The following is a 288,358-nucleotide window of genomic DNA, read 5'->3' on the forward strand; positions in this document are numbered from 1 at the left end:
GGCTGATTCTTTACCACCTGAGCCAGCAGGGAAGCCCCAATGTTTCTTGATATATAGGCTGCTTAATATCCCTTCCCAATATGTTTAATCAGTCTCCTTCAATTACTGTATCTTCCTAAAGTTTATTTTGTCATCATTCTTAATCATTTGAGTCATTCTTTATTGTTTGTTTCTTTAATCCAGTGACTCTTGTTTTAGATAAAACTTTAAACTTTTGCCTTAAATCTTGCTTATGAGCTTATCTCACCTCTTGTCAAGGGCTATATTTTGTCCCCCTAAAATTCATATGTTGAAGTCTAACTCCTAGTACCTCCAAATGTGACCATTTTAGGGATAGGGTCCTCAAAGTGGTAATTTATGGTAAAAGGAAGTCATTAGGGTGGGTCCTAATCCAACAGGACCAGTGTCCTTAGAAGAAGAGGAGATCAGGACATCAACATGTACAGAGGGAAGGCTACATGAAGACACAGGAGAAGTCTGTATCTACAATCGCAGGAGAAGGGCAACCCTCGGCCTCAGAAGAGACCAACCATACTGACACATTGATTTCAGACTTCCAGCCTCCAGGACTGGGAGAAGATAAACTTCTGTTGTCTAAGACAGCCACTGGGGGGTGTTTGTTACCACAGCACTAGCAAACTAACATACCCAAGAAATTTTCCCTCCAAACAGTCATTGGCGCTGACTCTGCCTCACTGGAGGCTTCCCAGGTGGCGCTTGCCAGTGCAGGAGATACAGGTCTGGTCCCTGGGTTGGGAAGATCACTTGGAGAAGGAAATGGCAACCCACTCCAGTATTCTTGTCTGGGAAATCTTATGGACAGAGGAGACTGGTGGGCTACAGTCCATGGGGTCGCAAAGGGTCAGATACAGCTTAGCGATTGAGCATGCATGCACACACACGTCCTCATTAGAGGGGACTCTCCTCACTTTATCCCTGAGACTGGCCCCTGACTGCTTTTACATTATTGTAAAAGCACTGCCCCTGACATTACGGTTTGCGACAGGTCTCACACAACAATGGTCCCAATTATGATTTTTCCAGGTCATCTAACAGATAAGCCTGCTTCATTGCTCAAATCTTTCCTCAAAGAAAAAATTTCTACAGTGGATTCATACCTCCAATCTCATTAACCTTATTTTAGTTTTATTTAACAAGCCGCCTTTCGAATAACATTCTCCCATGAGGTCAAAAGTGGCTGCTCACCGCTTTAATTTTTGTTCTCTTCTGAAGTATACAAATGCTCCCAGAATGACCAGAACAACCAGTAGCGCTATGGTTAGGCTGAGGGCAGCGTGGCCAGGGGCAGGTCCATGGGCTGCTGCTTCACAGAAGTCCCCGCTGTAGCCCATCAGACAGTAGCATTTTCTCAGCTCTCCTTGCATCGTACAGATTCCCCTCCCACTGCAGAAATCGCTGCTACAGAGCAGAAGTTTTTCCCTGTGTGAATCCTTGGGCTGACCTCCTTCCTTGGTTTCTGGAGTCTTGCTCTCTAGAGCAGGAATCGGAGGGGTTAGCATTTTTCTGACAGGGTAATTCATTCCTTCTGAACCTGGAGATCTAGTCTTGGTGGACTTGGTACCCTGGAGAGGTTGGACAGCTTTTGGTGTCAGTCTCTTTCCAGACTCTGGCATTTTACGTGTTGGTGTTGAATGGGTTATATCTGGATAGGTACCTGCAAAAACAGTAGGTGTGAGTACGAGTGTATGTACAGGTTTTTTATTGTCAATTAATAACTATTTCAGAAGAACAAGCATTCCAGTGAACTTAACTGGATAAGTTTGAATTTTTGAAATCACAATCACTACCATTACTTTGGGCTTCCCTGGTGGCTCAGATGATAATCTACCTGCAATGTGGGAGACCTGGGTTCGATCTCTGGGTTGGGAAGATCCCCTGGAGGAGGGCACGACAACCCACTCCAGTATTCTTACCTGGAGAATCCCCATGGACAGAGGAGCCTGAGAGGCTACAGTCCATGGGGTCGCAGAGTCGGACACGACTGAGCGACTAAGCACAGCACAGCACCATACTTTTGACAAAAGAAAAAACTGTCAAAAGCTGATTTTAAAACTACATATCTAAAGGCACTTAAAATATTTCACTTCAGGACCAGCGTAGTCTATCATACCAATCCATTTTCAAATGATGATATGCAGGATTTTAGCCAAGGTAGATGCCACCAGTTCCAAAATTGTTTTCTCTATAAGGATGAGTGTAGTAGATCAAAGTAGTATATATCTAGACTATAAGGATTAAGTTTATCTGTAAATTTTTCACATTTTTTGAGTCCAAGTAAACTGTAAGTTTAGCAAGACGTACAAGTTGCAAATATTGAACCAAATTTGGTGGCAGTGTGGGAGGGACACTCATAAGGCAGGGAGCAGACAGACAAGAGGGTTCTATCCAAAGAGCAATCCAAGAGTTAAGTTTATACTTAAGGCATTTCACCATGTTCTCTGTCATTGTTGACACAAGTGTTACTCCTCACAGGGAAGACCAAAGTACCGGGAATGAAAAGAGCAGAATTAGCAATAAAAAATGCTTCTTGCTTCTGTCCTAAGCTGGCCTCACAGGAGCATTTCCATGCCTCACCCTGGGCATTTAGGGTCCTTGATGGTAGGTTACATCCAAAGGAATTCAGCTTAAATTTTATATACCCAGTACCATTTCCCTCAATAAAGTTTTATATGTAGTCAGGGTGAAATCATCAAGAAGCAAAGTCAGCTCTTGAGCCCAGTACATCAGGAATGGGAGGGCAAAAGTAGGTTAGGTTAGGTTTTAAACCAGAAACCTAACCTAACCTCAAGGTGGTAAAGGTGATAAATTTCTCACTCATTTATCCCCATCCTTGAGTCATTGCCGACACAGGACTAGCAACAAAAGCACCCTTATTTGCTGAAAAATAGAATCAACTATGGGAATCAAAATCCCTCATCTTTCCCATTAAAGATGGCATGTTTAGAGGTAATAAGTAGTCTTCCAGCTAGTCAGGTTTTACAGAAATAAGAATTTACATTGAGAAGTCAGTGAGAACTCTTCACTGTAAGGCTCCTTTCCAGATCTCTTCCTTTGCTGGTTATGACCAAGCCCACCGTCTCTCTGATTCTACCATGAAGGGGACTTAGATACCAATGGAGCTATAGCTGATGATTCCAGCAGAATTAGGTATTAGGATAGGTGTTGTCTGGCCATGACAATACCTTCCCATGAAGGCATGATTTGGAACAATATCTCTATAACAACCATCTACAGCTAGCATTTAAGAATTAACTTGACAGTGTTATAATAATATGACAGCTTCCTACATGTCCTCTTTAATTCCTTAATAACTCTGAGCTAGAATATGCTCTTTCCACATTCAAAAGGGGGAGCCAGGGCAAGTCAACTAATTTGCCAACCTCTTACATTCCAGGTGATGCTATTGTGATCAGTTTCCATGGGCTGACTCGGATCTTGGTTAGATGAGTGCTCTTTCAGGCAACATACACTGTCGAGCCCTGTGGAGTGAACTATCATATGGCCTACTCTAAAATCAAATGGAGGGGACATTAGCTTTTTACAAAGAGTCCCCATAATCTATATACAATTGCCCATAGTTAGAAGTCTCATATTGTTCAGTTTAAGGAGTACACAGTGAGAAGGAAGAAACAGTTTAAAGGATAAAATCTCGAGGAACACTGTGGAATTAAATATTATTAAAGGTAAATCACCAAGGTGACCAGTGGTGGGTCTTGGGTAGGAGTTACTCACAGTCCATTTCATCAGATCCATCCAGACAGTCAACATGACCATCACAAATCTGTGTGGCAGAAATGCATTTCTGACCATCCTTACAGGACTGTGATGGTGCAGAGCATCGGACAGCTTCAAGACACTTCTTTATGTCATCCAAGTAGTACCCACTGGGGCATTTACAAGTCTGTCCTTCCGGCTTTGGTAAACAGATATGGCTACATCCTCCATTGTCTTTGGAGCAGTGGTTACTACCTGTGGATCCCCACCCCCCAAAAAAATATTGACTTAGACTGTTTCATAAGGCTCTTCTGTAAACTTTCTGCAGATAGACCATCAGAGTTAGAGGACCCAGATATTTTCCCCAGAGTTGATGGCTTTTCAGTTTGATTCCATTTAGACAACTAAGAACCAAGTGATTGGTGATTCTTCTTCATGGATAAGGATGGCTTTAGAATATCAGGAGTTCACATCTGTAACTGTAACTAAGCTAAACATGAGTTTATATTGATGTCTCCAACTCTATAATCTATTACCATCTGGATCATTCGAGCTTCCTTCGCTTGGTTATCTGTAAATTCTCAACAGTGAGACAATTGTCTCCTATCACCTGCCATCTATTTACTTCATTGCTCAATTCCAGTAAACATATATAGTGGTATCAGAATTGTTAGTCTGTGCCCCAGTGGGAAACAAATTTATCAACAAGAGTACAGAGTTTATGTACAGTTTCTTTTGCTTCAGTGTTAGACTCCACTCATTTCCAGAGTTACTTTGCTCAGTACCTTTTCTACCTTTTCAGTAACGTTGTTTCATATATTTGTAGAACAATTAGACTGTTTTGTCACAGTTTGTGTTCCATCCTAGAATCCCCTGACCTTCTAAATGATTTTTTTTTAATTTACATGTCTTAAGGTTTATTCTTTGTGCTATGAAGTTCCATGGGTTTTGACAAATGCATAATTTAACATATCCACAATTACATAATCATACAGAATGCGAGCCTTAAAAATATCCCCTGTGCTTCACCTATTCAACTTCCCTCTTCCCCCTCCTTCCTGGAAAACTGATCTTTTTTTACAGGGTCTCAGTTCAGTTCAGTCGCTCAGTCGTGTCTGACTCTTTGCGACCCCATGAATCGCAGCACGCCAAGCCTCCTGTCTATAGTTACATTTTTACAGAATGTCACGTAAATATATAGCCTTTTCAGACTGGCTTCTTTCGCTTTTGTATTATGCACTTAAAATTAATCCATGTTGTTTCCTGGTTTGAGAGCTTGTTTCTTTTTTGTGGCTGGCTAATACTCCATTTGTACCACAGCTTGTCTATCCATTCCTACCACAGCTTGTTTATCCATTCACTTATTCAGGAACATCCTTGTTGTTTTCAGTTTTTTGTGACTGTGAATAAATTTGCAATAAACATGCATGTGCACAAAGCAAAACAAGCCAGAAGTTCATATAAAGGACCAGCTTAAGAAAAATTGAGGTAGACTTGGCTCATCCAAGATCCCCTGTAAGTTCTCCTTTCCCTTCACATCATGTAGCCAAGATCTTAACTAGAAGCGCCTTAGAAATAAAGCTCTCTCTAGATGAGAACTCAGAGGCTGTGGTCTCTCTCCTCCCTCTAAGAGTCACAGATACAGAGAACAGATTGGTGGGCACAAGAGGTGGGGGACAAGAGTCTGATTAAGTCAGCCATATATATCTTCCCATAGTTCTCCAAGGCTTCTTTCTATCTCAAGCTTTGACTTCTGGTGAGGCTTTATCTCTTGACATATTCCAGGAATTCTGGAATAGATTATGGATATAACGAAGATAAACTGTACTTCAGAAATGACAGGGACCCTCAGTTAGGCATTTGTGTCTATAAGAAAGGTGGAGAAAAACATGCAAGCTCCCTCAAGTTGATATTTGAAAGATAAGTTAACATCACAAGTAGATATAAGTGACAATGAGGAGAATGAAGACCAGTTTCACTCTAGAACTAAAAGGGGATTTCCAGTTATATCACAGCTGTAATTCAGTCTTCAATAAGAGAACTTAAAATAGGACCCAAGTATACCAAACCCAAGCCCAATATCCTTACCACCATTATGTCTCCTAGCTATGCAACAGGACTAGCTATAAACAGCAACAGACCATACATGACTGCATGAAGATAAGAGTTATATAGATCTACAGGAATGTGTCAGAAATATTCTACTGGGAAACACAAAGATATTCCAAGGAGATGCTGTAGGATGGAACAACTCCCTCACAGGCAAATTCAGTAGACTTCAGTGTTGTTATAATCACTGCAAGGTTGCTTACCCTGTTGGCTAAGTTTACTATAAACTTTTAAATCCACAATCTTCTGGTCTACTTGGAACCACCGGTTTTCTGAAAGTTCTGCTTTGCTGTACCAAACTTTACTGATCTGGGCTAAAACAAAAGGCAGTGAACAATCATTAGCAAAAGTGAAATTTATCTTACAACTTCCTGGGCAAAGAACAGTGCTCAGTATGAAAACTGTCACTCATCTGCAAAAACTCCAGTTAAATAACAGGAGTTTTACAGAAGAAACATGCATTTTTCTAAACCTAGTTCCTGGGAAGAAACTTAAAGATCAGTAAAAGCAGTTTTATGTTTTTGCTGAAAATAAAGTCCAGTGAAGTTATGTCCAGCACATTCGTATACATCTGGATACACAGAGAGAAAAGTAGGATATGATACATGAAAATTCAGCTCAAGCAATTGATGGGTAATGATTTTAGGCATTTTCCCAGAGCAACATTTTTAAAATGGCTTATTTGTAACAAGAGTCACCAGGGGATCTTAAATGACAAAGGTCTCACTACATTCCTAACAGTTTAGCATCTTTGCGGTAGGATCTGATAACTTATTTTTGCAGTTCTCATGAGGCCAGCCCAACTGGTTGAGGGGTCAGCACTGGGAAATATAAAGAGACAGATTTACTTTAAACAGCCTTTTCCAGTTTTACCAGACGTAGACTTTAGTCAGAAATAACATACTTGACAGAGTACTGTGGTTTAGACAATCTCTGTGAATACTAGAAATATCCAGCAAGTATAGAACGCTCTAGAATTCACCTAATGCTTCCATGTGTATCTAGTCAATCAAGACAGGTACACTTCCCTCATGTTACAGTTAAGGTGTTATAGCTACTAACTGACAAAGCCCAGTTCTCTCTGTATCATACCCTGGTGTCCTCCAAAGCCAAGAGCCTCCTACAAAAGCCAGAAATCTCAGGCAGAATGAGATAAAGCACATTCACATGTAAAGAACAACCAAATAAGTAAAAGCTCCCCCCAATCACACAGTCACTGTTGACATTTATACATGTTAAATTAGGGAAGCTGCTTAGCTATTCCTCTGCAAGAAACACACTGCCAAAGATCAGTGCTGAGCAGTAGCAGATTTGCTTTAGATATCCAGGAGTAAATTCAGCTCACAAAGACAGTCGGATGCAGAGTTAAGACCTACCATCATCCACGGTGGTCCAGAACATCATGCCTTGGCCATATGTAAACAGGTTAAGGCCCTGAATTCCTCTGCGGTCCACTCTGTATCTAGAGCCGTCTTGTTGAATACTTTCTATGAGTCCTCTCCCTAGAAAGAAAGGGTCAGTTCATTTCTGTTTGGAGCCCAAACAGCTGTACTCCATCCTGTGGCTCTTTATGTCTTGTCCTGCCTCCCTTCCAGAAGGACACATGCGTTTCCTGAAAACTAGTTCTTATTCATTCTAAAAGTACTACAGAAAGGTTTGCTCATGCATATTTGTTATGTTCTTGATTTCATCCCTTCACCAAGAGGCAACTGCGTGACTCTCTGGGCTAATATACGCTGCTTAGGATGGGGACTGATTGTATTTGTTTAGAAAGTGGTGCAGAAAATGTAAACTCAGACCTAAAAGCCATTTGAAGTTACAGCTGAAGACTAGAAACCATCACTATTTCTCTGGCTGAGCTCCCTCACCCTCACACTTAGGGTGGAGAAGATAACTGCTCACCAGGATCAGCCCAGTACAGACGAGTCCCTGCATCTGAAAAGCTCAGGCCCACAGGGACCTGGGGTTTCCGCCAGAGCACCTTCCTCCTGCTGCCGTCCATGGAGGCACATTCAATGCTGGAGCCATGCCTACCGTCATCCTGGGGACCCAGGTCCACAAAGCACATGACTGCAGTCGGCGGGTGGAGCACAACACGGATAGGGCGGTAGAGACTTCCGCTGAGCAAGACGGTGGAGTACTGGCCTCTGGGGGAAGCTATGTTGATGTGAGCATTCTCACTGCCAATCCAGTATATGTTTCCACTCAGCCAGTCCACAGCAAGGTCAGTCACTGTGCCCTCCACGGATATGATTTTCCTCCAAGAGAGCTTTCCAGAGTCTTTGAGCCTCAGTAGCCAGATATCACCCGTATTCCACTCTGTCAGGTAGAGCACCTTCTCCTGGACAACATAGTCCATTGATGCAAGCTGGTTGACATTGGTAAAGGGAAGAATCCTATGTCCTGGTAAAGTTGCTTGTCTGCGTGAAGTATCTAGATTTTTCAGATAGATCTGTGGGGAAAAATTAATTGGATGGCACCAGTTGAGACTAGTCAAATTCTTCATCTTTATTTTGAATTCATGTTCAGATAGTTACATTCAGATTTTCACACAGTCTTATTGCCTAAAAGCAAATTGCATTTCTCTCTCTTCCTACAGCTTCAGGCCCTTAAAATTCCTTGAATTCATATGCTTGAAATATTTACTCCTCTGTGAAAGGCCTCCCCCTCTTAACTTTTTAAATTTATTTTTACTGAGATAAAACTGACATACAATACTATGTAAGTTTAAGTTGTACAATGTGTGGATTTGATACACTTATATATATATATATATATGAAAGGCCCTCTTCTTTAAATGAGACTTCAGTCTGAAGATCTTGCTGAAACTGAAGTTGGTCTTCCAACCCTAAAATTTGCTTTGTCATTTTATTTATTTTTCTTTTTTTAAAAAATATAAATTTATTTAATTGGAGGCTAATTACTTTACTATATTGTAGTGGTTTTGCCATACATTGACATGAATCAAAGTCATCAAGTCCTCTGGATATGAGAAGTTAGGGGTGACTTGCTTGTTAGTACCTTTTCTCCTCCTATGATTTAAGAAAAGTGTCCTCACAAGATGTACTTACCTCTCAGGCTAGAACCCAGCCAAGTTGCTTGTATTTGAAATTACTCTGCATCATCAGCTAGGTGCTTGGACAATTCAACTGAGTTAAATATTATGGCAGATCCCTAGCCTCATTGTGTTCTGAGGTGCTAAGTGTTTCTTAAGGAATCTAAGTAGGAGTGGTCTTCATTTCATAGCTACTTTTTTTTTTTTTTGGTCATCATAGCTCCCAATACACAGTGAATATTCAAATTTAAATTGTATTTGAAGAATATCCCAAAGGGAAGAAGTTCAAGGAATTCAAATTACCCAAAGTCTGAAATAGACTGTGGCCCAAGCATGTGACAGAGCAGGGTAGTACCTGCATGATAACTGTGGGCAACCCAAGGAACAGAAACGCAGACTCCTTGAGGGGAACACAGTTGACACCATCGTCTGCAAGCAGGAGTCCAGCTGGACAGCGACAGGTTCCCTTGGACTGTGGGCTCAGAAGGCACAAGTGAGAACATCCAGTGTCCAGACAAGGATTCGAAGACCTGGGCTGTAGCACTTCATGCATTACCTGGAAGAAAACACCTAGATGTCACTACATGTTGCTGAATCCTTAAACAGCAAGTAACTCAACCCTGCCTTTCAATCATTATAGATGGAAGTCCCTGCAGTTTGTCCTTGGGCAGCTCATACACGTAGCCTTCCCAGGGAGGATCGGAGGATATTTTGAAGCATCAACTATAGACCTTTAGTCCGTAAGGCTGTTCCAAACGCTTGATGAGGACAGCCCGGTTCTTGCCAGTCATCTTTTTCATGCGTTGTACTGTTCTTGTCTTCATTTCAGACCAGAAGACTTCATCCTCGAACACAGCCACGGAGAAGGGGCTCTTGATTTGTGTTAGCTGCAACATCTAAAACGGTGATGGTGAGGTTCCCAGGATGAGTTTTACACAAGGCACATGACATTTCACACAAGCCTATTACCAAAAGAACACTTACGCTAATACCAGTACCATCTAGGTTGGCAGAGCCAATGCAGTGAAATTTGTCATCAGACCAGAATATCTTCCAACTCAACTGGTCGAGGACTATGCTAGTTGGCCAGCCAAGACCTTGACTGAGGAGTATTTTTCTGCTGCTCCCATCCATTCCAGCTTGTTCTATTTGAGGCTCTCCTCCAATTTCAGACCAGTACATTAACCTATGTGGATAAAAGTCAGCTTTAAGACAAAGTATTACCTCACAGAAAATAACACCAGTTCATTCCTCAAAACTCTGATTTACAGCCCAATTATTTCTTTCCCTCAAAATTGGTCTATGCCTTAAACATAATTTGTGAAGTAGTAAAATGAGGTTTTCTTTGAAATTTTATGGTGATTGTTCATTATTTAGGGATATAATATCTATTAGGACATCTGTATAGGAAGTCTAAAAAATACATTAGACCCTAGCCTGGAAAACATCCAGGGAACCTGCCAGTCTTTCCTGGGCTAGAAAGTCCACTAGTTCCATGGGCAATGGGTGCTTCAGATCACATTCTTAGTCATAAGACATTAGGTCTATCAGGAAACTCCTTTCAGTCTCCTGAGGACCATGTTACCAGATTCCTGGTTGGAGGTATTGAAAAGGTGAGAAAAAAAGAGGGAAGGCATCTGACCTAGGTCACCTCTGGATCCCAAGTTTTGCTCTATCTTGTTCTTACATTTGATACACACATGGCTATCCCAATTAGGGCTTTGCTTGGACAAGTAGGAAACGCTGCCTCCAAGCTCCTGGCCCTTTGCAGAGAGAAAGGGCTCCGGACCGAAGAGCTCAACCCCCACACCCAACTCTTCTGCCCCCATCACCCCTCCCCCCAATCACATTACTATAAATTAAACACCAGCCCTAGTTCCATTCTCCCTCCTCCTGCTATTTTAAAGGCATACAGCTTCTCCACTCAGAGGTACACCTGTTTGTTTTAGCCAAAGAAAGTATAAGTGGGCCACCAAGTGAGCATGCCTACATCTCACTTTTCTGAAATAAAGGTCTTTTTGCAGGAGCTTTCACAACTAATATGTGTATGGTTGACTCACATCATAAGATCCAGAGTCAAGTCAGATAAGGTTTCTGTTCACTCATTCTGTGTTGAGGGAACACAACCGAAGTGGAACTAAAGAGGGACAGACCTGACCAGGCATTGTGACACCCGGACTCACCCATCTAGGGGATCTAAAGCCAAAGACCGTGGTTGGTTCAAGTCATTGTCCAGGACGACCGTGTACTCAGATTTTCCTCTCCAAATTGCAGTCAACTGAATTGCCAAAATCTGACCAGCTGTCCCATCTGTCCAATAGAGATTCCTCCCGATCCAGTCAACCGCTATGCAGTCTGCCTTTATCCCTGAGGAGAGGAAACTGTTCATCATGTGTATTTAAATTACAGCTTTTCAGAAGGTTGAAGCTCACAGACCTCAGACTTGCATGCCACATTAATTCATTTTCCAACTGATATGTGCATCTCCATCAGAGCAGTTTTTTAAATGCTCCAAGATACTATTTGCAGAAGATGACCATTATGAGTAATGGTCACTGGCTGATAGTTTGACTGACTCTGTATCAACAGAGAGGGCAACTTCTTATTTCTAGCTAACTATTAATAACAGCAAGACTTGACCACTTATAGTTAAGGAGATTTAAACCAATGTTTAGAAAGTTCATGGCCACTCATCCTATCTTTCATGCTATGTGTAATTAGTAAGGGCAAGATGAGAGCCTCTTATAAGGGGACAAACCTTTCACCATAGTCCCTTTCTTCTTCATGTCCATGCTTATCCACTGAATACTTTGGGCCCCAAGATCGGTCCAGAAGACTTTCTGATCCACTAAGTCATAGTCGATAGAGAAAATAATCAGGTTCTTGTCTGTAGTTGCCAGAATATCTTCTTTCAAGCTCCGCATCCCATAGAGGAGTAGTTTAAACTGGATTGCCACAAGCAGGACTGGTTCAGTACCTATCAAAAAAAGAACTGCTTTCAACATGGCCTTAAGGAGTTTGATCAGTGAGCCCAGCACTGGCTAAGGAATCAGAGGACAAAGTAGTTTTTGCTTTCTCATTGACAGGGCTGTGGTACCAGCTCACTAGCATCTAAGTAGTTCTTCCCTTGATGTAATGGTTAAGCTAAAACATGGTTTAAAGATACTTAGAATAAAGGCATAATTAGCCTAAATTGAAAACCACATTTATAACTAAATATTTGGTGTTAGGTGGACAGGAAAGAAGGGCTTGTCTGGTCTTTAGATATTTATTCTAACTTCAGATAGGGCTGACCCATGGTTACAAAGGTTTAACTTATGGGTTTGTAATATTAATGCCTTATTTGTAGATACTTTCAGATTCAAATTCAAGGTATAAAATACAAAGTATAAAAAGGAGGCTTTGGAACTGTGCTTGTCTTGTTCTGAAGACAAATAAAGCAGGCTGGAACACTTAAGACCTGAGAAAGAGATTTGCATTGGTATTCGTGGATGTCATAGGACCTCAAGCTCTCAACCTACAGTTGAGATATTTCCAGCTCCATTTACCTGTTGCTTTACAGGTATGGCCATCAGGTTCTAGCGAGTAGCCAGGATGACAGGCGCAGGTGTAGGAGCCCTTTGTGTTGACACAGGTCTGACTGCAAGGGTGACCACCCAGCCTCCGGCATTCATCCACATCCTCACAGATCTGGCCACTGCTTTTTAGCTCAAAGCCTCGCTCACAAGCACATACCTGACAGAGGTTGGAAAACATGAAGACTTTCTAAAGGCAAGGTACACAGTTGATTAAAAAAAAAAAAAAAGACCTCAGCCTTGATATAAAAAGCAAACGGTGATATGCTCCATGTCAGCAATTCAAACTGTTCTTTGAACCAACTTCATTCTGAATGCAGTCACTCTCTCCATCTCCTGCCGCTCACCCCACACCCTTGCCACCCCCAGGGGTCCCAAGTTAACAGAGATGTCCAGTTTAGCCCAGGCCACCTAGGACTCCATCAGAATCTATAAGTAAAGGGACCCCTAGACTTCACTGAACTGGTTGTCTGCCAACAGGACCAGACATCAGCATGGTTTTCTTCCACCTCCACAAGTTCACCATGTTCAGCCAACTAATAATGCCAGATCAGAACAGGAACAGTTCTTGACTGAAGGGCAAGTCATACCTAAATACTCACACAGAAGGGACTTCCTCACAGGCAGGTACTTAGTTTCCTGGGCTGCAGCATGGAGGGGGGTTACTTGACTCTTGGGACAAATCCCCCCAGACTTACTGCCTCAGTGTGAATGTCGCAGTAGGGGAGTTTCTGGACCTGGGCGGCAGGCTTCCAGAGGGGAAGGAGCTAGACAGGACTCGGCAGAAAGCCTCAAGCACGGGCACGTGGGAGGGGGGCTCAGGGCAGCTCCCCCGTGGAAGACTCGCGTAGGGAGCAGACAGCCCGGCTGAGGATGACCGCCTCTCCCCACACCGTCTCCAGCCGCCAGAGCACAGAGTCAGAAACCACTCACAGGGCCGTGCGGGGACGGGTAGCAGCTGTGGAAACACTGCCCCTGGCGGCAGGCGGAGGACGTGCACTGCCCGCCCTCGTCGGAGCCATCGGCACAGTCTCGCTTCCCGTCACACACCAGGCTGAGGTCCAGGCAGGCGGAGGGGTGACACTGGAACTCGGAGCTCCCACACTTCTCCGAGGGGCCTGGAGAACGACTTTCTGCCTTTATAGTCAAACCCTCTGCCACACCTCCCTCCCACAGCAAGGCTCTCGCGCGTTCAATCAGTGCACCTCCATCCCGGCTGCTAAGTCGCTTCAGTCGTGCCCGACTCTGTGCGACCCCATAGACGGCAGCCCACCAGGCTCCCCCGTCCCTGGGATTCTCCAGGCAAGAACGCTGGAGTGGGCTGCCATTTCCTTCTCCAATGCAGGAAAGTGACAAGTCAAAGGGAAGTCGCTCGGTCGTGTCTGACTCTTCGCGACCCCATGGGCTGTAGCCCACCAGGCTCCTCCGTCCATGGGATTCTCCAGGCAAGAGTACTGGAGTGGCGTGCCATTGCCTTCGGATTTCGGGCCCCGCAGCATTTGCTCACTGAGCTGGGTTCCCGCGCAGCCGCGCCCCTCGGAGGCCGCCCGCCTCCTCGCCCTGTACTCACATCCCGTCTCGTCGCTGCCGTCCCCACAGTCGCTCTGCCCATCGCAGCGCCAGGGCTCGGGCACGCACTGCTCCCCACTGGCACAGCGCCACTGCCTGGAGCCACAGCGAAGCTCCTTGGGGTCACAGTCCTGAGGAGACAGCGAGCGACTCGGTCAACAACACCCAGGCTCAGAGCCCAGGAAGGGGCCTGGGTTATGAGCGAACCCTCAAGTCCCCTCTGCAGTGAGGCCAGGGGTGTGGATGATAAGCAACACCTTCCTCAGCCGGAGTTCAGATGAGGGATTGTGGGTGATACCAACGTGGATGGGAAAGTGGCAAGGAGATACCTTATTCTGTAAACTGACCAGCCAGGAAGTCTTAATTCATTTAAGAACCTACCGCTGGTTAAAAACAACTAGACCTTATGATGACCCTTTACCTAGTTTGGTTCGCTTTTTCTGTTTTATAGTCAATGGTCCCGTTTCATTTAGTTTATGGTTTTCAATTTCTCAGTTCCTCCATCTTTTCTTTTTTTAAAGCATTCTTTCTCAAGCCTTTATCAAGCTTAGTAGAAAAGCTTTTGTGTGTGTGTGTATGTATGTATACATGTATGTATGTATATATGTATGTATGTGTGTGTGTATATATATAGTATGTATAAAAGTGAAAGTGCTAGTCACTCAGTTGCGCCTGACTCTTTGTGACCCCATGGACTGTAGCCCGTCAGGCTCCTCTGTCCATGGAATTCTCTGGGCAATAATACTGGAGTGGGTTGCCATTTCCTTCTATAGGGGATCTTCCCAATTCAGGGATTGAATTTGAGTCTCCTGCACTGCAGGCAGATTCTTTACTGTCTGAGCCTATATATATATACTATATATTATATAATGTATATGTATAATGTATATATAATATATATTTTAATGATGTATATTATACATATATTAGAAAACTTATGAATTTTTGCCTAACTAAAAAATTCATGACATTTTGATTCCACTTGTTTGACTTAATATGAATAGAATGCTGTATTTCTAATGAAAAAAAAACATATGCAACAAGCAACAGAGATTTACTATATAGCATAAGGAACTGTAGTCTTTATCTTGTAATAACCTATAATGGAAAATAATCTCAAAAATAATATATGAGTATATATATAACTGAATCACCTTGCTATGCATCTGAAACATTGTAAGTCAACTATACTTCAATAAAATATACATACTAAGAAAAAACTATATAAAAAAAGAACCTATGACTGATTCACATTGATATATGCCAGAAATACAGTATTGTAAAGCAATCATCCTCCAATTAAAAATAAAAAAAATTTTTTAAGCATAAGCAAAAGAATCTGCTCTAGAAAGTCTTCCCACCATTTCTAATGCACACTCCAGCATTTGTACTGAATCTGACTGGGATTCTCAGAACTGGTACAGCGAGAAGGATATTTCAGATCTGTGCACCTATGACATAGCAGCACCTTGAGATATAGTTTCAGCTCAGCAGACACTACCCATTCTATTGATGAGAAAATAGAACATCACCACAGAGCTGCTTTCTTAAGGTCAAAAGTGAGCAGTAGGTTCAAAATTGGGCTGCATCTCACACAACGCAGAAGCAACGGTGTATGTTATGGGAACTGGTTAGGCAGAGCTTCAAAGCGTCTCTCTAAACAAGGCATTCAAGCTATGACCATCAAGACCTAATATTTGCAAAGCTCCTCCAATAAAGATCTCACAAGTTTGACTTTCAACCAGAGGATCTTAACACTTTGGAGACTTTGATGCAGTTACAAGCGGCTTTCTGGGCAGAGATTATGGGAGACCTCTGTTCGTACATTTTCCCAAGTTTTTTAGTGAGGAAGCACATATTACTGTTGTGATTAGAAGTCTACTGTTTTTTTGAAGGAAGAGTGGGCTACCTTCTCGTCAGTTCCATCTTTGCAGTCTAAGTCATGGTCACATATCCACTCTGCCAACACACACTCCCCACTCCTCGGGCACTTCACTTCCCCTGATGGGCATGGCAGGGGCCAGGCAGGACAGCCCTCTTCATCCGAGTGGTCCAGGCAATCGTGGTTCCCATCGCAACGCAGGGAAGGAGATACACACTGGCCATTCTCACATTTAAATTCAAATGGGCTGCATTTTTCATGAACTGAAAAACAAAGCTTTAGGTAACAACTCAGCCAGATGGAGAAGAAGCAATCTGATGGCAAATAAAATGGTTTGAAGACTCCCAGTCTTCTCCTGTCATCTTAGGAATTAAGCCCCAGTGGGGGTTAGGGCAGGAAGGTGGTTCAAGCAGAGTGTTAGGGCAGAAAGGGCCTATAAGCTAGCCCAGAAAATCCTCCTGTCCTGGAGGATGAGGGCTGGGGGACAGGGATGGGAGGACACGTAGGAGGATGCTGGGACAGGCAGGGGAGCGGGATTCTTGCCTGGGACCCTAATGTGAGTTGCCCCAACACACCTTTCCAACTGCGGCTGAAAAGGCACCATTTTGACCTCAAGTTTCCATTCTCAGGCTAAAAGAAGTATCCTTTTTGTAATCCTTTTTGTTGTTTAGTCCAGCAAGTCATGTCTGACTCTTTGTGACCCCCATGGATTGTCACCCACCAGGTTCCTCTGTCCATGGAATTTTCCAGGCAAGAATACTAGAGTGGGTTGCCATTTCCTCCTCTAGGGGATCTTCCCAACCCAGGGGTCAAACCTGCATCTCCTGCATTGGCAGGCAGATTCTTTACCACTGAGCCATCAGGGATGTCTTGCAATCATTAGGACCATGTTTTTCATGGTGGTTTTTTTTTTTTTTTACTTTCTAGTGATTTTTCTATCCAAAATGACCCCCAAATGTAGTGCTGAAGTGCTGTTTGGTGCGCCTAAGGGTGAGGAGTCTACAGTGTATCTTGTGGGAAAATATACATGCATTCAATAAGCTCTATTCCACATGAGTTTTGGTGTTGCTGAATATTACTGAGTCAACAATACATAAGTCATCTTTAAACAGAAACACACATTTTAAAAAGGTTCTATATTGATCAGTTGACAAAAATGTGACCAGACTCAGAAACTTCACCCTGTATGTTTTCCAGGAGCAATGATCCACTATCCTCTAATTCAGTGTTCATGGCAGCTTTATAGAACATAACTCCCACAGATAAGGAGAACCGACTACAGTGTAGTTCGAAATACTCCAAGTAACTCCCACGGAACTTACTACATCCTTGTTCGTCTTTTCCATCAGAACAGTCGGGGTGGCCATCACACAGCCAGCTCTTGGGGATACAGCGGGTCTTGTTGTCACAGCGCAGAGAGCAGTCTTCAGTGGGCTTCCAGCAGCCCAGCTCGTCGGAGCCATCCAAGCACTGCTGGGCTCCGTCACAGTGATATTTCTCCTCAATGCACTTGTTTCCATCCAGACATTGGAAGACCCCTTCCATGGAACAAGTCAAAAGCAAGGCCCATATATGTTCATCAAACTGAAGTTTTATTACTAGATTAACTCACCCTCATTCTGGAGTTCGAGGGGTAGGTAAACTAATCTTGAGTTATGTGTGCATGCTAACTTGCTTCAGTCGTATCTGACTCTTTGTGACCCTATGGACTGTAGCCCGCCCGTCTTCTCAATCCATGAGCTTCTCCAGGTAAGAATACTGGAGTGAGTTGCCATATACTCCTCCAAGGAATCTTCTCAACCCAGGAATTGACTGAACCCACGTCTCTTATGTCTCCTGCCTTAGCAGGGGGATTCTTTACCACTAGTGCCACCTGGAAAGCCTGTTTGAGTTCTATATATACATACTTTTTAATTTTTTATTTATTTGGCTGTGCTGGGTCTTAGTTGCAGCACATTGGATCTTTGATCTCTGTTGAGGCATGCGGAATCTTTAACTGCAGCATGCTCAGTTATGGCATGTGGGATCTAGTTCCCTGACCAGAGATTGAACCCGGATCCTCTGCATTGGAAGATGGAGGCTTAACCACTGGACCACCAGAGAAGTCCCCTGAGTTCTATATCTTAATTGATCCATAAGTGAGCTTTAATAAAGTGCTAAGGTTAATTAAGCTGAACTAGGTCCTTGAAATACTAAGGCTTCATATTGGTTTGGTTACTTGAACAACTTATTAAAATATGACCAAGTCAGTTATAAGTGGTCCATTTAGGTCACTCTATGCCAATATAAAGGCCGCTATTAGAATACTTTGGCAAATTTGAGGAAGCAAGGAAACAATAGTCAAATTATACCTGGTAAAACACTGCGGACTTAAATGTGATAAAATGGGCAATCAGTCTGTGTTCTGACAGGCTAAGTAATCTATGAAAATGTGTAGGGAAAGCAAGTGTGATTATAATGCACACTCCAGCAGTTCATAGCATGCATCCGAGGCAGAATCAGACGCCTGGGACAAGGGCCAGGAGGTAGTGACACACCTGGTCTGTTGCAGAAGCGGGAGCAGTTCTCCTCATCTGAGCCGTCCCCGCAGTCTTGCTTGCCATCACAGAGGTACCCCCGGGAGATGCACTCCAGCCCATCCCGACAGGGCACGGAAGATCGGGTGCAGAGGACAGGGGGTGGCGGGGGTGGGGGAGGAGGGCTGGGGGCTGCTGCTCCTTCGACCTCAGGATCTAGAACCAGCAGTGTGTCAGCAGCTCAGCCCATCAGGTGTCAGCAGTGGAGACAGGCTTCTACCGCCCCGCTCCCCAAAAACCCAGGTCATGGCCAGGTAGCTGTTTGTCTACCTTGTAGAAAGAAAAAGTAAAGACCCTGGATCTTTAGACTATGTGTGTGGTGTGTTGGCCCATTATCTCATGGTTTTGAATGGGGGGAAATTGTGTTTTCCTTTCAGGCCTATAAATATAATTTTTTCCACTACCCGATGCTATATTCTAGGCATGCAGAAAGTGAGTTTCTGAAGACGGGACTTCACTTTCACGGTGAGATGTCTGAGTTAGGCACTTCCAGAAGTTACCAGTTAGTATTCTTCAGCACCTGTCACAGAAACCTAATGGATATGCTAATAGAATAATCAAAATTGGATTTTTTTTTTTTTACCAAGAGTTAACCTCTTGTTAACATATTTTACCATCTAGGAAACATATTCCTACACCTAATGCTTCTTAACTTTGAAAATCAGGTCAAACAAGTGAATCAGGAAACAATAGTTTAGACTGCAGGGGGAGATGAAAAACCTCTAGGGGGCAGGTACATAGGAGGAGGAACAGGTCTGTGCCATCTCTGTTTCTACTCTTCCTTGGGGTTTCTAGCTGCTTCTGCCAAGAAAGCCCCCTGAATCCTGTGATAAGACTTTTTCTTCTGCCTCAAGATCTGAAATCAGATTTTTTGGCACCATGCCAAAGGTTTATATGAAAATAGTTAAACCAGCTTTAAGCAGATTAATCTGAATGATCAAGGCACAGCTTTAACAGAAGAGCTGCTTCCTCTGGTAACCAGGACTCAGAGCAGCTTCACAAAGGACCCCCTGCAAGATGTCACTGCTATGAGAAAGGGGGTTCCTCGGTTTAAAAAAAAGCCAGCTTGGGAAACTGATTTGCTTGCATTGGTGCTCTGTTGTGTCCCATTCTTTGCGACCGCATGGACTGTAGCCCACCACACTCCACTGTTCATGAAATTTTCCAGGCCACAATACTAGAGTGGATTGTCATTTCTTTCTCTAAGGGATCTTCCTGACCCAGGAATTAAACCTGGGTCTCACGAATTGGCAGGCAGATTCTTTACTGCTGTGCCACCTGGGTAGCCCGGGAAACCTGTTTAGAGCAAGTTAAACGGATCTCTTTACTGCCAAACTAAGAGCTTCAACATGCTACCATGAAAGATGATTCCAAAAAGGGGCTAGGTGTGCACCCTCCTTGGGGTATTACTCAGGAACTGGTGTCATTTAGCAACTTTGAGAAATGTGTTAGATTCTTACTTGAATAAGTTTCAGTACAAGGAGAAGGCCTGCCAAACTGTGAGTTGGGACCACTGCTGATACAGATTGGAAGATACCCGGGAATTTCTCATAGAAAACACACCGAGGAGAGCAGGGTAACATGGATCTCTAAGAAAACCCCCAGGGGAAGACTTGCCTGGAACCTCCAGGTTCTCGGCCAAGATGATCATCTTCTGGATGTAGGCCTCTTTCAACACTGAGAAGGGCTCTGGCTTCCTCCTGTTCCACAGTATGAGAGCGGTTCTGTTCAGGGTCAGTAGGTAGGGCTCATGGGCCGCAATCATGCCATCACTCCAAGTCTCGTTCAAAGTGTAGGTTCTATTTTTTAGGAGACTCAGACTTTGCAACCCTAAGGAAGAGTCAAGTCATTACAAGCTGATACAGAACAAGTCACCTGTGACAGCAAGGAGGCAAGGGCGACACTGGATTGAAAGTTTCAATGACCTTGCATTGAGAACGTGCACAGATTCGTCTATGAAGTTTTGTAAGTTTTAGTTCTATAGTTAAAGATAATACAAGGAAGTGTTTAAAGCTCCAGAAAAGTGAGGGGTGCTGAATGGGAACATCAGATGTGACTTGACCACCACAGTCCTACAACCCCAGTCAGCACAATGCTGTCAGGCCATCCTTGAGACTTCTGGGCGAGTAGACTATCATATTCAGCTACAAAGGTGTAATATGCACCTGCTGTCAAGTTATAACCAAAGGGTCTGTACTTTGTTTATAATGGAAGTTTCATTCTATTACTTCTACTTACCGAAGTAGAAACAAATAGCTTTTTGCAGTGTTAAAAATTAAGTACACTATTTCTGAAGTATTTTATCTCTTCAATCATAAATTTAGACTCATAGATGAGAATAGAGTTTGAGGTCGGTGACTTATGCCCAAGCTTTAACTATGAAAATCAGAGTTTGAGGCTATATCTAACTAGTTCTAAAAATGGTGTCATTACTACTAAAAAGACGACTGTCAGTCAGCCCCTCAAGCCTCTTCCAACCTCACTGATAATGCAGCACTTACCTGACCCTTTGGTGGTCCAGAGGATGCTGGAAGAGCTGAGATCTAAGGTGACATGGGTGTCTGCCATCCAGGTGCCTCTCCAGACTGTTTGTATGCTTTTGCCATCAAGGGTCATACTTTGCAAGGGTTCCCCACTTTCCACCCAGTAGAGCAGCCTCCTTGGCCAGTCGAGAAGGAGATGCAGTATAACGCTGGCCGTTTTGTAGAGGGTATGGGTGTCTGGGCCAGCAAGTCTCGTCCTCTGAATAGCACTTCTGTCGCAGGGCAGCCAATACAAGTTCCCAGTTGGAATGTCCACATTTGCTGAGCAGACTGTAAGGAGGACAAGTCGCTCCCATTAGGAAGGGCATGCAAATGTGTTCTCGTGCTGTCTTAAACTCCGGGCCAGGGAGGAAGGCAGACAGTTGCAGGATACAAAGATCGTTCCCTAGAAACCTACACACCTTGTTCACACGAGGGTCCCATCATGCCTACTCTGGTTTCTTGTCTGTCAGTGTGAGCTCCCCTGATCCTTGACAATCCCTAGGCAAGGTAGACACACACTGCATTTTATAAGTTGGAAAGCTAGGTGGAAGACTGGCAACTTCCGAAGAACACACTGGCCCCATGGGGTTCTGTTTCTCTTGACCTCACTGGGCTCTGCCCTCTGCAGAAAATACGTGCTCTCCTCTGGAGTCAGATGTAACCACAAAAATCCCACATGCCAGCATCACAGAATGCCCTCAGAGTGATTCTACACCAGTTCTTAAAAACGTGCACTCTTTCCTAAAGTGGAATTTTGAAGCCCTCCCATTTTTGATTCAGAACTTCATCTGTGTTTTCTAGCCTCAAGTTTCAGTCTGAGGACAAGATTAACACACCCAAGAGAAAACAACACAGATGTCAGTGCAGTTCAGTTCAATTCAGTTGCTCAGGCGTGTCCGACTATTTGCGACCCCGTGGCCTGCAGCATGCCAGGCATCCCTGTCCATCGCCAACTCCCAGAGTTTACTCAAACTCATGTCCATTGAGTTGGAATCCATGTTCCTGAGACACCCTTCAGATCAATGGCTGATGTCTTGATCCTTAAAGAACTGGAATTGTGTCAGGCAATTTTTTTTTTCTTTGTTTAGGACACCCAGTTTGTGTTGCAGAATTGCTTGGTGTGGAGGGGAAGAAACAAACTGGCGTCACAAGTATTGAGGTATAGCAAAGGGCTTCTCAGGTGGCACAATGGTAAAGAATCCACCTGCCAGTGCAGGAGACCCAAGAGACGTGTACACGCTGATGTAAAAATAAGGTGAAGCTGCAGACCCAAGAGTTGTCAGGAGGCCCTGAGATCCTGCAAACTGGCCTGGAGAGCAGAGGTCAAGCTGATCACTACCCAGAAGAGGTAGTGGCTTTGTCACACTTTCCAGTTAACTGTATAGGAAAGACACTTCTGTGTGTCTGTGTGTGTGAATGTGCTCAGTCACTCAGGGATGTCTGACTCTTTGTGACCCCACAGACTGTAGCCTGCCAGGCTCCTCTGTCCATGGGATTTCCAAGGCAAGAATACGGGAGTGGGTTGCCATCCAGGCGATCTTCACAACCCAGGGATCGCACTTACGTCTCTTGTGTCTCCTGCATTGGCAGGTGGATTCTTTACCACTGTGCCACCTGGGAAACCCTTTATACCTCAATACTTGTGACACCAGACATGTGCTACTTCCCCTGACACCAAGCAATTCTGCAACACAAACTGTGTCCTAAACAAAGTGGGGGGGGAATGTCTGATGCCATTCCACTTCCATAAGGATTAAGGCATCAGCCACTGATCTGAAGGGTGTCTTGGGAACATGGATTCCAATATAGCACTTCATATAGTAAAGCAGTTCCTTGGCACTTAGAATACCCACAGTACAGGCATTCAGAAATCAGATTACTCACCCTGGAACTCACCTCTCAGTTTTCTTTTATAAAGCAGATATTTTCATTTAGGCTGAGTACAGGGAGCTAAGGGTGGGGTATGCCATGTAGGAGTGTGGGAGGGGAGAGAAAGTATATATTATCAAATTAAGAAAATATCTTGCTAGTTCTCTCTGAAATCTGCATTGCAAATTGCTTCTAAATTAGTGTAAGAAAAATCTGCAATGCAAAGTTGAAGTATTTAAGGTCTGTTTCCATCCTATCCAGATGTAAGGCCAGAAAAGTAGAATTTTAAAACCCTTATCACTGACCTCAGTATTTCCCAAATCATGGTAGCCATTTAAGAGTCTGCACACCCTTCATAAGAACAAGGGTAAATCACAGACACTTAATATTTAAATTAGTTAAGAACCATTCTTTGGTATTAAGCTTGATTCAGATCAGAGACAAGTAGGGTTTTGGAGATGTTTGGGAGCCTACCTAAATTTAGAGCCAGAAAATAAAGGAAAAACTTCAAAATAACCAACCCAAGCTACCTGTACGTTCTGTCCAAATCTCTTGCTTGTCCCCCAGGTAGCCAGTTGAGCGAAACAGATGTCCCTGGGTATCTGTCCAGTAGATGAGGTTTCTTTTCCAGTCAATATCCAGCAAGTAGATGTTCCTTGGATGCTCTTGAACTAGGCTTCTCTCTATAGCAGTTCCCATAAAGCCAACTTTCAACAAGTAGAGGCGTTTGCCAGAGGAAAACACTAGTTTAAACTCTACGGAAGAAAAAGAGAGATGTACTGTTTGAGCATTTGTCAGAAAAGCCCCATGCTCCCCTCTGAAACAACATTGCTCTCTCAAGTTGAGGCTTCCCTAGAATTCTAGGATCTTATAAAGTTTGCTTCTGAAGGACGTACACACAACATGAATGCCTTGGCTTCCTTAGAGAAGGAAGTCATTTGGGCAAATGAAAGCACTGCTCAGTCTCCCCAAGGCACCAACGCCTTTAAATTTCTGCGAAAAGATTAACATAGAATCCTGAGGATTAGGGCCTCAGCGTTACTGTTTGATCAGTAAGGTCCTCAAATCCTTGCCTGTAGCACACACATTTCAACACAAAGAATTTTAAGCTCTGCTGCCTATCTAAAGAAAAGTTACCTGGGTGCTTAACTGTGTATAAGGTTCAGAAACATTTTAAGCTAAGACTTGTGTTTGGCACAACGGCTTATTACACCATAATCACGCTCCATGGCTACCCATTGTGAATTGCCTTCTACAAAGGCAGTTAGAGCATCAACATATTTATATCATTTATTCTTCTTAGAACCTCAGTGTTCTATAGGAGAAATTCAAGGAGTTGGGCAGTGATGTTCAACCGATTATGTAGCCTTTACAGTTTCAAAGATGGAACAGTGACATGAGGAATTATGTTAACAATGTTAAAGCAGACACTCTGCTTACAACAAGAGTCAGAAAGTACTATAGTCATAGGACTGTAGAGGGCTTCTTTCTTACACCAACTTAGTCATTAGTCTTTCATGTAAACCTGAATAAGTAAGTGACGTCGCTCAGTCGTGTCTGACTCTTTGCGACCCCATGGACTGTAGCCTCTCAGGCTCCTCCGTCCATGGGATTTTCCAGGCAAGAGTGCTGGAGTGGATTGCCATTTCCTTCTCCAGGGGAAAACTGAGTAGTATAAGCTATTTTTTCTTGTTTTAAAAATGACTGAACCCAAATATCCATTGATAGGTGAATGGATAAACAAAATGTAGTATCTACATACAATGGAATATTACTTCACCTTAAAAAGGAAATTCTGGCACATGTTATAACATGGATGAACTTTGAAGACATAATAGTAAGTAAAAAAAAAGCCAGTCACAAAATGACAAATACTGTACCGTTTTACTTAGATGTGGTACCTAGAGTAGTCAGATTCAGAGACAGGAAGTAGAACGGTGATTGCCAGGGGTTGGAGGGAGAAGGGAATGAGGAGTTATTGTTTAAGAGAAATAGAATTTCACTTTGGGGAGATGAAAAAGTTCTGGAGACCAAGGAGGAAGGTGATGGTTGCACAAAAATATGAATATACTTAATGCCACTGAATACTACACTTAAAGTGGTACCTTTTGTTATGTATACTTATAATACAATAAAAAACCTAATCAAGGTCTTTTGATAACAAAACTCTTGTGCTTTCAGGACAAAAGTGATTAATTCCAAAACAGAAGTGACACTATTTTCAGACCTACCACAGAATGTGGCTTCTTGAGCCAAACCCACTTCCCCCAGCATCCTTACCACTACACGTGCCGGAAGGTAAAAGAAACATCCCCTCTGGACAAACACACTTATAGCCCTTGGGATGGACGGGGGACGGGAGATACAAGTGGCTGCAAGAACCTGGAACGTACGCTGGGTATTTACCTGTTTTAAAGGAAAAACAGGTTGGACACAATTTCAGATGGATTTATCCAAACCAGTTCAAAACTTAAGATTCAAAGGAATTAAGGCATTTTTGCTTTAAAAGGAATCCCAATATATTTTTCACCCTCTAAGTTAGGCATGCTGACCTTAAAACTCCTGGGGTCCCCTATCTTTCAGATGGTGACTATGACCTCTCTACAATAAGCTCAGCCTAAGAAAGCTTCAACCAACAGTATCTTCCCCCTCCAAGTTAAGGCAAAATAAGTGTCTAGCTTACTGACAGGAAGTAAATAGTGGTTCCCAGTTCTCCACTTTAATTAGTTTCTTGGACCATGAAGAAGTATAATCTGAGTTGAAGCTGACAATTTCAGATTAACAAGCTTTTAACTCCTAGTCAACAAACATGTGACCTCCTCCTATAAGCAGGATGCCAAGCTTGGTTCCATTTTCTGTTATCAACTGATGTGTCAGTGAGAAAGCTACTCTAGTCCTTTTGTGAACAGCGCATCCCCCGTTTTGTGTATTAAAACTCAGATGTTTTGAATGTTAAAACTCTGGTTGCTATGTTAGATAAAAGCCAGGTATGTGCCTGGAACAAGTTTTCCAGCAGATATTTTCGTTCTGTTCATCTTGCTCAAAGTCCTGGGTGCGTCTGGAACGATACCCAGAACATTTCCCCGGCCCCAAAATAGCAAGTTCCAACAACAGATGGAGGTAGTAATTTAGGGGGGGTTTCCATTTAGTGTGAGTTCTGATTCATAAGTGTTTTGAAAGCAAGTGATGAGACTTACTTTTAGGCTGTTGGGATTGGTGGAGGACCAAGAAGGCAGATACGGAAGCATTTAGCAGCACCTCTCTCTCCTTTATGGTATGGGGTGAAGTACGAAACAGCTGTAGTTTATTTGCCCAGAAGAAAGAGTTCTCAAATACTGCCAGTCCCACTGGATCATCATCTTCCAGGAAGACCTTGGGAAAGGTGTGCCTCCCGGAGCCATCCACGTTCACTGTCTCTATGGACTGAAGGGTTACAGGGTCTCTTGAGAGTGTGGCAGCAAGGGGGGGTGACCATCTTAGCGTACCTCAGTTTCTTGGATACCAATTAAACATGTTTTCATATCAGTTTGATAGAGATGAAGTTATCTTGGGATCTGCAGAGGTTAATGCCAAAGGCAGAGGATTGGGCTGCTTCTTGTATCAAATAGGGTCACAAATCTTGTACAAGCAGCTACTATAACTTAGTGTCTGCATCAGACATTGTACCAAATCCTTCAACTACATTCCCCAACCACCTTCTGAGGCAGGCGTTCTCTCTCTTTCCAGAGAGGGCAAGAAGAGCTCAAAGAGGCACCCTAAGTAACCAGAAATCACAGCTGGAAGAAATAGGCTTAAAAATATGACTCCCAAGCCTGTGCTTTCAGCTCTCATGTCCAACTGGTCTTTTAGTTTGACGGTTTCAAAGATAAGATAACATGACCTGTAATACGAAAACCTAGAAATGTGGGCGGAAGTCACTGAGGTACTTAAGTAACTGCATGCTTGTTTGTTTGTTTTTTGCCATCTTAAAACATTTTATATCCCAGGTACCACACAGAATGTGACCTAGACAACCAAGAAATTCCAGTGCTGAGTTTGACTGCAGAGAGTTTAAGAAAGTCACAGAGTCTCCCAACCTGTGTTGATACAGTCCAGTTCCATCTGAAGATGCTGGGCTTTTCTCGGTTTTCATGGCCAGAAGGTTGAGCAACACATAAGAGAACTCTGCATTCAAAAGAACCCTTTACCCCTACCAAACAGGTTTACCTTTTCCTCCTGACCCATCCATGGTACCTCTTTGTATTCACTGATCCAGTAGAGTCTGCTAGCCACATGGTCCAGCGTCAGCCCTGTGGGTTCCTCCATGTTGACCACCACCAGCACCTTCCTATCAGAGCCATCCATCCCTGCCGTTTCGATAGTCCTCAGGCCTTTCCCACCTCGATTTACCCAATACAGGTACCTGAGATCAGCAAAGACACAAGGGTTAGAGAATCCACTACAGGGCATGTATACGATTCTGACCAGCCAGGCTGCCCTGGCCGCTCCCACAGACCTCTTATCATTCCACTGGTCAGAATGCTGGAGACTTTTGCTCTCAGACTCAGTAGACTTTGAAAAATTTGGCTCTATGGTATTCAATTTAGACTTCGAAGTTAAGAATTTTTTGGAGCAAATGAGACCTAGGTCAAAAAGGTTGACCTGTTCTCTTATCAACTTAAATACCGAAGACAACCAATGCTTTGGGACTTATTCGGAAGAAAGCGCGACTTACTTCTTTGCAGGAAACACTATGAGTTGCTCTGGCACAAGATCCTTTTCCAAGATTCTGATGTAACCTCTGCCATCACTTAAACCAGCACAGATGACCCTGGCAAAGCTGCTAGCCCAATACAACTGCCCCGTGAACCAGTCCAGAGAGATACTGTTGATGGTTTTAAGTTCTGGGGATTACAAGAGACAGCTTCTTGTTTCTGGGCTCTCCTATGCCCATCTCACCCTGAAGAAAGAGACTCAGACAAAATTTTTCTACACCTTCTGATCTCAAGTCACATAATGAGGCCAACAGGACACAGGGGATGAATGAGAGCTACTGCTGTGTGAGGTGTTATTCCCAATTTAAGGAAAGACAAAGGCCTTAGGAGAAGTGTAACCAAGACATCCAGGAGAATGCGACCTCAGTTTGGGATAATATTCATTATCAAAGCTTTTGATATTTTTTCTGAGAAGGCTGTGATGAATGCTACCTCTTAACTGCCAGCAGAGGATTTTTGCACATCCAGGACTATGCTAAGCTCTTCTTCCCCTTAATCCCCACACTTACCCAATGAGACAAGTGCTGTTATCTTCATCTTTTACATGGTGATTCAAAGAAATTAACAACTTGCTTGGGGTCATATACCAAGTGATGGAGCTGAGACTAACCTTGGCCTGAGCCCACATCTCTATACTTTCCACACTGCTTAACAATCTCATCTCAGGTTATACTCTACCAAGCTCCTATAGAACTAAGTTACATAGACTTAAATCTTACTCTCATGATTCATGACAAGTGAGTCACAGAAGATGTCCAGATGAACATACACTTCTCACACCATGTTTAAGTAGCTTAAAGAAGCTAGAACTCTTAATATCAAGAAATATACCTGGATAGAGAGAAGCAGGGTTTGGATTCCCAAGAACAAACACATTTAAGACTTCATCCACCCAGAAGTACATGCTTCTCTCTAGATCATATGCAACAGAAGTAGGCCGTGATTTTACAGGTACCAGTGTCTCATAGATGCCTGTTCCTTGATCCAGGATACCAAGTTCTCTATCTGCTGCAATAAGAATTTTAACAGCATCATCTGCAATAGAAGTAGAAGGTGACTCATGACTATGAAACTTTCTTTCACACCATTCTCCTTAACTAAAGACGTTGGCTAGTGGCCCATGCCAAAACCTACTTATCTCTGAAGTCTGGACTAAGGTGGATCTAGAGGAGACCTGGTTGACCACCTGAAGCCTCAATTCCTCCTCTGAACTCTAGCACATTGAAATGAATCTTTGGAACTTTTTTGCCTGATTTCAGATTCAGCCCCTCACCCCTAGACAGAGGTCCTCTCCAGGCCTTATAGACAACAGCCAAATATAATTAAGTGTCCCATCGTGGAAGTGGCACAGGACAAACTCAGATCATCAGTTGGTCTCTGGAGCACCTAGCTGTAGATCCTACAGGAAAACTAAATCGTTTTAAAGACAAGCACATGTGCTAAGCCACCTCAGTCATGTCTGACCCTTTGTGACCCAGGGGAATGTAGCCCACCAGGCTCCTCTGTCCATGGGATTCTCCAGACAAGAATACTGGAGTGGGTTTCCATGCCCTCCTCCAGGGGGTTTTTCCAACCCAGAGATGGAACCCATGTCCCATGTCTCTTGTGTTTCCTTCTCTTTACCCCTAGTGCCCACCTGGAAAGCCCAATCATTTTAAAGACACATAATAGCAACTGATACTCAAAACTGATCAACGAACATTATAACAGCAGCTTCTTTATGGAAAGAGAGGAGTCATCTCTAATACCAGACCCTGAAGTGAATCGTCTATATCACTCTTACCTAAACGCTGCCCAGGATAGAGCAGGGCCTCCATTTTGTTTACGGTACTGAAACTCACCTGTAACTCGACAGTCAGTGCCATTGTGGAGCCGGTAACCTCGAATACACCCACAGGAGTAAGAGCCGCGTGTGTTGTGACATAGCTGGCCACAGGGGCTGTATGCCGTTGAGCACTCATCCACATCTGATGACAGAGAGCTGGAAATTAGCGAAGACTGAGGAACGCTCTCAAGTATTTTTGTTCTTTGGGGCCACTTTTCAGATGCTTATGGAGCATGCATTAAGTGGAGATGACTGTGTGGGTCCTAGGACAGGAAATCCCCATGTCCATAGGATTCCCATGTATATGAGTGCCTTGCAGCAGAACCATTGATACACGGACCCTAGATGTGCATCCCTGTTACCCTAGCAGCATTCCTGGGGACGTGACCCATCTCAAGCCAGCCAGAGCCCAATTAAGAATGAGCTGCAAGGATGTGCAGAAATCAGAACCCATGTGCACTGCTCGTGGGAATGTCAAATGCTGCAGCCTCTATGGAAAAGTTTGATGGTTTCTCAAAAAGTTAAACATAGAATTTATCATGTGACATAGCAGTTCCCCTAGTGTTATATACCCAAGAGTATTGAAAGCAGGGAATGTTTGCACACCAGTGTTTACAGCAGCATTGTCCACAATAGCCAAAGGGTGGAAATGACCCAAGTGTGCATCCACATATGCATGGATAAACAAAATGGGACACACGGTCATCTCTTGGTATCCACAGGGGATTGGTTCCAGGACCCCCAGAGAATACCAAAATCCATGGATGCTTACGTCTCTTATATAAAATAGTTTCGTATTGGCATATAGCCTATGCACATGCTCTCATATACTTGAAGTCCTCTCTAGAGCACTCATAATCCCTAATACAATGTAAACGGTTGCTAGCAGACAGCAAATTCAAGCTTTGTTTTTTGGAACTTTCTAGAATCCCACATCCCACACCACCCCCACCCCAGTATCTTCAATCTGCAGTTGGTTGGATCTGCAGATGTGGAGCCTGCATATGCAAAGAACAAACGGTATGCATGCAATGGAATATTATTTGGCCTTAAAAGAGGAGGGAAATCCTGATACCTCTTCAACGTGAATGCATCTTAACGACAAGCTAAGTGAAGTTAGCCAGAAACTTATACATAGTACCACTTACACATAGTACTGAAAGAAAGTGAAACTGAAGTTGCTCAGTTGTATCTGACTCTTTCCAACCCCATGGCTGTAGCCCACTAGGCTCCTCTGTCACGGATTTTCTAGGCAAGAGTACTGGAGTGGGTTGCCATTTCCTTCTCCAGGGGATCTTCCCGACCCAGGAATGAGGTGAGTGAGGCCTTCAATTTCCATTCAGTTATATGTGTTTTGGAGGCAGCTTGAACTCTCTGAAAGTGAAAGTCGCTCAGTCATGTCTGACTCTTTGCGACCCCATGGACTATACAGTTCATGGAATTCTCTGGGCCAGAATCCTGGAGTGGGTAGCCATTCCCTTCTCCAGGGATCTTCTCAACCCAGGGATCGAACCCAGGTCTCCCACATTGCAGGCAGACGCTTTATCATCTGAGCCACCAGGGAAGCCCAATACATAGTACTAGAACAGATGAATTCATAGGTAGAAAATCAATACAGTTTACCAGGGAAGGGGACAGTTATTGCTTAATGGGCACAGAGTTTGGGATGATGAAAAAGTTCTGGAAATAGTGTGATAGTTGCACAACACTGTGAATGTACATCAAAATGCACATTAAAAAGGATGAAAATGGCAAATGCTAAGGCAGTCCAATGAGAGCTTGTAAAGATGAGCCCAAAGAATTCTGACCTCCGCAGCTCTGACCATCGGGCTGTAGCCGCCATCCGGCTGCACATGAACACCGGACTCCCCAGGGTGAGTCCCCGCACTGCCCCTCGCAGCCCCCGTTGGCCAGAGAGCAATTTTTCCCTAGTAGAGACAGGACAGTGGTCAGTACAGATGAACATGGTCAGGATCAAATGCCTTATAAACCATGCTGTGTCACAACCTTCCATACTTGTGTGAGGAGCAGATGACTGGCTAAAGGTAAGCTTTGACCCCGCCCTCTTCCCCAGAGAAGAGGGAGAGTTCGGAATCACAGAGCTGGGGAAGGGTGGACCATCTGGACTATTCCAAGTGTGGGTGTGCAGTTCACCCATGGAGGGATCAGCGACCTCTCTTCTATTTTCTCTAGAATCTATAGACAGCTGGGACCGTTCGTTCAGGAAGTGATGTAATAATTTATTAATCCCAATGAATTACCTATACAGGAACAGAAGCCTGTATTTTGGGTTCTACTATTTATGCTTTTAGTATCTCTTAAGTGCAAAGCTTCTTTCGCGGCCTTTAACAGTACTAAAAGGGCTTGCACCATAACGTCTAAGATCAATTTAGGGGGAAGTGAGAGACAGATGACAAAATAACTGGGGACAGATGCCCCTCTTCCTCTGCCCCAACTGGAACCAACAGTGATTTTTATCATAAGAACCACCAGGATTTAAAAGTCAGAGCTGCGAGCTGCCTGTTCAGAAGGTTCCTCCTCATCAAGAAAGTCTTTCTTAGTTCTTCTTTAAAAAATTAAATTATTTTTAATTGAAGGATAATTGCTTTACAGTATTGTGTTGACTTCTGCCAATCAACATGAATCAGCCATAGGTATACCTATGTCCCCTTCCTCTTGAACCACCCCCCCACCTCCTTCCCCATCCCACCCCTCCAGGTTGATAGAGCCCCAGTCCGAGTTTCCTGAGTCATACAGCAAATTCCCACTGGCTATCTATTTTACATATGGGAATGTTACTCTCCATACATCCCATGTTACTCTCTCCATACATCCCTCCCTCTCCTCCCTTCTACCCCTAACTGTGTCCATAAATCTGTTCTCTCTTGTCTGTGTCTCCATTGGTGCCCTGCAAATAGGTTCATCATTCCTCAGTTCTTTGGCTAAATCTTTAGAGAATTTGCCCTTTCGTCTTGAACAAATTATCTGCTTCTTTGTGGCAAAGTTTATGTTCCTTATTCCAGAATTTTAGGAGCCCTGTGGTTTGGGGGCTATTTAGCTAATCTAGTTCCATAAAGCTACAACATAGAATGGCCCTCAATTTTTACAGTTCAGGTAACATTTCCTTGAATTCAGGAGACCAAAGCCAAGGGCTGGAACTTGTAAGAGATCCATCACTGAAGAATAACTGCTTCTAAAGGAGTTTGAGCCTAAGAGTTGTCTCAGAGAGTAAACCCCCATGATAACTAAGGTACTGGCTTGTTTCATCTTACTCTCCTCTCTATGTTAAGCAGAGCAATTGATTTCTTACCACATGTGATGGGTTCATCAGTACCATCTGTGCAGTCCACTTCCCCATCACACATCAGGGATTCTAGAATGCATTTTCCTTCATCACATCCAACCATGCCTTCTGGGCAGGAAGCTGTGTAGGAAGTTAAGCATTCTTTTCATTAATATTTGGGGTGGTAGTAAAAATAGACAAGTCTTCCAGCCAGGAAGGGAGGTGGCACTATTTCTATAACCCAAGGCAAGTCTAGGCTGGAAAGGAAGTTATCTTATTAAGCAGAATTTTCAGGAACTGGGACTTAAGACTCAATAGCAACAATGTTAAGACATCAGAACACTGGATTGAAATCGTATTAAAACTGAACTGAGCTAGCATTAAATAGTTCTAATTGAAGTCATATTAAAGTCAGATAACATGAGCCCTAAAAAAATACTCTCTTAAGAAACCAGGTTATAAATTATGATAAAAATGTTAGAATCTGAACACATTTACTATTACAGATTTAACTCTAGGGAAGAATACTGAAAGCTACTGAAGTTCATTAAAAAAATTGGAGGTTCTGCTACACTGTGTATTGAGGATAAAAAAAGGGGGAATGTAGCAATCACCATATTTGGGGGAGGCTTTCTATTTTTTAGTGACGAATGTTCTCTTTCCATATTCACCACACAAGGATGTAGGCATCTGTTAGGAGACTGCCTCCGGATGCTGGCGCTCAGGTGTTCTGCGAGTTGGCCAGACTTGAACAGCGGAAACAGTCTGGGCTGTGCTGCGAGTGTCCACTGCAGTTGCTATTTAAGCACTGCTTTATGTTTCCATGGATAAGGAAATCTTGGTTATTGCTAGGAAACACCCCATGTTTAGATATAAGATGGGAGTCTCAGTCATAGGGACTAAAGCACTGCTTGCAGAAAGGAGCCCACATGGGCCAACCTTTCCATTAATGAAAGGTGGGGCGGGCCGAGACTCACCACAGCCCTGCTCGTCTGAGGCGTCCCTGCAGTGGTCCACGCCGTCACACCGCCAGCTGCCCGGGATACACAGCCCATTCCTGCACTGCCACTGCCCACTCAGACAGCGGTGCTGGGGGCAGAGCGCATCCCCGAACCGCCCTCCACAGTCCTCACTGACATCGCAGGGGTCCCAGGCATCTCGGCACCACGGATCTCCTGGACACTGGGTTTTCGGATGTGGGCATCCCGTCCTTCTCTCTAAAAGGCAGGGGTTAGCTGGGTAAGGTAGAACACCCCCGTCATGACCTTATTATTTAGGGATTTACGATTTGCTCATGAATTTAAGAAAACCAAGAATGGGAGGGGATGGGAGCTATCAGAGATGTGGCCATAATTTTGTGATCTGATGTTTCACCCCAAAATAGGTTTTAAGTCAATAAAGCTAATCATCTTTTTTTTTTAAGACTTTTTTTGGGGATGTGATCCATTTTAAAAGTCTTTATTGAATTTGTTACAATATTCTCTCTGTTTTATGTTTCAGTTTTTTGGCTGCAAGGCATGTGGGATCTTAGCTTCCCAACCAGGGTCAAATCCACACCCCCTGCATTGGAAGGTAAAGTCTGAACCACTGGACCGCCAGGAAGTTCCAAGCTAGTAATCTTAATTTTAGGTAGTTTTGAAAAATGGAGAAGTGAGTGAAAACAGGCATCTGCAATATGGGAGACAATGTAAAGTCTGGGTTTAGCATATAGGCAGAAGGCAACTTTGTGACGGGCTTCACTTAAGACAGTTGATGCTAATCAATGCAGCTAATAAACAGAATGTGGCCGAAGATAAAAAGATAAGCTGTACACACCGCAGTTAACCTCATCAGAGCCATCTAAGCAGTCGCCAACACCATCACAAAGCCAGTGGGAGGAAATACATCTTCCATCATCACACTGCCAGGCCTGCGGGTGTCCACGGCACACCTCCTCTGTGGGTCAGGGGCAGTGTCCACGGAGCGGAACAGAGGAAGAAGTGCTTGTCAGGGCACTATCAGCTTTTAAATTTGGATATCATATCAGGTATTTTCATTAGCAAAGGAGTAATTCATTCCTCATTTGTCCCTGGGGTGAACCCTAAACCAGCCCATCCTTTCATGTTACTTTCGACGACATCATTCAGTAGCCCCACCTTGCGGGCAATCAGTCAGCAGATCAGTAGACATCACCTCATATATCTAGATATAGATATACATATATGGTTGAGTCCCTTTGCGGTTCACTTGAAGCCATCACAACATTGTGAATCGTCTATACCCCAGTACAAAATAAAAAGTTTGAAAAATAAAAAATCTAACATCTCTTTCCCATTATTCTTCTAGAACACCACTGTCCACTAAAACCTTCTGTGACAATGGAAGCATTTTACATCTCTGCTGTCCCAAATGGCAGTCACCAGTCACATGCGGCCATTAAGCTCTTGAAATGTGACCAGTACGATCCAGAAATTGAACTTTATTTGTATTCATTTAAATAAATTTAAATCCTCACATGTGGCTAGTGGCCCCTAAATTATCAGTTTTATAGGTTTGCTACTCTGATTTCTTTTGACATTTGAGACTCTATTAAGACCTCAGGCAACCTGGGAACTGGGGTTGGGGGCTTAATTAGACCTTCAGTATTTCCACCAAAGTCTGACTTCAGGCCAAAGCAAGTCAACTTGAGGAGCTGGGCCGAAGTGTCTGGGGGACTCAAGCGCAAGGCATTTCGGCAAGTCTGAAATTTTACCCTAACCTGTAATAGTACACATTTTGATATTCAAGATATCATGTTAAATTACAGTAAGTGACCACCCCAGGGATGTGCATGAAGGGAGCACTCACCCAGTACTGTGGGGGTTTTCCTCTTTTAATGAGGAACATCCGCCCTCATATTTATTCACTGCACCCCCAGGTGCCTGGCACCGAGTGAGAAGCTTCCTTCACACAAGTCCTCCAGCCTCCCTTCTGGGGTTTTAAATTCTCTCAGCAGAGACGGACTCGAAATTTATTTCGGGAAGACGTTTACCAAATGGCTAACTGACTTCTGTTGATTTTATAGTTTTTGTCCCCAACTTGAAAGCTGTTTTTCAGTCACATAAAAGCTCTAAGCATATAGAAGTTGAAGTAGTTTACTGTATATAAAAGTAATTGTGTACACAATTGTGTACACACAATTTTATATACAATAAACAGTTTTTATATACAATAAACACTTTTATATACAATAAACTACTTCAACTTTAATACACAACACACAATTGTGTACACAATGCAGGGGTTTTCTATCAGTGAATCCCTTTAGTATTCCCGTTTGAGTAACACTGTCTCAGATGTTTAGGTCTGAATTTAAGATGAGGAGCCAGACTTGCTGGATTTTTCCATCCCAAGTCTCCCTCCACATGTTTGCACAGCAGGGTTACCAATGCTTTAAGATACATCCTTGGCCTTCCCCACCAAAAGCTTGAAACAACCCAGAGCTCCCAACGTTTTAGAACACTTCCTAAGATGGTGAAAAGCCAAAAGAACTGTCAACGAGGCATGTAGCACTATGGACCAGGTGTAGGTGAGAGCTTGATACATAACACAGCTGGGAGACTGCTTACCACACTGCTCGTCCGCCCCATCCGGGCACTCCCGCTCTCCGTTGCAGAGCCAGGCCACAGGAATGCACCTCCCACCACATGCAGCTTGCCTCGTCGCATGACACTGTATTTCATCTGCATTGGATGACCAAGAAGCAAAGCCATCAGAGTTGCCAGCTTCCTTGGGTCCAGGAGACCTTTTCATGATAAGCTGAAGTCAGTGTTCTCTTTGGAAGACCTTCCTGACTACCAAGGAGAACACTAGTGAGTTCAGTACCCTAAAAACCCATGCGATTTCACCAGTGATGATCCTTGGGGACCATTCTTTCTGATGCTGTGGAATTGCTGCCGGAGGGCTGTCATCCACCTCCTTGTTGTCCTGTTAGAATGGCTCAGACTTGCACTTGTGCTTTGACAAAATATGACTACTTCCTCCAGGTCTGATTTGGTCTTAAAAACTCAGAGTATGAAGAGTTGCAAATTTAGAGGTTTGGGCTCAAAGCATTTGACCATACTTTACTTTTAGATATGTATAGATATAACTTCAAGTGAAGTTAGGGTTTGAGGTCCTACATGGCATCTTTATAAGCCTCTAGCAGCCTGGTCACATACACTTAAGTTTCCGGTTATTTGCAGGACTTTGATTTATATTATCAGTTTTATTCACATCATGAACTTGAGTTTATTAACTCTGAATGAGTAATGGTCAAATATAAGTCTGTTATGGATTTGGTGCTCAGAGGAAAACACTGGAAAGGCCTGACTGTATTTACTTCTTTGTCCTAACTTTCAAAGAGAAAACGCCAATCCTTTCCAAGAAAATATAAACTACATGGCCCATTCAGTAGAATTTTCTGCAAGACACAGTGAAGACCCAGCAGTTCTACTACGGAAACAATGTGTGCACGTGGATGGAAAGTTGTGTGCAAAGCCATGCGATGGGAGTTGACAGTGGAAACCGACTTCATAGACTTCACCTTGTTTTTTAAGGACCAGACCTTAGCCTTAACTTATATCCATCTAAGATAGTGCTTTTAGCATGGTTACCCAATGTTTGATTTTAAAATGCTGGCTTATAAATTGCATTATAACTGAAAGACTCAGAAGGTACTGGTTTTTACTGAATAGCTCACAACTTTGCCAGCTACTCACATACTATCCAGGCGATGCCATTTAACTGAACCAAAACCATCCATCTGAGAGCAGGTAAGGTCAGCAACCCCTAAGATGTATCCCAGGCTCAGTCGTCAGGCTACTCAGTTGGAGTTTTGGTTCGATTACTCACTAACAGCATCATCCTGGGAGACTTATTGCCTCAGTTTTTCTTGTCTATAAAGTGAGGACAGTGAATACGTAGTTCTAAGAGGAAAATTCAAGGATTAAATGAGCACAAAATCACTTGGCATAAACCCAGCAAGTAAATGCTCCTGGGCTCTTTTGCCACCTCTTCTAGCAGATCCTTCCAGAAGGATCCCAGTTAGGGTTGCAGTCAAACCTCAGAGACTTGCACTGCTAGGCGAGTCCCACCTAGAACACTATCCTGCCCTGGGGATTCTCAGTCTGGAGACCCAGTGTGCACATGGATGCTACACACCATCTGTAGATGAGTCTCAAACATGCCTTTTCAAATTTAGGTGCATGCTTGGTGTGAATAAATTTAAACTTTACTAATCTAATCACATATTAAGTTTACAGTAGCTTTCTCATAGTCTGTCAATATGCAAAGTATATTGTGTACAATATACAAAGCAGATCACACACTATTCTACAACAGATGTCATAAAGATGTCTTCACACCAGAAGGCTTCGGGAAACACTGCTTGGTGAAAAAGGCAAATAACTTTAAATCCCATTTCAGGAGTGGCACAGACAGACCACACAAGTGGAAGGGCTTCCTGCCACAAGAGAGACCCTCCACCAAGTTAGGGGAAAACCCTGAGCGTTAGAATCGCTCCTGGAAGCCAAACAACTCAGAGATGAAGGGCCATCTCCTGCAAACCAGTTCACAGTATCTTGACCAAGAAAGTGCCTGCGTAGTTGAACATATGATTTAAAGCCTGCCTCCATCCTTGAGGGCCAATCAGGAGCACCTGTCAGGAGAGATGCACTCCCGCAGGCCAGGTGGTCTGACAAACGCTGGGCAGCTCCTGCACCGGCTAAGTCACCAGCTACCGACCCTGCGGGAGCTGAGGGTGTCTCAGTCACCCTGGGACTCGACTCAGCTCTCCTCTGCCTTGAGGTCCGCCTGCACCTAAATGGTATTAACAAGTGCCGCTCCAAGTTGCTTGCTAACCGCACCTCAGGACCAGGCTCCGTCGCCCCCGCGGCTGTTGGTAGAGAGAAGCATCTCCTCCCAAGGTCTCGGGTCTCCAAGAGGCTAAATTTACTGCCCGGTTAAACCTTGGCGGCGGGCGCATCAGAGACCCGGGCTAGAAGGCCAATCCCAGTCCCCAGGACGCTCAGGGAATAACGAACCTAGGAGGGAGGGTGTGCCAAGCACTCAGGTGAGACAGCTTCCTTACCCTGCAGCTTGAGGGCCAGAGAGGAGAAGACAACTGGTCCGCTGAGCCAACCCACCCAGCGGGCTTGTTAAAGAGTTAAGGGCTGAGAAACAGGGGCCCCTCCAGATGGTCCAGCCTCGCCCTCCCGGATAAAAGGTCACCGCAGGACCGGAGAGACGCGGCGCACACCTAGCGAGGGCGCCCCCAGCTCTCCTCTGCCCCCGCCCCTCAGCGTCCCTCCCCGGGGGCCCCACTCACCGGTCGTGGAGCCCCCGAGGCCGCCCAGCACGGGAAGCAAAAGCAGAAGGAGCGTCTGGCTTCCCATGGTCGCGAGGGGACAGCGCAGGGACCCGGGCGCGCGGCGCTCTGCGCGGTGATGCTGCGGGCGGGCGGAGCGCCCCGGGCGCCCAGGAGGCTTTAACTCGCGCTCCCGCCCCGCCAGGGAAACGCCGGCGGCTGTGGGCGGGGTGTGCGGGGAGTTGGCGCCTCCAGATCTCCGAGAAGAGCAGCGGGGCTGCAGACTCAGCCGGGGCGCCTCGCATGCGTCTCCCCCGGAGGTGACCGGTGACCGTGAGTGCCCGGCACCCTCGCGCCCCTCCTGCAGCAGGACAGCAGACGCTCAGATGATTCAAGGTCCTTGTCACACTTAAGGTAGGGATGGTCGACCATACTTAAGGCTTTTCAAACTTTGTTTTTTTTAAAATTAAGTATAATTGATTTACAACGTTGTGTTGATTTCTGCGGTACAGAAAAGTGGTTCAGTTATATATATAGGTTTTTATATTCTTTTCCATTACGGTTTATCAGAGGATACTGAATATAGTTCTCTGCGCTACACAGTGGGACCTTGTTGTTTGTGCATTTTATATATAATAGTTTGCATCTGCTAACTCCAAACTCCCACTCTATCGTGCCCCCACCCTCTCCCCCTTAGCAACCATAAGTCTGTTCTCCATGTGAGCCTGTTTGTTTCCCAGATATCATTTGTGTGATATTTTAGATTCTACACATAAGTGATATCATATGATATTTGCCTTTTTCTTTCTTATTTCATTTAGTGTGATAATCTCTAGTTCCATCCATGTTGCTGCAAATTTTACTGAACCAAACTCTGGTCTGCTTGCCCCAGGGCAGTAAAGTCAATCTACTAATTTCAAACACCTGGTTGTGGTAAAGGACCTTAGAGCCGTTATTACAGGGCCAAGCAAGCTGTCCAGGGCAGCTAGTGCTTGAAAGACCCAAACTCCCAAAGGCTTTCAGGGAAAGGGTTTTAAAGACAGAGGGAGGGAAGGGGGTTGTGGGGTGTGTTATCAGCTCCTGGACGTTCTTCTGATTGGCTGATGGTAAGGTAATCAGAACTCAACATCACTAACCTGGGTCCAACCGATTTGGCATCTACTTGCTTATGGGAAACATATGAATAGTTAACTTTTCCCACCTGGTGGCCCTTTTAGTATCTGCAAAACAACTCAAAGGACATGGCTCAGAATAGTCTCTATAGCTCTTGAGAAACCAAAGGTCCTTGATTTTGTTCAATGGTTAAACTATTATTATTTTGTCTTGCTTCATTGTTTTCCTTTCTGAATTTTTTCACTTCTTTGATTAAATTTATTCTTTGACTAAAGTTTTTTTGCAGACAAAAAGCCGGCTGAGGACGAGAGTGGGGGTAGCTGATCTGGGAAGGCCCCATAGGGTCCTGCTGGATTGTGCAAATATTATTGTGCTCTTCTTTATGGCTGAATCATATTCCATCATATATACGTACCTCACTTTCTTTATCCATTCATCTGTTGAACATTTAGGTTCTTTCCATGTCTTGGCTATTTTGACTAGTGCTACTATGAACATGGGAGTGCATGTATCTTTTTGAATTGTAGTCGTATCTGGATATATGCCCAGGAGTAGGATTGTTGAATCATATGAGAACTCTAGTTTTTTGAGGAACCTCCATACTGTTTGCCATAAATGGCTGCATCAACTTACATTCCCACCAACAGTGTAGGAGAGTAACCTTTTCTCCACACTCTCTCCAGCATTTGTTATTTGTGGACTTTTTTTTTTTAGATTTTTTTTTTTAAATTTTTGGTGGTGCTGGGTCTTCGTTGCTGCTTGCGGCCTTTCTCTGTGGAGATCGGGGGCCACTCTCCACTTGTGGGGTACGGGCTTCTCGCTGCAGTGACTTCTCTCGTTGCAGACCTTGGGGTCCAAGGCACTTGTAGTTGCGGCTCCCGGGCCCTAGAGCACAGGCTCAGTAGTTGCGGCACAAGGTCCATGGCGTGTGGGATCTTCCCAGAGTAGGGATCAAACCCATGACCCTTGCATTGGCGGGCAGATTCTCAACCACTGGACCACAAGGGAAGCCCTATTTGTGTACTTTTTAATGATGGCCATCCTGACTGGTGTGAAGTGGTACCTTTTTGTAGTTCTTTTTTTGAAATTCAAACTATCTTTTTTAACACTTTAAAAATACATTTCAAATGTATTACTCATGCTACGTGAATGATTTTGGAATTGTATTTCTTGCCAAGGTATGGCCAAATGGAAAATATATCTGAAAAGAGGGAAAGGGGGAGCTTTCACACAAACTGACTGTCCAAGTGATTGCTGAAATAAACTTGAGGAATCAAGTGAGTAATAAAAAATACAGTGTGTTCATTGTGTTAAAAAACATTGTAACAATAAGAAAGATAACGAAAAGCCTATAGTATCTGTGTATCAAACAAGATGGCATTGAGGCTGTGGAGCTCCCATACAGGGCTGGGAAGAGGGCTGGCCCCCTCTTCTTGGGAAACAGGCCTGGCTTTCTTGGAGCCGATCTTGGACCCTGGGTGACATGTCAGCCTCCAGGACTTTGAAGGCTCTGAGCTAAGGCATCTAGGCCTGGTTGGGCTGTAGTCAGGCCTCATAAGGCCCCAGTAAGTGAAAGTGAAGTCACTTAGTTGTGTCCGACTCTTTGCGACCCAATGGACTATAGCCTACCAGGCTCCTCGGTCCATGGGATTTTCCAGGCAAGAGTACTGCAAGAGGCTAAGAAGGATGAGCTTGTATGTGTCAGAGGAGTGGGATGACTCAAGCAGACTCTGCATCCTTCATCCAGTTACTGCCCCTGCACTCTTAGGGTGTCAGGTGGATCTGGCCTCTGGCTCTGTTCAAGCAGCCACTTTGCCTCTCAGAACAAGCAATAAAGAAAATGCTTGCCACCATGCGGGTGGGAGTAGGAACAAGAGGGTCTTGGCAGATACACACTGATAGATGAGCAAGACTGTGAACAAGTTCCTGGGGGTTTACAGGATCAGGAGCACTTCCCTGGGAGCCCAGTCAAGAGAGAAGAGTTTACCACAGGGTGTCATCATTGTAGTTTTGCTTTGCATTTCTCTAATAATTAGCAGTGTTGAGCATCTTTTCATGTGCCTGTTGGCCGTCTGTATGTCTTCTTTGGAGGAATGTCTATTTAGTTCTGCCCATTTTCAATCAGGCTATTTGGTTTTTGTTGTTGTTGAGTTGTTTGAGCCATTTGTATTTTTTGGAAATTAAGCCCTTGTCGGTCTGTTGTTTGCAAATATTTACTCCCGGTCCTGTAGGTTGTCTTTTCGTTTTGTTTATGGTTTCCTTTGCTATGCAAAAGCTTGTAAGTTTGATTAGATTCCATTTATTTTAGCTTTTGATTCTATTGCCTTGGAAGACTGAACTAAGAAAACACTGGTATAATTTATGTCAGAGAATGTTTTACCTTTGTTCTCTGCTAAGAGTTTTATAATGTCATGTCTTATGTTTAAATCTTTAAGGCATTTTGAGTTTATTTTTGTGTATGTGTCTTCTCACTTCATTGATTTCCATTGACTGTCCAACTTTCCCAGCACCCCTTGCTAAAAAGACTTTTTCCCATTGTGTATTCTTGCCGCCTTTGTTGAAGATTAATTGACCATAGGTGTGTGGGTTTACTTCTGGCCCCTCTGTTCCATTCATTCATGTGTCTATTTTTATGCCAGTATTACACTGTTTTGATTACTGTAGCTTTTTACTATTGTCTGAAGTCTGGGAGGATTATGCCTGCTGCATTATTCTTTCCCCTCAGGATTGCTTTGGCCATTCTGGGTCTTTTATGGTTCCGTATAAATTTTAGGATTATTTGTTCTAGTTCTGTGAAAATGTCATGGGTAATTTGATAGGGATCACATTAGGTCTGTAGATTGCTTTGGGTAGTATGACCATTTTAACAATAATGTTCCAAATCCAAGAGCATGAAATTTCTTTCCAGTTCTTTGAATCATCTTTGATTGCCTTTATTCATGTTTTATAGTTCTCAACATATTAGAAAATGATGCTTAATAATGTTCGGTGACACAGAGGTATAAGAATATAGACCAGTTTTCCTCACGGTCCTCAAAGAGGCACTGAAGCTAGTGGTAAGGGATGGGGGTATGAAAGACCTGGGTTCCAGTCTCAGCTAAACAAGACCATATGCGCCCAGAAAAAGCAGCTTTATTGATGGTATGGGTTAAGAGCTGATGCTCGGATACAGCCAACATCACCTCCTAAGTTTTTTGGGGGGAGAGGGAGAGTGGGTTTGTATGATTTTTATGTGTCCACAAACCACCTGGAAACCTCCTAAATAAGCAGACTCTGCTCCTGCAGGTCCAGGGAGGAGCCTGAGAATCTAACAGACTCTTAGGTGATGCGTTTGTTGGTCGCCCTCAGACCTCACTTTGAAAAAGCAAGGGTTTGAGGGCCGCAAACAGAGGGCAACACTGTGACTGCAAACCTCTGGGCTCCTGCCTGCAGGCACCCCTTGCTGCCTCCTGTCTTCCCACTTGGGCAGTGAGGCCTTCTTCACCCAGTTCTGTAATGACAGCTGAGACAGCCGTCCTCTTTAGCTGGCAATCAGCACGCTGTTAAGACTGAGTAACAGCACAAAAGTCCTGAAAAACACTCTTCCCCTTTTAGCCTCTGTCACAGCCAGGAGGAAAATGCTTTAATAAACAGTTGGGGGGCTTCCCTGGTGGCCCAGTGATCAAGACTTCGCCTTTCAAGGCAGAGGGTGCAGGCTCCGTCCTCCACAGGGACCCAAGATCCCACATGCCTCAGGTCCAAAAAAATCAAAAGAGAAAACAGAAGCAATATTGTAACAGATTCAACAAAGACTTTAAAAATGGTCCGCATCCAGAAAAGTTGGATATGGACGTGTATCAGATGCAATGGATCTGAATCAGAGTCACACATAATCCCTGCAGGATGGCAGACTTAAAGGACTGGAAGAATTCAGAGGTCATTTTACCCAAATGCTGCCATTTAGGATTGAGATGGCGGATAAAAATGAGACTGTGTGACACATGCCGGGGAGGCTCAGACCGCCCTCCCACCCCCTTCCTCAGCTCAGCTGTGACATTCCTTCTTTCCAGTCTACCAGGAGAAGTAAGTGTCAGATTCTTGGAGAGAACACGATGGGGTTTGAATTTAGATGGAAACTGGCAGGGAACATTTATAGTGTCTGCAAATGAAAGGCAGCAGTAAAACACCAGGAAAAAAAAATAGAAAATCGAATTGCAAAGTGCCTTCTTAGGTTTTATTTGCAACACAGTCCTCCAACAGCTTTCTTTTAAATCATACCTCCTCTTCATTTTCACTGCTGGTCCCATCAAACCACACTTTGAAGATATCGGAATGCCATATGCTATGGAACTTTAAAGTCATCATAGGCTCTGATTACATAAGCCAATTAAAAGGACCCTTCTGCTTTTAACAAAAATCTAAGATGTATCAATTTCTGCTGAAATGTTACTGCTTTGGAACCAGATTATTTGAGATGCTTAATAATGTTCGGTGACACAGAGGTATAAGAATATAGACCAGTTTTCCTCACTGGTACTCAAAGAGGCATTGAAGCTAGTGCTAAGGGATGGGGGTATGAAAGACCTGGGTTCCAGTCTCAGCTAAACAAGACCGTATGTGCACAGAAAAAGCAGCTTTACTGATGGTATGGGTTAAGAGCTGATGCTCGGATACAGCCAACATCAGCTCTTAACCCATACCATCTGAGGACGTCACAGACACAGGTGGTAGAAACAAGTGATTTAAATAAGGTTCCTCTTTATCTTTGGGCTTCTCTCATGGCTCAACTGTAAAGAATCCCCCTGCCAATGCAGGAGATGATGCAGAGATCAATCCCTGGGCTGGGAAGATCCCCTGGAGAAGAAAATGGCAACCCACTCCAGTATTCTTGCCTGGGAAATCCCATGAGCAGAGAAGGCTGGTGGACTACAGTCCACATGTTTCATGAAAGAGTCAGACACGACTTAGCCACTAAGCAGGTTATCTTTAAATCATTATATTCTTTCTATAGAACATTTTGCAAGTCCTATATGACAAGCATGAAAATTCACACCTTCATTGAATTCATTTAACAAATTTTCAAACACCTCCTTTGTTCCAAGCACTATTCAAGTACTGAGGATACACCAGGGAACAAAAGCAATAAGGTTTACATTCCAGAAATGATTCAGAGGGGCAGTAGTATGTGTAGTTGACCCAAAAGCAGAACAACAGGCCTAATGATGAAAGTAATCTATCTTGTGCTCTGTCTTCTAAACTCAACACGTGGGTTGAGAAAAGCATTCTCCCTGGAGGCATTTGCCAAACCTGCAAAGGGGTGGGGGGTGGGGGGAAACAGGTGGTCTCGGGGGCAGAGGGACAGATCAGAGTCCAGGGAACCTGATGCAGCTGGATTGTGGGGAGCCGCGTGCTGGAGAGTAGGGCGCCACACAGAAAAAGTTTCTGCAGAGGGGTTCATTGGCTGAATTCTAAGCTGTCCCTGTACACAGTGAGATTCTGTGGGTCCATATGAAGAATGACCACTGAAGAGTTAGTTATAACCTGAACAACTCCTGACTTTGAAAGGGTTCACGACATTGGAGCAGTTGTTGAACACCTGGAACATTCTGTAGATGCCTACAAGGCCACTAGCCCTTAAGTAAAGACTACTCATAAAATTATTAAGAACACCCCCCCCACCCGAAGAGGTTTTTAGGTACCAAAAGGTAAAGTATTTCCCTGTACCTATCAATATTTTCTATATCATATATAAAACAGAATTTTAAACATGATTAATTCAGACAGAATAGTAAATTGATTTCATATTAACATAAATGACATATTTTTATGAAAAATAATCACACTTCCCAAGCTACAAACAAAATTAGAACGGTGGCAGGATTTTACACTTTTGCAAATCTTTTTAATGAGACTGATAGAAGACAGCTGTATTTTCATATGTGGTTTTGCATTCAATCTGTTATGATATGTTGTTTTGGTTGCTGTATAAGAGGAAAATCTGGCCTCACATTGATATGTGTTGGCCACAGAAATATTTCACAAGCCTTTTCACATCATTGTAAATATTCTTCTTAGATACTGTTATGGGTTCAATAGTGTTTCCCCCCAGAAAGGAAGTCCTAACTCTCAGGACTTCAGAATCTTGACCTTACTTGGAAATAGGTTCTCTACAGATTTCATCAAGTTCAGACGAGGGCATTAGAGTGGTTCCTAATACATTATGACTGGTGTGTTGATAAGAGGAAATTTCTGACACAGACATACCATAAAAAAAAAACCACTGTGAATAGAAAAAGACACAGGGAGAAGGTTATGAGAAGGTGGAGACAGAGATGGGAATTAGGCTGCCACAAGCCGAGAACCATCTGGGGCCACCAGAGGCTAGGAGAGGCAGGGAAGAATTCTTCCTCAAGAGCAGCAGTCCCTAGCCTTTGTGGCAGCAGGGACCGGTTTCATGGAAGGCAGTTTTTCCATGTACTAGGATTGCAGGGAATGGTTTCGAGATGATTCAAGCACATTACATTCATTGTGCACTTTAGTTCCGTTGTTATTACATCAGCTCCACCTCAGATCATCAGGCATTAGATCCTGGAGGTTGACGACCACTGATGGAGCCTTCAGAGAGCTCGTACCTGCTTAACTTCAGACTTCTGGCTTCCACAATGTGACATAATACATTTATGTTCTTCTAAGCCATCTAGTTTGTGGGTTATATCAGCTCTACGAATAGATACCAATTAGTATCTATTGGTAATATATATACCAACACTTAAGAAATTTCTTAAAGGTTAGCTGTAATGTGAAATCTGAAACCATATCAACGAGCATTTTATACTGTCCTTATTAAAATCTATTGGCCTATTTTATTCTGTGGGTGGATCTTCTAACCATGCAAAACTGTAACTTCATACTTTGCTCATTTGAAAAATATTGGTTCATTAAGTTAGGTTGATATTGCAAATGTTGACACCTTCCACTGTACAATATTTTGAAAATTGAACTTGTTAAAATAATTTCTGATGACATTTATAGCGATGTTAACTATTGGGAAGCTATCAAGCTCATGATGATGGATTCAAATTTTCAAAATTCTAATTTTCCCTTGAAAGCTCAAATTCTATCACTGGAAAAAAACCTGTCATTTTCCTTAAAGTGACACATACTCACTCTTTGTTTCTTGAGAAACATGTGTGCCAAGCACACAAATCTGAATAACCAGATGTCTATCAGTCATTCTTTCCAGTAAAAATGATATTCTGTGAAAAGAGTGGCTAGGCATGCTCGCAACTGCACAAGCTTTTTTCCTCCTCAAATCTTGACATTCAGCAGAAGGGCTTATGCAAACTTCCCATGTAGTATTGCGTTCTGTGCTGTCCTGATATAGTAGCAGTGTTAAAAAGCCATGCACTTAGGGTTAAAATTTAATAAAGTTAATAATTTTTACTACATCATTAAATACATTTTTAAGTGAAACAGGTATATTTTAACACATTATTGACTGGGGGTTATCTGTAGAAACTAACGCCTGTGTCCGGTGATTTCCTATGTAAGCAAATATTGAACTGTCTCCAGTTAATAACATTCAGGCTAACAGAAGCAGAAGATATTAAGAAGAGGTGGCAAGAATACACAGAAGAACTGTACAACCCAGATCTTTACAACCCAGATTATCACAACGTTGTGATCACTCACCTAGAGCCAGACATCCTGGAATGTGAAGTCAAGTGGGCCTTAGAAAGCATCACTACGAACAAAGCTAGTAGAGGTGATGGCATTCCATTTCAAATCCTGAAAGATGGTGCTGTAAAAGTGCTGTACTCAATATGCCAACAAATTTGGAAGACTCAGCAGTGGCCACAGGACTGGAAAAGGTCAGTTTTCATTCCAATCTCAAAGAAAGGCAATGTCAAAGAATGCTCAAACTACTGCACAATTGCACTCACCTCACACGCTAGTAAAGTAATGCTCAAAATTCTCCAAGCCAGGCTTAAGCAATACGTGAACCATGAACTTTCAGATGTTCAAGCTGGTTTTAGAAAAGGCAGAGGAACCAGAGGTCAAATTGCCAACATCCACTGGATCATGGAAAAAGCAAGAGAGTTCCAGAAAAACATTGTTTCTGCTTTATTGACTATGCCAAAGCCTTTGACTGTGTGGATCACAATAAACTGGAAAATTCTGAGAGAGATGGGAATACCAGACCACCTGACCTGCCTCTTGAGAAACCTATATGCAGGTCAGGAAGCAACAGTTAGAACTGGACATGGAACAACAGACCGGGTCCAAATAGGAAAAGGAGTACATCAAAGCTGTATATTGTCACCCTGCTTATTTAACTTATCTGCAGAATACGTCATGAGAAACGCTGGGCTGGAAGAAGCACAAGCTGGAATCAAGATTGCCGGGAGAAATATCAGTAACCTCAGACATGCAGATGACACCACCCTTATGGCAGAAAGTGAAGAGGAACTAAAAAGCCTCTTGATGAAAGTGAAAGAGGAGAGTGAAAAAGTTGGCTTAAAGCTCAACATTCAGAAAATGAAGATCATGACATCTGGTCCCATCAGTTCATGGGAAATAGATGGGGAAACAGTGTCAGACTTTATTTTTTTGGGCTCCAAAATCACTGCAGATGGTGATTGCAGCCATGAAATTAAAAGACGCTTACTCCTTGGAAGGAAAGTTGTGACCAACCTAGATAGCATATTCAAAAGCAGAGACATTACTTTGCCAACAAACGTCCATCTAGTCAAGGCTATGGTTTTTCTTGTGGTCATGTATGGATGTGAGAGTTGGACTGTGAAGAAAGCTGAGCACCGAAGAATTGATGCTTTTGAACTGTGGTGTTGGAGAAGACTCTTGAGAGTCCCTTGGACTGCAAGGAGATCCAACCAGTCCATCCTAAAGGAGATCAGTCCTGGGTGTTCATTGGAAGGACTGATGCTAAAGCTGAAACTCCAGTACTTTGGCCACCTCATGCAAAGAGTTGACTCATTGGAAGAGACTCTGATGCTGGGAGGGATTTGGGGCAGGAGGAGAAGGGGATGACAGAGGATGAGATGGCTGGATGGCATCACTGACTTGATGGACGTGAGTTTGGGTGAACTCTGGGAGTTGGTGATGGACAGGGAGGCCTGGCGTGCTGCAATTCATGGGGTCACAAAGAGTCGGACACAACTGAGCGACTGAACTGAACAAAAGACATATTAATATGTCTCTGGTCAATCAGTTGTGAAAACTGAAAGCGTGTAGTGGTGAAAGGTAAAATGGCCACTAGTTTGGGTTGTTGCTACCACCCTGATGCATACTAAGGAGTCGGTAGTTTTACCCATCATTAATTCACCAAAAAGGTGAATCATACTTTGGTTTTATTTTGAAACAGTTTTGACCTCAGAGACCTGGAAACTATACTTTTAGATTATAGAGATTTTTGCTTTGTTTTTCGTGTTTTGACCTTGCGGACTTGCACCAAGTGTTAGGCAGGATGTGAAGCATCTGGCACTCTCATCCTTTGCTGGTGAGGATGTAAAATAGAACAACCAGTTTAGGAAAACAGACTGTTTCCTGTGAAATTAAATGTCGACTTAATATATGACTCAGCAATCCCTCTTCCACATATTAAACCAAGAGAAAGGATGTGTCCATAAAAAGACTTTCACATTAATACACATTAATTTTGTAGCTGCTTTATTCACTCTGGCCCCCAACTGTAATAACACAGATATTCATCAAAACATGAGTAGTTCAGCAATGTGTGTGGTATAGCCAAACAACACAATACTATTCAATGATAAAAAAAAAAGGACAACTACTGATATGTCCAATAACATGGATGAATCTCAGAAACATTGTGTTAAGCAAAGTAGACAAACCCAAAAGAGTACATATTGTGTGATTCCATTTATATGATGGTCTAGAACAGACAAAACTAAGCTATCGTTTTAGAAATCAGACTACTGGTTGCCTGAGACTGGTGAGATTAACTGAAAAAATATACAAGGAAACTTTTGGAGTTGATGGAAATATTTTATATCTTGCATGAGATAGTGTTGCACAGCTATATTGATTTGTTGAAACTCATTTAACTGTCCTCTTAAAACAAAGGCATTTTATTGTAAACTATACTTGAAGAGATTGTTTTTTTGTTTTTTAAAGGATTAGGCTCAGTTGACTTTTTTTTGAACTTGAATCCTAGCTCACCTTGAAAACTATTAAGACAATCTGTTAAAAAAAATTACACATCAGAGAAAAATATGGAAATAGTGCCAATTTGTCTTATGAGATTAGTGTAATTTTAATTCTTCATAATAGACAAGCATTACACATGAAAATGGAGATAAAAGCCTGCAAAAATTATGATTTTTTAATAATTATAATTACTGCAAAGTAATTAAATGAAATTATGTCAAGTAGTTTAAAAGAACACTATACTAAATAGCTAGTAGGGTTTATTCTGGTAATGCAAAGTTGATTCACCATTAAAAAGTTTATTAATTATCTTAAATATTAAAGGATTAATACTACATTATCCATATAATTTGTAAATATATGCTCAAAACCTCAATGAAATTAAGGAGCCATTCCTAAATTTTATAAGTAAAAGCCATTTAAATTGTGGCTTTACTTATAAAGCCATTTATAAGTAAAGCCATTCATTTATTTTATAAGTAAAATAGGAATAGAGAAATCTTCACAAGGAGTATAGGACTAAATGAAAACAACAGCCCTCATTGTAATAAACAATGACATGAACGCACCACTTCCATGATTATTCTTCATTGTCTTGGAAGTCCTAAAAAAAAAAAAAGTCCTAGCTAACACAGGAAGATAAAATAAGCAGTATAATAAAATGTATTAGAAAATAAAGAAAATATTTGCTACATTCATAAAATTTAATAAATATTAAGTTATGCTGAAACTAATGAGAGACTTTCCTAGTGGTCCAGGGGTTAAGATTCTGCACTTCTAATGCAGAAGGTACAGGTTTGATCTCTGGTCAGGGAACCAAGACCCCAAGTGAGCCCACACACACAAAAAAAGAAATTAAGAGAATATGCTAATATGCCTGTAAGCAATGTAACAGTTTGTATCTTCTCTCTATACCACCAAACAAAGCAGTCGAAGTGGAAAAGCAAGAAAGGTAAAGGATATATACTAAAAGTATAGGGTATATACTAAAGCTATAAAAATGTATTGACTTTTTTAATATTAAGCATATATTAGATACAGTATATTTCTATTAATGAAGTATATATATATATACATATTTTGAGATACGAATACCTTAATTGCATAAACATTTCTTTGATTACATGATAAGCAATATACTCAAAATATTGAAAGACTTTCTTAGGCAGTTTTTACAGGGTCATGCTACTGTTGCTTCTGATGTTATTGCACAGTCTTTCTTTTTATACTTCTGTTCCCTAATACCCTTGAGGTTCAAGGAAAGAACCTTGTCTTAATCTTTGAGCTCCAGCATCTAACACATCTTTGATATATGATAAACAAAGAATCAATGACTGTGAGTGAGTGAGTGTGTGAACGTGTGAGTGAATGACTTCTAAAGAGAGGAGCCAACGGTTCTGTTCCCATTGAGGGCACTTGTAATAGCCCAGGTGCTCCAGAAGCTGAGGTACAAATGTGTAACTGACCTTTGGTGTGGCCCAACAAGGCACATCTTGCAATCTCCTAGTGGGGCTTCCTGATCCAATTGTGATGGTTAATTTTGGGTGTCTACTTGACTGCCTCAGAGATCCCCTGATAGCTGAGAAACCATTATTTCCACGTGTGTCCCTGAGAGTGTTTCCAGAAGCGAAGAGATTAGCATTTGAATGAGTAGACTGAGTAAAGAAGATCCACCGTCCCCCATGTGGGTGAGCATCCACAGTCTATTGAGGGGCCCCACAGAACAAAAAAGCAGAGGAAAGGTGCACAAGCGTGCTCTCCTTGAACAGGAATGTCCATCTTCTCCTGCCCTCCAGCATCAGAAGCCTTGGACTCGGACAGTTACACAAGCAGGCCTCCAGTTCTCAGGCCTTCTTACTTGGACTGAATTATATCACTGACTTCCCTGGTTCTCCAGCTCGTGAATGGCGTATCATACCATATGGTGAGCCAATTCCCATAATAAACTTTCTCTTACTGATCTAAATCCCTGGAGGAGGGTATGGCAACTCACCCCAGTATTCTTGCCTGAGAATCCCATGGAAAGACCTGACGGCTACAGTCCATAGGGTCACAAAGTCAGACACGACTGAAGTGACTTAGCATGCACACACATAGATCTAAATGCATCCTACTGGCTCTGTTTCTCTAGTAGTTAGTAGTTCTCTAGTCATTAAGTCATGTCCAACTCTTGCGATCCTACAGGCTGTAGCCTGCCAGCCTCCTCTGTCCGTGGGATTCTCCAGGTAAGAACACTGAAGTGGATTGCCATTTCTTTTCCAGGAGATCTTCCTAACCCAGGAATCGAACCCAGGTCTCCTGCATTGCAGGCAGATTCTTTACCAACTGAGCTATGAGGGAAGGTACCTGTTTCTCTGCAGAACCCTAATACAGCTGTGTCATGAAATGAATGCCATTCTGAATTGGAACTCTGTATAAAACCAATATCTAGACTTTAGCCCCTGGGCCTCTAGAGTTCTAGTAGGTAACTTTTTTTTGCATGTTCAGGATTCTGCCTAGAAAAATCTTGTATTTGTTCTCCTAAGTGTGTATGTATGTGTGTGTGTGTGTATATATATATATATATATATATATATGCTAACAAGACATTTGCATTTCTGGTCATGTCCCAAAATTTCAACTCATATAAACAAGAGAGAAGAATCATGTAACATAATTTGCAATGCTGGACACTTAGAGTTGGAATCTATTTATACAGAAAAACTGAAAGTATTTTCATTCTGAAAGTTTATATTTTCACTGATTTTCTGAAACTCAATGTCTCATGAAACTGAACCAATATCTTAGTAACCAGTGTCTTGCATATAAGGATGTGTGCTAAGTCACTTCAGTCATGTCCAACTCTTTGCAACCCTATGGACTGTAGCCTCTCAGGCTCCTCTGCCCATGGGCCTCTCCAGGCAAGAATACTGGAGTGGGTTGCCATTTGTACATACAGGATACACACAACAAATGTTAAATTGGGTTAAACTTCTGTTGATGATCTGCTGTTGAGGTTTTTCTTCCCCTTAATCCTGAGTTTTTAATTAATGCCTAAACTTTCTGATCAGGTCTGGGAAATAAGTGTTGTCATGAAAACTAAAAGATACTTTATGACTTCAGCTGATTTGAAACGAATCTTTAAAAGTCTCATGACTGTCATCAGTAATAAATCTACACTCACTCTCAGCTCTTTTTGATTTAAAGGGAAAATAATGTTAAGGTGCACCACCCTTCTCCCCATTCAGGAGACACTTCCATAATTTTAAGGAGCACCCAGCACTAGAGATTCAAAATAATTTAAGATACATGCCCTACAGTTTCCCATCCCCATGACTGCAGTGCGGTGTGATACATGTGACGGGGGGGACACATGGATGTTCTGTAAAAACAAAGAGGAGGAGACAGAGATGGGCTGGGAGGGGCATGATCTGGCAGGCTTCGCAGAGAGCATGACACTGAGCAAATTTCTGAAAGATGTTATGCAGATTAAGAACCTTCCAGGCAGGCAACAGAAAAACACAAAGGCCTGGAAGCATAATCTGAGAAACGGCCACCTCTGCAGAATGGCTGGAGTGAGGGTTCTCACCGGGCGATGGACAGCCATGAAGCTAGGCAAGTGGGCAGATCCCAGGGTATGAAGTGCCATGGGCTAGAGCAAGGAAAGTTCTGGGGAACCTCTGGGACAGTTTGTAGTAGTTGTTCATTTGCTAAGTCGTGTTCTACTCTTTGCCACTCCATGGACCCCAGGCTTCCCTGCCCTTCACTATCTCCCTGAGCTTGCTCAAATTCACATTCATTGAGTCAGTGATGCCATCCATCATCTCATCCTCTGTCGTCCCCTACTCCTCCCGCCTTCAGTCTTTCCCAGCATCAGGGTCTTTTCCAATGAGTCAGCTCTTTGCATGAGGTGGACAAAGTATTGGAACTTCAGCTTCAGCATCAATACTTCCAATGAATATTCAGGGTTGATTTCCTTTAGGATGGACTGGTTGAATCTCCTTGCAGTCCAAGGGACTCTTAAGTCTCCAACACCGCAGTTCAAAAGCATCAGTTCTTCAGCACTCAGCCTTCTTTATGGTCCAGCTCTCATGTCTGTCCTTGCCTGCTGGAAAAACCATAGGTTTGACTGTATGGATCTTTGTCAGCAAAGTAATAATGTCTCTGATTTTGAATATGCTGTCTAGGTTTGTCATAAATTTCCTTTTGTAGTAGGGGAGGGGACTAAACTGTTCAAAAGAACAGCTTAATAATATTCAAGGTATATTTATAGTGGAATTTCTTTCTATATGTGACTTGTAAAGTGGTCCTGCAGAAAATTTTCAGAGTCCAAAAAACAAAAAGTAACCGTGTTATGGAAATGTCATTATAGTAAATTCGTAGCCTTCTAGGAGGACTGCTCTGAACCTCTTTAAGACTTCCCGGGAGCAGTGATTTAGAGACAACACCTTGGCCATCTTTTCCATAGCATCTTGGGAAGGAGAAGGTAAGGGAGCTGAGAGGAGGAAGAAGGAAGGGGAGAGAATTAGGGCTTCAGCTTGGTTGAGACTGGGCCATTCGAGGTGATAAGCTGACATTCTAAAGCCAGTTCTAAGTAGGAGTACATTGACTTCCCTGATAGCTCAGTTGGTAAAGAATCTGCCTGCAGTGCAGGAGACCCCTGGTTCTATTCCTGGGTTGGGAAGATCTGCTGGAAAAGGGATAGGCTATCCATTCCAGTGTTTTGGGGCTTCCCTTGCGGTTCAGCTGATAAGGAATCCAGCTACAATGTGGGAGACCTGTGTTCGATCCCTGGGTTGGGAAGATCCCCTGGAGAAGGGAAAGGCCACCCACTCCAGTATTCTGGCCTGCAGAATTCCATGGACTGTATAGTCCACTGGGTCCTAAAGAATCGGACACGACTGAGTGACTTTCACTTCAAGTAGGAGTACAAAGATTCCAACTAAGGCAAGGCTGAGAGCATCAAGAGGGGACCCAGCTGGAGTTACGCTAGGAGCTCTGATTAGATGGGGGCAGTGGTCCAACAATTGAAGACAAAAGAACCCGTACATGCTTCAGCTTCCCTTCGCTGGTCCCAGGAGAAGCGTGGAGCCACCATAAACAGAATCTGCCAGGAAAATGGTCTGGAGGCCAGAATGGGCAACCACATTTATTTCAAAACCCACTGGCCATAGATTTTTTTTTTAATGTTTGTTTCATTGTGGTGAAAGTCACATAATACAAAACATACTATGTTAACTATATTCTACTATACAGTTCAGTGGGGCCATAGACTGTTTAATAACATCAATGTTCATAATTAGCACCTCAAAATATTTTGAGTTATGAAAGATATTTTGAAATATTGTGAAATGGTATAGAGCTGGAGTGAGAAGGCCTGACTATTACTATAAAGCAATACTGTATTGAGTTTTTGCCACGTGGTGTCTGGGCCCCTTCCCAGGAGCACCTGAATTTCCTTGTGAATTACCTCCTCCCTGTTGTGGTCCTGGTGGGAGCCCAGTCCCCACCTCCTACCAGTGCCCAAGGACAGATTGTTTTTCTGTCCTCCCCAGCCTGGCAGGAAGTGGGCACCTAGCTTGGCTGATTCATCTCCCCTGGGACTTGAAATTTGGAGCCAGAAATATTCTTGACCTTGAGGGAAGGCATTCAGTATTTGTCCATTACAGGAAATAATGTTTTTTTTTTTTTTAACAGATGCACCTGCACAAGTTCCTTCTATCCTTAGTTTGTTCAGTATTTTTATCGTGAAAAGGAGTTAGATTCTGTTAAGTGCCTCTTCTGCACCTATCAAGATGATCGCGTGATTCTGATCCTTTATTCCGTTCACATTGCAGAAGGAAATTGCAACCCACTCCCAGTATTCTTCCCGGGGAAATTCCATGGACAGAGGAGCCTGGCGGGCTACCATCCATGGGGTTGTAAGACTCGGACACAGTTTAGCAACTAAACCACCACCACCACCATTTTATTAATATGGTGCATTACGTTGATCTACTTTTCAGATGTTAAACAAATTTGGGGGTCAGTCTCAGCCTATTAATAGTGATGCTATGGACTAGACATGCCTGGGGCACTCACCTGGGCTGTGTGACTGGCAGCCCCCATGGACAGTTCCCAGACCACAGCCAAAGTGTGGTTGGACCAGCCCTCGTGGATTTTATTATGATTGCAGGAAGCACCTCAAAACAACCACCAGAGAGAGAACTTTGAAAAAACAAGGCTTAGTTCTCACAGGTCCCAGAGGCACTGTGAGGTCTCAGTAGAGAGAGCAAGTGTTCAGTTCAGTCACTCAGTCGTGTCCGACTCTTTGCGACCCCATGAATTGCAGCACGCCAGGCCTCCCTGTCCATCACTGTCTCCCGGAGTTCACTCAGACTCACGTCCATCAAGTCCGTGATGCCATGCAGCCATCTCATCCTCTGTCGTCCCCTTCTCCTCCTGCCCCCAGTCCCTCCCAGCATCAGAGTCTTTTCCAGTGAGTCAACTCTTCGCATGAGGTGGCCAAAGTACTGGAGCTTCAGCTTTAGCATCATTCCTTCCAAAGAAATCCCAGGGCTGATCTCCTTGCAGTCCAAGGGACTCTCAAGAGTCTTCTCCAACACCATAGTTCAAAAGCATCAATTCTTTGGTGCTCAGCCTTCTTCACTGTCCAACTCTCACATCCATACATGAACACAGGAAAAACCATAGCCTTGACTAGATGGACCTTAGTCAGCAAAGTAACGTCTCTGCTTTTGAATATGCTATCTAGGTTGGTCATAACTTTTCTTCCAAGGAGTAAGCCTCTTTTAATTTCATGGCTGCAGTCACCATCTGCAGTGATTTTGGAGCCCAAAAAAACAAAGTCTGACACTGTTTCTACTGTTTCCCCACCTATTTCCGACGAAGTGATGGGACCAGATGCCATGCTCTTCGTTTTCTGAATGTTGAGCTTTAAGCCAACTTTTTCACTCTCCTCTTTCACGTTCATCAAGAGAGAGCAAGTGTGGACCTGGGATTCTGCCTTTATTGAGGTTGGCAGTGAGGGGGGGCCTCATGTTTTGAGGCTTCATTCTTTATTGGTGAATTTTAAATGTATGAGGAGGAATTAAAGTGCAGGAACGGAAAAGTAGGCCAGTGGTCAGTTACTTAAGTCGCTGAGTGCTTTCTAAAAAGGGGAGCTGCACGGGTGGGGTGGCCTGGTCTCTGTGTGGTTATGTATTCGGCAATGTGTTTGTCAAGATACCATCCTTCCAAGTGGTTGCCTGACAATCGAAAAGCTTAATGTCAGGCTCTCAGAGTACCAAAAAAAATAACAGGAAGAGTTTCCAGTACAACCAACTTTGCATTCCTGGAATAAATTCATCCCACTTGGTCATAAATATAAATTTGTATTAAAGAAATAGTGTGGTTAATGGACTGTACCCCTTCCATTGACTAATGAGAACATGGGTGTGTAGTCAGCATAGTGTGTGTGTATGTGTGTATATATATATATGATAATCTAATAAATACTGTGACTTGTGAATGCTGGGTGCTGACAGAAGTTTGAAAATGTGCAATTAATAATAATAAAATGATACGGTAAATTGTGATGAAGTGTAATGCTTTAAAACTTGATACTAAAATGATTTATTTGGTGGTGTGTGTGTGCATGCTCAGTCATGTCTAACTCTGTGACCCCATGGTCTATAGCCCACCAGGCTCCTCTGTCCATGGGATTTCCCAGGCAAGGATACTGAAATGGGTTGCCATTTCCTTCTCCAGGGGATCTTCTGGACCCAGGGATCGAGCCCGAGGTCTCTTGCATTTCCTGCATTGGCAAGTGGGTTTTTTATCAGCTGATTTGGTGTTAGGTGCATTTTATTTTCTAACTTTGGAATTTGCTAATTTATATATGTTTAAGCACAGTGAATCTCCATCAGCGAGTTGATTCACCAACACCTTACCCTCTGGCAGGCTGGGTAACAGAGAATTGTGTGGGTATCCGTGTATGTATTAATAGCTAAGAGGAAGAAATATTGAATGTTGACATGCCAGGCGATATCATCCTGAAAAGATTTTAGGAAAGAGGTGAAATTTAAGCAGCAATTTGAAAGGAGAAAGAAGGCTGCTGCAGAGGACCATTTCTGCAGCAAGCCCAGTCTGTGTTAATTTTCATAGCTGTTGATTTGGCAATGTGGCAAACTAAATTACTTTGGAAGAACCCATCTGTTTGAGTATAAATACCAGAGAATCACCTTTTCCTAGCCTCCCTTGCTGGTGTCCATCTGGGCCATCTGATTAACAGATTGCTAATGTACTCTGGTGTGACATGAGATGTTTTAGAAGCTGCTATCCTTATCCCATTCTAAGTGACAACCCGCTTCTACACCAGTGATTTGAACCATGATTCTAGGGGAGTGTTCCATTCCATGGAGCCATTTGATTGTACTTCTTGCCCAAATTTGTATCACTTAATGCTTTCCATTTAACATGTACTTTCCATTTCTAATGAGCCTCTAAAATGTTGTTGTCACTGGTCAAAATGAGTCATCCTGACTGCTTTTGCTGTTTCTCCAAAGAGTGTACCCCAGGGACTCAGGGTAGAAGACCTTAAAGGGAAAGAGCAAGAAAAAAAAATAGCACAGCCATTATTGGTGTATCACTTACCGTTATTATTCTTCATCTTCAAAAGTGTAGTGGCAAAGGTCAGCAGAGAATCTGTACCACCAGCGGTACAGATAAAGACTGCAGAGCTGCAGCCTCTGGTTTGGGGTCAGTCTGTTCACACATTAAGTTTCTAACAAGAAAGATAGCAGTAACTTGCTTCTGTACTGTACTAACCTTTGCCCAGCTTGTTCAATCAGGTGCTCGCCGGGCTATGTTATCCCACCTCCAGTACCTGCTTTCTCTGGCATCTCTGCCCCGCCTTCTTACGCCCACAGGCCCCTCCCCATCCCTACTGCACACCCTTCTCAGCAGGTGTGCACTGTGATCAAAGTGTTAGGCAGCTGTTCATGTTTCTGCAGCAGGTTACTCTCTGGTAAGCTTGCAAGCACTCTTCCATTCCTTTACTCCTGATGAAAGATAGATCTTGATTTACTCAGCGGTTTTCTTTCTCTGCTGCTTTTCTCCCAGTCCTGCAAGATCGTGGCTCAGGGAAAGATACAGTTATCAGACTTTGTTAGTTTTATTAGCTGTCTGATTTTGAACGAGTAACTTCATACTTCATTTGCCAGATGTTTTTTCTTCCTCCCGTCCAGTCCTTTTCTTTTTTGCTTTCTGTTTGTTGTTGGGGGAGTAGAAAGAAGAATCTCATTCCTTGCCTCAGATCTACTGGAAAGAAAGGTACGTAATAAGAAGGTCCCAGATAATATGTCTATTCCTTAAAGCAGCGGTCCCCAACCTTTTTGGCACCAGAGACAGGTTTCATGGAGGACAACTTTTCCATGGACCAGGGCAGGGTCGGGGGGTTGTCTTGGGATGATTCAAGTGCATTACATTTATTGAGCACTTTATTTCTATTATTATGACATCAGCCCACCTCAGATCATCAGGCATTAGATCCCAGAAGTTGGAGACCCCTGCCTTAAAGCACGCCCTGGGCCACTGCCCCCCAGCCATGGATACCTGCTGGCATATTATACTTACCTTGTCTATTGAGTGTCTCTAGCAAGAAGGTGGGGTGGGGGATGCAGGGTCCAGAAATGGAGGCTTAATCTGACATCTTCTCATATCCGTTTGTTGTCAGTTTTCAAGAGTGTCTTTAGATGTTTGTAACAGTATGGTTTTTGATGTATAGAATGCCGAAGTTTAAAAAGATCTATAAGAGGTCCGATTTACACTGATTGTATAAATGAACACATAGGCTAAGAAGTTTAATAAATTTCATAGAACAAATTTATTGTAAATTTCTTTGCAGATTTCTTGCATCAGGGCAAGAATGTCTAGACTGCTGTTCTCTGTCTTCGTTTCACTGTATCCATCTCTGAGCAGTAATTTTTGTAGTTGTTCTGTAAACAAATACTAATCTTCCGATATAACCAGGGCAAACCTAAACCAGAACCAAATCAAAACAACAAAAACTCACCGCGGTTTTCAACAACCTGACTTCTGTAGGGGATGAGGGAACCCACCCCATAAAGAGGCAGCCAGTGAGGGAGGGTGAGCAGACTGACTAAGAAGAATAGGTTTGTTTCTGTTGGGGTTCTGTTAGCAGACAAAATAGGAGAGAACTTTACTAAAAAACTTAGGGGGTTCCCTGGCAGGCTGGTGGTCAGGATTTGACGCTTTCACTACCAGTGGCCTGGATTCAGTCGCTGGTTGGAGAAGTAAAATCCTGCAAACCCCGAGTCATGGCCAAAAAAAAAAAAAAAAAACAAACAATAAGAAAACTCTTCTAGCCATATTCACCAAGAATAAAAGAGAGGACACAAATTATCAACATGGAGAATGAAGGAAGGAGGCAGTCACTGTAGACTAACCCTTTCCCAGACGTGAAAAAGATGTCTTAGGTGAAATATATTCCTTCAAAGACACAAAGTATAAGATACAACAGAAGTTTTAAAAACTAAGGGATGACCAAAAATAAGTCAGGCATGTGCAAACTGAATAATATCAGATGAAATGAGGTGCAGAAGCAGTAACTCTGATAACAGTTGTGGGAGAGCCATATGGCTTTGCAAGTGATGAGGAATCATCGGATGCCTCCTTGTCTCCTGTCTACCCTGGGAGGGTCTGCATGGTTTCCTTAGCAACCCAGTCAGATGGGGAGAGCTTGTTCCCGCATAAGTACTGTGAACAACGGCTGTCACAGGCCATCATTTGGAAGCTGTCACTCATTAAGTGTCAAACTTTGCCAAGATAACTCCTTGTGGCTGAGAAGGACATTCTGATTTTTTTTTTTTAACTTAAACATGAGTGCATCATTCTCTGGAGTTTGTATTCGTGATCTCAGATCTCTTCATGAATACTGAAGAACAGATTGTTGTCTAGTTGCCAAATCGTGTCCAACTCCCAACCCCATGGACTGCAGCACAGCAGGCTTCCCTGTCTTTCAATATCTCCTGGAGCTTACTCAAACTCATGTCCATTGCATCGGTGATGACATCCAACCATCTCATCCTCTGTCGCCCTCTTCTGCCTTCAATCTTTCCCAGCATCAGGGTCTTTTCCAAGGAGTGAGCTCTTTGCATCAGGTGGCCAAAGTATTGGAGCTTCAGCTTCATCGTTAGTCCTTCCAATGAATATTCAGGGTTGGATAACTTCAAATGATGTGTTAAATCCACAAAAATTATGGCTGTGAAAGTCTTCCAGGTCTGTTTTGCCAGTCACAGTAAGTGAACAGAGGGTCCACTGTGATACAAGCCTGGCTTTTTTCCATGTCTGAGTTTCTGCTGCCGCCTGCAGTCTCCGTCTGGACACAGCCTAGAAAAATGCTACATCTCACACTTGCCAAAATGTCCCTTAAGTACTATATATGTTGCAAATTGCACAATGGATTTACAAATATGAAGGCTCTATGAATACAGTGAGTACCCCGTGTAGGAATTTCAGGCAGACGTGTACATGTTAGGGAAAGCAGTGGGATAATGAACCCATAGGAGGAGCATCTTCCTTTGCCAGGCTCTGAGATGACCTCGGAGTGAGGAATCTCAGGGTTCACACCATCTCCCCAGCCTGGAAATTCAACTTTGGCAGCCCATCTTCAAAACACAAAAGATCTGATATAATTGCTGCGTGCGTGCTAAGTCACTTCAGTCGTGTCTGACTCTTTGCAACCCCATGGACTGTAGCCCGCCAGAATCCTCTGTCCATGGACTTCTCCAGGCAAGAATACTGGAGTGGGTTTCCATGCCCTCCTCCAGGGGATCTTCTCGACCCAGGGATCAAATCCGTGTCTCTTATGTCTCCTGCATTGGCTGGCAAGTTCTTTACCTCTAGCAACACCTGGGAAGCCCCAATTGCTGCAGAGCTGCTGCTGCTGCTAAGTCTCTTCAGTCGTGTCCGACTCTGTGTGACCCCATAGACGGTAGCCCACCAGGCTCCCACGTCCCAGTGATTCTCCAGGCAAGAACACTGGAGTGGGTTGCCATTTCCTTCTCCAATGCATGAAAATGAGAAGTGAAAGTAAAGTCGCTCAGTCGTGTCTGACTCTTAGCGACCCCATGGACTGCAGCCTACCAGGCTCCTCCGCCCGTGGGATTTTCCAGGCAACAGTACTGGAGTGGGGTGCCATTGCCTTCTCCACAGAGCAGAGATGCCCAAAAATTAAAAAAATAATCTCTATTGTCAAAAGTACATAAGGTTTAATTGAGGAGAATGATCAAATTATTTCACCACTCGGATCCTCAGCTTCAGGGAACTAAATGAAATAAACCCCTGTAAATGATAATCATTTCAAGCTTTTCATTTCAGTGGCCAGGAGATGATAGGCTAGCTGTATTTGCCAATATTTGACACTGTGAAACTGAAAAACATTTCTCCACAAATGTGTCTTTCTAGTGACGTGAGACTTTCAATTTTACTCGTTGTAAATAATTGCTGTTGACAGTTTATACTGACAAGTGTTTGAGCTGTTGTCAGTAAGATGTTCATTGCACTGGCTTTTTTTTCTTAGGTGTATATCGTGACTGAAGTTTAAGTAGCTCCGAGTGTAAATATCACTGGACTGGCATAAAAGTTTGTTCTGGTTTCTCTGTAACATCATACATTAAAAAGCCGCAGGAATTTTTTGGCCAACCGGATAATTGAGCGGTAACTCTTAGCTTTCTGCTGAGTGGCCACAGAGCAAGCAGCTTTCCGTCTGAGTCACAGGATTATGAGAGAATTAAGAGACATGCTATAGACAGCTTCGGTTGGTATTTTAGTAAGTTATTAAGAAATCTAAGAACAGCCGCAAGTTTCTTTAGAGATGGTTGTCTGAATCTCTCCAGTAGGTGCCCATTGTAAGTGAGTAAGTGAAAGGTCTGTATGGGCAACCAGGAAAACGCTCCCCACGCAGCCCCTTCCTCAATCCAGCTCTTTCATCTGCAGCCAGACTTACACCCTTATGGCAAGAAAGGGGCACACTGACTCCTCTAGGGAACACTGACATTGAAATGCTGCCCAGTGAAGTGATGAGGTCTTCCCAGACATGCTCCAGTAAAGCCCACCAGACACTCGCCTCATAAAACACACAAGTTACAATCAGCTCAGAAATATACCTCAGTCATAAATGGTCTGGAGAAGGCAATGGCACCCCACTCCAGTAGTCTTGCCTGGAAAATCCCATGGATGGGGGAGCCTGGTGGGCTGCAGTCCATGAGGTCACTAAGAGTTGGACACGACTGAGTGCCTTCACTTTCACTTTTCACTTTCATGCACTGGAGAAGGAAATGGCAACCCACTCCAGTGTTCTTGCCTGGAGAACTCCAGGGACAGCAGAGCCTGGTGGGCCGCCGTCTATGGGGTCGCACAGAGTCAGACACGACTGAAGTGACTTAGCAGCAGCATAAATGGTCAGGCATAGCTTGCTGGATATTTCAGGAGCTGGTCTAAAACAAAAGTAAAATAGAAGAGACCAAAATGAACAAATGGAAACCAGAAATTTAGAAGAAGCAGAGACAATGCAGGAAGCAGATTTGTTTTAAAAAGCCCATAAAACGATGAATGTGCTCAGAGAAACAAGCAGATGTGTATATGTGAAACAAGAACAGTGTGTTTTTTAAAAGAACAGAGAACATGAAAAGCTTTGGAAGTTAAAAATCTGATAACCAATCTAAGTCAGGGAAAGTGTTGAAAGTAAAGTTGGAAAAAAATCTCCCAGATAGTTTTTTAAGAAGATAACAGGAGGTGAAAGATACGTAAATTACAAGACCATTGCGGTGGGTGTAAGAGCAAAAGAGTCAGAATTTCAAAGGAGAGGGTGAAGAAGAGAGTGCAAAAAACGTGGAGAAACAGTGCAAAGAGGTGGTAAAAGAAGAAAACTCCCTGCACTGAAGACCTAGTTCTCCAGATCCCAGGCCCACTGTCTGCCCATGGCAGTAAATAGACTCACATGCCACACCCCGCTAAATCGCAGAGCTGGAGATGAAGGGGCAAATTGAAATGTTTCTGATTAATCAGGACAAAGATAATGAAAAGGAATCCAAATGGTATCAGATTTCTGAATGCTAACCCTGATAGTAAGAAAACATCGCATGCCTTAAAAATTCTGAATGAAAGTGATTTTCTTTTCAGCCCAGAAATAGAGAGCCAACCAAACTAAAGACAAGCTCTGTGTTACTCAGAAGAGTTGTAACCTCTGCAGTGAACATTCCCACCTATAGAAACAATAACCTGGCCCATCTCCCAGAGTCCTTGTTAAGGTAAAATGAAACAGCTTCCATCCATAGCGTACTAATTGCTATGTAAGTTCTAAACTCTGGGGTGATATATTTTCATCTTTGGACTTTCTAAATTATCCAGGCCAGTGACTTATACTTCAGTTCAGTTCAGTCGCTCAGTCATGTCCGACTCTTTGCGACCCCATGAATCGCAGCACGCCAGGCCTCCCTGTCCATCACCAACTCGCGGAGTTCACTCAGACTTGCATCCATCGAGTCAGTGATGCCATCCAGCCATCTCATCCTCGGTCGTCCCCTTCTCCTCCTGCCCCCAATCCCTCCCAGCATCAAAGTCTTTTCCAGTGAGTCAGCTCTTCGCATGAGGTGGCCAAAGTACTGGAGCTTCAGCTTTAGCATCATTCCTTCCAAAGAAATCCCAGGGCTGATCTCCTTCAGAATGGACTGGTTAGATCTCCTTGCAGTCCAAGGGACTCTCAAGAGTCTTCTCCAATACCACAGTTCAAAAGCATCAATTCTTCGGTGCTCAGCCTTCTTCACAGTCCAACTCTCACATCCATACATGAACACAGGGAAAACCATAGCCTTGACTAGATGGACCTTAGTCGGCAAAGTAATGTCTCTGCTTTTGAATATACTATCTAGGTTGGTTATAACTTTTTTCCAAGGAGTAAGCGTCTTTTAATTTCATGGCTGCAGTCACCATCTGCAGTGATTTTGGAGCCCCCAAAAATAAAGTCTGACACTGTTTCCACTGTTTCCCCATCTATTTCCCATGAAGTGATGGGACCGGATGCCATGATCTTCATTTCCTGAATGTTGAGTTTTAAGCCAACTTTTTCACTCTCCTCTTTTACTTTCACCAAGAGGCTTTCTAGTTCCTCTCCACTCTCTGCCATATCTGAGGTTATTGATATTTCTCCCGGCAATCTTGATTCCAGCTTGTGTTTCTTCCAGTCCAGCATTTCTCATGACGTACTCTGCATATAAGTTAAATAAGCAGGGTGACAATATACAGCCTTGACATACTCCTTTTCCTATTTGGAACCAGTCTGTTGTTCCATGTCCAGTTCTAACTGTTGCTTCCTGGCCTGCATACAGATTTCTCAAGAGGCAGGTCAGGTGGTCTGGTATTCCCATCTCTCTTAGAATTTTCCACAGTTTATTGTGATCCACACAGTCAAAGGCTTTGGCATAGTCAATAAAGCAGAAATTGATGTTTTTCTGGAACTCTCTTGCTTTTTCCATGATCCAGCGGATGTTGGCAATTTGATCTCTGGTTCCTCTGCCTTTTCTAAAACCAGCTTGAACATCAGGAAGTTCATGGTTCACGTATTGTTGAAGCCTGGCTTGGAAAATTTTGAGCATTACTTTACTAGCATGTGAGGCGAGTGCAATTGTGTGGTAGTTTGAGCATTCTTTGGCATTGCCTTTCTTTGGGATTGGAATGAAAACTGACCTTTTCCAGTCCTGTGGCCACTGCTGAGTTTTCCAAACTTCCTGGCATATTGAGTGCAGCACTTTCACAGCATCATCTTTCAGGATTGAATAGCCTTATGGTTATACAGTGGAAGTGAGAAGTAGATTTCAGGGCCTAGATCTGATAGATAGAGTGCCTGATGAACTATGGAATGAGGTTCCTGACATTACTAGAGATAGGGATCAAGACCATCCCCATGGAAAAGAAATGCAAAAAAGCAAAATGGCTGTCTGGGGAAGCCTTACAAATAGCTGTGAAAAGAAGAGAGGCGAAAAGCAAAGGAGAAAAGGAAAGATATAAGCATCTGAATGCAGAGTTCCAAAGAATAGCGAGAAGAGATAAGAAAGCCTTCTTCAGTGATCAATGCAAAGAAATAGAGGAAAAGAACAGAATGGGAAAGACTAGAGATCTCTTCAAGAAGATTAGAGATACCAAGGGAACATTTCATGCAAAGATGGGCTCGATAAAGGACTTATACTTAGTAGATATCAATAAATAGTGGTTTTAAAAAATTAAGTATCGTGCAGCCATGAAGCAGATACTGTGTGTATTAGCAGGCTGAGTGGTGGTGTGGTGGTAGGGGTTTTATGCTGGGACAGTGTTTTTATGATGGGTTTCCCAGGCGGTGCTGGTGGTGAAGAACCCACCTGCCGGCGCAGAAGATGCAGATTCAACCCCTGAGTCGGGAAGATCCCCTCAGTTAGGAAATGACAACCCACTCCAGTATTCTTGCCTGGAAAATCCCATGCACAGAGGAGCCTGGCAGGCTACAGTCCTTGGGGCCAGAGTCAGACACGGCTGAGCGACAACAGTGTATAGTGTTCATGATACAGTGTTTCCGTGTTTAAGGCGGATCACAGGTCAATAGGAAGTCGCATCCTACATGCACACAGACATAACCGCACACCTGCTTTATTTCCCAGTTCGATTCACCAAAAAGAGAAATTAACAGAAACGAGGTGGCTCCCAGTGGGAGAGCAAATGCGAGACCCTAAGGGGTGTGTCCTGGTCGTTGACTTCCCAGCAGTTCTGAAGTGGCTGGTGTTACCCTCTGTCCAGGTAGGACCCGTCAGACCTGAGCAAGCAGCTCTTATACTCAATTTATGTCCTCAAGCCAGAATAACATACATGGAAAATCTATGTGCTCCCTTTGGAAGAAATACTTATGAAGATTGATCTTTTCTTGTTCTTGAACCTGACTTGCCACGCACAGGGCCCCTCCTCTTCCAATTAGGAGGTCAAGGCAGTGCCTGGGGAGCCCTAAGGAACAGCTCTGGCTGCTCTTCTCTGCTGTCTCCCCACCATCCATCTCAGTTTCCCGAGTGGTTGTCAATCTGTGTTGGCTTGAGACTGCATCATGAATCCAGATAGTCTACCGTCTCCAATGTTACAAACATAGATAAACAGAAGAAAACAGGACGAAATACTCGTGGTGGCTGCTGTGAGGGATGGGATTGCAGGAAGGTTTTATTGTTGCTCCTCTTTTTTGCTCTGTTTCGTTTTGCATTAATGCTTTTTCAGTACTTGTTAAAGGTTCTGTACTCAGCATACATTCAGCGGAGCAGATACATACAAAGACTGTACGTGCGATTTGGAGAACATATAATATCCAACTCTCTGTGACCTCTCTGTGGATAAGTCTGAAATTTCCAGCCACAGCTTCTCCCTTAAATTCCAGTCACATATCTCCAACACCCTGCAGAATTCTCCCTCAGTCCAATAACTGTTGAGGGCATTAGCTTCTACAGTGATTTAGGGGCACATATTGTGGCTTCTACTGGGCCTCCCATGTGGCTCAGTGGTAAAGAATGCCTGCCAGTGCAGATGTGGGAGACGTGGGTTTGATCCCTGGGTCAGGAAGATCCCTGGAGGAGGAAATGGCAACCCACTCCAGTATTCTTGCCTGGGAAATCCCATGGACAGAGGAGCCTGGTGGGCTACAGTCCATGGGGCCACAAAGAGTTGGACACGACTGAGCAACTGAACACACAGACACACACACAGACACACACACACATGCTGTGTAGCTAGAGGAATTCTGCTGCTCCGAATGGGTTGATCTGTGGAGTGTTACTGAAGTAATTCTAGGAGAGTGAGCAGCTGATTACGGAGATGTGAGAAGTGGTTCAACAAAGAGCTATGTCCTGTTTCAGTGAGAAAGCTACATGCTCCATCAAGCATATGCTCATTTGTTGGAGTGAATCAATAGACACTGTGTGAAAAAAATTCCCAGAGTACATCTCCTTTCAAAACGGATTCAATCATCTTCCATTCCTTACAAATCCACCATAAAATTATTAATGATATTCTTGAGATATGGACAAGTGGTGCTTTTTTAACCTTTTGTAAGCTGTGAATTAAAAGAATAATAAGAATAAGCTGTGAATTAAAAGCAGCTGTTAGAAAGCTTGACTAGTTTTTGTGATCTGTAACATGCACTATAAAAACAATGAAATTCTTATGCAAATAAATGCAGCTTTCAGCCACATCCCCTACCCCATCCTCTGCTTTATCCAAGTCCTCCCCACAGAGAAATGCACCAGGTGCCCTGATCATTCAGAGTAGTCCTCAACCATTTTTAGTCCTAGAATAGAATTTGGTAAAAGCTACATACTTCTTGCATGTGGTTAAGTTGATATCAATATTTTCCATCACGTTTAAATAGCTTCCCCGGTGGCTCAGTGGTAAAACAGTTTGCCTGCCAAGAGACAGAGGTGCAATCCCTGGGTCGGGAAGATCCTCTGGAGTAGGAAATGGCAAGCCACTCCAGTATTCTGGCCTGGGAAATCCCATGGATAGAGAGCCTGGTGGGCTACGGTCCAGGGGGTTGGAAAGAGTCGGACATGACAGAGCATGAACACATGTTAAATAGCTACACAAGATGTCATTTGTGATGTATTTGTAAATATTGACATTAGCAGTAAAGCTCCTACCAGTCTTTTAGTCTATTCAATAGAATCCAAATGCTATAGAGATTTAATAGCCATCAGCTTCCATTTTAAATATATATACACACAGGCTCTTCTTTTATAAGATAGTCGACATTTTTTCTCCTCGTCTCTATTTCATATCAACCATAATTTTATCCTCTGGCAATGCTTTTTTAAAACTTGAATTATAGTTGCTTCACAGTGTGTTAATTTCCGCTGAGTGGTAAAGTGATTCAGATATATATATGCATATATATATTTATGTAATGTTCTTTTATATTTTTTCCATTATGGTTTATTATCAGGTATTGAATATAGTTCCCCGTGCTATACAGTAGGACCTGTGGTCTATTTTCTGTATAATAGTCTGCATCTACTAACCCTAAACTCCCACTCTGGCCCTCTCTCACCCCACTTATCCCCTAGCAACCACAAGTCTGTTCTCCGTCTGTGAATCCATTTCTGTTTTGTATATAAATTCGTTTGTGTCATATTTTAGATTGCATGTAAATGATTTTGTGTGTTCAGTCACTAAGACATATCCGACTCTTTGCAACCCCATGGATGGCAGCATGCCGGGCTTCCCTGTCCTTCACTATCTCCTGAATTTGTTCAAACTAAAGTCCATTGTGTTGATGATGCCATCCAACCATGTCATCCTCTGTCACCCCCTTCTCCTCATGCCCTCAATATTTCCCAAATCAGGGTCTTTTCCAATGAGTTGGCTCTTTGTATCAGGTGGCCAAAGGATTGGAGCTTCAGCTTCAGCCCTTCCAATGAATATTTAAGGTTGATTTCCTTTAAGATTGACTAGTTTGATCTCCTTGCTGTCCAAGGGACTCTCAAGAGTCTTCTCTAGCACCGCAGTTCAAAAGCATCATTTTTTTGGCACTCAGCCTTCTTTATGGTCCAACTCTCACATCTGTACATGACTACTAGCAGAACAATAGCTTTGACTATATGGACCTTTGTCAGCAAAATGATGTCTCTGCTTTTTAATACACTGTCTGGGTTTGTCATAGCTTTTCTTCCAAGGAGCAGATGTCTTTTAATTTCATGGCTGCAGTCACTGCCCTCAGTGATTTGGAACTCAAGAAAATAAAATCTGTCACTGTTTCCATTGTTTCCTCATCTATTTGCCATGAAGTGTTGGGACTGGATGCCATGATCTCAGTTTTCTGAATGTTGAGTTTTAAGCCAGCTCTTTCACTCTCCTCTTTCACCTTCATCAAGAGGCTCTTTAGTTCTTTTTAGCTTTCTGCCATAAGGGTGGTGTCATCTGCATATCTGAGGTTATTGGTATTTCTCCCTGAAATCTTGATTCCAACTAGTGCTTCGTCCAGCCTGGCATTTCGCATGATGTACTTTGTATAAAAGTTAAATAAGCACAGTGACAATATACAGCCTTGATGTACTCCTTTTCCAGTTTGGAACTAGTCCGTTGTTCCTTGTCCGGTTCTAACTGTTGCTTCTTGAGCTGCATACAGAATTCTCAGGAGGCAGGTAAGGTGATCTGGTATTACTATCTCTGAAGAATTTTCCACAGTTTGTTGTGATCCACACAATAATCTAAGGCTTTAGTGTAGTCAGTGAAGCAGAAGTAGATGTTTTTCTGGAATTCTCTTTTTCTGTGATCTAGTGGATATTGGCAATTTGATCTCTGGTTTCTATGTATTGTCTAAATTCAGCATGTACATCTGGAAGTTCTTGTTTCACATAGTGCAGAAGCCTAGCTTGAAGGATTTTGAGCATAATCTTGTTGGCATGTAAAATGAGTACAATTGTACAGTAATTTGAACATTCTTTAGCATTGCCTTTCTTTAGGATTAAAGTAAAAACTGACCTTTTCCAGCCCTGTGGCCACTGCTGAGTTTTCCAAATTTGCCAACACAATGAGTGCAGCACTTTAACAGCATCATCCTTTAGGATTCGAAATAGTTCAGCTGGAGCTACAGCACCCCCACTAGCTTTGTTCATAGTGATGTTTCCTAAGGCCCACTCGACTTCACACTCCAGGATGTCTGGCTCTAGGTGAGTGACCACACCATCAGGGTTATCTGGGTCATTAAGACCTATTTTGTAACAGTGAGTATCTGGATCATTAAGACCTTGTTTGTACAGGTCTTCTGTGTATTCTTGCCACCTCTTAACATCTTCTGCTTCTGTTAGGTCTCTACCATTTCTGTCTTTATTGTGCCCATCTTTGCATGAAATGTTCCCTTGGTGTCTCCAGTTTTCTTGAAGAGATCTCTAGTCTTTCCCATTCTGTTGTTTTCCTCTATTTCTTTGCACTGATCACTGAGGAAAGCTTTCTTCTCTCTCCTTGCTATTCTTTGGAATGCTGCATTCAGGTGGGTATATCTTTCCTTTTCTCCTTTGCCTTTTGCTTCTCATATTTTCTCAGCTATTTGTAAGGCCTCCTCAGACAACCGTTTTGCCTTGTTGCATTTCCTGTCTCGTGAATGGTTTCATTCCCTGCCTCCTGTACAATGTTATGAACCTCAGTCCATAGTTCTTCAGGCACTCTGTCTACCAGATCTAATCCTTTGAATCTATTCATTACCTCCACTATGTAATCATAGGGGATTTTATTTAAGCCATACATGAATGGCCCAGTGGTTTTCCCTACTGTCTTCAATTTGAGCCTGGTTTGTAATATATCATATGGTATTTGTCTTTCCCTTTCTGACTTCACTTAATTTGATAATCTATAGTTCTATATGTTGCATCAAATGAAATTGCTTTTGTTTTTTTATAGCTGTGTAGTATTCCATACAGAGAAGGCGATGGCACCCCGCTCCAGTACTCTTGCCTGGAAAATCCCATGGACGGAGGAGCCAAGTAGGCTGCAGTCCATGGGGTTGTGAAGAGTCGGACACGACTGAGCGACTTCACTTTCACTTTTCCCTTTCATGCATTGGAGAAGGAAATGGCAACCCACTCCAGTGTTCTTGCCTGGAGAATCCCAGGAACGGGGGACCCTGGTGGGCTGCTGTCTATGGGGTCGCACAGAGTCGGACACGACTGAAGCAACTTAGCAGCAGCAGCAGTATTCCATATGTATATGTATACACACACACACACCACATCTTTTTTATCCATTTGACTGTCAGTGGACATTTTGCCTATTTCTCTGTCTTGGCTACTGTGAGTAGCACTGCTCTGAACATAGGGGTGTGTGTATCTTTTGAACTATCATTTTATCTGATGCATGCCCAGGAGTGGGATTGCTGGATCTTATGGCAACTCTGTTTTTAGGTTTTTAGATTACTCCCCACTGATTTCCGTAAGGACTTCGCCAGCTTACATGCGCACCAACAGTGTAGGACAGCACCCTTCACTCCATATCTTCCCAAGGATTGATTTGTGGACCTTTTCCTGATGGCCCTTCTGACCAGTGTGAGGCGGTGCCTCACGGTAGTTTTGATTTGCCTTTTTCTAATAATTAGCAATGGTGAGCATCTTTTCGTGGGTCTCTTGACCATCTGTGTGTTGTCTTTGGAGAAATGTCTGGCTCTTCTGCCCATTTGTCAACTGAGTTCCTTGTGTTTCTGTTATTGAGTTGTATAGCTGGTCGTATATTGCAGAAAGTAAGCCCTTGTTGGTCACGTCATTTGCAAATATTTTCTCCTGGTCTGTAGGTTGTCTTTTCATTCTGTTTATGATTTCCTTCGCTCTTTCTGTTTATGACTTCCTTCGCTCTGCAAAAGCTTGATTAGGTCTTGTTTATTTTTTGCTTTTATTTCTATAATCTTGGGAGACTGACCTAAGGAAACACTGGTATGATTTTTGTCAGAGAATGTTTTGCTTATGTTCTCTTCTAGGAGTTTTGTGGTAGCGTGTCTTATGTTTAAATCTTTAAGGCGTTTTGAGTTTATTTTTGCGTATGGTGTGAGGGTGTGTTCTCCCTTCACTGGTTCACATTGGCTGTCCAACTTTCCCAACACCCTTTGGTGAAGAGACTGTCTTATTCCCATTGTGCACTCTTGCTCCCTTTGCTGAAGACTAATTGACTGTAGTTGTATGGGTTTATTTCTGGTCTATTTTGTACCACTCATTCATATGTCTGTTTTGGTCAATGGTCAGTATTGTGCCATTTTGATTCCCGTAGCTTTGTAACATCTGAAGTCTGGAAGGGTTATGCCTCCTGCTTTATTTTTTTCCCTCAGGACTGTTTTGGAAGTTATGGTTCCATATAAATTTTAGGATTATTTGTCCTAGTTCTGTGAAAACATCATGGGTAATTCAATAGGGATCACATTAAATCTGTAGATTGCTTTGGGTAGTATGACTGTTTTAACAGTATTAACTCTTTCCAGTCAAAGAGCGTGGACTATCTTTCCATCTCTTTGAATCAGCTTCAAATTTCTCTGTTATTGTTTCATCGTTTTCAGCATTTAAGTCATTCACTCCCTTGGTCAGGCTTATTTCCAAGTGTTTGTTTGTTTGTTTGTTTTTGCGGTATGATTTTAAAAGTGTTTTTATTACATTCTCTTTCTGATATTTCATTGTTAGTGTAAACAAATGTGGCCAGTTTCTTATGTTACTCTCGTATCCTGCTACCTTGCAGAGTTGGTTTTTCAGTTCCAGCAGTTTCTATGTGGAGTCTTTAGGGTTTTCTATATATTAGAAATAATGTCATCTTCACATAATGACAGTTTTATCTCTTCCCTCCCAGTTTGGATGGCTTTTCTCTCTTTGATTGCTGTGGTTAGGACTTCCAATACGATGTTGAACACAAGGGGTCAGAGTGGGCATCCTTGTCTTAGTCCAGATTTTAGTGGCAAGGCTTTCAGCTTTTCACCCTTGAGAATTATATTGGCTTTGAGTTTGTCATACATAAGATTCTGTGATGTTGAGACATCCTGCCTCTATACCCATTTTGGTGAGAATTTTTTTTTATCATGGATGGATGTTGAATTTTATCAAAGCTTTTTCTGCATCTGTTGAGATGATCATGTGGTTTTTGTCTCGTCTTCACGTGGTGTATCACATTCTTTGATTTGCTTATGTGGAACCGTCCTTATGAACTTGGGATGAATCCAGCTTATTCATGATGTGTGATTTGTGCGTGTGTGTGTTGTTGGGTTTGGTTGGCTAATATTTTGTTGAGAGTTTTTGCATCCATATTCATCAAAGCTTATTGGCCTGTACTTTCTTGCTGGTGACATCTTTGTCTGGTTTGGGTATCAGGGTGATGGTGACGTCATAGAATGTCTTTGGGGGTGTTCCCTCCTCTTTAATCCTTTGGAAGAGTTTGGGAAGAACTGGTAGGAGTTCTTCTTTGTGTGTTTGGTAGAATTCCCCTGTGTAGCCATCAGGTCTAGGACTTGTGCTTGTAAGGAGTGTGTGTGTGTGTGTGTGTGTGTGTGTTACAGATTCTATTTTCACTTCTAGTGATCAGTCTATTCAAATTGTTTGTTTCTTCTTGGTTTGGTTTTGGTGGGTAGTAGGTTTCTAGAAACTTCATTTCTTCTAGGTTGTCAAATTTGCTGGCATATAATTGTTCACAATGTTTTCTCTTTTTTATCTCTATGCTCATTGACCTCTATGCTCATTGAAGGTGGGAGGAGAAGGGGATAACAGAGGATGAGGTGGTTGGATGGCATCACCAACTCTATGGACATGAATTTGAGCAAGCTCCAGGAGTTGGTGATGGACAGGGAAGCCTGGCGTGCTGCCGTCCATGGGGTCACAAAGAGTCAGACATGACTGAGTGACAGAAGTGAACTGAATTCACTGACCTCTAAATGCTACAAATTTCTTTTTTGGATTGTCTTTATAGCTAGTGGTATACAATTTTAATCAAAATAGCATAAATATCTTTCAAATTGTGATAAATATTAAGCATAACTGAAATTGCATCAGAAGTACGTCATTTAATTAAGTAAATGTGAACTTTACTTACTAAGTTTGTGTATCCATTAAATTTAGTTCGAATTAGGCCTGGTTCAGCCTCCAGTTTCTTCCTATTTTTTCTTATGAAAGATTTAAGTGATGAGAAATGATATTCATATAAATAAGTGAAATGAAAGGTATGTTGTTACTACAATGTTATTCAAGTCTTTATATTCCTTTGGAGTGATATAACAAGCGACTTAGCACACATACACAGCGTGATCTATCATAAAAGTCATTTCCAATCATCTGTCATCTGGCAAATCAATTAGGTCCTTCTTCATTTTGCACCTCACTTGCAAAAACATTTGTTACCTGGGCACTGGAGTGCTTTATATACCTTGGCATTGGAGTGCGTTATATAAAACTGACCTTTTTCTTGTCCTGGGGAGGTTTTAACACTCAAACACAATGAACATTCAAAGACAACAGACTAGAGGGCGGGGTGGGGAAGGCTGGTTGGGAAGAGAAGCCCCCTAGTGGCCCTGCACCGCCACTGCAGAAGGACTTTAGAGACCACACAGAGGAAAGGAATTCAGAGTACAGACTCATCTGAAAAGCCCCTGCTGCTGGGAAAGGTGGAAGGCAGGGGGAGAAGGGGCGACAGAAGATGAGATGGCTGGATGGCGTCACTGACTCAATGGACATGAGTTTGAGTAAACTCCAGGTTGGTGATGGACAGGGAGGCCTGGAGTGCTGCAGTTCATGAGGTCGCAAAGAGTCAGACACGACTGAGCAACTGAACTGAACAGAGGAAAAGCTTCAACAGCACCGTGACCTTCCAGATGTTCAAGCTGGATTTATTTTTTTTCTTTTTTCTTTTTATTTTTACTTTATTTTACTTTACAATGCTGTATTGGTTTTGCCATACATTGACATGAATCCACCATGAAAGCTGGATTTAGAAAAGGCAGAGGAACCAGAGAGCAAATTGCCAACATCCGCTGGATCATGGAAAAAGCAAGAGAATACCAGAAAAACATACTTCTGCTTTATTGATTACACCAAAGCTTTTGACTGTGTAGATCACAACAAACTGGAAAATTCTTCAAAAGATGTGAATACCAGACCACTTTACCTGCCTCCTGAGAAATCTGTATGCAGGTCAAGAAGCAATAGTTAGAACCATATATAGAACAACAGACTGGTTCCAAATTGGGAAAGGAGTACGTCAAGGCTGTATATTGTCACCCTGCTTATTTAACTTATATGCAGAGTACACCATGAGAAACGCTGGGTTGGATGAAGCACAAGCTGGAATCAAGATTGCCAGGAGAAATATCAATAACCTCAAATACGCAGATGATTCCACCCTTACGGCAGAAAGTGAAGAAGAACTAGAGAGCCTCTTGATGAAAGTGAAAGAGAAGAGTGAAAAAGCTGGTTTAGAATTCAACATTCAAAAAATGAAGATCATGACATCCGGTCCCATCACTTCATGGCAAACAGATGGGGAAACAATGGGAAAAGTGTCAGACTTTATTTTGGGGGCTCCAAAATCACTGCAGATGGTGACTGCAGCCAGGAAATTAAAAGACACTTGATTCTTGGAAGAAAATCTATGACCAACCTAGAAAGCATATTAAAAAGCAGAGACATTACTTTGCCGACACAGGTCCATCTAGTCAAGGCTATGGTTTTTCCAGTGGTCATGTATGGATGTGAGAGTTGGACTATAAAGAAAGCAGAGCACCGAAGAATTGATGCTTTTGAACTGTGGTGTTGGAGAAGACTCGAGAATCCCTTGGACTGCAAGGAGATCCAACCAGTCCATTGTAAAGGAGATCAGTCCTGAATATTCATTGGAAGGACTGATGCTGAAGTTGAAACTCCAATACTTTGGCCACCTGATGCAAAGAAGTGACTCCTTGGAAAAGACCCTGATGCTCGGAAAGATTGAAGGCGGGAGGAGAAGGCAACAACAGAGGATGAAATGGTTGGATGATATCACCGACTTGGACATGATTTTGAGCAAGCTCCGGGAAGCCTGGCCTGCTGAAGTCCATGGGGTTGCAAAGAGTCGGACATGACTGAACGACTGAACTGAACAGAGGAAAGGCATTTACCTATAAACAGATGCCCTGAGAACCCTCTGGCAAGAAGCCCTGTGATTAGTCTTTGTGACCTCCAGACTGTACGTCCCCTAGATTAAAAAATACTGATTCTGAACTCCAGGACTACCAGTTCTTGCTAAGAGCACAGCCTGCTAAGGAAAGTGCTATTTAGGCAAGATGCCAAAGGGACTTGGAAACAGTCCACCTCTGAGTAGACATTTCTCTGAAGTGAATGACCACTTGCATCAAGTATGATCGGGGGGTTTATTTAATATGTTTAGTATGAAGATTCCTAGGTTCTGTTCTGAACCAGGTGAGCTGAAGTCTTTGGGAAGAGGGAGCTAGGAAACCTCGACAAGCAGCCTACATGCTCCTTAAGCACAGTTAACGTGGGAGAAATACTCCCTAGGCAACCTCGTTTCTACGCTTGAGGGGTCTAGATGAAGCATCAGAAGCTTCATCTTTTGCCCACAGGTCCTTCACTGAGGCTTCATGTTACACCCTTGGATTTTGTAAACGTCGCCGATAATTATGTGTGGCATCACGGTACCATTTATTAAAATAGCATAGTTTGTGTGGACGTCTATATCACTCAGTCTCCCTGTTGCAAGCCTGTTAAGGATTTTAATTTAGAAAGCAGTGCTTAGAAATAAAGTATCTCCCTTGCTGGTCTGGAATGAGGCCCAGTTATGCATCACAATAAAAATGATGCTGTGTCTGTTTTCCCTTTGTGACCTAACTGCCAGAAGCTCACCAGTTAATTTAAAGTTTAATCACAGTCATGTTGAACTTTGCAATTAAAAGAAGGATTTTCATTATAAAATTTTTATTAAAAAAGTAAAATTCTCCTTTTTGTTGATTCTGAACTTTTCATTGTTTAATATGTCATTGTGCTTTTGTAATAAACTGTTCAAGTCTAAATCTTGGACAAGCCTTTTTATAAGTATAATAACTTAGGCCAGAAAGGCCAGTTACTTTCCTTTTTATATTTTAAGCTTGGTAAAGTATAAAGAACTGGTCTGTAATCTTACTATTCAGAATAGCCCAAATGGCAACCCACTCCAGTGTTCTTGTCTGGAGAATCCCAGGGATGGGGGAGCCTGGTGGGCTGCCGTCTATGGGGTCTCACAGAGTCGGACACGACTGAAGCGACTTAGCAGCAGCAGCAGCAGCAGGGTTAATATTAATAATTTCTTGCATTTGTATTCTTCTCTTTCTATACACATTAAGTTCTTATTTTTCTGGCCACACTGTGTGGTATACGGGACCTTAGTTTCCCAACCAGGGATTGAACCCATGTACCCTTGCAATGGAAGTGTGGAATCTTAACCAATGGAATGCCAGGGAAATCCTAGTATCATACTATACACGGTGAATCCAGTTTTTTAAAAACTTAACGTGATTATATTTATCAAAAGCATTAACCAGGTCATTAAACATTCTTGATAAACATGAGTCTTAAATATATCCCTCTTCTAAATGTTTCAAAATATGTGTATCTTCTCTGGTTGTTTCAAGTTATTTTCTGCTACACCTCTACTGTGATAAGCATCTTTTACACACGTTTTTATGCTCATTTGTGATTATTTGGGAATAAACTCCTAGAAGCAAAATGACTAGATCCATAGGTAAGAACATTTAAATCTTGCATGATATTTTATCAAATCACTTTTTTAGCAATGCTCTCTGAGTCTTTTGGAATTCTCCAGCTCCCAAGCTCCACAGCAGTGAAAGCCATCAGCTCTTCTCCCGCAGATTCCGTTTTATCATTCCTGCTACCCAAGGTCAAGTCCTGTCATTTCTCACACTGTGGGGGAGAACCTCCCCTCAGTACTTCCTCCTCCTCTGTGATTTAGATAATTTTTCTTTTTAGTATTTTTGCTTTCCCTTTGCTCCCATTACCCTTTCCTCCTCTTTCATTTATGCATAGTTGGTTCATTTGGTGGGACAAGACTCGCCAGAAGTGGCTAGTGTAGTGAGCAGGGCACTTCATCTCTTGCTAAAAAGGTCCACATCTTTATCATTTTTAGACCTTGAATTGTCCTGTCTCCTGGCAGAAAATAAGCCCACATTTGGCACCTGTGCCCAGCAAAGCTCGAACAGATAACTCCTTTAGCCGTGGATCTGATTCTCTCCTTAAGGCTCACGTTTTATTACCCCGCATGCAGGCCATTTCCCGCGTGGTAATCGAGACCATTCAGGGCAGCCCCCAGCCTGGTTTCCAGTGTCACAGCTCATTGTTTCTGCCTCGTGGACATTCTTCCCTGTGGCCAAAGTGCCCTGCTTGTTCCTTCGAAAATCCTCCAGTCTATGCTTTCAGGCCTTGATTCATCTTTCCCTGTCTTCTCCCTCTGTCCAGAGTCTATACACACTTCACGGTCACCTTAGGTGCTCCGCCAGGAAGCTGTCCCTGGTCCTCCTTGCTTTTGTTCCCTGGAGCCCACAGCTGCTGCTTCACTGACGCTTCCAAATATAATCCTTTGCCTCCACCGCGACCCTGGGGAGCCGTCAAGTGCAGAGACTCACTCTGCGTCTCTTTGAGCCACATCTCCCAGCCAAGTGCCCAGCACACGTGTGCCCAGTAGGCAACAGTTGTGTGAATGAATTAATATCCCAGTAGAAATATAGAAGTGAAGACGTGGGGAAGCAAGGTTGAAGACACCTGCCCCTGATATACGGTTAGGGCTCAGTGACATTAAAATCACACTAAAGAGACTAGAGATGTGGATTAGGAGAACCACAAGGTGGCCTTCAAATCACGTTTATCTCACCTGTACATTTTTATTATCTTAAATGTATGTCATGACATGGGGTCCATGATGGAGAGAGTGGGGTTCTGAGATGGACGATAGGGTTATGCCTTCAGTTTGGGCATCTGTGAGATATCAGGATGGAATGCTTGAAGATCTGTTTGCTGAGGACCCTGTCAGCCTCTTAGGGAAGAGTGACAAGAACTTTAGGATGTTTGATAGGACGTTGGATATCCTAATTAACATTTATAAGGTAGGCCTGTAGGTCTCTCCTCTGCTCTGGAGTTGGGGTGATAATTTCAGTGGAGGACAAAAATCCTGCCTTTGGCCCAACTCCTGGGACTTTATCTTAAAGGCCTTAGAATGGGAGAGAAGAGTCAAATTACTTACTGGAAGACTAATTAGTTGAAAATGCTGGTGGGTAAAGAATTTCCGTATCTGACTAGCACCCTGAAGCAAAAAACAGCTGCAGGGAACATGGCAATTGCAAGCTGTAACCACAAGATGGCGCAGCAGACCACAAAATTCTCAGCAGGCCCAGGCCAACAAGACGGTGACAGGGAGCATAGCAGTTGCAAACTTTACCCGCAAGATGGCGCAGCAGACCGCAAAATTCTCAGCAGGCCCGACAGTGGCAGGGAGCATAGCAATTGCAAGCTTTAACCACCAGATGGCGTAGGAGACCACAAAATTCTCCACAAGCCAAGTTTGTAAACCCACCCCTTTAAGTTCTTCTGCCCAAAGAGGAGTTTCAGTTTAGTTCAGTTCAGTTGAGTCACTCAGTCGTGTCCGACTCTTTGCGACCCGGTGAATCGCAGCACGCCAGGCCTCCCCATCCATCGCCAACTCCCGGAGTTCATTCAGATCATGTCCATCGAGTCAGTGATGCCATCAAGCCATCTCACCCTCGGTCGTCCCCTTCTTCTCCCGCCCCCAGTCCCTCCCAGCATCAGAGTCTTTTCCAAGGAGTCAACTCTTCGCGTGAGGTGGCCAAAGTACTGGAGCTTCAGCTTTAGCATCATTCCTTCCAAAGAAATCCCAGGGCTGATCTCCTTTAGAATGGACTGGTTAGATCTTACAGTCCAAGGGACTCTCAAGAGTCTTCTCCAAATTTGAACACCACAGTTCAAATTTGGTAACCCCAAAAATTTATCTGGAGGAGGGCTCAGAATTAGACACCCTTGAGATTGTTGCCCAGTGTTTTAATTTCACCACTCTCCCAATTTTTCTTTAATAAATACTTCCAGAAAATATAGTTCTGATAGAACTGGCTCTTGAGAGCCAAGTGCTAAATTTTCAGGAATTAACATTTTTAAAATTAGAATTAAGTTATATAAATTTTCAATTAAGTAGGTTACATTAAATACTCAAAACTTAGTTATCTATTTTTTTGACATTTTACTGTCTTTGTGCTTTTTGAGGGTATATTGTATCTTTATAAATTAGGTAATGAGACTGTATTACACATCTCCTGGTAATTTGAAATTAACCATTTGGAACTTGGCCATGGAAACTGGCAAATGCTACACCTTAGCTTTTCGGAGAGCTGGATGGTAAGCATTTACCAAATACCAGTGGGTGAGGGAAAGGAGAGCTAGCCCATGTATGATGCCAGGAGTCAAGGAAAAGGAGCTTGAAATTACAATTTGCCTCTGATGCTAATTCAGACAGAACAAAATACAATAACTTAAAAGCTCATGCTCGACAGTCAGAATCAAGGCTTTGAATCTGTGCTCTGCCATTTATTACCTGTATCCCTTAGGCGGTTGACTCTCGGTGCTTATTTATTCTTCCCAACCCAGGGATTGAACCCAGGTCTCCCACATTGTAGGCAGACGCTTTACCATCTGAGCCACCAGGGAAGAGCCCTATTTATCTGTAAAGAGAACGTAACAGTACCTCCTTCATAAGATTACCGAAAGGATTAAACGAGCCAACATATATGTCACCTTAAATAGCTCTGTGTGTGTGTTCAGTCACTCAGGCATGTCCGACTCTTTGTGGCCCCATGGACTGTAACAGCCTGCCAGACTTCTCTGCCCATGGAATTTTCCAGGCAAGAATACCAGAGTGGGTAGCCATTTCCCACTTCAGGAGATCTTCCCAACCCAGGGTAAATACCAGTAGCTCTATGGGTTGGTTATTCTGTTTGTTGAAAGGCGATGAGATTATGAATACTCATGAGAGAAGGAATGTTGATGCAAACAGCAGAGATACATTTGAATTCTAAGACCCCAAAGCTGTATATTTTCCAATTGTGTTAGATGTTTACATTTAATTTCACATCATGATTTCCATTTATTTTCTGTAAATAGATTAAATATAATGCCACATTTCAAGACAGAATAATGTTTACTGTCATACGTCTCTTTCTTTGACATTTGGGAAGTTGAAATTTCCAAAGTTTAGTTTGAAAGACTATCTTGATGTCCTAAGCATTTTGTAAATAATCAGAGAATAAGTTGAGTTTTCCCAAAGAGCATGCCGTTTTACCGCAGAGTATATCTTGGGTTGTCCCTGTCAAGCTGAGAGGTTGCTCAGAAATCGAGTTAATAGAAAACCCACATCTAATTCCTCTAATGAGGGGTTAAGAATTTGTCTCCATACTCAAATGGTGGCAACCTTTGTGAATAAATTCGGAGACTGATCTCACAGTGACAGAAGGAGAATGAATGGAATCTCGAGTAATTGAATACGTGACTTTCTCTGAAATCACAAATGAAGACCCAGCTTCGTGGTATGAACAGTTTGATCTGTGAGGACCAAATTTTCAGTGGTATTGAACTTAGCCTGTCCTTTGGCATTAAGCTGTGGAAGCTCTTCTGGGGAATGTTGGCGAGCAGCCCACACTCCAATGTGTCGACAGGTCCCTGCCTGGAGTCAGGAAAACGCTGTGACCCCCTGGAGTCCCCTCCAACTGGCAGAAACTGAAAACTGCTGAACAAGTTGGCCAGAAAGTGTCCAACCTGTTGCATAATCCAGACTTCAAAACCCAGACACCAGTCTCTCCTCACACCAGTCACTCGCACCTTTTCCATTTATTTTTCAATTAGCTCATCAAGGGAATATTTCTTAGCTATTATGTATGCCCAACACTGTGAGAAGTGCTTTTAATTTATTTAAAAAACTTTAACAGGGGAAGAATTTGAGTAGTTTTTCCAGGGAACCCAAAGATTGAGACGGCATGTTGTAGAAATTGGCAATAAATAATAATTTGCTTAAAAAATCAGTGACACGTGAACTGTGCAGATAAACGGCAAGTTCATCGCTCTGGAACTCTGCTGGCCCCAGAAAGTGAGCGGGGCACTTCTGTCCTACAGAGTGTGCATGCTGCCGTATTTAGCATCTCTTCTGTCATTCAGTGTCGTCCTGGCCTCAGGGGAGAATCACGTGACACTCCCAGTCATTTGAGACCACAGCTGTCTCATGATCAAGACCCCACTGAGGACTATTTTGGCGTTTCCGCAGCTGCTGGCAGAACCCAGATGGGTGTAACCACGTTGGGAGAGTTAGCGATAGTACAAGACAGCCGACACCCGCAAGGTACAAGGGCGGACCAGGGGCTGCAGCCCTTGCTGGTGTTTTCTCAAATCGCAAATGTTCCTCTAAGAATAAAGGCACACTTACAGTTGAGAATGTGTAAAACATAAAAGCATAAACAAGATTAACTTTATTCTATTATTTTTTTTTTTATCCCCTCAGCTTTATTGAGACATGATTGACATGTAACATGGTCCATGTTTAAGGCACAGAATGTGATGATTTGGTGACCATGAAGGACAGGGAGGCCTGGCATGCTGCGGTCCATGGGGTCGCGGAGAGTTGGACGTAACTTGGTGACTGAACAACAGCATATTGCACAGTTTACAGTCAGGTCAGTTATATCCTTCACATCATTACCTTGTTGTTGTTATGCTGAGAACATTTAAGATCTACGCTTAGCAACTCTCAAGTACGCAATCCATATTGTTAATTTTCGTCACCATGCTGAGCATCAGACCCCTGGAGCTTATTCACCTTATGACTGGACATTTAGACTCTTCGACCAACATCTCTGCATTTCCCCCACCCCCCTGGGATTCACTATAATATTCTCTGTTTATATGAGTTTTTTTGTTTGTTTGTTTGTCTTTTTAGATTCTGCATTTAAATGAGAACATACATATTTCTCTTTGTTGGACTTACTTCATTTTGTATAATGCCTTCAAGGTTCATCCATGTTGTCACAAATGGCAGGATTTCCTTCTTCATTAAGGCTGGATAATATTCCTCTGCATACACATACATATATATACACACATACATCTGTATACATACACGTAATACACAAATATAATATATATTTCACCTTTTTTTACCCATCCATCAGTAGACACTGAGGTTGCTCACATATCTTGACTATTGTGTATAATACTGCAGTGAACTTAGGGGTGAATGTATCTTCTCTGATTAGTTTTTTTGTTTTCTTTGGATAAATACTCAGGAGTGGACTTGCTTGATCATATGGTCATTTTTAATTTTTTGAGGAGCCTTCGTAACTGTTTTCCATAGTGGCTGCACCAATTTACATTCCCACCAACAGTGCACAGGGGTTACCTTTTGCCCCATGGCCTGGCTAGCTCTTGTTATTCCTTATCTTTTGACAGTAGCCATTCTGACAGGTGAGGTGGTGTCTGATTGTGCTTCTGATTTGCATTTCTCTAATAACTAGCGATGCTGTGCACTTTTCACGGACCTGTCTGCCACTTGTATGTCTTCTTTGGAAAAATGTCTGTTTAGCTCCTCCGCTGCTGCTAAGTCACTTCAGTCGTGTCCGACTCTGTGCGACCCCAGAGACGGCGGCCCACAGGCTCCCCTGTCCCTGGGATTCTCCAGGCAAGAACACTGGAGTGGGTTGCCATTTCCTTCTCCAATGCATGAAAGTGAAAAGTGAAAGGGAAGTCGCTCAGTCATGTCCAACTCTTAGCGACCCCATGGACTGCAGCCCACCAGGCTCCTCCGTCCATGGGATTTTGCAGGCAAGAGTACTGGAGTGGGGTGCCATTGCCTTCTCCTCTACTCAACTTTTAATCAGATTATTTGATTTTTGCTACTGAGTTGCATGATTTCTTTATAGATTTTGGAAATTATCCCTTATCAGATATATGACCTGTGAATACTTTCTCCCATTTGGTAGGCAGCCTTTTCACTTTGCTGTTTCCTAATCACTTGGTTTCCTTTGGTGCAGAAGCATTTTAGATTAACGTAGTTCCTCTTGTTTACTTTTGCTGCCTTTGCAAGAAGATTAACTTTAAATGTAGTGTCCCACCTTCTAGATATAAATACTATGAACAGGTTTGCTATTTCCTTCAGACATGTTTCTATGGATCGGTTTACAGAGACACAGGAGAAAGGGAGAGAGAGGTTGAAAAAGTAGATATTTTTTCCTTCCCACCACCCCCCCACCCTCACTAATCGCTACCATTTATTTTGAAATAGTTTCAGGTTTACCGAAAAGTTATAAAAGTAGTATAAAGAATTCCAAAATGCCATTCACCCAGATTCCCCAAATATTAACTTTTTTTATCACATTTGCTTCCCCTCTCTCTCATATGTATATTTTTTTTCTGCACCATCTGATGACACATTGCAAACTGATGGCCTCTAAAACAACCTGCATGTATTTCCTAAAAACAAGACCAGTTTTATAGATACCTACACTAGGCTTAACAAAATCAGAAGATTAACCATGATATATTCTATTACTCAATCTACAGAATTTCGCCAGTTGTCTCCTTATTGCTCATTTAGCAAAAGAAAAAGAAAATTTTCTAGTCCAGGATCCAGTCCCACATCACTTATGGCATTTAGTCTCTGGGAGGTCCGTCTGTCTGGGTGGTTCTTCATCTTTCGTCCGGCTTTGACATCTTTGTAAGCACAGGCCCAGTTCCCTGAGAGGTTTGGTTGTGTTGATGCTTCCTCGAGATGAGATTCCTGCCACACAGCTTCTGCAGGAATGCACCCAAGTGGGTGGAGCTCTCCTCCTGGCACCTTATCAGGGCATACACTGTGGTTTTGACACATGCCGGTAATGTTAACCTCGGTCAGTCGGTTACAGTGGTGTCTGCCCCTATGCTCTCTCATAAATGATACCATTTTACCCTTTGTAATTAAAGAATATCTTGCAGGTAGATAACTTTAATACGGTATAACAGTTGTATTAATCTTACAATTTTTGCATACCATTTCTACGATCCGTGATGTTCTCGCCTGAATTCAGTATTATTTTGATGGTGACCATGTAGCCACTTTCTAATCCCATCAACCCCTATTGATTTGTTAGTTGGTTTTCTACTGGAAGCGAGCACTTTTCCCCTCCCCACTTTTACTTGTTCCCTTGTTTATGTCAGTATAAAATGTAAACACTGTAAGATGCAAGATACTCAGAGATTCTCATGAGTCTGGCTTATTATTTGTTGCTGTCTTGATTTATTTGATGCCAGATGGCCCCACAGGCGGTCAGGGGAGCCCCTTCAGTGTGGCTCCATCTTTCTGACACGTCCCATCATCTATTGAGCGCACACTTACCTGTTTGCACATCAAGATGCTCCAGCAGCTCTGGGATCAGCCGGTTCCCCAGGAAAATCGTTCCTTTTAGTGAAGGATGGTTTTCAGGTGCCAGATCTTGCCAGTAAATGCATTCATTGCTTCTGGGATGGCACTGCTCTCCAACATTATTCACCAAACAGAGCCAGGAATATTTGCTTTGTGTCCTGAGAGTCATATTAATTTCAGCGTTTATATATTTAAAAACCACGTGTTTATGCTCACATGTCCAGTTCCAATTCAACACCACAGGGCACATCCCAACTGCCCTTAGTGTATTTGTAGCCCCCTTCCCTAATGGTAAAATCTGGATCCCTTTGCTCAATTCAAGAATATACATAAAATCATTTCAGAATTGCTAACATACAGCACTGTGAACAACAAACTTCCTCACTACAATAAATCACTTCTAGTTTTTGTCTTTAGCCTCAGGATGTAAAATCAAACTACTGTGTTCAAAAATTACTTGGATGGTTCCCCAAGCTCTCTTTCTTATATGGTGGCTATTTTAGATATTATTAGGGTGGTTTCTGCTGACATTCTATTTGCAGTTTTTATTCTACATCCTCCTAGATTCTGGTTATTAATTAATTCGTTTGTGTATTTATTGAGTATATGAAACAGGCATGATTCTAAAAAGTCAAAACTATACGAAAAGGTTACTGAAGAGTATCACTTCCTCATCCATTCTACCCTGTTCTCATCCACCTGCCCTGAAAGTTTCCAAGCTTGACGATTTCTAGTCTCTCTTTCTAGGATTCCTTTTGCAAAAATAAGCAAATATATTTTCTTATTCCTCCCACTGTTTTTGTTATACAAAAAGTAACATACAATAAATATTCATTTGCACACTATTTTCTGTTTAACAGAAATCACTCCATATCAGTTCATAGAGACATGCTTTTTCACAGGTGCAAAGGACTGCATTGTACCAACATACCATAGCTGATTGTATGGTATGTACCAACATACCATAACCTCTCACAGCCAGGGGCTCAGGTTGTTGCCAGTATTTTGAACTTACAAACAGTGCTGCCATGAATGTGATTTTCATTTTGCTGGGGTTCTGTATTCAGGGCAAATTCTTAAAAGTAGACTTGCTAGATAAAAAGATGGTTTTAAATGTGCAATGATTTGATACTGCTGCGGTCCCGTCCAGAGGTGCTGCACCAATTTCCATTCCTATCGGGTATTCTCATACAAGGTGATTTCTCTTGGTTTCTTTAGTAGAATGTGTAGTCATGCTTGCTAATCGTTGCCAACATGATAAATGAGAAGTGGCATCTCAGTGAAGTTGTCATTTACATCTCCCTAATTATGAGTGGGGTTGAACATTTTTCCGCAAAGAGTCGGACACGACTGAGTGACTGAACTGAACTTTTTCACCTGTTTAGGCTATTTTTAGTTTTTTCTTTTTTTGATGAACTGTCAGTGTCTTTTATCCTTTTTTCTACCTAGTTTTTGGTTTTCCTTTCCTTAATTTTAAAGAGGTCTTTACCTGTTAGGGACATTATCCATTTATGTGTGATAAATACTGCAAATGTTTTCTCCCAGTTTATCAGGTGGGACTTTATCCATCTTGACTTTATTCATCTTTTGGTGAAAGATTTTTTATCAGTCTTTTCTTCTTTCTCTTTGTTTCTGGATTTTTAATATTAAAAAACCTTCCTCAATACGTGTTACAATGGAATTTACCCCTGCTTTCTTCTAGTACTTCAATTATTTAATTTTACAAAATTAAGATAATGAATTTTATATCCCTCTTTAAAAAGTTAACATTATACATGAAGACTTTTCTATGTTGATTAAGGATTCTCTGAAGGTGTGCACGTTTCTGCTCTTTCTTTGAATGCTATGCTATTTAGTTGCTTCGTTGTGTCTGACTCTTTGCGATCCCGTGGACTGTATCCCACCAGGCTCCTCTGACCATGGAATTTTCCAGGCAAGAATAGTAGAGTGGCTTGCCATTTCCTTCTCCAGGGGATCTTCCTGACCCAGGGATCAAACCTGCACCTCTTGCTTGGCAGGCATACTCTTTACCACTGAGCCATGTGGGGAGCCCTTTGTTTGAATGGATGGATTATAATTGCTTCATTTATCTCTTATTGTTGGACATTTGCTATTGTTCAGTTGCCCAGTCGTGTCTGACTCTGCAATCCCATGGACTGTAGCATGCCGGGCCTCCCTGTCCCTCACCATCTCCTGGAGTTTGTCCAAGTTCACGCACATTGCACCGGTGATGCTGTCCAGCCATCTCATCCTCTGCTGCCCTCTTCTCCTGCCCTCAATCTTTCCAGCATCAGGGACTTTTCCAATGAGTCAGCTATTTGCATCAGGTGACTGAAAGACTGGAGCTTCAGCTTCAACATCAGCCCTTCCAGTGAATATTCAGGGATGATCTTTCTTAAGATTTACTGTTTTGATCTCCTTGCTGTCTAGGGACTTTCAGGAGTCTTCTCCAGCACCACAGTTCGAAGACATCAATTCTTTGATGTTCTGCCTTCTTTATGGTCCAGCTCTCACAACCGTATGAGACCACTGGGAAGACCATAGTCTTGACTACACAGACCTTTGTTGGCAGAGTGATGTCTCTGCTTTCAAATCACTGTCTAGGTTTGTCATCGCTTTCCTGCCAAGAAGCAATCATCCCCTGATTTCATGGCTGCACTCACCATCTGCAGTGATTTTGGAGCCCAAGAAGAGGAAGTCTGTCACTACTTCCACCTTTTCCCTCTCTATTTGCCATGCAGTAATGGGGCCAGATGCCATGATCTTAGTTTTTTTTAATATTTGGTCTTAAGCCAGCTCTTTCACTCTCTTCTTTCACTCTCATCAAGAGGCTCTTTAGTTCCACTTAGCTTTCTGCCATTAGAGTGGTGTCATCCACATATCTGAGGTTGTTGATGTTTCTCCCGCCTATCTTGATTCTGGCTTGTAACTCATCCAGCCTGGCATTTCTCACGGTGTGATCAACATACAGATTAAACAAGCAAAGTGACAGCAGACAGTGACAGTTGGACTCTTAGATAGCTTCCAATGTTTTGATAATGTAAATAATGCTGTAATATATATTCCTATACATAAATCTTTGAATGGATCTTATTATTTCCTTAGAATACATGTCTAGAAAAATAATGGACAGTGTTATGCCAGTTGACAGGTGAATGAATAAATTATGGTATGTCCATAAATAGAATACTACTCAGCAGAGAAAGGAAGTAATTAGGTACATGCAACAACATAGATAAATCTCACAATCATGATCTTGAGTGAATATGTAGAGACAGAAGAAAAGGATGTATTGTACTATTTAATGTATATAAAATTCTAAAAGATGTAAACTAATCAGCATTATTTACGTTATCAAAATATTAGAGGCTATCTAAATGTCCAACTGTCACTGTCTGCTGTCACTTTGCTTGTTTAATCTGTATGTTAATCACACCATGAGAAATGCCGGGCTGGATGAGTTACAAGCCAGAATCAAGATGGGCAGGAGAAGCATCAACAACCTCAGATATGTGGATGACACCACTCTAATGGCAGAAAGCTAAGTGGAACTAAAGAGCCTCTTGATGAGAGTGCAGGAAGCACAGCAGTATTTGCTTGGAGATAGAAAAGAACAGATTATAAAGTGCACGAAGAGACACTTAGGCGTCACTGCTTGACTGTGATGATAGTTCTATGAGTGTGTGTGTATATCAAAACATTCCAATTGTTCATTTAAAACATACACAGTTCATGGTATACCAATTGTACCCCAATAAAACTGTGAAACAAATAAGATATAAGACCAGGGGAATCAGGAGAAAAAAAATAATAGTCACCTTTAAGGCACTTAATATTTACTGATATGCTGTGCTTAGTCGCTCAGTTGTATCTGACTCTTTGTGACCCCATGGACTGTAACCTTCCAGGCGCCTCTGTCCATGGAATTCTCCAGGCAAGAATACTGGAGAGGGCTACCATGCCTCCTCCAGGGGATCTTCCTAACCTAGGGATCGAACCCAGGTCTCCTGCATTGCAGACAGATTCTTTATCATCTGAGCCACCAGGGAAGCCCAAGAATACTGGAATGGGTAGCCCATCCCTTCTCCAGAGGATCTTCCAGACCCAGGAATCAAACTGGGGTCTTCTGCATTGCAGGTGGATTTTTTTACCAGCTGAGCTACCAGGGAAGCACTGCTGTGCTTTCTGCTGGTTGCCCACAAAGTCTTGTACGCTGTTTAGTATAGTCGGCGCTCTGTATCCATGGACACAGAATCCACAGATATGGAGACCAGACTGCACCGCACAGTGTTATACCAGGGTCTTGAGCATCTGTGGATTTTGGTACCGCAGGGGTGGGGGAACCAATTCCCTGAGGACGCTGAGGGACATCTGTGTGTGTATACCCACTTCACTCCCCTCATTGGCAAGGATTTTGCATCTTTAAAACATCTTTGCTAGTTCAGTATGCACAATCAGGAGATTGTTCTCATATGCTTTTCATAAATAAGGCAGTCAAACATTTTCATATGTGTATTTACTATTTCCATTTCTCCTTTCGTGAATTCTCCAGGTTGTTTAATCATTTTGTTAAATTGATTTTTACAATTTCTTTTTATAGTATACCATCTCTTCATGTATGTGGCAAATATTCCCTTAAATTTGTCTTTTAACTCCTTATTTTGTTCATTTTTAGATGGACAGAACTTTTGATACTTAATCAAATGTGATTTCCCTTATGGTTCTTATTAGAAAATTCAACCCCTTTCTGAAATCAAGTAAATAGTCACTTGTTTTTCCAATGTCTGTTTTAGTTTTTACACGTAATCTCCTTATTCTTGTTTGGAATTTACTTAGGTGTGTATTAAAAAGAAAAGATCTAACTTTTTTTTTTTTCCTGATGAGTAGTAAAACATTTTCCAGGACCATTTGGGTGATATTTATAAAGAACAAATGCCATTTCAAAACAGAGGTTTTTATTTATATTGTCCTGGTTTCTCTATCTGTAAACTAGGTGTAATAATTTCCACTTCATCATTTGCTCTCCAGGCTAGTTCTTATGTGCAAGATAAGCACTTTTAAAAGAGGATTATGAAACTCTGATACCCTGAATTAATGTACCAATGAGAGCTTAAATTAACTTTACCTGTAACCCATTGTAGGTAAGATGAAGGACTTTGGGGAAAATGTTCACACTTATGGTGTTCTCAATGTCCTAAGATTCAGAGGAACACAAGTCAGATCAGCTGCAAGAGAGGGAAAGGGAAAGAGGTAACAGAAAAAGTGGGCAGTAATATTCTCCTACATAAAAGAGAAATGTACAAATCATTTCACCTACATAAATTTGCTCCACATTTTCCCCTCTGTATGCTATTCTCATATTTGGTCCTTAAATACTCTCTTATAAACATTCAATTTTGTAGATAAGCCCCCTGATACCTACTATGTAAAACTTCAAGTTTATATAAAACATAAATTAGAGAGCACCTACATTACTGCGAAATTATCTGCTCTGTGGATCCTTTTAAAGAATTAGCCATCCTGGTACATTTAAACCCTGCCCTGGTTGACAAAATACAATGTTCGTGGGTACAGAATATGAATCTTATGACATTTCCCTTTGGCTTTTAGTCTATATATAGCTGAACTTCTACCCAGGGAACACTGCAACCATCTTTCTGACCTTCATCCAGAAATCATTTTATAAGTGGCCTTACTATTTTAATAATATAGGAACCTCTTGTAACATTTTATGATCACAGGCTTAGATAAACCATTGGCGACATGAGGCAGTTGTAAAACAGAGTCACTAAACAGAGTCACTGCATGCTCAGCAAAGGCTTTGCCCAACACGGTCAGTTTTATTACCATTTCCGGCATCATGGATGCTGGTCCATTTCTTCCTCCCTTCCCCACACACAGAAGCATTTGGAAGAGCCTCTGTAGGCTCTAAGTGTGCTGGTATTATTATCAAAGTCTCCTTCCTGAAGGGCTTGAATTTATTGGTCTGTCGTCTCACTAGTGGTGGGTTTATGCTTTCACATGTCTAACGGTATGCCTTAGTCCATTCAGGCTGCTATAACAAAATACCTTAGACTAGGTGGCTTATACACAATAGAAAGTTATTTCTTACAGTTCTGGAGGCTTAGCAGCCCACTAAGAGCGCTGTGCTGATAGATTCCCTGTTTGATGGGGGCCCTCTTCCTGCTTCATAGACCCGGTCGTCTTCTCACTGTGTCCTCATGTAGCAGAAAGGAACAAAGGTTCTCTGGGGCTTCTTTACAAGGGCACGAATCCCATTCATGGGGGCTCCACCTTCATGACCTCATCACTTCCCATTGGCCCCTTCCTCCTCATTTCATCACGTTTGAGGTTAGGTTTCAACACATGAATTTCAGAGGGGATACAGGCATTCAGCCTACTTCGTGGCTTTCACACACTGTTAGTACTTTTTGGGGTCCTTTTTATTTTGAGCCCAATTTTTAGCTGCCTATAGGTGGAAACCTATCCTTTTTGGAAGAGGTAGAATATCTGATTTTTGTTGTTGTTCAGTCACTAAGTCATGTCTGACTTTTTGCAGCCCCATGGACTGCAGCACACCAGGCTTCCCTGTCCTTCACTACCTCCCAGAGTTTGCTCAAACTGATGTCCATTGAGTCGGTGATGCCATCCAATCATCTCATCCTTTGTCACCACCTTCTCCTCCCGCCCTCAGTCTTTCCCAGCATCAGAGTCTTTTCCAACAGGTTGGCTCTTTGCATCAGGTGGCCAACCTGAATATTGATTGGAAGGACTGATGCTGAAGCTAAGGCTCCAATACTTTGGCCTAGAGATCTACCTAGTAAGGTATCAAGGACTGATTGCTAATCCTGCCTTGTGGTCCTATCCTCCCCATTCTCCCACATCTCCACTTTCAATAGGAGCACACTATCTGATAGGGATGCAACTCCGAGCTCCCAGAGCACCCTACGTACCTCTCTTTCAAGCATTTATAATGCAGTGGTCCTCCAAGGGTGAAGCCCAGGTCAGCATCATCTGGGGTCAGACTGACTGACTCAGAGGGTCTGAAGGTGGAGCCCAGACACCTATGGTTTAAGAAGCACCCCTAGTTGATCCATGCTAAATTTTAGGAACTAGCACTATTCCACACAGTTGGCTATCTATATCCTTTGCTTCTGCATGCTCAGATTCAGCCAGCCACACATCCGAATCTATAGAAGCAGAACCCTTGGATATAGAACACAAGTTGTAATGCGCTGTTCTATATAAGCCTTGAGTGTCCTAAGATTTGGGTATGGTGCAGAGCGGGGCAGTGGGGGGTGGACAGTCCTGGAACCAAGCCCCCAGGGATGTTGAGTAAGGACTTGTAATAGCTGGTTAACTCTTCTATATTCTCAGCAAGGGGCTTCCCTGGTGGCTCAGATGAATCTGCCTGCAGTGCGGGAGACTTGGGTTCAATCCCTGGGTTGGGAAGATTCCCCTGGAGGAGGGCATGGCTACCCACTCCAGTATTCTTGCCTGGAGAATCCCCGTGGACAGAGGAGCCTGGTGGGCTACAGTCCCTGGGGTCACAGAGAGTCAGACACGACTGAGTGACTAAGCACACATTCTTAGCCAGACAGAAAGTTTCTTAAGGACAGAGACAAATGTAGTCATAAACATGCTAGTTAGTAAATGAATGAAACAAGTGAACATTTTTGCAGTCCTCACTATTTAATAAATGTTTAGTAAATAATTTCTGCAGCGTTGAGCTTGAGGTGGATTCCTAATGAACCAGAGCAAACAAATCACTGAAAAAAAAAAATCTTCCCTCCACTCCCCCAGTTTCATCTTAGTTGTAAAAACAAAGCATTTCTCCATAATCCACTGAGAACTCATTTAAATAATTATATTTTTTTTCTGATGGAAAATGGAATGCAGTTTTATTGCAAAACAGTTCGAAAATGCAAAGAAAGTAAGATTTATCTCTTACCCCACCACCTTCTGAGTCTTTTTAATGGACTTTTATGCATATCCCTCAGTTATCATGTTAAAGATAACTCTTTCCCTTGCAAGCACAGCACATACTCACAAAGATTGGAAAATGCAGGACAGCATCACAGGGAAAAGAATAACACCAGTTAATTTCATCATTCAGAGGTGTTAATATTCTGGGGTATCTTCTGCAGACTCTGTGTGTCTTTGTACGTATTTTAAAAGCCTTGTGTATGCTCTGTAGCCGTCTCTTCCTCTCTGATTCCATCCTCGGCTCCAGCAGGTCACATGCAATTTCCTCCTATGCTGTGTAATATGCAAAGCACACTCAGGGTTGCCCCACAGGGCAGACTTCCAGGAAAAGCTCCTATGCTGGATGTGGCCCAAAAGTCCCAAGGCTCGAATCTGCTCTCTGATTTTCCTTAGCACTATTTTGACTTATTTTATGATGCCTTAGTAAGGCAGAAAGGAGACCAGACGCTGCAGTCTTTCTATAGTTCTGGGCTTTCACCAAGTGAAAAGCCAGTTCGGAGAGAGTGGAGTCACCGGGGCCAGAAGATGGAGGTGTGCTGGGATAGTCCGCTTTTACCTGGCTCTTGGGTAATGCTTAGGATTTCAGAACTAAGCCATGGTCCATGGATGTCCACCTTGCCATGTTTCTTCCTATTATCTTCAAAAGAGTTATTTGAAATTAGGTAGGATATTGCTTCTACCTATCCTGAAACTCTCCATGACACTGGTCAGTATGGGAAGTGACATTTGTAGGAGTTATTACGAGCAGAAGTGAATTTGTGGCTTTGATTTTCTTGTTTCCATTGTATCTGCCGAGAGAGAGGCATGGAGGGGATGAACAGGGAGATGAAGTAGTCACCAGTGAGGGAGGAGTAGTCATCTAAGACAGTGGTCCCCGACCGTTTTGACACCTACGACTGGTTTCATGAAAGACAAGTTTTCAGTGGGCCAGGCCGGGGGTGTGGTTTTAGGATGATTCAAATGCATTGCGTTTATTGTCACTTTATTTCTATTATTATTACATCAGCTCCACCTCAGATCATCAGGAATTAGATCTCAGAGGTTGGGGACCCCTGACCTAACGGCCACTCAGTTTTTTGTAATGATATTATAATTTCAAGATAAAACTTGTTGTAGGTAATTTGGAAAGCAGAGTCAAGTGAAAAGGAGAAAGGAAAAAAAATCACCCACCCTCCCAATTCTAACGCAACCTGTTAGCATTTTGCCTTGCATCTTTTTGTCTATTTGTCTTCACAAGTGTTGAAAAAATATTATATATAGTACTTGCAACCTCAGTTTTCCACTTAAAATTTAAAAGTTTTGTATGTTACTATAAAACATTCTTAAGTGTCATGGTAGTGATATTTTCCATCATGCATCTCTAAGTCACTTCCCCCTTGTTGCTTTACATTTTTGCTGGAAACATTCTTATACACAGATCTTTGACCATTTCTCTGTGATGGGACGCCTGGGATACTTCAGCCCATGGGGTCACAAAGAGCTGGACACGACTGAGCGACTGAACAACAAAAACAGCTATGATGTTGGGATAGATTCCTGAGAGCCGGATCAAAATTTGGACAATTGGCAGCTTTTGATAGCTGTTCCTAATTGCTCTTCAGGGTGGTCCAGTTTCCACTGCCATGGGCTCAGCACGTGTGCAGAAGAGGCAGACTTGAGAAGCACTTTGTATGGGAATGTTTGTAGCACCAGACGACGTAAGATGCCAAAAATAAGGTGTCTACTGATATGTTCCTTCTTAGCAACATGGTCAACATCGGTATTTTACAATCCTAATGATGTGACATGAGTCCACTTTGGATCCTGCCTGGGGAGTCTGGCCTCAGAAATGCCTCACATTAACGTCCAGTCAGTCCACATTTTCAAAACTCAGGTTCTAAGAACAGTCTTCTAGAAGGGACGCCAGGGTGTAACCATTTCCCGTAAATCCAGACTGATGGTTGTCCTTTAGCTGTGCTGAATGCCTGCCTCATTTTTACAAGGCATCACCCTTGAGCAGAAAATGGATCACTCTTCCGACCTCTCCACTACAGAACTTGAACATTTAGTTCTTTTCACTTGGGTTTAAAAATAACATAAAATAAAATGCTGGAGGGCCGGTGACCTCACGGATTGGTTCATTAACTGTCTCTGATCCTCTGTAGCTAAGGAGACAGTGGTTCTAGGGACTGCGCCCCTAATACCATGTATGAGTAAGAGGCTTAGTGTCGTCACCCTGGCCAGACCCCATGACCTCCGGCCAGCGTGTGACAAACCCAGGGTTATCGCATGGAGAGCCGGGTCAGAACGCACATGTGGGTCGGTGTGATAGGATGATCGTCTTCGTGTGGGTGGGTCTGCTCAGTGGCTTTGTCGCTGTGAGACTGCAACCTCAGGGACTGGCCCAGATTCAACTTAACCCTGGGAGGCATCTCAAGCAATTGCTGAGTGTGTGGAGGAGCAGTTTAAGGCCTAAAGAAGCCCAGGGACACGCGCCAGATCCATGACTAGTTAGAGGCTCTCTAGGTCTGTAACCAGGCTTCTGACTGCAAAGCTCAAGGCTCTTTCCAACCCTGTGCTAGCTGCACCTCTGGCCCGTGTCCATGGAGTCTTGGCAAGATCAATGGGGCTTGGCAGAACTGTTTGAGAGACAAGCCTGCACACAAGGGAAAGCATCCTTTATCATTACTATTTATGCTACTGAAGGCAATGGCACCCCACTCCAGTACTCTCGCCTGGAAAATCCTATGGGCAGAGGAGCCTGGTGGGCTGCAGTCCATGGGGTCGCTAAGGGTCGGATACAACTGAGCGACTTCACTTTCACTTTTCACCTTCATGCCTTGGAGAAGGAAATGGCAACCCACTCCAGTGTTCTTGCCTGGAGAATCCCAGGGACTGGGGAGCCTGGTGGGCTGCCATCTGTGGGGTCGCACAGAGTCAGACTCTACTGAAGTGGCTTAGCAGCTTCCCAGGTAGCTCAGTAGTAAAGAATCTGCCTGCGAATGCAGGAGACATGGGTTTGAACCCTGGGTTGGAAAGATCACATAGAGGAGAAAATGGCAATCCACTCCAGTACTCTTGCCTGGGAAATCCTGTGGACAGAGGAGCCTGGTGGGCTACAGTCCACAGGGTCACAAAGAGCAGGACAGACTGAACGACATGCATGCCACCTGCACACAGTTAGTGGCATTTTCTGGTGCAGCCCAGACACGGACAGTCAGCCCCTCACCCTCATATGCGTCTCTCAGGAGGAAATAAAATTCACATAAGCACCCACTTTCACACCCCCTCATTTATAGAAAGCCCCCCATGCACGAAGGGAATGATTCCAAACTGAGATTCTTTCCATATGAGATGCAAACCAATCTGCAGTGAAATGTGAAAAGAGACTGTAATTTCCTGACCCAGCACCATTAAAGCTCAGCAAAGCCGTCACGTTAGCTTGTTTGCATGTAATTGTATAAACACAGTTTGCCCAGTTCAAAGCACTTGGAAGGATTTCATTATGCCTTCGGCCTGGCTGGGCGACACTGACCACGTGCCAGGGCTGGAAAATAACCAGCTCGCCCATGAGCTAGGGATAATATGGAGGAAGGCAACTGGACCAGAGTCTTTAGCTGCTTGTCACCGGTGTAATTGTACTCTCCCAGGAGACACGGTGACCGTGGACTTGAATGTGGACAGTGAGCATCAGCAAAGGGCATGTGTCCTCCTCACTTTCTCCCCCCAGCTCCTTACAGGTTGAGTTGAATTTGGTTTCACCAGTATGCATTGGTGGGAAAGGCTCAGGCATCGGAATCAGGCCCAGATCCTGTGCTCAACGAGTTCAAGTTCCTGAAAATGAGAGAGGCATGTGAACAACGAACCCTGAGGCAGAAGTGTGGCCACGATGGCTACAGGAGTGCTAAGTACTATAAGAAAGAGGGGAACCGTCTTGCCTCAGAAATCCTGGGAGGCTGTGAGGAGTGGGTAGCATTTAGCAGGTGAAGGTGTTTCTATGGAGAGGAAACTTTCTAAACAGCTTGAGCTGAAGGCTTGTAGCCGGGATGTGAGAGTGCAGGGCCTGGGGCCGGAGGACGGTAATCCAGGATGAGAGTGAACACGATGGTGTCTGACCACAAGAAAATCGTCTCTCTGCAGAGGCCCTGCCTGCCTTAGCCAGCGCTGAATCTCCAGTGCCAAACAGCATCCAGTACCTAACGAGTGCCCAGTGATTTTACATTTTTTAAACCGAAGTCTAGTTGATTCATAATGTTGTGTTATTAATAGTTGTAGGTGTGTGTGCATGCACGCTCAGTTGCTCAGTCGTGTCCGACTCTGTGACCCCATGGATTGTAGCCTGCCAGGCTCCTCTGTCCATGGGATTCTCTAGGCAAGAATACTGGAGTGGCTTGCCATGCCCTCCTCCGGGGGATCTTCTCAACCCAAGGATAGAACCCATGTCTCCTGAGGCTCCTGAATTGCAGGTAGATTCTTTACCACTGAGCTACCAGGGAAGCCCCAGTTTTAAGAGTACTGCAAAGTGATTCAATTTTCTCTCTCTCTGTTTGTGCGTGTACATACATACACACACACACACACATACACATACATATAAATTCCTTTTCAGATTCTTTTCCCTTATAGGTTGTTATACTGAGTGCAGTTCCCTGTGCTCTAGTGCAGGTCTTTGTTGGGTTCCTGGGATGCCCAATAATTGAATGAAGGAATCCCTAGGAAAGGTGTATTGCTGCAGCTGGGTATTAGGGGGAACAAATGCAGGGGTCCATTCTAGGTACCTCTCGGGAAGGGTGGGGCTCAGGGGAGGTGTGCCGCTTTAACAATATATTTGGACTGGAACAGTGGAGGTGACTCTAGGGACCCACAATTGTCTCCAGATCCAGTTGCAGGGGCTGTGGTCCCTGGCGCGCTCCCCTGCATTGTCTGGCCAGCTTCCTCTGCTTCAGCTGGGCCTGTGCTCCATCTTTTTTTTTTTAAATTAATTTTTATTGGAGTATATTTGCTTTACAGTGTTGTGTTATAAAGTTTCTACTGTACAGCAAAATGAATCAGCTGTACATATACATATATCCCCTCTTTTTTTGAATTTCCTTCCCACTTAGGTCATCACAAAGCACTTAGAGTTCCCTGTGCCGTACAGTAGGTTCTCAATAGTTATCTATTCATTGTTGTTGTTCAGTTGCTAAGTCATGCTCTGTGAACTGCAGCATGCCAGGCTTCCCTGTCCTTCACCATCTCCCAGAGTTTGCTCAAACTCATGTCCATTGAGTAAGGATGCCATCCAACCACCTCATCCTCTGTCATCCCCTTCTCCTCCTGCCATCAATCTTTCCCAGCCTTAGGGTCTTTTCAAATTAGTCAGTTCTTCGCATCAGGTGACCAAAGTATTGGAGCTTCAGTATCAGTCCTTCCGATGAGTATTCAGAGTTGATTTACTTTAGGATTAACAGCAGTCCAAGGGACGCTCAAGAGTCTTCTCCAGCATCACAATTCAAAAGCATCAATTCTTTGGTGCTCAGCCTTCTTTATAGTCCAACTCTTCACAACCCAAATAACTACTGTAAAAACCATAGTTTTATGTGGACCTTTATTGGCAAAGTGATGTCTCTGCTTTTTAATACACGGTCTAGGTTTGTCATAGCTTTCCTTCTAAGGATCAAGCGTCTTTGAATTTCATGGCTGCAGTCACTGTCCACAGTGATAGTCTCAAGAGTGTATATAAGACAATCCCGGTCTCTCAGTTCATTCTACCACCTCCTTTCCCCTTTGGGTGTCAATACACTTTTTTCTCTTCATTTGAGCCTCTATTTCTGTTTTGCAAATTTCATCTTTACCATTTCTATACATTCCTCATATATATTGATAATATGTTAACATATGAGACTTGTTTTCCTCTTCTGAGTTACTTTGCTCTGTATGACAATCCCTAGGCCCACTCAGTTCAGTTTAGCTCAGTTGATCAGTTGTGTCCGACTCTTTGTGACCCCATGAATCGCAGCACGCCAGGCCTCGCTGTCCATCACCAACTCCCAGAGTTCACTCAAACTCACGTCCATCGAGTCAGTGATGCCATCCAGCCATCTCATCCTCTGCCGTCCCCTTCCCCTCCTGCCCCCAATCCCTCCCAGTATCAGAGTCTTGTCCAATGAGTCAACTCTTTGCATGAGGTGGCCAAAGTACTGGAGTTTCAGCTTTAGCATCAGTCCTTCCAAAGAACACCCAGAACTGATCTACTTTAGGATGGACTGGTTGGATCTCCTTGCAGTCCAAGGGACTCTCAAGAGTCTTCTCCAACACCACAGTTCAAAAGCATCAATTCTTCGGCGCTCAGCCTTCTTCACAGTCCAACTCTCACATCCATACGTGACCACTGGAAAAACCATAGCCTTGACTAGATGGACCTTAGTTGGCAAAGTAATAGCTCTGCTTTTGAATATACTATCTAGGTTGGTCATAACTTTCCTTCCAAGGAATAAGCGTCTTTTAATTTCATGGCTGCAGTCACCATCTGTAGTGGTTTTGGAGCCCAGAAAAATAAAGTCTGACACTGTTTCCACTGTTTCCCCATCTATTTCCTATGAAGTGATGGGACCAGATGCCATAATCTTAGTTTTCTGAATGTTGAGCTTTAAGCCAGCTTTTTCACTCTCCACTTTCACTTTCATCAAGAGGCTTTTTAGTTCCTCTTCACTTTCTGCATAAGGGTGGTGTCATCTGCATGTCTGAGGTTACTGATATTTCTCCCAGCAATCTTGATTTCAGCTTGTGTTTCTTCCAGTCCAGCGTTTCTCATAATGTCCTCTGCATATAAGCTAAATAAGCAGGGTGACAATATACAGCCTTGACGCACTCCTTTTCCTATTTGGAACCAGTCTATTGTTCCATGTCCAGTTCTAACTGTTGCTTCCTGACCTGCATACAGATTTCTCAAGAGGCAGGTCAGGTGGTCTGGTATTCCCATCTCTTTCAGAATTTTCCACAGTTTATTGTGATCCACACAGTCAAAGGCTTTGGCATAGTCAATAAAGCAGAAATAGATGTTTTTCTGGAACTTTCTTGCTTTTTCCATGATCCAGCAGATGTTGGCAATTTGATCTCTGGTTCCTCTGCCTTTTCTAAAACCAGCTTGAACATCTGGAAGTTCATGGTTCACGTATTGCTGAAGCCTGGCTTGGAGAATTTTGAGCATTACTTTACTAGCGTGTGAGACAAGTGCAATTGTGCAGTAGTTTGAGCATTCTTTGGCATTGCCTTTCTTTGGGATTGGAATGAAAACTGACCTTTTCCAGTCCTGTGGCCACTGCTGAGTTTTCCAGATTTGCTGGCATATTGAGTGCAGCACTTTCACAGCATCGTCTTTCAGGATTTGAAATAGCTCAACTGGAATTCCATCACCTCTACTAGCTTTGTTCATAGTGATGCTTTCTAAGGCCCACTTGACTTCACATTCCAGGATGTCTGGCTCTAGGTGAGTGATCACACCATCGTGATTATCTCTGTCATGAAGATCTTTTTTGTACTCATCTTTACCTATGACCTAGTTTCATTCTTTTTTATGGCTGAGTAGTATTCCACTGTAAATATGTACTACATCTTCTTTATTCTTCTGCTGATGGACAATTTAGGTTGCTTCCATGTCCTGGCTATTGAAAATAGTGCTGCAATGAATATTGGGATTCATGTGTCTTCTTGAATTGTGGTTTTCTCTAGGTATATGCCCAGAGGGATTGCTGGGTCATATGGTAGTTCTATTTTTAGTTTTTTAAGGAACCTCCACACTGTTATCCATAGTGGCTGTATTGATTTACATTCCTACCAACAGTGTAGGAGTGTCCTTTTTCTCCACACCCTCTCCAGCATTTATTGTTTGTATACTTTTTCATGATGTCTATTCTGATTGGCATGACGTGATATTTCATTGTAGTTTTGATTTGCATTTCTCTAATAATTCCAAATTCAGACTTAAATTGAAGAAAGTAGGGAAAACTGCTAGACCTTTCAGGTATGACCTAAATCAAATCCCTTATGATTATACAGAGAAGTGAGAAATAGATTTAGGGGCCTAGATCTGATAGATAGAGTGCCTGATGAACTATGGAATGAGGTTTGTGACATTGTACAGGAGACAGGGATCAAGACCATCCCCATGGAAAAGAAATGTAAAAAAGCAAAATGGCTGTCTGGGGAGGCCTTACAAATAGCTGTGAAAAGAAGAGAAGCAAAAAGCAAAGGAGAAAAGGAAAGATATAAGCATCTGAATGCAGAGTTCCAAAGAATAGCAAGAAGAGATAAAAAAAGCCTTCTTCAGCAATCAATGCAAAGAAATAGAGGAAAAGAACAGAATGGGAAAAGACTAGAGATCTCTTCAAGAAAATTAGAGATACCAAGGGAACCTTTCATGCAAAGATGGGCTTGATAAGGATAGAAATGGTATGGACCTAACAGAAGCAGAAGATAGTAAGAAGAGGTGGCAAGAATACACAGAAGAACTGTACAAAAAAGATCTTCACGACAGAGATAATCACGATGGTGTGATCACTCACCTAGAGCCAGACATCCTGGAATGTGAAGTCAAGTGGGCCTTAGAAAGCATCACTATGAACAAAGCTAGTGGAGGTGATGGAATTCCAGTTGAGCTGTTTCAAATCCTGAAAGATGATGCTGTGAAAGTGCTGCACTCAATATGCCAGCAAATCTGGAAAACTCAGCAGTGGCCACAGGACTGGAAAAGGTCAGTTTTCATTCCAATCCCAAAGAAAGGCAATGCCAAAGAATGCTCAAACTACTGCACAATTGCACTCATCTCACACGCTAGTAAAGTAATGCTCAAAATTCTCCAAGCCAGGCTTCAGCAATACGTGAACCATGAACTTCCAGATGTTCAAGCTGGTTTTAGAAAAGGCAGAGGAACCAGAGATCAAATTGCCAACATCTGCTGGATCATGGAAAAAGCAAGAAAGTTCCAGAAAAACATCTATTTCTGCTTTATTGACTATGCCAAAGCCTTTGACTGTGTGGATCACAATAAACTGTGGAAAATTCTGAAAGAGATGGGAATACCAGACCACCTGACCTGCCTCTTGAGAAATCTGTATGCAGGTCAGGAAGCAACAGTTAGAACTGGACATGGAACAATAGACTGGTTCCAAATAGGAAAAGGAGTGCGTCAAGGCTGTATATTGTCACCCTGCTTATTTAGCTTATATGCAGAGGACATCATGAGAAACGCTGGACTGGAAGAAACACAAGCTGGAATCAAGATTGCTGGGAGAAATATCAGTAACCTCAGACATGCAGATGACACCACCCTTACGGCAGAAAGTGAAGAGGAACTAAAAAGCCTCTTGATGAAAGTGAAAGTGGAGAGTGAAAAAGCTGGCTTAAAGCTCAACATTCAGAAAACTAAGATTATGGCATCTGGTCCCATCACTTCATAGGAAATAGATGGGGAAACAGTGGAAACAGTGTCAGACTTTATTTTTCTGGGCTCCAAAACCACTACAGATGGTGACTGCAGCCATGAAATTAAAAGACGCTTATTCCTTGGAAGGAAAGTTATGACCAACCTAGATAGTATATTCAAAAGCAGAGCTATTACTTTGCCAACTAAGGTCCATCTAGTCAAGGCTATGGTTTTTCCAGTGGTCACGTATGGATGTGAGAGTTGGACTGTGAAGAAGGCTGAGCGCCGAAGAATTGATGCTTTTGAACTGTGGTGTTGGAGAAGACTCTTGAGAGTCCCTTGGACTGCAAGGAGATCCAACCAGTCCATCCTAAAGTAGATCAGTTCTGGGTGTTCTTTGGAAGGACTGATGCTAAAGCTGAAACTCCAGTACTTTGGCCACCTCATGCAAAGAGTTGACTCATTGGAAAAGACTCTGATACTGGGAGGGATTGGGGGCAGGAGGGGAAGGGGACAACAGAGGATGAGATGGCTGGATGGCATCACTGACTTGATGGACGTGAGTCTGAGTGAACTCCGGGAGTTGTTGATGGACAGGGAGGCCTGGCGTGCTGCAATTCATGGGGTCACAAAGAGTCAGACATGACTGAGCGACTGAACTGAACTGAATAATTAGTAATGTTGAGCCTCTTTTCCTCTGTTAGCCATCTGTATGTCTTCTTTGGAGAAATGTCTGTTTAGGTGTTCTGCCCATTTTTTTTTTTTTACTTTTTTTTTTTTTATAATGAGCTGTATGAGCTGTTTGTATATTTTGGAGGTTAATCCCTTGTCAGTTGCTTCATTTGCTAATATGGTCTCCCATTCTGATGGTCGTCTTTTCATCTCGTTTACGGTTTCCTTTGCTGTGCAGAAGGTTTTGTTTAATTAGGTCCCACTTGTTTATTTTTTTTTTTTATTTTCATTACTCTCAGAAGTGGGTCAAAAAAGATCTTGCTGCAGTTTGTATCAGAGAGTGTTTTGCTTATGTTTTCCTGTAAGAGTTTTATCGTATCTGTTCTTACATTTAAGTCTTTAATCCAGTTTGTTTATTTTTGTGCGTGGCACTAGGGACTGTTCTGGTTTCATTGTTTTACATGTAGCTGTCCAGTTTCCCCAGCACCACTGATTGAAGAGACTGTCTTTTCTCCATTGGATAATCTTGCCTCCATTGTCAAAGATTAGGTGACCGTAGGTGCATGGGCTTATCTTCCCCCTTATTTTTGTTATTTTAGACTTTTATCTTTCAGAGGGACTGCTCTGGTTTTGCCTAAGTCACTTATTGGTTAAACGTTGTGCTTCCATATTGTAAAGTAATTATCCTCCAATTAAAATAAGTTAATTTTTAAAGTTGTGCTTCAGCCCCTCCATCAGTTACATTTTTACCTCTACTGTTGGATGTGTGTCTGGCTTGCAGGTAGCAATCACACTTCAGGGAATTTACAGTTTGGGCTTCACGTTCAGCCAGGGACTAGCAGCTTGCAGTTCCCTCTCTGATCACTCCTGAGAGGGCTCCTCCTGCACATGACGTCTCCAGGCTCCCAGGAGTAGTGTGATTTTAGACACGAGCCTGGCTTCCTAGGAGTGGCCCCGGGTTGGGATACTGGCTGTTCAGTCCAGATTCGCTCAGAGACTGTGTCTCAGCCTGTAGTACCAGAGAAGCTTCTGCTCTGGGTTAGTGGGTCTGCCTGTGGCTTGCGGATGTTCTGAAGCCTCCCCCATGTCCACCCCTGAGTGGTGCAGCCCAAGCACCCCCAGAATTGACTGTGATCCCCGGAGGACACTTCAGGTTCTTCAGGTACTCTGCTGTTTGAGTCACATGGTGGAGCTACCAGCCTCCTTCAGCGCTCTCCCCCAGGTACCCATCGCTGAGGCAGGCAGCTCCTTGGCTCTGTTCCCGAGGTCAGTCTGGTCAGGCACAGCTGTGGAGACTTTCAGCTGTATGGCCCCGTTTCCCCTGGACAAACCTCTGGACCCTGCCCTGGAACTCAGGGTGGGGACCCTCTTTTTCTGGGAGTGACACCCTTGCTGTATAGCTGGGCACTGAGGGAGGCGGAAATGCTAGCTCTGTCTTCCTGGCTTCCTCTCCTAGAGTAGAATCTCCACCCTACTTGAGAGCTGGGGCGGGGGCACTCGCAGCCAGGTACCCTTGGCCCATCCTGCCTATGATGAAGCTTCAGCCCACGAGCAGAAGGAGGCCCTGGTCTCTTGGTCCCTCTTGCCTGAAATAGAGCTTCTGTGGTCAAACCCTGGGGAGCTTGAGAGATGCAGGCAGCCCGATCTCCCCAAGATGAAACCATAGCCCCAGACAGCTGTCAGGGGAGAGACCAACTCCATCTTCTTGGCCACGTCTGCCCAGAATAAAGGACCCATGACCTGGAGGGGTGGGCCGGGGCAGGGTTTAGGGAGGTCATGGCTCAAAGGTCACAGATGCTGGCTGAGCTTATATTTAGTGCATTTTCTTCAATGACTATTTCTTCGTTTCTTGAATGACTATTTCTTACGTTCTCAGGACAGTTTTCAGAGACTTTAAAATAATGGTGGATTTGTTTTCTTATTTTTTCAACAATTTTCCCCACTGTATTGCTGAAGAGAATTTTCACTAGCTCAGCTGCCATCTTGACCTGTTTTTTGGAGCAGGAGAGAAAAGACTGACTGTATCCCTGGTTGCCAAGCATTACTTCTACCCCTCCATGCTCCCTGGGCACGTGGCCTGTACCCAGCTTCATTTCATGCCATGATTTCTCAAGGACCACGTGACTATAAAACAAAGCCATTTGTTCTGTTCAATGTGTACCAAATCGGTTAGTGAGATTTTGTTTCCATTTCTGATGAGTGAAACATGGAGGTTCACTTTCAGCAAAATATCCAGAGAAAAAGTGTTATACCTGTAAGATCTCCCTAAAACATATGCACGTTCTCACAAGTTGAATCTCCCCAAATTTGAGTAGTATTTATTTGAACAGTTTGGCTGTATTGAAACATTCAAGAATGCAAATCTTAAGTTTCAAATTTAAGAAATACTCCTGTTCTAATCATCATTCTTCTATGATCTTTCATACAAGTTTTCTAGCAGAAATTTTAAAACTAGGGGAAGTATTTTGTGGTGCAGGGAGGTCCTTCTGATGAACACAGAAACTGCGTGATCTTTCCATGAGCAGCGTTAGACCAGACTGGGTCCCTCCGTTACGTTACCCAGAGGCTCACATATACCATCTTCATAATTTTTGCCATCTAGTCATCATTTTTTCTATGTTTGTGTACCACCTGCACTTGTTCACTCAATAATTTTCTTTCTCATACATTTGAAGTATTTCTTTCTAAAAGTATTCATTAAAAAAAAATTATTTGCCTGCAGTGGGTCTCAGTTGTGGCATGTGGGATCATTTAGTTGTGGCATGCGGGATCTAGTTACCTGTCATGGGACTGAACCCAAGCCACCTGCATTGGGAACTCGGAATTTTAGCCACTGGACCACCAATTCAGTTCAGTTCAGTCACTCAGTCGCATCCAACTCTTTGCGACCCCATGAATCGCAGCACGCCAGGCCTCCCTGTCCATCACCATCTCCCAGAGTTTACCTAAACTCACGTCCATCAAGTCGGTGATGCCATCCAGCCATCTCATCCTCTGTTGTCCCCTTCTCCTCCTGCCCCCAATCCCTCCCAGCATCAGGGTCTTTTCCAATGAGTCAACTCTTCCCATGAGGTGGCCAAAGTATTGGAGTTTCGGCCTCAGCATCAGTCCTTCCAATGAACACCCAGGACTGATCTCCTTTAGAATTTCCTGGTTGGATCTCCTTGCAGTCCAAGGGACTCTCAAGAGTCTTCTCCAACACCACAGTTCAAAAGCATCAATTCTTTGGACCACCAGAGAGGTCCCTAAATACATTCATTTGTAAAGCAACTGTTTTATCACTAGTGGGAATAATCAGTAAATATGATGAAGACATAACTGTTAAAAATTCTAGTTAGATACTGTCAAGGACTCAGAGCTTAAGACTAGCTTTCCCAGTAAAAAAGAGAACTCTGTGTGTTGCTAGAATAGGATGAGCTATGTTTGATGCCCATACTAAGAGTTGTCCCAAGTCCTTTACATACAGGATCTCGTTGGATATTCATCACAACTGTGTGAGGTAGATGGTTTGCTCCATTTCACATGGGGACACTGAGGCACAGGAAAGTGGCTGGCAGAGCCAGGATTCACACAGAGCAAGTGATCTGGGGGCAGTGCTCTTTGCCTGTTTAGTCCGCTCAGTCATGTCCGACTCTGTGGTGACCCCATGGAATGTAGCCCGCTAGGCTCCTCTGTCTGTGGGATTTCCCAGACAAGAATAATGGAGTGGGTTGCCATTTCCTTCTCCAGGGATCTTCCTGATTTAGGGAAGTCAGGAAACCGGGTCTCCCATGTCTCCTGTATTGCAAGCAGGTTCTTGTTGAGCCATCGTGGGTTCTCTTAACCACCCTGCAATCCTGCCTCCAAAGAGAAGTGACTCTCTGTTGGTTGAAGCTACCTCTGCCAAACTGACAAGTGCCCTGGTCTCTGTAAACATCCTGTACCTTGGAAATGATGGATTTAGAGACTGTCCACAGCCACCCCCCTGCCTCCAGCACCTGTGGAATTGCCTTCTAATCCACTTTGGACATTCACAATGTACCTTGGCATCTAAATGGTTCTGAATCCTGCAGTGATGATTTGTTTGCTCTGTGCTTAGTCTCTTAGTTGTGTCCAGCTCTTTGTGACCCCATGGACTGTAGCTCACCAGGCTCCTCTGTCCATGGGGATTCTCTAGGCAAGAATACTGCAGTGGGTTGCTGTGCCCTCCTCCAGGGGATCTTCCCAACCCAAGGATCGAACTGAGGTCTCGTGCACTGCAGGTGGATTCTTTTTAAGCTTTATTTAATGCACTTTCTCAAACTTAGAACCTCTTAAAAGTAAAATAGAGGAACATGTCTCAGTAACTCAGGAATGCTTCATGGAGCAGTTTGGGAAATCCTGAAAGGAGAGTGAAAAATTTGGTTTAAAACTCAAAATTCAGAAAACTAAGATCATGGCATCTGGTCCCATCACTTCATGGGAAATAGATGGAGAAACAGTGGCAAACTTTATTTTTTGGGGCTCCAAAATCACTGCAGATGGTGACTGCAGCCATGAAATTAAAAGACACTTGCTCCTTGGAAGAAAAGTTATGACCAACCTAGATAGCATATTAAAAAGCAGAGACATTACTTCGCTAAAAAAGGTTCATCTAGTCAAAGCTATGATTTTTCCAGTAGTCATGTATGGATGTGAGAGTTGGACTATAAAGAAAGCTTAGCACTGAAGAATTAATGCTTTTGAACTGTGGTGTTGGAGAAGATTCTTGAGAGTCCCTTGGACAGAAAGGAGATCCAACCAGTCCATCCTAAAGGAAATCAGACCTGAATATTCATTGGAAGGACTGATGCTGAGGCTGAAACTCCAATACTCTGGCCACCTGATGCGAAGAAGTGACTGCTTGGAAAAGACCCTGATGCTGGGAAAGATTGAAGGCGGGAGAAGGGGATGACAGAGGATGAGATGGTTGGATGGCATCACCGACTCAATGGACATGAGTTTGAGTAAACTCCAGAAGTTGGTGATGGCCAGGGAGGCCTGGTGTGTTGCAGTCCATGGGGTTGCAAAGAGTCAGACACGACTGGACAACTGAACTGAATTGAGTTAGTCTTTGTGTTTAGAATGAAATTCACTTCATGCTAAATTATTTCTTGTGTTTAAAGATGGAGGGGTTATTTCTTTTTCAAAAAGTTTACTTTTGGCTGAGCTGGGTCTTCACTGTTGCATGCCGGCTTTCTCTAGTTGCAGTGCCTGGGCTTCTTTCTGCAGTGGCTTCCTTTGTTGCAGAGTGCAGGCTCTAGGGCATTCAGCTTCAGTAGTTGTGGTTCCTGGGGTCTAGAGCACAGGCCTGGTTGCCCTGTGAATCATCCCAGACCAGGGATCGAAACCATGTCTCCTGCATTGGCAGGTGGATTCTTAACCACTGGAGCCTTTGAATAAGATATTTCTTACTTGAGCTTAAATATTCAAATAGGGTTTCTAATACCCAGTGAGTTTTTTCATGTGTTCAAACCCATATTTTAAAGGGTCACGTGCTTTCTAAACCTCTTCCAATAACTCCACACCCCTCCCTACTAGGTGCAACCATGCAGGTTCTGCTAGGCGATATTCTTCCTCCTTCCAGGACTGCTGAGTAACAGTCATGGGCAAGGGAAACCCTGAGCATCTGAACCCACCATTTGTGGGACACTGTACATTCAAAGCAAACTAGGAATCTACTTCAAAAAGCTCACAATTAAACAGGAGAAATAGCCTTGGGAGGGAAGGATACATACATGTGATGGGTAATGCATGTGTAATCATCACTGGGGATGTCTGCTGGTCCGTGACCTACTCAGCAAGTGTAAAGAACTCCAAACTTATTGGCAAAGAAAAATGAGGCCTAAAGTGGGGTTTATGCTCCTTGTTTCTTTCCAGTTCAGGAGGGTTAGCGGTGGCACTGAATCTGAGGACTTTGCTTTACCTGGACATGGCTGTAAGAGCCAGCCCATCCATGGGGGTCATACCTCATTTCCTTACTCTTTTTTTAAAAAAATTATTGGACTATGTTAATTTTCAACATTATGTTAGTTTCAGGTGTACAGAAAATTGGATCAGTTATACACACACATATATACACACACCTCCATTCTTTTTCAGGTTTTTTGTCTTTACCATATATTACAGAATATTGAGTAGAGTTCCCTGTGCTATACAGTAGGTCCTTCTAGTTATTCTATATATAGTAGTATGTGTATGTTAACCCCAGTCTCCTAATTTATCACTTCCCTCATTTCCCCTTTGGTAACCATAGGTTTGGTTTCGAGAGCTGTGAGTCATTTTTTAAAAATTGATTAATCAATCTGGCTTTGTCTGGTCTTAGTTGCCCAGAGCAGGGTCTTTTAGTTGTGGCAGGTGGGATCTAGATCCCTGAACAAGGATTGAACCCAGGCTCCCTGGCATTTGGGTCACAGAGTATTAGCCACTGGCCTACCAGGGAAAGCCCCGTGAGTCTGTTTGTTTTGTAAGTTAGTTCATTTCTATCGTTTTTCATTAGATTCCACATATTGGTGATATCATTTGTCTTTCTCTGACTTACTTAGGATAATCTCTAGGTCCATTCATGTTACAAATGGCATTATTTCATTCCTTTTTATGGCTGAGTAATATTCCTTTGTAAATATGTACCACATCGTATCCATTCCTCTGTTGATGGACATTTAGGTTGCTTTCATGTCTTGGCTATTGTGAAGAGAGCTGCTTTGAAGATTGGCGTGCTTCCCTACTCTTGAAAATTCTGACCAGCACTTGGTTTAAGCTTTTCCACTGGCAGAGGAAGACTTGACTTCAGGGCACCCAGTGATACCACTTACCTTCTCAGGAGTCTTACAACAAGGCCCTCCTTTCTCCCTGTGTCCCCAAAGCCCCAGCGCCTCAGGGCCGGGCTTGTGTGCACTGGGTCCGTCCCTAAAGGTTGTTGCTTCTGCAAGAAGCAACCACATGCATTTCCTTTCTTATCCTTAACTGTCCTTTAAAAAAAAAAACAGGGTAAATAGAAGTCTCTGACCCAGTATCCACGGGTCATCTCCTCCAGGCAGCAAATATAGACCCCCCGGGGCAAAGAAAGGCCAGGAAAAGGGAACTTGCATACCTATCATAAGTTTTGGTAGGAACAGAGCAGATCACTGAGAAAAGGCTTTAAGAGACAACTGATATTCCAGCACTGACTCTCCAGCCTGAACACAGATGGGAGAACATGAAAGAGATTCTTTCATTTCCTTCCGCAACTAGAGCCACCACCATCCACCTCCTGTGGCTCAAAGTGACCTAAGACTAAAAACAGAATATAGTGATTTCCTAACTGATAAAATTGAAACAAAGACAGAAATAACTAAACTCTGGAAATATAACTGCTTCATCATTTCTTTGTATTTTTTATTAAACTTTTTTGAATTAAAAAAAAATCTGCCCGGTTATGGCAATTAAATAGGAAACCACAATTACAATGCACAAACTGTGGCATGAAAAAAGAACACACACTCCATCAGAAATGACACCAAACCCTTTCCATTTTATTCATTCAAAAAGGGTCCAGTGCACAAGTGTCAAATATGAGCACTGGCGGTTTTTTTCTTGGAAGGGGGAAAAAACATTTATTCTGGCAGCGCGTTTACAATTCCAGGAAGTGGTTTTGATACCACAAGATGCAGGAATAGAAACCATAACAAACTTGGAGGGCGTCTGTTTGCAAGGCAGGGACGACTTAGTTGGAAAAGATCCCCCTTTGTGCTTAGTGAATCGCCCATCAGCCAGCCTCCCCAGCTGAGTCTTCCCAGGTGTTGAAAGAGAGAATGGAATTTCCTGCATAGATGAAGAAAATTCCTATAGAGCAGAGTGTTTTCTGTATCTCCAATCTTCCCCCCTGCCCCAAAGAGAGTTCTCAAGCTTTTCTGGAGCTGCTTTTGGTCACATGACCCTCTATCAGGGTGACTTTTTTGGCTAAAATACATGTGACACCAAGATTTCTTCTTACACTGCTTCTCTAAGGTTCAGATGACAGCATAAAGCATCACTTGTCCAAAAAGAGCAGTTATTAAGAATGTGGGCATCTATATTCATAATAAGAGCACACACTTTGCAGGGTATGTCACTCAAAGGAACATTTTTTTTTCTTCAATTAATATGGTCCCCTGGGGAGTTAGCCTGAAGTCACTTTACCAGCCTTTTTTTTGGTCAAAGTTGGTTAATTTGACAGTTGAAGAACTGTCTCCTGCCAATTGGAAAACTTTTATGCCCAACAATTCAGTGGTCTGTAAAGCAATTAAATGTTACCATTCAGTTTACACTTACACACACATGCACACACACACAGGAGAACTGTGACAGAAGGATTAACAAGGTGAATCTTGTGACTGTTCCAGAAGAAAATGAAATTGCAAATTGGAGGTGTCATATGCAAGTATTAAATGCAGAACTAGTCTGATCCCATTTGATTTTATGATTGTAAGAAATCATGCTTGTTTGACTAGAGGTTCTGGAGTTCATAAAGTTAATTCCTGGGGCACAAAACAATCTACAAAAATTGATTTCTGGTGTATTTTTTTTTTTGCAATGCAGCCACTTCTTTGTTATTTTTTAAATATGTGGAGACATTGTATACTGTGGCATTCCAAGAGACAATACTTTATAGAAGTAAATGAATAATACCACTGACTAGTTTTTCTTGCCTTACACTGGAAAGAAACAGTTTCACACATTTTTCAACCAACATGCAGAGGCGGCAGATGTAAACAGTCGTGCACACTTTTCAAAGAATGTGTTACTATTGCAGTAGATGCTGTTGGCCCCAATGAGGAGGAGGAGAGAGCAGTTTGGTTGGTTGGCTTTTTAGGTTTTACGTCATGGAGATTTTAAAACCAGGGTTTTACTAGTTCTTGGCAGTAGACCATCCAATCAGAGGTTCTGTATTTATAAATAACCAATGTGGGCTTGTGCTCTCCAATTAAGCAACTCACTATCTTAGGGTCTGATACCAGCTTTCAGAGAGCTCTGCTAAATTTCACAGACTCTGTTCTAGGGGGCGGTGGGGGGTGGGAACAGGACCTATTAGCAGAGCTCTTTACATGCTTTGGAACTGATGCCTGACTAAGCTATTGCAAGACTCCACTTTTCCTTGGATATGTGGATCCCTTAATCCCCCTCCCCTGAAGAATCTTAATCACCAGGCCTCCATCAGACTATCACCCAGTGACCAGGGACCTTTACTGAAAAGGTGAGGAGGAGCTATTGCCCGAAACGCATGTTTAAGGTTCTTGATGATTATTGTCAACCTCTATGAACCAACACTGAAGCCATGAGCAAAGAGATAGGTATCTTCGTTTTTTAAATCTGTGAAGGCTTAAAGAATAAACAACACGTCTAATACTAAAGTAAGAAATCAGCCCCGTGTTGGCACAGTTCTCATCAGAATATTGCACCCAGTGTCAACTAATGCTAGAAGCTTCAAACTGTATAAATTTAAATGTTATTTGTGTATTATAAAAATAAAGATAAACATATACATATTTTACACTAGTTATGGAACAGGAATGAATGGTCAGTCGATCCCTCTTTCACATTTAACAGAACTGAAATCTGAGTGCTCTGAATACTGCCACCTGTACTGGAATTATGGCTTATATGTGCACGGAAAAAAAAAAAATCCCTGAGAAGCCATTCGACTTTATTATTTTTTCTTTTCTTCAAGTAGCGCTCTCCTTGGAGGATCACAGTTCTGAGGTTCAGGTTGTCAAACACTTGCTCCATAGTCTCTCCCGTCCTTTTCCCCCCTGCAACCTCCCCGCCTCATCTACAGGCTAGGTGTGCTCCCTTGCACAAAAGCACCCTGAACACACATGCACGCAAATTCACAGAACACGCCTGGGAGTGTGGAGGGCTTGCCAGGTACAGAAGATGGTCCAGGTGCATTCTGATGCTATTTTCTCCATGGAAATCCCACAGCCGTAGAAGTCACTGGTTTCTGTGCTTTTCCCCAGCGTTCTTCCTATGTGGGTAGATGAGAAGAAAGCACAGAAATGAACCAGGGAAACGGAATGACATTCTCAATTATGAGACTAGCAAGCGATAATTTTTTTTCTGCCACAGATTTTCATGTCTACTTCTAGAGCTCTGTGTAAAATAGTAAATGCAGACAACTAATGTTCCTACAAAGGAAACAGGCTTTTTCACTAGAAACCTAGTCAAACATTTCTGTTCATGACATTAAATTCAGACATAAAGTAAGAACTAGATAAATTAGCCATAACTACCTATTCCACTGTAATTTCACAGCTTAACTAAGAACCCTGAACTCCAGACACAGCACTGTTCCCTTTCAAGAAGCACACGCAGACACACTAAATAACTCTCTACAAGTAGGAATATATACTGAAACGTGAGAATGAGTGTCAGTCCGGACTCAAAGCGTGATTTTACTTAAAGACTGTCAAACTAAAAGCTGGAGTTAGATGAACAGAAAATGAAGAAGCTGCTGCAGGACCAGCTAATTAAAGTTTAAACTTTAGTCGCTCAGTCGTGTCTGACTCTGCGACCCCATGGACTGTAGCCCACCAGGCTCCTCTGCCCCTGGGGTTTTCCGGGCAAGAACACTGGAGTGGGTTGCCATTGCCTTCTCCAGAGGATCTTCCCGACCCAGGGATCGAACCTGGGTCTCCCATACTGTAGGCAGACGCTTTACCGTCTTTAAACCAAGTGCCATTCAATTCAGATAACATGGTTAGATGAAAACGTGTGAGATGCTCCCATCCCTTATTTTAGCTTTCCTGTAATAATGCATGACGTGATGACGCATAAGTGCTTGGCAACATTTAATAGATCCGCTTCCCCTACCCTCCACCCTGCATCTCTTTTTCAAAACTATTTATTTATTTGGCTGCATCCAGTCTTAGTGGCAGCGGGTGAGATCTTCGGTCTTTGTTGCAGCATGCAGGATCTTTAGCTGTGGCAGGTGGGATCTAGTTCCCTGACCAGGGATCGAACTTGGGCCCCCTGCACTGGGAGCGTGGAGGCTTAGCCATTGGACCACCAGGGAAGTCGCTGGCATCTCTCTCTCAATGCTGCCTGACTTTCTGGAAACTGATAATTTAGTATCTACCTAACACAGAAGAATCGGCTGAGAGCATAGGATCAATAACGTCACCAAAAATAGGCAGCTTCTATTCTCTAGGTACTTACTACACGCCAGGAGTGGCTGCCTTCACCATAGTGCGTTATTTGATTAATCCTTAACTCTTAAAGCTCTAGCGGGTAGGCTCTGCCTTCACTGAAAAGGAAGCTAAGTTTCCAAGAGGTTAGATAACTTCCCCAAGGGCACACACCAGTGAACAGCAGGCCTTTAAAGAGGGTCATTTGACTCCGAGGTATGCTTGACAGCAAAAAAGCAAGGCTGGAATATGTGGGGCCCTCGGGGTAGTTTCATGTGTCTTTGGCACCGAGCCATGGGGACTTTCAGAAGGCCTGTTAATATAGTCAGCTTCTCAGCAGAGAAGGTTTTGAAAACTGCCTCAGAATCAAGTAACCATACGTCGAAGTGTAAAGAGGACAGCAGGGTGAAAACATCACTCCAGCCAAGCAGTTTACTCTGGTGCAGCGAGTTCTGGCTTCATGTGGGGCAGGTGCTACGTCATGTTTTTCTCACTGAATCCAGCAAATCTTGAGAAACACAGACAGTTGTGTCTGGCCGCCTGCTCCCCTGAGCCACGCGTAAGACTGAGAAACACAAGGATACGTAATCAAGGGCACCCAGAGGGAATATTCCAGTGTTCAGAGAAAAAGGAAACCTGGTTTGAACATTTTTCCACATGGATATCATTTTTCTTGTTTGGGTGCTGAGGGAAAGAGAAGAGCTGTCAATCACTAACCACCCCACCCCCACCCCCACCCCCACCCCGCCACCTCTCTTTGCTCTTCCATCTCAAACTCGGATCTCATTCGACAAGATCCACCTCAAATGCTCCCTCTGGGGTTCTTCCCAATTATCTGGCAGGGTTCTTTCTCCTCTGTGTCCACAGGGCCTTGTTGATGCACCTGTCATTGCAGGTATCACATTTTAACTGGAATTAGACACAGGTTTCTCTGGTTGTATCTTTGGTTCCCATTCTCCCCAAGGAGGCTATTATATTCCTGATTTGATTCTTAGAGTCTCTGTTATTTTTGTACTGTCAACACTTGGCACAGTGCTTGTTATTGTTGTTCAACTGATAAGTCATGTCTGACTCTTTGCAACCCCATGGACTGCAGCATGCCGGTCCTTCACTATAGTCCTTCACTATCTCCCAGCGTTTGCTCAAATTCACGTCCATTGAGTCAGTGATGCTATCTAACCATCTCATCCTCTGCCACCCTCTTCTCCTCCTGCCCTCAATCTTTCCCAGCATCAGGGTATTTTCCCAATGAGTTGGCTTTTCGCATCAAGTGGTCCAAGTATTGGAGCTTCAGCATCAGTCCTTCCAATGACTATTCAAAGCTGATTTCCTTTAGGATTGACTGGTTGGATCTCCTTGTAGTCCCAAGGGACTCTCAACAGGCTTCTCCAACACCACAGTTCAGAAATATCAATTCTTTGGCGCTCAGCTTTCTTTATAGTCCAATTCTCACATCCATACATGACCACTGGAAAAACCACAGCTTTGACAATAACAGATCTTTGTTGGCAAAGTGATGTCTCTGCTTTTTAATATGCTGTCTAGGTTTGTCATAGCTTTCCTTCCAAGGAGCAAACATCTTTTAATTTCATGGCTGTAGTCACTGTCCTCAGTGATTTTGGAGCCCAAGTAAATAAAGTCTGTCACTGTTTCCATATTTTCCCCTTCTATTTGCCATGAAGTGATAGGACCAGATGCCATGGTCTTAGCTTTTTTTTTTTAACGTTGAGTTCTAAGTCAACTTTTTCATTGTCCCCTTTCACCCTCCTCAAGAAGCTCTTTAGCCCCTCTTCACTTTCTGCCATTAGGCACAGTGGCCTCGTGGAGGGCAAATACTCAAACATTTGCTGAATGAAGGAGGAATAGGATGGCATGAGAAAGTCTCGGGCAAAAGACAGCCATGCTGTAAGAGGGGGAGATGAGAAGGGTGGAGGAGATGAGAAGGAAAGAGGGGCTGAGCACAGTCCGAAGGACTGATGTTGGCTTCTCAGGGGAGGGGACACGTGACCTGGGTCACAGGGATGATGGGTGTCATCAGGTAGGAGAGAAGGGGTGGCAGCTGGCCGTGGACTGAGAGCCGGCTGGAGGCCAGGTGTGGCTGACCCTTCACAGTAAGGGAGTGTCACGTGTCAGAAGCGGGGCTGGGGTCAGCTTGGGAAGCCTTGTGGGTCTTGCCCAGGATTTTGAACTTGAACTGTAATCACCAGGAAGCCATTCAAGGTTCTGCAATAGGGAGCAAGGTGATGGGGGTCTGCTGTTGAAAGATTGTATTGGTTTTGAGGACAAAGAGACCAGCAAGGGGGAGGCAGGTTGAGATACCCACAGGGATCTTGGCAGAGACAGGACGACTACAAAGCACAGGCCGAGGATAGAGCTCAATGGCCAGCTTCACTCATTCAAGACACACTGATGTGGGAAAGTTCTGCACATAAACTCGGGGAGCTGAATAGATGGAAATAATACCTTAAAAAAATAATATGCACTGACAAGGTGGGGCAACAAGTCACAGTGGACAGCCGAGTATGGGAAGAGGGGGAGAAGAGTGAACAGACCTCCCCATCCCCAGCCTGGCAGTGGGTGCAGGGCAAGGCCATCCCTGGAGACGGGAGGCACAGACCCTGAAGGGCTCTGGGGCGGACACACTGCACACCTATGGAGACCCTGGCACATCCAGGGGAGCTGCCACATAGCCCACAGATCCCACAGAAGAAAGGAGAGGTCAGCGTGGGAGGCTTGACCCCAAATCCTCCCAGGTCACAGAATCTGCCCTTCCTGGGCTGTGACAGCACACTCAGGGTGTTTAGGAGCTTAGGCTGAAGTGATGCCATACCATGTTGTATTAAGCAGCTCTTTTCTGTCCTCTGGCGCTTTGCTCACCCCGGAGGGGTGGCCCCTCCCAGCATCAGCTAGTTAGTTCCCAGAGACAGTCAACAACTCAGATGCGAATATGTGCTTCTCAGCTCCACACCAGGGAATCCAGAGTCCACACCCCTGACCACACCCTTTATCGAGAGCCACACTCCGGGCCACTATCCCCCTGCTCTAATCATTCCAGGGCCAGGCTCCACATGACTCGGGTGGTCTTTATGCCCCAGAGCCCGAGGGAACCGGCCAACCTTGCACCTGCCCCCTGCCTTGCCCGCATGTTCCCACAGAAACCACAACAGGGGCTCCTCGCACAGCTCCTCCCCCGCCCTCGGCCTCCTGACCCTCCAGCTGCTTCTCCCTGTATCCTTGGGTCCCCCATACCCCGCCTGCCCCCTGCTCTAAGGAACTGTCATAAACTGTCTTCCCCGCAGCAGTGCTTTCCTGATGGGTTGGCCTCACTATATCTCCATTTTTCCATCCCCACAATGTCAATTGTCCAGACATTGAAAATATGAAAGGAAGGATCCCACCTGTCTCTTTATCCCAGGAATGCACGGTTAGGACACTGACGTTACTAACTAGCTGTAGGTGGCCTCATAGAACCAAGTGTACTTCACCTTGACCCCTTCACAGTGGTGGGCAGGAAGGCGAGCCTGCTTGCTCTCTGCACACTCAGCACACACGCTCACCTGCTGTGCACAGTCACCTCATTAATACACTAGACGGTCCTAGGTAAGTCAGTGAGTGGATTTTACTCAAGCATCTATATTTGGATTTTGAAATTTTTAAAATTATTCCCTTTATAGGTCATCCACAGTATGCATACTAATATTTCTAGTAGAAATAACAGCTGAATTTATTGAATGACACTCAGTGTAAGGAATAATGCTAAATGTCTCCCCTGCAAAGGTCTCTCTAAATGCACCGAATGACCCCACGAGATGGTGCTGCTATGCCCTGCACCTGTCATAGCCCCAACAAATCACAGGATTCAAACTTGGAGGCATAACTCCAGAATCCATCAAACAGGCTTGGGAAAATAAATACCAACACTGCTTTTAAAAAACCTATTTGCTGTGTTAATCAGCTAGAGCTTTTCCTGATGTTATGTTCCTGCATTACGTGAGTTTTTTAAAAAATGACTTTTTTCCAAAAAGGATCTAAGGTTACTGATATATGCATTATAGTAAATCAGGCAAAAGAATCAAGCAATTTTCTTATTCTTAAATCCCCAACACACCTTGATTCTGGATAAAAGATCTGTAATCTTAAAGTGTCCAGCTCTTTGGAATCTCTTCATCCCAAACCCATCCTCCCACTATTTCCCCCTAAACTCTCCAAGTCCTTAGGAAGCCCGTATCTATTTAAGAAACCCTCTCTGCTTCCCAGAGACTTACCCTTAAAAATTGGTGCTCCTAAAGTCACAGATTGGGTACAGTAAAAATGATGGCATAAGGGAAAGAAGCACTATCTTTTCCACTTAATTGTCCAAGAAAGTATGGAGATACCTGAGCAGAGAGGGAACAAATTCCAGTATCAATGTGGCGGATGGGAGACTAAATAATCAGAGAAACACTGTTCCTCCCAGCCAGTGACAGCAACAAGGCAGGGAGCTGTCTTACTCCTTACAGAGAACAAAACAAATCAATGCAAATCAGTGTGACACGCCCCACAGGCAACCTCCACATTTCAGCCTCTTTTCCTTGTGAAATATCATCCCATCCCCACCCTGAGTTCAGTGAAAAATTCTCCATTGTGATTAAGTCAAATTCATCCATTCCTTTAAAAAAAAAAAAGTTTTTAATCAAGTCCATACTAACTGATCTGAGTGCATTTAAACATACTGTGCCCATCTAGTAAGATAAAGACCACAGAATCTTCTTCATCCTACTTTTTACAAAAGCTTATTTGAATCGGTCTTAAATATCCTTGTCTTAACAATGTAACTGCCAAAATTCCTATGCAAAGTAATCATTCTACACTGGAGAATACTTGCAAACAGTAAGTAGCTGGAATCTGACTCAAATTGGAATGCTCCAGTATACACGCAATAATCCAAGTTTGAAATGCAGTCTCAGCCTTGTCTTTTATCATCAGGAGTACCTTATCAGGAGACCACATGGAAGAATGTAAGTTGCACTCCAGTTTTTTTAATTAATAGTTTTTATTTTATATTGGACTATAGTTGATTTACAATATTGTGTTAGTTTCAGGTATACAGCAAAGTGATTCAGTTTTACATATACATATACTGATTCTTTTCCTATTTAGGTTATTACAAAATACTAAGTGGAGTTCCCTGTGCTCTATATAGTAGGTCCTTGTTGGTTATCTGTTTTAAATATAATAGGGTGTATATGTCAATCCCAAGCTCCCAATTTATTTGTATCCTGCAACCTCACTGAATTCACTGATGGGCTCTAGTAGTTTTCCGGTAGCATCTTTAGGATTTTCTGTGTAATATCATGTTATCTGCAAATAGTGGCAGTTTTATTTCTTCTTCTCCTAGTTGGATTCATTTAATTTCTTCTCTGATTGCCCTGGCTAGCACTTCCAAAACTACGTTGAATAATAGTGGCTTGTCTTATTCCTAATCTTAGAGGAAATGCTTTCAGTTTTTTGGTACCACTGGGTGGCATTGTGAATGGCTGGTGCAAAGCCTTCCTGTTCCATTCTGTGTTTGAGTCCTGTGCCTCAGAAATTAACCACGCCTCTTCAAATAAGGAAAACCCCCTTGTCATTTCCTGTGTGGTGAATCTCTCCAGTTCTTCAATTACTTCTTCTTCCTCTTGTCTCTATTCACCCCTTCTCTGGACCTCCAACTCCATCAGGTCTTCATTACTGAGTTCTTCGTGTTGTACAGCAGGAAGTTCAATGAAGTCATCTTCTTACAGATCTAGCTTGAAATAAAGATGCTGTACTATCGCACTCTGTACAGCGACAGTGTCAGTCGCTCAGTCGTGTCCAACTCTTTGCGACCCCACGGACTGTAGCCCGCCAGGCTCTTCTGTCCATGGGATTTCCCAGGCAAGAATACTGGAGTAAGTAGCCATCCCCTTCTCCAGGGGATCTTCATGACCCAGGAATCAAACCCACGTCTCCTGCATTGGAGGCAGGTGCTTTACCACTGAGCCAACGGGGAAGCCCTGCTCTTAGTTAAACATTTCTTGTATCTTCTCTATCTGTTCCTCTATTCTTTTTCCGAGATCTTGGATCATCTTTACTATTACTCTGAATTAATTTTGAGGTAGCTTGCCTATATCTACGTCACCTTAGTTGCTCCGGGGTCTTCTCTTGTTCCTTCATCTGGGACTTGTTTCCTGCTATTTGGTCTAACTTTCTGTCACTGTGGTTTCTGTTTTCCAGGACTGTAGTTCTTGCTTCTGCTGTGTGCTTCATGGTGGATGAAGTTGGTCTAAGGGGAGAGGTGGGCAGCGGTGGGCTCAGGAAGACCTTAGGCAGCCTGTCTGCAGATGGGTGGAGCTGTGTTTCCATCTCTTTGGTTGTCTAGCCTGAGTCATCCCAGCCTATAGGCTGTTGGGTGGGGCCAGGTCTTGGTGAAAAAATGGCAGCCTCCAGGAGGGCTCATGCCTATGAGTACTCCCCAGAACTACTGCTGAGAGTATCTTTGTCCCCACAGTGAGCCACAATCCCCACCCCACCCCCCACCACCTTCACAGGAAACCCTCCGATAGCAGCAGGCAGGTCTGGCCCCGGCTCTTGGGAGGTCACTGTGTTTTACCCTGGGTCCTGGGGCACATGAGTCTTGTGTTTTCCCTCCAAGAATGGAGTTTCTGTTTGCCCCAGTCCTGTGGAATTCCTACAATCAAACAAAGTCTTCAAAGCCAGATGCTCTCAGGGCTCCTCTTCCCAATGCCAGACCCCCAGGCTGTGGAGTCTGACAGAGGACTCAGAAGTTTCACTCCTATGGGAGAACCTCTGCATTACAATAATTTTCTACTTTTGTGAGTCACCCACCCAGGCAGGAATGGAATTTGATTTGATTGCAATTGTGCCCCTGTTCTACCATCTTGTTGTGGTATCTATATTTGTCTTTGGAGCTAGGATATCTGTTTTTGGTAGGTTCCAGTGTTTGGTTGTTGTTGTTCAGCAGTTAGCTGTGATTTTGGTGTTTTCATGAGATGGAGTGAGCATGTGTCCTTCTACGCTGCTATCTTGTCTCTACCTATTGAATGTATCTCTCGTATGTCTTAAGGTAAAAGACATGTCTTAGCTATATTTATAGCTAACCTTCTAGATCCCGTCTTTTAAATGAAAATCAGTAGACAAATTGAGTTAAACGGCAGTTTTTCAGAATATATACTTTGATTAAGGAAGGAAATCTCTTTGTAAATGAAAAAGAGAAATATTCTAAGGTATCTAAAAATGAAAGGCAAACAGCAAGCTGCCATTTCCCCAAAGAAGTTCACACTTCCCTTCCAAATTGGAATTTTAAGTATTTCAACCTGTAGAGCAATAAAATGGAGACAGAAATTCAGAGATTAAAGTTCTAAAAATAAATTTCTTCTAGTTTCTCCTTGCTTTCCCCACTGAAAAAATATTTTTACCCCCTCTGATCCCTAATGACCAAGGCTCAGTACCCCTTTAATGTCCAGATTAAAGGTCAGTGAGGTTGCCTCTCAGAAGTTCTGAAGGGGAAATGTGAGGGATGGATATGTTAATTAACTAGATAATGGGAATCCTTTCACAGTGCATGTGGATATCAAATCACAATGTACCCTTTAAGTATCTTACAATTTTATTTATCAATTTTACCCTAGTAAAGCTAAAAAAAAAAAAAAAATCACTGGTTGCCAAGGGTTAAAAGTGGAGGCAGGGATAAACAGGGGGAGCACAGAGGATTTTCAGGACAGTGAAAATATTGTGTGTGATACTGCAATGTGCCCATGAAATGTACAACACCAAGTGTGAATCCTAATATAAAAAATGGACTTCAGGTGATAAGGAGGTGTCCATGTAGGTTCATCACCTGGGACAAATGTTCCCCTCTGGTGGGAGATGTGGTTGGTGGGGGAGGCTGTGTGTGTGTGTGGCTGGGGGATATATGGAATCTTTCTGGACCTTGTGCTCCATTTCACTGTGAACCTAAAACTGCTCTAAAAAAACTAAAGTCGGGGTTTTAAAATATTGTGCCCTATACTTTAAAAGAAAAAGAGTTCTGAAGGAACTCATTTCTCTCCGAGAAACACCATTTCCCTTCTGTCGTTCAGTAAACAGAGAGGGAAGTGGGGGAAGCAAGTCAGTTCACTGCCCTTAGACAACACTGGGCCAGGGATAACAAGTGTTCATATGAATTTCTTTAAAACTCACAAATCTCTTTAATACCAACACAGCAGGGAGCAAGGCCATTACTGAAAGTGGCAGTAAAAATATTTATTTTCTGCATAGAACCGGGTATTGTATTAGACAGAAGTAATTGCATGTGGGCATGAAATTTCTCTTTGAAATGATGAAAATGTTCTAGGAGGAGACTGTGATGATAGTTGTCCAACTCTATAGATATATGAACCATTAAATAGGCACCTTTTATGCAAGTATACAGATAAAGCTTTAAAAAATGTATCAGAATCCATATTCTTTAGGATGAGAAGTTTTCAAAGTAACCTAGCAAATCTGCTACTAAATGAACTTTCATCTCATCTCAAAGGCAGATATCTTTGAAAATCAGCCCAGGATCACCAGAGTACGGAAATACTCATATTTCTGTCTGATAATCAGCAAAGGCACCAAGGAGGCACTCAGACACTAGGTTTCTCCCTGGAGGGTGAGGTATAAGAGGACAGGCATTCCATTCAATTCATGTAACCTCTTCCCAATGAAATGCTGGTAGAGATTTCACCATCACCCAAAGTGACTTAATGAGAGTAAGTCACTCTTTTTTTTAATCACTACTTACTCTTTATTTTCTCTCTGCAGAGGAACAAAACAGCTAGAAAATTTTTAAAAATGATAAGATCCAATCAAATAATAGTCGTCAGTGGTTTCTGCTTGTAAAGCTCAGCATAGCACCATTAATTTACATGTGGTCTGAGGCAGGTTGTTAATGACCAGTCTCATTTGACCTATAAGGGAAAGGCACAAAATGGTCAAACAGGGAATTAGTGATGGACAGGGAAGGCTGGCATGCTGCAGTCCATGGGGTCGCAAAGAGTGGGACACTACTGAGAGACTGAACTGAACTGAAACTGGTCCAAGAGCTTAGAATGCCTCTTTAAAAAATACTAAGATCTAGATCAATGACCTAAGAATCGGGTGATTATTCTGGCTTTCCTGGGATGGTTCTGGTTGGTGCCTGTTGTCCTGGCATGATTACTAAGAATTTCTCCTGAAGATGAGACTTGCTGGCCTCCCACCTGGGAGCCATGGGTGCGGGGGCGGGCGGGAGAGCTTCAGTGAGGGGAACGTCCAGCACACACACTCGACGACCATCTGAGGGACTCTTGTTTCTTAAAGCCTAGTGCCTAGCCCTAGAAATTCTGACACCCATGCCTGATCAAGGAAGTCTGATCTTGACCATCGACCTGCGTTTCAGGGGATGAGAGAGTCATGAAAGGTTACTCTCTAGTGACTTGCCTAAGTTAACTGGGGCTGGAGTTGCAAAACCCAGGCAGTAACTCCAGTCTCCCCATTTCTGCTGCCTGCTGAGACCCCGAGTCTCAGGCTCAGACCCATGCTGTGTGGACCTAAGGACCACCTGCTGGGACAGTTTTCCTCATCGGTTTACAAATCTCCCACATTTGGTACACTGCTGTCCACTTGTAAATTAGAGCCTACACTGGGGTCATGCAGGACCTGTTGGTTTATATTTTGTTCTCCAGGATGTTCCTTTATTTAGAATTGAGAGTTACCCTCTAAACCTACCATCCATTCTATGAGACCCCTTTTAAAAGAATCCATTTCAGAACAAAACTATTCACAGAGCTGGGTCAGTCACTAAAGGTATCCCCTCCAGCATCTCCATGTCTCAGGCCATGAGGCCCTGATTACCCAAGACTTTAAAGCTGCTTGTTCATATCAGGTATGAGAAACTGGGTGAGAGGGGAGCTGATAGCATTTCTGCAGGACATCAGGAGCCCATGAAAAGACACCGATAACAGCGGCTCAGGGCCACTGTGGTTTCTGAACAAACAGATATTTTAACTCCGACCTCGATCTCGCCTACTAAACGCCATATAGCTATGACAAACAATAGGTTACCATCTCTCCTGCCTCAGGAAGATCTATACCCATGCAGAGTCTATTGAACAGTCGTTTCCCTCCACCCCAGACCTTGCTGTTTCTGTAAGATCCCTTTATCCTCACCCTATCTGTAAGAGAGGGACCAGCGGAGACCAATTCAAAGAATGGTAACATTTTGCTTGCTATGCTCAGGAACGGGGAATGGTCATTAAATAAGAAAAGCTGTAGAATATTCCTGCTTAGGTACTATGTGATCCTAAGAAGCACGTCAAGGTCTCACGGGAATAATGTACTATTCATATACTAGTGATGAATTAACACTATGTACATGTTAACCTTCAAAAGCATTCTGAAGAGAAGAGCTTGAGAGAAGTTTCCCTTGCATGTTCAGTGATGTTTTTCAGCAAAGATAGATTAGGGATATTTTGTCTAATGAGTCAGCTGCTTTAGAGAAAAGGGGGCAGCTGCGAATGCATGAGAAAGCCCCTACAGACCCCCACTCTGCAGACCCTTGGAGGGTCGAGAGACATGAGTTCCTATCACACAAGCTCTCAGGAATGCAGCCTCATAGCAAGTTTCTCAGGATGCATGACAGGTCACCGTTCTCCAGTGTGAACTTTCCAACCTCCCTACACAAAGCTTAGATATGGGGGAAAAAAAATTCTGTATGCTCAACTAAGAAGAAAAATGGAAATTTCCTTCATGAATCCTTTGCTCATATCACCCAGATGACCAGGGATGGCTACTTTTCAAGATTTGCAATAGAAAGAAAGGTATTTCATCTCAGTGTAAAAGTGGCCTGTTGGGTTCTTAACACTACAGAAAAAGCCAAACAGATGAGTTAACCTAAATTCATCATCTGAGTTTAATGCTAACATTGTATATGAAAGTTCACACAGGTATGTTCTGTGTCTTTAAGTCTATTTTGGGGAGGGTGGGGGCAAACTATACAGCCTCTGATTGTTAGGACTGCTAGAGAATCAGAGACCCACAGCAAAAAAGGGGTCCACTTCAGGTTTCCTACAGCTTTTCTTACTTAATGAGCTCTCACTGTTTTCTGAAGCAATGGCAGAATTAAAAGAAAACACTGCTCTCTTTGGTTGCATTATACCTGCAAGTATACTAAAAAATAGTCATATACTTTAAATGAGTGAGCTGTATAATATGTGGATAATATCTCAAGAAAGCGATTTTAAAATGCTCTAACTTTTATCAGCAAAAGAAAACCACAAGTAACAAAACATGAAAGTTCCTAGTTTGTTGTATAAGCCATGGTTTTGCTATCACCCAGAAAACTAGGTCTGCCCCGGGAGGCGGGCTTTTCAGAGTTTGAGGAAAGGTACTTTAACTTGGCTTTTTTGTTCTTACAATGACTGAGGCAGGTCCAAGAGTGAGGGACAGGGGCTACGGGATCAGAACTCACTTGGAACACGGGCTGATCACAGTTGGTGTGGGTGGGTAAACCAAGGCAACATTCACTCGCTCGCTGCCGTTCTTGGGACAGATGATCTCTGCCACGCCTTCTGGTCTGGGCTGACTCAGCAACTCCCCTGCAGGCAGAGAGAGAAACATGCATCAATGAGCGGGGTATACGTAGCTTGTATGAAAGTTCTTGTGAAAACCTACTCACAAGGTATCAATCAGCCTAGTAGCTTTCGGTGTTGTGTATGCACGTGTATGTTTGTGTCTGCACACATCCAAATCTGTGCTGTGCTTCCTCTCTCAGTTGCGGCCAACTCTTTGCTACAACATGGACTATAGCCTGCCAGGCGCCTCTGTCCATGGGATCCTCCAGGCAAGAATACTGGAGTGGGTTGCCATGCCCACCTCCAGAGGATCTTTACAACCCAGGGATCAAACCCAGGTCTCCCGAACTGCAGGCGGATTCTTTACCATCTGATCTACCAGGGAAGCCCTAATGAGTGAGACTGCCTTCAAAAAATGGGGCCACCTTGTGACTTCCCTGGTGGTCTAGTGGTTAAGACTCTGCGCTTCCACTGCAGGGGACACACGTTCCATCCCTGGCCGGGGAACTAAGACCCCACATGCTATAGCAATTAATAAATACAGGTTTAAAAAAAAAAAAACAAACACAAATGGGACCACCACAGAGAAGAATCCAGCACTTGGGGGTGGGGGGAACAGGGGAGGTAGGAAGGAGAGAGAGTCAGAGAACAATCAATCAGAGCAAAATAGGCTCTGTCCTTAGAACATTCTCCACGGTGAGGCAGACAAGCTGCTTACGGTGGTGGTGGGAAGGCCAGACAAAGACAGCATTTGCCGCTGCTTTCCTCACCTTCCTTTCCACAGACGGGCCCCAGAGATCCGTATCTAGACATCGCGGCAAACTGACCCAGGGTCCCTGGAGCCCCAGAGAGGCAGAGCTGCCGAGGAGGCATTCGTAATTAGGATCTGGGCAGATGGGAGTCGCGGCAGCCTTGCAACAAAGCCCTGCATTAATGATCTGGAAGGGCATTCAACTAAAGGTGTGTTATCAAGGTAAACAGCCCAGCTTCAAGCTGGCAAGAGGATTTCCTGGGTAGGTAGGTGTGCAGATTTGAAAGGACCAACACAATGCTCTCTTTTGAGTCACGGGAGCTAGTAAAAACAGATAATTCACTTACTGGATTACCACAAGCCCCAAAGGAAATCTGCATACTTGCCCTGGATACAATCTCTCCAACCAGATCATCAAATCCCCCCTAAGGCCCCCAGCGATGCCTTCGGTTTCTTCCCCACCATCCACTTAACCAAGAGCACCCTGACCTTTCTCTCTTTTCATGGTCAGCATGGTGCTCTTGCTCAGAAAAATTCAAAAAATAGATTTTGGTGGACAATGGTGCCAAATCCCCCTACTTAGAAAGTAAATAAACCAAAGAGACAAATCATATGCCAACTGGGGAAAGATGCTACTGCAAATAAAACACTGACTCTGTGACAGCCATCACTTGTATTACTGATTTGAAATTCTAGGGAACCAGAGTGTATGCCAATATGTGAGGATAAAAACCAAAAATCCTTTGCCTCAAAATCCATATCTAAACATCTCACCTTCAGCAGAACTCACATTGATAGAGCATAACCATGTGCCAGCACTGAACAGACAGCTTTAAATATACATCTCATTTCATCTTTACAATGTTACTATAAGGTTTATCTTCATTCTGCAAAAGTGAAAAGTGTGAAAGTGTTAGTCGCTCACTTGTATCTGACTCTTTGAGACCCCATGGACTGTAGCCGGCCAGGCTCCTCTGTCCATGGAATTATCCAGGTAAGAATCTGTAGCCGGTTGCCATGCCCTCTTCCAAGAGATCTTCCCGACCCAGGGATTGAACCCAAGTCTCCCACATTGCAGGCAGATTCTTTACCATCTGAGCCATGGGGAAGGCTGTTTTGTAAAAGAGGAAGCTAATATGCAGGGAGTTATGTGATGTACCTAGAGTCAAGCCTAGGCAGGGACTGACTGGGGAATGTGACCTGGGGAGCCTATCTCTGGGGCTCGTCCCCCGCACCCCTGCAAGGTAGAGACTGCTGCTTTACTTCAGAACACATCTTTCCTAGAAGAGTAGTCCAAAAATGCTATTATTCAGTAATGAACTAAGTATTGACATATTTGTACTGTTATGAAAGACAACTATTTCCTGGTTTGAACATTCTTACATGGCTTTGAACAATATGAATCTAATGTAATTTGAGTTTCTCAACCGAGCTAAGGGCTTGCAGGAGACATAAGGGATGCAGGTTTGATCCCTGGGTCAGGAAGATTCCCTGCAGGAGGGCATGGCAACCCACTCCAGCATTCTTGCCTGGAGAATCCCATGGGCCAAGAAGCCTGGGGGGCTATGGTTCATGGGGTCATACAGAGGCAGACAATACTAAAATGGCTGAGCACACACAACCAAACTACTATAAACACCAAATGACTGCAAAAGCTAATTTAGCATCATTAGCTTGTATCATGGATACATGGTATCTGACACCAACTAGGAAAAGATCTCAAATTATAAAAAGGAAAATTAAAAACATAAACATTAAATGCTCTCGAAGTCATAAAATGAACCAAAGTAAAAGTATGTTACACCAGACTGAGCCTTGGAAGTCATCCAGTCCAAATACCACTTTATGAGTCAGAAGCTCTCTGAATTTAACAGATTTGCTCCGAATCCCACAGAGAGCTTTAAACCAACCAACTGACCGCGTACCATGGGGCTACAACTGTCCCAAGAGGATGTTCTGAACCACTCATGCCTGTTAACATCCCCACTCCTGGGCCGCCCTTCCCCTGCTTCCTCACCTGATACTTTCAATTTCTACTTTCTGTCCCAAGGTTACTCCCAAGGCTTGAACCTAGACTGGAGATCTCTGGCTTCCCCTGAGAACTCTCTCCCGGTTAACATTTTCACACAGGCTTGGCTCCTTCTGCCTGCAGCTGCCTAAGAGCCCAGGATAACAAATGCAGACAGTAAGCCCCCACCCTGGCTTCCCCGATTTCTCAGTGGTGAAGAATCTACCTGCAATATAGGAGATGCGGGTTCGATACCTGGGTCTGGAAGATCCCCTGGAGGAGGAAATGACAACCCATTTCAATATTCTTGCCTGAAAAACCCCATGGTCAGAGGAGCATGGTGGGCTACACTCCTAAGAAAGGGTTGCAAAGAGTCGGACACAACTGAACTTCTGAGCCCACAGGGCACAGACCCCTGCCCCAGGCTGTGGTTCCTGCACGGCGGGCTTCCTTGCTGGGGGTACTGTAGATTTTGGTGAGAAGACCAGCTTGCCAGAGAATTTGAAATAACTTCCAGTTGACTATTAAGCACTGGCTATCAGCTTCTCTAAATCAAGAGCTTTATGCTCCCCGCCCCAGATTTCCAGACTCACAAAGGTCTAGGTAACTGGTTTTGCTTGGGTCCTGCCCCAGCAGTGCTCACAGCCATTGAAACAGTTGGAAAGTTGAAGGCATGGAGAAATTTTACGCATATGAAAAAGTCACTTGAACTGTGGAAGACAGAGCAAGAAACAGAATCGCTCACAAGCTCCAGGACACATGTGCACTCAAATAAGCTACTGTACGGGGCCAGGATTCTGAGGATTTAAGAAATGTGCCCAGTTGCTAAATTAAGAAAGTAAGAAAAATAGCCTTTTCCTCCCCGCTAAAAAACCCCCCAAACTAATCAATAATACAGAGAGTGGTTCCTAATGTGTTAGCTACTTAAAATAGAAGCTAATCAGCTCAAATTTCCGTAACACAAACTTGATTTTCAAACAAAAGCAGGGCTATTGGTTGAGCATCTAATTAGTGGGGCTTCTCTGATAGCTCAGTTGGTAAAGAATCTGCCTGCAATGCAGGAGACCCAGGTTTGATTCCTGGTCAGAAAGGTCTGCTGGAGAAAGGAAAGGCCACCCACTCCAGTATTCTGGCCTGGACAATTCCATGGACTAATATAGTCCATGGGGTTGCAAAGAATTGGATACGACTGAGTGACTGTCACTTTAGAGAGATCTTACAGTGTGAGGAGGGCAGGGATACAGGAGTCTAATGCCAGGACCTTGAGGGGGCGGGTTCAGGCATTAGAGAGAATCAAGCACATGAAAAGAAGAATGATGTACTTACTGTGTGTGCCCCAAAGGAAGTTATGAGATGCTAGAGAATGAATGCGAAGGACAGACTAATAAGGACAGAAGGACAGTCCTGATTTGCAGGACTGGAAAAGACCTGGAAGTGTGGCAATTTTAGATTCATGATGCATCTGTTACTGCTAGCAAACGCTAATAAAAAGAAATTCCAAAGTTGGTGGGAACTGCAAAATGACATGTTATATTCACAGAAAATGTGTTACCAATAGAGTAAGGAGAAATATACATGTGACCTGGTATATTTCCATTTTTACGGATTTGCTTCAAGGAATTGGTCTGTCTTTCTGGCAAAAATTATACAATGACTGTTCATAGCAACACTGTTTATATAACAGTGAAAACCTGGTAACCGTCTCAAATGTTCAACAAAGAGGAAATGATTAAAAATTATGACACAATTCAGCAGACAGAATTCTCTGTAGTCTTTTGAAACAGTGAAAACTTGGTAACCGTCTCAAATATTCAATGAAGGGGAGATGATTATGACTCAGTTCAGAAGACAGAATTCTCTGTAGTCAATAAAAACAGACTGATATTTCTATGTAGAAAGTAAATTTGAAAGTGCATTCTCATTAGAAACATAAGCCGATAAGGAACACAAGTGGATTTGGAGTGAAATGGGTCATTCAGGCCTAAAGGTCCTCAGGTAATTCATTTTTATGCTTGAGTCAATTAAGAAAAAGACTAAGTGTGCTTCACACTGATGGGAGGTGCCAGCTTTAAATGCTGGTGCTTTCTCCTCTGTTGGCAATTTTCTATTCATGTAGGGTCTTCATACAGTCTTCCTGAAGAAGCAGAAATCTGGCCAGATCAGTAGACCACTGCATCCACTGAGGCTAAAGTCTACAGTCTCTCAGTGACTATTATTAAAGTTATGAAAAGCTATTCTTAATTACTCTGTCTCAAGATTTCTGGTGTTAAAATGCTACTGAACTCTCATCAGCTGTTTTTCCCCCGTCAAAGGATAGAAAATCAAGTTTTATTATGACTTACCTTTAAACAACAGGAAATAAGCAGAAAAAAGACAAGCTCATTTCACTTATCATCAGAATTCACAAATATTGGCACATTAAGCAAAATACTGAAAGTGTATCACTCTGACGACCCAAACCACAATATTTCAAAATGCCCAAACCTGTCTTTTACCGTGCAAATAAAACCCGCTTCCTGATCCAGGAAGTTCTGAGTTATGAACATCCCTCAAAACAGAAAAAGTAGTCTGGAAATTTTAAAATAGGCAATTATATAGGTTCTATTAAACAAGGAATTATCTAGATTTCGAGGCCTCTTTGAGCTGGAATAGTCTAAAGTTCACTCCTCCACTGCCCAAAGTCCGCTGCTGTCTTTTAATTGAACGTGACTCTGGATGAGGTGCAATGATACACAAATACATGTTCCCACATCCCCTCAGGGCAAAGGCAGCATCCTCAGGAAGGCTCCCACTCTGCAAGCGCACAGAGTTATCAGAGAAACAAAAATGGGAGAACTCCACGGTCACTTTTATATGGAAGACGAGAGCCAGAGAAAAATAAAAGGACATCTCGTCTTAAAACAGAATAAAACCTAGAAAGTATATACACAGGAGGAGTAAAAAAGTAAGTTAGTGTAGCCACTATGGAAAACAGTATAGAGGTTCCTCAAAAAATTAAAAATAGAACTACCCTATGATTCCATATTTACACTCCTGGGTATGTATCTGGGAAAACACTAATTTGAAAAGATACATGCACCTAATTTTCATAGCAGCAATGTTTATAATGGCTAAGATGTGAAAGCAACCCAGGAGCCCATCACCAGCTAACTGGATAAAGAAGATTTAGCGTATACACACAATGGAATGTTAGTTGATCATAAAAAAGAATGGAACATTGCCATTTGGAGCAACATCAGTGGACCTAGCAAATATTATGCTTAGTGAAATAAGTCAGAGAATGAAAACAAATACTGTATGATACTACTTACATGTGGAATCTAAAAAATGCAAACAAATGTATATAGCAAAACAGAAACACTCCCAGGTTCAGAAAACAAACTAGTGGTTACCAGAGGGAAGGGGAGGGACAATTTAAGAGTAGGAGATTAATAGATACAAAATAATATACAGAAAATAGATAAGCAATAAGGATATACTGTAAGCCCTGGGAATTATAGCCATTATCTCATAATTACATATAATGGAGTATAATCTAAAAAATGAATCTCTATACTGTATACCTGAAACTAACATAAATTGTAAATCAAGTGCACTTGAATAAAAACATAAAAACATGCCACTGTGCACACTCAAGAGCATGAGAAAAGGGAGCAGAAGCAATCTCTCGATACCTGTTGGTTCCCACTAAACCAGCTTTTGCAGGTCTGGCTGCCTGATTCTGTCTCAGGGGAGGGTCCCCAGGGCTGAGCCTCCTCACAGCACTGTGGCTGGGAGGCTCCAGGTGGGCCGCTGCTCCGAAGAAAGAGAGTTGGTTGTACATTTTGGTAGTCCTGATTTTTTAAAAAATCCATTGTGATGATGAATTAATGACTTTTTAAGAAGAGAAACTGACACGTAGGAAGTAACACAGTGAGTCCCTGTCAAGAGCAGCAACAGACCTGGTCCCTCTATCCCCAAGCCCAGGACTGGACCCATCACCAGCCAACATCTTTATCACGAGGTAAAAACCAGGCACAGCTATGGAAACATGCTTTTCCCAACTTCTGAAAGTACCTTAAATGGCCATTTTATAATAGCCAATTGGAACAAATGGAAAAAAAAGTTTTAAAACCAAGCAATTTAGGTCACAAAATGTCACTGAACGTGGTCTTTCCTATCATATTTAAATGAAAGGTGAAATTTATAAGTAAATTTAAAATCAGAATGAATTAAAGGTAATGTGGCTTTGGAACTGTTTTTGGAAATCTTAACATAACCTTTAAGTATACAGGAGACACAATAACTTAACAGGCAGGAAAGACTTTACTGGCAAAAGAAATCTTGGTATAAATTAGATATGAAACAGAAGAGGAAAATTTATGTCCTAGGTCTGGTTCTGCTACTAAGTTCACCATTCATTCAACAGGTACACAACCACCACCAACTAATGCGAGACAGGCAGCACCAGAGACTCTAAGAGAACAACGGGGAATAAGGTAGACAACGGTCCCTGATTTCATAAAGCTTAGAGTCTAGGAGGAAGACTGGTAAGAAAACTGCATAACTACTTAAAACCTCATTACACAGATCATTAAAACAGGGTAATAAGAGAGAGAGAGAGACTGGGTTGCCTGAGATGCCTCTCCGAGTTGGTGACATTAAGGCTGAAATCTGAATGAGGAGGAGAATCAAACCATGGGAAGAACATTCCAGGCAGAGGAAACCATTAATGAAAAATCATGAAAGTAGGAAGATGCTTGGTTGCCCAGAGAAGAGTCTAGATTGTGGGGTGAAGGAGAAGCATGACAAGAGGAGGAAGGAAGGGAGTGAGGCCCAGACACTGGGGACTCTGCAGACCAGGGGGAAATGTTTGGACTTTATTCTAAGTGGTAAAAAGCCATGGTGAAGGTTTTAAGTGCAAGGAGATCCAACCAGTCCATTCTAAAGGAGATCAGCCCTGGGTGTTCTTTGGAAGGAATGATGCTAAAGCTGAAACTCCAGTACTTTGGCCACCTCGTGTGAAGAGTTGACTCATTGGAAAAGACTCTGATGCTGGGAGGGACTGTGGGCAGGAGGAGAAGGGGACGACAGAGGATGAGATGGCTGCATGGCATCACCGACTCGATGGACATGAGTTTGAGTGAACTCCGGGAGTTGGTGATGGACAGGGAGGCCTGGTGTGCTGCGGTTCATGGGGTCACAAAGAGTCGGACACGACTGAGTAACTGAACTGAATGGCATCTGATCTGAGAAGATCACTCTGGCTGCTGTGTAAGGACAGCAAAATGAGGGCAGGGGGACTCGAGGAGGCTCACAGATGAGCCCAGGGGAGAGGTGGTAGAGGCCTGATCTGGAGAGGAGCCCGCAGAGATGGAGAGACTGCTGTGTTCTGTAGGCAGTCAGCAGAACTTCCAATGACTTGGATGTGGAGGTAAGAGGCAGAGAATAACCAAGGATAATTCCAAATCTTTGGTATGGGAAGGTGACAGCTGGTGGTGCTACTTGTGAGACTGAGAGAGAAGTGACTTGTGGGAAGGAGAGAAATTAGGAGCTCTCCTTTAGTCAAGTTAGATCTGACTGTTAGACAAACATGGTAATACATAATAAGTGTGCGACTACTTGTTCAACTCTGGACTTTGGGGGAAAGGTTAAGGCTGGAGGTAGAGATTCGGCAGAAATCAGCAAACATGCAATCGGTGAAGGCATGAAAGTGAATGGGGTCACCCAGGAAAGTGAGCAGATAGAGAAGCAAAAGGAACTGGAGATGGAGCCTGGGGTGCTCTTAGCTGATGGCTGAGAGAAGAGAAGCCAGCCAGGAACTGCCACAAGGCAGGAGAACGTGGCTTCACAAAAGAAACCAGACCCCTTCAAGAAAAGGGGGTGACCAAATTCTGTACCAAATTCTGCTGGGTGGACAAGCAAAGGAACAACAGACATGGGGCCACTGGGTTTGGAGGTGACTGGAGCCTTTGACAGAAGGTGGGGACGGGTGTGTGACTGATGAGGCCTGGGGAAAGAATGGGAGGTGGAAATGGGCTCCACCGCCAGCAACAATTTTCTAAGAAGCTGTGAGTTATGTTGTACTTCCCACACCTAAAAAACAGAACTGAGGAGATGGCCTTGTTCTTCTCTGAGTTTCTTCCAGCTCTAAGGCTCTGTGTCTGACTACTAAAGTGAACAGGTGCGTAGATGGAGCAGTGAGTGAGCGAATGAAAGATCACAAGGCTTAGAGGACAAAAAAGAGAAAGGAGCCCAGCACAAAGGCCCTGGAGGCCAACGTGATGAACTGCAAACGAAGCAACTGGCAAGGGGTTAGCCTCCAAAATATACAAACAGCTCATGTAGCTCAATATAAAAAACAAACAACCCAATCAAAGCATGGTGGCTCAGAGGTTAAAGCGTCCACCTGCAATGCAGGAGACCTGGGTTTGATCCCTGGGTTGGGAAGATCCCCTGGAGAAGAAAATGGCAACCCACTCCAATATTCTTGCCTGGAGAATCCCATGGACAGAGGAGCCTGGTGGGCTACAGTCCAAGGGGTCCCAAAGAGTCAGACATGACTGAGCGACTTCACTTTCACTTTCTAAGGAGACATCTCAACAAAGAAGGCATACAGATGGCCAAAAGCCCATGAAAAGATACTCAACATCACTAATTATTAGAGCAACGCAAGTCAAAACTATTAATACAATGAGGTATCCCCCTCACATCAGTCAGATTGGCCATCATCAAAAAATCTACAAACAGTAAATGCTAGAGAGGGTGTGGAGAAAAGGGAACCTTTCTACACTGTTGGTGGGAATGTAAATTGGTATAGCCACTATGGAGAACAGTATGGAATTTCCTTAAAAACTAAAAATAGAACTACCCTATCACCCAGCAGTCCCACTCCTGCACTTACACCCAGATAAAACCATAATTGCAAAAGATAACATGCACCCCAGTGCTTACTGCAGCACTATTTACAACAGCCAAGACATGGAAGCGATTTAAATGTCCACTGACAGAGGAGTAGCTAAAGAAGATGTGGTACGTATATACAATGGAATATTACTGCCATAAAAAAATAATGCCATTTGTAGTAACATGCATGGACCTAGAGACTGTCACACATAGTGAAGTCAGAGTAAGACAACATCATATCACTTTTATATATATAATCTAAAAAAAAAAATAGTACAAATGAACTTATTCACAAAACAGAGGCAGAATTACAGATGTAGAAAACAAACTTATGGTTACCGGGGGGGAAGGATAAACTGGAAGTTTGGGATTAACATGTACACTCTATTGTATAAAGATAATTAATAAGGACCTACTGTATAGCACAGGGAACTCTACTCAATACTCCAACACTCTATATGGGAAGAGAATATAAAAAACAGTAAATATATGTATATGTATACATAAATATATGTATGTATTCACTTTGCTATACACCTGAAACTAACACAACATTGTAAATCAATGATACGCCAATAAAAATTTAAAAAGACAAAAATAAATCAGTCTAAAGCACTTTAACCACAGCAATCACCTCAGTGTATATGAAACTGCTGATCGCAGAGAAATGATACAAAGCAGTTTGGTTCTGGAATTAGCCTTAGTTCCGATCTTGGCTAAGAGTTACTGGCTCTACGGTTCAGCCTACCCAGGAGACAGAAACCACAGACTAAGGTTTAATATAAATAATTATTAACCTATTACAAGGGATTCACTACCAAGGGGAAAGAGAATTCTAAAGAATATGCCAAGGCTGAGGGAGGAGAGCCAAGGAAGAAGGGCTTGGGCATGGGGGAGCCCCCGGCCAGGCCAAGAGTCAGACCTCATGAGCTGGGGTGGGGTGCAGCCCCTGGATCGGGGAGAAGACCGCTGGGCTGCCCAGGCCAGACTAGTTCACAGTCAGGCAGCCGAAGCCAGCAGTGGACTGTCCTGTGGGTGCTGACAAAATTCCCCAGGAAGCTGTCTTGTGGGGGAAGGTGGGGAGCATGCTGTTGAAATGAGGCTAGATGGGGGCACCAACTGGAGTCCCTGAAAAGCTTCCCCCACTGGGTGCTGCTGAGTTAATGAGAAAGTCAGCTAGGCCACCCTCAAAACGCTCTGGGGAGGTCCCCTGGGAGTTACTGCTGAACTCACCAGGAAACTGGGGTACCCCTAGATTCAGCAGGCGTCTTTCTGCTCGGTCACAGGGAAGTCAGCTGGGGTGCCCACAGCTCTTGCCTGGCACCTGGCCATACCGTGTACTCTTAGGGCACTCTGAGACTCCAAGAAGGGGTCCCTAAACTTCAGGGATTCTGCGTTCCTCCCGTGAACACTTTGCTTTTGGCTCAATTTGTTCCTCTTGGAAATATGTCAGACTGATCGGACCACTTAATAATCGGACACATCCTAAGTTATGAATTCCGAAGGCAGCTGCAAAAACTCACACCATCAGACATGTGAATCTCTTCCAGAACTGTTTTCATTTCACCATTTAGTCATGTCATTCTTCAAAATGTCAAAACCCAATGAGTTCTAGGCAAGTTAACAGTGTAAAGGCATTTCTGTCTCCAAGATCTGTTGCATTCTCAGGTTCAGTTTTGATTCTTAATGCTGGGACTTGGTTTTTAAAAAATCACTCAGAAATGCCCTTCTGTGCCTTGAAGCTCTGGGGACAATTTTAAAGTCTTATCATTAAGAGAGTACAACCTACAACAAGCCTACAGAAGCAGGCCAGCTGGGGTTCTTAGAGATGACCTTGAACTACAGGTACAAACTCAGTACCTACCTTCAGCGAGTTTTCATGGCCTGTCATTAGGCTGCCCTGAACAAACAAAATTTCAACACTTCAGCTTCTTCCCAGCACCCTCCAAGCTGGTAACAGTGGTGACGGTTACAGGCAGAAAGAAAAACAAAGACCACGCTGCTGATGCCTTCTTTGACGTATTCAATTCAATAAAAATGATGCTAACCTGTGAAGCCCTCAGACACTCCTGATGAGTAATTCAATGGAAGCCAAGCCTCACCCTGCAAAGCGGGGCACAGATGACGCACACTTTGAATTTTTCCTTTTTTGCTCAGTGTTCCCCTGGGAGCAGACAAACCCAGCCTTTCCTTGTTTAACCCAATTCGGGACAGAAGATGATTGTCCTCATAGTTATGTTTGCTTTTAATTACATAAAGCTTTTTGTTTGAGGGACAGAAGGAGATGACTAAGCGTCTTGGGTATGCTCCACTATGAAGAATGGCATTTGGTTCCACTAAGAAGAATGGCATTTGGTCCAAGGCGCCTCCTGGATGGATCATCACACAGGTCTCTTCTGGATCAAAACAGCTGGGACCTCAGATCAAGCATTTGGCAAAAGTTCAACCAAGGAGGGAAAAAAAACCTGCTGACAAAATTTCTTTGCAGATCTTCTTCCCTTACATCACAAGCGTACACTTCCTCTTAATGTTTTCTTTTCCTTCTTCTTCATTTTTATGTTTTTATTTGCACACATGCTACCCTCTGCACCATTCTTCCTCACACTCAGAACTTTGAAATTCCCACTTCTATTCGGCCCCCTGCCATTTCCATTACTTGTAGTGAAACAAGAGACCCCATCCTCTCCTCCTCCTCCAGGATGTTTTTCTGTCTAGACACTCTCCACCTGCTGATAGAGTCCTAGGGTCCCCAGGGAGTTTTCTTGCCCAAATGTCCACCCCAGCATTGGGACAAGAGGCCTGGGAGAAACTTGGAGAAGGTTCCCTTTTGCAGTGCAAGGCCCCATCAGACACATATTCCTGGGGGCCAGGATAAACATCCTGGGACAGCAGGTGAATGTGGCTCCCATGGCACTTATTAATATGTAGAAAAATTCCTCCAGAGAGGTTGCCAGAATCTGGAGTTTGGAAAGAGCAAAAAATAGTGAAATAAAAGATTGACATATCACAGAAAATGGGCCAAAGAACTAAACAGACATTTCTCCAAAGAAGACATACAAATGGCTAACAAGCACGTGAAAAGATGCTCAACATCACTCATTATCAGAGAAATACAAATCAAAACCACAATGAGGTACCATCTCACTCCGGTCAGAATGGCTGCTATCCCAAAGTCTACAAACAATAAATGCTGGAGAGGGTGTGGAGAAAAGGGAACCCTCTTACACTGTTGGTGGGAATGCAAACTAGTAAAGTCACTATGGAGAACAGTGTGGAGATTCCTTAAAAAACTGGAAATAGAACTGCCATATGACTCAGCAATCCCACTGCTGGGCATACACACCAAGGAAACCAGAACTGAAAGATACACATGTACCCAATGTTCATTGCAGCACTGTTTACAATAGCCAGGACATGGAAGCAACATAGATGTCCATTGGCAGATGAACGGATAAGAAAGCTGTGGTACATATACACAATGGAGTATTACTCAGCCATTAAAAAGAATACATTTGAATCAGTTCTAATGAGGTGGATGAAACTGGAGCCTATTATACAGAGTGAAGTAAGTCAGAAAGAAAAACACCAAGACAGTATATTAATGCATGTATATGGAATTTAGAAAGATGGTAACGATGATCCTGTATATACACGAGACAGCAAAAGAGACACAGATGTAAAGAACAGTCTTTTGGACTCTGTGGGGGAAGGCGAGGGTGGGATGATTTGAGAGAACAGCACTGAAACATGTATATTATCATATGTGAAACAGATTGCCAGTCCAGGTTTGATGCATGATACAGGGTGCTCAGGGCTGGTGCACTGGGATGACCCAGAGGGATGGGATGAGGAGGGAGGTGGGAGAGGGGTTCAGGATGGGGAACACATGTACACCCATGGCTGATTTATGTCAACATATGGCAAAAACCACTACAATATTATAAAGTAATTAGCCTCCAATTAAATAAATTAAAAAAATTTTTTAAAGATAGATTTATATCAGTGTTCTGTACACTGGCTGTTGTCAATAACTTCATCATGTCCAGACTAGCCCAGACAATGTGCTTCCCTGGTGGCTGAGTGGTAAAGAATCTGCCTGCCAATGCAGGAGATGGGTTTGATCCCTGGGTTGGGAAGGTCTCCTGGAGGAGGGAATGGCAACCCACTCCAGTATTTTTGCCTGGGAAATCCCATGGAGAGAGGAGCCTGGCAGGCTAGAGTCCATGAGGTCGCAAGAGTAGGGCATGACTTAGTGACTAAACAACAGTGACAACAGACAAATCATGATATCACAAGAGCAAGGGATGCTGCCTTTAGATTCTGTACAAGATTTCTCTAGAATGTCTGAAAACAAATCATGCTGTAGCCTAGAAACATAGAACCATGAGGCACCACTTGAAGCTTAAAGGAAGTGGTTTCAGGACAAGAAAGCCATCATATCGATGTGAAACATGCCTGAAAAACTCACCACCCTGAAATAAGGTGGAGAAAAAAAAATACTGTCTGATGTCACTCATGGGGAATATAAAAACCTAATAAGCAAAAACAAATGAACAAATCAAACTAAACAAAAACAAACTTATAGATACAGAGAAGAGAACAGTGGCTCCCAGGAGGGAAAGGATGAGGTCGGGGGAATCAAAAAGGATTCTGAACTGTGGTGTTGGAGAAGACACTTGAGAGTCCCTTGGACTACAAGGAGATCCAACCAGTCCATCCTAAAGGAGATCAGTCCTGGGTGTTCATTGGAAGGACTGATGTTGAAGCTGAAACTCCAATATTTTGGCCACCTGACGCAAAGAGCTGACTCATTTGAAAAGACCCTGATGTTGGGAAAGATTGAAGGCAGGAGGAGAAGGGGACGGCAGAGGATGAGATGGTTGGATGGCATCACTGACTCAACAGACATGAGTTTGGGTAAACTCTGGGAGTTGGTGATGGACAGGGAGGCCTGGCATGCTGCGGTTCAAGGGGTCGCAAAGAGTTGGACACGACTGAGCGACTGAACTGAACTGAAATGGATGGTGATGGATGGAAACTGAGTTTTTGGTGGTGAGCACACTGTAGGGTAGACAGAAGTAGAAATATAATGTTGTACAAATGAAACTTTCATAATGTTACAGATGAGAGTTACATCAATAAAAAAGTGAAAACTCACTACCCTTGAAAAGTGGCATGGGCTGGTCCAAAAAGGTGTGGACAGATCCATGCAAGTATCAGTAAATCAATAACGGACACACTGTGAAAAGATCAAGTTTCCGACACTAAAGTTTCAGAGAACAGCTAAGACCTTCCACACTCTATATTCTTAGTGACGACAGAAGAAATAAAGTGAACTAATCATTCACATACATACAGATATCTCACTGGAGTTATGATCTGGAGTTAACTGATCAGCTGCTGGCTCAGCTTGAGCTGCTGTATAAATGGCCTTATGTATAAGCACATCCTCCAGCAAAATGCATGCCAGGACTTACACTACCCTCTCCTGACCTTTGAGCCATGTCAAAGCTGACCCAAGGTACAGGGACCCATTGCCCTGCCCGATCCTGCACTCAGTCATTCTGATACCCTGGTCCTCAGACTTGTGTGCTGGCCACTTGGCTCCATCAGCATTGCTAAGGGTTTATATAAATACAAATCCACCCAAGAAAGGAAAAATATTTCCCCTTTTCCTGCTTTGGATAAAGTTCTAGCAGACTTGGCTGAGGATTAGACATGCTTCACAGATCAAAGTGCGCTAAGGGGAGGAGAGGGAGACGAGGAACGGAGCCCAGACCCAGCTCTGGCCTGCCTGCTCTCAAGATACAAGTCAGGATCATAAAAAGCCCCCACGCTGCTGGGCTGGAGTGCTTTCAAAAGGTGACTCTTTATTTGGATAGCCTGTCACCTACTTCTTCCTGGAAACGGTTCCAGGCTCAGAGGAGTGAATGCAGACAGTTTCATAAAAGCCTTCAGACGAAAACGGTTTCCCTCCAACTTGAGTTCTCCCCTCATCTGAAAAGGGGAGGAACCTTTAGGACCTGAACTGAAATTTGAAACAGTGGCCAGGCTGCCTTGTCGAAGTCGACCTGGTTTTGAAGAACAAAGGGAACAATCTGAAGTCCTGAAGAACAGTCGGAAACTGTATCTTACCTTTACGTCTCCGAAGGAAGATGACAAGAATATCTGCAAATTCATTTTTTCTTTGGAGAAAGGGAGGGGCAGGCGGAATGAATTTCTCTGGGTGAGGAGGGTGCTGAGAAGCCACTAAAGGGGCCTGAAAGACCCCACAAACTAGTCAGACCCACAGAGCCTAGAAGGAACCTTGAAATTCTTCCACCTCCTTACTTTGCACATGAATATCACCCACTTGTATAAACAAACACTACCAGGAAAGTGGTCCAGCCAGACCCTCTTCCAACATCAGCTTTTCTTTATCTACTCCCCCGACCCAAGATTCATTCCCAGAAGATCCAGCCTGGACTTGAGTCTGTTTTAAACAAACAAAAAGCACCTCTGGCATTGTGAAAAGTGTTACATCACAAAACCAATGGCAGCCGAGCCCTCATCTCTAACCTCTTCAAAGTTGTAACTGTGAACGAGAAAGAATTCTTATTCAATTAAGTCTATTTTTTCTTATCTTTCAGGTACACCTTCCAGCAGGTACGTGCAGCCAGCTTCCAAATGAAGCCTCAGTGAAGCCAAAAGAACATAATCATGAAAATGTTAATGTCCATTAAAAAGTAAGGGACCCCCAAACAGAACGGCTTCATCAGGGCAAAGAGCCACTTCGGGGGGCAGCTCAGTCTACGTGGAAACTCCCAGCAACCTGGCCGCTTGCCCAGCCACCATCTCAGGTCACCTTCAGTCCTGGCTTCTTGCCTGAATATCACACTGAGATCTGACTACCTATTAAACACTGTCACTTGGACACTAATGTGTCTAAAACTCTTGATTCCCACTGGCCCCATGACCCACCAAGTTACTCCTTTTCCAAGCTTCCCCATGTCTGTGAACGTCCAATCTGTTCTTTGTTTACTTTGGAAAAAGTACATGGACTCCTTTATATCTCTCCTTTTCTCTCACCACCACACACTGAATACATCGGCACATCCCATTGCTCTAGCTTCAAACCCATCTATCTGGCCATTTCATCAGCTCCCTGGTCCACGTCACCATCAGCCTGCATGTGGGATACTCTCCTAGCTGAGTTCCTGACCCCACAGTCTGTTCCCCACTGAAGCCAGAGGGATTCCCACACAATGCACATCACACCACGTTACTCATCTGCTCAGACTCTCTGCCCGCTTTGTCATTCACACATCTACAGGGTCCTGCGTCCTCTGCTCCTTTCTCTTGCCCCTCCTCATCCTGCTCTAGCCTCATGGCCTCCTTGCAAAGCACATTCCCACCTCAGGACCCCGTTTTAACCACTTAGGTCCCCAACCAGCCTCCCCACACCCCATACATGCTTCATTCAGGTCTCTGCTCAAAAAGAGACTTCCTGACCACCCTGTACAAACAGCATCATCCCCACTCCCACCACCTCCTGGTCACCCACATCCCATCTCCTGTTTTATTTTCCATATGGTACTTCTGTCCACCTGACATTCTGGTTGATGGTATGTCTACTCTACTAGAGTGTAGGCATCACTAGAATATGGGGATTTCTCCTGTTTGTTATTGGATCCAAGCATCCGGAGAAATGCCTAGCCTGCAGCAGGCCTGAGACAGATGATAAATAACTGAATCCATCATTTGATGAGTCCATAAATGGACAGCCTATTCAGGTGGCTACCCAAGCTCCCTCAGGTCTGTGGTTCCGAACCTGATGCTGGTGTGGCACACAAGTCAGGCCGCCGGGGCCACAGTCTACACCTTCTTCTTCCCAAGGGAACACAGGCCCAGCTGGGCTGGTGTGCAGACTCCTGGGCACATCACTGCCCCCTCCACACGGAGAGTTTGGTGCAGAACCCAGAAGCGCTGCACTCCTCTGGAACTCAGTCTGTTTTTCCATCCTACCTGGTTCTCACATCTTCGACAAACTAAAATCATGCCAAAGTTAAGATCCATTTGGGGAGATTCTAATGCCAACATCTTGAATTGTCTTGTAAATTTGGAGAATTATGAATCAGAGACTCTTTAGGGCAGGGGTCCCCAAACTCAAGGATCTAATGTCTGATGCTCTGAGGTGGAACTGACATAACAATAATAGAAATAAAGTGCACAATAAATGTAATGCACTTAAGTCATCCTGAAACCACCCCTTGCAACCCCAGTCTGTGGAAAAATTGTCTTGCATGAAATTGGACCCTGATACCAGAAAGGTTGGGGACCATTGCTCTAGGGAAACTGATGAGGCTAAAAATGCTCTCTTCTGAATTATAGTTGGAAATGGGTTATTTAGAAAGTGGGGGTGGGGAATAGGGAAGTAGACGTGGCACAAGTTATTTAGTGCTCTGAGTGAGGGGTAGGAGGAGACCACAGCGGAAATAAGATCTAAGCACCCCCACTGGTTTCCACAGTCTGAGATCATCTGCTCACACACATGCGCTGATCAGCATCCTGCCTGTTCTCCAGGGAACCCTCAGAGGTCTCTCTCCTCTCTAGTCTTCTGTCCCCTAAACTCTATTCATCCTGTGCTCCTTCATTCAGGGGTTCAGCCTCAGCTCCCCCTCTCTGCACCGCAGCCTGGGCACTCTCAAGGCTCTAGGCTGGGACAATTGTTTGTTCCCCAGGAGTCAAGATCATTGTCCTTTGTCACCTGGTGCTCAGGGTCTCGAATATCATGATTTTATACATTTGGGTTGGGTTCTTTTCCAAGTGCAAAAATAAATACAGTCTCTGTTACTCTACCTTAGCTGCAAGTGAAAGTATGGTTATGAAGTTTGAAAGTGCTTTTGATACCGTAAATAAAATAGTTTCTTTCAAAATGGTAAACCCATCATCAAAGTTAACGACTTATGCTCTTCCAAAGACACTGAATGAAAAGATAAGACACATGAGGAGGAAAGATTTGCAAAGCATAAATCTAATAAAAGGATTTGTATTCTGAATATATAAAGAACTCTAAAAACAGTAAGAAGATAACCCAATTTAAAAAGGGGGAGGAAGCAAAAGCCTGAATGACATTTCTCCAGACAAGTTGCACCAATGATAAATAAACACATGGAAAGATGCTCAATGTCATTAATCATTAGGGAAATGCAACCAAACCAGAAGACCACATCTATGAGGGTGACGAAATGAAAAAGGCTGACCACACCAAGCATTAGTGAGGGTATAGAGGAACTAGGACTCTCAGACACTGCTGATGGCATTTCTTGAAAAGCTGAATACACCTACCATGTGATCCAGCTATTCACTCTTAAAGTTTTCCCCAAGAGAAAAGCATAAATCCAATGAAAATTTACATGTAAATGTTCATAGCAGCTTCATCTGAACTAGTCAAAAGCCAGGATCAACCCAAATGTCCATTAAAGGTAAGCAGATGATGAACTGTTGTATATCCATACAATGGAATACTGATCAGCTATAAAAAATACTGGATATACTGTGTATGTCCAGCCATACTGGATGGATACACTGCATATATCCAGCTATACTGGATGGATATACACAACTGGATCATCTATACACAACATAGATGAATCTGAAAATAACTGTCCTGAGTAAAAGAAGGTGCTTCCCTGGTGGCTCAGCAGTAAAGAATCCACCTGCAATGCAGGAGACTTGGGTTTGATCACTGAGTTGGGAAGATCCTCTGGATAAGAAAATGGCAACCCACTGCAGTATTCTTGCCTGGGAAATCCCATGCACAGAGGAGCCTGGCGGGCCACAGTCCCTGGGGTTGCAGTGTTGGACACGACTGGTGGTTGCCTGGGGTGAGGGTGGAGGTCAGGAAGGGACAGGAGTGAACAAGCGGACACTCCTGAGGGACGTGGGTTTGTCCATTATCTTGACTGTGGTGATAGTTTAATGGGTACATACACATCTCAAAACTTATCAAATGGTACACTTACAAACTGCATTTTACTGTATGCCAATTACATCTCAACTATGTCTCAATTTAAAAAAAAAAAAGCAACAACAAACCCTATTAGTTAACTAAAAACCCAAACTATCACTAAGAAATACCCACTGGTGTTACAGCATAACCACCCTCACCCCCTCAAAAATGAAATGCTCGACAGATTCTGGGAAGGGTAAACTTCATTTAACCGTATCTTCCATGACGTTCAAGCTGAAAACCCAGGGAATCTCAGATCAACTCCATAAAAGGTGGAAGTGTTACATAAGCACGCATTGTTTGGCTGAGACTCTTTTTTCAGCTTTTATGATTATTTCACATGTGCCTCACACTGCGATATTTGTAAAATGAAAAAGTATATTCTTTTAGATGAAACTCAGACTGAAGCCATACACAATCACATAGAAAGTTCTAATAGTAATAATAGTAGATACTATCTAATACCTGGTAATAATTGGCAGGTGACACCACCTACCAATGGCTATTAAGTTAGTAGATCAAAGTAGCTAAACATCATCAATGGTTACAAACTTTCAGGAAGTAGCAGTAACATGGAAACACCCCAGTGTCAGTTGCAGGGGCATAAATATGTAAGAGCTGACCCTCATGACAGCGTAAGTCAGGGTAAACCTACCCCCATCCACCTCTGACTAACTAGAGACCTGTAAGCTTGGCTTCCTCTTCTGTCTCAGGAAGTCACTCTCTGCCTATTGCATGCTTTGGAGTATTATTAGAGGTGAGATATAAGCTTTTGTTCATCCAATGCTATCCCACCAAACTTCCAGAAGACAAGGCTAAGGAGAAGAGGACATCAGGACACTGGATCCTTTCAATCTTTTATAATTTTTTTTAATGTGGACCATTTTAAAAGTCTTTATATTTGTCACAGTACTGCTTCTGTTGTTTATGTTCTTGTTTTAGGACCATGAGGCAATGTGGGATCTTAACTCCCCCACCAGGGATCGAACCCACATCACTGGCATTGGAAGGTGAAGTCTTAACCACCGGGCCACCAGGGAAGTCCCTCCTTTCAGTCTGGAAGCACAAAGTAATCTAGTGACTGACTCATACTGCTGCTGCTGCTAAGTCACGTCAGTCGTGTCCGACTCTGTGTGACCCCATAGACGGCAGCCCACCAGGCCCCCCCGTCCCTGGGATTATCCAGGCAAGAACACTGGAGTGGGTTGCCATTTTCTTCTCCAATGCATGACAGTGAAAAGTGAAAGGGAAGTCGCTCAGTTGTGTCTGACTCCTAGCGTCCCCATGGACTACAGCCTACCAGGCTCCTCCATAACATTAGCTCAAAAGAGTACCATCTAATCTCCGTCAAGTGGAAATTACACCACTTTCGATAATGAACAGAAAAATGAACAAGTACCACAATAAGCTCTATCACTTACAAGAAAATTTATCCTGGTTTTTATGGGAGGAAAAAAATCTCCTTATTTCTTGAGTTGAGAAATTACACCAAATTATATCCAGGCTCTTTAATTGAAGCCCATTTGTATCAGAGGCTATTAGTCTAATAAAGCCATTTGAAACAAAAAGTATAGACAGTTGCCAATCTACATACATTTGACTTTCAAAAATAATACATGGCCCCATTCCGCTTAGCAGTGATGCTTCTAGCAATTTCACCTAAGCAAGCTTTCTATTGCCCTGTGTCTTGTGCCAGCCCCGAGCCTCACTGTAGCCATGCCCTCAAACCCCATCCCAGCTCCCAGATGTGGGAGACACTGCCATATTTTCCTTATATCTTGTATCTCTTACCTACGCGTACATCCTCACCTGTGCATCTTGCTATGCACTGGGAGCGCCAAGACGTTACGGCCACCAGTACTGTTCAGAACACTGTAGGCTTACGTGGGCTTCGTGCTTCAGTCAGAGCATCCCTGCCTCAGGCCGTGTCTTCTCCCTCAGAGTTAAAGAATTTTTGGAACACAGCCCTTTGTACATTAAGGACAATCCATATAATCCAAAAGCAAACTTCCTCTACAACCCACAAATCTATTTGCAGAACTTCCAAGGCACAAGCAATGGCAGATATTCATATTTCAACTCTAACACCAGTCTTCTATACCTAGTTTTTGCTCAGTACCGCCCTACCTTTGCTGCAGTGCTAGAGCTATAGAGATTTCTAATTCTCTAAGAGAGAGAAGGAGAAAGATCAGAAAGAACATAAGTACTCTGACACACTCAGAAAGTTAGCTCTGCCATTCACCTACTGTGTGACCTTAGGTAAGTTATCTAGCCTGTCTGAGCCTCACTTTTTTCATCTGTGAACTGTGGATAGTAAATGGCAAATACCTACCTCATATATGTGCGCTATGTGAATTAAAATGGTGATATTTGAAACTGACCTAACCCAGCACCTAGCACATAATAGCAGCTCACTATGATCTGACTGATGTTTATTTCTTCCTTGCAACCTTGCCATCTGAAACATAAAACACAAGGTTTGAGCAAAAATAAACTTCTGGAAAGAGAAGAGCCTTAGAGGAGCAGTTGAGAAGGCCCTGACTTTCCTAATGCCTTGTCTAAAATTCCTGTTGCTGCTTTTATACGATACCCATCTCCAAGGCAGCATCGATCTCTGAAGACTGTCTAGCACTTTCACACATGTCTGAAAGAAGCATCAGTTTGTACCTCCTCTCTGGAGAGAAATTTGGCAGTTCCACTTCTAGATATTTATTCTATGGATATACCCATAAATGTCTAAGGATATCCTGGCAGGTGATTACTTCAGCATTGTTTCCAAAGTGAGAGACTGAAAACACCTCAAATGCTTGTTCATCATAATCCTGGTTAAACAAAACCAGTGTAAATAATAGAATATGTGTACAACAGATGTAAAAGGAGTCAGATGGCTCTGTATGTCCAATAAGTATTTTTAACTTAGAAAAGACCCAAGCAGTGTTTAGTGCTACCATTGGGGGCAGGGGCGGGGGGAGCGGGGCATGACTTTCTCTTCCCCTATTTTCACATTCAAATGTATATTTGCAAAAACACAGAGCATCTTGAAAGGATACCCAGGGCAGACCACAGGCAAACAACCCCATCTGGCGAAACTGGCTGCCTCCAGGAGGAGAAATAGGTGGCTGTAGGAGAAGACTTCCCTTTCATAGAGACTTGTGTATCTTTTGAATTTTGTACCATTTACATAGACTACCTGCTAAGCATAAAACTTAAAATAGTCTACCCCAGGGTAAATTTTTTTTCCCCTTTTTCCTCCCTAGAATAGCTTTCTTGTTTTTGTTTTTTATATATATTTTTAAATTGATTTTTTGTAATTATAAAAATTACCACGCACTGCTTTTAATAAGAAAATGAACATAAAATGTGTAAAGAAAAGGCTATAATCCCTTCCACCATCTCAAGTATCCAGGGGTGAACTGGTGTGGACCCTTCCTTTTCTTTCTCCTGGCTCAGACATGCAGATAAAACATATACACACACCAGGGACTTCTGGGGTTGATTTCTTTTCCACCAGGCAGAATCCAATCATAAGCCTAAGTGTAGCATTCCTTTCTTTCATCTGACAGTATGTTATATAACAGTCATGTAAGAGTGATAGCTGTATTTGTTCCCAATTTCTTTATTCATTGAATCTTAATGTCTTTCTCTTCCTCGCCCTTCCTTCACTCCCACAAATAATTTTACATAAACGAACTTATATCACACATTCTTTCTTTAATGGAGTCCTTCTGTTTTGGCTCCCACACAGTCCCCCCATTTTCTAAACAGTCTCATAGCCCCTTGGAGGGTGGGTCTGTGTGCCCACAAGAGACCCCGTGGTCTCCCCAGGCCCACCCTTGAAGCAGGGTCCTCCGATTCAGGGGTGCCCTGTGCCAAGCCACAGCCTGCTGGCCTGTTAGAGAATCTGGGCCTGATCAAGTGTGAGTCCAGACTCCAGTCGAGGCGCCATTTGCATCATGGACTTAAACAGTCTAAAAGGAGAAGACACTGGAAACTCTCACCAATCGAAATCGCACAGTAGCCCAAGCGGCAGAGAAAAGCTCTCCAGCAACTAATGGCCTCTAGTTCCAGCATCCTTCCCTCTCTGTCCTCCCTTGCGGAGATGAGAGAACATGATGAGTCAGGACGGGACCGAACCGGGCACCAGTTACAGGCACCTTCATGCAGCCCGCCCACCGGGTCTGAGGCCACGGCCTGCCTGGCCTTGGCGGAGAGGAAGCAGCTGCCAGATGGAGCCGGAATGCACTGCGAGGGGATTAGCAGCTTCCGTGTAAAGCTCACGGGACGCCTCCAAGGCCCCTGTGGCAGGAGGTCAAAGGAACAAGGAGGAGGCGGTGGAAATGGAAGGTCGCTCACTACCAGGCCTATTCCCACCCCGCACGTTTCACGGAACACAGCAAAGGACTTGCGACCTTTGTTCAGCAAGGAGACTAGGGTAGGAATGATCACCTCGCTCCCAGCTATGCTTACAGTTCTCGCGTCCGTGGGAAATTTTTCCTGATGTCAGGCATTATGAAGGGACAAGTCAATGTGATTACTAATTACTCAAAATTTGATTTACAGCAGAGCTTCACAATTTCTTTCAAAAGGGATGCAGGAGCTTTTAAAAATTCCACACGCCAGCTAGTAATGTTTAAACCTTACTTGGGTGTTTCTATTTATGAGGACTTGACCTAGATCAAAGAAATCCTCCTGGACCTGAAGCATGGCAGACACCATGAGGGGCTCGAGTGAGATTTTGTATAAGAATCCTGCTGACATCAAGCCTGTACCGATAGCCCAGATGTCTTCATGGTGATGTCCAGACTCATGCAAAAGACAGTGGGGTGGCTTAGCATCAGAGCGTTCTGTCTTATTAGGGATCCACTGATTAACTTCACAAAAGCCCAGCATGAGGAGGAGGAGGGTACAGGACTGATTTTGGAGGCTGCCCAACAGTTCAGCCACCTCCTGGCCGTGGGTGCCCAGGCAATGGCTTTACTGGTGCTGGGCCTGAGTCTGCATATCCCTGTGGGGGATGATACATCACAGGGTCCCCAAGGACTCAATAAGGTCATATATGCACAAGTGTTTAGCAAGAGGCTGATTCCCTTCCCCAGAGCCTGTGAGGCGCCCCTGGGACCCTGGCCCTGGATCTAGACCAGGGCAGGCCACCTGGCCAGAGGCAGCCAGTTCCTCAGTGAGACAGCATCCCACTGCTGGTGAGAAAAGCTGACGTAGGTAGATCAGATGGCTCCCTGGGAACTGGAAGCTGGGGTGAGAGGTAGAATTGGTCTGTCAGAGTCGGGGGTGGTGACTGAAGCAGGGAGAGGCAGACACAGTCACATGGATCATGTATGAGCTGCAGAGGAAGCTGGTCTGAGGGGAGAAGGGAAAATGGGGCAAGTCCCTGGGGAGACACCGAGATGACACTGAGGGGTGAGCACACCTGGGGCGGAGGGCAGAGGATGGGAGGGGGCCCAGGAGGGGAGACCGAGATGAGCCAGGGGGGTGGAGACAGGATGACGGACGATTAGAAGGACAAGCCAGGAGGTACCAATGGACTAGGCTGGGGGGAGGGGGAGAACAGGGGATCTGGGACAAGGGACACAGAGAAAGTCTGGGACAGAGGGACTTCCTTTCTGTGGATCCAGGGGAAGGCTCTACTCTTGACATAATCCTGCTTTTTCTTCCCCCCTTAAATTTGCCCAAGAGCTCTGACTAGAATGTAATGATTAATAAATGGCTTTTACTGAGAGTATCCATTTTGTGCATTAGCTGTGTTATTGTTATTTGCCATGAATTATGTAGCTCAAATGAATTATTGTAAAAACCACTTCTGAAACCCTGGCTTTGAGATGAACAACATATCTCTTTGTGTCCAGGGAAAGGTTTTGCAAAAGTCGGGTGAGCATCCCTGCTGGAAGGAAAGGGGTGAGTGGCCTAGCGTCCAGTCCTGGGCTCCAATCCTGCAAGTTCCCAACAAACCCCAACTCCTCTGGGCCTCAGGCCTTCAGCCACAAAAAGAAGCTGAACTGGTTTATCTCCATGGTCTGCTCAGCTTAAAATAGTCTGTTCCAGCTTAAAATACTGTGAAAATGTATTTTCTACTGAATTTTCTAAGCTTCTCGAGTTAAACGCCTCACAAATTTGGCATGAAGTAGAACAATCTCTTAAATTAGGCCAACAGACATGTCTCGGGCTCTCTGTGGCCACTCTCCACCATTCCCTCATTCATCCATGCCCTTGCCTCCACACAAGGTACTAGTACCAAGAAGAGTGTTATCTGTGAGCTCAGTCTCTTGCTTAGCACGGAGAAGAGGAGGGAGGATGAAAGAAATTACATGGCCAGAAAAACCCTCCATTCCAGAGATGTGTCCGCCTCCGTGGGCTTCAAAGAGCTCAGCCGTGGCGGGTATCATATATAGCTGAGCGTCTGCATGAAAGGCCTGTTACTCTGTTCTCATCACAGCAAATTTCCCTGGAGTGAGAAAATAATGCTAAATCATAAAAAAACAGTGAGATTCAATTCTCCATATAAATAAAAGTGCTTTTCATTTCCCACTTAGCAAAAAACCAGTAGAGTATCCCCCAGGCACACACAATGACATGCCGCTTGGCCAGACCTAAATATTTCTATCTGTGTGGCTCTCTTCTCCCATACCATGGCCTCCATAAGGGGGACACGCTGACCATCCAGGCTGCCCTGACCCACCCATGCTCTGGGCTTCCAGGAGAAGAAACTGGTACATAGGCCGATGAAGACCTCACAAATGAGGCCGCCTTCTGAGAGGGCCAGCAGGGAGCAGAGTGCCCTGAGGCCAGCCTCTGCTCAGCTGCAGTCAACTGAGCCCCTGCTAGAAACCAGGCCTGGGTCCCTCCCGCACTGCACCTTGCTGACCCTAGTCACTGCCCACACCAGCTCCAGAAATGGGCCCTCATTTGGCTCCAGGAAAGATAAGGATCTCCCTTTAACTGGAAGACTGCAGGCCATTTCAGAGTCCTATGGCCCTGGTCAAGGTCAAGATCTGGCTTAGACTGAGTGCTGGGCTGGAGAAGGTGTCTGTCTCCCCAAAGGTGTCTGTCTTTCTCTCTCTCTCTCCTCCCTGCTTCATCAGCAGTGGAATATACATATTGCCAATAGGTGTCATAAAGTAACTCCTGTAACACAGGATTCCACCTTCAGATCTCACCAGCTGCCCAGGTGCAGATCTTCCCTAAAAGGCAAAAACCATTTGTGGTCAAGACAGACTTCTCGGCCAGAGGCCGTGCAAAGAATCAAGAGCACAGGAAAGCATCCATCAGTTCCAAAGGTCAGGGATAGAAGGTGGAGCAGAAAAGAGGCAAGCAAGCTGGAGGTAAGGCTCCAGGGACCCCAGGAGTGAGGTGTGCATGGCAGTGAGACCTGGCGAGAGGCTGGCGCTGGCCTCGGAGTAACAGACACATGCTTCTTCCTGCCCACGTTTGTTCTGTATTTCCAGGTTCCCTGGGGACCAGATTTCATTGGGGACAGGACTAGATGAAGTAGCCAAGTCTAGGGCCATCTCAAGCTATCCTGGAGATGCTGCAAAATACAAAACTATCTCCACAAGAATTTAAAGGGATAGAAGGCTGTATTCCTTTGCCAGGGCTGCCATAACAAAGCACCAGAGACTGGCTGGCTTAGAAAACAGAAAGGAGAAATTATCTCGCAGTGCTGGGGGCCGGAAGCCGGAGATCCAAGTGTCAACAGGGCTGGTTTCTTCTCTGGCTATTTCCTGTGTCTTCACACAGTCGTCCCTCTGTGTGTCTGAGTCCCCATCGCCTCTTCTAATAAAGACACACACACTGGATTAGGGCCCACCCTCATGGCCTCATCTAACCTTACCACCTCTCTTCACATACAGCCACATTCTGGGGTACTGTGGGCTAGGACTGCAACATGAATTTGGGGGTGAGGGGGGACACAATTCAGCCCCTAACATAGACTAAATAAGAACCTCATCAAAGTACTAGGTTTCTTTTGTGACTCAAGGAGCCTGACTCTTAATCCCCTTCTCCAGTTCCTGGAGATTGTGAAATTAACTGGAAGAGATTCAGACCAAAGAGTCCAAGATAGGCTCTAATCTAATCTTTCATTTTATAGCTGAAGCTGAAGCCCCCAGGCTCTGAGGAACTGGTCGGACAGCTGTACCCAAGGGGTTCGTCAACTTTCCATCAACTTCCTTCCTTTAAAGTTAAGACACATGCATTGTTTTTGCAAAAAAAAAAAAAAAAAAATCTCAGCAGGAAAGAACAACATAAAGTGAAAAAAATATGTCTCTCTTCCAACTGCCAGCCTATTCTGAAGAGGTAACCACATCTGTTACCTATTTTTTGAGGCCCTCCCAGAAATATTGGAATGCAGACACAAATGTCCATGTGTGTGAGTGATGTGCGGCACAGGTTTCTGGCTGCCTACCCAATATCCCCTCTCCTCCTTGTCCATGCTATAGCACCCTGGGTGATGTGTCAGGAAGACTGTGTGCCTCATTAAAATCCTTGCCTTCACAGACCCCCTGAAGGTCTGGGGAGCCCTGGGACAGTTAGTCTAGTCAATGAACCGTAAGCAGAAATCTGCTCAGGGTTTCTGGAAATGTTTTGGCTTTCATGATATAGGAATCATTTCTTCTTTCTACTTTTCTCTGAATATCTTTTCCTACCTGGAAGTGCAGACGGGAGGCCTGGTGGGGATCAAGAGAAAAAAGAAACTTGAACAAAACTTGAATAAAACTCAGACTCTTTGCGACCCCATAGACTGTAGCCTGCCAAACTCCTCCGTCTATGGGATTTCCCAGACAAGAATACTGGAGTGGGTTGCCATTTCTTTCTCCAGGGGATCTTCCGGATCCAGGGATCAAACCCAGGTCTCCTGCATTGCAGGCAGATTCTTTATCGTCTGAGCCACCAGAGAAGCCACAGATGGAACTGACTGTCTCCAATGGGGTTACCCTCAGAGGTGTCCTGAGGCCAGGCAGTCTGGTGGGAAGGCCAGAGATGATGCTCACCATCTAAAGTTGAAAAGCGCTTCTCAACCTTGAAGATACATACCTGCGCACACCTGGTTCAATAGGTCTGGGGTGCAACCTGACGTTCTCCATTTCTAACAAAATGATGCCAAGGCTGCTGGTCCAAGGACCACACTTTGAAGATCAGAGGATTAGGTAATCTCTAGCTCTCTCTAATCCTGAGATTAGCCCATGACAGGAGAGGTAGCCCCACAGCCTTTGGTCTGTGGAGGCATGAACCAAGAGTTAATAATGAAGAGTTATACATTGGGAAACAACAAGATAAAAGGCCCGAGGAAGGAATGACTGTAAAATCTCCTAAAATAAAAGAAAGAGTCCCATCGGCATCACAATGTTCCTGAAGCACTCCCACTAAAAAGATACTAAGTTATTGGTTAAGTGCCAGGCACCGTTTTTATGACGCTATTTGGTTTTCAGTGTTGCTTGTGCTTGGCTATTTTAAAACCTGAATCACAGCAAAATGCACAGGTAAAAGAGAAAAGCATTTATGATCTAAAATGACAGATTATTAGATTTAAATAGGACACTGGGTGGAGACTATTCTAGAGTCAAAATTTCCTCATTGACAGAAAATTGAGGCCCAAGGTCATTTAAAGCTCACACTGAAGCAAGATCATTGTCCTATATGCTTGGTGTACTTCACTTGCCTTTAACACCAGTTTTAAAGCACCTATACTCCAAGAAGAGATAAAGTCAATCTAATGTCTAACTCTTCAGTTTTCAGAAGCAAATAAATAAAATATTTGAGAAAATTTGACGAAATCAAACTTAAAAATACATTTTTTCTTTAACTCAACTTGATTTCAAAACTTACTACAAATCTATAATAATCAAGGTATCATGAACAGACATAGATTAATGGGACAGAGTTCAGAAACAGACAAGCACGTCCATGGTCAATTGATTTTTTAACAAAAGGGTCTAGTTAACTCCAAAGAGAAAGGGCAGTTTTTTTCAACAAATGGTAGTGAAACAACCAGATATCTGAATGGGGGGAAAAAAAAAAAAACAACAACCCTCGACCTTTATTTCATGAAGTGAAAGTCACCCAGTCGTGTCCAACTCTTTGGGACCCCATGCACTATACAGTCCATGGAATTCTCCAGGCCAGGATACCGGACTGGGTAGCCATTCCCTTCTCGAGGGGATCTTCCCAATCCAAGGATTGAACCCAGGTCTCCTGCATTGCAGGCAGATTCTTTACCAGCTGAGCCACAAGGGAAGCCCAAGAATACTGGAGTGGGTAGCCTATCTCTTCTCCAGCGGATCTTCCTAACCCAGGGATTGAACCAGAGTCTCCTGCATTACAGGTGGATTCTTTACCAACTGAGCTGTCAGGGAAGCCCTGAATTTATTTATTTTATAGCATACACAAAAAGTAGCTTGAAATGGATCCTAGACCACATCATAAAAGTTATAAAACTTCTAGAAGAAAATTTAGGTGAAAATCTTAATCTTGAGATAGCAAAAAACAAACAAACAAACAAAAAACCCACCACTAATCAGAAAAAAACCCTGATATATTTGAATTTTAAATTATTGTTCCTCAAAAAATACTGCTAAGAAAATAAAAAGAAGAGCCACTAAAATTCTTACAACTCAGTAAAAAGAAGACAAGCAGCCCAGTTAAAAAAATTGGCAAAAGATCTGAAAAGATACCATGCACAATACAGACACACTTGCAAAGATGCTCATCGTTAATCTTCAGGGAAATGGAAATTGAAACCATACTAAGATAAACAACATATCCAGTAGACTGGCTAAACTTTTTTAAAACTGACAGTACCAACTATTGTGAGTACTGGAGCAACTACGATTTTCATACATTGTTGGTAGGAGTACAATGGTACAATCACTTGGAAACATGTAGCAGGTTCTCATAAAGATAGACATGTGTTTATCATATGGCCCAATAATTCTATTCTTAGAGAAATGACAATATGGATCTGCCTACACAAAGACTCACACATGCATGTGAACAGTGAACATCGTGAATATGGTTCCATTCACAATAGCCAAAAAGTGGAAACAAAGGCTCCCATCAAGTGAATGAATATACAATGGTGTTTTCTGAAATGAACTAGTATTGAGCAGTAAAATAAAGAAGCAAACTAGTAACACATCCAACAACATGAATATATCCCAAAAAGTTATGCTGAGTCAAAGAAGCTGGATGTCTGGTTCTCAAACTGTTCTACCCTGGAGCACCATGGTGAACTCAAAGGTACCAAAGGGTATTTTAAATTTTTGAGGAAAACACAGCAACAACTGAACCATGGTGCCAAGTACTTTTACCGAGTTCTCTGGACCTAAAGGGACCATTAGGTATTGCTGCTGACTTGTGAAAAAAATGACTGATTCTCTAAAGTTGTTATGAGCCAAGAATGTCTAGCGACCTCTGAGCCAGACATGAGAGAGTACATACTCTGTGAATTCTATCACAGGCAATCTCAATCTACAGTGAAAAAAGAGCACATCAATGGTTGTCTGGGGTTCAATGGGCAACACCTTTTGAGAAGATAGAAATGTTTCATATATTGATTAGGATGGTGACTGCATGTCAAAACTCATGGAATTTATCATATGCTTAGAATAGGTACATTTTTTTCTACATGTAAATTATATTTCCAAAAGGTTTATTTTAAAATATCCCCCAAAAGTTAAAACAAATTTTTAAAAAATATCCTCTCTCGTGGTCTCTGAGCGTCTTTCCCAAGGTGGTAAGTACCTTGGAGCAGAAGTGTGTGATGCCATTCCAGTATTTTAGCTGCCCCCAGGGCCCAGGAAAGTTCATACTTAGAAAACATGTGCTCATTAATTCCCTAATTTTCCTCACAATGAAGATGTTTCCATAAGGAAATGAAAATTGAAACCAAACTCCAAATTTGCCATATAATGATCTTTTCATGAGAACAAAATTTTAGCTCAGCAGTTTAATTTTTAGCATTCATAAATATTTATAAAGCTTTTCTCTCTTATTCCCTCAGGAGTCTAGCCACTGAATAAGGTTTCAAATGAAAAATTTAAAAGACCATTTAACCCGCTAAGAATATTTTTGGATCCCAATAATACCACGGAGAAGAATCAACATTTGGAGACAGCTCTCATTAGCCATGTCTTAAACCATGGGCCCCTGAGATTAGTCAGAACAGAAATCACCAAAATAGGGCCCACTGCCTGCTCCTGTAAATAAAGTTTTATTGGAATATAACCATGGCCAGTCTTTTAACAATCATCCATGGCTGCTTTACAAGATGGTACAACTCTGCTTTTCCTCTTCGCTACAACAGCAGAGTTGAACAGTTGCCAGAAACACCCTAGGACCCATAAAGCTGAAAATAATAGCTAGAGCTTGATGCTGGGAAAGACTGAAGACAGAAGGAGAAGGGGGCGGCAGAGGCATGATAGTTCGATAGCATCCCCAACTCAGTGGACGTGATTTTGACCAAACTCCAGGAGACAGAAGAAGACAGAAGAGCTTGGCATGCTACAGTCTGTGGGATCGCAGGGAGTCAACACAGGACTCAGCAACTGAACCACAATTAGCTCTTTGCAGAAAAAGGTCTTCTGAACCCTGACCTAAGATGTATCTGATCTAAAACATGTACCATAGAAGCCAGGAAGAGAAAGAGGAGGAGACCAAAACCTTTGACGGACTTCTTTTTAAACAGGATGAAACAGTTCTCTGCAGGCTGCGATGCAGGAGGGAAGTTTATTGTTTCAAATGCAGATTTCAGGCTACTCTGGTTTTTCCCCCACAAAATGTGTAGCTTGAGGAGTACCAGGTTCTGGATTGTCTCTGACTCAAAAAAACCTACTTCTGCAAGCTGTTTCAAGCTGTAATCATCAATGGCTTTAGACGTCTTAGAAAAAAAGTATCTAGCTTTCTATTTTAAACACTTCCTGGGTGTAGTGATTCATCTATCCATGAACTCGACATTTTTATGAGCAAGATTAATTCAGGGGAGAAAAAATAAAGTGGAACTGACTTTCTTTAGTTTCCCTTTCTCCTCACAAAAACCTGACTGCTTTTCTCAGCTAAATTTAATCATTTTTCTCTAAGTTAACCAATCTTTGCCCCCTGCCCCCACTGCCGCACAAGTAATAGTCATCTCATTGTTTATTTAAACTGGCTTTTTACATATGTATAAGTCAGACACAACTGAGCAACTGAACTGAAGTTTCATTCTGCCTAATGTAGGGACTGAGTATAGTTACATGTAAATTTCTAAAAGATATTTTTGTACAAATTTAAGTCAGTTAGGAAGAGCAATTTGGGAAGAGTGGCCTGTGACTCTGGCAAAATGTAACTACATTCTGTGTCTATATTCGTTTAGTATTGTGAAATAGAAACTGTTATCAATATGTAATCAGCAACTAGATGTTTATAACACTGCCGTTCTTAAATGATGATGCAAACACTCTGCTATTTTGAGCAAGTTCTTTATATATTCTTGAAGCAGATGACCAAATAAGTTATCCTGCTAGGCAATCAGGACAAAATATTTTAAGTAGCAATGAAATAAATACTTGATTTTCTCCAAGGAAGATATATAAATAGCCAAGAAGCACATGAAAAGATGTTCAACATCACTAATCAGTAAGGAAATGCAAATATAAACCACCATGAGATACTACTTCACACCATTAGAATAGCTACCATCAAAAAACCAAAAACAAGTACAGATGGGAATGAAAAGTGGTGCAGCTGCTGGGGAAAACACTATGGTGGTTTCTTAAAAAATTAAAAATAGGATTACTGTATGATCCAGCAATTTCACATCTGGGTATGTACTCAAAAGGATGGAAACCAAGATCTCAAAGAACTATTTCTACACTCATGTTGAAAGTGGCATTATTCACAATAGCTAAAACATGGGATTATCCCAAGAGTCCACGGACAGATGAACGGATAAGCAAAATGTGGTATTCAATGGAATACTAGTCAGGAATAAATTCGGACACATTCTACAACATGGATGAATTTTGAGGATATTAGATTGAGTGAAATAAGCCAGAAAAATAAAATATGCCCTCCCTTGTTCTCTCTCAACTACCTCTCTTGTGGTTTGGCAATTTGGATTTATAATTTAGCATGTTCTAACCACTGTGAAAACAGAAATAGGTTTGCATATAAGATTGTGAGAGAGAAAAAGAGAGGGGTCTGTATGAGAGAGAACAAATTAAGAGCGAAAGATACTGGGTATAGGTTGGATGGGGCAAGGCAGGGAAGGGGAAGAGAAGAGAGGATAGAGATAAGGCCTTTTCTTCCCTGGACACCACCCTGTGCCCCATCCCCATGAAAGTGAAAGTCACTCAGTGTGCGACTCTGTACGACACCATGGTCTATACAGTCCATGGAATTCTCCAGGCCAGAATACTGGAGCAGGTAGCTGTTCCCTTCTCCGGGGATCTTCCCAACCCAGGGATCGAACCCAGGTCTCCCACATTGCAGGCAGATTCTTTACTGTCTGAGGATCCAGGCAAGCCTGTCCCATCCTCATAAACACCAGCAAATACACTCATTTTATAGGCTGGAAACCAGAGACTAGCATTTTGCTTAAATTTAGCTTTTACACTAAGATCAGTGAAAACAAAACAAAACTGGAAAGGTATATAAACTGAAGAACTACTTCTCTATTTTATCATTATCTGGGGGCAGAATTCAGAGAAGGCAATGGCACCCCACTCTAGTACTCTTGCCTGGAAAATCCCATGGACGGAGGAGCCTGGAAGGCTGCAGTCCATGGGGGCGCTAAGTTGGACATGACTGAGCAACTTCACTTTCACTTTTTCACTTTCATGCATTGGAGAAGGAAATGGCAACCCACTCCAGTGTTCTTGCCTGGAGAATCCCAGGGACAGGGGAGCCTGGTGGGCTGCTGTCTATGGGGTCGCACAGAGTCGGACACGACTGAAGCGACTTAGCAGCAGCAGGGGGCAGAATTAGGCATAAAGAGGGCAAAATATAAACAGCAGAGACATATTCTATAAGTACTATAGGATCAATTTCACTGGAGAAGGGAATGAGAAACCACTTCAGCATTCTTGCCTAAAAAACAAAGAGATATGACACTGAAAGATGGATTCCCCAGGTCAGTAGGTGCCCAGTATGCTACTGGAGAAGAGCAGAGCAATAGCTCCAAAAGGAATGAAGAGGCTGAGTCAAAGTGGAAACAACGGCCAGATATGGATGTGTCTGGTGGTAAAAGTAAAGCCCATTCTGTAAAGAACAATATTGCATAGGAACCTGGAATGTTCGGTTCATGAATTGGTAAGTTGGAAGTGGCCAAACAGAAAATGGCAAGAGTGAACATCGACATTTTAGGAATCAGTGAGTGAACTAAAATGGACCAGAATGGGTGAATTTAATTCAGATGACTATTATATCTACTACTGTGAACAAGAATCCCTTAGAACAAATGGAGTAGCCCTCACAGTCAACAAGAGTCTGAAATGCAGTATTTGGGTACAATCTCAAAAATGACAGAATGATCTCTGTTTGTTTCCAAGGCAAACCATTCAGCATCACAGTAATCCAAGTCTATGCCCCAACCACTAATGCTGAAGAAGCTGAAGTTGAATGGTTCTATGAGGACCTACAAGACCTTCTAGAACTAGCAAAAACGATGTCCTTTTTGTTATAGGGGACTAGAATGTAGAAGTAGGAAGTCAAGAGATACCTAGAGTAACAGGCAAGTTTGGCCTTGGAGTACAAAACGAAGCAGGGCAAAGGCTAAAAGAGTTTTGCCAAAAGAATGAACTGGTCATAACAAACACCCTCTTCCAACAACACAAGAGACGACTCTACACATGGACATCATCAGATGGTCAACACTGAAATCAGATTGATTATATTCTTTGCAGCTGAAGATGAAGAAGCTCTACACAGTCTATAAAAACAAGACTGGGAGCTGACTGTGGCTCAGATCATGAACTCTTTATTGCAAAATTCAGACTTAAATTGAAGAAAGTAGGGAAAACCATAGGGCATTCAATATGACCTAAATCAAATCCCTCATGATTATACAGTGGAAGTGAGAAACAGATTTAAGGGACTAGATCTGATAGACAGAATGCCTGAAGAACTATGGATGGAGGTTCATAACACTGTATACAAGGTGGTGATCAAAACTATCCCCAAGAAAAAGAAATGCAAAAAGGCATAATGGTTGTCTGCGGAGGCCTTACAAATAGCTAAGAAGAGACATGAAAGGCAAAGGAGAAAAGGAAAATTACAACCATCTGAATGCAGAGTTCCAAAGAATAGCAAAGAGATAAGAAAGACTTCCTAAGTGATCAATGCAAAGCAAAAGAGGAAAACAATAGAATGGGAAAGACTAGAGATCTCTTCAAAAAAATTAGAGATACCAAGGGAACATTTCATGCAAAGATGGGCTCAATAAAGGACAGAAACCCTATGAGCCTAACAGAAGCAGAAGATACTAAGAAGAGGTGGCAAGAATACAGAAGAACTGTACAAATCTTAACGACTCAGATAATCACGATGGTGTGATCACTCACCTACAGCCAGACATCCTGGAATGTGAAGTCAAGTGGGCCTTAGGAAGCATCACTACAAACAAAGTTAGTGGAAGTGATGGATTCTAGTTAAGCTATTTCAAATCCTAAAAGATGATGCTGTGAAAGTGCTGCACTCAATATGCCAGCAAATTTGGAAAACTCAGCAGTGGCCACAGGACTGGAAAAGGTCAGTTTTCATTCCAATCCCAAAGAAGGGCAATGCCAAAGAATGTTCAAATTACCACACAATCGCTCTCATTTCACTGATTTTGAACAAAGTAATGCTCAAAATTCTCCAAGCCAGGCTCCAACAAACAGTACATGAACTGAGAAATTCCAGATGGTCAAGCTGGATTTAAAAAAGGCAGAGGAACCAGAGATCAAACTGCCAACATCTGTTGAATCATAGAAAAAGCAAGAGAGTTTCAGAAAAACATCTATTTCTGCTTCACTGACTACACTAAAGCTGTTGCCTGTGTGGATCACAAAAAAACTGGGAAATTCTTAAAGAGGTGGGAATACCAGACCATCTCACCTGCCTCCTGAGAAACCTGTATGCAGGTCAAGAAGCAACAGTTAGAACTGGATATGGAACAACAGACTGGCTCCAAATAGAAAAAGGAGTACATCAAGGCTATATATTGTCCCCCCTGCTTATTTAACTTCTATGCAGAGTACAACATGCAAAAGAAATGCCAGGCTGGATGAAGCCCAAGCTGAAATCAAGATTGCTGGGAGAAATATCAATAACCTCAGATATGCAAATGACACCACCCTTATGGCAGAAAGCAAAGAGGAACTAAAGAGCCTTCTGATGAAGGTCAAAGAGGAGAGAAAAAGCTGACTTAAAACTCAACATTTAAAAAAAAAGATCATGGTATCTGGTCCCATCAATTCATGACAAATAGATGGGGAAGCAATGGAAACAGTGACAGACTTTACTTTCTTGGGCAAGAAAATCACTGCAGATAGTGACTGCAGCCATGAAACTGAAAGACGCTTGTTCCTTGGAAGAAAAGCTATGACCAACCTAGACAGTGTATTAAATAGCAGAGACATTACTTTGCCAACAAAGGTCTGTCTAGTCAAAGCTATGGTTTTTCCAGTAGTCATGTATGGATGTGAGAGCTGGACCATAAAGAAGGCTGAGTGCTGAAGATTTGATGCTTTTGATCTGCGGTGTTGGAGAAGACTCTTGAGAGTCCCTTGGACAGCAAGGAGATTCAACTAGTCAATCCTAAAGGAAATCAGTCCTAAATATTCACTGGAAGGACTGATGTTGAAGCTGAAATTCCAATAGTTTGGCCACTTGATGCAAAGAGCCAACTCATTGGAAAGACCCTGAAGCTGGGAAAGATTGAAGGCAGGAGGAGAAGGGGGTGACAGAGGATGAGATGGTTGGATGGTATCACCGACTCAATGGACATGAGTTTGAGCAAGCTCCTGAAGATGGTGAAGGACAGGGAAGTCTGGTGTGCTGCAGTCCATGGGGTTGCAAAGAGTTGGACACAACTGAGTGAGTGAACAAGAAGATCAATCTCAAGTAGGTAAAAATCTGCCCTTCTCCGAGACATTGACTGCATGGTCGTCTTGCTGAAAGACACAGAGACAGAGATTCTAATCGCACAGAAAAGCATGATAGACAGAGAGGAAAGGAACCCTTGACTATGGTGTCAGCCCCTCCACTGACTAGCAGGGAAACGCAGGGCAGAGCTTGTCCTTTTCAGCTTTGTCATTCAAAGAAATGGGAGAGCTCAGACTGCATAGAAATGTTCCTCCCTTCAGCTCTAAAAATGATATGATTCTATGTCATACAATCATTCGGAGAAAGCAATGGCACCCCACTCAAGTACTCTTGCCTGGAAAATCCCATGGATGGAGGAGCCTGGTAGGCTGCAGTCCATGGGGTCGCTAAGAGTCGGACACGACTGAGCGACTTAACTTTCACTTTTCACTTTCATGCATTGGAGAAGGAAATGGCAACCCACTCCAGTGTTCTTGCCTGGAGAATTCCCAGGGACGGGGAAACCTGGTGGGCTGCCATCTATGGGGTCGCACAGAGTCGGACACAACTGAAGCGACTTTAGCAGCAGCAGCAGCAGCAGCAGCAGCATACAATCATTGTCCCAATATTACTACTTCTCTTAAAAATGGGGAAAATAACCCACGGATGTTCTCAGCAGATGCAGGCTTCAAATGTGCTATTTGTTCCCTTTGGGTAAATAGTACCACTTTCTCCAAATACAACTCTGTTCACACTTAACCAGGTTTCTTTACAAAAACGCAAACATAATACGCACAGGCACATACATCACTCCTGTCATTGTTTAAAGTTAACAGTGCTCTTGCACCAGCTTCTTATCTGAAAAGATCTAAAACTACACAAGTAAGATGCTTTAATTCTGCAGAGGCAAGACTGGCTTCCATCCGTCTTCTCCGTCATCAACAAGGAGGCTGGTGCAAGGTCGATCTCAGCTTCAGATGCCTCCTCCGATAATCCCACACACTGCCCATCACTCTCTAAAAAGATTATAAGTAAGTGTAAGACTCGCCTTACACTCACTGAAGCTTAAGTCGTATATCTGCATACGGGATTACTGATCAGTCACCCGTTCCACACAACACACACACACTAAGCTAGATCTTTCAACTCTTAGACAGCTGGGGAGAAAAATATCAATAACCTCAGATACACAGGTGATACCACCCTTATGGCAGAAAGCAAAGAGGAATTAAAGATCCTCTTGATCAAGGTGAAAGAGGAGAGTGAAAAAGCTGGCTTAAAACATTCAAAAAACTAAGATCATGGCATCTGGTCCCATCACTTCATGGCAAACAGATCGGGAAACAATGGAAACAGTGACAGACTTTATTTTCTTGGGCTCCAAAATCACTGTGTAGGTGACTGCGGCCAAGAAATTGAAAGACACTTGCTCCTTGAAAGAAAAACTATGACCAACCTAGATAGCGTATTAAAGGGCAGAGACATTACTTTGCATACAAAGGTCCATATAATCAAAGCTATGGTTTTTCCAGTAGTCATGTACAGATGTGAGAGTTGGACAATAAAAAAGGTTGGGAGCTGAAGAACTGATGCCTTCAAACTGTGGTGCTAGAGAAGACTCTTGAGAGTTCCTTGGACTGCAAGGAGATCAAATCAGTCAACCCTAAAAGATATCAATCCTGAATATTCATTGGAAAGACGGATGCTGAAGCTGAAGCTCCAATACTTTGGCCACCTGATGTAAGGAGCCAACTCATTGGAAAAGACCCTGATGTTGGGAAAGATTGAAGGTGGGAGGAGAAGGGGCTGACAGAGGATGAGATGGTTGGATGGCATCACCGACTCAATGGACATGAGTTTGAGCAAACTCCGGGAGATGGTGAAGGAAAGGGAAGCCTAGCGTCCTGCACTCCATGGGGTCACAAAGAGTCAGACACAACTGAGCACCTGAACAACAGATGCGTTGGTTGTATTGCAGCACCCCTAGGCACATAAGGATGCTCCGTAAACACTGCTTCAGTAAGCAAATGTAATCCTGGGCACTTAGGTTGTTGCTTTGTTTTTAAAAGAAGGCCCCAATACTATCAGCATTAATAGAACAACTCTTGGATGAATTTATAAATAATAACAATAAAAGATGAAGGGCAAAGGGAAAAAAAATTCACTTGACCTGGAATACGAGAAAGACTATGAGGATATTCCAAATGGAGTAAGCTACAATGTACCTAGGTATTTTGAATGAGCATATGTTTATTTTTTCCTTTAAAGCTAGAGATTTAAACTGCCTGGCTTTCAGCCATACGCAAAGATAATAAAGTGAATTTTTTAAAAAACATTCTGCTTCAAAATTGCCATTCTTTCTCAGGCATGGTCAGCTAAACAACTAATGGAGTTTTCTAGTTTAGTTCATGTAAAAGGTAGGAAGAGTTCCATTTAAAAAAATAAGCTGTTTCCACAGTGCAAACCAGTATTGGAAAGGTGATTAGAACTGATCTATCTATGATGCCCAGGAAAAATCCATACTCCTTTTCAGTTATATTAGCCCCATCACACAGCACGTCAGGAAGCAAAGTCCAAACCTGGAAACACATCCAGTTAGAGCCAGAAGCATGAACAAAGGATGTTAAAGGGCATGTGTGAGGCTGTTTGGAAACCGGTTCTCAGTCAGGCGCCTACAGTTTGATTAAATTGCATTTTACAAGACCTTCCTGCTAGGGCCAACATCAGGCTCCTGGGAATGTCTCTCCTCACTGGCTTTTTCTGATCTTTATCCAGAAGTTTTCTTTCCTTGACTTAAACATTTCCGCACCTTAAGCTTAGTGTTTCTTTGAGATTTATTAATAAAAGCATACATCCCCATGGAAAAGCACTGGAAAGACTGAAGGAGACAGTTTTGATCAAGTACCATAATAAAAACCTACATGAGTCCCACACTCAGCTTTTGATTTTTCCCATCAAAATTTCCTCCTCTCTTTCCCAGCTTGGTAAGTGGCAACTCCATCATTCTGGTTCTTCAAGACAAAACCCTTCATCTTTATTTACTTCTTTTTTTCATAACCCAGAACCTCTCAACAAACCTTTCAGTTCCATCTTCCCATTAGGTCTAGAATTTGACCACTGCTCACCAGCCCCACTGCTAGGAAGCATTCCAAGCTACCATCAATTCATGCCTAAACTACTGCTGCTGCTGCTAAGTCATTCAGTCATGTCTGACTCTTGCGATCCCATAGATGGCTGCCCACCAGGCTCCTCCATCCCTGGGATTCTCCAGGCAAGAACACTGGAGTGGGTTGCCATTTCCTTCTCCAATGCATGAAAATGAAAAGTGAAAGTGAAGTTGCTCTGTCACGTCTGATTCTCTGCGACCCCATGGACTGCGGCCTACCAGGCTCCTCTGTCCATGGGATTTTCCAGGCAAGAGTACTGGAGTGGGTTTGACTCTTCACGATCCCATGGACTGTGGCCTTACTGGGCTCCTCCATCCATGGGATTTTCCAGGCAAGAGTACTGGAGTGGGTTTGACTCTTCACGATCCCATGGACTGTGGCCTTACTGGGCTCCTCCATCCATGGGATTTTCCAGGCAAGAGTACTGGAGTGGGTTTGACTCTTCACGATCCCATGGACTGTGGCCTACTGGGCTCCTCCATCCATGGGATTTTCCAGGCAAGAGTACTGGAGTGGGGTGCCATCGCCTTCTCCAGCCTACTTCCCCTCCCTGCTTTCTCCCTTGTCTATTCACCCACATATCCTTTGTGATCCTTTAAAAATATTTAATTAAAAACATAATTTTTTTTTCTCAGTTCAAAAACCTCCACTGGCTTCCCAGTTGTCAGAGTTGAGGAGATTACAAGTGATTTTTTTTTTCCTTTCCACTTTTATGCATTGACAATAAATATATTTTTATTGTCCCTGGAAGGAGCAGCCAGAGTTTTTGTTTCCAATAAACTAGTTACAAATGTCTTGAGAGGGAAAGATTCTCAGAAGTAGATAGGAGTCACTTAAACTGAAGAAAGAAAATATGGAATAGAATAGGAATTCATTATTGATAATGTAGTGGTCATATACAATAAAATAACCTATTTTTAAAAAATTGTCATGTATTAACTTCCTGAATGAAGACACTTCATGGCAAAGTTTTGTAGTAAAATTCCCTGCTCATTCTAGCCTTCAGAAAACATGTGTTGACTCAAGTTCTTCTTGATGATGAATGGTGAAAGGAATATTTCCATTCCTAAGCATTTCAAATGGCAGGCATCTAAAGTGAAATCATCCTTCCATGACATATTCTGCTTATAACCAATACTCAGTATAGCCTGGGTGGCTGAATAACCTCAATTTTCTACTCCATCAATGCTTTAGAAAAACACCCACAGACACTGGGGGTGTGTATTATCTGGTGTGGCACACACAGGGAGGATAAAGCAGTTAACAGATACCCCACCCTATTTTGGGATGTCTTCTCCCAGCCTACAGTAAAAGGTGAGAAAAGACAAAACACAACATAGACACTGATGTAAGGAGAGTGTTTGGACATCCACCCTGGACCCATGCTTTACCCCCACGCAAGGGCTGCCCTTTCTCCTCGGTATCTTTGACTGACACAGTGTCCCACCTGCTACCAAAAGGCTTGGAAGGGCCATGTGTGTCCTGCTGGACTGATACCTTTCATCATTTCCAGCACATTTATCAGAATAGCACTCCCCTTATTCATCAAAGAAAGGACTATGACCCCAATTTATACACAGTTGAACACTTTAGCCATTTTATAAAGAGCCAATCAGGCTGAAGCATGAAAACAGTCATCCAATTTCACTTCCTTCTCCATCTCAAGCAAAAGAACAAAAATGAAAGCCATTAATAGAAAAAGACACAAGCGTAACAGCAAATAGAACTCCCAGGGAACTCAAAACCCCCTCATCCTTTAAGCAGAAACGGCGATACTGAAACACTTCAAGAGATGGGAAACCCTCTGACTAATAACAGAGCTGGAGACTCATTTTTAACCAATAAGTGAAACAATCAACAGAGAACTGATAAAGTTTTATGTCCTAATATTAGGATTCTTTTTTAAGTTAACAAATGAAAAAATGCAGGCAACTAGACTAAGCTACCACCCTATAGGTAACTTAACACAAAAAATTAAATGTCCACACTACTTTTCTCAAACTGAGTGCCGTGTGCATTTCTCCCTGGTTAGGAAAACTGTGGTTAAATCAAACAATCCTTTTATTTTTCTGAAAGTGGGAGGGAGACTTACTTCTGATTTCAAAGCACCATTACACTTATTTTCCTCTTAAACTGTGAACTGATTGAACTTAGTATTTCCTTCCTAAATATCATGGTAAAGATATGCAGCTGGAAGAACAGCACTCAGAAACAACTCTGAAAGTCCGCAGGTTACTTTTATTCCTTCTTGCACCTACATATGTGTGTGTGTATGTATCTATATATGCCTACAGATGAATATGTAATTTTATATCAGTAATATTTATTACTATGACACACCAATATAGTAACATAGTAGATAGTAATACATATTATCAATATGATATAGTATTTTACATATTTTCTCATTTTTATATTCGTTTTACATAGTTAATAAATATATAAGGGATATAATATATAGAGAAGATATCTATATTATACATATATAATATATAAAAGATATATAACATAAAGGATATACACTATATATATAATATACATAAAGGATATAAAATATAATACACATAAAGGGTGTGCCCTGTGCTCAGTCATGTCTGATTCTTTGTGACCCCATGGACTAGGTTGTAGCCCACCAGGCGCCTCTGTCCATGGGATTCTCCAGGAAAGAATACTAGAGTGGGTTGCCATTTCCCTCTCCAGGGATACATAAAGGATATATATATGTGGATGCCTCAGAATTCAGCCCAAATCTGGTACCGAAAGAGTCTTCCATAGACTGTTAAGTGCATCTGTGTCTCTTGGACACAAAAGGAGCAGCTGAAGGGCTGCTTTATCATGGTCAAGGGCACTAGGCTTTTGTATAAATGAACTATTTCTTTTTTAAAACTGCAGATAGGTAGGGGCAGATAAGCTTTATTTTGCAGCAAGGGTGAAAGTTCTCTCCTTTCCCTTTCTCTCCAAGGAGGTGGTTTATGGCTCAAAGCCCTGATTGCTTGGTGTGGTCCAGGAAAAATTCCATCTTGAGAAAATGCACTTGCCTTAAATACCCTGAGACAGAAAGCAGGCAGGTCTCTGAAGAAGCCACTAGACTTTCTCAGGATGGTAGACACTTTTGGAAAAGCAAACGAAATTAAATTACTTCAATCTAACAGGAAGTCTGATATCTTTGTCTTGAGCAACACTGAAAAGCTAATCCTGTATGCCTGTGCTTATGAAGATGATTTACATGAATCATCTATTCTTAACTAGGTGTGGGATACCAAAACTAAAAATCAGGTTGTAAACTTGTAACTTCTGTGGCAACTATCAGCTGGTAAACTAGTTAGCTCTTCAGTTCAGTTGCTCAGTCGTGTCCAACTCTTTGTGACCCCATGAATCTCAGCACGCCAGGCCTCCCTGTCCATCAACAACTCCCAGAGTTCACTCAAACTCACGTCCATTGAGTCGGTGATGCCATCTTATCCTCTGCCGTCCCCTTCTCCTCCTGCCCCCAATCCCTCCCAGCATCAGAGTCTTTTCCAATGAGTCAATTCTTTGCATGAGATGGCCAAAGTACTGGAGCTTCAACTTTAGCATCATTCCTTCCAAAGAAATCCCAGGGCTGATCTCCTTCAGAATGGACTGGTTGGATCTCCTTGCAGTCCAAGGGACTCTCAAGAGTCTTCTCCAATGCCACAGTTCAAAAACATCAATTCTTCGGCGCTCAGCCTTCTTCACAGTCCAACTCTCACATCCATACATGACCACTGGAAAAACCATAGCCTTGACTAGATGGACCTTTGTTGGCAAAGTAATGTCTCTGCTTTTGAATATTCCACCTAGGTTGGTCATAACTTTTCTTCCAAGGAGTAAGCATCTTTTAATTTCATGGCTGCAATCACCATCTACCGTGATCTTACAAACTATTAACTCTGAGCAGCACCCCTTGGTAACAGTTAGCAGTCACTTAAAGTTCTCTTCCATTAACTGAAACACAAATAGCTAAACCCAGATGTGACAACATACATGAATAATTCCCCACTTTATACTTTTATAAAATATTAACAATAGTAACTTTTGCTGACACTCAACCTCAGTAAAGAATCTGCCACTAACACACACACACACACACACTCACACACACACTCACACATACAACCTGAAAATACTCCCCATATTAGAAAAGTAGACAGCAGTGCCAATATCTTCGCAACAGTATATTTCCAAGTGAGAGCAGAATTTTTAACCTGGAAGGGACTTTAAAGGTCATTTAATCCAGCTGCTCATTTTAAAGATTAGGAGACAGGACTGGAGAGTTGAGATGTCCAAAGTCACAGAGTTTATTAGTAGAAATAACACTGGAAGGCCCTGATTTCCAGGCCCTCACACTATACATCAACCCACCGGGCCCTTCACCACTCATGTGATCTCAGCAAACTCTTCTCCTTCCCTGACTGGCTCCCAACTAGCCACCCCTCCTCCAGCAGGTTCCATACACACCCCACAGCTCTATAAACAGTTTTGTTTTGTTTTTAAATCATCCTTGGAACCAATCAGCTCTAGCCAATCACCTTTTCTTTACAGAGAACCTCTGTACTTCAGAGCCCAGAAGTCTCACCCAGAGTTATGTGTGTTAAGCTTCTCTCAAGGGGGGAAACTCCAGAACTAAGTACAATACAGCAAACTGAAAGGCTGTTTTCCTTTTTTTTTAAACTAAGCTTTGGTTGTTTTCAGGATGCCCAATTCTGCTGACAAGATTTTGCACTGAAGTCTCCATTTGTGCTAAGATCTTGATTTGGGTATCCGATTAATAGGAGCTAGATTTATTATCTGATCCCAAATATTGATATGTAGTATTCTTCTGGCACTTAGTATTTGCCCAATTTCTGTCCCTGAAGTGAGTAGTATGCTGGCAGCTGAGGACACTGGGCTTCGGGGGACAAGATGAACAGTCAGCAAACAAGCACCCCAAAATACATAGATGCAGGTGAACCCTCCTAAAAAATGAGGTCAGGATTCCAACAAAGGGCCTCTGCAAACTGTGTGCAGCTGCCACCTGAAGTGTAACCACATTCCTTAAAAAATAATGGAGTTTTAATGCATTCTGAAAGAAGCAGGGAATAGAAAGTGGAAAGCACTTAGCCACTGTTGCAAGCATAACTGGAAACAAGACTCTATTCTTTAATAGCAGACCCCTTCCTCCTACCTTATTTTTCTCCTTCCATTCACTTAGTAACACTTTAACCAAAGAATGTGCTTAAGATAAAAACAAATGCAGGAAGTTAATCTGAGCGAAACACTGGCAGTAATGTTAAAACTAAGGTAAATGGAAAATAGGAAGTTTCAAGGCCTCCCATAAAAATGAAGGTTCCTGAACCTGTGAGACTTCCAGAATGCCCTGTTCATCCATTCCCGGTTAAGTCCTTGCTGATGGAAAGAAAATGTTTTCTCTGAGTAAAGTGGAAACTTAAGTGTAAATTCCAGGTCATCAAGACCCCTACTAAGGGCTGAATGTTCTTCAGAAACACCTTCATAGAGCTCAGTTTTGGAGATGCAGGCAGTGGGGGTGGGTTGCCAGCTTCCTGTCCAGGACAACCAGCTCCAGCAACCACGTGACACTTGCCTCCCCTGCCCCCGCCACTATCCTTTCTTCCATAGAGCTGAGGTTTCAGGAGTGCCTGGTATGTTACATGCGTCATTTGCATGACTACTAAAAACATACCACACACAGTTTTCAATATAGCATCTGTGAGTCTCCATGGCTTCAAAACTAATGGGAGCATTTCGTTTCTTTGCAAATTCTGTGTTCTCAGGATACCATCACCTTTCATTAAGGCTGAGATTCCAACGGCCATGGCCATTTGCCACTGTTGCTTTTAATAACTATACATTGATTTGGTTCTCAAGTCTAGAGAAAAAGCATTCTATTTTTGCTCTCCCTAATAGGGTAGAGCCAACATAGCATCCCCACCAGGCACAGCTCTAATTTGGCTGACAACAGAACAAAGTCTGTTAAACAGTTTCTTATAGTAGGCTATAATTGCTTTCAGCCCTAATGAGTCAAGTTTACAAGCTGCAGCAAGAAGGGCATGAGTCCTCAACTTCCAAATACTTCGGGTCAGAAGATATAACAATTCTATTTCCACAAAAATGTTTATACCAAGACCTATCAGAGTCTTATGTTGTGGATGGGAGGATAACCTAAAAAATTCCATTTAATCAGAAGCAGGCTGCTGCTGCTGCTGCTGCTGTTGCTAAGTCGCTTCAGTTGTGTCCGACTCTGTGCGACCCCACAGACGGCAGCTCATGAGGCTCTCCCGTCCCTGGGATTCTTCAGGCAAGAACACTGGAGTGGGTTGCCATTTCCTTCTCCAATGCAAGAAAGTGAAAAGTGAAAGTGAAGTCACTCAGTTGTGTCCGACTGTTAGTGACCTCATGGACTGCAGCCTACCAGGCTCCTCCGTCCATGGGATTTTCCAGGCAAGAGTACTGGAGTGGGTTGCCAAAAGGAGGCAGGAGGTCCTAGTTCTAGCCTCAGCAACAGTAACTGTCTGACTCAGACTATGTATCTGTTCTCAAGGATCCAATTTCACCCATACCTGCTCTTTTTTTCCTGACTATAAAAATGGGGATTTACCCCAGAAAAACAACTAAATGGAGATAGGCAACCTCCCAGAAAAAGGATTCAGAATACTGATAGTGAAGATGATTCAGGATCTCAGAAAAAGAATGAAGGCAAAGATTGAGAAGATGTAAGAAATGTTTACCAAGAACCTAGAAGAACTAAAGAACAAACAAACAGAGATGAACAATACACTCAGTTCTGTTCAGTTGCTCAGTCGTATCCGACTCTTTGTGACCCCAAGAATCGCAGCACGCCAGGCCTCCCTGTCCATCAACAACTCCCAGAGTTCACTCAAACTCATGTCCGTCGAGTCCGTGATGCCATCCAGCCATCTCATCCTCTGTCGTCCCCTTCTCCTCCTGCCCCCCATCCCTCCCAGCATCAGAGTCTTTTCCAATGAGTCAGCTCTTCGCATGAGGTGGCCAAAGTATTGGAGTTTCAGCTTTAGCATCAGTCCTTCCAATGAGCACCCAGGACTGATTTCCTTTAGAATGGACTGGTTGGATCTCCTTGCAGTCCAAGGGACTCTCAAGAGTCTTCTCCAACACCACAGTTCAAAAGCATCAATTCTTTGGCACAAGAAGCGAAAAGCAAAGGAGAAAAAGAAAGATATAAGCATCTGAAAGCAGAGTTCCAAAAAATAGCAAGGAGAAATAAGAAAGCCTTCCTCAGCGATCAATGCAAAGAAACAGAGGAAAACAACAGAATGGGAAAGACTAGAGATCTCTTCAAAAACAATACACTAGAAGGAATCAATAGCAAAATAACTGAGGCAGAAGAAGAGATAAGTGACCTGGAAGACAGAATGGTGGAAATCAATGTTGCAAAACAGAATATAGAAAAAAGAATGAAAACCTGCAACCAAGAATACTCTACCCAGCAAGACTCTTATTCAGATATGATGGAGAAATCAAAAGCATTCCAGACAAGCAAAATTTAGAATTCAGCACCACTAAACCAGTTTTACAACAAGTGCTAAAGGAACTTCTCTCAGCAGGAAATACAAGAGAAGGAAAAGAGCTACAAAAAATAAACCCTAAAAAATTAACATAGTGGTAATAGGAGCATACATGTCGATAATTAGCTTTAAATGTAAATGGATTAAATGCACCCACCAAAAGACACGGATTGGCTGAGTGGATACAAAAACAAGACCCATATGTATGTTGCCTATAAGAGACCCACTTTGCACCTACAGACTCTTCAGACTGCAAGTAAGGTGATGGGAGAAGGTATTTCCACACAAATGGAAATCATATGAAAGCTGGAGTAGCAATACTCATATCAGACAAAACAGACTTTGAAACAAAGACTGTTATAAGAGACAAAGGAGGACACTACATAATGATCAAGGGTTCAATCCAAGAAGAAACTGTAACAATTATAAATATATATGCACCCAACATAGGAGCACCTCAATATGTAAGGCAAATACTAACAAAGGGGAAAATCGACAGGAACACAATAATAGTGGGGAACTTTAAGACCCTGATTTCATCAGTGAACAGATCATCCATGCAGAAAATCAATAAGGAAACACAGGCCTTAAATAACACTTTAAGCGAGTTGTACTTAACTCATATTTATAGAGCATTCTATCCAAAAGGAGCAGATTACACATTTTTCTCAAGTGCACATGGAACATTCCAGGACTGACCACATGCTGGATCACAAGGCGAGCCTTGGTAAATTTAAGAAAATCAAAATAACATCAAGCATCTTTTCTGATCACACTATGAGTTTAGAAATACACTACAAGAAAAAAACTCTAAGAAGCACAAACATGTGGTGGCTAAACAATATGCTACTAAACAACCACTGGATCATTGAAGAAATCAAAGGAGAAATTAAAAAATACCCAGAGACAAATGAAAACGAAAGTACAACAGTCCAAAACTTACAGATGCAGCAAAAGCAGTTCTAAGAGAGAAGTTTATAGCAATACAATCTTATCTCAAGAAAGGAGAAAAATCTCAAACAATGTAACTTTACACCTAAAACCTCTAGAGAAAGAAGAACAAACAAAACCTAAAGTTAGTAGAAGGAAGGAAATCATAAAGATCAGAGCAGAAATAAATGTTTCTTTCATTGAAGTCAATGAAACTAAAAGCTGATTCTTTGCAAAGATAAACAAGATTGATAAACCTTTAGTCAGACTCATCAAGAAAAAAGAGAAAGGATGCAAATCAGTAAAATTAGAAATGAAAAAGGAGAAGTTACAACTGACTCCACAGAAATACCAAGAATCCTAAAAGATTACTAAGAACAACTGTATGCTAATAAAATGGACAACCTGGAAGAAATGGGCGATTTCTTAGAAAGGTACAGTCTCCCTACACTGAAGAAAGAAGAAATAGAAAATATGAACAGACCAATCACAAGCACTAAAATGGAAACTGTGATTAGAAACCTCCCAACAAATAAAAGTCCAGAACCTGATGGCTTCACAGGCGAATTTTATCAAACATTTAGAGAAGAGTTAACACCTATCCTTCTGAAACTGTTCCCAAAAAAATCAGAGAGGAAGGAAAACTTCAACTCATTTTATGAGGCCACCATCACCCTGATACCAAAACCAAAGATACACAAAAAAAGAAAATTACAGACCAATATCACTGATAAATAAAGATACAAAAACCCTCAACAAAATACTAGCAATCTGTATCCAACAATACATTAAAAAGATGATCAAGTGGGATTCATTCCAGGCATGCAAGGATTTTTCAACATCTGCAAATCAATCAATGTGATATACCACATCAACAAACTGAAGAATAAAAACCATATGATCATCTGAACAGATACAGGAAAGGCTTTTGACAAAACTCAGCATCCATTTATGATAAAATCCCTCCAGAAAGTGGGCATAGACAGTACTTACCTCAACATAATAAAGGCCTTATATGACAAACCTACAGCTAGCATCATCCAGTTCAGTTTAGTCGCTCAGTCGTGTCCGACTCTTTGCGACCCCATGAATCGCAGCATGCCAGGCCTCCCTGTCCATCAGCATCTCCCGGAGTTCACTCAGACTCACCATCCATCGAGTCAGTGATGCCATCCAGCCATCTCATCCTCTGTTGTCCCCTTCTCCTCCTGCCCCCAATCCCTCCCAGCATCAGAGTCTTTTCCAATGAGTCAACTCTTCACATGAGGTGGCCAAAGTACTGGAGCTTCAGCTTTAGCATCATTCCTTCCAAAGAAATCCCAGGGCTGATCTCCTTCAGAATGGACTGGTTGGATCTCCTTGCAGTCCAAGGGACTCTCAAGAGTCTTCTCCAACACCACAGTTCAAAAGCATCAATTTTTCGGCGCTCAGCCTTCTTCACAGTCCAAGTCACACACCCATACATGACCACAGGAAAAACCATAGCCTTGACTAGATGGACCTTAGTTGGCAAAGTAATGTCTCTGCTTTTGAATATGCTATCCAGGTTGGTCATAACTTTTCTTCCAAGGAGTAAGCGTCCTTTACTTTCATGGCTGCAGTCACCATCTGCAGTGATTTTGGAGCCCAAAAAAATAAAGTCTGACACTGTTTCCACTGTTTCCCCATCTATTTCCCATGAAGTGATGGGACCAGATGCCATGATCTTTGTTTTCTGAATGTTGAGCTTTAAGCCAACTTTTTCACTCTCCACTTTCTCTTTCATCAAGAGGTTTTTTAGCTCCTCTCCACTTTCTGCCATAAGGGTGGTGTCATCTGCATATCTGAGGTTATTGATATTTCTCCTGGCAATCTTGATTCCAGCTTGTGTTTCTTCCAGTCCAGCATTTCTCATGATGTACTCTGCATATAAGTTAAATAAGCAGGGTGACAATATACAGCCTTGATGTACTCCTTTTCCTATTTGGAACCAGTCTGTTGTTCCATGTCCAGTTCTAACTGTTGCTTCCTGACCTGCATACAGATTTCTCAAGAGGCAGGTTAGGTGGTCTGGTATTCCCATCTCTCACATCATACTCAATGGCAAAAAGCTGAAAGCATTCCCTCTAAGATCAGGAACAAGAGAAGAATGTCCACTCTCACCATTTTTATTCAATATAGTTTTGGAAGTCCTAGCTACAGCAATCAGAGAACAAAATGAAGGGAATCCTAACCGGAAAAGAAAGAAGTTAAACTGTCACTGTTTGCAGATGACATGATACTATACATAGAAGATCCTAGATGCTTCCGGAAAACTACTAGAACTCATCAATGAATTTGGTAAAGTTGAAGGTTATAAAATTAATACACATAAGTCTGCTGCATTTCTTTCTATACACTAACAACAAAAGATCAGAAACAGAAATTCAAGAAGCAATTCCATTTACCATTACATCAAAAAGAACAAAATACCTAGAAATAAACCTACCTCAGGAGACCAAAGACCTGTACTCCAAAGACTATAAGATGCTGATAAAAGGAATCAAAAAAGACATAAAGAGAAGGAAAGATATACCATGTTTGTGCATTGAAAGAATCTATATTGTCAAAATGACTACACTACCCAAGGCAATCTAAAGATTCAGCTCAATCCCTGTCAAATTACCAATGGCATTTTTCACAGAACTAGAACAACAACAACCAAAAAAAAAAATCTCAAAATTTGTATGGAAACACATAAGACCCTGAATAGACAAAGCAATCTTGAAGAAGAAAAGTGGAGCTGGAGGAATCAGGCTCCCTGATTTCAGACTATACTACAAAGCTACAGTCATCAAAACAGTATGGTACTGGCACAAAAATAAAAATGTAGATCAATGGAAAAGGATTTAAAAAAACCTGAAATAAGCCCATGCACCTATAGTCAATCTATGACAAAGGAAGCAAGACTACACAATGTTGGAAAGATAGTCTCTTCAACAAATGGTGCTGGGAAAAGTGGACAGCCAGATGTAAAAGAATGAAATTAGATCATTCCTTAACTCCATACACAAAAATAAGCTCAAAATGGATTAAAGACCTAAATGTTAGACCGGACACTATAAAAATCTTAGAGGAAAACAGGCAGAACACTTCCTGACATAAATCACACCAAACTCTTTTTTAATCCATGTCCCAGAATAATGGAAATAAAAGCAAAACTAAACAAATGGGATGTATGTAAACTCAAAAGTTTTTGCACAGCAAAGACAACCCACAGATTGGGAGAAAATATTTGAAAATGACGTGACTGATAAGGAATTAGTTTCCAGAATTTAAAAAACAGCTTATGACACTTAATAGCATCAAAACAAACAACCCACTAAAAAAATGGGCAGAGGACCTGAATGGACATTTCTCCATTCAGGACATACAGATGGCCAATAGGCACATGAAAAGATGTTCAAAATCACTAGTTATTAGAGAAATGCAAATCAAAACTACAATAAGATATCACCTCATACCAGTCAGAATGGATATCATCAAAAAATCCACAAACAACAAATGCTGGAGAGGGTGTGGAGAGAAGGGAATCCTCTTGAACTGTTGGTGGGAATGTAAATTGGTACAACCACTACCACTACAGAGAACAGTGTGGAGGTTCCTTAAAAAACCAAAACTAGAGGTACCATGTGACTCTGGAATCCCACTCCTGGGCATGTATCTAGAGAAGAACATGGCCCCAAAAGATACATGCACCCCAATGTTCATTGCAGCACTGTTTACAATGGCCAAGACACAGAAACAGCCTAAACGTCTGTTGACAGAGAAATAGATTAAAAAGATGTGGTACGTACATACAATGGAATATTACTCAGCCATTAAAAAGAATGAAATAACGCCATTTTCAGCAACATGGATGGACCTAGAGAGTGTCATACTGAGTCAGACAGAGAAGGAGAAATATCATATGACATCCTTTATATGTGGAATCTAAAAAGAAATGATACAAATGAACTTATTTATATAAGACAGAGACTCACAGGATCAGATTATGAACTCATGATTGCCCAGTGGGGAATGAATAGTTAAGGACTTTGGGAAGGTCATGTACACACTGCTATATTTAAAAGGGATAACCAACAAAAACCTGTTATATAGCACATGGAACTCTGTTCAATGTTATATGTCAACCTGAATGGGAGGAGGGTTTGGGGAAGAATGGATACATGTATATGCATGACTGAATCCCTTTACTGTTCACCTGAAACTATCATATTGTTAATTGGCTATATCCCAATACAAAATGTTTTGGTGTAAAAAAATAAATTTAAAAAAATGAAAACTTAAAAAAAAAGAAATCAGCAAAAAATAATAATAATAATAATGGGGGTTTACCATCCACTCGTGCTAATGTTTTTCCCAGGAGGCTCACTGGTAAAGAACCTGCCTGCAGGAGACATAAAATAGGGTTTGATCCCTGTGTTAGGAAGATCCCCTACAGAAGGAAATGGCAATCTACTCCAGTATTCTTGCCTGGAAAATCTCATGGACAGAGGATCCTGGCAGGCTACAGTCCACGGGGTCCCAAAGAGTCAGACATGACTGAGCACGCACACACAACAACACATGCTTATTTAGTTACATCCTGGATACACACCGATCCACACATACACACTCATGAAGCAACTCCATGAAGTTATCTCCCTCCAGCTCAACAGATGACAAGCTCCTGTCCCGCCTGACCCTCCCCCATCTTGTAAGAAGGAAAGGGTGAGCTTTACCCAGAAGAAGAGAAACGGCAGAAGGGGAGAAGGAGGCCAGTACCTCTTAACCACAGTTCCATAAACCAGAAAAATATTTTATTAATTAATGTGCACAATGTCCCCAAATGTCTGCTTGTTATTACCACAACAACCTTAGGCTGGGAGGGCCTGGCTCAGAGAAGGCCAGAAGCACTAGCAAATCCATTAATTCAGGTCCTAACTGCCTATTTCTGTTATCAGGGCTATGCAGGTTTGCAGAAGAAATGGTTCATCTTCGCAAATGCTATTTGTGAAGGAGGGTGATTATTCCTATTTGCAATTCCCATACTATAAGCCTTAATTGCCTTAGTTGTGGTCACATTATAGAATTATACTTATTTGGGTTTAAAAAATAGTTCTAAGTAAAGGACATTACATAGGATTGTTTGATTTAGCAAATAAAAATACAGGATGGCCAATTAAGTCTGAATATTCCATAGGGGCATATTTATACTAAAAATTATTTGTTGCATATCTAAAATTCAAATGCAACTATAACTATTCAAATTTAACTATTTAAATTTAACCTACTTAGAATAAAATTTGGTTGTTATTTATCTGAAATTCAAATTTCCCTGAACATCCTACATTTTATCTGGTGATCCTGACATTGCAGTGCTGCTGCTGCTGCTGCTAAGTCGCTTCGGTCATGTCTGACTCTGCGACCCCATAGACGGCAGCCCACCAGGCTCCCCTGTCCCTGGGATTCTCCAGGCAAGAACACTGGAGTGGGTTGCCATTTCCTTCTCTAATGCAGGAAAGTGAAAAGTGAAAGTGAAGTCGCTCAGTCATATCCGATTCTTAGCGACCCCATGGACTGCAGCCCACCAGGCTCCTCCGTCCATAGGATTTTCCAGGCAAGAATACTGGAGTGGGGTGCCATTGCCTTCTCCATGACATTGCACTAGGGCTTGGAAAAACAAAGATGAATGAGACATGGCATCTGACCCCAAAAAGCTCAAAGTCTGATGAGAGCCAAAGCAATACAGGTTACTGTAGAGGATTAGGGGCACTTACCAAGTGCTTTGGGGCTTCCCAAGTGGCGCTAGTGGTAAAGAACCCGCCTGCTAATGCAGGTTCGATCCTTGGGACGGGCAAATCCCCTGAGGGAGAGCATGGCAACCCACTCCAGTATTCTTGCCCGGAAAATTCCAAGGACAGAGGAGCCTGACTGGCTTCAGTCCATAGGGTTGCAAAGAGGAGACATGACTGAAGTGACTCAGCGTACACACACACACACCAAGCGCTTTCAGTAACACAGCAAAGGAGCCATTAAATCCTAATTCAGCACACAAATACCCTGTTCTTCACAATGAAAGTGAATATTATGGAATTTTGAAAACTCTAGAATTCTGTATATCTTGCAGATTTCTAATCCTGATACTTGAACTTGCTAAGTGTTCTACACATTGTTCCCTGACTGGCCATCACCCACCACTCCTCTTTCAGGAATAACATCCACAGGAACAAGTAAACTCCAAGCTAAGCTGAAGCTTCCAAAACTTGCAGGAGTGAAGAACTTCGCTCCCTGACCCAGAGCTCTGCTGCTAACCTCACGGGAACACATGAAAGTAGGGAGAACAGTGTGGCTTGCCCGCAGCTGCTCATTAGGGTCATCTGGACGAGGAAACCAAAGGTCCCAAATCCACACCATCTCCAAGTGGAAACCCCAAAACATGAACAATCATGAAGATCATTCATCCCTCTTTCTGCTGTTAGTTACATCTGAAGCAAGTTACTGTCGAGCTAATCTGGAGAGAGTTAGAGGATACTGGCCATGGAACAGATTTGAAAAGACCAGAGAATATACTGAGTCATTTCTATCTCCAAATATGTTTCATTCTGAGCCTGGGGGCTCCCGCAGTCTGGGAATGTGTCTGTACAGAATATGGCGCAGAAAACAGTCTTCCCCTTTTCTGCTGAGAGCAGGGATTCCCCACATACTACTCATGAGAACAGCTCTGAAAGGATTTGGGGCCCATATTTGGAAAACCAGCTCTCCTTTTCTGTCTCAAGTTCTCTTAGTGCCAGCAGCCAAGGGAGCTGGGCAAGGCACAGAGTTGACTGGTCAGGCGGGGTCAGGCAAGGACAGTCCAGAGAGACCTGCTCAGCTCACGTCATTCTCAGAGGCACCCAGGAGGTGTGATCAGCGCCACCGGGCACAGAACCGGCTCTGGCCTAGAAGTCTCCTGCAGCTTCTCGTGAAGAACTACTTCATTTCCCCCAGATTCCAAGATGACTGGAGAGAAAGCAAAAGGTGGGTAAGGAGAAAGAAGCTAAGAAATGGGTGATGTGTCCTGCTGGAATTGCCTGTGGGGTTCACTGGTGGGAAATCAAGGACATATATCACACCAAAGGCAATAATTCAAAGACTTAAAATTGGGTAATTAGCTTTGTAGCATTTTACTTACAAGGTCTCATTTAGTTGCTAATTCGTGTCCAACTCTTTGTGACCCCATGGACTGGAGCCCACCAGAATCCTCTGTCCATAGGATTCTCCAGGCAAGAATACTGGACTGGGTTGCCATTTCCATCTTCAGGGGATTTTCCCAACCCAGGAATCAAACCCGAGTTTTCTCAACTGGTAGATGGATTTTTTTTACCTCTGAGCCACCAGTGAAGCCCACAAGTCTCACAGTTCAATATTAAAAATATTAATATTTAAAAAATAGGCCTCTTATTCCAAGCCTATTCATCTTTGCATCTCCAGCACTGAACAGTCATGGCATTTACCGCAAACCCTCTAATGTTGATGAGTCACTGGATAGTATCCATGAAGCTTCAACCCTCTGAGCAGGTTCCCTATCACAGGCATTCGTTTGTTTATTACTGTTCTCAGGGAAGCTTGTAGCCACACAGTTCTGTTCATACACTCTCCTAATAGCCAACACAATCCTTTAGGTGCTAAAAAGAAATGAGCAGACCTCAAGTTCTCATCGTTCAAGGTCTGACATTAAAACTTACTCCAAATCAGACACATTTATAAGTCAGAAGAACCCGCTCCAATACTCGTGCCTGGGAAATCCCATGGACGGAGGAGCCTGGTAGGCTACAGTCTATGGAGTCGCCAAGAGTTGGACACGACTGAGCGACTTCACTTTCACTTTTCACTTGCATGCACTGGAGAAGGAAATGGCAACCCACTCCAGTATTCTTGCCTGGAGAATCCCAGGGACAGAGGAGCCTGGTGGGCTGGCGTCTATGGGGTCACACAGAGTCGGACACAACTGCTGTGACTTAACAGATAAGTCAGAAGAGAAAAACACTATTTTATACTACATCAAAAGAAGCCAACTTGCTTATAATTTTGTTTTGGAGGCAGTGCAGAAGGAAACACTTTAGAAAGCACTGCCAAATTCTTGGGGGAAAAAAAGAAAATTCCCGAAAAAGTAAAAAACAAATACAGCCCATTAAACAAAGAGGAAAAAAACAGCCACTGTATCAATTCAAAGCAATGGAAGCTGAAACAGAAAGTTCATGAAAGATCAATAAATAAATTCCAGATGTGCCCCCACTGTTGTAACTGGTAAACAGTCAACCCAACTTTTATTGGTTAACCAACCCAGGATAGGCTTGCTTTTAATTTAATATCCCTTTCAGGTCTCTGACTCCATAATGAGATACTGTCCAAACCAACATAGGCCAACTTTTTCTGCCTTAGAGTAAACACGTGACGTTTCTGGGCTTAAATACTTTCTTCTTCCTCTTATTCAAGCCACAAATGGTCTAGTTACCTCAACCACATTTAGTAATACACATAAGTAATGTATAATTAAAAACACATAATACATATTTATATATACACACATAACTAGTGTATATATGTAAATATAGACAGTATGTATATAAAATTCAAAACAAAAGCAAGTACAGATAACTGTCAAGTGAGATGAATTAAAATGATGAAATTAATTCCAAGAATAATTTTAATTAAAAATGAGTTCAACATTAGTCAATCTTCTGTTTTGAGAACTCAAGAGATGAATGTGACTTTTAACTATCGGTGACTTATAAAAACGCGTAAAACCTAAGGCAAGTTTTCCTCCCCAGTCAGGAAAGGTCCACCTGCTGATCTGCCCCACTGGCTGACGTATACACATTGCTATCCATAACCCACCAACACCAACTTGTGGTAAAACATTTTCTAATTGGATTGAGAAAAACCAAGACAATTCCAATACATGAACTCTGTTGAACAAAATGCTCCAGTACAACGATCTGGGTCATTTCCCAACCTTTGAACCTGACAACCCTTGACCCAAGCTACAGCAATCATCATCTATCTAGTATCTGCACTCAATCCCCAGGAAGCGATGGGAGTGGTTAAAAAACCAGGAAGGGAAGGAAGGAAATGGTTTAGTAAGTGCCTACACTGTGCCGGGCATAATTAGGCACTTTTACACTGTTTAGTATCTTCTTTAGTCCTCACAATAGCTCTGTGAAACAGATTTAGCTTTGCATATAGTGCAGGAAACAGGCTCAGATGGTCCCCATGTCATCTAAATATATCAAAGTACTCTTTTTCACATCTTTTTTTTTTTTAATGCTTTGTTACATAAGAAAATTCTATTAAAATGGCCCATCCAGTTTTGGAGGCTAAGAAGGGTTTAATATTGAGTTATTTATCTTACTAGGACCTAAAACTACAGGCTGTGTTAAACTAAAACTACAGGGTCAGCGCTACTTAACATGTTATATGATACTATGATTACAGTTACATGAAAAATGCTCATGTCTTTCAGGGTGGATACATTCACTATCTTGATTGTGGTGTTAGTCTCATGGAAAAACACATAGGTAGAAACTTAAATTGTATACTTGAAATACGTGTGATTTATTGTACGTCAATTTCACTTCAATAAAATTGTAGGAAAGAAAAAGAAACCAAAGATATGTTCATGGATCTGACCCAACAGGTATAATGAAAGTGAAAATATCCATAACTGATAAAATATCTTGAGTCAAAAAAGCCATATGATGCATGTAAGCAAGATTTTTCTGCCAGCATACTTTCTCAAAGTATATTCTATATAACATCAACTTTGGGGGATGTACACAAGTGTTTTATACACACATGCACACAGGTTCTGTGGTCACATAAATTGGAAGAATATGTGCTTAAAGTAGGCACACCACATTTCTTAACTCTAGAAATTCTCAGAGGCTTCCTCATATGCTAAGATACGTGGTGTTTTTCAAAAACAGCTCTATAATATACTGTTTTTCTGAAATTAATTTTACCAGAAAACCCTTTTTTTTTTTTCAGAGGATTTCCTTGGACTGATAATCTATACAACATACTTTAGGAACCAGGGCTTTAATTCAGACTCCTGGGGTTTGTATTGGCTGGGCATTTAGGGATGAGCGAATCCGGGGATCTCAGCACTTAGCCCAGAGAGTCACTGTAGCTCTGAACTCATGACCTGTCCCTCCCTTGTCAGCAAGGGTAAGGGGCAGAGCACACTACTCAGAGGCACCAAAAGGCAACGGAGGGTGTTAATAGAGACTGTAAGTGAAGCCAAGCTGCAGATGCGCTCCTGACCCTTCCTGTACCGGTGCCCCACAACATCTGCCATAACAAAGGACCGCCAGCTGAGGGGCTTACGCCACAGAAATGTATTGTCCCAATTCTGGAAGCTAGAAGTCCACAATCAAGGTGTCAGCGGGGTTGCTTCCTTCTGATGGCTTCAAAGGAGAATCTGAATCAGGCCCGTCTCTTTGGTTTGAAGACGTCTGTGTTCCTCCCGTTTGCTTGTCTGTGTCCAAATTTCTCCTTTTCAAAATGAGGATGCCAGAGAGACTGAAATAGGCCCATCTAAGGAATTCATCCTAACTTGATCACCTCTGTCAAGACTGTCTCCAAATAAGGTTACATTCTGAAGTAGCCGGACTTAAGACTTTGGGACAATTGAACTCACAGCTTCCTCCAACAGAGCTCACAGGCCAGAAATTTAAGAGATGTAGAGTTTTCAGGGTCACCCTACCTGTGGAAGTTGGACCTGGTCAATTGTTACTTAGCTTAATGTCCTTATGTATTCTCTAATTTACACCCTGATTTGGCAAGCTGTCTCTATTGTGTTATGTAAATAGACTATAAAATGTTCTCCTTCATCTGATATCTGCATATAGGTGGCTTCTCACTGTGGTCTCTATTAATGATTTGCTGAGCCTAGTATATGTCAGACACAGTATTCACCATCCTCACTTGCCTTTGTGAAAGTGAAAGTATCAGTCACTCAGTCCTATCTAACTCTTTGTGACCCCACGAACTGTAGCCTGCCTGGCTCCTCTGTCCATGGAATTCTCCTGTCAAGAATACTGGAATGGGTGGCCATTCCCATCTCCAAAGGATCTTCCTGATCCAGGCATTGAACCTAGGTCTCCCCCACAATGCAGGGAGATTCTTTACCATCTGAGCCACCAGGGACAAGTAGGTGTTTTTCATATTTAAAGAGAGGGAGTAGGCAGGTGACTTTCTCAAGGTCACATAGTTAGCAAGGAGCAAAATGTTGGGATTGGAACACACATCTGACTCCAGAGTCCCGACCCTTCCTTTCCATGACGATCTGGGATGGCTGCATTTCCCTTGTACTCTGACTGAGGTTGAACTCACAGAAATAGCTTAGAGAGGGGAGAAAAAAAATCATGAGCTCTGTTTTAGACAGGAGATGCCTATTGAACATTCAAGTGGAGATATAACACAGGGAGCTAAATATGTTAGTCTGAAATTCAAAGGATGGTTAGAGCTGGAAGTATATATTTTGGACTTCTCTGTGGTCCAGTGGTTAAGAATCCACCTGCCAATGCAGGGGACACAGGTTGGATCCTTGGTCTGGGAAGATTCCACATGCCGCTGGGCAGCTAAACCCGCATGTGCCCGCATGCTCTAGAGCCTGGGAGCTGCAACTACTCAAGCCCATGCACCCTGGAGCCTGTGCTGTGCAACAGGAGAAGCCACTACAATGAGAAGCCCTCGCAGAGCAGAGAGTAGCCTCTACTTGTCACAACTAGAGAAAGCCTGTGATCAGCAACAAAGACCCAGCACAGCCAGAAATAAAGAAAAACGTATAAAAAAGAAAGTATACACTTTTCATTCATCCACATATGTGTGCTGTAGTTAGACCAACGTTGGATGACATCACTTAGTGATGGAGAATAGGTATCAGCAAACTACAGCCGATTTTGTATAACCTGTGAGTAAAGAGTGGTTTTTACATTTCTGAAATGGTAAAAAAATAATAATAATAATTTTTTTTGATGAAGTTAAAGTAGAGTCCAGAAACAGTTTTTACTGGAATACACTGTATGTCACTCATTTATCTAGGGCTGTCTTTGTGCCACATCAAAGTTGAATAACTGAGTATATGGTCCACAAAACTTAAAAGATTTGTTATTTGGCCCTTTCCAGAAAAAGTCTGCCAATCCCTCCTAGAGAAGAGAGAGCAGAAGTCAGGAGGGAGGGATCCTTGGTGGCCTGTGACCTTCACTCTGGGATAAGGAAGGACACCAAGCAAAGGGGACTGAGTGGAGCCCCCAGCGAGGGAAGAAGACACCTGGGCAAATAATGTCCTGAAAGCAGCGAAGCAGCAGAAAGCCTGGGGGAAGGCAGTGTCTCCAGAAGGATGGGGGTCAAGTGGGAGGGGGACTGAAAACTGTCCACTGACCATGTGCAAATCACTGGAGACCAAGGCAAGAGCAGCGCTGGGTCAATGGTGGGGACAAAGTCAGACTGAAAGAGATTCAAAGAAAGAACAGGAAGCAAGGAGATAACTATGGAGGGTGAATAACATTTTCAAGAAACTTTACTATAAACAGGGGTGAGACAGCAACCAGAGTGAAAACACATCTTGTTTGTTTTAAGAAAGGAGATGCTACAGTCTAATGACTGGCTGACAGGACTGATTAAGTAGAGGGGAAACTGGTAAAGCAGGAGAGAGGGGAGTCACTCACTGCAGGATGAAGGGCTTCCGAGCGGATGAGAGTAGATGACCTGTGAGTAAGTGGCCAGAGCAGAGATAGTTCATCTACTGCAACAGGCAAGGTGGACTAAGCATGTGGATGTGTATGCCAGTCAGCTGCTAAATGTAGCGGTGGGAAGATGAGAAAGTTCTCTTCCTATGCTTGCTTTTTCCTTAGTAAAAATAAAGACATTAGCTGACAGGGGGACACGGAAGGCTGCTGGACATTACAGAAGAGATGATGATAAGAAACTCACCCCAGAGAGGGAGAAAGGGAGCTGACTAGGGTGATGTGGAAAGACTATCTCAGTTCTCAGGGGACACTTGAGCGATGGAGTATCATACTTTTAAGGAAAACCACTCCATGTGGCGATTTTTTCTGCAGCTGCACTCAAATACATGAACACCAAACTGACTGTGCAGCATGGAAACCCGGCAAAGAGACCTGAGATGAATAGTCAGTAATGGACCATGCAGTTTAAATTGGGTGAGGAGGTGAGGAAGGATGTGAGTGGGGTTGGAAAACAATATAAAATTGGAAAGGACTCGAGGTCTCAGTGAGGTCAGAGAATTTTTAAGTAGATTATGTTAAATATGCCCTATGGATTTGGATCTTCAAATATCACATTTTTTTAAGAGGTAAAGCAGTCTTGTCTAGAGTTCAGGGGCTGGGTTTGATCCCTGGGTCGGGAAGATCCCTGGAGGAGGGCACGGCAACACACTCTAGTATTCTTGCCTAGAGAATCCCATGGACAGAGGAGCCTGGCAGGCTGCGGTCCATCAGTTCAGTTCAGTCCAGTCACTCAGTTGTGTCCGACTCTTTGCGACCCCATGAACCACAGCATGCCAGGCTTCCCTGTCCATCAACAACTCCCGGAGTTCACTCAGACTCACATCCATCAAGTCAGTGATGCCATCCAGCCATCTCATCCTCTGTTGTCCCCTTCTCCTCCTGCCCCCAATCCCTCCCAGTATCAGAGTCGTTTCCAATGAGTCAACTCTTTGCATGAGGTGGCCAAAGTACTGGAGTTTCAGCTTTAGCATCAGTCCTTCCAAAGAACACCCAGAACTGATCTCCTTCAGAATGGACTGGTTGGATCTCCTTGCAGTCCAAGGGACTCTCAAGAGTCTTCTCCAACACCACAGTTCAAAAGCATTAATTCTTTGGTGCTCAGCTTTCTTCACAGTCCAACTCTCACATCCATACATGACCACTAGAAAAACCATAGCCTTGACTAGATGTACCTTTGTTGACAAAGTAATGTCTCTGCTTTTCAATATGCTGTCTAGGTTGGTCATATAGGGTTGCACAGAGTCAGACACCACTGAAGCGACTTAGCACACACATCTAGAGGTCAAGCTGGTATCTGACAGGAGTTTTCTTGAACAAAAACATAATCGATTAAGAAGCAGCCACCCCTAACCACCCATTAACCATTAGTTTCCTCCTGTCAAGGGAGAGGACTCGATGAAGTACAATATCATTTGATTCATATCTTCTGTGTGCAGCCATGAGTGAAAAGGCATCTAAGGAGAGCAAAAGAGAAGAAGAAGCAGGCTTAGGGGATGCAAGGGAGAAGAACAGGCGTTCACGGGACAGGAAAAAGAATCGGGAAGAGAAAGGGAGTGAGATGGGGTTCAGGGAAAGAAGGCTGAGAGCCGAAGGTGACAGTAACTATAAAAACCACTTTTTAAAAAGAGTCAAGAAATTAATGAGTTTTACACATGGACGTGTGAGCACCAGGAAACATCCATGTCACATACTGAGCAGTCGTCAGCACCAAGATTCCAAATTTACCAAACACCGGTGTCCTTTCTTCCTACACAGAGAAACTGCCATTTAAAAATATCACTTTTATTAAGGACAGTGTATTAAAGGCCTAGGGCTGCCATAAAAATACCATAAACTGGTGGGTTAAACAACAGAAAAGTATTTTCTCAATAGAAGTTCAAGAGCAAGGTGTTGGCAGCGTGGTTTCTGCTGAGAGTTGTGATAGGGAAGCTGTTCGATGCCTCTCCCCTGGGTTCTGCACTGTGCTGGCAAGCTTCGGCTCTTTGGCATTTCTTAGCTTATAGATAGAGCACCCAGTCTCTGCCTTTCTCTTCATATGGTACTGTCTCCTGTGTGCATGTCTCTGAGTCTGTATTTCCCCTTTTTATAAAGACATCGAGTCATACTGAACTAGGGCCCACCCTAATGATCTCATTTTTCACTTATTTCTATGACTCTATCTCTGGGTAAGGCCACATTCTGAGGTACTGGAGTTAAGACTCCAAAATATCTTTTATGGTGGGGATACAATTCAACTCATAAGAGACAGGAGACTTGTCTTAGTTTTGTCTTTTAAATTAGAATACAAGTAACTTAGGGTGGATATCATTTTTCAAAGAACTCAGATTGTCTCAAAAGATGGATGGATTTTAAAGACAAAGTGCATACTTTACAACTGTGGTTGGAGTTGATATTAAATGTGGTACAAACCACAATTCTGTTAAACTTCATGTCAGTGTATGATTTCATTAGAAAGATTCTCAAAGCAGAGGGCATGGTTTGGGAATTACTCTCCTGGAGTTTAGCTTTTCTGATGTGCAGCACTATCTAAGTGTTTCCTAAGAAAGGGGTGAAGGGAGAAGGAAAAAAAAAAAAATCGCATGTTGCCCTCCCCGCCATGGACACAAGGAGAAAAGTGATTCCTGATATATGCATGTTTTTAATCATAAGCTAAAGATTTTCCTAATTTAATAAATTGAGCATAATTTGTACCCCACAACCTTTTTCAAGAACAAGTCTTTGTGAAGGAGGAAGAAAGAGTAGGAGTATAAAGGGTCAGCAGGAGGGTGTTTTGGGAGGAATAGGATTTTTCTGTTCCCCGATTGTGGTGGTGACTACATCAGTCCATACATGAGTTGAAGTTCATAGAACTGTACACTGAAAAAAGTCAATTTTACTATATGGTAATTTTTAAAAGAATATTGGCACTTAGTGTCTATTTTTCAACAATCTTGGGTGATTTCAGTATTAATTCCATTTTTTTCAAATAAGAAAAGTGGCAACTCAAAATGAGATAACATGCTCAGGATTATATACCTTAAGTGGAGGATCTCAGGTTGACCCACGTTTGGCTGGCTCCAAAACGTACTCTCTTTCACTGTCCAACAATGGCACCAAAAAAACTACTGCACTACTTAATGTGAGTATGTCTGTTCCTTCTCAGAACTGCAAAGCCTTGATCAAGAGTAAAAGCTACTGTCAGAGGGAACACACACACAGACATGAGATTCCACACAGACAGATTCCATTCTGTCTGAGAGCACAGAACAAAACATGGAAATCCATCCCACTTACATAGCACAGAGGACCAAAAACAACAGTCAACTGTGTCAACTATCAACTATAGTCAACATGTGTCAACTGTCAAGCATCTCATCTCTGCTAGTATAGCTCTACTCTACATAAAAATAACAGCCATGTGCCTTCTCAGTTCCTCCCCAACCCCTTATTTAGGAAAAGAGAAGGAAGAAATTCACCAGAGCTGGGAAACATAAAACATGCATTCTATCATTTTCCATTTTGCTCAGATGGGACTCCCGTTTAGACACTTAAGGAAACAGGGCATTGAGCTGACCAACCTGGACACACTGCTGTACTGAATTCTAGGATATGTCTTTAGAAATTTCCCAGGACTCTTCATTTGATGGCCCCTGTCACTCACCACCCCAGCAAACAATGAAATCTAGGATAAAGTGACAGCCACTTTTCCCACATTTTCTGCACAACAAATAAAAGGCCACAAAGACACCCAGAAGCCCACCTCCTTAAGCAGTGATCACTCATTTATGACCAATGGCTCAATACTGTCCCCTAATAACTGAAGGAAGAGTCAGTGCGAGGTCATCTACTAAATAACAGCAAACTATACGGACTTTTCTTGAAGAAGGTTAAGAGATGCTCATTCTTGGGAGACTCTAATTTTATGCAAATTGCTGGTCTTGTTTTCATTTTTTTCTTCAGGTTCACATGCACACATATTTATATATACACATCCACAACCACTTACTTCTTCAATAAGAAAATCCAATTACCTTCTTATAGTTACCACAACAGAGACAACCATGACCAAGAGTTGTGTTTCACCACCGTGATTTATAGCAAAGTCTGTACATGTCTTTTAATTTCATCCCCTAAATTCTCCCAGGCAAGGGCAACAAATTGATCTGTATATCCATCCACTGTAATTCCAAGTAGAATGCCCCGAAAGTGGTAGAGACCCAAGAAACATCTACTGAGCTGAAAAAGTGAGGGAAAAGAAAATGCGCAACTTAGAACAAAAATGTAGGCTTTTTGGCTTACAAAACCCTTTATGCTTGACCACTGCCACATAATCTTGAGCTATAACAGCTGCCAAAAGTCTAATAAGTTAGAAAGCAAATTCTTTTCTTAAACTACAGGAAACTGCCACTTCTGCAGATCAAAAATTACTGGATTATCAGCGATTTTCATATAGTTCAACCTAACAGAATACAACCAATCACCCCAAGGTGGGAAATCTGGATCTATCCTCATAACGTGCTTTACTTATCAAAGTATTAATAATATACAAAGGGTAGGATCACAAGACACATACCACATTAATTCATGTCTTTGGTAAATATTTTCTCTTGAACTATAAATTGCCTCTTAATTTTCTTAACAGAGCTTTTGAAGACAAAACGTTTTTCATTTTAAGTCCTATACTGTATGACAAAATTTTTTATATAGTTTCTATGCTTTAAAAAATATATTTGCCTATTCAAAGGTTACAGAGTTTCTCCTGTGCTTCCTTTGTAAGATTTTATAGTCTTAGCTCTTACATTTAGATCTACGACTCATTTCAAGTTGCTTTCAGCATATGGTACAAGGTACAGGTTGAGGCTCATTTTTATAAATACAGATATCTAACTGTTCCAACACTACTTGCTGAAAAATAGTATCCCTCCCTCATTGAATTACTCTTGCACCTTTGTAAAAAATCAATTAACCCATTTTATATATATATATATGTAACATATATACATACATCCAGTCTGCTCTACTGACAGATTTATCTATCCTTATATTAATACCACACTGTCCTGATTATTGTAGCTTCAAAGGAAGTCTTGAAATCAGGTAGTATAAATCCGTCAACATAGAATATGTGTGTGTGTGTGTGCATGCTCATTCAGTCATGTCTGACTCTTTGAGACCCCCATTGACTGTAGCCCACCAGGCTTCTCTGTCCATGGAATTTTCCAGACAACACCTGGAACAGGTTGCTGCTTCCTACTTCAGGGGATCTTCCTGAACCAGGGATGGGATCAAACCTACATCTATAGTGGTTCCTGTGTTGCAGGCAGATTCGTTCCCCCTGAGCCACCTAGAAGCCTTCAAATTAAAATACCTATTTTTAAATTATTTAATAACTGATTGATTCTGCAGGGGACAATTCGCCCCAACGGACACAACATAAGTCCCCTCCAACTGATGCTGTTGCTCACAGCTCCCCATCCTTTCCACACATACCATAAGCTTCAAAGACATTCATCTGCTTCCTGCTTAGATACAGCACAAAGAATTCCTACTCACTTGACCTTACCAACAACTGGCTCTCACCTAGGTTGTTACCACTCACGCTCTTGTGCCACCAGCCATGATCCCCTAGACTCTTGGTCTCTACTCCTTAAATTTCTCCAGACCACATTACCAAAAGGTTGCTAACTTCTGTGTTGACCATATGACTCCCACCACTTTGGGTGGCCCCAGAGAATGATTTCCTTGGGGTGCTGTGACCTGGTTCATTTTGAGTTTGGATGTTACCCCTAACCAACTATAACCACAAATGAATAATTGAATGAACAGATATTTCCACCTGCAAGCCAACTAAGCCTGTTGCCAAGGACCAAGAGAGCTGCTCAGGGCATGACAACAGGGGCACTGCTCATGCTGCCTGCAGTGGGATTGTGAAAGAATATGGCCCTGCCCTGATTCTGTCTCCTCCCTCTCCCACCCAGACTCACACAGTAGTGACATAACATCTTCATATTAAATATTACAGAGTAAAAATATGTTCAACGTTCCTTGGCCCAAACTCATATCCTAAATATTTTTATGTTGACTTAGGTGTGTTTCAGACATGTCCAAATGCAGAAGACCTCAAATAACTCAGTGAAAACTCTTTTTACATTTCTTTCCCCTAAAATGTTCAAACATATTTATGTTGTCTTATAGAACTATAATCAGCATAAAGTTATCTATTCCCTTCCTGTAATGTGTACAACTATCTACCCAATACTTTTGAAATTTATCATGAATTTTCCCAGTTGCATCCCAAGATAAAACTCACCTATAGGCTCTAGGGTCTGTTAAAAGCAATAATAAAATGAAGAAGGGAAGGAGAGAAGGAGGGAAGAAAAACAGGAACTGAGATGAAATATCCTAAAGTTATTAACATAGCTCTGAATTTTTCTCATTTTAGAGATACTTGAGATTTCTTTTCGCTCTATGTATGAATTAAGATCCCCTAGAGAAGGAAATGGCTACCAATTCCAGTGTTCTCGCTTGGAGAATCCCAGGGACGGCAGAGCCTGGTGGGCTGCTGTCTATGGGGTCGCGCAGAGTCGGACACGAATGAAGGGACTTAGAGGCAGCAGTTTCCAAACAAATCAAAAGAGTCTACCTAGGTTTAAAAAAAAAGTTTCAAAAAAATGAGAGGTTTAGAAACTGTTTCTTAGCTCTTCTTGAAGAAACTAAACTCAAAAGGCGAAACTGAAACCTCCTGGGACTTCCCTGGTGGTAAAATATGTAAGAATCTACCTGCCAATGCAGGGGACATGGTCTGGGAAGATTCCACATGCCGAGGGGCAACTAAGCCTGTGTGTCACAACTACCGAGCCTGTGCTCTAGAGCTCGGGAGCCACGGCTACTGAGCCTGCGTGCTGCAACTGCTGAAGCCTGTGCACCTAGAACCTGTGCTCTGTTACAAGAGAAGCTGCCACAGTGAGAAGTTTGTGTGCCACAATAAGGAGCAGACCCTGCTGACCGCGACTGGAAAAAGCCTGCATGCAGCAAGGAAGACCTAGTGCAACCAAAAATAAATAGAAAAATGGAAAACTCCTGGATACAATGATTACAAATATACAGGGAGACAAACAGGTAGAAGCTGGTGAAGGCACGGATTACTAGTTACCTTAACTCAGAAGGACTGCTAGCCCAACCAGGGCCATGGCCCAGGAAAGCCCTGCAGGGGAGAATCATGCCAAAAAGCAACAAATGACACCTGATATCAATTACTCTCTGGACACCTTTTCTTCATTTTAGAAAATGTCTGTTGAGGACAATTTAAAATCACTCAAGTGTCAAATCTTAGGCTGTTCCAAGTGAGTTAACTGCAACTTTTGAGTCTGGGATAAGGCAAAATAGAAAACAATAGAAAAAAAAATGTGCATATGTATGTGTGTATATATATATATATATATATATATATATATATACACACACACACACACACGTAACTGAGTCACTTTTTTGTACACCAGAAACTAACACAAGATTGTAAACCAACTCTGTATCAATTTAAAAAACTGAGTCACACTATTAAACCATACTTCCCTGAGTGGCTCAGACTGTAAGGGGTCTGCTTCAATGCCAGAGACCTGGGTCAGGAAGATCCCCAGGAGAAGGAAATGGCAACCCACTCCAGTATTCTTGCCTGGAGAATCCCCATGGACACAGGAGCCTAGCAGGCTACAGTCCATGGGGTCGCAAAGAATCAGACACCATTGAGTGAGAAGACTTTCACTTTCATTACACCATACAGCCCCTTAGTCAACTACTTTTTGTTCTCCAAATTGACATTCAGTACCTTAGAAACTTGGAAGAAAAGCTATGACAAACCTAGACAGCATATTAAAAAGCAAAGACATCACATTGCCAATAAAGGTCTGTATACTCAAAGCTATGGTTTTTCCAGTAGGTATGCATGGATGTGAGAGTTAGACCATAAAGAAAGCTAAGCGCCAAAGAATTGAGGCTTTCAAATTGTAGTGCTGGAGAAGGTTCTTGAGTGTCTGCTGGACAACAGGAGATCAAACCAGTCAATCCAAAAGGAAATCATCCCTGAATATTCATTAGAAGGATTGATGCTGAAGCTCCAATACTTTGGCCACCTGATCCGAACAGCCAACATATTGGAAAAGACCCTGATGCTAGGAAAGACTGAGGGCCTGAGGAGAAGGGGGCGACAGAGGATGAGATGGTTGGATGGCATTACCAACTCAATGGACATGAGTTTGAGCAAACTCCATGAGATAGTGAAGGACAGAGAAACTTGGTGTGCTGCAGTTCATGGAGTGGAAAAGAGTCAGATACAACAGCCACTGAACAATGAACAATCTTAGAAAAACTAAATTTTCACAGTCTAAAAAGGACATAAAGGTCAGAAACCTGGTTATTATAGGAGAGTTGTGTGCTCCTAGTTTACTGGGGAAGTCAGGATAAGGAGGGACCACTCCCATGGCAGAGCTGGCATGCTCCATGCCTCCCCCGACCTTTCTCCCTCTGCACAGGAAGTACCAATCATGCCAGCCTCAAAAGGAGGAGGTAAGGATGATGCTCCAATGCTGGGTCTCCCAGGACTTGGCTGGGCAACTTGAGGAGAGCTTCACTCCCTGCTGAAGTGGTTTTCTTATGCTCTTTTTCAACGCAGGAAGATAGAGATTCGGGGAACCTGGCACTTTCCTACCCGATCATTGTTTTTTAGAAGATAAAACGCAGGCATTTAAATGGGGATTTAGAAGAGGGTTCTATGGTTATCTAGTAAAGACCACTCTTGGAGCTGGGAAAAAGGAAAAGTGATCCTAAATGACCACAGGTAGATCTACTCTTTCTCTATGACTTAGTGTCACAGGGAATGCTTCATTTATTTTTTGAGGAGGACAGAACTGTCTGAATGTGATGGAAAATGTTCATTATGTAACTTGGATCTCTCGGATCTTCTGAACCACCCAAATAAGCAATTACCTTGAGGAATCCCCAAATAAAACCACACTATGAATTCATGAATCAAGAGAGTGCAGCTAATTTGCATAATGAGGCTTTAGAGAATGAGGAGATATATATCTGATACAATTCAAAAAGTATAATCCCATCATTTACTCAGCAAAAACAGGAGAGCAAGCAAAATGGCTTTGTATAATCTACTTTTAGCATACAGTTCAGCTACACAAATATAGTCACAATATTTCCTATACTACTAAGACATATCAGTATAATAGAGAAAAGAAAACAGGACTCAGATGGAAGGAAACCAGACAATAAAGCAGATGGATTGAGCTCAAGTCCACACTAGCGTAGAATGCAATTAAACAAAGGCTAATTAAACAAAGAATATGGTTTTATTAAAATCACAATGGTTAATAGCCTAGGTAGACCCACTAAATTCTTCACCGTAAAAACTGTCCCAGGCTTACAGCCCAAATTAAAAATGTAATCTCACACTACCAGAAGTATGCCTTTAAACTGTTTCTAAGATAGCAAAGAAAATAAATATTCCAAAAATAGCATCAAAATAAAAAGAGGTACATTAGGTTCCTTATATGCATTGCACACAAAAAATTTTTAAGTAATCAATGTCTCTACTTTCTAATTATTATTTCAACCCCAGGATTTGAAAAGCAAAGCCAAGTACTAATACAAGAGAATGGGCTAATGATAATTCAAAAATTATGGATTACTGCATTATTTTAGCTAACAGGTTAAAAGCCCAAGGATTTAATTGACGATCCTTGAGAAGAAAAAAAAAAAAAGGAGGGGCTTCTTTGCAGCTCAGATGGTAAAGGATCTGCCTGCAATGCAAGAGACTCGGGTTTGATCCCTGGGTCAGGAAGATCCCGTGGAGAAGGAAATGGCAACCCACTCATCAATATTTTTGCCTGGAGAATTCCATGGACAGAGGAGCCTGGTAGGCTATGGTCCATGGGCTCTCACAGAGTTGGACATGACTGAGCAACTATCACTTTCACTAGAAGAAAAAAAGACCATCTGTGATTTTCTTTGTTCACAACATACCTTTCCTACCACCTGTAAGCGGAATTCTAGTTTCCCCATGACCTGCTCTGTTGGGCTGAGTCTCTCCACTGAATCCTCAGAACACTGGGTCTAGACTCATTTTACAATGCATCACAGTGGTGCCCAAGCCTCATTTCCTTTCTGGACCAAGGTCCTGGAGGTCAGGCTCTGAGGGTGATTCCTGCTGGATGTCCCCTGATGCCCGGCTCTTGCTGGGAAGCCCAAGTGACCTCCTCTGAATGAACGCAGGATTAAGTGAACGCGTATCATGACAAACGTCTACCTGGTAGGCACTAGCCCATTTCTATACATTGGATGAGCATGGTGTTGTTTCTTTTGGTTAACAATATAGACAAACTGAATTAAGTGATGTTTCCTGCAAAGATTTTTTTACATTTCAGTTCAGTCGCTCAGTCGTGTCTGACTCTTTGCGACCCCATGAATCGCAGCACGCCAGGCCTCCCTGTCCATCACCATCTCCCGGAGTTCACTCAGACTCACATCCATCGAGTCAGTGATGCTGTCCAGCCATCTCATCCTCTGTCGTCCCCTTCTCCTCCTGCCCCCAATCCCTCCCAGCATCAGAGTCTTTCCCAATGAGTCAACTCTTCTCATGAGGTGGCCAAAGTACTGGAGTTTCAGCTTCAGCATCATTCCCTCCAAAGAAATCCCAGGGCTGATCTCCTTCAGAATGGACTGGTTGAATCTCCTTGCAGTCCAAGGGACTCTCAAGAGTCTTCTCCAATGCCACAGTTCAAAAGCATCAATTCTTCAGTGCTTAGATTTCTTCACAGTCCAACTCTCACATCCATACATGACCACTGGTAAAACCATAGCCTTGACTAGATGGACCTTTGTTGACAAAGTAATGTCTCTGCTTTTGCATATGCTATCTAGGTTGGTCATAACTTTCCTTCCAAGGAGTAAGCGTCTTTTAATTTCATGGCTGCAGTCACCATCTGCAGTGATTTTGGAGCCCAAAAAAATAAAGTCTGACACTGTTTCCACTGTTTCCCCATCTATTTCCCATGAAGTGATGGGACCAGATGCCATGATCTTCGTTTTCTGAATGTTGGGCTTTAAGCCAACTTTTTCACTCTCCACTTTCACTTTCATCAAGAGGCTTTTTAGTTCCTCTTCACTTTCTGCCATAAGGGTGGAATCATCTGCATATCTGAGGTTATTGATATTTCTCCTGGCAATCTTGATTTCGGCTTTTTAAATTTAGTATGAGCTAAAACTGTGATGAATCACTGAGACCAGAGTAGCCTCAAAATTATGCAACTGACTATTCTGTGGAGTTCTGATGAATCCATGGGAGCCAACCCTTGGTAGAGGTGCACTTCCACAGGCAGCCACAGACCTTGGAGCCTCATCTGCTGCGTGCTCAGTCATGTCTGACTCTGTGACCCCACGGACTGCAGCCCACCAGGCTCCTCTGTCCATGGGATTTTCCAGGCAAGAACACTGGAGTAGGTTGCCATTTCCTTCTCCAGGGGATTTTCCCTACCCAGGGATCGAACCTGTGTCTCCTGCACTGGCAGGCGGATTCCTTACCACTGAGCCATCAGGGAAGCCCCAGTCTGGAGCCTCTGTCAATTATTTAGACATTTGCCTCCTGTCATCCCACCAATGACCATCTTAGGGCTGATAGTACGGCTCACCTAACCACGGTGAAATACGTGGGTAGACCCTTTCTAATTGATTCTAGATGAGCCAGGCCTGAACCTGGGTCTGGGAGACTCCACTTTCATAAAGCAGATAGTATGTTCACTATAGAAAGAAGTTATGAGTGACTAAAAGGGCTAATGTGACCACAAGCTTCCACTTACAGTCATCATTCCTCCACGTATGAAATGTAAACAGTACCTCTGATAGCTTACTCAGATCCTAGAAGAATCTTTGCCAGAGGAGGGGAGGAGAGGGGGAAAGAGTACAAATGAATTCCCTGCTGTGTTCCTTGTTTTTTTAATCCTCTCTGATTGCACTGAGAGTCTAGAGAAAATTAACTGGGAGAAAAGATTATGAGCATGTTAATAATTTATTCCAGTTTATTCTGTTTAATTATTATTAGGTTGAAAAGTAGTTAAGGCCTAACCCACTTCTACACAGAGCATAAAGATCTTCGTGGGGCTCGTTGCCTTGAAGAACTGAAAGAAGCTGCAGCTCAGAGGAAGGAGGAGCAGGGAGAGAATTGCTTTAGAGACACAGAGACCAACAAGGAGTGTGCCAGCCCCCTGCTGGGTCATTAGCCTGACCCACAGCTGTTAACTCCACAGGGGGTCCTCTGCCACTGGCCCCAAATCCCACCCTACTGTGGACCAATTTGATAATGAAGAAACAAAGCTCCAACAAAAGCAACTAACAGAATAGGATGGCCCCCCCCCCCAAAAAAAAATCATCCTTCAGCAAACAGATCTCTTCAATGGATTTGCTTTGACCCCTTCTTTTACAAGCAACCCCACTGAAAATAAGCTAGGACAAAGAAGATTCGTTATGCACAGCCATAAAGATCTCCAGGGCACGCCACATCCATAATTCATGATGCAAACCCAGCGCCATCAGCATCGTTTATCCTTTCAATATTTTAAAGTGGTGAAAGGTTGCTGGATATTTATAAAGTCGCTGTTTCTTACAGGATTCTTCCAAATTGAGGAACAAACGGGGAACTTTATTCTTCTGCAAATGACATTACTTACAAACCTAAGACTATAAATCTTCTAGAATTTACTTGGTATCCGTCACAGGAGGGTGACTAGACAGCCCTCACAAACCAATTAAGCCAGCAGGCAGCGTACACATATCAGTTCTGTTGAAATTAATCGTCTCAAATAGCTTCTGCTTTCTCTTTTAAAAATGAACGCCCCAGTTTTCTTCTCATTACAGTTAAAATCCACCCCACCCAATACAACCAGATGAAAGAGACATGCTTTCCTCCTCATAGACTGTAAAAGTGAGGCCCAGAGAGCTACTTAGCTTGTTCAAGATCTCTCAGCCAAGCAGAGAAGCTCTCATTAACGTCCTGGCCTGTTCCCTTCATTCCCAGAGACCTGCCTGAGAGCCTGTATCGCATAACACAGAGTCTGAATGACCTCAAGAGTGATCCCGACTCTATTCCCACTCCATTCAAGTCCATCATCCATGCCGCTGCCCTGAGTGGTCTCACAAAATCTAAATTGACACTTCACTCATTTGACCCTTCAATAGGTCCTTCTCATCCTCGGGGGGAAAAAAAATCATCAAATCAAATCAAGATATTTCAGCTTTCTATCAAGCTGCCAAGAATTCTGCAAAGAAGTTTAGCTAATCAGGTAGACAGGCTAAAAAATATTGACAAGGCAAGTACACTGGTAAGCAGAAGAGCTGACTCCTCTTCCCCATTCTGACTCCACCGCACTTCAATGGACCAGGTGGTTTGCAGGAAGTCCCCGAGCATCACCTCCACTCAGCTAGAGACCTGCTCCCATCCATCCAAGCCTACCCACAAGACCCCTCCCATCCTCAAGCCCCTCCTCGCCCCTGGAGATCTCTTTATCCCAGCATTTACTGCAGCACTGCAACTGTCCGCTTCCTGCATGTGCCACTTTCCTAAACCACTGCTGCTTCTTCACCCTGGGCTCCCCATCACCTGCCTTGTCGTTATGGCAGAGTCCCAGTCAGTGCAAAGAGTCTGACACTGCAGAGCTAGACACACATCTTTCACATACGTTATTTCATTTCTCATTCAACCAACCGCCTGTTTTTGGCAGGTGGGCCTTGCCACGTACTGGGTGCACTTGGCCACATTCTTCAGCACCCCCCCCCAACCCCTGTGCCTCCGTGCCCCTCCCTGTAAACAGGAATCACTAGTTAACATTTACTGAGCGTTCACTACATGGTAGAAACTACCCTGGACCCTTGGCATGCATGAGGTCATTTAATCCTCACATCTGAGGTGGCTGAGCAAATGCTTAGGAAGTGTCAGAATTATTTTTCTTCATTCACAGATGAAGAAACTGAGGTTCAGGGTGGCTTCCCCGAGGTACGGGCTTCTTTCCTTCCTAATCCACTGGCTTTAAAAGGTAAAAGACACAGGCCTCTTTTTTCTCTGATGCTGGTATAGCTTAACACAAGGAAGCTGCATGGCAATATGCATATCTAGCTGTGGCTAAAGGGACATTTTTCCAATGTCACCCTCCAGCAGAAGCTATGTAGACCCCTTGGGATAAAGATCTGTTCCGTTAGAGAAATTAGCTAAGTCGGTGGAGGAGGAAGCAGAAAGATATTTGAAGTAGCACACACCCAGATTCCGAGCATTATCAAATCATCAGCACGATGTGAGTGCCTGCACCCTTAGACGGCGAGAGAGCATGTTTGCCGCATGGATGTGAACAAAGCTACCGACACGCCACCAGATTCTTGAAAAGCAAATATTTGTCTACAGCCAGAGAACCAGGATTCTTTTCTAACAAAGAACAATGTACACCATTCTAATTCCAGACTCTTCCTCCTGCTTTACAGTGGGCTCTGATTTCAATGGAGAATTCCCCCAATGAATAAATGTGTCTTGAGTCCCAGATGGCACAATGAATCAGAAGATTTATGGACTGTAAAAAGGGATGACCCAAGTGGTCCAACCTTCATGGAACACCTGGGGCTGTGTATGCAGCAGCTTTTCAGCTTCTGGAAACTGTCACCTGTCTTGCCGGCTCCACAAGAGAATTTAACAGCCCTGGTAATCGACAAGATGCGTCCATCCCTGCTATTTGGATAAGCTTTTAATGCTGTGCCCTATCGCACAGATAAAGCTCAGATGCCTAAACAGTTTTCAAGTAGCGGGTGAGAGGCGAACACAGACTCGATAAGCTCTGTGGGGCTACCAGAACACCTGACCCCAAAGCCAAGTTCTTGAAATGACCAAACAGAACACTAGGGAATTCTCCTCCTCCCTACACCAAAAGAATAAAGATGGAAACAAGGCACCAGCCAGGGAGGATGCACATTACAGTAACCAGAGGGCCAGCACATGTGTTTTTCCTGAGAAGGAGAAAAGGCATACATAGAGGCAGAGGCTTAATAAAAGAAATGAATTTGAAAGAACACCTGCCCCAAGCTAAAGCAGCGCACGACCAGGGCCATGCCAGTCACTAGCCATCTGAGGGTGAGTGGTGTCAGCAGAGGGGACATATGCATCCTCCTATGGGGGCCTGGCATATCATTTTTTGTTTCTGTAACCTGGACACAAAATGGCCCAGCTCTCAGCAGACCAGTGAGCTGTTTGGGGGCATCACAGTGTTCTAGAAAATTTCATATCTCGCTTTTTAGCTCTTCCCCAAGTGATTCATAAACTTCAGTCCATGGGGTTGCAAAGTGTTGAACACGACTGAGCGACTGAACAACAAGTGATTCATAATCAAAGCCCCCTAAATCAAAGACACCCCAGCTATACCATGTCGATGTGCAGCTAAGGTGAGCCAAGGTCATCCCAGTGAATACATACGCTTCAATAAGAAAATATGTCTTCCTTTTCCCCACCATGCTATCTGCACTGATTTAGACATTTCCTGTAAGAGGGAGGATTTTTAAGACTGAACACTTCAATGAACCCCTGTGTACAATCTCTTTTCCCCAAGAACCTGACTGGTGATGATTTTGTTTGCTTTAAGCAAAATGTACAACTAACTAGCTTTTAAACACATAAGCCACTCTACCAGAATTTAACTGTTTACTGTTTTTCCACATCAAACACATTTTGGTGGGCTGGGTTAGACCCATTCTTTATTCATGACATACACAAACAGTTTGGATAATCTCTTAAATTTTGGACCCCTACTAGTCCCAGGATAAAATATCCAGGCACATCTCTGAATAACACACCAAGCTGAGGGCAAGAAAATACAAAGGTATGGAACTCTGGGGCTAGTTACAGGGCACAAATGAAAACTGCTCTGCTGGCCTAGGTGCACTGGCCTTTAGATGGTAGTTGGGGTAGAAAAGTAGAAGCAATGTTTTGAGCCAATGAGATATGGTTTATTATTCATTATTTTTCATTAACATCCCCCATCGACGCAGCACTCTTCTTGCTCCCGCTGTCTTATTTTGATCAGTGGTATATTTATCTGTAGACATGCAAGATTTGTAATTATTGCGATGTCTAAACATTACATCACGTTATAATGGATGAATTAAGCTGGTAAATGCGTAATTACATTGCAAACAATGGTATTCCAATAGGCATCACAGAAGCCAATTAAAAAGATTACCCTCATTTTAAATCACAGAGTTAAGTTTTTATAATTCCCCAGCCCCCAAGTCCCACCATGTGACTGAGAGATTTGTCTTTTTCTAATTGCATCTCGACAGTGTCCTGAGCACAAAGAGGGGTCACCAACCCTGAAGGAAATAAAACTGAGCATTTCCCAAAATTCTGGAAAGGAAGAACTTAGTTTAAAAACTATAAAATAATCTGAAAAGAATCAAAGGTCTGTCAATATAGGACTAACAGTACATCCATTGGTAGAATGTTATGTATACATACACACACACAAACACACATAAGCACAATAGGTTTGTAATTGCCCATATGGAAACATGTCCAAAATATATTTTAAGTGACCAAAAGCAAAGTGCAGAACAGTGAATACAGTATGATCTCTTTCAGGTTAAAATATATGCAAATACATGTTTTATCTTTCTTGAAAGCAGTAACTAAAAACAGTTTAAAGAAAAGAAAGAGGGCTGAGAGGGGCTTTTGCTTTTGAATATGCCATCCATCTGCAGGTATTACTTTTTTATTGGAAGTAGAGATTATATAAGAGAATTATGGTTCACTGTGTGGTCCCTCCTATTAATTCTCTGTATTTAGAAAAATAATAATGGTATTTCATTTAATCACAAAAGTGAAAGTGAAGTCGCTCAGTCATGTCCGGCTCTTTGCGAAGCCATGGTCTGTAGCCCACCAGGCTCCTCCATCCATGGAATTTTCCAGGCAGGAATAATAGAGTGGGCTGCCATTTCCTTCTCCAGGGGATCTTCCAGACCCAGGGATCGAGCCGGGGTCTCCCGCATTGCAGGCAGACGCTTTACCATCTGAGCCACCAGGGAAGCACTTAATCACAAAGGAAGTCATCAATTCATTGTATTAAATGAAATTTTTTAAAGATCAAAAAGGCAAACAAGCCAGAAAACAACACCTTAAGTACAATGGGGTTTAGGGCAGGCCACCCCAAAATACCCCAGAGTGACATATAATTTTGAATTAAAGTTACTTAAGAGACAGCCAATGCAAGAACACTCTGACCCTCCTTTGTCCTTCCTGAAAGTAGGCTATAAATCTCCCAGGTGAAAGGTGCCCACCTGTACCAGGAGGTAAAGAGACATTCTTATCACCGGAGATAGGGAACTCGGGGTAAAGAAGGTATATAAACAAACTCTACTTAGTTTCATCATGAATTAGTACCAAAGCCTAAGCTTGTCTTGTCAGTTCTTCACAAATTTGTTTGTCTAAAAAATATATAAACAGCCAGCTTTGGTTAACTCTTGGATTCCATATCTATAAGATCTCTGTCCTTACAAAATTTTGTTTTTTTCCTCCTATTAATCTTCCATGTGTCAATTTAACTATTAGACCAGTCAAAGCAACCAAGATGGGTAGAGGGAAATGTTCCCCTTCCTGACAGTTTGATAGACAAAAGGTTACCATCCTTCATATATAAAGAGTTAATATAAACTGAACTCTGTAATTATAAAAAATCACTGATTTTTTAAAAAAATATAAACTATCAATAAGATGATCCCAAAAGGCATGATCAGACAATCCACAGAGAAAGCAACACAATAGGCAAGATTCATTTAAGAAAATAAGTATGTTCCCTAATTAAAAATCTGATTATCAGTGATATATTGCCTCCCATTCACTGTTAGTGTATTTTTAAGATGATGCCCAATGCTGAGGAAATGCAGTGAAATCAGTCTATCATCCCATGCAGGCAGCACAGTATTTCCCAAATGAAAAGCAACATAAGCATGTATCGAACATTAGACATTCTTTGCCTTTGACTCATTGAGTTCGCTTCTAGAATTACTGCCCAAATAAGAGCCTTTATAAAGAAGTACAGTCATCACAGAATTACTCATAACAACAAAACTTGAAACTACTCAAGTGTTTAATGGTTGAATAAACAAAGGTAAAAATCTCCTTGATGTACTATTATGCAAGCATTTATAATTACCATGTAGCTACTAATAATATGAAACCATACTCATGGTAGCTTAGGTTAAGAAAATTGTTATTTACACAATATGATTATCACTATTATCACTAGACATTTTAATGGGCTTCACTGGTGGCTCAGATGGTAAAGAATCTGCCTGCAATGTGGGAGACCTGGGTTCAATCCCTGGGCTGGGAAGATCCCCTGGAGGAGGGCATGGCAAATCACTCCAGTATTCTTGCCTGGAGAATCTCCATGGACAGAGGAGCCTGGTGGGCGACAGTCCATGAGGTCGCATAGAGTTGGACATGACTGGGTGACTAAGCACAGCACAGACATTTTAATAAACCTAAACTTAAAGGGAAAAAGTTGAAAAGGAATAGAGCAAAATGTGTAATTATGTTAGATACCAACATGACTATATTTTTTCCTCTTCACTCCTGAAGATTGTAAATATTTTAATATTAAGAAAAATGCATTTTGAAATGAGCATGAATATAAATCACACTGTACTATGCTCCTATGAAAAAGAGGAGCTTTATCTATAAGCTGATCTGATTTCCAAATAGATCTTTAGGATTTCCAAGTAGATCTTTCTGGAATAATGGTAGAAACAGCAGAAGCTAATACCTATGGGATTCCTGCCACAAGTTAAATGTCATTCAAAGCATTTGACTTGTATTAACTCAATCTGCACAGTCAGCCTATGAGACAGAAACTATTGACATTCAAATCACACAGCTAGCAAGTGGTGGACCGAGGGTTTGAACCCAGCAGAATCTCAAGAGTCCTTGCAAATAACTGACATAATACGTTCATTTTAAAACACAACACAAAATTCCAAGGGTTTCAAGTCAAGATATTAAGAAAATAAAAACAAAATTTAAAGTTCTTTAACATCTTGCACTTCCTAGGATTTCAATTAAAATGTAACTAAGTATATTTTGATAAATTGAGAGGCACAGGGAGACACAATCTAATGGGGATATGAAGAAAGGTACAAAAAAATGCCATCACAGAGTGATAAGTGAAATCCGAACAAATGAAGGGCATAAAATATGCTACTCCATCAGTGCAAAATTATTTTTAAAAATTATATTTTCAGTCAGTCTGCAGTGTCACAAGAAAGCCTGAAATAAAGATAGGAAACAGTCCACAATAAAATGTTAATTGTGTTACAGCCAAATTTGCCTTTATCGCAAGATCTGCTATGGTAAGATTTCAAGTCAGGAAAATCAATGTTCTGGATACATTCCTAGGGATCACAGAGGCATGTGGCCATCTGGCTGGGGGAACATCCAACGTCTGTGTTTTCTCTGGACTCAGGCACGGAGAAAGGGGCCAGGGGCACACTTAACTGGGGATCACACAGGACAGGTGCTCTATCCGCCCGACAGTGACTGTGAGTCTGAGCAAATCATCTGAAACCACCCTTAGGTCCTCTGAGCCATAAATCCCCTCCATGGTCTCAACAGAGCCCTGTCTGATGGACAAGGAATCAGCTAGGGCTGCTGCTGCTAAGTCACTTAAGTCGTGTCCAACTCTGTGCAACCCCATAGATGGCAGCCCACCAGGCTCCCCCGTCCCTGGCATTCTCCAGGCAAGAACACTGGAGTGGGTTGCCATTTCCTTCTCCAATGCAGGAAAGTGAAAAGTGAAAGTGAAGTCACTCAGTCATGCCCGACTCTTCGCAACCCCATGGACTGCAGCACACCAGGCTCCTCCGTCCATGTGATTTTCCAGGCAAGAGTACTGGAGTGGGGTGCCATTGCCTTCTCCATGAGCTAGGATAGTGCTCCCAAAACCCTAGTTCCTGGGCCAGCAGTGGCCACTGGCAAACTCTGACCAGGCCATAAATGAAACTTAACAACAAGAAGCCTCTTCTTTATGACAACTGCTAACTGCTTTTGGGCACACATACCCACCCCAAGGCATTGCCTGCTAATCTATTTGAATGCCCTCCACCTTTTTAAGAGCCTTTCTAATTTAAAATACCCTTTCCCACTTCTCCATGGCTGACTGAGATGGGAAATCTTACACTGAGCTGCAGTGCAGCCCTTTTAGGAACCCCTCTGAGACCTCACCTGTTCCCAGCACCGACCGTGACCTCTGCTGACCTCTGGGCAGCAGGTCTATGCCTTATCGGACCCCGTATGTCCAACACTGAGACTGTGGCCAGCATGCAGTAACACAGAATGGACATTTAGGAAAGAGGAGGACAGAGGTGAGTCTGTGGGTCCTGAGGGGCAGTGGGTAATCCAACCTCGAGGAGCAGGGCGGGACAGTGGGTTGAAGCAGAGGTCGAGGCTGAAATCCCAGGGTGTTCTAATTCTAGGAAACCCACCCCTGTGAACCTCAATTTCTCCCCCTGAAAGTCAGGACAATGATAATAGCAACCCTCTAGAGCTGCTGGAAAAATTCAATGACATCACCCATAAGAAGAACTTCACATTGTCTCTAGAATAAGAAGAACTCAAGAGTGTTACTGACTCTCATATTTTCTCCCAACTCTGTATCCCCAGAGTGACTGATGTGATGATTAATATAACAACAACCTCTATGGCATGAAAAATAAGAACCCCCTGGAAACAACAACAAAGTGAGGAGCCAAACAACTGTACCTGAGAGAAATATTATTTTTTTATGTTCCTTCCCCATTAGCTTTTTTAAACTTGTTTCAAAAAAAAAAAAAAAAAAGGAAGGAAAGAAAAGAATGGGAGGCTTGTTCTGCTACCCTCAAGTTCACTGCCACTGTAACACGGTACTAATACAATGTCAAGATCACATGCTTCATTTCGGAAGTGGAGAGGATCTAGGAATGTTAATTCTTTAAATTCTGTCAACATTTAATAGCCTAAGAGCAGAAAACCACCCCCAACAAAGCATTCCTTAACAAAGACATCTCTAAGCAGCGGCCATATATTTTAAACATGACAGTATCCAATAAGGAGGCGGTGTTCATGCAGTCTTTGGGGTTCAGAAATCACTGCAGATGTCAATGTGTCTCAGAACAGATGCAAATCCACAAATGTCTCTGAGAAATGTAAAAGATTCCTGAAGAGGAGGCATTTTTCCCTCCTCAAAAAAGGCTGATTCATTTTGGAAGTTTTGAGAAATCCTCAGATACAATGCCTTTTCGTTTTTCAGCATCCTCTCAAGATCTGTCTGAGATTTCTTGCAAACAAGTGACCTAAACCATAAACAACTGCAAAGAATGACTATGTCAAGCAAATTCAAAATTATACCCAAGTTTTCCTCCATATGACATTGCCTTCTAGAAAATAAAAAAAAAACAGTGTTGTTTAGTCATTCCTCAAACATGCAATGAAATTTCTTCATATATGATCAGATTCCACATGTACAAAAGTCAACAATTACACTAACTGAAATCCCATCTTGATTCTTCATGACTAAGGCCAGGTATTTTTTTATTCTCCTAAAAACCCTAATTTGGCACAGACATCCATATACAGCAGGTACTCAACAGTGATTGATGCCAGCATCCAGCTCACAAATTTATGATACACTTGCCTGTCTTTGGTAACGACCTAATTTTGAATTAATGCAATCCCCATCCCCTTAACCCTCATATATGCCTACAGCCTTGCCAATTCTGCCGGAGCTCTACTCAAAATCTATGTGGGGGAAAAATCACCATCCAGAAGACAGTAATTACATGGTACTTATGTGTGCTTCTCTCCTACATGTTCTTGTGTGTCATTCCCCCGTTAAATCACACATGCACAAAACAGACCAGAAGGCTTCTCTAGCATCAACCCTAAGGAAGCGGATTCTCAAGGCAGCCGTGTTAAGATGTCCATCAGTGTGGCATCTCAAGGCCCAGCTTAAGAATCCCTTCTCAAGTCATGCCTTAGAAAGACAGTTGCCACAAAGGGCCTGGCAAAAGAATCCGACCACTTACCTCAGGAAGGAAGTTACCAACCTCATCAGCTCCTTCCTTCCAGAAACACCTGCCTTACGGTTGTGGCTGCAAGGCACTGTGAATGCACTAAATACTAGGAACTGTTCACTCAAAAACAGTTTATCATCTCAAACGGTATAGGTGCTCTTATTTGCAAAACAGAAATAGAGACACAGATATAGGGAAACGAACATAGGGACACCAAGGGGGGGATGGGGGGTGGGGTGGGGTGGCATGATTTGGGATTGACAATATACACACTATTGATACTGTGCATGAAATAGATAACTAATGAGAACCTAGCACAGGGAACTCTACTCAGCTCTGTGGTGACCTAAACGAGAAAGAAATCCAAAAAAGATGGAATATATGTATATGTATAGCTGACTCACTTTGCTGTACAGCAGAAACTAAGACATTTAAAGCAACTATACTCCAATAAAAATTAATTTTAAAAATAAAATGGAATATAAGCTATTAAAAAAATTGTTCATTTCAAGCCTCCTTCTAGATGCAAACGGGCACTGTTGTTCATGGTGTCCAGATATTATTGATGTGGCCACGCTGAGACATAGGTTTTGCTGTCATCACAGTAATTTTATTGCAGAGGTGACAGGGAGACCTGTGACCTGTTTTGCTAGGCTCATGAGTGAAAGCTGGATGGAACAAAACTTTTCAGTATTAGAAAAGATGAAGGAACAATCTACTTTAGATCATTTGCCAAAATAGCCAGGTACTTCCTACAACTTTCAGGGCCCTAAAGTAAATTGCATAAAGAAACCGGACCCCCAAGATTACAGATAGAGAATTTTGGAAGCAATTCCATGTTCAAGTGGAGATCAAAGAAGCCCAACTCAAAAGAAGTGTGGACGGACTAAAATGGTAACTGTTATCTTAGCAAAAGCTCTCTTTAAAAGGGTTATCTTGAAGATGATGACCCATACATTGAGGAACCAAGGTGACGGGCGGTAGAAGGAATCATAACATATGAATTCTTTAAATACTTTGAATATTCTTTAAAAGTATTTAAACACTTTAAATACTTTTGCTGGGGTTACTCATGATATTTTTTAAAAAAAACTATATTCTTTTAAAAAATGGTTAATATCACATATGTGAATTTCACCTCAATAAAAAGGAGATGAAGGAAGAGCAGCAGGACTGGACCCAAAAAAGCAGAAAGACAGGCATGACACAGAGAATCCTCAAAAAGCAGCCTTGACACAACTTAACACAACTTCCTTTCTCCTTCTTGACCTTCTCCCACCCACCCTTGTACGCAGATTTGCAAAAGCAAAGGAAACAGCTGGTTCGGGCCTGGGTGCCTAGGACTGCCAGTCCAGAGCAGGAAGTTCCTTCCTGAGGCGGTAAACCAGGCTCAGGCTTGCAAAGTGAAAGTGAAGTTGCTCAGTCGTGTCCAACTCTTTGCAACCCCGTGGACTGTAGCCCACCAGGCTCCTCTGTCCATGGGATTCTTCAGGCAAGAATACTGGAGTGGGTTGCCATTTCCTTCTCCAGGGGATCTTCCTGACCCAGGGATCGAACCCAGGTCTCCCACATTGCAGGCAGACGCTTTAACCTCTGAGCCACCAGGCAAACCTCTTCAGGATCTCACCAGGACCTGAGGGCCTCTCGCCTGCTCCTGTGCTCCCCACTCTGGCTTTCTTTCTCCTTCTGTATTCTCTACTTTTTTGTGAACAGACAGCTAAAGAGAGAGAAGTTTGCGGATGGCTTTTCACTGATTTACCCTTGGAGAAACAAGGCATCATTATTTGCATCTAAGAGATTAGGTTAAGGAAGGACAGACGAGAAAATGTTTTCTTGCATTCAGAGCCAAATATAAAAATAACTTTAAAAGTTTTGTCCTCCCTTTCTACAAATAAGTCAGCCCTGTTGGCAATGGTGTCTGGGAGTCGTTACCATAGCCTGTAGCATGTGGGAACCAGAGCTGCCTTTGTTACAGCCAGCAAGTCTTCCATGGTCTCCTCTGAACTTAAACCAGCAAGAACGCTGGAAGGAGCTTCTGGAAATCAACAGCACTCCGAAGTAGGCAAAACTGGGTAGCCACCACGGCAAACCCCTTCTTTCCTGCATCACCACCACCACACCTTCATTCTCCTTACATTTATACTTTCCCACATCTACAGGACAGTGTCAAGGGAGGGTCAGGGGCTAGTTAGAAAGGAAGAGCTATGATACTGGAGGGAGGGAAGCACCTATTGCCTCAAAGAGAGTGACTCCAAGATCAGGTGGTAGAAACTTTCTGAGGCCAACGTCCACGCTTCTGTCACTTTTGCATCCTGACAAGCTGCCCCTTGACTGCTCTTCCACCATCTCTGTAAGGATCAGGAGGATGGACACAGAGGGCAAGGACTGATGTGCCAGAAAAATCCCATGGGAAAACTATACACACTTCTGCAAGTACACACTTTGAGAACAAGAACATCACAAGCAACCTACAAAAAGCACTTGGCCGAGGAACCAATTAAGAAACACTAGAATTTCTTGAGTTTTTGAAAAATAACCAATCTGCTTTGAGTCCCTTCTACCTGCTCATCCCCATGCCAGGCACCACCTGGGGAGCAGTGTGCCCATGAACCATCAGAAAAGTGAGGGTATAACCACAGACCAAACTGCCATGCTGTACACAGAGAGGGCCTTGACGGCTTGACAAAATGTGTCATCCAGTCATAGAGAACGAATATATGGATATCAAGGGGGAAAGGTGGGGAGGAAGGACCTGGGAGACTGGGATGGACATATATACACTACGACACTGTGTATAAAATAGATAACTGATGAGAGCCTACACTATAGCCCAGGGAACTCTACTTAACGTACTGTGGTGACCTGAATGGGAAAGAAATCCTTATGGGAGGGGATATATGTATACGTACAGTTGATTCACTTTGTTGTACAGCAGAAATATAACATTTTAAAGCAATACACTTCAGTAAAAATTTTTAAAAAAGACAGGTCATCATATATATTTGGAGGCTATCTGAGATGCCTGTCAATCATTCTCGGTTCCCAAGGCCATAAGGACTTGAGGCATAAGCCAGATGGGAGGGTCAGCTTCATGAGTGCTGGAGCAGGACTGGAGAAGGCAGCCAAAACGGAGTCTCCCAGCCCTCCCCTCTGAAGTGAAGGCAGCCAGCTCAAGAGGATGGGAAAACTGACAGCAACCTGGCACTGGTTTTGCAATCAGAGCAGCTGAGCCAGGGGGAACAAAGTCCTGGCTGAGCCTGCCCCCAGCAGAGCCTAAAACACAAACCACCCTCCTCTCCAGCCCTGGGCTCAGGCGGGCCATGGCTGAAGCAGACAAGAGAGGGCAAGAGATGAGGCCAGCACAGGTCCCCTGCTTAAAAATAAAAAGCCCTCCCTGATGGATGGATGGTCAGATCCTTAACTAAAACTTCCATGGAGAGAAGCAAGTTAGCAGGTGAAGAAATCAACCAGAAATGCTCACTCCAATATCAGCAACCACCCTCCCCCCACCCCCACCCTCACATTCCCTACCCCCAGTACATGGAGCAGAAGCCCCTCACTTCCTCCAGATGCTGGAAAACAACTACTTTCCCAGACAGTCTCTCTCCTGATGCTCAAAACGACCCTGTTAAGTAGACCCTACACATTTTCTAGGTGTCCAGATAAAGTGAATGAGTGAGAACTAAAATAGGTGAGGTTTGGGACATGTACCCACTGCTGTATTTAAAATGGATAACCAGCCAGGACCTAGCATAGAGCAAGGGAACTCTGCTCAATGTAATGTGGCAGCCTGGAAGGGAGGGGAGTTTGGGGGAGAATGGATACATGTATATGTATGGCTGAGTCCCTTTGCTGTTCACCTGAAACCATCACAACATTGTTAATTGGCTATAGCCCAATACAAAATAAGTTTAAATAAAACAGGTTGGATTTCCTGGGGAATAAGATGAACAGGTGGTAGAGGATGCACAAAACATCTGTTAACAAATTAAAAAATACTTTCTCTAGGCAATTCTAAACTGCTTGTGCAGAGATGGACTTGAGAGTTGATTCTAGAGTTTGAAGGAGAGGCCTCGAATATTTAAAATAATTTGACCACTCCAATGGCCTTTCAAGTCTTTGAACTCTGTTACTCGAGGAGCTTCTTTCTCCCACTGCAAGATGAAGAGTTTGATTTTTATGTGAAACAAAGTCCAAGAGAGTTCAAAGAGGACTCACCACAAAAAGCCAAGTGGCATCAGTATTAATAATGCCAAACTAAAGAGATATTTAATAACCTTTGTAAAATTAAAAACAATGACTAATTCAATCCAAGCAACTAGGTCATGCTCAAATTCCAGTAAATCTAAAAGTGAGATAGAATAAGGCAAGAATTTTGCTTTGCTTCAGTAGTCAAAGTGAAGGGCCCATTCAAGGGCAAGGCTGGAAATACAGTCACAATGAGAACACCAGAGGGACAAGTGTGGGGCTGGGGAGGGACGCTGGGACACAGGACAAAGGGAAATGACCACAAGAGTACCACCTGGGAATCTGACAGAGCATCTGAGTATCAAAGGGAAAAAAAACTTCTCATAAAGACCAGTCATCTAGCAGACAGCTCAGAGGTTCTTACAGAAGCCACAGAGCCTCTGGTGTGTTTCCTGCTTGGAGAAAACCAGTGAACAAGCTAACCAAAGAGATATTAGGACCTCCACAAACAGCCACAGAACAAGGCAAAACTGAGGGCTTCAGAGAGGTACAGAGTGTGTAAGAAATTAAACAGGGACAAAAGGCACTTGACTAGGGAGAGGCAGCAAGGTACTGAGCCACCAAGTGAATCAAAGGGATCAAATATATAAACGATCATCTACCAGTTCTCTGCCTACCGCTTTGGGTGGCTTTCCAATTATTAAGAACGGCCTTGAATAATTAGGAGAGTAGGATACGTCAGGCAAAATCATACGTGGCCCAAGTTCAACTTACCGAGACACATTCTTCCAATTGCAAAACACACAGCATGCTTTCAGACACTGAAGTGGATAGCAAAGCACTAGAATCTCACATAGGTAAATATCCCACAAGAAGCAGCTTACTCTAGGCCAAGAACATTCCACCGAGTTCCCTTGTTAAAGAGGCTGTCAAGGCTGGCAGTCAAGTCAGTATCTGCAGAAGGCAGGTAAGGACTCACACCTGACACGCAGGCTGCACCCTGGGCCTCCTTTCAGTTTGCAAAAGCCTCTCGTCACTCAACCATGTATTTCCAATGAAACCAACAGGTGATTTCTCTGACAACATGATTAGATCTTTTTTACAAGAACTTTTAACAACAAGCGGCCAGGGGACTAAGGACTTTCCAGAATACTGCCATTTCTTTTGTAAATCAAAGTAAGAAAAGAGAAATCTAGCATTATACTTCCCAAGGCCAACTACCTTAGCTCAGCTCAGGCCAGGAAATTCAGTGTCCTATGGACTGAGGCAGAGCAAAAATGGGCTTTTCACACACAAGAAAGAAAAGGTAAGATAACAATGCAACTTTGTTTCTTCTTCATAATATCAAAGGAAACACTGATTAATTTCCTATTTAATCTTAGTCTTGAAGTTGAAAAAACTAAAGAGCCAGTGTTTCTTTCACTATTGTATATAAAATTGTTAGTTTACAAGAGAACTTGACACTTCAATAAAATGTAAAACTAAGTAACCAACTTTTTTAAATCTCTAAAAGCCAAATGACTTCTTAAAGAGAGGAAAGGCTACCAAGAGCTTTCAAAGGTTTTTGCTGAGCTACAATATATTTTAATAAACTAGGGACTCGAGAATATTCTTAAATGTATACATGCCTTCATTAACTGAACACCCAACGTTAGAATTCTGTTCTTATATCACCTTCTAGCTTTTTATTATTTTAGTTCTAAATCTTTCAGAATTGTGACAAATACTGACAAATGATGGCTATCACAGAAAACTATAAAAGAAGAAAATGCTCTTTCCCCTTGTTTTCTTAATGTAATAAATGTATTATAATCATCCTTTCCCCACTACTCTGTACTCTCTGCTACTGTTGGAAGACATATAGTCCTAAATGAAGCAAAAAAGGTAATTTCTTTTTCTGACCGTAAATAAGACAGAAATGTTCAGGCCATATAATAAAAACAGCTGATGATTTATTCCTACTCAGTATTTAAGATGTTCTGACAATTTTCAACTATTTAATTGCTTTTTATGTTGAATCCTCTTTTCCCTACAGATGGACTGTAAACCAGGTGAACCTCCTTTGAAAGACAAAAAGGCAAAACAACAATAGGAGAATGGCGGGGGGGGGGGGGGGGGGGGCGTCCTTGAGCTTGTTTGTGGACTTAAAAAATAAAGAGCTGAGGTTAAAAAAAAATTCAGCCTCATTGTTTACTCTTCAAAGTTCTTGGAATTCCTCTACACAGATCCTTACTTGTTCGATAATTTCTGTCTTTCCCTTTGTTGTTAATAACATCAGTTTTATTAATGTTCCATCTTTGCATTAAGAACTGCCTTTAAGTAGCTCTTTCAATAATCTCTGTGAATATGTAACCCTCAACCTCTTTCTTCAATTTAGTGGCACAATACAGAAGTATTTTGCTTTCATGCATAAAAGACAATGGCAAACATAAAATTGAAGAGGCTACCAAGTCACGAAACTGATGAGACACTAGATAATACAGAGAATGGAGGCTCAACTGACTGGTAACTGGATATGGTAGCTTTTTTCAAGCTGAAGAATTACACTCAGCCTAGATCTAGGGCAACAGGGAAATGTTACCTTCGGAAATACTGGTGTCCAGTTCCTTCCCGATACTATCATAAGCAGCATTCAGACTAGAACAAAGCTGACAGCGGCATGCAGTCTTCCCTTTCATCACTGCCTCCATGTACTCTGGGGTGGGGGACCGAGGGGAGACACTGGCAATGATGCTATCATTGGGTTTGTCCTTAGGACACTTAGAATGCTGTTAACCAAGCCAGCACCACAAAAATCAGAGCTGTTTAGAGAAGAATTCCAAATAAATGGACCCATTCCCAGATATTTAGTATACCAATTAACCAGGCTCAAAAAATCCCCCTAGTTTTGGAATTCTTCCACTCACCTAAAACATTAGGGGAAAAAGAAAAAAGTCTTCTGGAAAACACTCCCCAAAGAGAGGGGGAAAAAAACCCCCAAAACTTGTCAGTTTTTTTTTTCCTTGTCAGTTTCTTATCCATTCCATTTCTTACAAAGCACTTCCATAAAGCTCCACTCTCTAACACTTAACCAAAACCAGGCTTCAAGATGTCAGTAAAGCACAAAATTACCAGGAAATACTCCCAAAACTCCCCTTAGAGATTTCAGTAATCTCTCTTTCATGCCCCAGAGTGTACTGGGTGAAACAGAGATCCCAGAATTGAGTCACGCCTTACAGACTGAAATTTTTGTCTTTACTAATCATCATTCACCCGGATTACAAAACATTCTTCTCTGGAGTTTCTTAAGAAAAAGGTGCAATAATTTCTACATTATGGTCACAGTCTGAACTTAAACAAAAGAATATGATGACAGATATTTCAAATTTGGAGCACCCCTTGGATATGGGTCTAACAGGCATTATAGCCCATGACTCAACATCAGACACCACCCATCTTCTGTGCAACCATTTGAAATTTCCTTCCAGGAAAGGCGGGCTGAACTGGGAAGACAGAAAAGGAGATCCAAAATGTTTGGACAGGAACCCACTTCAGAAGTCTGAGTCTTTCTACTAACAGAGTAGAATCCTAGGGACTGCATTTCATATTGTTCACATACTGACTGCCTCTTGCTGGTCCCCCAGTCCCCCTCTATTTACCTTGAAAAGCTTTGCTGGGAAGCAGGTGAGATTAAGCAAACAGTCTGACACAAGAGAAACAAACGTCTTCCCCAAATGCATCCTAAGACACCCTGCAGAAGAACCAGGTCCCTCTGCCCTCCTACCTGGGAAAGCGTGTGGATTGGGCGACCCTCTCTTAAGGCACTTAGAACAGAGAATGTGCACGGTGTAGTGCAGTCCAGGCCATTCCTGAAGTAGGACATTCAGTTCCTCTACCAAGGGGGTTATGGCTTGCCATGCCGTCCATATGTTCGGTAACGATGCGTGGCTGGCAATGGACAGGGTGTCCGGCTGCAGGACCCCCTTGGCAGGTCTGTAGCTCACCACCACCGGGACTTTCCCCCTGTAGGCGAAGATCTGAAGTTTGCCATCCGACCTGTGCACCACGTGGTTGTTGATCTGGACGCTGTAGCGGGCAAACAAGCCGGGTGGAAAGGTGAAGGGAAAACTGTATTCAATCTGCAGCTGCTCAGCCACAAAGGACTGCCCAGCCAGGTTGGTCCCGTTAATCCAGGCTTCCGCGTGCGGCACCTCATTTTGCACGTAGCAGGGGAACTTGTACCAGGCCGTGGACCCATTCAGGGGCTTGCCCTTGGCTTTGTTGAGGCAGTAACAGAGTCCCATTTTCTCCAGCAGCTCCAGCAGCAGCTGCAGGTCCTGCTGAGCTTGGACATGAGGCTTCAGCAGCAACCGGATGACATGGGCTGGCAGGAGCCCATGCAGCAGAAAGCCCTCCACGTAGTGATGTAGCTGGGTGGCCCGAAGCGTGTCCTGGCTCGGGGCGGGCGGCGCCATCAGCGGGGAGCTTTCGGCCCGGCCCTCGGCCTCGGCCTCGCCGCTGGTCCCCAGGAGCAGCTTGTGCAGTAGCAAGGAAGGGTCCCTCTGGAAGAAGACGTTGAGGATGTCGATGAGGCGGGAGAGGTTGTGGAAGACGTGCTCCTTGAGGGCCGGGCTGTCCTCGAAGTACAGCAGCTTGCCGCTCTCGTGCAGGTAGGAGAGGGCGCTCTGCAGCCGGTCCTCGGTCAGCCCGGCCTGCAACCCCAGGCGAGCTGAGTCCCACCAGCTGAGCCAGAGCCGCTGCGCCTGCGGGGGCTGGAAGTGCAGCTCCTCCAGCACCTGCCAGGACCGCGGCAGCACGCGGTGTAAGTTGGGGAAGATTTCGCGGTGCTCGGCCACCGAGAGCAGTTTGTCGCGCAGGCGCTGTAACTGGCGCGGGTCCCGGCAGCTGACGGGCAGCACTGGCGAGAGGATCTGCAGCCGGTGGTTGAGCAGGTACTGGAAGTGGGCCTTGCGCCGCCGAAGGTTCTTGTCCGACACCCCGTAGTAGGCGGCGTGAGGGCTGGCGGAGCGGAGCTCGAAGTCCCGGGCCAGCGCCTCGTCCACCACCTGAGCCAGACGGCTCAGCCCCTCGGCGTCGTGCTTCTCCTGCAGGGCGATCTGGCGGTGGATGTCCAGACACTTCTCCTCCAGCTCCTGCTCCCCGCACAGGTCGGCATGGGTGCCCACGATGCACACCACGGCGTGGGGCACCCGGGCCCCCACCCGATGCAAGAAAGAGCCCACGGTGGTGGGAAAGCGGAGCGGCTCATAGGTGGCCAAGTTCACCACCAGCACGTACAGGGCCCCTGGGGAGAGGAAGAAGGGCTGTATCACCTCGTAGCGTTCATCCCCGGCTAGGTCATACACGATGAACCGCAGGCCCCGGGACGCATCCGCCGTCCAGCTGGTCACCTCGATGCCCTTGCTCCCAGGCGGAGGTGAAGGCGAGTAGGTCTTCTCCTGGCCCCCTCCCCCAAGCTTCCCCTCCACTCTGTCCTCAGTGAGGCAGTGCCGGAGAAGGGTCTTTCCTGCCGCCTTCTGACCCATCAGAAGCAGCTTGAGGCGCGGCTGGACCGCCGGCTGGGAGTGAGCCAGCTCCTTCTGGTAGGCGGCGATGTACGGGATCCCCTTCATACAGACCTCGTAGGGGGGCTGGATCAGAGGGTTGTCCTTGATCTTCCACAGGCCCACGCGGGAGAGCTGGCCAAAGTTGTCTGGCAGCACAGCGATCTGGTTCCCCTGCAGGACAAGCTCCTCCAGGCCGGTGAGTTCGACGATGGAGTCGGGCAGGTAGCGGATCCGGTTGTTATCCAGCCACAGGGTGAGAAGACGGCCCAGGCCCGAGATCAGGGATGGCACCGAGGTGAGCTGGTTGCGGCTAAGGTAGAGCTCCTCCAGGCCAGCCAGGGGCAGCAGGGCGGCCGGGAACTCCTCCAGGAGGTTGGAGGAGAGATTGAGCATTTTGAGTCGCTGCAGGCGGCTGAACTGGGCGGGCAGAGCCCGCAGCCCGTTGTTGTCCAGCATGAGGCTCTCCAGGCTGGCCAGCTCGCAGAAGCCGCTCGGCAGGGTGCCAAGCTCGGCCCCACTCAGCCAGAGGATCTTGAGGGCGCGCAGGGCACTGATATCCTCGGGGAGGCCCCGCAGCCGGTTGCTGGACACGTCCAGCTCCTCCAGGGCCGCCAGCTGCAGCAGCTGTCGGGGAAAAGCCGTGAGCTGGTTATGGTCCACGTCGAGGGTGCGCAGGCGAGAGAGGCCGGCGAGGGAGTCGGGCAGGTGCGCCAGCCGGTTGAAGCTGACGTCCAGCTCTTCCAGGTGGACCAGCGCACCCAGCTGGGCTGGCAGGGTAGGGAGCTGGTTGTGGCTGAGGTTGAGCTTCCGCAGCTCGCGCAGGGCGCCCACCGCCTCAGGGCCCAGGACGCTCAGCCGGTTGTGGCTCACGTCCAGCTCCGTGAGGTGATGTCCCAGCTCGGCCACTGCCGGAGGTAGCTGGGCGAAGCGGTTCCGGCGCAGGACCAGGACGCGGAGGCTGCCCAGCGCCGAGCCCAGCCCGTCGGGCACCTCCTCCAGGCCGTTGTTCCCCAGGTTCAGCACCTCAATGTCCCCGATGTTGGCCGGGAGCACGAGCTGGGGGGCGTCAGGGGAGTCGAGCTGGTCGGTTCCCGGGCAGCCCCCGGCCGAGCTGAGGGTGAGCTGGCGCAGGTTGCTCCGCAGCTTCCTGGCGCGCAGGGCGGCGTCCCGCCACAGCCTCACCGTCTTCAGGTTCCCGCTGTCCGTCCCTGCCATGGCGGGGCCCCGGGCCGACACCCTCGCGCGGGAACCCGCAGCTACATTCCGCGCTGCGCCCCGGCGGGCGCCAGTCTCCGGGGCCCTTTCGCTCGCGTTTCTCCCTTCCCACCGGCCCTCGGCAGCCCGCGGCAGAGGGTCCTAGCGCAGCCAGCGGCCGGGTGCCCGCAGCTGGGGGGCGGCGGCGACGCGAGCAGCTCCGTTGGGCGCCGGGCGCACGGCGCGGGGAGAGGCGGCGGCAGGCGGGGAGCGCAGCTCGCATTCTCCGGGCTCCCGGGCCAGGGGCGCGCCGGGGCAGCAGGGCCGCCGCCCGCCCGCCGCGCCGCGGAGGATGCCTGCCGCTCCTCCTCCCGCTCCGCCCGCCTCCGGCGCCTCGGGGCCGACTGCCGCCCCGCTACCCTCGCCGCCGCAGCCCGGCGGCCCGCAGCATCGTCGCCTGCGCGAGCTCCATGAGGACGGTGGCGCCCGGCTCCGCCGCGGGCATCATGCGGGCGCAGGGCCGGGCCGCCGCCGCCGCCGCCGCCTCCTCTCCGCTTCCCCGGGCTCGGGCGGGAGCGCGAGCCGCGTCCCTGGCACGGGGAGGGCGAGATCGGGAAGCAGCAGCGCCGCCCGGCGGAGCGGCCCCCACGTGACCGGCGGAGGCGCCGCGTGTTCCCGGCACCGCCCCGGGGGCGGTGGCCACGGACCGGCGCCGGGTGCGGGCTGGGGGCGCCTCGCCGGTGCAGGCCGGCAGCGTGCACAGCGCTGGGAGGGAAGTACCCCGGGTGGGGCCAGTCCCCGCTGCAGATCCGGATCCCCGGGTGCTCCAGCTTGGGTTCGCCTGCGTCTGGCTCTTTGTTGGCCCTGCACCTCCAAGGGATATCTTTCTCTTTTTCCCTCGCGTGTCGGATCCCTGGCCTCCCTTACTCATCCCTCATCTCCCTTACCTCTCCCACTCATCCTACATCCACACCCTAGTAGAACTGGCCCATGCAGGGCCCTGCGATTCATTGTAGGAGGTTAAAAAGAGAGTATGACTAAACAAAAGAAGGAGAAAAGCAGGCAACCATTCATTCACTTGGTAAATATTTATTGAGGCCCTATTTTGTGCCAGATCAACAGAGACAGACGTTCTCCACTCCCCTGGGGGAGGCCCTGAGCTGGATCCCCGCTGGCCTAATTGGAGGGTGAAGCAAGGGGTGCCATGCATTGTTTTGTCCAGGGTATTCTAGTCATCCTCCCAACAGCCAAATACAGAACAAATACTGTATCTCAACTATACAGTACTCCTTATGCTGTAGGTTCAAGAAAATGAAAGTTGTTTCAAGCAAAATCTGCAGCCCAGTGCTCAACTTGAAGATTTATTTTATTTAGGTGAGGCAGTTTCTTTGAGATCACATCTATACTAAGTGCATAATATCTTCAAAATTTACCCAAACCTTGAAATCCATCAGGCCCTCGAATACCACCTCCATCACTGCCCCCAGCTTAGCTAATAATAAAGCAAATAGTTTTCAGAGATGCAAAACCAAATTTCATTGGTTAATTGCACCAGTTAACAGTCATGGCTCTCCTCTCTACACATGACTTTGCTGTTATCTGGAGACCCAGATTTGGTGGGTATTTAAGTAGTAATCATCTGTCTCTTCAAAGAAAGTGACTGAACATCCGGAGCTGGAAATCTGTCCCCAAGACGGTTAACAAGCCTGGGGTGGTACAGTCTGTAACTGAAGGATGCTCCCAGAGCCAGGTGGATCCCAGAGGCCCCAAGTACCTTAACAGGATGCAGGTGAGCTGTGTTCACCCTGCAGGGCTTCCTGGAAGACCAGATTGCTCGAGAATTCCTCATACCCCCCCCCCCACCCGCCCCGGATGAAGAAAATTCAAAATCACGTAGGCTGACCCTTTTGTTCACAGAGACAGGCCCAAGTAAAGCAACCTCTCAATTGGCCAGCCATGTAAAAGGGAAAAGCCAGGTATGCTAACTCCCCTTGTGGGGTTATTCCCCTGAGTGTATCACTTTCAAGGTATTCCTAGGGCTTCCCTGGTGGCTCAGTTGGTAAAGAATGCACCTGCAATGTGGGAGACCTGGGTTCAATCCCTGGGTTGGGAAGATCCCCTGGAGAAGGGAACAGCTACCTATTCCAGTATTTGGCCTGGAGAATTCCATGGAGTGTATAGTCCAAGGGGGTCTTGTAGGGTTATTCCCCTGAGTGTATCACCTTCAAGGTATTCTTAAGTCAGACCCAATTTCTTTGGGCTTTATCTCCTGGGGAAGATGAACTGGAGAAGGCATCAGCTTCCTGTCCAACTTGGGGTAAACTGAAGTGGTTTGGGTGTGTTAATAAACTTCTCCCTTTTAGAAAGCATCAGAAGATTACACTTCCATCTCAAATGTCTTTGAGAAGTCTGTTTTTCCTTTGCCAGGAGATAATATGTAATTTGCTTTATCTAATAAAGCTGGATAGAACCAGAGAATACCCTGTCTGGGGCCTCTCACTGGAGCACCACATCTTGGTGTGGATGAGTTTGCTCAATGGAACATTCTTTCTGGGCCCTTTAGCCTGCTTGAGCTGTTGCATTCAATACTGTGGGGAGCCTTACTGTAAAGTCTTGTCCATGAGTTCTTTGAAAGTCAGATCAGGAGAATGCAGTGATCAAATATAACTGGAAAAAAGATAGTGTGTCTAGTATACTTCTTAAATTCGGGCAAGAAGGATCCTGGCCTTGGCGCACAAGTTGGTCCTTCTCTTGTGGCATTCTACCACCCGCTGTAAAGTTTCTGATGGGCCAAGGAGTTGATGGATGTGGTCCATCAGCCTTCTAGAACACACTTGATATGAAGGACCCTGAATGCCCAGTGCAAACACCCTGAAGCCTGCTTGGAGAAGGCAGGCAATATTTCAGTCATTCAGGAGTTGCACATCCTCGTGGTGTGGATGGAGCTTGATTGTCCCTGTGAACCCAAAGGGCCCTCACTGTGCTGGGTAGAGCCCAGGTTAGGAGAGAGGGAGGTGGGTGTACCACATTTGTTGGCCTGAGGTAGCTCATTTAAGATTAGGTGTTATGTAGATGGGCCTCCACTGGTACTTTTGCCCCAGACTCTGCCAATACTAGGTGACCCTGCATGTGTTGGGGTTTTCCTAAAAGTTGAGAACAATCTCTGCTTGGAGAAAAGCAACTTTGATTACTTGAAGTTTTCTTGCCTTGGATACTTACCCAACGTCATAACCTGAAGCTATCAACTTTCTAAAGCCTTTACATTTATCCTGTCTTTCTTATTCTGATAGTGTTTTCATTTTAGCTGCTGCCCTATGACTGCAACTGGCTTGCCCTGAGTCCAGACCCTCTGCGAGGGCACAAGTCATTTAAAGGCACAGGAGACCACATGTGAAGAGGCGGAGTCTTGAGCTGGGCCTTAAAAGATATGGCAAGCCAGAAGGGAGGACCCTGGACAAGGGGCCAGAATCTTCCATTAAAATATTTGTCAGTAACAATCTGAATGGCCCAGGCGGCAGGGGTCCTCTCCTCTTGGTAGCAACGAGCTCCAAGTAAGCTTTCCATCCCTGGTTTCTTTTGTTCTGTTTTTGACACACTTTCCTCCATCTTGACAGATTTTTTTTCTTGACTGTCTAACCCCCTAGCTACTGGCTCCTTGGTTTACTTCCTTTCCCTGTCATATATCTTACCAAAGGGGTCCCCAGCTGTCTGCAGCCCCTCCCCTGGTCCCTCCTTGGGCCCAGTCACCTGGCTCCCATCACAACCTGTCCACAGCCCTGCTTTCTGGACGGTCACCTCCCCTTTCCTTTCTTTGACTTCCCATCGCCGAAGGTGTTAAGCAATTTCCTTTGGAAACTTTCTCCTGTAGGATATTTGGTGTCGTGTTAAGGTGTGGGATTTCCAAAAGAATACCCTAAAGGCTAATTATTTCCTTTTAGGAAAAAAAGTTTTCCATTAGAGTAAGTGCTACCAAATGAACCGCTGTAACTGCATGGACGACTGTCCAGGATTCGCCTATATATGGAGAGCCTCCTCGGCAAGTAGTCATTAGGGTTTTTATGGTTTTTTTTTAAAATATTATTCTATTTATATTAAAGATGCATACTTTGGAAAAATCATCTAAGTACACTTTGCACTGAATTTTAACTTCACCAACCACAACTGAGGTCTTTATTTTAGGGTGACCAAATGTCCTAGGGCGCACAAGACTGAGGGGTGTTCCAGGACAGGAGATGTTCTATGCCTAAAACCAGGGCAATCCTAGGGAACTAGTATAGTTACTGAACCTACTTCATCTTTATCTTGCTCTTCCTTTACCTTTCAAGAGTTCAGAAAACACAGCTTAACAAAAATGCAGGATTTTACTTGCTTCAGCTATTTTAGACTTTCAAAATAGTTCTGATTTATTTACTTCTGTATTTACTTAGGCTGACTTCATTTTATTGCACTTTATTGTGCATTGCAGATACTGCATTTTTTACAAATTGAAGATTTGTGGCATCCTTGCCTTGAGCACCATTTTTCCTACAGCATTTGTTCACTTCATGTTTCAGAGTCACATTCTGGTAATCCTTGCACTATTCCAGACTTCATTATTATTGTATTTGTTATGGTGATCAGCATATGCTAGATGTTACTCCTTTAAGTATTTCGGGTCAAGTACTCATATAAGATGGTAAACATAATAAACGTGCATATTTTGAGTGTTCCAATGACCAGCTCTTTCCCCATCTCCCTCCTTCTCCTCAGGCCTCCCTGAAACACAATAATATTGAAATTATTATTCAATAGCTTTACAATGGCCTCAAAGTGTTAAGTGAAAGGAAGAGTAAGCTGATTTGGCAACCTTCACTGTTGTCTTATTTTAAGAAATTGTCACAGCCACCCCAACCTTCAGCAACCATACCCTGATTAGTCAGCAGCCATCAACATCAGGGCAGGACCCTCCATCAGCAAAAAGATTATGACTTGCTGAAGGCTTGGATGATGGTTAGCATTTTTTAACAATAAAGTGTTTTTTTAATTAAGGTATGAGAACGTACTGTATAGCACAGGGAACTTTACTCCATGCCCTATGGCAACCTAAATGGGAAGAAAATCTAAAAAAGAGGGGATATATGTACGTATATGGCTTTCCCTGATGGCTCAACAGTAAAGAATCCACCTGCAATGCAGGAGATGTGAGTCCGATCCCTGGGTCAGGAAGATCCCCTGAGGAGGAAATGGCAACTTTCTCCAGTATTCTTGCCTGGAAAATTCTATGGACAGAGAAGCCTGGCAGTCTATAGTCCATACGGTTGCAAAGAGTCAGATACGACCTAGCACACACACATAATGTATGTATATCACTGGTTCACTTTGCTGTACAGCAGAAACTAACACAACATTGTAAAGCACCCATACGCCAATAAAAATTAGTTTAAAAAAAGACTACAAAACCTTGGTGCTTTATCAAAAAAGAAAAATATTTCAGTGCTAGAACAAAATCATACTCCCTAAAAAGTTATTTCAGTCCCAAGTGGCCACTGATGGTTTTCATACCATATAGTACATTGTCTTCCCACCAAATCTGCCTGATTTCCTTCAACACAATGAGTTCCTTGTGCATTGTCTGAATGCTGTCTGGATTTAATATATTTCCCAGCAGTGTAATAAGTATAATTTACATCACTTCCTGTTTCGTCTAAATTCACCAATGAACACCTACACAACCCATTCACTTGAACCACTATTTCTGACATAAATTACATTTTCCTTGTACAGGAGAAGAAAAAATCTGTACACTATTTGTAGACATAATGCTGCTGCTAAGTCACTTCAGTCGTGTCCAACTCTGTGCGACCCCATAGATGGCGGCCCACCAGGCTCCCCTGTCCCTGGGATTCTCCAGGCAAGAACACTGGAGTGGGTTGCCATTTCCTTCTCCAATAGACATAATGCTATTGTACACTTAATAGACTACAGTATAGTGGAAACATAACTTTCATATCCACAGCGAAACCAAAATGTGTGTGACATTTGCTTTACTGCTGTGGTCAGGAACTGAACCCACTGCAGCTCTGAGGCAGGCCTGTAAATGCTTATTAACTCATCAGAAAAGACATTCATGGGCTTGAGGTTCTAACTAAATTAGGACTATCAAACGTACCTATCTAGTCTCAAAAGGAAATGTGGTTACTCCTTAAGACTTCAGTGTAAATGAGACCCAAGGATAGGCGATGAGGGGATTTAACTTAGTTGTCTCCTCGAAGCCTGGAGAGCCCCAGTACGTGCTGTCTTTATCATGCCAAGAGGGAAAGGGCTTCCCACATTTCTCCTTTCCTACAGTTTAGATCCAGTGAATATTTCGCTTTAAATAAACAATAACAAAAATGCTGTCTCCTATCTGGTTAAAGGTCATAAGGGAAAATCCACTTCCATGATTTTCATCAGACTATATCTTTCCTGGGACTTCCCAGTGGCTCAGCCATAAAGAATCCACCTGCAGTGCAGGAGATACAGTTCTATCCCTGGGTTGGAAAGATCCCCTGGAGGAGGAAATGGCAACCCACTCTGGAATTCTTGCCTGGGAAATCCCATGGACAGAGGAGCCTGTGGGCTACAGTCCATGGGATTGCAAAAGTCAGACATGACTTAGTGACTAAACAACAACAATACCCTTCTTGTCTTAGTTTTGTTAAAGGAAGAAATCAAGGGGAAAAAACAGAGAGGACAAAGGAAGGGATGCCTCTGTAAAAGGTTTTAGGCTTATCCCAAAGAAGAGGGTAGAAATCAAGCCTTAAGAACTGATGTGGGTCAGTTCAGAAAGTGGATCTTCAAGGAGGTGTCAATTAACTCTTTAATACCGGGCATAACTAACTGGCATATCTGAGAATCATCACTGGTAATAATAGCTAACATGAATTCAAGATTTTCTACGTACACAGGCACTGTGCTATATGCCGTTTCACATAGTATTTCATTTAACCTTCACAACAGCCTTGAACAGCAGGTCCCATCATCATCCTCATTTTACAGATGGACAGAATTAATGAGTGGCAAAATCGAGACTCAAAACAAGGCAGAGTCCAAGGCTCATGTTTATTCGCTGTTCTGTTTCTTAGGGGGCTGGGCAAGGGGAGTGGGGGATGTGTCTTAGTTCACCATCAGCAGACAGTGTATTTAAAGCTGCAGAGAGTGGTACCAGCTGGGGAGCAGGCCTGACACTTCATCTTCAGTAGAAACTGAACTTTTCTCTTACAATATTGAAGAAAGTCATATTGGGCAACCCAAAGCTCTAAACAAACAGTATCCCCAAACTACAAGAACTGGATTGAACATCTGTTATTCAGTGTTACAGAAGGAAACAGAATCTCTACACCATCTGTAGTTAAGTTGTGTTTGATTTGTTTGCTTTTTGTTTTAGAGAGAAAGGATTTAATATAGATGTCCATTAAATCTATACTTCAATTAGAGGGCATTTCAGATTCTGTCTTTTAAGAAGAGCATTAAAAGAAAGAAAACGATGGAAACCTGAATTATCAAGCTAAGATTAGATACAAAGAATCTGACATTTTTGTTTGGGTGGAAAAGAAAAGTCAGTTTCCTCACCCCCTCTCTCCCGCTTTCCCCATATTTAATAAATCTGCCTTGGACTCACCACCTGATTTGTATGCAAGCCAGTTTATATCAGCAATGGCTAGGAAGTCTGAGAATGGTCATTTAACTACCAACAGGGAACATAAAAAGTGTGTTCAAGGCACTGTCTCCCCCAGAGAGCAAAAGAAAAATTATACCAATATGGGTGTTGTTTTTCCTTTCCCTTGCTCTCCAGAAAACAAATTTATCTTGGAATAGGCAGCATTAAATTTAACATCAGATCTCTTTGTGTTTCCAGGTCAAGTGGGAACACATATGCTCCCTACTGAGGAAAATAAACTGCAATGTATTTTTAGCATCCGTTGGAAGTACTTTCAGCTGAAGATCGGCTGCAGGATCTAGGCAATTTCACTGAAAGTCAAAGGATTTGCAGCAATGTTACCTAGAATTCCAGAACTTGCCCCAGGGGTCTGTAAATAGCATTCTCCCCGAACCCATCACACCACCCCCAATCCTGGTGCCAACATCCTCTCTATGAGAAAATGAAGGAAAATCATTCCAGTGAAGGATAAATGAAAAACATCTGTGAAGTAGTTACGACAAATGAAACTAACCATAGCTCACTTGGCACTTTGAGCACCGGATGGGGAGGATAGGGAGCAGAGAGTTTGTTCCCCCAAAATTTTGTGCCTCAGGTGGAAGGTAAGCCATGGACAGGGAGCCATCATATGGTGTGCCTTTGTGAAAGGTGGAACAATGCACCACCCCGGTAGACCTAGGAGAATCATGTGGTTTCAGCTTCTGGTCCCTGCCTCCAAGAGTGGTATGTGCAGTGCACAAGCTGCGTAGCCGTGGCAGTGGAGTCTTAGCTACTGGTCTGAAATGTTCGTTCGTGAGATTCAGTGACAGAGACAAATGGCTTCAGATCGTCCTTCTCTCTGCACAGTTTTGCAATGTATTTCCCATTTAAAAAACAAATTTAGTTAACCACTGGCTTTTAAATAAATGACATCTGGGATGTTGCTTCTTCCTTGAGAAATATTATATTTCTAAAATAGAAACAAAGTGTACCATGACATAGTAGAAATAAAGTCTACCATAACACATAACATAAAGCACAGCATAGCATCACAATTCTGAAGTCCTCAAAGAACTGTAATTTTGATGATCATTATAATAAAAGTAATAGTGGAGAGATAGTGAAGGACAGGGAAGCCAGGATGCTGCAGTCCATGGGGTCACAAAGAGTCAGACATGACTTAGCTACTAAGCAACAACAACATAATAAACTCATGTATTTATTAAAAGACAAGGAAGCCAAAGTCACCATTTGTATTCTTCCTGATACTTTATTACTCTTGCATTCTAGAAAAAGTTTCTATTTACTCTTCTGTAGAATAATAAAACATGACTCCCAACCTGCTCCACTTCATAACATGCAATGGTGACATACCTTGGAAAAATGGTGCACAAACAATAGAGATGATGGCACGTCATGATACAAGCATCATGGTTGGTCACAACTTCATTATTAATTCAACACATACTCATGTAAGACTGTGCAGTGTGCCTGGATACAAGATAATTTGTGGAGGCTTCTGTCTCTGTTGTCTTTGTCAAGGTATAAAAATAAAGCATTGTCTACTGCTGATTAAGACAGTCTTCAAAAGCCAAGGACCTCTCATCAGTTACAAAGATATTGTCTATTTCAAAATTTTAAGAGCAGATTTGATGGAAGTCTAGCAGATGCCTCAATTTCATTCCTTTGTCCTTGCACCACAATGGCTCTTCAGAGACAAAGGAAGTGAAAGTTGCTCAGTTGTGCCTGACTCTTTGCGACCCCATGGACTATACAGTCCATGGAATTATCCAGGCCAGAATACTGGAGTGGGTAGCCTTTCCCTTCTCCAAGGGATCTTCCCAATCCAAGTCTCCTGCACTGCAGGTGGATTCTTTACCAGCTCTGCCATAAGGGATGGTCTTGCGGTTCTTGAAGGGAGTTACGTTAACATTTACTTTACATTTTCAAAATGAAGAGTATTAAGTTTATATATTAGGAGTTCGGGTAATGTTCTAGTGCAGAATATTAAATTTATTTTTCTTACTTTTGTGTTTTAAAAATAAGTTTTTGTTTAAAAAAGTTTAACATGGTGTACAAATTAAATGACATTGTGCCCCAAAGTAAACCAATTAGATTACTGGAGCTTTATCCTACCCGGTGAGCTTTGTAGGGGAGGAAAAACAATTTCCCCTCTACTTCTGTGTTCTTAGCTAAAACCCTGTAATAAAGACAGATTAATAAGAGAAAAGTTAATAAACAGAAGTTTATTAACACATACACCTCATGTATACATGGGAGAGGTCTTCCCTGGTGGCTCAGACGGCAAAGAATCCACCTGCAATGTGGGGGACCTGGGTTTGATCCCTGGGTTGGGAAGATCCCCTGGAGGAGGGCATGGCAACCCACTCTAGTATTCTTGCCTGGAGAACCCCCATGGACAGAGGAGCCCTCAGGCTACCGTCCATGGGGTCACAGAGTCGAACATGACGGAGTGACTAAGCATATGCACGCATACATGGGAGAAACCCAAGGGAAAAGGAGTCTTTCAAAAGGGTGGCTTTGAACGCTGGCTTATACAGCATTTCCAGTTGAAGACATAAGAAAGGTATGGGGCAGACCAGTCTTGTGGGTGATGGGAGGGTGTGTTATGAACATTTAGGTCCATGCCTTAAGGGTCTCAAGTTGCCTACAAGGATTAACCTTTGTCCTTCCTGGCAGGGAAGGGACACTTTTGAAAATACGTGTCTTCCTTTTCCTTAGTATTGTCAGCATTCTTGATGAATTAACAAGGGTTCGTTTTGGTCATGTTCAAAAAATATTAAATAGAAAAGAAGCAGAGAAAAGACTTTTTTTTTTTTGAGAACTTCACTGGATGTTGGCAAATCAGGGGAAGACAGATTTTTCTCATATCTGCTTTTCAACTGCCTTCAGCTCAAAATAATAACTATGCCAAAGTGGCATATTCTAGGGTGAGATATTCTGCTATCATTCAGGACCAAAAGTATGAAAGTCAATCTTTCTGTGGGTCCAGGTGTTACACTGGAAACCTTGAGCTGTTATCTTAGACTATCAGAGAGACTTGGGAACAGAGGAAATCCGGTTCACCAAGAAAGAAAAAGGCAGAAGTGAAAAGACCACAGATATTAGTGAGAGGGCATAATTCTTGGTTTTTCAGCATTTTAATTTCTTGCCTGGCATTCTTGAGTCTGAGCTTTTGCTACAACACCCTTGAATTGGTTTCTCTTCCTTGAAACCAAAGCACTCTTGGCAGAGAAACTGTTTTCTGGAAGTGAGTCTGCAAGTTACAGACCATGCTCAAGGAAACGGTTGTCAAAGCAGATGGGGTGAGAAGTGGGTAGTCCTGGAAACAAAAGAGAAGATGATAAAGTGTGTTCCATTCTTGCAGCCTTTCAAGGAAGTGCAATCAGAGCAAGAAGGAGAGAGGCTTGAGGCCAAGGCTGCCCAGCCGAAAGCAGACAGAAAAGCAGTTGTAATTCAAGTGGGTACCAGGATACTTCCTGACCGCAGCCAGCCATCTAACTGCTCAAAGTCAGTTTAAAAAGCATCTAAAAAGACACAGACCAATATAACCAGATTCTGTCTTGTGACTGTTTTCAAAACTAAAATAGGGGTGTTTACTGAGAAAATGTATAATCTCGACAATTAGTGTTGGAATATCTGGAAAAGTCAGGTGTGCTACAGAGTTCAATCCCCAAACTCCAGCTTTAACACCTCAGATCCTCTCTGTGGCCCTGCCACCACTCATCTCAACAGATAAATGTGACAAGACCTGTCTCCACTGTAAAATAGTTCAGCTCAAATCAATTTTGGAGCACAGGTGACATTTCATGATACACTGGAGGAAAAAAGTGCCAACATAAGCCAAAGAAAATGACAAATAGGAAATATTTTCAACACATAAACATGGGGTTTTTATTAAAAAAATATAAGGAATTCTTACAGATCAGTTTTCAAACAATGACTAAACTAATTTTTTTAAAGGCAAGGAAAATAGTTTACACTAGAAGAAATACAAATAGGTAATGAATATATTTTAAAAATAGTTTAAACTCCAGAGTAATCAAAGTAATGCAAATTAAAATAGGATACCATATTTAGCCTATAAAATTGGCATACAGTGTGTATATAATTTTTTCAGTTTTGTTGCAATATAATTTATACGTATCACTATATAAATTTAACGTGTACAGCACAACAGTTTGACTTACATATATTATGAATGATTACCACAATAAGTTTAGTTAGCATCCATCATTTCATGCAGGTATAATAAAAAGTACAAGCAAAAAAAGAAATAAAAATGTTTTAACATGCAATATTAATAGAAAAAAATGGGGTACTCTCAGGTTATTACAGCTAATACAATATTGGTACAATTTCATTCAGGGCATTTAATAATATGCAGAAAAATCCTTAAGAAATATTCTACCCAGGGGAATTGTTCTAAAGGTAGATATGGCCCTCAAATATCCATATCCAAAGATATCCAGTGGGGAAAACTGAAAACATCCTGATTTCCAACAGTTAAGTAAATGTTGGCATGCATAAATAATAGAATCTATGTAGCCATTAGAAATTGCTCTCCAAGAAAATTTAAGAACTTAAAAAATAGCTATGTCATAACATTTGTTGAAAATATACAGTTCTTCATAACATTTGTTGAAAATATACAGTTCTTCATATAAGCATTACCTCATGTTAGTGTAAATACTAGGTTGGCCCAAACTTTTGTTCAGGTTTTTCCGTGACCTGTTATGAACTTTTTGCCCAAATCAATACATTTGTCTCTGTTGTTTAGTTGCTAGGTCATGTCCAGCTCTTCTGCAACCCCATGGACTGTAGCTTGCCAGGCTCCCCTGTCCATGGGATTTCCCAAGCAAGAATAGTAGAGTGGGTTACCATTTCCTTCCCCAGGGGATCTTCCTCACCCAAGGATTGAACCTACGTCTCCTGCACTGGCATGAGGATTCCTTACCACTGAGCCACCAGGGAAGCCCTAACCCAATACCTACACACATACTATTACCAAAACAAATTATGGTCCATTCCCAAGTAAAGTCAACCTACTGACATTGGGTTGTGGTGAAGGAAAGTGCACCATTTACTGTGGGAAACAAAGCAAGGGGTCCAGGCAGCTAGTGCGCACAAGGCCTGAACGTGCTGATGGGTTTCAGGGAAAGGTTTTTAAAGACAGGGTGAGGAAGAGAGCTGTGGGGTATGTGATCAGCTCGTGGACATTCTTCTGATAGGTTGGTGGTGAGGTAATTGGAGTCAACATTATCAATTTGCTGGTTTCATATGGTCTGGGGTCTATGCATTGTGGTCAATAAGCAGTTAACTTCTTCCACTTGGTGGAGGTTTCAGTATCTGTAAAACAGTCCAAAGGATTTGTCTCAAAATATTATCTATAGTCCTTGAGGAGGAATTACAGGTCCTTGACTTTGTTTAATGGACCTAAACTATTATTATTTTGTCTTTCTTGACTGTTTTCCTTTCTTCATTTTCTCATTTCTGTGATTTAATATATTCTTTAGAACTTGGGGAAGGCTTAGGAGGCTAAATTTTTTCTACAAACATGAGGCAAGCAGAGGAAGACAGGGTTGGGGGCCAGAGATGAGGGGGAGGTGTGGCAGGAAGGCCCCATAGGGCTCTGCTCAATTATAGTACCTACATGTATATGTGTGTATGTTTGGGGTAGGGGGTAGGTAGTATAAATGGACCTTTACAGAAAAAAAGCCTGAAAATATCAGAGAAAATACATCAAATTGTCAGTAGCTGTTAACTGAATTGGAAAAAAAATTTTTTTACCTGAATTACAAATTTTTTTTTTACAAATTTTCTATTATAGGTATTATCTTTGTCACTAGAATAAGTTATATTTCAAAAGAAAGTCATGCAAAAAAGTACATATGTTTTGCTCAGGCAATCACAAAAGTGCTTGCTATATTTAAGTTACAGTTAAGATTATGTTTCTATATTTCAGTTTATGATTTATTTGAGAGCAAGTATGTTCACAAGGAAATACCCCCTCTTTCCGGTAATATGGATCTAAGCTTCCTTCTTGCCCTTTGTGCAACCTTTATTTAGCATGTGCAATTTCCCCCAGTTAATTGCATGAGACCCATAAAGCTGGTATTTTAAAATACATTTCAAAAATATTGAGAATACATTGCCTAGTAATTCAATACAAAACATTCCCCACCCTCCCCACACACACACAAAAAAAATTTCCAGAACTCTCACTTCTGGCTACAAAAAAATTCGAATCAGTTCAATTTCTAAAAATGCCACCTTCACTTAACTTTAATCTGGGTAAAGAGAGTTTTCTGCACCATCCCCCGCCCCCCCCCCCACCGCCGCCTTTTTGACATCAGATTTCTCTAGCCTCTCTTCTTCCATGTTCTGCAGAGCTGGTCATTAGAAAAGGCAAGTGCATAAAAGCCTCAAAGGCAGCAACAGATTAGGAGTCCAAGAGTCCCAAAGGAGAATTCAGCCTGAGAGAGTCTGGGTGAGTGACCCCTGTCATCCTCTGGGTGCCTTAACCTGGCATTTAGATGCACGGCAGTGCTTAATGTCTTGTCTATGTTAATACAAGTGCGGCCAGGCTTTCCATATCCTCAGATTCCACATCTGAGGATTCAACCAACTGTGTATCAACAATATTTTGGGGGAAAAAAATTCCAGAAATTCCCAAAAGCAAAACTTCAATTTGTCATGTACATATATTTATTTACATTGTGTTAGTTAATATAAGTAATCTAGAGAAGAATTAACGGAGAAAGCGATGGCACCCCATTCCAGTACTCTTGCCTGGAAAATCCCATGGACAGAGGAACCTGGTAGGCTGCAGTCCATGGGGTCGTGAAGAGTCGGACACGACTGAGCGACTTCACTTTCACTTTTCACTTTCATGCATTGGAGAAGGAAATGGCAACCCACTCCAGTGTTCTTGCCTGGAGAGTACCAGGGACGGGGGAGCCTGGTGGGCTGGCGTCTATGGGGTCGCACAGAGTCAGACACGACTGAAGAGACTTAGCAGCAGCAGCAGAGAAGAATTAAAGTATAAAGGAGAATGTGTGTCTGTAATGTGCAAATGCTTCATTTAATATAAGGGACTTGAGCATCCATGGGTTTCTTATGCATGGGGGTCCTGGAACCAATGCCCCCTCAGATACCAAGGGCTGGGTATTACCTGAAACCCCCCACATGCAAAAATTTGAGGCACTGTCAGAAGCTGGGTGGGTGATACCTTGGGCCCAATGAGGCTGCTCACGTCAATCATTTGCTTAGGAATTTCATAACCAAGATAGTAAAAATCATTTGGAGTGAACTCTCTGCTGCTGCTGCTGCTGCTGCTAAGTCGCTTCAGTCATGTCTGACTCTGTGTGACCCCATAGACGGCAGGCCACCAGGCTTCCCCGTCCCTGGGATTCTCCAGGCAAGAACACTGGAGTGGGTTGCTATGTCCTTCTCCAATGCATGAAAGTGAAAAGTGAAGGTGAAGTTGCTCAGTCATGTCCGACTAGTAGTGACCCCATGGACTGCAGCCTACCAGGCTCCTCCATCCATGGGATTTTCCAGGCAAGAGTACTGGAGTGGGGTGCCATTGCCTTCTCCGGTGAACTCTCTACCCTACTTCAATCTGTAGCTGTGGGCAGGACACTTAGTCACTATGACACTCAATTCCATTAAGCATAAAAGAAAGGAGATGAATTATACCAGATGCTTGAGGTATCAGATGGTCCATAAACACATGAAATTATAAGAAAAATTATATGCATTTTTTGAGAGAGAAGATCCATAGCTTTCACTTGATTCTCAATTCATGTATCCAAAGGGATTATAGCTCCCTGAGTTACAGAATCGTCACATTCCATTCAACATTAATATTCCATGATTCTCCATTTAGGCATATTTTGGATACTGTTTTTACCTATCATTATTAGTACAACTAGAGAACTGTATTTTATAACATGCTTGGTTTACTTAGACTTCAAATTGGTAAATATTACTTCCCCCAATAATAATATTAGAAGATCAAGTGAATATTGTTATTTCCTCTCTCATATATAAGGCATTTTGTGACAGGAAGGGTCTGTATAGATACATATGTACAAGAGAAAAAAATACAGAAAGGTTATTAAAACAAAAAATGATACAAATTAACATATATAAAACAGAAATATACCCACAGACATAGCAAACAAATTTATGGCTACCAAAGGGGAAAGTAGTGGGGGGGGAGGGATAAATTGGGAGTTTGGGATTAAAGATATACACTACTATATATAAGACAGACAACCAACAAGGACCTACTGTATAGCATAAGGAACTCAAACCAATATTTTATGGTATATATATATATATAAGGTAAAAGAATATGAAAAAGAATATATATATGTGTGTATATATATATATATATGACTGAATCACTTTGCTGTACATCTGAAACTAATACAGCATTGTAAATCAAGTATACTTCAAAAAAAAGTTAACTATGAATTATATTTCATGAAATTAAAAGACTCTTGCTCCTTGGAAGGAAAGCTATGACAAACCTATCAGTCAGTTCAGTTCAGTCGCTCAGTCGTGTCTGACTCTTTGTGACCCCATGAATCGCAGCACACCAGGCCTCCCTGTCCATCACCAACTCCTGGAGTTCACTCAGACTCGTGACCATCAAGCCAGTGATGCCATCTAGCCATCTCATCCTCTGTCATCCCCTTCTCCTCCTGCCCCCAATCCCTCCCAGCATCAGAGTCTTTTCCAATGAGTCAACTCTTCACATGAGGTGGCCAAAGTACTGGAGTTTCAGCTTTAGCATCAGTCCTTCCAAAGAAATCCCAGGGCTGATCTCCTTCAGAATGGACTGGTTGGATCTCCTTACAGTCCAAGAAACTCTCAAGAGTCTTCTGCAACACCACAGTTCAAAAGCATCAATTCTTCGGCACTCAGCTTTCTTCACAGTCCAACTCTCACATCCATACATGACTACTGGAAAAACATAGCCTTGACTAGATGGACCTTTGTTGGCAAAGTAATGTCTCTGCTTTTCAATATGCTGTCTAGGTTGGTCATAACTTTCTTTCCAAGGAGTAAGCGTCTTTTAATTTCATGGCTGCAGTCACCATCTGCAGTGATTTTGGAGCCCCCCAAAATAAAGTCTGACACTTATTCCACTGTTTCCCCATCTATTTCCCATGAAGTGATGGGACCAGATGCCATGATCTATACAGCATATTAAAAAGCAGAGATATCACTTTGCCAACAAAGGTCCACATAGTCAAAACAATGGTTTTTCCAGTAGTCACGTATGGATGTGAGAGTTGGACCATAAAGAAACTGAGCACCAAAAAATTGATGCTTTTGAATTTCAGTGCTAGAGAAGACTCTTGAGAGTCCCTTGGACTGCAAGGAGATAAAACCAGTCAATCCTAAAGGAAATCAACCCTGAATATTCATTGGAAGAGAGAAAATTGGAAGATGCCAAAGCTGAAGCTCGAATACTTTGGCCACCTGATGCAAAGAGCCAACTGATTGGAAAAGAGTTTGATGCTGGAAAAGACTGAAGGCAAAAGGAGAAGGGGATAACAGAGGATGAGATGGTTGGATAGCATCACCCACTCAATGGACATGAATCTGAGTAAGCTCCAGGAGATAGTGGAGGACAGAGGAGCCTGCAGCCTGGCTGCAGTCCATGGGGTCACAAAGAATCAGACATGACTTTGTGACTGAACAACAACAATATATTTCAAGTCAATGGTGAAAATTTTGTAACCACACAATTTGTTGGTTTAGTCAATGTAATTAAAATATTTCAAGGACTTCCCTGGAGGTTCAGTAGTTAAGACTCTGTTTTCAATACAAGGGGCTCAGGTTTAAGCTCTGGTCTGGGAACTAATATCCCACATACTGTCTGGCACAACCAAAAAAAAAAAGGAAAATATATTTTAAATTTCATAAATGTATGATCCTGATGTTGACCTTAGTATAATATTTTTAAAGAGTAGGTTGGAATGAAGTTGGGAAGTCCTAGAATTGTAATTTCAATATTCCAACCCTGTCCATATAGAATTAACTACAATGAGTTCAGAACCTTCAGATTTTCATTCCCTGTCTGACATCAATAATGCAAAATATCTATTTCCATTTGACTCTCTGATATTTACATCGTCTTTCAAGAGACTGCGTTAGAAGTGACTTAATGATCACGCAGGCTCACAGCATCTTGCTGCTCTACAAGCTGACTTCAGATGTATTGGGAAATTCTGTGTGGGAACAAACACTGGCAGTGCCCCTGCCAAGGGCACTGAATCAACATGCCAGAGCACAGTCCTCATTCCCAGCCAGCCAAGCTGGGCACACAGAGCCAGGCTCACTGGTTCAGAGCACTCTGCAATGATGTTGGTCTGTGGGGCAGATAACCGTATCCACCAAACTGGTCCTGTGGAAGGTAGCGTGTTTTTGGTTTTGTTTTGTTTGTTTCTTTGGCCACGATGCATGGCTTGTGGGATCTTAGTTTCCCAACCAAGGATGGAATCCAGACCCATGGCAGTGAAAGCACTGAGTCCTAACCACTGGACTGCCAGGGATTCCCAAGCAGTCTGTTTTAATTTTTGAAGTGGTTGACTTTGGATTGTTGGAGTTCCTAAAATGATCTTACAAAGCATTTATATTCTGTCAGTTGATTCTTAGATTCCTCGTCTCTTTGGGTTTTGAAAAATATCACTACCACATATTCTATGTAGCCTTTTGCCCGTAAAGAATTCAGTGAATTTCCTAATAAAGATGGAAATAAAACAGTTAAAAAAGAATTATGAGATAATCAGATAGACAAAACACACACAATGTAATATTATTCAGTCTTAAAAAGAACAGTCTGACACATGCTGCAACATGGTTGAACCTTGAAGACATGCTCAGTGAGATAAGCTGGTCACAAAAGGACAAATACTGTGTGATTCCAATTCCATGAGGTATACAGAGTTGTCAGACTTACAGTGACAAAAGGTAGAATGGAGGTTGTCATACTACTACTGAAGCATTGTTCAGTGTTTTTTGCTTGTTTGTTTGTTTTAAGGCTATCTTTTTGAGGTTCCCTGATTGCTGAAGAATTGATGCTTTTGAACTGTGGTGTTGGAGAAGACTGGACTGCAAGGAGATCCAACCAGTCCATCCTAAAGGAGATCACTCCTGGAAGTTCATTGGAAGGACTGATGTTGAAGCTGAAACTCCAATACGTTGGCCATCTGATGTGAAGAGCTGACTCATTTGAAAAGACCCTGTTGCTGGGAAAGATTGAGGGCAGGAGGAGAAGGGGACGACAGGAGATGAGATGGTTGGATGGCATCACTGACTCAGTGGACATGGGTTTGGATGGACTCTGGGAGTTGGTGATGTACAGGGAGGCCTGGTGTGCTGCGGTTCATGGGGTTGCAAAGAGTCAGACACAACTGAGTGACTGAACTGAACTGATAGCTCAGTTGGTAAAGAATCCGCCTGCAATGCAGGAGACCCCAGTTCAATTCCTGGGTCGGGAAGATCCCTTGGAGAAGGGATAGACTACCCACTCCAGTATTCTTGGGCTTTCCTTGTGGCTCAGCTGGTAAAGAATCTGCCCGCAATGCGGGAAACCTGGGTTCTATCCCAGGGGATCCCCTGGAGAAGGGAAAGGCTACCCAGTCCAGCATCCTGGCCTGGAGAATTCCATGGACTCTATAGTCATAGGGTCGCAAAGAGTCGGACATGACTGAGTGACTTGCACTTTCACTTTTCACTTTCTTTCAAAGTACAGGTTTCTCTGGTGGCTCAGATGGTAAAGAATCTGCCTGCAATGCAGGAGACCCAGGTTTGATCCCTGGTTCAGGAAGATGCCCTGGAGAAGGGAATGGCAACCCACTCCAGCATTCTTGCCTGGAAAATCCCTGGACAGAGTAGCCTGGTGGGCCACAGTCCATGGGGTAGCAAAGAGTCAGATACGACTGAACAACTAAGCCAATTTTCAAGGTACATAATGTAAAATTTACAGATAAAATGATATGTTATCTGTCATCTGCGTAATACTGGATACAGTTTGGCCATGAGTTATTTAAATTTTTTTTAAAAAAGAAAAAGAAAAAAGACCAAGTTATTTAAGCAGGCATTGCTGTTAATCTTACATAAATGAAATAAAATACAAATTACAAATTATCTTTAACCAAAATGTATTATTCATTACATTATTATCTATACATTTTGGTTTGCCTAAAATATTTAATATCTTTCAGATATTTTCTTATTATTCTGATGATAAACCTGTTAATATGTTTTCCTCTGTCAGTACTATATTCTATAAGATCTAACTTCTAGAAAGCATTCCCTGTGTTCTTCTGAATAATCCTTCAGCCTAATCAGTGGATTGTTTGAGATCATAGAGAAAATTTTAAAAATTAGTCTTTTGGAGTCTAATTCCAGTATCATTATTTTTTAGGAGTCACTTTTTTCTTATTATGTAACTTGGCTGGAATTTTTTTAAAAAGTGTAACATCACCATAGAATCTGTCTAAATGCTAGCACAAACTTAATACTAATTTAATTTCATTTCATCTGAGGCCAAACTTTGGTATATAATTCTCTAAACAGTATACTGCTTGAGAACAAAATTTGCTTTTTTAATCTAGGAAATAATGAGTACTAATAAGTATGTGACTAAAGGATTTCCAGCTATAAGATAAATAAATATTAAGGATATAATTTAGTACAACATAATAAATATAATGAACACTGCTGTACATTATATATGAAAGTTGTTAAAGGGAGTAATTCCTAAGAATTCTCATCACAAGGAAAATATATTTTTTTCTTTTTCTGTTATTTTGTATGTGTGAGATGATGGATGTTCACTAAGCCTATTGTGATCATCATTTCATGATGTATCTATGTATCTATGTCAAATCATTATGTTGTATGCCTTAAACTTATACAGTGCTGTATGTCAATTATATTAATATCTGAATAAAACTAGAAGAAAGGAAGAAAGAGAAGGAAGGAGGAAGGAAGGAGAGAAGGAGAGAAAAGAATGTTTAGGTCTATGTTTTGGAGTTCCTATGGTAATCTGTAAACCATCATTGTATACTTGGAAAAGAAGTATAGTATTACTGTGACTCAGATAATGCATGGATTGATACTAATTTAAAATAGTATCTCCCCACTCACTCCATCCCACTTGTGATGGCCTTTGTATCATTCCTGAAGATCTGGAACCCTGTCCACTAATGAATCCTGCTGTTTGGAAATCTCTCTCCTAAGACATTTGCATGAAATTCCTTCCTGCATTTTTTGTTACCTTCCCTAGAGACCTTCTCTAACCAAACTGGATCCACATTCCTACCATGTTTAACTCTATCTCTTTACCCATCTCCTTCTACCCCTTTCTCAAGCACTTATCTTTACCTGGATGTGTTTGGTTGTTTTCTGTTTCCCCACACAGGACTATAACTTCATGAGGATAGGGGATTTTTTTTCACCCCTGAGTAACCTAAGCCTCGGCACATGGTCGGTCACAATTGAATATTTGTTGAATCAATGAATGGACAAAGAGTTGAAAAGGCATGAATTTAAGAGAGTCTAACTTCCAGCTTGAACAATGAGCTTTAGTCATATCTTCAGCAACTTCTATGGGAACTCTTATGGAAGTTAATTACATATATTTTTCATCTTTAAAGTGCATTATAAATATTTTTTTAATACTTCCATGAAACAGATGCTAATACCCTGTTTTATAGCTGGGAAAATGAAAGCACAAAAAAACTAAATCCCCAAAGATGAATGAGTGAATCAATGTCAGAGCTTGATTTAGGGAAGAATTTTGGATATTCAGTCTTGAGCAACCAACTCCCCAAAGTCATTTATCTACATCTTATGCTTGTTACAACTCATTTAAAAGCATTTACTATTCCTGAGTTTGAAAGTCTCTCGGGTAAGAAATCAGTTTGTTGTGACAGCAGGTGACTCAGTTACTGTAAATCTTCTTTCAAGATCTTGTTCCTTAATCTGTAACCAGTAATTCCAACAAAGCAAGCTGCTGCCCTAGCAGAAAATATATGGTCTACAAGTAATTACCAATTAGTTTCATTATGCCCATCCCTCATTTAATTTTAAAATGCTTCCACCACCCCAAATCAATTACAAACACAGGGAAAGCTTTTTATGCACTGTCTGTAGAAGACTTTCTCAAAGTCTAATTATGCTTTTGATTCTTCAAACATTATTAGAAATGATGGGACCTCAAAATTCTGTATGCTGGAGGACCACACAATCTCATTTTTCATCAAGCAGTTCCTTTTTGTATAGGGACTGCTGCTGCTGCTGCTAAGTCGCTTCAGTTGTGTCCGACTCTGTGCGACCCCATAGACAGCAGCCAACCAGGCTCTTCCATCCCTGGGATTCTCCAGGCAAGAATATCATTTCCTTCTCCAATGCATGCATGCAAGCTAAGTCACTTCAGTCATGTCCGGCTCTGTGGGACCCTATGGACAGCAGCTTACCAGGTTCCTCTGTCCATGGGATTCTCTAGGCAAGAATACTGGAGTGGGTTGCCATTTCCTTCTCCTCTGTATAGGGACAGTGGTTCTCAAATCTGGTTGTATTTTAGAATCACCTGAAAATTTTATGAATATTGATAACTGGATCCTACTCTCAGAGATACTGATTTATTTTATCCAAGATGTGGCTTCCTTATAGAAACCTCTGAAGTGCAGCCAAATGGAGACTTTTGTAGAAGAGCCTCAGTTCAGGGATCTTCTGATATGACCTAAGAATGGACTCCAGGAAGGAGACAAAGCCAGAGGACTGTGATGTAATGGTTTCTAGATTTCTGTGTAATTCTACATACTTTACCCTGGAAAAGGGAATGGCTACCCACTCCAGTATCCTGGCCTGGAGAATTCCGTGGACTGTATAGTCCATGGGGTTGCAAAGAGTCAGACATGACTGAGCAACTTTCACTTTCACACTACATATTTTAAATTATTACAAAATTGTTAACATCTTACAGTATTCTTCATGTGGGGGTTTTTGTTTTGTTTTTTAGAAGGATTTAGTTTTAAATACATTTCTAAGATTTAAGTAACCTTGAGCTAAAATGAAACAGATGTCAAGGTGACACCAACGGCGATGAAGTGTCTGAAACACTTCTTAAAACTGTCAAGCGATGGAAATGTGAGATACAAGTAATAGTAGTCAAAATTTTGACATGCTACATGAGCCACACAGGATCAAAACAGCCATTTGTATGATATAAACTGTTTACAAAATCATTCTTAGTAATATACAAAATTCACTCCAAATGTGTTTACTTGTATTTTGGACACATTATGCCTTTATCATCAATCACTCTCACTGGCAGAAAGAAGATGTTTGTTTCGCATGTCTGAACGTTCTACCCATTCTAATACCTGTAGCTTCAAGTAAAACAGAACCCTGTTGTAACACACTCATTACATTTAGCAATGAAGATCCCTCCACCACAAAAGCATATATGGTTTTCATTTGTTTTCTGTCAACTTCTTGCACTTGGTACTTATGTGGTTTGCTCGATTATGAATGGAGCAAAGGCAACAGAGAAAAATGGAAACAAATGAGGAAAGAATTAGTGAAAAAGAAATGATTTGTAAAAAAGAAAAGAAATCAGCACGGAAAAGTACATGAGCTTAGCTCCCTAAAAGCTAGGATGAGAAACCCTGTCTCTCTCAGTGGCTCATCTTGCTGGGTGCTTCCAGAACCATCTGGATCTTCAGTCCCTCTGCATCTTGTGTTTCATGTTGCTTGATTACTTAAGCTCCTTCAAAGAGTTGGTTTCCCCCACTTTGCTCCGGGTTGCTGGGCTTGCAATTGGTGTAAGTTCTCTGAAGCAAGGAGGGTGGTGTCATCATTCAGCACTCCTGTTTAAACACTCCCTTAATTCCTCCTGTTTAGTCTGGCTCATTGGGTGTCGCCCATAAAAACAGTATGGCCTTTGTAATCACCATTAGAGCAGAGTAGGGGGTGTGACTAATCAGGACATTGCAACTCTGTTATCTTCTGAGAAGTGAGTCAGTTTCAACATAAGCTTTGTGCTCATATGTCACTCCCTACTCTCTGGTGTTCAAGTCCATATTTGTTCCAGACTCTGGATGCTTTAAAAAAAAAAAAAGCTGTTTGTTTTCTTTATGAAAACATGTTCTATACACCCTCTCAGGAGAAGAACTAACTCTGCAGGAATTTGGAGAAATTCCAAAAATGCTGTCTCACTATACAGAGTTCCCATGGCAGGGAAGATATTTGCTCCCTCAGTTTGGGGAACTCTACCAATAATACAACAAACTCAGGTCAGCACAAACAACACTAATACTAATAACACTAACAAGATCAGGTCAACACTGACAATAACATCAGATACGCAGATGACACCACTCTAATGGCAGAAAGCGAGGAGGAAGTAAAGAGGCTCTAGATGAAGATGAAAGAGGAGAGTGAAAGAGCTGGCTTAAAACTCACCAGTCAAAGAGCTCAGATCATGGCATCTGGTCCCATCACTTCATGGCAAATAGACGGAGAAAAAATGGAAACAATGACATACTTTATTTTCTTGGTCTCCTGAGAGAGTCAATTCCTAGGCAGGTTGATAGAAAGTCTGGGGTACCCGAGAAGGAGAGAGGGGTCTAGGGCTCTCAAGGAGAAAAGGGCAAACATGGGTTTTTTTTTCTCTACATTCCTTAGTCTTAGTCACATAAAATGTTTTTTTTTCTTTAAGCCGGGAACTGATGATTACACAACAGACTACTCAGTTTAAAATCTGTACTGAGGCAAAGGTTCCCCACTCCAGTACTCTCGCCTGGAGAATCCCATGGACGGAGGAGCCTGGTGGGCTACAGTCCACGGGGTCGCGAAGAGTCGTACATGACTGAGTGACTTCACTTTCACTTTTCACTTTCATGCATTGGAGGAGGAAATGGCAACTCATTCCAGTGTTCTTGCCTGGAGAATCCCAGGGACGGGGGAGCTGGTGGGCTGCCATCTATGGGGTCACACAGAGGGGGAAATAACTGAAGCGACTTAGCAGCAGCAGCAGCAAGGATTATAAAACAACAATGCATCCTGCTTGAGCACAGTTTCTCCTTCCTGAAAACCTTCTAACTAATCCTGTTATCTTAGAATGTAAATTATAGGAGTGGGTCTAGTAAGATCTTTACAAACTTGAGACATTCTTTTGATTTATTGCAATAACTAATTTAAAAAGTATATAATTCCCTTGCTAACACTAGCGAGGGGGGCACTCTCTGTCCCACTTCTGATGTCAATGTCAGAAACTTTCTCTGTCCCTCTTCATATTTTAATAAAACTCTGCTATGCAAAAGCTCTTGAGTGATCAAGAATGGTCCCTGGTCCTGAAGCTAAATCTTCTTCAGAGATCACAAATCTGACACTGTTCACCATAAGCTATCACTCCCAAATCACTGCAGATGGTGACTGCAGCCATGAAATGAAAAGACTCTTGCTCTTTGGAAGAAAAGCTATGCCAAACCGAGACAGTGTATTAAAAGGCAAAGACATCACATTACCAGTAAATCTATATAGTCAAAGCTATGGTTTTTCCAGTAGTCATGTAGGGAAGTGAGAATTGGACAACAGAGAAGACTGAGCCCCAAAGAACTAATGCTCTTGAATTGTGGTACTGGAGAAGACTCTCAAGATTCCCTTGGGCTGCAAGGAGATGAAACTAGTCAATCCTAAAGGAAATTAACCCTGAATATTCATTGGAAAGGCTAATGCTGCGGTTCTAATTCTTTGGCCTTCTGATCCCAAGAGCCAGCTCACTGGAAAAGACCCTGATGCTGGGAAAGATTGAAGGCGACAAAGGATGAGATGGTTGGATGGCATCGCCGACTCAATGGACATAAGTTTGAGCAACTCCAGGAGATAGTAAGGACAGGGAAGCCTGGCAAGAGCAGTCCATGGGGTAGCAAAGAGTCGGACACAACTGAGCGACTGAACAACAGGTCAACACACACACACTGAATTGTACCAAGTACTTTTCATGTATCATTCTCTTCAAAATAAACAGTTTGTTTTAGAGCAGTTTTTAAATTTTTATTTATTTTGGCTGTGCTAAGTCTTCATTACTGCATGCCGGCTTCTCTAGTTGCCAAGATCGAGGGGCCACTCTTGGTTGTGGTGCACGGGCTTCTCATTGCAGCGGCTTCTCTTGCTGAGGGCTTCCCTGATAGCTCAGCTAGTAAAGAATCCGCCTGCAATGTGGAAGATCCTGGTTCGATCCCTGTGTTGGGAAGATCCCCTGGAGCAAGTATTCTGGCCTGGAGAATTCCATGGACAGTCCGCGGGGTCGCAAAGAATCGGACAGGACTGAATGACTTGAACTTTCACTCTCACTTTCTTATTGTGGAGCACAGGCTCTAGGGTGCTTGGGCTTCAGTAATTGTGTCCTGGGCTCTAGAGCACAGGCTCCACGGTTGCGGCACACAGGCTCAGCTGCTCTGTGGCATGTGGGGTCTTTCCAGGGAAGGTCTTCTCAGGGATCGAACCTGTGTCTCCTGCATTGGCAGATGGACTTTTTTTTTTTTTTTTTTAACCTCTGACCCACCAGGGAAGCCCTGGAGCAGTTTTATTCTTACAGAGAAATTACAAAGAATACAGAGCGTTTCCATGTATCCCACACCCAGTCTTCCCTATTACTATTTTACATTAGCATAATTGTTACGATTAGTGTAATGAAATACTATCATGACAATATTGACATATTATTAATAACTATCATCCCTGTTTTTCCTATTTCCTTAGTTTTTACCTGTTGTCTTTTTTCTGTTCTAAGACCTTGTTCTGGATACATTTAATCATCATATCTTCCTAGGCTTCTGTTGACAGTGACAGATTCTCAGACTTTCTTTTTGGTGAACTGGACAGTTTTGAGAAATAAATAGAATGTCCCTCCATTGAGATTTGTCTAATTCTTTTTTTTTTTTTTCATTAGAGTGGGGTTAAGTGTTCTTTTTTTAAGGACATTTAAAAAAATATATTTTCATTTATTTATTTGGCTTCACTGGGTCTTAGTTGTGGCATGCAGGATCTTTGATCTTTGTTGTGGCATGTGGGATCTAGTTCCCCAACTAGGGATTGAACCCGGGCCCCCGGCATTGTGATCATGGAGTCTTAGCCACTGGACCACCAAGGAATTCCCCTGGGGCTAAATGTTCTTAAGAGGAAGACCCCAGAGGTAGTAGAATGCCATTTTCATCGTATCATGTCAAGAACATAAACTATCAGCATGGGTTATCATTGTTAACATTACCCTTAATCTCTTGGCTGAGGTAACATTTGTCAGATTCCGCTATGGTAACTTTACAATTTGCCCTCTTTTTCCACTTTTCCATTCTGTAGCCTTCACAAGGAAGTCACAATGCATAGTTCACACTTAAGGAGTAGGGAGTTATGATCCATCTAACTAGGGAGTTATGATTATCTACATAAATTATTTGCAGATCCTATTTATTCGGTCATTTTTTGTATCTGTACAGACTCACAGTTTTTAAAAATACACTTTTAGTTACAATGCAATACTTTAAAAATTTTTTTTAAAATTTGGAGTATAGTTGCTTTATACTGCTGTGTCAGTTTCTGCTGAACAGCAAAGTGAATAGGCCATATGCATACATACATATCTCCCCTCTTTTTTGGATTTCCTTCCCACTTGGGTCATCACAGAGCACCAAGTAGAGTTCCTTGTGCTGCACAGTAGGTTCTCATTAGTCATCAGTTTTATGCATAGTAGTGTGTCTATGTTAATCCCAATCTCCCAGTTCATCCCACCCGTCTCCCTTCCCCTTTGGCGTCGATGTTTGTTCTCTGTGTCTGTGTCTCTAGTTCTACTTTGCAAATAAGATTATCTATACCATTTTTCTAGGTTCAGCGTATATGGTTAATATGCAGTATCTGATTTCCTTCTTTTGGACTTACTTCACTCTATATGATAGTCTCTGTGTCCATCCACATCTCTATGAATGATGCCATTCCATTCCTTTTTATGACTGAGTAGCATTCTATTGTAGGTATGTACCACATCTTTATCCATTCCTCTGTTGATGTAAACACTTTGAAATTTCTTGCTCAAGATTTTCCAGCTTTGACCACAGAGAACCTTTCAGTTGGCTCCTTGTTTCTTTGACATGGTCCTTCATTGTGGTTTTTCTTTAGCACTTCTTCAGTTTCTGGCTCTATAAGATGCTCCAAGTTCATCTTGCATGTTTTCTGCCACCGTCTTAGGATGAGCCATTTCTTGAGACGCCCCAGTTCCTTTTATTGGAGGACGGTATTGGAAATCAAGATCTGGGTGATAAATGTGCTCATTGCTACTGGAGTGTTTTTGCTTCTCAGCTTCTCATATATGTATGTATACTAACCCATGTGTTGACACATATCCTTCAGTATTTCTATACATAACTATCTGCATGTATATTAATCTAAACTTGAAATCATATAGATACTTTCATCTCAAACCCATTACCACATAGATCATTATAGCCAACTTCCCTTGCTACAACAGAGAAAAATCTATTTCTCACCATCCATGTCTATTTACTTAACTGTTCAATTCTGGTACACATGTATAGCAGTTTCAGAATTGTTGTTAACCTGCACTCCTGTGGGAGGCAACTGCTTCAATAGAGTGGTTTCCCAGAGAGTATGGAAAACATTATTCTGGACAGCCATGAGCCTGGTATCACTGAACGATTTTCTACCACGGAAGAATGAGGAATGGATAAAGACCGTTAATGGATTAATGCTCTCCACCACAGAAAGCATTGGTATGGCAGGTCAGGGCGGAGAAAAATACAGTGGGGTTCATTTTGAATTTTAGATGAGTTTCTATGAAAAAAGCATTTGTTCTCTTCCTTGGACTGCAAAACTTTTGACACAAAGCTCATGTTCTCTCCTGCTACTGAGCCATTTCCACCTTCTGTCAGCCTCCACAGCCGTAATCATGATAACAGAAGGGGAGCAACTTTACCGGGTACATTACAACATGCGAGGTGAGAGGGAACAGCTGGGTAATAAGGTGGCAAGGGATGGATAAACAAAGTATCAGCTAGTTGCTGGTCAGCTGGAGGTAGCAGAGATTGTAAACAGGTACTGACAGGTCTGACATATTAATACAACAGGGGGAGATATGCATGATGGAATGGGATTTTACAGTTGACCACTAATGAGGCTTTATCCACAGCTTTGACAGGTCTGTGCCCTTTCATTGATCTATTACCAAATCAGCTGCCAATGTGCTGTTTTCATCCAATGACCCTTGGCAATTCTAAAAAAAAAAAAACCAATCTTTCACAGCCACTCTCCAGACCTGACCTGGTATCTATAAAGTGTTATTGCAATATATGGGAAAGAGCAAGCAACTCTACATAGGGACAACTAAAGTTTTCCCCATCACATGAGAAGATTCAGATTTGAGATTCTTGGAGACAGAGAATGGCATGGTAGAAGGAATGGAGGCTTTGAAGATTCATTCATCTCGGTTTAAATTCAAGCTCTGCCACCTAACAGCTGTGCAATGCTAAGTAAACTATCTGCTGTGGTTTATAATCTGTTTTAATGTAAATTATTATACACAATATATTAAATTACTAGACTAAATTATTATACATATTAAAATATCAAAACAGTATATGTTATTAATATTTAAAATTATATGTAACAAAGCTTACAGAATTTTATATTTATAGCACTAAGAGTAAATCATAGTATATTCAAATTTATAAAATCATTTAGAGGAGGGTGAGGGATCCTTAGATAGAACACAGCATTGACAAAACAATTTATCTGTATTAAATGTATAAAGCAGCCTCCTGGTGGGAGGGGAGGGAGGGGTGGCAGGGAATCAAGTGTTAATCTAAGTAACTCTGGAAGTGAGTGGAATCTGTCAGACTACAGGCAAAAGAAACTGTCCATGAACATTGTGGTCTAGTTGGAAGTGGGATGTGAAACTTCCAGGAGGTCCTGAAAGGGAGGGGACACCCTTCTCACTTTTCTTCTTTCCTACTGAGCACAGTGGGGCACTATGTCCAGCAGGAACCCACACCTGGGACAAGGTGGAAGACAGGGTTGAAGACAGAAGAAGCTCATAATCTCGTGACTGTGGAGCCACCATACTAGCTGACTTGACATGGAATTCTGCCTTACTTAACCCACTCTTGTTTTGAATGTCACAAAGGAATCTAATACCAACTAATATAGACTTTACTTGTATCTTTTCCTCCCTGCCTTCTACCCTTTCACCAATCCCTGAATCCCTCACAAAGTGAGGGTACATAACTTATCACTATACAACTCTCCTTCTAAGGCACTCTGCGGTCTTAAGCACCTAATTCTAGCCAATGAAAGGGGGAAATAGAGTGGACTCTTGCTCACAAGAAGATTATGCCCGTGAATAGAGTAATAATTGGGAACATAATTCACATGAACTCATCATCTTCACAGAAGAATTTTTAAATGAGCTAAAGGACAGTACAAATTTAGTTTTTATTTCTTTTATATCAAAATTATATACTTACTGGATTTTGAGAGAAATGTTAAGCTTAACCTTTAAAAATTAAAGCAACATGGTGGGAATGTAAATTTGGTGAAGCCACTATGGAAAACAGTATGGAGGTTCCTCAAAAAAAACTAAAAACAGAATTACTATACAATCCAGAAATTCCACTTCTGGGTATCTTTTAAAGGAAAACAGAAAGAGTGATTTGAAAAGATACAAGCATGCCTATATTCATCGTGGCATTATTTACAACAGCCAAGACATGGAAGCAACCTAAATGCCCATCAGTAGATGAATGGATAAATATGTGAGATATATATACACACACACACAATGGAACATTACTCAACCACAAAAAAGAATGAATCTTGCCATTTGCAACAACATGGGTGGACCTAGAGGGTATTAAACTGAGTAAAATAAGTCAGACAGAGAAAGACAAATACCATATGATTTCACATACAAGTATAATCCAAAAAACAAGACAAATCAACAAACATAACCTAACAGAAACAGGTACAGAGAACAAACAGGTGGTTGCCAGAGTGGAAGTGGGAAGAGGGGAAGTAATTTAAAAAAAGGTAACCATGTGAGGTAATGAATGCTAATCAACTTGACTATGATGATCATCATTTTATAGCATACATTAATATGAAGTCATCACATTGTGCACCATAAGTATGCAATTTTTATTATACTCCAGTAAAATGGAAAAAAGATTTTGAAGCAAGTAAAAGGCAAAAATAAATTAAAAATAAAATGCAAAGCAACACAAAACTAAAACACTAACACATTGGTTTGGAAAGTGGTAAGTTTGTGGTCTAAAACAGTAGAAATAATAAGAAAATAGTCATTCATGATTGACATAAGTTTTTCAAGTATTTCCATAAATAGGCACACAGTCTAAAATCTCTTTCTTTCTCCCCCTAGCTCCTGCCCTGGACTTCTGATGTTACACTGGATTTAGCAATTACAAGTCTGTTTATAGGATAATGGGGCAGAAAGGAAGGATGGCAGTTAATAGTCGCTAGGTGTCCATTTCAAAATGGTTACCTAGCAACAGTCCGAGCTTGGGGCTGCAAGGACTAGTGCCAGAGGCTTACAGTTGCTTGAGCTACATACTCGCTCCACTAAACATCTCTTCTGCATAGGTTTCAAAATAAGAATCACTATTTGGGCTGATGTGCAACGGACCATCTGTTTAATTTGTCTCTCCCTGTGACAGGAGAATGTACTTACGGTGTTTACTGCAAACCACTTAGGTTGTGAGGGGAAAGTTTGATGGTATTTGAAGCCAACACAAAATCTCTCTCAAAATTCCCAGATGCAAGGGATAGCAGGTATCTGAGTTTGGAAATAGATTTTTTTTTTAAGTCCACTTTAAAGTAAGAAAACTAAGTTTCCTGAAGCCCACAGAAGTAAGTTCAAAGAGTTTAAATCAGTGGTAAGTAATTTTCACTCAAGTTAAGTATCATTCTAAGAGCACTATAGGGACTTCCCAAGTGGCACAGTGATAAGGAACTCACCTCTCCATGCAGGAGACACTGGTTCAGTCCCTGGGTTAGGAAGATCCCCTGGAGGAGGAAATGGCAATCCACTCTAGTATTCTTACCTGGAAAATCCCATGGACAGAGAAGCCTGATGGGCTACAGTCCACTAGGTCACAAAAGGTCAGACACAACTGAGCATGCATACACAAGAGCACTGTAATCAATTTAGCCCCCCACGTTTTCATATCTTTATGTTCAGTTTCAGGAAACTAAGACAAATATCTATAAAAGGAGATGCATAAATGCAGGATGTATTACAGTGGTTATGATATTTGATATTTATATCTAGTCATTAAGCTGCACTTTTATTTCCTTTGGTTTAAGCCTCCCTCCTTGTTTACACCTATTTTCTATCTACATTTCAAAATTAGGAAAATATTTCAAATGTATGAATTCTTGGTAAATTCCCTGGAGCTCTTTAATCTCTTGAAAGAAAAGCCTCTTGATATGGTTTGAATACACATAACGTGCTGAATGGGTAAGGAATCTATTAAAAATCAAATTTGTAGGGACTTGGATATTTGTATATACAATAGATATCTGTACATGATAAAGTTCATAGCAGAATTATTAAAAATAACCACAAGGTGGGAAACCTGGGTCTATCAACAGATAAATGGATTAACAATATGTGGCTTATATTAAAAAACAGAATAGTATTCATCCCTAAAAAGGAAGGAAATTCTGACAAGTGCCAATGTGAATGAACCTTGAAGACATGATGCTAAGTGAAATAACCCAGGAACAAGAGCATAAATATTGTATGATTTCTCTTGTATGGGGTATGTAGAATCATCAAATTCATAGAAATGGAAAGTACAGTGGTGGTTTCCAGGGACTGGAGTGAGAGTAGGGGCAAGGAATGATGGAGTTATTGTTTGTTGGGTACAGAGTTTCAGTTGGAGAAGATGAAAAAGTTCTGGAGATAAACAGTGGAGATGGCTGCACAACTCTGTATATGTAGTTGATGCTAATCAACTGTACAGCTGAATCTAAAGTGGTAAATTTCACTTATATATATTTTACAACAATTTTTAAAAATGCCAAAGCATTTATTTGGTCCAGACCAAATGTTAACAGTACTCTGATTTTTCCTTGTGCACCAGTGGATAACTGCAGGGAGAGAAAAATCTTCTGTGGAGACTGTGTAATGAATAGAGGGATCACGCTATCGAAAGAACAAGATCCTGCCTGATTCTTGCTGGGAATTCTGGTATCAGATGAACAATAACTTTTTTTTTTTAAGTGAAAGAATGACTCTTTTGAGGAGGGAAGGGATTAACAATATGTATTCTAACAAATATCCGTTGTGTTGTTTCCTCCTTGGTCTTTTTCCTTCAATGGCCAGACTTTCAAATTTGTCTATCCTGAAGAGTTAAACAAAATATATTTAAAACTGAACTAGGCTTGAAATTGTATTTTGCTATTGCTTTGTCTAAGCAGAACTTTTGTAAATTCTACATGGCTTTTGTAAATGATCCTGTTCAGCAATGTAATGACAATATCACTAGATTTGCTTGTTTTCTCATCTGGGCCCTAAACAGAAACACTGAGATACTATCACACAGATACTACCACACAGAGATACATACATGTTAATTATAGAGACCCAGGCTAATCAGAATGGACCCTAAATGAAGACTAGATTAGAGTTTTAGGCTCTTTTGAGTCACATGTTTATGATATATACTTTTTATAAAGAATCACTTTATTTAAAAGCATGATTTTCATCTTTTGATATATATTATCTTTAATCTTTATCCCTCTTGCAAAAGTAAAGAGCATCTATTCAATATTATACAAAAATCAGGAAACACATGTAGGCCTAATAAGTCCTCAATTCAATCCAGTCGCTCAGTCGTGTCTGACTCTTTGTGACCCCATGAATTGCAGCACGCCAGGCCTCCCTGTCCATCACCAACTCCCGGAGTTCACTCAGACTCACATCCATCAAGTCAGTGATGCCATCCAGCCATCTCATCCTCTGTTGTTCCCTTCTCCTCCTGCCCCCAATGCCTCCCAGCATCAGAGTCTTTTTCAATAGGACCCAACATAATCCAATGGCCACAGAGAATTCCATGGAAGAAGCATGGTAGGCTAGCCTGTCTGCCTCTAATGGTGCTGGGCTGATTATGTACTATTTGTTGTGCCCCATTTCCTCCAGAAGCACTCCCCTCAACCTCCTCTGTGCTGCTTCATCCTCTTAGAAGCCATTTCTCATATACACAGCTTGTATATACACCATGTCACCCGGGTTTCCTGCCTTCTGCTTGGGTTCATCCAATGGGAAGACAAGTAGCCCCACATTTCCACATTGCAAAGTAACTACTTCCCAGAAGAAATATGGAGTCCTACTTGGGGATTGTCCAAAAGTAGATTTTGAAAAAAGGCCTTGAATGCAAGCCATTTATTTAGGGGGGGGTGACCCCAAGAAACAGTGGTAAGGAAATGAGGAAGAGAAGAAAACAAACAAGACGGTATACTGTCAAGAAAATCACACTGTGGGCAATTGAAATTTAATCTCTCGGGAAAAAGCAAGGAGAAATTTTAGAAATAGTGAAGAATATGCATCTCAGAGCTGTCACCCTGTGAAAGGTGAGTTATTTATCATCAATTTCCATCTGTCATTACAGGTGGATGACCCAGGGACAGCATATGTGACAACTTAAGGGATATGCCATCGATTTCTCCAAAGGAGTTGTTAAAAGGACAGAGTCAGTGGAGTGGGAGGGGTTGATGCCAGAATGCTTCAGAGAAAGATGTGGAGATGATGTGTGTGGACAGTTCTTTCAGGAAGCTTGATTCTGCAAGGAAGGAGAGAAAGTAGGCTGTGGCCCAAAGGCTGTAGGTTTATAGCAATGTTTTTCAAACTGGGATCTTTCAAAGTATTCTCAGTCCATCAGACCTGAGAATTTAAACACACACACATACACACACACACACACACACACACATCATACAAATCGTATGCCCTGAATGTCCACTGGTAACTGAAAACTACTTGGGGATTTCAGTTGCTCTGATCATATTTGTGTCTACAATCAAGTCGCAGCCAGGCAGTAACACTTTAAAGAAAACTTCAACAGAAATTGTTCCTGCTGAACCAGAAAAAGGATGATCTCCACAGAAGTAAACATCTGTTTCTGTGTTGACAAGGAGAACATTGATCCTGTCTTGTGTGCGACTTGTTCCAGCTTCAGAGATGTTTGAATCAGAATGAACATTCCCAATGGAAAATGCTTAGATCTTAGAAAAGACACTGAGACTCAAAGAGAACAAAGAGAAACAGAGGGAACAAAATATTGGGGATGAAGGATTTGTAATATTAAAACAGGAACATAAGCTGAAAGCTTGACCACATGTAACCACTAAATCACTCTGACTACTACAGGACACCTTTCCAGAAATCAGCTCTGAAAACTTCCAACTCCGAAGGACTCAAGGACTTGATTTTCACAGAGGAACTACTTTAGTGGGTATATAAGAGAATGTCTCAAGCAAGAGTCAGTGGAACTGGGCTCCCCGGCGGCCATGGCAGTATTGGAATTGGGAACAAGTTGGTAAGCAAGATGTAAAAGCCACGTTTTTGGCCACCCCAGAGAATCTTCTTGTCTGTATGAGAATGTAGGCCATAAACATGATTTAGTGTGTATGTGCAAAAAGGAAAGAGAATCTGTCACTGGTAATCTCAAGATTCTGATGTCTAATAAGAAAGCCGAAGCACTTAGTGTCAATGATCAGAATAAATCATCTTAGAAGTATTCAGTGGTAAAAGTAGTTTTACCAAAAAGACAAAACATGAAAAGACATACCCCGCCAACACATGCATATCCCCACAGAAGAAAAACACTTTAACAGCACAACTATTTGCAACTTGTTATCTGGTCTTTCCAATCTTGATCTATAAGCCTATGTTTATTAAATCCTGTGGTCAATGTGTTGAATATTTCATGAGTGATCCCAGGCAAACCACGTCAGCTCCACTAGTCTGTTTTCCTATCATCAAAAAGGGAGAACTGCCTCAATTTCACAAGGTTATTATGAAGCACAAGTGAGATAATATAACATAAACACAATTTGTAAATGCTAAAGTGTAAGATTATGAGATATAATACTCACATGTGATTGCTTCTTACATGCTTTTTATGCATCATTTTCAATGGTTACAAAATATTCAAATTGAATTGCTATCACTGTTTATTTAAACACTGTCTAATTGTTGCTTATTCCTGCTTTTTGCTATCATAAAAATAGCTGATTACACACATCTCTGCATGATTAGTGTTTTTCCCTTCTGAAATATTTCCTTAAAATGAATTCCTGGAAGAACGGCTGAGTCCAGATAGTAGCTGGGGTATTCTTCTTTAGATGATGTACATCTTCTTAGTGCAACACCACTACCCCATCCAAAACTTAATTATGATAAACCACAATTCAGACAAATTAAAAATGAAATCTAATCCTGGTGATGGCATAAAATCAGGATATACAAAAACCATATCATAATTTTTGAAAGGCAAATAGTTAGATTTTCTTTGATCCTGGAACATGTCTCCCACTGGCTAAAAATCCTCTTTTTTGAAATGCAAAGACCCTGACCTGTTAACCTTCTTTTCCAGTTTTAGCATCCTCTATTTACGTGAGACCTGGTTTTCAGAGAATAAATGTCTTCCCATTTGAGGCTTCAGGCATCATCTTCTCAGTTGGATTAGATTCAGAGCAAAGTAATTTTGGTAAAAGGACTGTTTGCTACACAGATTTTTTTAGGTTAAGCCAGGGACATTAATTTTGTGCCACATGTATATAAAGTACAATATATTCCTCATGATCTGGTTCAGTTTTCTGGAAATACTATCTTAATGTTTGTAAGGTATATGCAGATTCCAAGGCTCCTGAGCTCTCCATGCTCACAGTATCAATTATGATATTGGTTTTGGAGGCTTAAATGCTCAGAATGGCAGGAGTTCTCTCTGTCTAAAAGATTCCTTTTTTTCTTTTAATTGAAATTTTGCTTTCCTCCAGGCCATTTCTTTAGGGATGGCTGCAGGAATCAAAGAAGAAATATCTGACTAAAGAAATATGTTTCAGTAGAAACTTTACCTGTAAGATGTTTCAGGGGAATTTTACTTATATCACTAAGGAAGGGACTAGTGTGGTTGATTGCTGAATGATTAACTCCACATGGATCATTTTGCCTCTCCAGATATTTCTTTTTTATTTTTCAAAAAAATTTTGACCTTGCCGTATGGCATGCAAGATCTTATTTCCTGACCAAGGATCGAACTCCTGCAATAGAAGCTCAGAGTCTTAACCACTGGACTGCCAGGGAAGGTCCCAGATAGTTCTTTATAAATGGCCTGAGAGGGAATTAGGAGGAGCTATAATGAAAAAGTGCAGGCTAAGAGATGCCTCTGGTTTCAGCTTTCCCACTAAACAGCTACAGTAACTGAGTTACTATTTGAGCTTCAGTTTCTTCAGCTACAAAGTTGAATCTAACACTCAATCTTTCTATATGCAGCAAAGGTCATTTAGAGAGCCAAATAATATAGAAAGTCTTTTTCTAAATGTTGCGCTGTTGTTCATTGCATTTGTGTGTGTGTGTCTGTCTGTGTGTGTGTTGGTAGACCTTCCTACTTCTCTAGCTCTACTTCTCTGCTGCTGCTGCTCCTGCTAAGTCGCTTCAGTCGTGTCCGACTCTGTGTGACCTCATAGACGGCAGCCCACCAGGCTCCGCCGTCCCTGGGATTCTCCAGGCAAGAACACTGAAGTGGGTTGCCATTTCCTTCTCCAATGCATGAAAGTGAAATCTCTCAGTCGTGACTGACTCTTAGCAACTCCATGGACTGCAGCCTACCAGGCTCCTCCGCTCATGGGATTTTCCAAGCAAGAGGACTGGAGTGGGGTGCCATTGCCTTCTCCGTCTACTTCTCTAGTATCGGTAATTGAAAAACAGTTTGGAAAAAGAAATAGTGTTCTCCTATGTTTGGGCAAATAGGAATCAGGCCACCCTGACCTCACGGTCACAGAGAGATTGCCAGAAAACCTGCAAAGCTCATCCAGTGCTGCCCAGACAGTTTGTGTGGCTGAGAGGAAGATGCAAGCAGTGGTGGAGAAAGTTAATGCCTGTTCAGAGGTGAACAGGTACTGCCAAGGTGCTGCATGTACTAAATGCTACAGTAACACCTGCCTGGCAGTCACTGTTAGCTCTTACAGAAATGGCCAGTACAGTTATCTAGGGAGGTTGCTGTCACTGTTGCTCAGTTGCTAAGTCGTGTCCCACTGTTTGCAACCCCATGGACTGCCTCACGCCTGCTTCCCTGGCCTCCACTATCTCCCGGTTTGCTCAAATTCACGTCCACTGAATTGGTGATGGTATCTAACCATCTCATCCTCTGTTGCTCCCTTCTCCTTCTGCCCTCAATCTCTCCCAGCATCAGGGTCTTTTCCAATGAGTCAGTTCTTCACATCAGATGGCCAAAGTATAGGAGCTTTAGCTTCTGCATTATCCTTCCAATGAATATTTGGGGTTGAATTTCCTTAGGATTGACTGGTTTGATCTCCCTGCAGTCCAAGGGACTCTTGTAAGTCATCTCCACACCACAATTGGAAAGCATCAATGCTTTGGCACTCAGCCTTCTTAGTACATGCACTCTGCAGGGCTGTGTGGTCATCCCAGTGGCCTCCAGCTCACCCAGGCTGCATACCTCTGCAAATGTCTGTTAGAGTCACACTTTAATTTCTCCCTAAAACTTCACTAGTCCTGCCACCTGGTTGAACACCATGCTGCTCTTTACATCCTCCTCAGCTCCAGGAGGAACCATCTGCTGTTGGCTTTCAGGTGCCTTTCCCTGGCTCTCTGCCTGGAAGGTTCTTGCCCCTGCTTGCTAGCCTAGTAAACTGGTAAGCCTGTCACCATTCAACATCCAGCTAGAGTGTCTCTTCCAGGTGTTGTGTCACTTCCTCCTTCGAACTGCCTTAGCACCCAAGACAACACTATCTCCACAGGGCAGTGTGAGTTTCTTGGAACCACTCATTCCATTTTGATGTCTATATTTCCAGCACGGAATCTGCCAAACAGGTGCTCAGTCCATACTTAGACCTGCGTTCTAATCATCTCATCTGCAATTCCTATTTAGAACAGGGGGAGGGGAGGAGGAGCTTTAGATGAAAAAAGTTGTGTAAGCTGCCCTGGGAGAATCTATCTGAAACCATGTTCAAACTTCAATTTGCTTTATGGAAACTCATCTTTAAACAAAGGAAAATGGGACCAGATGACATAGGGTCTCTTTTAGTTTCAAAGATCTTATCTAAGAGGAAAGTCCCTCCACATTCAATCCCCAGTTCACTCTCCCATGAATTTCTCTTACAACTTTTTTTTGCAGGGGTTGTTCTGGATTGTCATTGCCGCACATGGGCTTTCTCTAGTTGCAGTGAGCGAGGGCTTCTCTTCGTTGCAGTGCAGGGACTTCTCATTTGCATGGCTTCTCGTCTTGTAGCACGGGCTCTAGGGCACACCAGCTTCAGTGGTTGTGGCTCTTGGGTTCTAGAGCAGAAGCTCAATAGTTGTGGTGCAGTGGCTTAGTTGCTGTGAGGTATGTGGGATCTTCCCAGATCGGGGATCAAACTCACGTCTCCTGCACTGGCAGGTGGACTCCTATCTACTGTACCACCAGGGAAGTCCTCTCTTACACTTTCTATCAACCAAGGGCCTATTTAGGTTAACAAATTACTCTTTTAACAAACTTCATTACTTGCTGGGAAAGCTAAGCCTTATTTACCCTTCAGTGCAAATTATTCTAAATAGAAATGTTGCTGTGGAAAGCCACATGCTGGGGGCAGTGAGAATACTTCATTGTTTGCTTATTGAAGTATAACTGACTTACAGTGTTATATTAGCTTCATTTTGTCTTTTGTTTATTGAAATATAAATGACTCACAATATTATATTAGTTTCAGGTGTACAACAGAATGACTTGATATTTTTGTACAATACAAAATGATCACCACATGGAGAAGCGTACTTTGAATGGAGGACTCTCCAGACATATAGGTTACAGCTCTAATGCTAATTAGTGCTTCTGCACTGCAATCCACTTTTGGCCCAAATTCCTGGCCTGTGCAAAGCCATTATCCATGGTGTAAAGAATCTGGGCATCCTTGCCAGGCAAAGCTCATTTCAAATCCTGGCTCTGTCACATCCTGGCTCTATGACTTGGGTGCGTTACTCAAATTAAAGAGAGTCTATTTTTTCACCCATAAAATGTGAGAGTGGTTTGGTGGTAGGACGGGAGGCCTAGTGGATACCAGTCATGTACGGCACACTGTGGGGCCCTGCGGTTTGATCAGCTGGGGGCGACACACTTTCCAGGAACTCCAGGAAAATCATCAACCCACAACCAGCCCCTGACCCTAGATCCTGGAGAGTCTTGCAGCTGAAGATTTCTTCCATTCCTAGCCTGCTTAACTATGGAAACCACTGTACTTTATAAAGCTGTGAAATACTCAGAATTTTTTATTTCAGACATAAAGTGCCAGAATCAGTTTTGCACCTGTAAACACTCTATCTCACCTTTGGAAGTGAAGCCCATAGAAGGTTATTTCTCAATGTGGGTGTTCAGAGCAGTTATACCTAGGTGCCATCTCAGACTCTCTGAATCACGATCTCTGAGATGGGGATGAAGAGCCTACACTGAGTCAGGTCCTCCCAGGTAATCCTGGCACATGCACCCTGAACCCTTGCTTCTGCAAGTGCATCACCTGAGAGCTTGTAAGAAATGCATATGCTCAGGACTTGCCCAGACCTACTGAAGCTGCACTTTTAAATAACTGCCCTAAAATAGGCATAACACAGAATCTGCCATCTTAACTGTCTTTAAGTGTACAGTTCAGGAGTGTTAAGTCTATTCATATTGTTATGTGACCAATCTCCAGAAGTCTTTCCATCTCGCAAAACTGAAACTCTGTACCCATTAAGACAACTCTGCATTTCCTCCCTGCCCCCCTCACCAGCCAGTGGAAACCACACAGAACTGCAGTTTGACAAGCTCCCCAGCTGATTCATATGCCCATTAAAGGTTGAGAGGCACTGCCCTAAGTATGAGACCCAGACATCATAAAATCAGGAGCCACTGTGACTTTCTTGAGGCACCCAGGCTGTAATCTTGAGTCAGGCAATGGAAACCAGCCAGCAGAGCAATGACTAGACTCTGCAGACAATTCTGATGCATGCTTAAGTGGTTTGAGGACCCCTGCTTTAGACCAGTGATTTGCACACTTGCCTACACACTAAAACCATCTAGGAACTTCAAACTTCATGCCTGAGACCCATCCCAAACCAACTAACTCTAGTCTCTAAAGGCAGAGCCCAAGTCATCTGTATTTATGAAAGCTCTCTCAGTGATTCCGATAACTCAGCCAAGTTTCAGAACCACTGATCTGGACAGATGAAGGAGGCTGTTGGGATTCTGTGCCATGCATGGAATTCAGAGGGCAATGATATCTCTAGGGAAGGCATGTGAATGACTGCTCCATTAAAAAAAAAAAAAAAGCTGGGGACTTCCCTGGTGGTCCAGTGGTAAAGAATCCACCTTGCAATGCAGGGGACTCAGGTTTGATCCTTGGTCAGGGAACTAAGATCCCACACACCGTGAAGCAACTACACCTGCGTGCCACAACTACTGAAGCCCAAGAGCTCTGGAGCCTGTGTGCCGCAACCAGAGGGTCTGTGCCCTGCAACAAAAAAAAAGATCCTGTGTGCCACAACTGAGGGCTGAGGCAGCCAAGAAAATACATAAGTAAGGTAATTAACAAATTTTAAAAAGCTGGCCTTGTGAAAAGAAATGGCTGTCCTCTGAGAAGCCCTCACCCCTCCCATTGCCTGTCATTATTTCCTATCACAGGGCTCTGTTTATTTTCTTCATAGCGTTTACAATTGGCAATTATCATGCTTCTTGTCTGCCTCCTCTCACTAAACCAACACCTGCCTCTGTGTAAGAGCCAGGTTCAGAGCTCTGGCTCACCTCCCCTTCTCACAGAGCCCCTGATAAACATTCCAGCGAGTCAATCAATCCTGTGATGTCACCGATTTTCCCTGCCTGGTGGCTTCTGATAGTGAAAGCGACTGCTAAACTGTCAGGACTGAGAGAATCATGGTGGGGTGGAGGGAGGAACTGGGGGTCTGCATGGAGCAGTCAAGGTCAGTGAGGGAGAGTTTTCCCAGGGGGAAGAGGCCAGTGCAGATAGCAGTGTAGATGGATTCACTGGGTGAAAATCAGAATTCTTCAACGAGTGGTAGGGACTTTGAGCTAGTGAAATCTTGACTACACAAATGTGAACTCATCTAGAACCTCCCAGCTAGTGATGCTTAGACAACACTACGTTTATACAACACTCTTCCACCTGACTCCCATCCCAGGTGGAATTCTGTAATGGAAAGAGCATAGATTTTGGAAGAGACCCACATTCCAATTCTGCTCCCTCTTCTTCCTGGCCGTTCAACAACAAGAAGTTACTTACGTGAGCTTCAGATTCCTCATCTTAAAAAAAAAATGGAATAACAATGATTATCCCACAGATTACATAAAGCACCTGGAAAAGTGCCTGACAGAGCACAGCTCAAAGAAGGTTAATTCCCCAATCTGCGATCTGGATTTACTAAACTGCTCTTTTACAAATCACTTCTTCCTTTACTTTTTTCTAAAAGTAATTTTTATTGGCATATAGTTGCTTTACAATGTTGTGATAGCTTCACTGATCCCCTGTATGTTTGAATGGCAAAAAAGAAAATCACACATTGACTTGTGGATTGTCTTCTATCACTGTATTGAGAGCTCTTGTATACTGAATATATGAAAAGGTGAAGGATTTATTGAACTTATTTCCCAGGCTAAATGGAAATGCCTTTGGGGACAGGAACCTTACCCTCTGCTTCTTTCTGTCGTCTGCACTGAATTCTTCAGTCAGACATGAAGATCTGAAATGGACTTCCCAGATCTCCCTGAGCCACTGTTGTGATGGGAAGCTGTGGTTGTTCCAGAATATTCTGCATCCCTGAGAGCAACCTCTGCTCAAATGCAGCCCATCTGTGCATTCCTGACACTATGACTCTATCTCAATTCTGATGATACACTGTACTAATTGAACTATGTTTTTCTCTTTTTTTAATTAAGGTTTTCATACGCTTTAGATGACACCACCCATATGGCAGAAAGCGAACAGGAACTAAAAAGCCTCTTGATGAAAGTGAAAGTGGAGAGTGAAAAAGTTGGCTTAAAGCCCAACATTCAGAAAACGAAGATCATGGCATCTGGTCCCATCACTTCATGGGAAATAACTGGGGAAACAGTGGAAACAGTGTCAGACTTTATTTTTCTGGGCTCCAAAATCACTGCAGATGGTGACTGCAGCCATGAAATTAAAAGATGCTTACTCCTTGGAAGGAAAGTTATGACCAACCTAGATAGCATATTCAAAAGCAGAGACATTACTTGGCCAACAAAGGTCCGTCTAGTCAAGGCTATGGTTTTTCCAATGGTCATGTATGGATGTGAGAGTTGGATTGTGAAGAAAGCTGAGCACCAAAGAATTGATGCTTTTGAACTGTGGTGTTGGAGAAGACTCTTGAGAGTCCCTTGGACTGCAAGGAGATCCAACCAGTCCATTCTGAAGGAGATCAGCCCTGGGATTTCTTTGGAGGGAATGATGCTGAAGCTGAAACTCCAGTACTTTGGCCACCTCATGCGAAGAGTTGACTCACTGGAAAAGACTCTGATACTGGGAGGGATTGGGGGCAGGAGGAGAAGAGGACAACAGAGGATGAGATGGTTGGATGGCATCACTGACTCGATGGATGTGAGTCTGAGTGAACTCCGGGAGTTGGTGATGGACAGGGAGGCCTGGTGTGCTGTGATTCATGGGGTCGGAAAGAGTCGGACACGACTGAGCGACTGAACTGAACTGAACTGAACTGATATGCTCTATCTTTTAACAGAATTCAAAGTATTATAAAGAGGATAAAGAGGTACAACATCTTTCAATCATCAGGCTATTATTTAAGACAATGTCAGGGAATGCAAATTTCTTCACCCAGTCTAATTTTCTCCTTTTCCTTTAGTAACAGAGCCCAAATTTTTGGCTGGTACATTGCAGTCCAACTAAAGGATGACATTTCTGATTCTCACGAGCAGTTGACTGAGTCAGGTGTTGGGGTATTTGCCATAGAGATGTGAGAATATTGTGTAGCACTTCTGGGTGAAGTCTCCTTATTAAGTGTTTTTGTGTGTATTCTTCCTCATCTGTTGCCAGCTTGGAACATAGATAAGATGGCTGGAACACCAGTCACCTTCATAGACAATGAATACCAGGTCCATACTTTTAGAGATTACAGAGCTAACAACCAGAAGGAGACTGAGTTCTTAAAATGAATTCAGTACTCCTGGCCATGAAAACCCCAAACTGCCTGTAAAATCCCTTTGCAAGAGAAAGTGGCCAACTATTACATGAAGCTGAACTTAATTTGAACTAATCAGTTCAGTTCAGTTCAGTCGCTCAGTCGTGTCCGACTCTTTGCGAACCCATGAATCGCAGCACGCCAGGCCTCCCTGTCTACCACCGACTCCCGGAGTTCACTCAGACTCACATCCATCGAGTCAGTGATGCCATCCAACCATCTCATCCTCTGTCGTCCCCTTCTCCTCTTGTCCCCAATCCCTCCCAGTATCAGAGTCTTTTCCAATCAGTCAAGTCTTCACACGAGGTGGCCAAAGTACTGGAGTTTTAGCTTCAGCATCATTCCCTCCAAAGAAATCCCAGGGCTGATCTCCTTCAGAATGGACTGGTTGGATCTCCTTGCAGTCCAAGGGACTCTCAAGAGTCTTCTCCAACACCACAGTTCAAAAGCATCAATTCTTTGGTGCTCAGCTTTCTTCACAATCCAACTCTCACATCCATACATGACCAGTGGAAAAACCATAGCCTTGACTAGATGGACCTTTGTTGGCAAAGTAATATCTCTGCTTTTGAATATGCTATCTAGGTTGGTCATAACTTTCCTTCCAAGGAATAAGCGTCTTTTAATTTCATGGCTTCTGCATGTCACCATCTGCAGTGATTTTGGAGTCCAAAAAAATAAAGTCTGACACTGTTTCCCCATTTATTTCCCATGAAGTGATGGAACCAGATGCCATGATCTTCATTTTCTGAATGTTGAGCTTTAAGCCAACGTTTTCACTCTCCACTTTCACTTTCATCAAGAGGCTTTTTAGTTCCTCTTCACTTTCTGCCATACGGGTGGTGTCATCTGCATATCTGAGGTTATTGATAATTCTCCCAGCAATCTTGATTCCATTTTGTGTTTCTTCCAGCTCAGCGTTTCTCATGTTGTACTCTGCATATAAGTTAAATAAGCAGGGTGCCAATATACAGCCTTGACGTACTCCTTTTCCTATTTGGAACCAGTCTGTTGTTCCATGTCCAGTTCTAACTGTTGCTTCCTGATCTGCATATAGGTTTCTCAAGAGGCAGGTCAGGTGGTCTGGTATTCCCATCTCTCTCAGAATTTTCCACTAATATAGGTTAAATTATGTGTCTTGAATATTCAATTCACATAAAGGAAGTTTAATCACAAATAATTATTGAAGTGATTCCATAATGATCAAATAGTTTACAGTCTGCTAACTGCACTGAACTACTGACTGACTATAGTATTTTGACTTGTAATGCAAAATTTAAAATATTAAGATACTTATGGAAATGTAGCTGATCTATAAAGCCAGTTTTACACAGCACTGAATAGCCCTAAGCCTTTCTGGGCACCATATATTACCCCTTCAGGAAAACATATGTGAAAAAGCACCATAATAAAGTAAAAGCATGCTGTTGGTTTTATGGATTTTACTAGCTATTTTTATTTGTCTGAAGTTTTGAATAGATTTTAGGCACACTTATTGTGCTTGAAATTTTTCATCACTAGTAAGAAATAGTCTCTGTCCTAGAAACACATACATGCCCTTTTGGTTTTTGCTTTTTGTGAGAAAATGAGCAGAGTGGGAGAGAAACAGAGACAAGATGAGATTAAGGAAATATAGGTTAAAGGCAATGAAGTGAAAGGCCATGAAACTGGTCATTAGGAAACAAGGAAAAGCAGAACTTGGAGAATGGTGATGAGAGAGTATGTCCTCTGGGCTGGCTGGTCATAGGGTAGAGATAACATCTGTTGGTTGAATGATGAATTTCTGATTACAAAGCCTGTGAATTATCTTACTCAGAAACACGGGTGGAAACACAGGGAAGGTTGCCAGGGGTTACTAGTTAAGAGAAGGGATGGCTAGGAAGGAATTGCACGAGGCATTCTTTGGGATGATAGAAAAGATAATGTCTCTATACTCCAACTGTCTGAGATAATGAAGGTTGGCCAAGGTTGGGTCAAATATCAGGGAATGATTCAGATTTTGACCTCATAACAATAATATAATACCTAATATAATATATATATATATATATATATATATATATTAGAGAGAGAGCAAGACCAAGCAAGAGAGAGAAAGAATGATATAAAATTTTTTCCACATGTTGATTCTCTCACTGGGAGATGCCTTCCCTAATAACAGAGCCTGGATAAGCCCTAGATTAAATGTTTGTTGAATTGATGCCTTGTTCTGAGCTGTGTAGTTTCCAGGTTTGACAGGGCTAAAAGGCGGTGATTTCCATTCTGAAGCGCCCCCCTGGCTGGAGTAATGAGTTAGAGACCAAAGCACCAGGACTTTCTGAATGCCTGTCACATCCTTACAGCCTTCCTCTCTCTCTCTCTCTCTCTCTCTCTCTCTCTCTCTCTCTCTCTCTCTCTCTCTCTCCTGGGCTGTCAACACTCAGGGCTCTTCTGAATGGTGGGAAACCTCATTTGCTCAGGAAACAAAATGGTATTGCAGGAATATGCTCTAGATTTCAAAGCACATCTAACCTTTAAGGGAAAGTTTCCTGAACATCTTTCCCTGGATTGATGACAGCAAAATACCAAACATATAACTTGAAAGATAGTGGCACTCAGAGAGTCCTGAATACATGTAGCCGCTCTGAATTTGAAAAACAAAGAATATTAAAAATGAGCAAAAATTTCACAGGATCAAGGGCTGTGGGATTCTGGAAATGAAGTTCTCTTTCTATTTTTGTTTCATCCCCAGTGCCTGAGGGTCTGGCAGGTACAAGTTTCAGTTACCAGGTCACATGTCTCTCCGAGTTTTCTCCAGAACCTCGAGTTATCTTGGCATCTCTTTTTGATATCCCATTTTTTTAGGACAAGGACCTTAGATGGACACTGTTAGTTCACTAACCACCATCTATTTCTACTTCCTAATATACTTACATTGTCTTTCTGATATTTTCCAATTTCCTCTGCAATCCAGACATTTCAGTGAAAGCCGAACCCACCTCCAGCTCAAGAGGCAGTCTAGAGGCCACAAGCCCGTTACAGTCCCCTGGTCAGTTCATCGGTTCAGGGAAGTGCCTGTGACTCCAGGTGAATCTCAGTGTCTTTCTTAGAATACAGGGACTGAGGCACCCTATTCTCACTGGGAACAAGCCAGAAAACATTTGGCTCCCATTGCAGCTGGTGAAAGCTAATTAAACATTCGCCAGTGTTTCCTTTGTTCCTGGGCGCACAGGTCACTACATTTCCCAGCCTCCGTGGCCATATGGCTGAGTTCTAGCCAATGGAATGTGGGTCAAATCCCTGTCTCCCCTTTCAAGCTTGCTCGAGTGGTCCTCCCTCCTCTTTCCCCATCTGCTGACTGAGAGGAGAACCACAATGGGGAGAGCCTGGGTAACCGCTTGGAGGATAGCGTACCAGGGCTGTTGCTTGACCAGGAACGCCGGACTGAACTGCATGGGAAAACAATTTTATATTATGTGAAATCATCAGAATTTTGAGGTTATCAGTTACAGTGTTAGTCTCTCCTGATTAGTTCACTTCTTTGCCTCTTTTCCTTTTTATGGTCTCATAAATCCTTTTTATTGATTAAACATGTTTGCATTGGGTTTTTTCCTGTTACTATTTAGAAAATATGGATCCTGCCTTGCTCCCCATCTTAGGATTGCACTATGGCTTTCTGGTTTTGCTTTTGATACTTATTCAATTCAGTTTATTTCTGGCATTCAATTTCACCCTGCCTAGGGAGAGTGATCTTGTTTGGTCAATAGTTTAACTAGTGGCTATGGTTAGATGCTCTGCCTGTTTTCTCTATTCACTAAATTAATTCTTGTTTTTTTCACTACAATTTGCTCTCCACTTAGGGATTGAGGATAATCACTACTGGTTCTATGTTGCTCCTGGTTAATTACTTAATGCTTCCTAATTACTTACTAAGGAAACCAGTAGCCAGATAATGTAACAAACAGCACAAGGTAAGAAAAGATAGAAACTTAGACAAGAGCGTCTCATCCTTACTTTCATGGGAGTTATATTTCTCTATGACCAGATCAAAGTATCCACGTTCCTTGTTCCCATTATTTTCACAGGGACCAAAAGACCTCGGAGGCAAATGGCAAGGGTCAAAAGAACGATTAAGTGGTTTGATTTAGTCCTTCACAGAGAACTATTTAGAACAAGCAGCCTCCTGCGTTAAGAGCAAAGGCCACACCTATGTCATATCCACATTCATAAACAAACCAATGTTAAGAAAGTGCCAAATAGGACCACAAGCAAGATCTTTTCTTTCTGCCCCAACCTTTCTTTCTCATAACACTTTACTGTCCAAGCCAAGGAAACCTTCCTGTGCCACTCACTCCATCAGATTAGATATGTTAAATATCATACCAACTATTTTTTAACCTATTAATCCTTCTTCCCATCTTTTCTATTCTCATTTGTATTGACCACTGGAATCACAAAAATGATTATGTCAAAATTTCCTTCCTCAAAGCACTTACAACCACATGAAGGAGACCAAACTCATGTTTAAATTTAGTGAAATGTGAAATGGGGCACAGAAAAGGACCACTTAGCCCAGTATAAAGCTCATAAAGGTTTCCAGGGGGGAAAAGATGCCTAAGCTAAACCATGAAAGCTGAGTACTGTCCGAACATAAACCATGAGGCAGAGATGCCAGCATCTGATGAGTGGAGGGACATATCCAGGTAGGATGCAGGAAGGCAGGTTTCTTTCCTGTCTTGTTCATGTTTTTGACTCCCTGTTCTAAATTCTTGATAATATATTCTGAGCTATTTTTAGTTCACTAAGCTTCTTCTGCTGTATTCTAGTGTTCAACCTGCTGAAAAAGATGTCCATATATGTATGTGTGTGTGTATATATATAAATTATAAAACATATACAGTTTATTATATATATATGTATATATATAATCTATTTGTTCTTAACCAATCTGTTATTTTTATAGTTTTCTGTTTCCTGCAAATATTTTCAATATTATTATTATTTTTTTAAATCCAGTAAGCAAAACAGCTTATCATCTGACACTGGAAGTCTATACAGCCTTTTCCCGCTGTCCTGTTTCAGCTGATTCTCCCTCCTGATGTCTTTCTCTTGTGAGCTTGGTTACCTGTAACTGCGCATTTGCCACTGACCTTGAAGACTGCCTGTGAGGTTTCCCTACGGCCTGAGATGAATATGCATCCTCCTCTGGGTTTTGCATATGTTGCTGTCAGAGTCTTAGAAACGCCACTACTTTGACTACCAAGTCAAACCAAATTTAAAGCGTGACTTTCTCTGGCTCTCTCAGATTGTATGTACCCCAAATTCAAGTGCATGTGAGAACTGTCCTGAGGCCAATTTTCTGTGGGATTATTTTTTCTTTTCCTTCTTCCTCCTGTTCTGCTCAGTTCCAAGTAGCACTTTCTAGTCTCTTGTGGTTGTGCTGCAGAAGAACATGTTTAATTCTACTTAACTCTCACTGATGTTACTGCAATTTGAGGTTAAAGGCTATAGGGATAGTCTTCCAGAACTGCCCTCCCTGTTGGACTTGACCTCTGTCCTTCCTGCCCCTCAGGGCTAACAACCTTGGTTTTATGGGGTGTTCTCTTCAGTTCTCTTCCGGCATCTGTAGTTTTGATTCCCCATTCCTACCCTCATCCCTTTCAAATATTATTCAAAAACAGTCTTTTATTAAAAAAAAAACAAACACTTGACGGAAAAATGCAGAACAGTGGCAGCTTGACTTTACTAAAGGATAAAAATGTTTATGATATGAGGCAATGTTTATTGTCAATGATTAACAACATAAATAATTTCAAGTGGCGTTATTAGTCTTAACACTGTATGAAATTCCACCTACAGCTGCCTCACTTTCTAGACACCAGACACCCAATTGGCAAATGTGTTTTGAATAATCAAGGATGCAGATGGTGTCATTAACTAGTATCTAATCACATAACCTTCAGTTTCTATTTTCTCACATCTGAAATGAGAAGGATGAATTCTGACCTCTGAAATAAGAAGGTCACTTCAGTTCAAAGAGTAGTCTGGCTCTTTTGGAGCTAATAATCTGGGCTAACAATATTTCAGCTCTTTTCTCTGGGGAAGGAAGAGAAAGACAGGTTTATCCAGTTACTATTTTTTTCTCTTCTCCATCCAAAAAAACAGGAGTTTGTAGCAGCAAGCAAAAATATATCAATATAATAATACAGAAAAAATATATTGAGATTTTAAAATGAAAGGAAGGAAAAAAGAGATGAAAGCACAGGAGTTTATCCCATAATGTATTATAGTTGGGTGGCAAAATCTATGCAGGACTTCCTAACTTAGCAAAAACATGTACTATATTTCATATATATATATATATATCTAGTAGTTAATAGACTAAACAGAAAGCTCCCATATAAATGTGATTTCCAGTACAGAAAAGACTGATGGTATAATAGGCATTAAAGTGAAAGTGAAAGTGAAGTCGTGTCTGACTCTTTGCGACCCCGTGGACTGTAGCCCACCATGCTCCTCCGTCCATGGGATTCTCCAGGCAAGAATACTGGAGTGGGTTGCCATTTCCTTCTCCAGGGGATCTTCCCGACCCAGGGATCGAACCCAGGTCTCCCACATTGCAGGCAGACTCTTTAACCTCTGAGCCACCAGGGAAGCCCATAACAGTCATTACTACGTCTTTATTCTGCAGTCACAAGTTTTGGCAAATACTCACTGGTTAAGTTTAATGCTAACTGAGGTTCTACTATATACTATTTCAAATAGCACAGAAAATATGGCACATCTTGTCTGACCCATTGATTGAGTTTGATTTTGGACTCATCACCAACCTCCACAAGAGCATCTCACTCAAAGAAAGGTATTGCTCCAACCCCCTTAATATTGATAACATGCTTCCCTCAAAAGAAAAACCATTAAAGAATTTTAGGACATCCTAAAAAGAATTAAAGTTCTATAATCTGTCTTTCCCATCTACATTTAGTTAGGAGAAAGGAAGAGAGTTAAAGCCAACTCCTTTACCATGTGCTGGAAGGTCAGTTCTAATGCGCTGAACCATTGGACATAGTAAGTGCATTTTCTTTTAAAAGATTTTTTTGATGTGGACTATTTTTAAAGTATTTATTGAATTTGTTACAATATTGCTTCTGTTTTATGTCTTGGTTTTCTGACTATAAGGGATGTAGGATTTTAGCTCCCTGACCAAGATTTGAACCTTCACTCCCTGCACTAAAAGGTGAAGTCTTAACCACTGGACTGCCAGAGAAGTTCCTTACATGTATTTTAATTTTTCTTTCTTGATATTTTGTGACTCCAGTGGACTAGCTACTGTTGCCAAGACAATATGGGTTACTGCAGGGATCCAAAGGTATTTTTGCTTGTTTGTTTTAAAATAGTAACATGACAAAAATGGGAAAAGTAAGTATACAGAGTAAATTCAGCCCCTTTTCTCTTCAAAATGTATGAAATCTAGGTCCTCTGGTCATCTCTCTGATTATACAAAGGCTTATGAAGTGACTTTCCCAACTAGTATAGAGACTTTCTCCCAATCAGTAGGGCTGGCATTATCAGAGTCCTCTTCTCAATTTTCTGTTCTCAATTGAGAACCCTCTGAAAATGTGGGACATTGAATCTACACAATATTAACTACTCACCTGCAACATGTTTACCCACAAATGGAAAAATGCTTTCTTTATGTAAATAAAGATGACCAGAAAGGTCCAAAGTGTTATATTTCAAGGAACTTGTGAAGAGAAGAGAGAGAAACGCAGAGTGTAAACCATATAAATAAATTCAGCTGGGTTTGCAAAAGACTCAAATGCAAATAAGAATCAAGATTCCACCATTAACCCAATTTTTTCTCTGTGATTATTCCTTCTAGTCAATATAATCTAAAAATGTTCAGACATGATGATGGACTCCAATCATCTTATGCCAAGAAGAACTGATGCCTCTACTTTCTGCAATACTACATAAAACTTCCTTAAAAACAGGTAACATATTTGCTTCCTACTAACTGAAATGCAGTATTTTAAAAATCAGAAGTCTACATACACATCAAGAAACCCTATAGTACAGGGCACTTTTTAATTAAACCTCCCAAAGCAGGATCTCCTTAAGATAAATCAATGATCAAGCAAAATGTCATGTTACTACCAGAATCCTGGAGATAACAAGTCTTTTAAGAACAACTAAAAACCAACTCAGGAACATCAGAAAAAAACTATTTTTAAAGACATATCTAGAAGCTCTAGGAAAGTGTATGTCTTATTCTGCGAAGCTCACTGGACCCCATTGGCTCCTGCTCCCAATAAATTATGCTGAGAGTGTGTCTGGAAGAATAAACATGAGACTGAGCATTCACAGGAACAGTATAGGTTTTACGTCCATGCACATTTTCACATGGTAATAAAAGAGCAGAACTCTGCTTCCATTGAAGGCAAGTGCTTCTCAGTTCAGTTCAGTTCAGTCACTTAGTCGTGTCTGACTCTTTGTGACACCATGAATTGCAGCTCGCCAGGCCTCCCTGTCCATCACCAACTCCCAAAGTTTACTCAAACTCATGTCCATTAAGTCGGTGATGCCATCCAACCATCTCATTCTCTGTCATTCCCTTCTCCTCCTACCTTCAATCTTTCCCAGCATCAGGGTTGTTTCAGATGAGGCAGTTATTTGCACCAGGTGACCAAAGTATTGGAGTTTCAACTTCAGCATCAGTCCTTCCAATGAATTTCAGGACTGATTTCCTGTACTTTAGACTGGTTGGATCTCCTTGCTGTCCAAGGAACTCTCAAGAGTCTTCTCCAACACCACAGTTCAAAAACATCAATTCTTCACTGCTCAGCTTTCCTTGCAGTCCAACTCTCACATCCATACTTCACTACTGGAAAAACCATAGCTTTGATTAGACGGACCTTTGTTGGCAAAGTAATGTCTCTGCTTTTCAATATGCTATCTAGGTTGGTCATAAATTTTCTTCCAAGGAGCAACTGTCTTTTAATTTCATGGCTGTAGTCAACCATCTGCACTGATTTTGGAGCCCCCCCAAAATAAAGTCTTTCACTGTTTCCATTGTTTCTCCATCTATTTGCCATGAAGTGATGGGATTGGATGCAGTGATCTTAGTTTCCTGAATGTTGAGCTTTAAGCCAACTTTTTCACTCTCCTCTTTCACTTTCATCAAGAGGCTCTTTAGTTCTTCGGTTTCTGCTATAAGGGTGATATTATTTGCATAACTGAGGTTATTGATATTTCTCCTAGCACTCTTGATTCCAGCTTGTGCTTCATTCAGCCCAGCGTTTCTCATGATGTACTCTGCATAGAAGTTAAATAAACAGGGTGACAATATACAGCCTTGACGTACTCCTTTCCCAATTTGGAACCACTCTGGTTCCAAGTCCAGTTCTAACTGTTGCTTCTTGATCTGCATACAGATTTATCAGGAGGCAGGTCAGGTGGTCTGGTATTCCCATCTCTTGAAGAATTTTCCACAGTTTGTTGTGATCCACACAGTTCCTATTACACAGGAACCTGGAATGTCAGGTCCATGAATCAAGGCAAATTGGAAGTGGTCAAACAGGAGACGGCAAGAGTGAACGTCAACATTCTAGGAATCAGGGAACTAAAATGGACTGGAATGGGTGAATTTAACTCAGATGACCATTATATCTACTACTGTAGGCAGGAATCCCTTAGAAGAAATGGAGTAGCCATCATGGTCAACAAAAGAGTCCAATTGCAGTACTTGGATGAAATCTCAAAAACGACAGAATGATCTCTGTTCCTTTCCAAGGCAAACCATTCAATATGATGGTAATCCAACCCTATGCCCCAACCAATAATGCTGAAGAAGCTGAAGTTGAATGGTTCTATGAAGACCTACAAGACATTCTAGAACTAACACCCCCAAAAATGTTCATTATAGGGGACTGAAATGAAAAAGTAGGAAGTCAAGAAACACCTGGAGTAACAGGCAAATTTGGGCGTGGAGTACAGAATGAAGCAGGGCAAAGGCTAATAGAGTTTTGCCAAGAGAACGCACTGGTCATAGCAAACACCCTCTTCCAACAACACAAGAGAAGACTCTACACATGGACATCACCAGATGGTCAACACCAAAATCAGATTGATTATATTCTTTGCAGCCAGAGATGGAGAAGCTCTATACAGTCAACAAAAACAAGACCACGAGCTGACTGTGGCTCAGATCATGAATGCCTTATTGCCAAATTCAGACTTAAATAGAAGAAAGTAGGGAAAACCAGTAGACCATTCAGGTATGGTCTAAATCAAATCCCTTATGATTATACAGTGGAAGTGAGAAATAGATTTAAGGGACTAAATCTGATAGATAGAGTGCCTGGTAAACTATGGATGGAGGTTTGTGACATTGTACAGGAGACAGGGATCAAGACTATCTCCATGGAAAAGAAATGCAAAAAGGCAAAATGGCTGTCTGAGGAGGCCTTACAAATAGCTGTGAAAAGAAGAGAAGCGAAAAGCAAAGGAGAAAAGGAAAGATATAAGCATCTGAATGCAGAGTTCCAAAGAATAGCAAGAAAAGATAAGAAAGCCTTCCTCAGCGATCAAGCAAAGAAATAGAGGAAAAGAACAGAATGGGAAAGACTAGATATCTCTTCAAGAAAATTAGAGATACCAAGGGAACATTTCATGCAAAGATGGGTTTGATAAAGGACAGAAATGGTATGGACCTAACAGAAGCAGAAGATATTAAGAAGAGGTGGCAAGAATACACAGAAGAACTGTACAAAAAAGATCTTCATGACCAAGATAATCACGATGGTGTGATCACTCACCTAGAGCCAGACATCCTGGAATGTGAAGTCAAGTGCGCCTTAGAAAGCATCACTACGAACAAAGTTAGTGGAGGTGATGAGCATCCAGTTGAGCTATTTTGCCGGGATCCAGCCCCGGTGGATCCAGGGAATTCGAAGTAGGGACGGAGTCGGCGAGGAGAGACTTATTTATAAAGAGAGATTAGTAAAGAATAGTGTAGTAGGAAAATTAGTGGAGAAAAGAGGCTGAATAACTTGGTATACACAAGAGACCAATAAAGCTCCGAGACAAGGGGCTTGCACCGTCTACGTAGGCCACCGGCACCCGCTTGAATAGTGGAGAGTGCCCTGCCTTGGGCTTCCTCTCGCATGAGTCTTAGAAGCCAGGGCAAATAAGTAGACACGGAGAGCCTCTGTGCTCCAGATGGGAATTCAGCCTGAAAGGGGAGAAAAGAATCACATGGGGGAGCCAAGCATTGGTGCCAGACCCACAATTGTATTTTCAAAAGCAGCTTATATACCCCAAGTTGTACATAAAGAAATAATGGAATATGCAGAGTTATGCAGGGGCAGCAGTCCTGACCTTTATTGAGACCAGGCTTTCTTTTTGCATACTTCCCCGTATACAAAAGGTCTTTGGTGGTTTTACATCATCTTCTGGCCAGGGGGCCTGTTAACATTTTTATGGCTCTTTTCCTAGATAAATGTCTATCAACCAGAAAACTCATTTTCCCTTGAAGTGTTTTTTCTTTAATCTGCATCACCCTCAAAGTACTAAATAAAGTTACATTCCTGTAGAACAAAGGTGCAGTGGGTTATAACAAAGAAAGTACTTAACTCAAAGATCTAATGTTGCTAATACCAGGGCTACTACCTGTTTTTTTCTACATACCAACTATATCAACAAATAAAAGATATGAAAACTTGGCAGCAAGTATTGGCTCAACAATGAAACCCTTAATCAGTCCTATTCTAATGATTTTGACTCCTCGGAAGCCCCTACATTCCTAGGATGTTTTAAGCTTCCTGTGCCTCTCGCAGTTGGGAGGCCGCGAACAGTCACATGCGTAGCTGTAAGAGTCCAGACAAACCTGTCAGGCAGGCTAGAAAGCCATCAGAGGGGTTTTTGGATTGAAACACTCTTATTATGCCCAGGAGACTTATTTTCTAAAAGCTCTAAATTAACTTTTTCCATAAAAAGGTGGTGGGGGGACAGCCCCCTGTTAATGTTAGACGAGTAGTTGAAAAGCATAACACAGTAAAGCAGGCAGACTCTGGTTTTGGCAGTAGATGCTCGAGAAAATCCAGAGGGACCCCTGAGGCCTGATCCCGCCTTTGCGTTTTGTCAGGCCCCTTTCCTCATGACCTTTGCCATGTGTGGGATTCCCCATGCTAATTCCTGGCACTATTTCAAATCCTAAAAGATGATACTGTGAAAGTGCTGCATTCAATATGCCAGCAAGTCTGGAAAACTCAGCAGTGGCCACAGGACTGGAAAAGGTCACTTTTCAATCCAATCCCAAAGAAAGGCAATGCCAAAGAACGCTCAAACTACTGCACAATTGTATTCACTTCACATGCTAGCAAAGTAATGCTCAAAATTCTCCAAGCCAGCTTCAACAGTACGTGAACCATGAACTTCCAGCTACTCAAGCTGGATTTAGAAAAGGCAGAGGAAGCAGAGAACAAATTGCCAACATCTGTTGGATAACTGAAAAAGCACGAGAGTTCTAGAAAAACATCTACTTCTGCTTTATTGATTATGCCAAAGCCTTTGACTGTGTGGATCACAACAAACTGTGGAAAATTCTTCAAGAGATGGGAATACCAGACCACCTGACCTGCCTCCTGATAAATCTATATGCAGATCAAGAAGCAACAGTTAGAACTGGACATGGAACCAGAGTGGTTCCAAATCAGGAAAGGAGTATGTCAAGGCTGCATATTGTCACCCTGCTTATTTAACTTATATGCAGAGTACATCATGAGAAACGCTGGGCTGAATGAAGCACAAGCTGGAATCAAGAGTGCTAGGAGAAATATCAATAACCTCAGTTATGCAAATAATATCACCCTTATAGCAGAAACCGAAGAACTAAAGAGCCTCTTGATGAAAGTGAAAGAGGAGAGTGAAAAAGTTGGCTTAAAGCTCAACATTCAGGAAACTAAGATCACTGCATCCAATCCCATCACTTCATGGCAAATAGATGGAGAAACAATGGAAACAGTGAAAGACTTTATTTTGGGGGGGCTCCAAAATCAGTGCAGATGGTTGACTGCAGCCATGAAATTAAAAGACAGTTGCTCCTTGGAAGCAACCTAGACAGCATATTGAAAAGCAGAGACATTACTTTGCCAACAAAGGTCCGTCTAGTCAAGGCTATGGTTTTTCCAGTAGTCATGTGTGAATGTGAGAGTTGGACTGCATGGAAAGCTGAGCAGTGAAGAATTGATGCTTTTGAACTGTGGTGTTGGAGAAGACTCTTGAGAGTCCCTTGGACAGCAAGGAGATCCAACCAGTCTAACATACAGGAAATCAGTCCATTGAATATCCATTGGAAGGACTGATGCTGAAGCTGAAGCTCCAATACTTTGGCCACCTGATGGGAAGAACTGACTCGAAAAGGCCCTAATGCTGGGAAAATTTGAAGGTGAAAGAAGAAAGGGCCGACAGAGGATGAGATGGTTGGATGGCATCACTGACTCGATGATGGACATAAGTTTGTGTAAACTCTGGGAGTTAGTGATGGACGGGGAGGCATCGCATGCTGCAGTACATGGGTTTCACAAAGAGTTGGACACGACTGAGCAACAGACCTGAAATGAACTGGGGGAGAAGGTTTTTTCACTTAAAGCAAAAAATAAAACATGAATGTCTTTGAGACCAGGGATTGCCAAGAGGGCAGTGGAAGGAAAGAATGGGGAGAAAGGAATACCTCCTCTGAATTTAGGGTTGTTTTTCCAGGAGCCAGGTTTAGTTTCAGTTTTAAGAGAACACTTTTAAATACCTTGGACAGCTCAAAACTGCTGTTCAGTGAACCAAAAATCAAATGAGGCAAGAACAACCAGAGCAGTGCTTTAAAAATCCTGGCAAGAGGGAGAGGACATATGTATACCTATGGCTGATTCATGTTGATGTAGAGCAGAAACCAACACAACCCTGTAAAGCAATAATCCTCCAGTTAAAAATAAATTATAAAAAAAAGAACCGTACAGAATTAAAACTCTACCACCTTGTAGCTATGTAAACTTGGACAAGCTACTTAATTTCTGTAAGTCTGAATTTCCTCACCTGTAAAACAGAAATAATACTAGTTGTGACTACTAAATGAGATAAAGCAGGAATGAGTTTAAAAAGAAAAAAATCCTGGCAAAGCAGCAAGAGGATGAAGAGTTGGTTTTGCATAGTTTTGAAGACAGGAGTGAAGAAGCAGAGGCAACTGCTCCAAAAGCCACTGAAATCCCCTCATTTCCACCCGAAGGGTTCTCGGGCGTGTGTGACCTAAAGTCGGGCGAGACCAGGGCTTCAAGGGTCCCTCCAGCCCATCCCCCATCCCCGACCCTCAGGTACTTCATTCAATAGAGGAAAGAGCGCAGAGAAACGTGGCTGAATCAAGGGGCCTGCCAGCCTATGGACCAGTTTTAAGCAGGAAATGAAGTAAAACCGTTAGTTGCTCAGTCGTGTCTGACTCTTTGCGACCCCCTGGACTGTAGCCCCCCAGGCTCCTCTGTCCATGGAATTCTCCAGGCAAGAATACTGGAGTGGGTGGCCATGCCCTCTTCCAAGGGATTTTCCCGACCCAGGGATCGAACCTGGGTCTCCCCAAGAGTCAATAAATTACAGGAACCTCCTGTAAGGGGTGATGGGGAGGAGAGGTTAACGGCTGAGGCTGAGTCCCACCCGGGACCCCGCAGAGCGCCCCCCACCACCACCCTCTATGTCCCCGCCCTCGGAACGAGGGGCGCAGCTACCCGATGCCCCTCAGGACGCGCAGGCCGGGCCCAGGGAGCCGGGCGGAGGGCAGCCCTAGACGTGGGACCCAAGTTCCCGGGACTGAGGCGCCGCGCGCAGCTCCTCCGTGAGCGGCGGCGGCGGCTCGCAGCGAACACCTCACAGGTTGGTCTGGAGCCTCAGCCCGGGACGGACGCACGTACCTGACGCCGGCCCCCGGGGCTGCCGGGGCTTCGGCCCGAGGCGGGGGCGTCTGGAGGGCGGCGGGGAGGCCTTGGGCGGGTCGGGGGGGTGTCACACTGTCTTCCCCTCGGGCTCCGGGGAGCCGCGGGAGCGGCAGGGAGGAGCAGGGCGCCTGCAGCGGCTGGAGGACAGCGGCTCAGGTGAGGACCTTCACAGAAGAGGACACGCGCCCCCTATGCCCCCGTGCGCGCCCCCCTTCACCCCCTACCCCTCGCGCGGCCGGCGCCAAGGCCTGGTTGCGCGCGCCCCCTGCAGGCCCCGGGCGGAGGGCGAAGCCGGGAGCGGAAAGCGCCGCCCCTCTCCGCCCAGAGAGAGGTCCGGGGCAGGGGGTCTAGGACTGGGGGTTCCGGTCTTGGGAAGTTACAACCCCGGCTCCACACCTGGCCCCGCCGCTCACCTCGGGCTTCTAGGGACAGGTCACCCTGAGGACCTCCTCTCTACTTCGAGAGTAAAGCGGAAATAACTGGAAGGTGGTGGGATTCCAGGAAACTTCTCGGATGAACGCTCAACTGCCACCAAAACCGGCGACAATACCGCTCCCCTCTGCATCCTTGGTGTCTGTAAGAGCGCCGGGCAAATGGTAGGAGCCTGGTAATTATTTTTTATTGAATAAATGAATGGACAGTGTGGCTTCTTTTCCCATTCTGTGTCTTCCTGAGTACGTTCACTTCACAAAATGTCTAAGAAATGCTTAGCGAGCACCAATATTTAAAAACATACATAAACACGTTGACTTACATAAGAGGTAACCGCGGCCACATGTTACGAAGCAATTAGAAAGAATGCATGGTTTTTCTATTCCAAACATATTAAAGGTCGAATTCTTGCCTGGAGAATTCCATGAACAGAGAGGCCTGGCAGGCTACAGTCCATGGGGTCACAAAGAGTTAGACAGGACTGAGCAATGAACACTTTCACTTTTCAGACAAATGAATGCTGGAGGTATATACTGCACATTGCATCTGTTTGTTTCTGCAAGAGTAGGTAAATCCGACAGCTACTCAGTGTAAGGTATTCCTCAATGTAAGGTATTGTCAGAACCACAAACTGGACTTCGAAATCTATAAAGTTCAGAAAAGGCTGTCTTTGACACTGGGACGACATGGAGGATACTATATACAGTGTGAACATAGATCCAGGGACATAGGAGGGTCTCCCTCCCCATCCTTTTAAGGTACATCCAACAAGAACTTTCTGAAAATCTAGAGGGTGGATAGCAAGAAATAATCTCTTTCTGTCTTTGTTTGAATTCTCACTTCCTTTTATGAAAATAGATGCTTTTTGGGATCGAACCCTTTCAGATTTCAGATTTACTTATTGATGTTGAGTCACTCAGTCATGTCTGACTCTTTACGACCCCATGGACTGCAGCGTGCCAGGCTTCCCTGTCCTTCACTATCTCCCAGAGCTTGCTCAAACTCATTTCCATTAAGTCAGTGATGCCATCAAACCATCTCATCCTATGTTGTCCCCTTCTCCTCTTGCCTTTCCCTCCGTGCTGGGAGAGAAGATGCTCAATTTTTCCCAGCATCGGGGTCTTTTCCAATGAGTCAACTCTTTGCATCAGGCAGTCAAAGTATTGGAGCTTCAGCTTCAGCATCAGTCCTTCCAATGAATATTCAGGACTGATTTCGTTTAGAATTGACTGATGGGATCTCCTTGCAGTCCAAGGGACTCTCAAGAGTCTTCTCCAACACCACAGTTCAAAAGCATCATTTCTTTGACACTTCGCCTTCTTTATGATTCAGCTCTCACATGCATACATGACTACTGGAAAAACCATAGCTTTGACTAAATGGACCTTTGTCGGCAAAGAAATATCTCTGCTTTTTAATATGCTGTCTAGGTTTGTCATAGATCTTCTTCCAAGGAACAAGTTTCTTTTAATTTCATGGCTGCAGTCACCATGTGCACTGATTTTGGAGACCAAGAAAATAAAGTCTGTCACTGTTTCCATTGTTTCCCCATCTATTTGCCATGAAGTGTTGAGACCGGATGTCATGATCTTAGTTTTTTGAATGTTGAGTTCTAAGCCAGCTTTTTTGCTATTCTATTTCACTTTCATCAAGAGGCTCTTTAGTTCCTCTTCACTTTCTACCATAAGGGTGATGTCATCTGCAGATTTACTTGTTCATGTTCTATTAATAGTTACACAGAATTCATAAATATATTAGTGCTATTTGGCCCATTTGACTGATGGCATATTGACAAGGTGTGATTTATGTGCTCAGAATGACATGGCTGGCAGGCTATTTGACATTTGGCAGGCTGGCAGGTAATTCTTAGGGTTTTATTACCTTCCCTCCAAATGGAAAGTATGCAAATATGAAAGCACCAGTTGTTCCCAATTACTTGAGATATTTTCTGTAAACATTTAACCCATTCCTGTATTTTTATTAGCCAAACTGAAAGGAAAATGATCAGATGATTGCATGAAATTTTAAAGTGAACAAATGTGCCTTAAAATTGCTTAATAAACAATTAAGTGGTTAAAATATGATCATCAGAGATAATAATGGAATTCAATTAGGATGGTATGTGTCACAGCTGATAGTCACTGGAATGGTAAATAACAAATCAAATAAATAAATACTTACATAGAAAATACAATGTAACATTTTATGAATAACAGCTTATTGCCACAATTAGATAAAATTGATTCACAAATATAAATAGCAAAAGAAATACTCCAAAGCAAAACTTTTAAAAACCATTTCTTCCTCCTGAAAAAAAAAAAAAGCCTAAGAAGTAAAATAAAATTAGGAATTTTCTCTACCTAGTAGTCTGTGTCTTTCCCTTGGACACAAAAAATTTTACATGCATTTGGCTATAGCAGTCTGTTGACCTGTTAAACTAAGGGGTATCTGATCTTGTTTGTGTGACATTATGTAAATGCAGAAGTGCTAGAGTTCTTAAACATGAAGATATTTCGAAACAAGAAAGAGAAAAAATTTTTGGGTTACTCATGCTTGTTACATTGAACTGCTGAGGTACTAGGAGCTCACTGGCAGAACAGTTGGCTAGTTGTCCCCTTTGGGCAGTTTGCACCAAGTTGGTGGACATGCTGGAAAAGTTCAAAACTCTCCTAGAATCTCAGAGTCACAGAGTACCTTTTTTTACCAATGAGCAGCCTGCATGTACTTATAAATGACCTGTTCAGTGGCTGAATTGTTTAATTATTGTATCAAAGCATAATCAAAATGGTGACACAGCATTTGGCCAAGTAATTCATAGTGTTTAGTAATTTATCTACTGGAGACTCAGCTCTAGGGAATAGTCCCCTCTAACCTACTTGATTTTAGGAGTTTAGGAATAAAACAAGACCATTTGGATGACTTTACTGTTTTGTCATCCCAACATTTCCATATTGCACTAGCTTTTGTTGCACACTTGGGCTTAGGGATTTTACAAATAGAAACAGTTCCCTTCTCCAGGGCATCTTTCCAACCCAGGGATCAAACCCCAGTCTCCCACATTGCAGGCAGATTCTTTACCAGCAGACCCACTAGGGAAGCCCAAGAATACTGGAGTGGGTAGCCTTTCCCTTCTCCAGGGCATCTTCCCAACTCAGGGATCAAACCCTGGTCTCCCACATTGCAGGCAGATTCTTTATCAGCTGAGCCACTAGGGAAGCCCAAGCATACTGTAGTGAGTAGCCTATCCCTTATCCAGGGCATCTTTCTGACCCAGGAATTGAACTGGGGTCTCCTACATTGCAGGCATATTCTTTACCAGCTGAGCTACTGGGGAAACCCTCTTCTACCTCAGTTCCTTATATTATACATACAGTGGTTACAAGTAGAACAAATAATGACCATTTGCTGGTAATAGTGCTAGATGACTTTTTAAAAAAAGACAACCTCTAATCTCTCCTAACTATACACATTTATCTACACAATCTAGATAAATCAAATATTAATATTTCATATGGATCAGATAAAACCCATCATCCTTCTCTTACTGTTAACTCCTTGCTGCTGCTGCTGCTAAGTTGCTTCAGTCGTGTCCGACTCTGTGCAACCCCAGAGATGCAGCCTACCAGGCTCTTCTGTCCCTGGGATTCTCCAGGCAAGAACACTGGAGTGGGTTGCCATTTCCTTCTCCAATGCATGAGAGTGAAAAGTGAAAGTGAAGTTGCTCAGTCATGTCCAACTTTGCAATCCCATGGACTGCAGCCCACCAGGCTCCTCCATCCATGGGATTTTCCAAGCAAGAATACTGGGGTGGGGTGCCATTGCCTTCTCCTTAGATAGTTTATATTTCCTGATGCCCATTGGCTTCTTTCCACTCCATTTTCTACTTTTTTATTTAGTTGCTCCTCAAGAGCCTACTGAAACAGACACACAAGAACCGAATGGAATCTCTCAGGCGGGAATTTCTTATATACAGTGGTCTCTCACTGAACTATGGTTTTGCTCACACACCAGACTTACAGAGTGCAGCTGACTCTGTGCAAAGGCTCCATCAGTGGAACCAACCCAAGGGCTAGTGTATGGGCTCATTCATGTACTGAGCGCCCCTGCTGAGATGAGAGCCTCTTCCCAAGGCAGTTTAGTAAGACAGTGATGTTCAAAGTTGAGTACTCAAGACAGCTTTCAAAAGAATAAAACATCCTCTGAGAGGTCCAAAGATCCAGTGTAAAAACACTCATATTTTATCCTACAAAAAGCTATTTTGATTGTAAATGATCGCTGCAAAAGCAACAGTTTGTAAAAGGGAGTGGCTTTTACAACTGGGTCTTCTGTTGTTGTTGCTGAGTCACTAAGTTGAATCCAACTCTTTTGTGACCTGATGGACTATAGCCTGCCAGGCTCCTCTGTCCATGGGATTCCCAGGGAAGGATACTGGGGAGGGTTGCCATTTGCTTCTCTAGGGAATCTTTCCCACCCAGGAATTGAAGCGCATCTCCTACACAGGCAGGTGGATTCTTTACCACTGGGGTAAAGAAGGGAAGCCACCGGGAAGCCCATGGAAACGATGAATGTTTGGTTATCCTTTGAGCTTCTCCTATGGTTATTACTCCCCTTACGGGAGTTTAGGAACTTGAATTATTTTCCTTTTCGAAAGAATTGCAGATATCTTTGTCAGGACAGATACCTGAGGGAAGTGCCTAGGCTTAAAATACAACAAAAACAGCTTTTGTGTTATAAGTACATGGGGAAATAGAAGGGTACCTCCCCAAAAAAGAGTTTACTGTGCGGAAACCATATGAGAAATTCTGAGTGGAACTTTGATTATCAGGGAAGAGACAAGTTGCTTCCCAGGGAAAGGGCAACATCACCAAGAATATGGTGAGTAGAAGATAAATTATGGCTGATTGAAGAATCTGCCATGGGAGTGGGATAAATAAGCCATCTTCCAAACTCCCTCCTGCTTAGGAGTAATACCAGTGTATTCTCACTTAGTGTAGCTCTAGGGACCATGGATCAAGGTAGCATTTTGGAGAAAAGAAATCAAAAGTCTCTCTCCCTTTGAAGATGCCAGAAGGAGGATTTAGAATAAGTGTTCCAGGACTTCCCTGGTGGTCCAGTGTCAATCTACCTGTCAATGCAGGGCACACAGGTTCAATCCCTGGTCTGAGAAGATTCCACTTGCCAAGGGGCAATAAGTTCATGTGCCACAACTACTGAGGCCGCATGCCTAGAGCCTGCAACAAGAGAAGCCACCACAACGAGAAGCCTGTGCACTACAACTAGAGAGTAGCCCCCGCTCACTGCAACTAGAGAAAAGTCCTGCACTGCAGCAAAGGCCCAGCACAGCCAAAAATAAATAAATAAACATGGAATAAAATAAAAACAAATTAAAAAAATAACTGTTCCATTTGACTATATTTTCAAATGCACTTTCCTATAAACAAAAGCAGGACATCGTCTTTAGAAATTATTTACACATGCATATTCCGAAAGGCATATGTATTCTGTTACCAAAGAAAGCTATACATGGATGCTTGTATATGAAGAAAAAGTAGTTAGACATGTATAAAAATGTTAAGAGTGGCTACCTTTGGGGAGGTGATGGGGCTGGAGACGGGTGAGGGAGTGAGTTTTTGCTTCCCACTTTATACCCCATCTTTGAAAAAAAAGTTCACCTGAGTGGGTATCTTTTTTTTTTTTAATGCTTTCTCCTTTTTGCTTTTGTTCTTGTGCTTGAATCTGTTAAAAATTAAAGTATAGTGGATGTGCCAAAGGTATATTTTATAACAATTAAACTAAAAATATTTCTTTGTGGGGATTTCCCTGGCAGTCCAGGAGCTAAGACACTGCACCCCCCCAATGCAGAGGTCCTGGGTTTAATCCCTGGTCAGGGAACAAGTTTCCACATGCTGCAACTAAGAGTTTACATTCTTCAAATAAAGACCCCATGTGCTGCAAAGAAGACCGAAGATGGAAGATCCTGCATGCAGCAACTAAGACCCCATGCAGCCAAGTAAATAAATGAATATTTTTAAAAGGTTTATTTGTGCACCTGATCTATGCAAGGAAGAGAATGCATAAGAGGTGTTAAGAGCAATATAAGAGTGACATCACAGTGCCCAAATGCATTTGGATGCAGCATGTCACTGATAATCATGTTTGGCTAATAAATACTGGTATTCAGATTACTTCTGATCTATAATCTCTTAATTGCAGATACCAAAAAGGGCCGATAACAAATCATTGAAAATCAGAAGCAACCAAGATGACCCTCAACAGGTGAATGGATACACAAACCATAGACTATCCATACAATGGAATATTAGTCAGTGATTTAAAAAAGAGAACTATTAAGCCGTGAAAGACATGGAGGAACCTTAAACGCACATTGTCAAGAAAGCAGCATATTGCTTGAAAGAAGCCAGTCTGAAAAGGCTACATTCTGTGTAATTCCCACTGTATGCCATTCCGGAAAAGGCCAGAC

At 42.9% G+C, this 288,358-nt stretch overlaps 1 protein-coding gene, 3 long non-coding RNA genes and 1 other non-coding gene across 6 annotated transcripts; 3 read left to right on the plus strand and 2 right to left on the minus strand.

Moving 5' to 3' along the window:
- Positions 1–111,844: 111,844 nt before the first annotated feature.
- MFHAS1 (multifunctional ROCO family signaling regulator 1) lies at positions 111,845–222,891 on the minus strand. 2 transcript variants are annotated; one of them, XM_069573152.1, is made up of 4 exons: positions 219,293–222,828; positions 126,987–127,113; positions 119,761–119,871; positions 111,845–114,336 (listed from the first exon to the last, which is right to left on the minus strand). In XM_069573152.1, exons 1-3 carry the CDS (start codon positions 222,288–222,290, stop codon positions 119,844–119,846), a joined length of 3,153 nt encoding a protein of 1,050 aa, XP_069429253.1. In that variant the 5' UTR covers positions 222,291–222,828; the 3' UTR covers positions 111,845–114,336; positions 119,761–119,843. The 2 variants fall into 2 exon arrangements, with proteins under 2 accessions (XP_069429253.1, XP_069429252.1); XM_069573151.1 differs by lacking the exon at positions 119,761–119,871 and having other exon boundaries at positions 219,293–222,891.
- LOC138431023 (uncharacterized) lies at positions 183,228–188,276 on the plus strand. The gene is made up of 2 exons (XR_011253501.1): positions 183,228–183,454; positions 186,464–188,276. It is a non-coding gene; the product is annotated as an uncharacterized lncRNA (long non-coding RNA).
- Positions 211,852–211,986, plus strand: LOC138431187 (small nucleolar RNA SNORA1). Its single transcript, XR_011253588.1, has one exon. It is a non-coding gene; the product is annotated as a small nucleolar RNA SNORA1 (small nucleolar RNA).
- LOC138431024 (uncharacterized) lies at positions 216,475–217,705 on the plus strand. The gene is made up of 2 exons (XR_011253502.1): positions 216,475–216,835; positions 217,565–217,705. It is a non-coding gene; the product is annotated as an uncharacterized lncRNA (long non-coding RNA).
- Positions 222,892–274,533: 51,642 nt separating the features above from the next.
- Positions 274,534–282,019, minus strand: LOC138431025 (uncharacterized). The gene is made up of 3 exons (XR_011253503.1): positions 281,859–282,019; positions 281,422–281,582; positions 274,534–275,351 (listed from the first exon to the last, which is right to left on the minus strand). It is a non-coding gene; the product is annotated as an uncharacterized lncRNA (long non-coding RNA).
- Between the last annotated feature and the right edge of the window lie 6,339 nt (positions 282,020–288,358).

This window comes from Ovis canadensis, chromosome 26, assembly GCF_042477335.2.
Source record: "Ovis canadensis isolate MfBH-ARS-UI-01 breed Bighorn chromosome 26, ARS-UI_OviCan_v2, whole genome shotgun sequence".
Classification (NCBI taxonomy): domain Eukaryota; kingdom Metazoa; phylum Chordata; class Mammalia; order Artiodactyla; family Bovidae; genus Ovis; species Ovis canadensis.

What these genes read in the sequence shown, in the direction of transcription:
- MFHAS1 (XM_069573151.1), bottom strand. Translation starts at nt 222,290, where the DNA reads ATGGCAGGGACGGACAGCGGGAACCTGAAGACGGTGAGGCTGTGGCGG. An exon ending in CAATCCACACGCTTTCCCAG is followed by an intron (nt 127,114 to 219,292) that starts GTAGGAGGGCAG and finishes CTCTGCCTGCAG; the next exon opens with GGGAGTTGCTGAGTCAGCCC. An exon ending in GTGATCAGCCCGTGTTCCAA is followed by an intron (nt 114,337 to 126,986) that starts GTGAGTTCTGAT and finishes CTACCCACATAG; the next exon opens with GAAGAACGCTGGGGAAAAGC.